A 264709-nucleotide genomic window follows, 5' to 3' on the forward strand; every position below is an offset into this window, starting at 1 on the left:
CTCTTTCATTCTCCTTCTCAGCTGCTTCCAGCTGCTTTACCTTAATTGCATGTTCCAACCTTAGTTTCTCCAACTCTAGCTGAGCCGTCCCACTAGCTGGTACCTTGACAGGAATATTTTCCAATACCTCGGCTGCAAACACATTCTTCCCAATATAATTCTTCCCTTCGCACCTCCCGCTTTTTCATTGACAACCTCACCTCTGCGAGGTTTAACCCCTTCGCCAAATTTATCAAGTCTGATTTGGTGGCCGCCTCTAGCGCCTTCAGAGTCGGGTTTTCTATAAATTCACCCACGTCCATCTTTGCTGGTTTCCCGTCTGGCTACCCATGTAACCAGATCCAATTTTGGACTTACAAGCCCAATTCACTGGCCCTCCAATTTGGTATCAAATCCCGAGACGAGAATCCCAAGTTGTTACGTACCCCGTAACTGGGTCACTTACCAGCAAAGATAGAGAGGTCCATTGAAGTCTGATGCTACTATTTTTAACAGTATTTATTGATAAAGATACACAAAAATAATATCAATGCAAACATACGGATAATATACGTCGTCAGTACTAAATCTAAAAGCGCGGGTATAATAATAATCAATTAGAAATAGCTCTATCGTTGTCTAGGGGATAACGTATTGTCCGATGGAAATATAAAAGTCACTGTTAGATTGTTCAAGCTGCAGCGTTTTGGTTTGATAGAAAGACGGGTTAAACTTGCCCAGTCCTTTTATGATGCCAATCGTTCGAGAGTCTTTGGGAGTTGGTTTCCCCGTTGTTAGCTAAAAGCCGTTCTTCCATGGTAAAAGCCACCAGTTCCGGGGCAAAATGGAACCGAACGCATGTGGCCTCCTCCCATCGGCTTCCACTATTACAGGATCTCTATCCCTTTTAAAACACTAAAATCCAGGAATATTGAGAATCCATTCCTGCCCTGCTGCCAGCCAAATCTGTAATGGCCACTACATCATAATTCCACGTATGTATCCAAGCTCTCAGTTCATCAACCTTGTTCCTGATGCTTCTTGCATTGAGTATTTTAGCCCTTCTACCTTACTACCTTACACCCTTTATTCTGCTTCTCTTTCCTCAAAGCCTCTCTATATGTTAGATCTGGCTTTACTCCATGCACTATACTTGTAGCTCTCGCATGACCTTTATCCTCCTCCACCTCACTATCTGCTCTAACACTCTGGTTCCCCTCCCCCTGCAAATCTAGTTTAAACCCCCTGGAGCAGCACTAGCAATCATTCCCGCAAGGATATTAGTCCCCCTCCAGTTCAGGTGCAACCCATCCCATCGGAACAGCGGAACAGGTCCCACCTTCCGTGGAACAAGGCAGAAACATGAAGCCCTCCCTCCTGCACCATCTCCTTAGCCACATATTTAGCTGCATTATCTTCCTATTTCTAGCCTCACGAGCATGTGCACAGGTAGCAATCCTGAGACTGCAACCCTGGAGGTTCTGTCCTTCAACTTTGCACCTAACTCCCTAAACTCTTTTGCAGGACCTCCTCCTCCTTCCTATCCACATCATTGGTCCCTACATGGACCACAACATCTGGCTGCTCACCCTCCCTCTTGAGAATACTGAGAACTCGATCCAAGACCCTGGCACCAGGGAGGCAACAGGCCATCCAGGATCCTCACTCTCTCCCACAGAACCTTTTATCTGTCCCCCTAACTATCAAATCCCCCAACACTAGTGCTCTCCTCTTTTCCCTCCTTCCCTTCTGAGCTGTGTGGGTCCAGTCTCTGTGCCAGAGATGTGACCACTGCAACTTGTCCCTGGTAGGTCGTCCCCACCAACAGTATCCCAAACAGTATGCTCATTGTTGATGGGAACGGCCATGGGGGCCTGCTCTTCCTGTCTATTCCCCTTCCCTCTCCTGACAGTCACCCAGCTACCTGTATCCTGACTCCTAGGGGCAACTATCTCGCTGAAACTCCTGTCTGTTTCTGCCTCCGCCTCCCAAATGATCGTAAGTTCATCCTGCTCTAGCTCCAGTTCCCTAACTCGGTTTGTCAGGAGCTGCAGCTGGATGCACCTTTTGCAGGTGTAGTCATCAGGGACAACTGTGCTCGCCCAGACTTCCCACATAGTGCAAATGGAGCACTCAACTGCCCTAACTGGTGCCTCCATTACCTACTCCTAAATTAATTAGATTCATTAAAGGAGCTTACCCGGTCTTACCTCACTGGGAGCAAGCTCGTCTTCAGCCTCTCGAGCCAAAGCCTTCCTGCTCTGTCTCCCACTCGCCTGCTCCATTAATCTGCTCGCTTTTCAAACTCTCCCACTGCTCTCACAGGCTGACCTTCATGCGCTTGCGCAGTCGTGCCTGTTCAAACTGCCGAAGGAATAACCTAATGCAAAGTATTTTAGTAAATTAAATGCATCCTCCAGATTCTGGCAACTCAAATCAGATGAACCATGTTCAAACTTGTTGTCAGAAACACACTGAGTCTCAGCAATTTGCAGAACGGTAAACTTTATTTTTCGAGTCTGCAGAGTCGGACCCAACCAGCTCCTGCTAGATTGAGTGCCGAATTACACTTTGCACAGTTTTTTATACCCTATTTGTTTACGATTTTGTGAGTTGCACCCATGTGAGGTGCAGACATTCTTCCTTAATCTCATTACAAAATTACAAATGTGACTACCCTTTGGCCCACTTATCAGCCTCAGCGCATTAACACCGTTATTGTTCAATCGTTAAGCATGTCTTCCCGTTACCTGTATCGCTTCTTTAATCAGCAAGCTATTGTTTCATCCTGATTTTGCAAATTGGTTTATACGTTGCCCTGCAAGTTGCTTTGCACGTTCTTTCTGTGTCAGCACATTCTAAATGGACTCCTTAAGAATCATTTCTCTCAATCCACCCTTTTTCTTTTTAGAATGTGCTATCAGTTGGGCTTTTGCCACGGGTTTACATAGGCTTCTTCCTCTAGCTCTATTTCCCTTTGTAGGAGTACCTGAACAGGATCAGCTGGGGCCCCTGGTTGCATGACTTGTCTTGCCACCCTAGCTACTAGCTCCCGCAAGCAGGGGATCAGACATGGTAGCAGAAGGAGGACCATCAATCCCCCTCCTATAACCCCTAAAGCGGTTCGCCACCAGCCTCCTGTCAACCATCCGTCCAGCCAGTCCCAATACCCCAGCGGCTTCCAGGTCTGTACCGGCACGTGGGCCAGTTTCCTTATTTTATCTGATATTTTTTGAACCACCTTTCCGTTGTCATCTATCTTTAAGCAGCAGTTGGTTAGATTAAACTTTCCACATACTCCTCCTTTTTGTTGTAGTCATAACATTTCTCGTTTACATGCGAGTGTGATACAAAGGACCCTGGAAAAACCGTCATGCCCACCCTTACCGTCGTCCTGCACTTATCACATCCCCCTTCAGCGCTTCTCAACAATAGCAGTATATACATTACAGTCCCAAAGTTCATTCTGTCCGTCTTTTGAGCTTTAGCACCATCGGGTCTTCTCCCTGGACGCAAGTCCATTCTGCACCTTCTTCGGGCTTTACGGGTCCCTTGATTCTCGCGGCGTGGGTCCACCCTTTTTCTTTTGTCCTTACTGCGGCTTCGGTGGTCAGTAGCACCTGGAATGGGCCTTCCCACTGCGGCTGTAACTTCTCTGGCTTCCAAGTCTTAATCAGGACCCAGTCACCGGGCTGAGTTCGGTGGAGTGCGAAGTCCAGAGGTGGGGTTTGTGCGAGTAACCCCTTCCTGCGCAATTCTGCAAAAGAACGAGATAGTGCCTGTAAATAGTCCCTTACAAAGACATCTCCCCCTTGCAGGGAAGGATAGCCCTCCACCTTGTTCCAATATGGAAGGCCAAACAACATTTCATAAGGGGATACTCCTATATCTTTTCGAGGAGCCGTGCGGATTCTTAGTAGGGCCAGGGGTAGACACTTGGTCCAGGGTAGCTTGGTTTCCATCATTAGTTTTGTCAATTGCGTCTTCAAAGTACTGTTCATCCTCTCAACTTTTCCTGAGCTCTGAGGGTGCCAGGGGGTGTGCAGCTTCCACTGGATTCCTAAGGCGTCACAGATTAGCTGGTGTGTTTTTGAGGCAAAGTGTGTTCCCCTATCTGAATCAATAGACCCCATTATTCCATATCTTGGGACTATATTTTCTAATAGGATCCGTGCCACTGTAGGGGCGTCCGCTTTAGTGGTTGGGAATGCTTCCACCCACCGAGTGAAGTGATCCACAATTACTAACAGGTACTTCCATCTCTGAACTTGTGGTAGTTCCGTAAAGTCTATTTGGATCCGATGGAACGGTCGGACGGCTAGTGTTTGTCCCCCCTTATGGGTGGCACGCATCATTTTCTTGATTACCTTTTGGCAGGTGTAACAGCCCCACACCTCCTGTTGAGCTAGTGTGAATATCGCTTTACAAACATAGTCCCTTAGGATAGTGTCGCACATAGCTTGCACTCCCCAATGGCTTTGTTGGTGTAGTTGTTGCAGTATATGACGAGTTACTTCCTTATTCAGTACTTGCCGTCCGTCGGGGGTCTTCCACTCGCCTTCTGATGTTTGTCGGGCTCCCCTGTTGATTCCCCGTATAAGAACTGTGCTGGGTTACAACTATTGTTCCTTTCAAAGCTTACATCATCCCCGACCATCAGAATGGTTTCGTATTTCAGTATGCGAGAGTCCGTCAACCACCGCTGAGCTTTTTGGGCTAAGAGGGTGCTAACGGAGTGCTGGGTATACACCGTCATTCTTCCCCCAAAGGTTAATTTCCGTGCTTCTTCTACTAGTACGGCTGCTGCCGCTACGGCTTGTATGCACGTCGGCCATCCCCGGGATACCGGGTCTAACATTTTTGATAAAAAGGCCACAGGTTGCCGCTTTCCTCCTTTTTCTTGGGTTAGTACTCCTAACGCAGTTCCTTCATTGTTTGTTGCATACAGCTGAAAGGGCTTTTCCAGTGCTGGCAGTGTTAATACCGGGGCCCGAATTAGTTGCCCTTTTATTTTCCTGAACTTCTGTTCTTCTTCTTCGGTCCAGCTGATTATTCCCCGGTCTTCCTTTGCCAATTTGTCGTACATAAACTTCACCAGGGGGGTATAATTCTCTATCCAAATCCGGCAATAGCCCACTAAGCCCAGAAATTGTCTTATTTCCTTCTTTGTCCTGGGAAGCGGTATTTTAGTTATTCCCGCTATTCTTTCTGGGATTATTTGGCGGTGCCCTTTACTGACTCTGTGTCCGAGATATGTTATTTCCTTCTCGACAAATTGCAGTTTCTTCTTGGACACCCGCAATCCTTTTTCTCCTAGGTAATTCAGGAGTCTTATAGTATCGTCTCGCACTACCTCCTCTGCTGGTCCCGATAGTAGTAGGTCATCGACATACTGTAATAGTTGGTTCTTTTCGGTACAATGGAATCCAGCCAATACTTGCTCCAGTACCTGTTCGAATAGGTTTGGGGACTCCGTGAACCCTTGGGGCAAGACGGTCCACCGGAGTTGCTTCTTCCGCCCAGTGAATGGATTTTCCCATTCAAATGCGAACATATCTCGGCTACCTTCCTCCAACGGGCAACTCCAAAAGGCATCTTTTAGATCTATCACACTGAACCATTCATGTTCAGGAGGTATTTTGCTCATTAATGTATAGGGGTTAGGCACTACCGGGTATCGTGTTTGGACTACCGCATTTAAGCCTCTCAGATCTTGAACCATTCGATACGTGCCGTCGGGCTTTCGGACCGGTAGGATGGGGGTATTAAAGGGTGACATACATTCTTCCAGGAGTCCATCTGATACTAATGTCTCAATTACAGGTTGTAATCCCCTCCTCCCTTCCATGGCAATGGGATATTGCCGTCTTCTCACCGGGCGGCTGTTTGGCAACAGGGTGATTTTCAGTGGGGTGATGTCCAGGCCGCCCCGATTACCTTCTTGATACCAGACACTGGCCTTTATTTCCTGATCATCCTTTTCAGTCATCATCCTTTTCAGTCATTACGAACAGTTTCACCTGAATTTCACCTTGATATGGCACCGTCCCGATCCCTAGCAGTGCCTGCAAATCTCTTCCCAATAAGTTGAATCCGGCTGACGGAAGTAATAACACATCCTGGATACCTTCCCGGTCGTCGCATTTTATCTGTACATCTTCTATTATTGGGACCTGCATAGTTTTTCCTCCTATTCCAGAAACCCCAATGGTTTTGGTCCCAATCTTGGTTCCCGGAGGGGCTTGGATTATACTAGTTCTTTCAGCTCCTGAGTCGACCATAAAGGTTACTTCTGACCCTTGAGGACCTAATTTTAAATTTACCAGGGGTTCCTGCTTGTATCTCGTCCCCAAGGGTTGGGACCCCTGACACCCCTATTCTTCTTCCATGAGGGCATAAGCTCGGACTTCTTTTCGATATCTTGGGCACTCCCTCTTAAAGTGGCCTTCCTCATTGCAGTAAAAACATCGTGCCGCCCTCCTCATCCTCCTTCCCTCAGTACAGCCGCTTCTCTCTGGCCTTGCTTCCCTTTTCTCTTTGTTCTCTGAGTTTACTTGGCGGATGGTTTGAACCATTACTTTCGCTGGCTTTTTCTGATTTTCCTCATCTCTCTGGACATAGACCTTTTGGGCCTGTCTCAGTAATTCACTCAGTGGTTTTTCGTTCCAATCTTCCTGTTTCTCAAGCTTCTTCCGGATGTCTTGCCATGCTTTTGATACAAATTCAATTCGTATGAATTGTTCCCCTACTGCCGAATTAGGGTCCACCCCCGCATACTGTTGCACATTTTTCCGCACCCTATCGAGGAAGTCGGTTGGGCTCTCATCTTTCCCTTGGTAGTTTCCAAACGCCTTGGCAAAGTTGTGACCTTTTGGCACAGCCTCCCTTATTCCCTTAATGATGTACTCTCGCCACTGTCGCATATTGCGTCTTCCCTCTTCTGCTTGTTTATCCCACTGTGGGTCGTTTGCTGGAAATTTCCGGTCCCCCGGTAACTCATTCGGCTGTTCCCTTCCCCAAATTGATATTGCAGCTTGTCGTATCATTTGCCTCTCTTGTGCAGAAAATAGCGTTCCCATAATCGCATGCATTTCTTCCCAAGTGTAAACATTAGGTCCTAAGAATTGATCCAACTGTTCTGCCAGTCCCATTGGATCTTCTAATAAAGTTTTCATATCTTTCTTAAATCCTCGTACTTCGGTACTTGTCAGAGGGACGTTTACAAATCCTGTTCCTCCCCGTTGTCCTCCCATTGGAACCTCTCGAAGGGGACACAGCTGTACCTCTTCCTTTTTTAATTCGTCTTTCTTTTTCTTATCTGCTCTTGTCACACTCCTTGTTTCGATCCTTGCTTTTGCTTTTTCCCTAACATCCCTCTCCGGGTCTATTTCTTCTGTTTTTTCACTTTCTTCACGTTCTCCCTCTGCTCCCGCAAGGGGCGCAGAAGGCTGGACATAGGGAGGGGGTAAATGATCGAGTGGGTCCCACTTCCGCTCCCCTTTAATGCCCAATTTAAAACTCTTTGTTGTTACTCCTGGCCAGGGAGCCCAACAAAAAGCATAAGCAATTTCTTCCGGTTTTACATTTGGTTTTGAATTAACGTAAATGTTTAAGGCTTGTCGTACCCAATCCTCCTCAGACCCAAGCCGCGGCCACCAGACCGCAGGTTTTTCTATCGGCTGTTTCGACCAAATTAAACAGTACTGTATCATTTTTTTCTTTTGTTTCCCTTTTAGTCTTCCACATCCCCAATTCTCAAACATTCTACCGAGGGGGCTATCAGGAGGAACCCCCGGGTATGGTCCCGGTCTTCTCCGTCTCCTCTTTCTTTTTAGAGCCACCCCCTCCCATCTTATTCCGCTCTTACTTAATCAGGAGGACCCCCGGGTAGCGATCCCGGTCTTCTCCGTCCTTACTTATTCCCGCACCTTCTACTATAATAGTAGGCACTTACCCGGTGCGTCCTGGGGACTTCCAGTACCAGGTACTGTCCCCTTCTCCCCGTTTACCGCTCTGCGCTGTCCGGATATCACTCGCTCAAGCCGCGTTGGAGCGACGAGCAAGGAGTCAGGGACCGCCAAACTCGGCGGGGTGCACCGTCTCCGATGTCCTTCCTCGTGTCCACCGCGGCCGGAGTGTGGATCCCGGACGAGCCCCCACGTTGTCAGAAACACACTGAGTCTCAGCAATTTGCAGAACGGTAAACTTTATTTTTCGAGTCTGCAGAGTCGGACCCAACCAGCTCCTGCTAGATTGAGTGCCGAATTACACTTTGCACAGTTTTTTATACCCTATTTGTTTACGATTTTGTGAGTTGCACCCATGTGAGGTGCAGACATTCTTCCTTAATCTCATTACAAAATTACAAATGTGACTACCCTTTGGCCCACTTATCAGCCTCAGCGCATTAACACCGTTATTGTTCAATCGTTAAGCATGTCTTCCCGTTACCTGTATCGCTTCTTTAATCAGCAAGCTATTGTTTCATCCTGATTTTGCAAATTGGTTTATACGTTGCCCTGCAAGTTGCTTTGCACGTTCTTTCTGTGTCAGCACATTCTAAATGGACTCCTTAAGAATCATTTCTCTCACTTGTGTACCTTTAACACTCCTTTTGCCAGATACTGTTTTCTTAGGCTTCCTTTTGGAATTGAATCAGCACCTGAAGTGTACCATAAAACCATTCACATTGGGGGCATAGATACATTCATGGATGATATTATTCTTTGGGGATCGACTAAACAAGAGCATGACACCAGGCTCAGACAAGTCTTTGAGGCAACACGCAAGGCAAACCTGAAATTGAATGAAGACAAATGTCAGCTAGGAGTGACTGAACTTACGTTTGTGGGTGATATCCTCAGCAAAGAGGGTGCGCGTCCTGATCCATTGAAGGCTTCTGCTATTGAGAACTTGCCAAGACCGCAATGTAAAAAGGATTTTCAGATGTTTATGGGAATGGTCAACTACATGGGAAAATTTATACCCAATCCCTCAGAACAGCTTGCTCCATTGAGGCAGCTAACAGAAAACAGAAGTAAATAGATCTGGAACCATGAACAGGAGAAGGCATGGCAAGATCTCAAGAAAGTCCTCACTAAAGAACCTGTGTTGAAATTTTATGATGCTGAGAGACCCATCAAAATCTCATGTGATGCCTCAAGTGGGATTAAGGGCAGTTTTACTCCAAAAACATAATCAGGAATGGCTACCAGTGGCATAGATCTTGTTCATTATCTGATCCAGAAACAAGGTATGCCCAAATTGAAAAGTATTTCTCAGCATTATGTTTGCTTGTGAGAGATTTCTTCAGTTGGTGTCAGGACACTCTATTGATGTTGAAACCGATCACATGCTTTTGATTGCATTGTTTATCAATTCTTTACGTGACTGTTCCTAGCGAATTCAGCGAATGATGATCAAATTGCAATGCGTTAAATGTGTCATACAAACCTGGAAAATTCATGTACACGGCTGACACACTTTCCAGAGCTGTGGATCCAACAACAAAAGACAGTCACAGGAACGTTATTGATGTTCAGGTATTCATTGATATAGTCATAGACACTATAGCTGTTGCTCCCAAAAAGTTGGAACTGCTGTGTCTTGAGACAAAGGACAAAATTCTCAGTCAGGTAATACAAGCGGTGATGGATGGATGGCCAGATAATAGGCATGACTGTACCTCAGTAGGACAAGATCATTGGAACCACAGCGCAGAACCGTCTGTTGTGGATGTGATATTGTACAAAGGTAGTAGAATTGTTATACCTAAAAGTCTCCATAGAGAAATGCTTGATAAAATTCATGAAGGCCTCCTAGCCATTGAAAAATATAAGAGAAGGGCATGGGAAGTGATATTTTGGCCCAGGATAAATCAGGAGATTGCAGAATTGATGTCTTCTTGTCAAATATGCCTTAATTACCAACCTAGCAACACTAAGGAGTCACTTCATCCACATCCAAATGCTCATAGACCCTATCAGAAGGTAGGTGTTGATCTTTTCATAACTAACAGCAAAGACTATCTATTAACACCAGATTACTACTCATTGTATCCTGAAGTGTGTGTTGTCTGGGCAGAAAGACTGCAGAAAATGTAATTATATGCATGAAAACAAGACATGGTGTACCTGATGAAGTTTTCACAAACATTGGTTCACAATTCGGTAGTGAATGCATGAAACATTTTGCTCGTGAATGGGGCTTTGTTCATACAACATCTAGTCCATTTTTCCCTTCGTCTAATGGATTAGTTGAGAAATCGGTAGGAATTATCAAGAAACTAATGCACAAAGCAAATGATAGTGGAGGTGATTTTTATAAAGCCTTGTTAGCCTATCGTAGTACTCCACTTGAATGTGGATCTTCTCCTGCTCAGCTCTTGATGAGATGACATTTGAGATCTAATCTGCCAATGGATGAGAACAGAGGGAGGTGAACAAGTGAAAAGATGGAAAGATGAACACAAAGCAAAGCAGAAAACGTACTTCGACAGATGTTCTCGTCCACTGCCTGAACTGTATCAGGAAGATGAAGTGAGGATACAAGTCAAAATGAACACGTGGACACAGAAAGCTACAGTACTTGAAGAAGTACAACCCAAATCATAATGGTCCAAACAGAGGAGGGAGCAGTGGTAATAAGAAATTGCAAAGACCTCAAAAAAGAAAGAACCTTATTCCGAGATTCAGTTAACAACTGCAGACAAGACAAAGCATGTAAATAATAACAAGGAAACACAAGAACTGTGTGTACTACTTAGAAGGTCTACTCATGTTCGTAAACCCACAGAGAGACTGATAGAGACTTGTTGAATTATGTATTTGCTTCGATTAACATCATTAATTGTTTTTCTTTTTAAGGAAAGGAAGATGTGGTGATATCATGTGCAATGATGTGCCAGTATATGATTGGACAGGGCACTGAGCATGCGCGGGATTGCCAGAATGTTCCAGCACATGGCTGGGTTAAGACGTGTTTGTTTATTACTGTAAATAAAAGTTCTCTAATTCTTCCAGAAAATGACTCTTTACTGTTAACCCACAGTACATTTAAACAGAAGTAACATAACAGGCATGACATCTAAAACTTTGACAAACTTCGACAGATATTTAAAGAAGAATATATTGATTGGCTGCATCACGGCCTGGTATGGAAACACCAATGCTTTTGAATGGAAAGACCATAAGGCTATAAGATATCGAAGCAGACGTAGGCTATTTGGCCTATTGAGTCTCTCCGCCATTAAATCATGGGCTGATCCAATTTTTCCAGTAATCCCCTGCTTCTGCCCATACCCTTTGACGACTTGGCTAATCAAGAACCTATCTATCTCTGCCTTAAATACACCCATTGACTTGGCCTTCACAACTGCTCGTGGAAACAACTTCCACAGATCTACCACTCTCTGACTAAAGTAATTTCTCTGCGTCTCTGTTCTGAATGGATGTCCTTCAATCCAGAAGTTATGCCCTCTTGTCCTAGGTTCCCTTACCATGGGAAATAACTTTGCCATATCTAATCTGTTCAAGCCTTTTAACATTCAGAATGCTTTTATGAGATCCCCCCTCATTCTCCTGAACCCCAGGGAATACAGCCCAAGAGCTACCAGACGTTTCTCATACAGTAACCCTTTCATTCCTGGAATCATTCTCGTGAATATTCTTTGAACCCTCTCCAATGTCAGTATATCCTTTTTAAAATGATCCCAAAATTGCACACAATACTCCAAGTGTGGTCTCACAAATGCCTTACAAAGCCTCAACATCACATCCCTGCTCTTATATCCTGTACCTCTAGAAATGAATGCCAACATTGCATTTGCTTTCTTCACCACCGACTCAATCTGGAGGATAACCTTTAGGGTATCCTGCACAAGGACTCCCAAGTCCCTTTGCATCTCTGCATTTTGAATTTTCTCCCTATCTAAATAATAGTCTGCCCGTTTATTTCTTCCACTAATTTGCATTACCATACACTTTCCAAAATTGTATTTCATTTGCCACTTCTTTGCCCATTCCCCTAAACTATCTAACTCTCTCTGCAGGCTCCCTGTTTCTTCTTGGCCCTCCACATATCTTTGTATCATCGGCAATTTAGTCACAAATCCATTAATCCCATAGTCCAAGTTGTTGACATACATCATAAAAAGCAGTGGTCCCAACACCAACCCTTGTGGAACTCCACTGGTAACTGGCAGCCAGCCAGAATAGGATCCCTTTATTCACACTCTGTTTTCTGTCAATCAGCTAATGCTCCACCCATGCTAGTTACTTCTTCGTAATTCCATGGGCTCTTATCTTGCTAAGTAGCCTCCCGTGTGGCACCTTGTCACAGACCTTCTGAAACTCCAAGTACACCACATCTACTGCATCTCCTTTGTCTACCCTGCTTGTAATTTCCTCAAAAAATCGCAGTAGGCTTGTCAGACAGGATTTTCCTTTCAGGAGACCATGCTGGCTTTGGCCTATCTTGTCATGTGCCTCCAGGTACTCCATAATTTCATCCCTACAGTCGATTCCAATGTCAACCTGAAATTATTAACCTGCTCAGTTGAGGAAAAACACCAGAGACACGAAGCTCGTCCCCTTGGGGGTCTATCAATGGGCCGTCACCCACATAGAGGTTCCGTCTTGTGGTCCATTTATGAGCCATGTGGTTCTTAGGGGTTGCAGGTTTAGTACCTTGTGTGTCCCCTTTCCTGGTTTTAGCTCGGGTACGGGCCGCAATGGGGTTGGTGAACCGTGGACTTGGGGTTGGAAGTGCATAAGGGGGGTCATCATGGGTCAAGGGCACAGGGGGAGCGGAAGGTTCCGAAGGTACAGGCTGGACGGGATTCGCAGCCCCCGCAGGCGAAGGGACCTGCTCCTCCTCCTCCTCCTCCTCCTCCTCCTCAGTGTCCTCATTAGGGTCAAATAGGGTCTGCAGCCCAGTCATATCCGTTGCCGGCCTTTTATCACCAAGTTTTACATTATGATCATCAATCCTACGCTGCTCATCATAGACTTCACATAAGGCCTTCAGTACTGGCCAGCCCCTGGGTTTTTCATTACTATCATTGATGGCTATCTTTCTATTTTTTGCATTCACCTCCCAGGAGGTCTGGCGGGAGCGCTCATTAAGTCTGCTGGCCACGGTATACCAACGTGTAATTAGATCTTTCCATTTCTGTGAGACATTCTGTCGCCACACCTGTCCCTCTGCTCACTTACACTTCTCAAGATCACAGGTTCCCCCTAATGGCCAAAATACATTCCCCAACTTCTTATTCATCCGTGCGCTCAGTCTCCGTAAATCTGTCTCGTTTTCAGGGAATTCTTTACACATTTTCCATAAATGCGTATTTGGTCCTGATTTATCTAGAGTCTGGCCCATTTTGGTAACTTACTCTCACATCCACTTCAGTTTCTTGACCTTCGCGTGGCAGATTTCTGCTCGTAACAACCAGTCTAAGGCAGGATGCAGTTTCAGTTAGATGTTGGAACCAGACCTTAATCAAATTAAATATGTATTGCTCCGGAGCTTCCAACCCCAAACCTCACGCAGGGACTCTAACCCCGCTTCCTGTACCAGGGGACTCGAACCCCAAACTCTAAGCAGGGCCTCTGACCCCAACGTCTTAAACCAGGGGCCTCTAACCCCAACCTCTTAACCAGGGGACTCAAACTCCAAACTCTGCATAGGTGTTACCTGTTATCCGTGTCTCCCAACTGAGGTTCTCTGTTTGGTCCGTGGAGGCAGTAGGATGGTCAGCTGGAGCCGAAGGGGTCAGAATGGGGAGTCAGAGAGGGAGAAAGAGACCGAGAAAAATCTCTCGGAGGGCCCTTCCGTCTCAACCCACTCGTACCTGCCCACCAATCTCTTATGCCGGATCCCCGAACTGCCAACCGTTTGGCTCCTGGCTCGGCTCGCCAAATTGTCAATCTGAAATTATTAACCGGCTCAGTTGAGGAAAAACACCAGAGACACGAAATTACCTCTGAAACGGTTTTTATTCTGAGAGGAGTTCGCAGCCCCACGCACTCCGGGTGTACGGTAGCCATCTCCCAATTTGTCGGTTTACAAAGGTCATACTTATATCCAAAAGCAGGGTACTACATTGGCAAATATAGTTACCGATTCAAGTTCATCAATCGATTGGCTATTGCATAGCTAAGCACGCAAAATACTCGAAATAAGCATAGATGCAAGCGTAATACTTGGAATGGGTATGGAAGCAAGCAAAACACTCAAAATAGGTATATAGCTCAAAATACTTTGCCAAACACATTGTCTTGTGGTCGCAAGGTTCCTCTTCTTTGTGGTTGCCACATGCTGTCTGGCATTTTATTTTAGCTACTTCCCCAATGACGTATCCTCTCCCTGGTCCTGTCTACATGTTTTGCTACACTTACCCCTCGCCCACCCCTTGTACACGTACCCCTTACCCTCTTCACATTCTCACCAAGAACTTCCCAACCACTGATATCAGGCTAACAGGTCTGTAGTTTCCTTTCTGCTGCCTCTCACCCTTCTTAAATAGCAGAGTAACATTTGCAATTTTCCAGTCATCCGGTACAATGCCAGAATCTGTCAATTCTTGAAAGATCATTGTAAATGCCTTCGCAATCTCTCCAGCTACTTCCTTCAGAACCCGAGGGTGCATTCCATCAGGTCCAGGAGATTTGTCCACCCTCAGACCATTAAGCTTCCTGAGCACCTTCTCAGTCGTAATTTTCACTGCACCTATTTCACTTCCCCAACACTCTTGAATGTTCGGTATACTGCAGATGTCTTCCACTGTGAAGACAGATGCAAAATATGCATTCAGTTCCTCTGCCATCTCTGCATCTCTCATTTCCAGCGTCATTTTCTACTGGTCCTATATCTACCCTCAACTCCCTTTTACCCTTGATATACTTAAAAAAGCTTTTAGTGTCTTCTTTGATATTAGTCACCAGCTTACTTTTATAATTCATCTTTTCCTTCTGCAATTTTTTAAAAGCTTCCCAATCCTCTGTCTTCCCACTAGCTTTGGCTTCCTTGTATGCCCTCTCCTTTTCTTTTACTTTGGCTCTGGCTTCACTTGTCAGCCAGCCAATCTTCCATTCAAATTTTTTTTCTTATTTGGAATATATCTGTCCTTGTACTTCCCTCATTTTTCACAGAAACTCCAGCCAGTGCTGCTCTGCTGTCCTTCCTTCTAGTGTCCCTTTCCAGTCAACTTTGGCCAGATCATCTCTCATGCCATTGTAATTTCCTTTATTCCACTGAAATACCAACACATTGGGTTTTAGTTTCTCCTTCTCAACTTTGAAGTGAACTCGATTATATTGTGATCATTGTTCCCTCAGAGTTCCTTAACCAACAGATCATTGCACAACACCCAGTCCAGCACAGTCGATCCCCTAGTGAGCTCAACAACAAGCTGTTCTAAAATGCCATCCCTTAGACATTCTACAAATTCTCTCTCTTGAGGTCCAATACTGACCTGGTTTTCCCAAACACTTACATGTTAAAATCCCCAATGATTATCATGATATTGCCCTTGCTATGTATCCCTAGGGTTCATTTTTTCTGTGGATTGTCACATTAAAATGCCGGGAGAATGAGGATTTTGGACACTGTTTGAGCTGCTCCGGGGTGGGGGGGGGGGGAGAGAGAGGTTATTTGATGGAAAATTGATGTTATGGTTTCTCTGCAACTTTTTTTTGAATTTACAAGGACAGTTACAGACACACAGACACACGCAGTTAGAGTCAAGATGGATTCGTTCAATGGGAGACACCAGTGAGTCAGTTGCTGGTTTAAACTTTCAGTAGCCCAAATAGGGGTGAGTTTTGATTGATCCAGAGTATTGATAAATGACTCTTACAAGTTTGCTGCAATTAGAAGAAGTTTGCAGAGAAGAGCGGAGAGATAGGTTTGAAACAGAAGAAAGCTAGTGACAAAGAGATCACTGTTTGGACTCTGTCTCTAAGTAGTCTGTAAGGGTGAGTTTGTTTCCATTTGGCTACAAAAGTGTGTTTGTCACAGAGTTAATCCACAGAAGTGGGTTCTCTGGTGAGGGGAAAACTTTTGTGAATAGCATGTGTTTTGTTTACCCTTTGTCTGGGTGTGGTAGTTCACTCAAGAAAGGCACCCCTGTGGCAAATCACTGTTGGAGTTATTTTGTATCTCGTGGAACTGGATAAGTGGCTATTACATTGTGTGTGAGTGGGGTAACCTTGTGGAATCTACCGGTGTGTCAACCCTTGCCTGGGTGGTAGTTCCCTTGAAGATGGTCCCCTTTGTGATAAACTACTGTTGGTGGTAATCCATACGTGGATTCTGTTTGAGTATCCTGTGGCCGCCACTTTGGGATGTCCCGTAGCTGAATTGGGGAGTGGTACCACTTGTGTTGAAAGGATATTCATTGAAGATCACTGTAGGTGATATTTCATGTGTGGAGTGTGTTACGTACCCTGTAACTGGGTCACTTACCAGCAAAGATAGAGAGGTCTGTTGAAGTCTGATGGTACTATTTTTAACAATATTTATTGATAAAGTTACACAAAAATAATATCAATGCAAACATACAGATAATATACGTCATCAATACTAAATCTATAAGAGCGGGTATAATAATAATCAATAAGAAATAGCTCTATCATTGTCTAGGGGCTAATGTATTGTCCGATGGAAATATAAAAGTCACTGTTAGTTCGTTCAAGCTGCAGCGTTTTGGTTTGATAGAAAGATGTGTTAAACTTGCACAGTCCTTTTATGATGCCAATCCTTCGAGAGTCTTAGGGAGTTGGTTTCCCCGTAGTTAGCTAAAAGCCGTTCTTCCGTGGTAAAAGCCACCAGTTCAGGGGCAAAATGGAACCGAACGCACGTGGCCTCCTCCCATCGGCTTCTGCTATTACAGGATCGCTAGCATTTCTTCTGGTGTGTCTGAAGGGGCTGATCCCACAGACCCTCTTTTATCCTGACTCACAGGGTCTCAGATGTCAATCAGGTTGGGGGTGATGCAATCCCTCCCTCAACCAGCCCAATTTGCCTGAGGGCTTCCATGTAGCACAGTATTGTAATACACAAGTCTGTCTCCAAGAGTCAATGGCCGTTTCCCGTAGCTTTATATCGCCGGGGGGGGGGGGGGGGGGGGTGTCAAGACATTCCACACGTCTCTCTCATTTCCTGGGTCTCTTGACCCAAATCAATAGTGATCTTGTGATTCTCACAAAGGAGGGGGCTACCCTGCACCCTTCGGCCCCTCAGAGCTGTGGTACATTCATAACACCCCCTTTCTTCAAAGCGTACAGAGTCTTACAGGATTTTAGAATCTAATACAATACAAAAGCTTTTCCTTTTCACTACAGAGTAATATAGTTATATATTCAATTCAGCATCTAAACAGTTAACAATTACAGTGTCACTTCCTTTAATATCTTAACATCTTGTACCTTACTGAAGTCTTGTAGCATCACACTTCAATTTAAGAACCACCTATTTTTATTTCTTTCCTTCAGTAAACAAAAACTAAAGAGTTGTGATCTTAGCTTACGTGTATACTACAAAAGTTCATGCAAATACTAATCTTTCTGTTGCTTTCAAACTTAACAGGCAGGCTTCCATGGGGTTGTCTTTATTATTCACATGCTTTGTCGAAATCCCGTAAAACCGGCTTTTGCTATTTAAAAATGGCGTTCCCATTAACCCTCGCCTCTTTTCCGGTTAATCCCCACGTGGGGAGCTTGGGTACCCTGGCGAAATAGGCGTTTGTCCGCTTCTTTCATAGAAGTTATTTTATCAACACCGTGTCCCAAACTTAGACCATCTTCTGAATTTCCACCCAATTCTTTAATTTTACACAAGTTGCTAGCTTTCTCTTCAGGACCCTCCAGGCTATTAGCTGTCAGTTCGAACTCTTTGTTCAAGCAGCATTTCAAATTCTGCCTTTTCACACCACACTCTGGAATAATAATAGCATGCCCCGCCCCCCCCCCCCCCCCGTCATCTTCCAACTCAATCTGTAAGCGATCCGCAGGCTTTAAATTTTTTTTCATTCAATTTGGGAACTACATGTTTCCCGTTTCCTTCAATAATAATATTTATCTCTGCATTTTTTGAGCTCTGTATTAACTTTTAACACACCTCCAAGCACAAACACCTGGGAACTCTCACTTCCCACTACGAGCAGGGTTAACCCTTTCTTCACTGAACCACGTCTATCTGACCCACAAGGACGGCCTTCCTTTTCAACTGAATCAAATACCTCAGACTTGTTCTGAGCTCCATTACTAGGTTCAGTACCACGTGCATCCACATCTGGGACACACTCAAACAGGACACTTGCCTCTTCCAGGCTTTCAATACCCGTACCCGATCCAAATTCTAAATTCCCCTGATCCTCCCAGCTACTCTCTGGGCAACTCCCTTACAGAGTAAACTCAACCCCGCGGGCTGAAACAACCTCATCTGTCAACCCAGCAGACTTCTTCAAGGTAAGGGCACCCTTTTCATCTAGGACTGCCCTCATTTCACTATTGGGAACACCTCTAGCATTTTCAACTTCTTCAAACAGTTCTGTCAAACCAAACAGATCATCCATGTCCAACCCTGGCTATTTTAACAGCTCTGTCTGTGTCTCATCTCTATCTTCTGCCTCTAGAACTTTTTTCCTCGCTAAGGGCAGGTCTACCTCCTCTCCCTTACTCCGGGGCAAAATGGAACCAAACGCACACGGCCTCCTCCCATCGGCTTCTGCTATTACGGGATCGCTAGCGTTTCTTCTGGTGCGTCTGAAGGGGCTGTTCCCACTGACCCTCTTTTATCCTGACTCACAGGGTCTCAGATGTCAATCAGGTTGGGATGATGCAATCCCTCCCTCAACCAGCCCACTTTGCCTGAGGGCTTCCACGTAGCACAGTATTGTAATACACAAGTCCGTCTCCAAGAGACAATGGCCGTTTCCCGTAGCTTTATATCGCCGGGGGGGGGGGGGGTCAAGACATTCCACACGTCTCTCTCATTTCCTGGGTCTCCTGACCCAAATCAATAGTGATCTTGCGATTCTCACAAAGGAGGGGGCTACCCCGCACCCTTCGGCCCCTCAGAGCTGTGGTACATTCATAACAAGTGGAACAACTTCGGAGATAAAACCTACTTCTATTGTTATTTTGTATTGCTGTTGTGGAACCTGTGGAATATCGATGTAATTACCTTCTCACAACATTTGCCTTTGGATTACATACATCTCGCATTAATTAACCAGTGTATTTTGAACTGAATTTTCTTACATACCATCATAAGACTGTAACTCTTGCCACCTGAGCTTGAATAAGTTTGGGAACTTTATTTATACCTATATACGCATAACACTGTTAACTCTTGATTTATCTGGTTTAAGTTGCTATAGGGCATAGTTACTAATAAAATAGTGTTTTGTTAACAGCAAAACCAGACTCCAGGTGTGTTCCATTGCTGCTGGTACTTTTACAGGGTTGCATGTACGTAATGCCTTTCTGACACACCTTTTCTATCTCCTGCTGTAATTTGTAAACCACATCCCAGCTGTTGTTTGGAGGCCTGTATACAACTGCCATTAGGGTCCTTTTACCCTTACCATTTGTTAACTCAACCCATAGAGACTCTACACCTTCCGATCCTATGTTATCCCTCTCTAATGATTTAATATTATTTCCTACACACAGGGCCACACCACACCCCTGGCTACTAACCTATCTTTCCGACACACCATATATCCTTGGACATTTAGCTCCCATTGGCAGCCATCCTTTAGCCAAGTTTCAGAGATGGCCACAATGTCAAACTTGTCAATCTGTAGCTGAATTTCAAGATCGTCCATTTTATTTCTTATGCTGCATGAATTTAAATATAACACTTTCAGTCCAGTATTTGCTTCTTTTTGCTCTATTGCCCTGTAACTCATCCCCACTGGCTGTGACTATTCCTCATCTCCTACCTGTCTTCTCTATCATCTCTGTTGCACGCTATCTTTGATTTATTTCTGTTTCAACATTGCATGTTGTGCTCTTGGTGTGATCTTTGCAGGATGCCCAGTCCTAGGGAGAATAGCAACAGTACTGAGTTTCCTCCATTTGTAGACAATTTCTCTTCCTATGGACTAATGAACACTCAGGTCTTTAGAAATGTTTTGTAGCCTTCTCCAGCTCGACCCATCTCTACAATTCTTCTTCTAAGGTCATCTAAGATCAACAAGCTGTTCTAAAAAGCAATCCCTTAGAGATTCTACAAATTCTCTCCCTTGAGGTCCAGTACAGGTTTGGTTTTTCCAAAGCTGTTGCTCAACTTCTACAGAAGCACAATTGAAGCCATCCTGACCAACAATGCCACAGTGTGGTATGCTAGCTGCACAGCTGCTGAGCGGCAAGACCTGCATTGCTCAGCGAATTGTCAGGATGGAGCTCCCAGGACTGGACACCATCTATTCCAGCAGACTCAGGAGGAAAGCAATCAGCATAACCAGAGACACCACATACCCCGATCACTCCCTGTTTGACCCACTGCCATCCAGCAAAAGGTTCAGGATACTAAAAGCCAGAACAAATAGACTGAGGAACAGCTTCTCCCCAGAGCTGTGGCCTCCATCACACCACTCCCACAGAACAATGACTGAAACTGTGAGCACACACATGCACATACAAAGACTCAAATACTTGCACTAACTTATTTTAACACCAATACATCATCTGAAGTGTCATCCCAGGTTGTCTGGGATGCCATGAAAGCATATTTGAGGGGTCAAATAATCTCCTATACAGCAAATCTTAATAGAAAGTCCTGTGCAGATCGATTTGTCCTCATTAATCAGATTAAAGAATTGGATCAACTGCATGCTCAAACTAAGAATCCTGAATTATACAAGAAGCGTGTAGAACTTCAAACTAAATTTAATCTTCTGTCTACTCAACCTGTCGAATGCCAACTTCTTGAAAGTAAGAGTCGCTTTTATATTAATGGTGACAAATCTGGTAAATTTCTTGACAATCAGCTAAGGCGTTCCAAAGCCAAACAACATATTACAAAGATCCGGAAGGAGAATGGAGACTTTACATTGGATCACTTAGAAATCAATGACACATTTAATTTTTTTTATTCTCGACTTTATTCCTCTGAATCTCTGAATGAGAATATCTCTGTTGATCATTTTTTAAATAATCTGAATATTCCTTCGCTTTCATCTGATTTTAAAGCTAAACAATGCGCCTATATCATCAGAAGAAATACCTTTTGCAATTTCTGCATTGTCTTCAGGGAAATCTCCTGGACCTGATGGGTTCCCAGTGGAATTCTATAAATCATTCTCTTCACTTCTTTCTCCTCAGTTATTCTCAGTATTATCTGATTTGTTTAATTATAGGAAATTGCCACCCTCTTTTAATGAGGCATCTATTATGCTTTTATTAAAAAAGGGTAAAGACCCAACAGAGTGTTCCTCGGATAGGCCGATTTCTTTGCTTAATGTTGATGTTAAAATCTTAGCCAAAGTTTTGGCTTATAGATTAGAAACTGTTATTCCCTCTATTATTTCTGAGGATCAAACTGGTTTTATTAAAAACCATCTTCCTTTTTTTAACATTCGGCATTTATTTAACATTTTATATTCACCTCCAACTGGGATTCCTGAATGTGTTATTTTCCTCGATGCGGAGAGAGCATTTGATCGTATATAGTGGAACTACCTTTTTGCAGTTTTAGAAAAATTTGACCTCGGTCAAAGTTTTATCTCTTGGATCAAATTGCTGTATCTGTGTCCCACTGCCTCTGTTTTGACTAATTTTCAGAAATCCCAGTTATTTAACCTCAAACATGGCACCCATCAGGGATGCCCTTTAAGTACCTTTCTCTTTGATTTGGCGATAGCATTTCGAAATTGTCCTGAATTGACTGGGATTTGGAGAGGGGGTGTTGAGCATAAAGTTTCTCTTTATGCTGATGACTTATTACTTTTCCTTTCAAATCCGTCTACATCCTTACCTCCAATGTTTTCACTTCTTGATCAGTTTAGCCAGATCTCTGGCTATAAATTTAATTTACATAAGAGTGAACTTTTCCCAATTAATAAAGAAGCACAAGAATTAACATTCCATGATCTCCCTTTTAAAGTAGTTCATAATCAATTTACTTATCTTGGGATTACAGTCACAAGGAAGTTTAAAGATCTTTTTCGTGAAAACTTTGCCAATCTTTCATATACTATAAAACAGAGTCTGTTACAATGGTCACCTCTATCTATGTCTTTGGTAGGTCGTATTAATGTTGTTAAAATGTTTGTTCTCCCTAAACTTTTATATTTATTTCAATCAATCCCAATTTTTATTCCTAAATCTTTTTTTGATTCCTTTAGACTCTATTATTTTGTCATATCTATGGAAGAATAAGCGCTCTAGAATTAATAAAGTTTATCTAAAAAAAGAGGGTGGCGTGGCTTTACCTAACTTTCGTTTATATTATTGGGCAGCCAATATACATTGTGCTACCTTTGGTCTTTTTTCCATGGCCAACCCGAGTGCCCTAATTGGGTGGCAATGGAGTTGAGCTCCACTAAAGATTTATCTATCTCTGCACTTCTTGGCTCTGTGCTCCCTAGTAGTTTGTCCAGATTAATAGTTAATCCTCTTGTTAGACACACTTTGAGTATATGGGCTCAGTTTAGGAAATTTTATGGTTTCCATGTTTTTTCCTTTTCTAGCCCTATCTTACATAATCACCTTTTTTTACCTACTATGTATGATTCAGCATTCCATGATTGGTATAGGAAGGGCATTAGACATTTTGAAGATCTTTTTATTGATAATTGCTTCATTTCTTTTCAACAGCTCTCTGCTAAGTTCAATCTGCCCAATGCTCATTTTTTTAAATATCTCCAAATTAGACACTTTATTAATCCTTTAATTCCTAACTTCCCTGAAATGCCTGAGAAAAATGTTATGGATTTATTTCTTTCTATTAATCCACTAGGTAAACGTTTAGTATCATTTATTCATGATAAATTAGCAGCCTTATGACGTGCCCCTGTGGATAAAATTCAAATTGCATGGGAGCATGATTTAAATACCTCCTTATCTGATGAGACTTGGGACTCGATTCTCAAATTGGTTAATTCAACCTCTCTTTGTGCTTGCCATTGCCTCTTAGTTTAAGATTGTTCATAGAGTCCATATGTCTAAATCTAAATTATCTCAATTTTACCCTAACATTAGTCCGCTTTGTGATAAATGCAAAAGGGGCGAGGCCTCTCTCATTCATATGTACTGGTTTTGTCCTAGCTTGGAGAAATTTTGGAAAGATGTCTTCATAACGTTATCGTATATTCTGAATCACCACCTAGAACCTAACCCTTTAATTGCTTTGTTCGGTTTCTGGGGTGAGACAGATTTACGTCTGAGTTCGACTAAGTGTCGAATATTATCTTTTGTTTCTCTCCTCGCTAGACGTTTAATCCTCCTTAGATGGAGAGATGTTGCCCCGCCCACGCATGCTCAATGGCTTAACGATATTATGGCCTGCTTAGACCTTGAAAAAATTCATTATTCAGTTCTTAATTCGGATATAAAGTTCCATAAGGTCTGGGGACTTTTATTGAGTACTTTCATAATCTTCCTCTTAACTAAGGTTTTTTTCCCGGTCCCTTGCTTTCAGCTTTTTTTTTGATAGTAGGCATTAATATCTTCTGTTGCTAAGTGTATTTACAGTTTTGCGGGTTTGATTGTCCTGATTTATATTCTCTATATTGTGTTGTGGTTGGTCTGGAGTTCTTTTTTTTTGTTGCGGGGCTTGGGGAGGATACTAATTTTACATTTCTTCAATTTGGGTGCTTTCTTAATTATCTTTTTTTGTACCATATTATTATTGTATGTTTATTTTTGCACTGTAGCAATGTTCTTCATTTTGATCTGTTTTTTTTATATGTAGCGATGTAGAAAATGTATTAAAAAAAACTAATAAAAAAATACTTGCACTAACAGCACTTTGTGCATTACTGTTATATTCTGGTGCTGCTGCAACTTATTTTCTGCTACTTACCTACTTAATACTGTTTTTCTATTACTGTCTTGCTTTTACCTACGGCTTTATTTAATTGCCTGAGAGGAAGCCAAACAGTTTCATTGTAAGAAGCAGTCAACGTTTCGGGCCGAGACCCTTCGTCAGGCCTGAAACATTGACTGCTTCTTTCAACGGATGCTGCCTGACCTGCTGAGTTCATCCAGCTTTTTTGTATGTCTTGACTTGACCACAGCATCTGCAGTGTACTTTGTGTTTACAGTTTCATTGTATCTATGTATAATGACAATAAGGATCATTTATTCATTCATTAAAATTCCCAACGATTATCATGACATTGCCCTTCTGACACGTTTTCTATCTCCTGCTGTAATTTGTAATCCAAATCCCGGCTGCAATTAGGAGGCCTGTATACAACTGACATTAGGGTCCTTTTACCCTTGCCATTTCTTAACTCAACCCAAAGAGACTCTACACCTCCCTCACCCTCGTCATGCTCTCTTCTCACTGCTGCCATCAAATAAAAGGTACAAGAGCCTCAGGACTCTCACCACCAGGTTGAAGAGCAATTGCTACCCCTCAATCATCAGGCTCTTGAATAAAAGGGAATAACTACACTCATTTGCCTTATCATTGAAATGTTTCTGCAACCAATTGTCTCACTTTAACGACTCTTTATTTCATAATTTATTCCTGTTTACTTATATTTGCATTTGCACTATTTTGTTGTCTTCTGCACCTCTATTTGAATTTTCATTGATCCTGTAATAGTTACTATTTTATAGATTTGCTATGTGTACCAACAAAAAAATGAATCTCAGGGCTGTATATGGTGGCATTCATGTACTGTACTTTACTAATAAAATTAACATTGCGATTTGGACATGAGCACACTTTTCAGAAAGACACCTCGTAGATCAATATCTTTGAATTATTTTCTACTCTTAAATTGATTTTATGTACCTAATTATTTGTCAGTAAGTAAGATGCTGTCAAGGTCAGGCAAGTATTTTTGTAAGTGGGTGTAAACTCATATTTCGCCTAACTAGTCACACTGCCTTCGGGTCACTCCTTGGGCGTGAAGGAATCTTCTGCCATTGTTTTACCTTACTTGTTCGACAAAACTGCCGCACAATGGCTTTTAACCAGTCCAGATGTGAAGGAAATCAGAACAGGGATGGTCTTTAGGAAATGAGGAATGCTGGGACAGATAGTTCCACAATAGAAATTCCCACGAAGTGTCGAACAGGATCCCATGGTGTTCAGGGGTGCACGTCCATGGATTGAAGGTGGACAGAAGTCAGAGAGTGGGGATTGATTTGGGATCGATGCCAGAGACTAGTGGGGAGCCGCAGGGGTCAGTGTCAGGACGGAGGGGGGGGTCGGAGCAACCCGACCCCAACACTCCACCTTGTCCGGGAAGTGGGCATGTGACGTCAACCGGAGGGCGCGGAACCGAAACTCATGAAATTGAGGTCGGAAGTGACGTAAGTGGTCACGCATGTCGACGTGACAGAGACCGTTGGCAATTGTGACAGCGGACGCGGGAGGAGGTGAGTGATCTTCGGCGCCGGGCGCCAGGGAAGGGGCTTCGGGTAGCACCTCCGCCATCCTCCGTCGTGCTCCTCAGAGGAAGCATCCTTCCTCCACAACCCCGGCTCCCCTTGGACGGCGCACCCGAGGATGTGGCGCAGTTGTCGCCACCGTTCCGAAGGAGATGCTTCACTCCACTCCTGTTCGCCACCCCTCACCTACCTGCCACACTGAGCCGACACTGAAAGGTGTCCTCAGTCGGAGAGCAGTTTTCATGATACTTCGGGGAAGGGATCCTTGTCACACATTTCTGAACCTTGGAAAATATATGGAATAAGATGCTGTTTATTCAGCTGTGTTTATACCTGGCTTGTAGACCTGTTTTTGTCTGACACGTCAGTCATATGGTCAGAGTTTCTACCTTTACCATCTGCTCAGGCGGTGAGTTCTAGCCCCCTTAACATCTGTAGAAAGGATTTTCTCCCTGTAATCTTTCTGCCAGTTACTTTTAACTGTGTGCTTCCTGGCTTGTTCTCTGCTACATGAAATACATTCTTCCTTTCTGTTCTGTCACATCTTCATAATTTAATATGCACCTGTTACTCACCACAGCTTTCTGTCACTCAATAAAAGATCTTTTTTTAATTTTAACGCTGGTATACATGCACTAGTTGGAAAAAGTTGCCTTGCTCTCCTCTGGACACTAGAACTTTTAAATCCATGTGAGATCTCCAGATGATCCATTGGATAATAACTTATTTCTTGACGAGCTGTGTTGCTGCCATCCAGGTTAATGAATATATTTTATTACATTTTTAATTTTAACACAGTAAATTGTGGAAATACTTTTTGAAAGTTAGGAAAATAGTATGATTACATAACCAATATATTTATTGGTCTAGATGGGTATCTAGTCAATGCTCATCCAGACTTTCTCCATGCACACAAGATGGCTACAGATTTAATGATAGTTGGGCAGATTGTAACTAATTTTTATATATTCATATTTTGGCAAGGGGTGTCACTATTATAGGTGACATTGGTTGTCCATATCTAATTTAGCTTGAGAAAATCACTTAGAACGATGACAGTGCTGGTAAAGCTACTTCCGTAGTGCTGTCGGTTAAGGAGAACCAAGATCTGGACTCTTCCATCTGACTAATAAATTGATTTGGGTCACAAGTTATATGCTTCGAAGTCAATAATTTGTTCAGGTATGTTTCTTGACTTATTGTCAAATCTGTTCGTGAGGCTGAGAAAGAGGCTGCGATGGATCAGACACTGGTTTGTCATTTTATGCAATATAGTCCTATTGCCCTAGATGTTTGAAGGTGAACTGCAGCCGAGTTCATCTTTATAAATGCCCCATGTTAGCCTATCTGATAAATTTTTGAGAATGTCGGCCTAGTAGTGTGTTCTTGCTCAATCACTTGTTTCACATTCAAATGTCATCTAGGCTGTTTTGATTAGATGCTGGAAATTACAACACACCTGTATAAAACTCCCAGGTGCCTAATTTTCAGCAGTAGATTATCTGCACTAATATTGGTGGTCTGCTGCAATTTGTAGATTGATTTGTATGTACCTTGCACCTATGTCTATTTAATTGGCTGACATTCTGAAGGGGTTTATGTAGCAGTAAGTAATCTGGAATTTTGGGGGAAAGACACTAACACGTTGACCATTGAAACTACCAGATTGTTCTACAAAAATAAATCATCTGGTTCGCAAGTGTCTCTCTCCATCAAAATTTCTAGCCACCTACCAATACTGATTTCTCCATCCCAAATTGACCAGTCACAGAACAATACCATATCTTAAGGGGCTGGATCTCCAGCTGCACATGACTCTCCTCCTCATATACCCTAATAGCTTTTCCACTATCTCTTAGGCAAGAGCATGATGAAATGTTCTCCACTTGTCTGGATTCAAGGAAAACTGGCATCAACCATATTAAGCATTGTGTCCTTCCATTAATGATGCCAAGTAGCTACAGTGTGCCCCATCCATTTAAAAAACATGGCATTTATGTGCCCGGGCTACTTCAGTTAAACCTTCCAAACCCTTGAGTTCTGTCATCAAGAAAGGCAAGGGCAACAGTTGATTGGTGCACAGCCACATTCAGAGTCCCCTTCAAGTTGCACATCATCTTGACTTACAGATATATTGCCACTTGTTCATTGTTGATTTGTCAAATTCTTAAAACTTCCTCTGCAACAGCACTGTGGGAGTACCCTGATCTGAAGGATAGTTATGTCAAGATTCTGAGAATTAATTTTTTAAATTGGATATTTTTAGTTGAATGACTCATGATTAATATTACTGTTTGGCCATAGCAATTATGAATGACTTCAAGAATTTCACCATGACCTTTAAGTATTTCCCTCTTTACTTACACAGTGAAGAGAACATTAATTTAAAATCAAGCTTTTAACAGTATGAACAATTTCTTATCAGTCATCTGTGGAAAAAGAATAGATTCTACTCTACTATAAATAAACATAAATCAGAATACAAGCACGTCACTTGCCATGCAATGTTGTAATGTCATAGCACTATGATTGCATCACATCATTTGTGTCTAAAGGAATAATTCTTCAAAGAGCTAGAATCAACTCATTGTCGATAATCATCTTGTATACTTGTTACTTCTAAGCCTGAGGTGCATTGATCTTGCACTTGTTCGTCGTTCAGAATATTCTGAATTCTTTAACATTTGGCTGTGTCTCTTGCACTGGTGTTCTCTGTGTAAAATCAGTATTGAGTATCAGCCAACTGCATACTTTTGCCGCTCACTTGACACTTTCCAGCTTTCACACCTGCATTTTGGACTATTACCATTCAAATAGGTTGGTGGTGCTGTGGATAGTGTAGAGGATTGTTGAAGATTGCAGAGAGACATTGTTAGGATGCAGAAGTAGGCTGAGAAGTGGTAGATGGAGTTCAACCCGGAGAAGTGTGAGGTGGTACACTTTGGAAGGACAAACTCCAAGGCAGAGTACAAAGTAAATGGCAGGATACTTGGTAGTGTGGAGGAGCAGAGGGATCTGGGGGTACATGTCCACAGATCCCTGAAAGTTGCCTAACAGGTAGATAGGGTAGTTGAGAAAGCCTATGGGGTGCTAGATTTCATTAGTTGAGGGATAGAGTTTAAGAGTCGTGAGGTAATGTTGCAGCTCTATAAAACCCTGGTTAGGTCACATTAGGAGTACTGTGTCCAGTTCTGGTCATCTCACCATAGGAATGATATGGAAGCATTGGAAATGGTACAGAGGAGATTTACCAAGAGAATAAGGGAGCCAGGGCTTTACTCTTTGGAGAGAAGGAGGATGAGAGGAGACATGTTAGAGGTGTACAAGATATTAAGAGGAACAGATAGAGTGGACAGCCAGCACCTCTTCCCCAGGACACCACTGCTCAGTACAAGAGGACATGGCTTTAAGGTAAGGGGTGGGAAGTTCAAGGGGGATATTAGAGGAAGGTTTTTTACTCAGGGAGTGGTTGGTGCATGGAATGCACTGCCTGAGTCAGTGGTGGAGGCAGATACACTAGTGAAGTTTAAGAGACTACTAGACAGGTATATGGAGGAATTTAAGGTGGAGGGGGTTAGATGGGGGGGGCAGGGTTTAAGGGTCAGCACTACATTGTGGGCTGAAGGGCCTGTACTGTGCTGTACTATTCTATGTTCTATGTTTAAATAGGCTTCCTCATTTTAAAAGGATATAATTTGATGAATTTGTTGCATCACAATTGTAGTTAAAATTATTATTTCTGATTGTACCATCAAAATTTGCTCTTCATCTAATTCACCAAGATTTCACAATCAAGAGTGTTAGTATTATCTGCAAATAAATTTTTTTGATCTAATTTCAATTCCTGTCATTAATCATAGAACATAGAGAACCTACAGCATAATACAGGCCCTTCGGCACACAAAGCTGTGCCAAACATGACACATTAGAAATTACCTGCGGTAACCCATAGCCCTTTATTTTTCTAAGCTCCATGTACCTATCCAGGAGTCTTTTAAAAAAAACCCTATCAGATCCGCCTCCACCACCATCGCTGACAGCCTATTCCACACACTCACCACTCTTTGCATAAAAAAAACTTACCCCTGACATCTCCTCTGTACCTTCTTCCAAGCACCTTAAAACTGTGTCCTCTCATGCTAGCCATTTCAGACCTGGGAAAAAGCCTCTGACTATCCACGCAATCAATGCCTCTGATCTTATACACCTCTGTCAGGTCACCTCTCATTCTCAGTCGTCCCAAGGGGAAAATGCCTAATTCACTCAATCTATTCTCATAAGGCATGCTCCCCAATCCAGGCAGCATCCTTGTAAATCTCCTCTGCATCCTTTCTATGCTTTCCACATCCTTTCTGTAGAGGGGCGACCAGAACTGAGAACAGTACTCCAAATGGGGTCTGAACACCATCCTACTGCAAATAGCTGCAGCATTACCACTCGGCTCCTAAGCTTAATCCCAGGATTGATGAGGGCCAATGCACCGTATGCCTTCTTAACTACAGAGTCAACCTGCGCAGCAGCTTTGAGTGTCCTATAGACTCAGACCCCAAGATCCCTCTGATACTACACACTATCATTAATACTATATTCTGCCATCATATTTGACCTACCAAAGTGAAACACCTCTCACTTAGCAGGGTTGAACGCCATCTGCCACTTCTCAGCCCAGTTTTGCATCCTATCAATGGGACCTCTGACAGCCCTCCACACTATCCACAACACTCCCAACTTTTGTGTCATCAGCAAATTTACTAACCGATCCCTCCTCTTCCTCATCCACGTCATTTATGAAAATCACAGAAAGGGGTCCCAGAACAGATCACTGACCTCCATGTAGAATATGACCCGTCTACAACCACTCTTTGCCTTCTGTGGGCAAGCCAGTTCTGGATCCACAAAGCAATGTCCCCTTGGATCCCATGCCTCCTTACTTTCTTAATAAGTCTTGCATGAGGTACCTTATCAAATGCCTTGCTGAAATCCATATACGCTACATGCCTCAGGGTTTTCCTTAATCCTGTCCACCACGGTCTTCTTATGGTTCCTTCTGGCTCTCCTAGTTTTGTTCTTAAGCTCCTTCCTGTAGCCTTATAATCTTCTAGATCTCTATCATTACCTGGTTTTTTTGAACCTTTTGTAAGTTTTTCTTCTTGACTAGATTTACAACAGCCTTTGTAGACCACAGTTCCTGTACTCTACCGTCCTTTCCCTGTCTCATTGCAATGTACCTATGTAGACTCCACGCAAATATTCCCTGAACATTTGCCACATTTTTTCCATACATTTCTCTGAGAACATCTGTTCCCAATTTATGCTTACAAGTTCCTACCTGATAGCCTCATATTTCCCCATACTTCAATTGGGCGCTTTCCTAATTTGTCTGTTCTTATCTCTCTCCAGTGCTATGGTAAAGGAGATAGAATTGTGATCACTATCTCCAAAATACTCTCCCACTGAGAGACCTGACACCTGACCATGTTCATTTTCCAATACCAGATCAAGTATAGCCTCTCCTCTTGTAGGCTATCTACATATTGGGTCAAGAAACCTTCCTGAGCACACCTGACAAACTCCATGGCATCTAAACCCCTTGCTCTAGGGAGATGCCAATTGGTATTTGGGAATTTAAAATCTCCCACCACAACAACCCTGTTGTTGTTACACCTTTCCAGAATCTGTCTCCCTATCTGCTCCTCGATGTCCCTGTTACTATTTGGTGGTCTATAAAGAACACCCATTAGAGTTATTGACCCCTTCCTGTTTCTGATTTCCACCCACAGAGATTCTGTAGACAATCCCTCCATGACTTCTTCTTTTTCTGCAGCTGTGACACTATCTCTGATCAACACTGCCACTCCCCCTCCTCTTTTGTCTCCCTCCCGGTGTTTTCTGAAACATCTAAAGCCTGGGACTCAAAGTAATCATTCCTGCCCCTGAGCCATCCAAGTCTGTAATGGCCACAACATCATAGCTCCAAGTACTGATCCACGCTCTAAGCTCATCTACTTACTTCATAATACTCCTTGCATTGAAATAAGACACGTCTCAAACCATTGGTCTGAGCGCACCCCGTCTCTATCACCTGCCTATCCTCCCTCTCGCCCTGTCTCCAAGCTTTCTCTATTTGTGAGCCAACCGTCTCTTCCTCCATCTCTTCAGTTCGGTTCCCACCCCCCAGCAATCCTAGTTTAAACTATCCCCAACAGCCTTAGCAAACCTCCCCACCATTGGTCCCTCTAGGATTCAAGTGCAACCTGTCCCTTTTTGTACAGATCACACCTGCCCCAAAAGAAGTCCCAATGATCCAGAAATCTGAATCCCTGCCCCCGTTCCAATTCCTCAGCCACGTGTTTATCCTCCACCTCATTCTATTCCTATACTCTATTCATATCTGAAGACAGGTGAAAAAGTATTGAGAATAAGCGTAGAATCCCATCTGTCAGGTTAAAAACCCATTGTATATTATACAGTCATTGCCTGGTCATTTATAAATGCAAAATATGTTCAGTGGCCTGATATACCTGGTCGTTAATGTAAATATTGATTCAGCAATCATGTGACAAGAACTCCGTGTAAACACGTCAAGAGGTTCAATTGTTGTTCAGACCAAACATCAGATGGGGAAGAAATGTGATCTTACTGACTTTAACTGTGAATGATGGTGATGCCAGATGGGGTGGTTTGAGTATCTCAAAACTGCTACTCTAGGATTCTTACACACAACAGTCTCTAAATTTTACATGTTACAGACTCAGCAACAATGAATATATGAGTGAGGCAGGGTTTTGATAACAAATAAAACGTTTATTAAACACTGAAAACAAACCCCCCCAAAAGTAAACAAACCACTAACGTAACCGAAAATCAGCTGCTGTGCGGCAGCTTAGACAGTTCTTAAAGCGATGTTGCAAAAACAGTTCTTCAAAGTAATATTGCAAAAGTTCAAAATGCTTACAGTCCATTTAAGGGAGAGACTTTTTAAGATGATTTAAATTCTCTTTCGCGTCATCTTGCTTCGGTTCCCAGTCGAACTACTTTTCCCACGAAGAATTTAGGAAGATAAAGAATGAAACGGCTTAAAGGCACTGACCTTTCCTTTACAAAACTGTTCCCAATCCTTTCTGCTATTCACAGGGATTAACATGGGGACAGTCAACGAATTTCTTCCGAATGAGGATCAGAGGATCAGACAAGGTCGAACCTGTTTCACCGTGGAAATCGACTTTCCTCGATCTTTTAACTCCCGAACTCCGATCTTCACTCTCCACTAATTCTCAACTAGCAGTATTATAAAGAAACTGCTGGCAATGATGACCTTTTAAACTTTAGGCATTAAATAAAACTCCATCTTTCAACCACACTGCGTCATAATATTAAATCACGCAGCATGGCAAATCCAGCCACGAACTGCCCCTCCCCACAGGGAGGGGTCCTCCTTTTATACCCTGTAAAACAAAAACCTGTCACATGACCTCTACTGGCGGGAAAATGGTGTCACTCCTCCATCACAAGACCATTACCTCAAGTCCAGTATAGCTTCAACACCAGTCACGTGATAAGGGTACCACTGTCACATGTCACGGGTACGTAACAAACAGAGAATGAAAAACAAAATAAAACATCCAGTGATTGGCAATTCTGTGGGTGAAAATGGCTTGTTAATGAGAGAGGTCAGAGAAGAATAAGCATACTGGTTCAGGCTGACACAGAACTGACAGTGACTCAATCACACATCATAACAGTGGTGTGCAGAAGAGCATCTCTGAATGCACAACACATCAAACTATGAAGTGGATGGGCTACAGAAACAGAAAAGCATGAACCTACACTCAATGGCCACTTTGTTAGGTAGAAGACTCTGACTGGGCCACTGAAGGAATTTTCTTCATTTAAACCAATTTATGTTTGCTCTGACAATGTGCTTTGGGTCATTGTCCTACTAAAAGACAAACTTCTTCCCCAGTTTAATATTTCTGACAGAGGCTGGCACATTTTTATTCAGGATCTCTCTGTATTTAGCAGCATTCATCTTCTCATTAATTCTGACCAGATTTCCAGTCCCCATAACATCCCCACAGCATGATGCTACCTCCACCATACTTTGCATCAGGAATGGTATTAACTGGTGCTGTATGAGATTTATGTCTCATGTACTGCTTAGTGTTGAGGCCAAGAGGTTCCACTTTGGGCTCACCTGACCACAAGACCTTCTTCCGCTTCTTTACAGTATCTAAGTGACACCTTGCGAAGTTTTTACAGGTAGGGATATGCTTTTTTTTAGCCAGGGCTTCTTCCTTGCAACTCCTCCATAAATACCCTTTTTGTGCAAAGCCTTAGAGATTGTGTAGCCATGAACTTGATCTCCAGTTGCAGCCACTGATTCTGCAGCTTACTCAGAGCAACTTTAGGTGTCACGTTAGCCTCTCGTACAAGTGCCATTCTTCTCCAGTGACTATGTTTAGAGAGTGGCCTGACTTAGGCAGTAAGGCTGTTGCTTCATATTTTTCCACTGCACTTTTTCATAATGGACTGCACTGAGCTCCAAGGCACATTCAGTGCCTTTGAGATGGTCTTGAACGGTTCCCAAAATTTGTGACTCTCTAATATTGCCCTGACTTGAATGGTTTTCATCTTCATTTTGGTTTGGTCTGTTGAAAACCTACCATACTGTTGGACCTTAGAGAGTGAGAAAAGAGAGTATATATCCTTCTAAATTTATTGAAAACAGATGATTCTTCAATTTGCATTAACAAATCGGGTGGTTTTAGTAAGGTATTGTACAGTATTGCACCTGAGGAAAGTTAACATAATAACTACAAAAGGATTAATACTTTTTCAGCCTCACAATTTGGGTTTTTAATTTTTAGTGAATTGTTGACAGGTTTTGGAATTTTTCTTTTGATTTGACATACATGATGTTTTGTAGATTAGTTCAAAGAACCCTACTTCAATATACTTTTAATTTAGAAATTGAGACAATAAAATGTGAAAATAGTTGTGGCAGCTGAATACTTTTTCAAGGCACTGCAAATGTTTTTTCAGGGTCAACAGTCATGGATGATTCTAGTTCAGACTCGGATGATGTCAAGCTGATCACCACCTTTACGGTACGTTCTCAGGAAACCTGAATAGAGAAATCCACTTTCAGATATGTAAAAGTATTGGTGGCTCTTTCTTAAATAACATAAATCATTACTAAGCAAACAGTTGCAGATTTTGTAAGCTTCAAGAAACTTGTGGAAATCCAGAACAGGTCAAATGGCAGATGTCAACTTTAAGTGCAAATCCATCATAACTATTGTTTGATCAGTTATCACATGTTATTTATGGTCAGGTGTCAGATCTCTCAGTGGGAGTGCATTTTGGAGATAGTGATCATAATTCTATCTCCTTTACAATAGCATTGGAGAGAGATAGAAACAGACAAATTAGAAAAGCGTTTAATTGGAGTAAGGGGAATTAATGAGGCTATCAGGCAGGAATTTGGAAGCTTAAATTGGAAAGAAATGTTCTCAGGGAAAAGTACAGAAGAACTGTGGCAAATGTTTAGCGGATATTTATGTTGAGTTCTGCATAGGTACATTCCAATGAGACAGGGAAGTTATGATAGGATACAGGAACTGTGGTGTACAAAGGCTGTAATAAATCTAGTCAAGGAGAAAAAAAAGGCTTACAAAGGGTTCAGAGAGCTAGGTAATGTTAGAGATCTAGAAGATTATAAGGCTAACTGGAAGAAGCTTAAGAAGGAAATTAGGAGAGTCAGAAGGGGCCATGAGAAGGCCTTGGCAGGCAGGATGAAGGAAAACCCCAAAGCATTCTACAAGTATGTGAACAGCAGGAGGATAAGACGTGAAAGAATAGGACCTGTCAAGGGTGACAGTGGGAAAGTGTGATTGGAACCAGAGGAAATAGCAGAGTTACTTAATGAATACTTTAGTTAAGTATTCACTATGGAAAAGGATCTTGGTGATTCTAGTGATGACTTGCAACAGACTGAAAAGCTTGAGCATGTAGATATTAAGAAAGAGGATGTGCTGGAGCTTTTGTAAAGTATCAAGTTGGATAAGTTGCTGGGACTGGATAAGATGTACCCCAGGTTACTCTGGGAGGTGAGGGAGAAGATTGCTGAGCTCCTGGCGATGATCTGTGCATCATCAAAGGAGATTCCGGAGGATTGGAGGGTTGCTGATGTTGTTCCTATATTCAAGAAAGGGAGTAGAGATAGCCCAGGAAATTATAGACCAGTGAGTCTTACTTCAGTGGTTGGTAAGTTGATGGAGAAGCTCCTGAGAGGCAGGATTTATGAACATTTGGAGAGGTATAATATGATTAGGAGTAGTCAGCATGGCTTTGTCAAGGGCAGGTCGTGCCTTAACGAGCCTGATTGAATTTTTTGTGGATGTAGCTAAACACATTGATGAAGGAAGAGCAGTAGATGTAGTGTATATGGATTTCAGTAAGGCATTTGATAGGTTACCCCATGCAAGGCTTACTGAGAAAGGAAGGAGACATGGGATCCAAGGGGACATTGCTTTTTGGATCCAGAACTGGCTTGCCCACAGAAGGCAAATAGTGGTTGTAGACGGGTCATATTCTGCTGCATGGAGGTCAGTGACCTGTGATGTGCCTCAGGAATGTATTCTGGGACCCTTACTCTTTATGATTTTTATAAATGACCTGGATGAGGAAGTGGAGGGATGGGTTAGTAAGTTTGCTAATGACACAAAGGTTGGAGGTATAGATAATGTGGAGAGTTGTCGGAGGTTACAGCAGGTCATTTATAGGATGCAAAACTGGGCTGAGAAGTGGAAGATGGAGTTCAACCCAGATAAGTATAAGGTGGTTCAGTTTGGTAGGTCAAATATGATGGCAGAATATAGTATTAATGGTAAGACTTCTGGCAGTGTGGAGTATCAGAGGGATCTTGGGGTCTGAGTCTATAGGACACTCAAAGCTGCTGCACAGGTTGACTCTGTAGTTGAGAAGGCATACGGTGCATCGGCCCTCATCAATCGTGGGATTAAGCTTAGGAGCCGAGTGGTAATGCTGCAGCTATTTGCAGTAGGATGGTGTTCAGACCCCATAGGGTCTTTTAAAAGACCTTTGTATAGGTACATGGAGTTCAGAAAAATAGAGGCCTAGTAATTTCTGAGGCACAACTTTGTGGGCCGAAGGGCCTGTATCGTGCTGTAGGTTTTATGTGTTTCTATGTTTCAGGGCCAGTGACCCAAAAAAAGTTACAGAGTACGTCAAAACTCATCCTGAATAAAGAAATTAAAGGAAAATTTTCCATTAAATGGAAGGAAATAATTTTATTTTTTGTTGTTGATTGTCAAGCAGCTCTTTTTAATAAATGAGCTAAATGTTTTCTGGTCACATTAAATATGCCTATGTTTAACAATATAAATATGCAAGTTTTGGAAACATGAAATGTAACAACATATGCAGAAAATTTGCAGCAGAATGAACAGGATCAGAAAGTAACGAAGCCGAGAGCACCTGGAGTGTTCTCATGCTTATTTCATTGGCAAAAATGTTATTTTCTCAAGTGTTACTTACTGTCCTGAGAAATAAAACATACCTAAAATGCCGTTCTTTTTTATGGATGCTGGCTAACCTGTTGTAGACTTCATGTGGGTGACTTTACTATTTTACTTAACCCTGTATTTCTAAACATTTTTTTGTGGATACACATTTCTGCCAACGGGCAATCAAATAATTGTTCCAAATCATTGCATACTGTCTTTGTAGCTATGAAAGTAATGCAGAGGAGATTTACCAGAATGCTGTCTGGGTTAAAGAACATGTCTTACTGGGAAAAGTTGAGAAAACTAGGGTTTTTCTCTTTGGAGCGAAGGAGGATGAGAAGTGTGATAGGAGACTGATAAATGTGTATAAGATTATAAGAGACATCAGGGCAGCAATGGCTAATAGCAGAGGATATCCTTTTAAGGTAAGTGGAGAGAAGTTTAGTGGGGGGATGTCAGAGGTAGCTATTTTACACTGCCAGGGTTGGTGGTTGAGCCTGATACATTAGGGACATTTAAAAGACTCTTAAATAGGCACATGGATGAAAGGAAAATGGAAGTTGTGGGCTAAGTAGGAGCTTATATTGATCAATGAGTTAATTTATATAGGGTGCACAACACTGTGTGCTGAAGGACATGTACTGTACTGTTCTGTGTTCAAGTGTTTATTCATCATTCATGTAGTTGTTTCTTTAGCTTGTAGAGCAATTAAAAATGTCCGCTTTTTTGTGTGTGAGTGAATGTGTACAGTATATATGAATGTTAGTTTGCTCCACTTTTTCTTGTTAGTATTAGCTGTGAATACTGCCACCAACTCTACACTGTGTTTTGGATATAATTGTTGTTTGTGTATCTCCAAAGTAATGACTGTTATTCCATCTTTTAATTTACAACTGTCGCTAAGGTCTTTGTTGAGCTGGTCTTTGAAATGCAAGTAGGTTTTGCTTCCTTCACTAAGAAGGATAGATTCTTCTGATGATGTTAATTGTAAAATTAATGATACCATTTCAAATGGATAAATATAGGCTGTGTTAATATAGATTATGTGATATAGGCTGTACTGAACCAACAAGTAGATTTTAAATAGACCTGTTTCTTGTTTGAATGTTACATTATGTGTACAGAGGACTGTGTGTTGTTCTGGTATGGAGTCTGATGGACAGCACCTAGTTTGAGTGTTTAGCTCCCAAAGTGGCAGGAACCTTTCTACATGAAAGGAATCAGGGACTCATTTGGTAGCAGTCCTCTTAAATGGATCTTTTCTTGTTAGTATGTTGAGCATTTTACAAGGCAAATGTATCATTAAGCAGCCAGAAAAGAGAATGAATGTTTTGGAAGATAGGAAAGATTTAACAGACAAATATTTTTAGAGAATCAGATGATTTGAGGAATCTAGTTATAAGGAGAGGTGAGGCAAACTTGGATTGTTTTCTCTGAAGCAGTAGAGGTTGAAGGGCAACAGACAGACAGACATACTTTATTGATCCCGAGGGAAGAACCTGATAGAGGTTAATAATGTTATGAAAGGCAGAGACAGGGGGTAGATAATCAGAGACTTTTCCCCAGGGTAGAAATGCCAAATACTAGAGGAAATGGCTTTATGGTTAAAGTTTAAAGGAGATGTGCAGAATGAGTTTTCTTTTTTTCCAAAATGTGGTGGGTACTTGGAACATGCTGCCGAGGTTCTGGTGGAAAGAGACATCACAGTCACATTTAAGAGGCAATAGATGAACACATGAACATGCAGGGAGTGGAGAGATAATGGATCATGTGCAGGTTAGATGGGTTTAGATTAATTTGGCATTATGTTCACTGTGGACACTGTGGACTCAATGGCTCCTTGGGTGGTAATGTTCTGTGCTCTTAAAGCAAATACTTTTATGACTGTAAAAGTGGCTAGGAATAGTGATAAGAAAAAGCAACAGTATCTTTGAGAGAAAAAGAGGCAGAGAAGTCATGAGCTATGGGCCAGAATGCTTGTATAATTGTAGTAATTTAAGTAAGTTTACACACCACTTTGAAGTTTTTTGATCGTTATAGAGACTGATGAGTACAGATGTACGGCTAAATTTTTGGCTTTAAGAAAGAATTGAGAGGTTAACACTTTCATCTTAAAATAGCTGTAATGTTTTGAGAGAAAGATTAGGAATTGCTAGCAGAACTATCAAAGAGCTTTGAATGTTACCATGAATATTGACATAACAGCACTTTTTGCTGCAAGCACATTTAGAACTAATTTTATATTAAATGACTGTTATTCATTGAACATGAAACTTCTAGAAAAAGTACATAATTCCCAATTGGTCTCATTGGCCTCAGTCATCTCATAATCTACAAAACTGGAGTAGAGAAAAGTAATCCTGAATCCAAAAATACTGCCTATGAAGAAGAAGAAAATACAAATTCCTATCAAGTGTGAATAGGTTACTACCTGTACAAGTCATATTAGTTTTATTGAGATAAATACTGTGATACTGTAATAAGTACACTGATTAAACCTCTTTAAGGCTTTTTAAATTTGTCGATGATAATTTATTAAACTGGAAGGGAATGTCATGTATGTTTGTATTATTTAAGAATTAGTTTTCCTTATTAGTTAATTAGTTTAGTAAATGTTTCCAGAATACCAGGGTTAATCAGATTCATATTCCTTTCAAGTGTTTTAACAAGGAAGGCAATAGAGATAAGTAAACCAGTAATAAATAAATGTCTAATGAAATGTATGATTCCTGTAGTCAGTACAAAAGGTTGCCATTGGGATTGAAGCTATGAATGAATAGCTCTTGTTGAATGATTTATATTATAAATCTAACCAGTGACAAAACTGTAACAACCTGTTGTTTTATTTCAGAGTAAGAAAATATCTGAAAAACATAGTGGTAAAATGAAGCCCAAAAATAATAGTAAGTGCATCAAGGGGATGTTCTGTTGGGTGGTGTGCTAATAGTTTTTCCATGACATTGTTTCCCCATTCTTAGTATAATTGAATTTAGATTTGCAGACATGGACACTGACGAGTGAATTTCACCATATGTTTATGGAGTTCTTGTAGCAGATACTAGCCCTCCATCAAAGTAAGACCATAAGACATAGGAACAGAATTAGGCCCTTCGGCCCTTTGAGTCTGCTCCATTATTCCATCAAAGCTGATTTGTTTTCCTTCTCAATACCATTCTTTTGTCTTCTCATAACATTTGACATAACATTTCAAAAACCTATCAACCTCTGCATTAAATATACTCAATGACTTTGGCTTTATAGCCATCTGTAGCAATGAATTCCAGGTTCACTATGCTCTGGCTAGAGAATTTCTTCCTCACCTCTGTTCCAAATGGATGTTCTGCTACTCTGAGGCTGTGTCCTCTGGTCCTAGACTGACCCATTATAGCAGGGGTTCCCAACCTGTGGTGCACAGATCCAACATGGTAAACATAAAATGCATTTTTATATGCTTTGTTTTTTCTTCCCCTTCTTTCAGTCGAAACAGCTGAGATCTGGTGCTCTGACATTCAGACGATTCATGTACTTTTTTACCAGCGTTGGCATATGATAAAACTGCACATCTTATGGCCCTATTTATTCGTTCAGAAGAAAAAACATGATCGCTATCTAGAGTGGGCTATCGCAGCCAAATTCCTAGATCCAGAGTAAGTCTTTGTGTTTTTCTGGCCCAGTTTATTTAATCATTCAGGCCTTCATGTGCTCTTGATAACGTGATGCATATCAATACAGTACTGTGCAAAAGTCTTAAGTGTATATATGTAAAATTTATTTTGTGTGTGGGTGTATATACATTAGAGAGAGAGAGAGATAGATATAGATAGCTCGGGTGCCCAAGACTTTTATACAGTACTGTATTTGTCAATGTGGAGTGGAGCGCAAGTTTGTAAATCTGGTGGGAGCAAAGGATGTTGGGAGTGGCGAAGGTAGAGCTCTCTGGGAGCATGTGGGACAGGTGGCAGAGGTGTGCCATGGGTGCAGAGACACCCAACTCTGGGGGACCAGACAGGGTTATTTGATTCCAAATATTTGGTCTATTGAATGTTTCTGTGGTGCTGCCCACTCTCTTCCCCTCTTACTTTCCTTGTTCCCAACCATGATTCCCCTCTCCCTACCTCCTTCCCATCTCAGTGCACACAGAAACCCATATCAAGGTTAGATTTATCATCACTCACATGCTATGACAGTTGTGTTTTTTTTGTGGCAGTAGTACAATGCAATACTTAAGATTACTACAGTACTGTGCAAAAGTCTTAGGCACCCTAACTACATACATGCCTAAGGCTTTTGCACAGTATCAAAAATAGTCCTTGTCATTTGCTGAGTGTAGTTTGTTAATGCTGGCAGAAAAGCAAGCAATTCCTCTAATTTAAAATAGAAATAGGAGGAAAAATAAAGTTTTGTAAGCTCCTGCCATGTCTTCCTGATAATTTAATATTCTGATCAATTACTTGTAGCCTTGCTGTCATGATTAAAATGCAGGTAACTATGCCTGAATATGGGTCTTGGCAAGGTCCCGCAAACATCATTCAGTATTTTATGGTATTGATATCAGTATAGTAAACTATATTAGTAAACTAAAGCATATATATTAGGAGATCTTCTTTCTTAAATTTACTTTCAGGAATTATGATATTTTTGAATTGAATTTGATAAAGCTGCGAGATATTGAACTCTTAGAAGAAGTGCTCCATGCGATAAGGAAACACAGTGTAAGTGCATTTCTTTAAACTGAGCATTTTGATAGTTGGCTAAGTATTTTGCTCATATATTTAAACTTAATGAATAAACGTAAACAGATTCATCCTGGTGCTTTTGTGCAGCAGTAGACATTTCTTGTGAATTATATGCTTCTCCCAAGAAGGAATGGAAAATGGAGGTGTTGGTAATAAGTGGTTGGATAGCAGCAAAAGTGTCCAAAACTATAATTATTCTTGTGGGAATTTTCATGAATTAATTTCAGTGGAAAGAAACAGTTACATATTGTGTGTATCCATCAAAAAGTCACAGATCCTTCCATTGGTAAGTCAAATGGCACAGTGAATGGCAATAATAAGATCAGCAATCAGAATCCCAGGGCCATGATGTGGATGCTTATGCTGTGGCCCTGCAAGTTGTAGTAATATGATTATCTTTCTTTAGTAGTCTTTGCTATTGGGGGAGGTGGAATAAAGCCAGTATAAAAAGTTAGCTGGGCTTGCCCTAATAATATCATGGGGAGGAAACCAGTATATGGTATTGTCCTGTGACTGTGTGGTTGATGGTCTATAACTGTTCTCTGAAATATTATGAGCAAAGCATTTAGTTATATCTCAGACCATAATTGTTGGTCTTGCATGTGATATATATATACCCTGAGATTGAATGAATTGATAACAGGCACAGTTCACTTAAAAAATTACAGTGCAGAATGGGAAAATTTCCCAGTGACCCACTTGAATATTATCCATTGATACACCTTGGTGAGTTGTTCATGAGTGTTAGTTGAGAAAATGTAGTCTGTGTTACACTGCAGTTGATGTCCATGTAGGAAGAATGAAAGTTTGTTACTTGATATTCTGAAAGTCTAGTTTCTTCTCGTAGAAGCACGTTTCTCCATTAGCAAAACAGATAAATCGTGGTACTGATTAATTGTGAAATAAATTTTCCAGAGCAGTAGGACATTTTCTTATGCTGCTGTTCCATGGGAATTTTTTAAGTTCATCTAAAAGACTGCTTTAGTAGAGCACTATGTGTCAACATAAGCATTATGTGTCACAGTAGCTTAGCAGTTAGCATGACGGTATTACAGTTTGGGGCATTACAGAGCTCGGAGTTCAATTCTGGTGCTAATATGAGGAGTTTGTACTATCTCCCCCATGAACCATGTGGGTTTGCTTCTGGTGTTCTGGTTTCCTCCCACAGCTTAAGACGTACTGATTGGTAGGTTAATTGGTCATTGTAAGTTGTCCTGTGTCTAGGCCAGTGATAAATAGTGTATGGTGGTTGTTGGGTGGTGTAGCTCATTGGGCGCGAAGGGCCTGTTCTGCACTCTATCTCTAAATAATTAATAAACAAACAAATAAATAAATAGCTCAATCATACTTAAGGTATAATATTTCATGACTTGTTGATTAACAGCCCTGGCTTGATAGTATGGCATTTTGCAGAATGCATATGTTTATTTACACTGAAGCACTTACTGAATTCAACTGTTAATTTTGTTTTTAAAGTTTTTCCAAAAAAATTGGTAAGCTCCAATTACATTTCAGCTTTTCTTTTGTAGGACTCTCTAGCATTTCTGACTTGTTTATTGGATTTATGGGATAAAGTAGATGAGGTAAGTAAAAAAGCTATTAAAAGTTAATGCAATATTTTGTTCAACTTGTTCAACTTTTGTTCAACTGATTAAACAAAACTATCATGGAGATATGTCCATATGGTCATCCTCCATCCACTTTTCCCTCTCTTACCTCCTTGCCTGGCTATCACTTCCCTCAGGTGCTCTTCCACTCTTTTCTTTCTTCCATGGCCTTCTGTCCTCTCCCATTAGATTTCCTCCTTCTCCAGCCCTGTATCTCTCACTAATTACTTCATCCCTCCCCTTCCCAGTTTAACCTAACACCTTATGTTTCTCCCTCCCCCCATCTTTTACATCTACTGTTCATCTTTTTTACTCCAGTCATGCTGAAGGGTCTCAGCCCAAAACATCAACTGTACTTCTTTCCGTAGATGTTGCTTGGCCTGCTGAGTTCCTCCAGCATTTTGTTTATATTGCTTGGAATTCGAAGCATCTGCAGATTTGCTCTTGTTTGAATATATTTTCTACTGTATACAGAAAAATATAAATTTAATGCTGGAAGATTAGCAAAATCATAAATAAAATAAATCATTTTTCTGATGTTTCCATAAAGATTATTTGGTGTTTTAATTTTAAAACACATTCCTATCTATCTATCTACCTATCCTATTAGGTATTGCTGCCTAACTTGTCGAGCTTCTTGTATTTGAACTCACAGCAAGTTCTATAGCCCCACCTCCCATCCTAAAGATTTAACTATCTGTAACTCTGACAACTTATATGCATTCTTGCTATTAGTGGCAGCCCATCCATGCCATCAGCTGCCCTGACCTTGAACTTGGCTGTTAAGTCCTCAAATTTTTGTCTTCTCAGCCTCTCATCTCCTTTAATGCTTTTGTTTACACAACAAGATGATCACTTATCTTAAATGATCACTGATCACAAAGTGCAGTGGTCTTTCTTGTGTGATATTTTTGGTATTTCATTTGATTTTATGTTAGTTAATTTGGAATGAACACTTCAAAAATGGGAGGAGATTAAAAATTGTGTTCTTTTTCTTTCTACAGAATAATTGTGACCTGGATGATGCTATTGCTATGATAGAAAAAACAAAAGAACTTAACAATTTGCAAGTGGAGGTGAATTCAGGAGCAGAACATTCAAGAAAGGCAGCTATTGCAATTGGGTGTTTTCAATGTAAGTAATCAGAGAAATATAAAATATTTATAGGAAATAGCTATATAATAGTTCATGGGAGATCTGAGGAAGAATTTGTTCACTCCAAAGATACTTGAAATGCAGTTTCTGAGTGGTTGAATCATGTAACATTTAAGAAGTATCTAGAAGAATACCTGAATCCACAGGTTTGGTGCTGGAAAGTGGGATTTGTGTAGGTGGTTGGCATGAGCATAGTGGGCAGCCAGGCAGTGTGGCTGAATGCTGAATCACATGGAACATGAACACAGATTTAGAGCACGGAGAGAGGGAACAGGAAAATTTTGGAGAGATTGGGTGGGTTTTGTAGGTAAGGATGACCATTTTTAAGGGGTGTTTGGGAACTATGGTAACGAATGTCGGAGATGTATATTGACAGAGTTGCATTTACTGTTTCAAGGAAGTGTGCGGTAGTAACAAAATAGAAATGAAGTGGCCTAAGATGTTTTATCCTTTGAAATTTGTGTACTACTCACTGCTTATTATTGCATCTTTTTGTAGTCATTGAGTAAAAATATTCCTCTTATCTCTTACCTTGATCTTTTGCCTGTATCTACTTATTTCATCAAAGATGAAAATCTTTGTTAGGTTGGCCCTCAATTTTCTCTGTTGCAGAGTCAATTATTCTAATTTTTCCAATCTCTTACCTCTTGTTAAACTCTATATCTCTTTTCAGACCTTTACGTCTTTGTTCATGTGGTGCCCAATATTAACCTCAGTAATCCAGCCATGTTTTTTTGTCTCTGCCATCATTGTTCAGGTTTTAAAAGGGCAATGCTTATTTTACCTCTTTGTTTTTCCTTGCAGATGCATATTTTATTAAGCTGTTTATGTGCCCTGAAAATATTCCTAATTTAGTGCCAAACAGAGATGCTATGGTACGTGGAAACAGAAAAAGATTTTGTTACAAGATTTTATGCTGCAGGATATTGAACTTTAATTTTTTTTTGCTGATATTTATTTATTACATTTCCTTCATGTGTCTCTCTACTAAGTTTGCATAATAATCAAAATCTTAATTCTGTGAGTCATTTCAGGAAAGTGAAGCCTGTAAAGAAAGGGGCAATGAGGAATTTAAAAGGAAAGACTATGAAGCTGCTTTGAAGTGGTACTCCAGGGCAATTGATTTATGGTAGGTCACTTTAAGAGGAAATGCCCAGTAATTTATCTGCTCATTTGAATCAGAATCAGTACTGCTGTGCCATTTCATAGATCCACAATGATCAACTGGTTATCTCAATTCTGCATTCCCACCTATCTCAGTAATCTTTCTCTCCTTTGCTTATCAAGTCTATCAAATTTTACTTTAAAATATTTAAAGACTCTGCTTCTAGGGCAGAGTCATTGTTCTGATATGAAATATTTTGCCTCATTTTTATAAGATTCCCCTTGTGAAGAGCCATAAGAGTCCCGTATGTTTTACTTGTCTCCTTTCCTAGCCTGCCCATGCTCCCATTCAAGATATAAGAAGGAAAGTCTTTAAACTGCTTCCAACATAGAATCATAGAGTAATACAGTATGCAAATAACCTTTCAGGCCCAATTGGTCCATGCTGACTACAACAATTTCACTGCTAGTCCCAGTTTTACATATTCAGCCCATAATTCTTCAACACCCTTCCCTCCATTTATCTGTCTATGTACCTCTTAATTGTTTAATTTGTATCTGCCTCGACCACTTCCTCTGGCAGCTCATTCTAAGTACTCATTACCCTCTGTGCAAAGGAGATTCCTCTGAGGACTCTTTTAAATCTCTCCTTTCTTGTATCTATGCTCTATGATTTTAGACTGTCTAACCCCGGGGAGAAAAGATAATGGCCGTCCACCTTATCCATACACTTCTTGATTTTATGTGCTTCTGTAATGTTACCTCTCATTTTCCTGCACTCCAGGAAATAAAGATTCAGTATGGCCAACCTCTCTTGTGCTCTCTCCAGCTTGACAATATCTTTCCTATAAAAAGTGGCTAAAACCTTAAAGCCTCATCATTGCATCCTTGATTTTATGTTCTAGTTATCTTGAAATGAATGTTAACATTGCATTTGTCTTCCTTACCAATGACTCAGCCTGCAAGTTAACCTTCAGAAAATCTTTCCTGCTCTAGGGCTCCCAAGTCCCTTTGCACCTCTGATTTTCAAAATTCTCTCCTCACTCAGAGAATTCTATGCCTTTATCCCACTAATAAAGTACAGTACTGTGCAAAAGTTTTAGGCAGATATATTTAACTAGAGTGCCTAAGGCTTTTGCATAGTACTGTAGTAATTTTATGTATTGTACTTTACTGTTGCCACAAAAATAAAAGCAAATTTCATGACATACGTGAATGATGATAAACCTGATTTTGTTATGGGTCTGTATTGTGGACAGGGGGCAGGGTGGGGGGAGACATGGTTGGGAAAAAAGGAAGGGAGAGAGGAGGGAGCACCAGAGAGATATTCTGTAATTGTAAGTAAACCAGTTGTTTAGAATGAAATGAGCTTGCCTAGTGTGTCTGGGTTGGGTGTGTTTGCACTTGCACCTGTACCACTCCCTGTATGAAATCTCTTCCATCCCTCCCCCCGCTGCCCCAGCACTTCTCTGTCACCTATACCAAACCCCACCTGTGGCACTGCACCCTCACTATTCCCAGCATCCTTTGCTCTTGCCAGATTTTAGAACTTGCGCTCAGCTTCATGTTGACAAATACAACACTGTGCAAAAGTCTTAGGCCTTACTGGATTAAAAGAGGTCACACAATACCTAATGGCAAAAATAGATTATGGAAACTTAAAAAGGATTACTAATTAAACATTAAATATAAATTTATTAATTACTGTACTTACAAAGGATGTTATTTTTCTAGATGAAGTTGTTTCATGTGTTTTCATCTCTCCCTGTATAAAATAAAATCCTTGCATCAAATAATTCATTAACGCTTGTTCCATTATGAAGGTATTTTTCTCTAACCCTTTGATTAAATCACTCAATAACTCAATGAATATGTCAATAGTAAATTATCCATTTCATCACTTCATCACTTGTGTTTTATCAGCATTTGGAACACTGTCTATAATTTCCAAGTCTGTGAGGTGATGTGCAACAGCTGTTTCATCATCCACTCACGTAGATTTTCTCCAACTACTTGCTCTATCTTTGAAAGCAGGTCCTGTAACCCTTTTTGTATATGCAAGCAAATCATGATCAACTATTTTCTCCTTTGTTAACAAAATCATGTAAGATCATTGTCAAGCTTTTCTTCAGGTGCATTATCAAGCATCAAGGCAGGCCATAACTTAGGCCAGCCATTCTTTAGTTTTGAAGGTTCTACCTTCTTCTCGGGCAATGAACCGAAGAACATCCTTCAAGTTAAATTCTTCAATAAATGTCTGTACAGAGTTGCCAGCATTCACCTCATCTAACAGATGTTTCATGGAAAGTGAACAATAACTTGGCCTTTAGAGTATTCCTTGGCCTTGGGGTTGGATAAGCAATGTACAGTTTGGTGGTAAATACACTGTAAAAACATTATTCTTATACAGGAGTTCAGCTTTGGAGCGAGCTGAACAGTTATCCAAAATAAGAATTTTGCAATCTTCGGATAGCCCTACAGATTTGCATGTGCTCTGGCTTCTGCTACAAAATATTTTTCAACCCACTTTAATATGCTGGTAATCCAATTATTTTCATTTGCGCGATATGTTACTAGGTAAATTTTAATACCTTTCAAGGCCCTAGGGCATTTATTTTTTCCAATCAGCAGTGGTTTATACCTGTGAGTACCAGCTGTGTTGGAACACCCCAAAATGTTAACTCAGTCCTGAGATTGTTTGAATCGTGTGGGATCTTCTTTGTCTTCTGTTGCTGATGCTCTTTTCCTAGGTGTGCATTGCCAGTATAACAGTTTCGTTTGCATTATACAGCTGCTCAGGATTGAGCTTTTCGTCAGCTATGAGCTTCACAAATTCATCTACATACTCAATAGCTCCTTCATGGTTTGCAGACTGTTTTTCTCCACACGCTTCATGCATGGAAATTCTGTGGCGCTTCTGAAACCTTTGAAGCCATCCTCCACTAAGTCGCATGCATGTTCTAATTTAAGTTCTTTATGGAACAGCTTAGCTTGGTTCATTATCATACTGCCTGACAAGTCGACTCCATCACTCCGATGCTGGCGAAACCATTTAAGCATCACTCGATCATGCTCAGTGCTCTTACCAACTTTAATAGATTTTCTAATGCTCATTTGCTTTAGTGAATCACTATTTGCATAGAATTGCAATTTTTTTTTTCTTTGGTACTTTATAACATAGAGCTGACAAACCAATGCCCTATAAGTCTCATAGATTAAACACAGAAGCACCCTGGTCCATTTTTTTCAGCATTTTAACCTTCTCTTGGATCAATACGGACCAATGGATAGGATAGGTATATGGACAGGAAAGGAATGAAGGGTTATGGGCTGAGTGCGGGTCAGTGAGAGTAAGCATTTGGCACAGACTAGAAGGGCCGAGATGGCCTGCTTCTGTGCTGTAGTTGTTATATGTTTACATTTAACACCATCACTGTTACTTGCACTTATCTTAGAAGCCATAGCTGGGGTTAAATTTACATAAAATAAGCACAAAATATTGGGATATGTATCATGCCTGTACAATATTGCATAAGTGTTAAAAATATGCACCAGACCATTGCCTGTAAATGATGATACACTTCCCTGCATTGTGTTTCATCTGCTACTACTTTGCCCGTCTTACCAATCTGTTTCAACTCCCACTGTAGACTCCCTGCTTTCTCAACACTACTAGTTCATCCACCTATCTTTGTACCATCTGCAGACTTAGGCACAAAGTCATCAATTCCATCATCCAGATCATTAAAATATAATGCAGAAAGTAGCAGACCCAGCACCACTAGTCACTTAGCCAACCAGAAAAGACCCCTTTTATTCTCACTCTTTACCTTTTTGCCACTCAGCCAATCTTCTATCCATGTTAGTACCTTTCCTATTATACTGTGGGCTTCTATCTTGTTTAGTAGCCTCAAGCACCACCTTGTCAGAAGTTTTCTGAAAGTCCAAATAAACAACATCCATTGAATCTCCTTCATCTATCCTACTTATTTCTTCCTGAAAAAATTCTAACAAATCTGTCAGGCAAAAGGTCTCTTCTTAAGGGAACCATGCTGAGTTCAGCCTGTTTGATCATATGCTTCCAAGTACCCTGAAATCTCATCTTGAATGCCAAGCAGCTGAAACTTCTTGACAATTCTTCAATGCAGGACCTTGTAATAGGTTAGGGGAAGAGAAGGGAGGTTATGTGGATGAGAATGAGATTCCCAGCTGGTTTGTTGCCCCCCGGGTGCCAGGGTCAGGGACATCTCAGATCGAGTCCAGAATTGATACCCATGCCATGTGCTTGTAGGGCCAGAACTAGGAAGATCATACTGTTTACCATATGGATAAGGCTTCAGATTTTATTTTTTTTTTTATCATTGGGTCTCTTCCCGGGAAAGTGGGACCTGGACAGAAAGAATGATTTGGGTCTAGTGAGGGTTTATGTGCAGAACTGAGGAATAAGAAAGGTATGACCTCATATGGGATTATATTGCAAACCACTCAACAGTCCGTGCCTCTAAAAGGACCACAACCTCATTGTAAGGTTTGGAGGCTTGCTTGCTTCAGAAGTCTGGTGAGCTATGTTGGCTATGACAGAGCCTTGTACCTTGACTCTCAGTAAGGTCACCCATCCCAAACAAGTCACAAAGATAGAGACCAGGCTAAGAATGGTGCACCAGTCCTTCAGGTTCGGGGTTCAGCTCAGAGCTCACAACCCTGACTGGTCAAAAACAATTGTTACAGAAGCAGCACTGAAGAATCCTATACCTGTGTGTGACAGTATTCCTGAGTCTCCACCCAGGATTTGAATGAGCCCTAAACACCACTAAGATCAAGATGAGACAAGAGACCAACTCCATCGTCAAAAGAGCACTTAATTGGATCCCTGAAGGGCAGAGGAAAAGCAGGAGACCAAAGACAACTTGGCAACATACCATAGAGGCAGAAATGAGGACCCTGAACCACCCCTAGGGCACAATCGAGAAGATGGCCGAGGACAGACTGAGATGGTGGACCTTCATTGCTGCCCTAAATGCCAGTGGCATAACAGGTGGTAACTACTAGAACAGTAAATGGAATTTAGAAGAGCAAATTTGTAGAGAGATCGCAAACTGTTTCAAGAGCCAAAAGGTTGTGATAATAGGTGATTTTAACTTTCTGCATATTGACAGGGACTCCCATACAGTAAAAGACTGGATGGAAAAGTGTTTGTCAGATGTGTTCAAGAAAGTTTCCTTAAACTTTAACAGTATGTAGAAGTCCAAACTAGAGAGAGTGTGATACTACATTTCCTTTTTGGGAATGTGACAGGGCAGGTGACAGAAGTTTGTGAAGGATAATACTTTGCATAGAGTGATGATGGTGCTGTTAGTTTCAAGCTAATTATGGGATAGGAAAGCTCTCTATACACACAACCCACAGCAGCTAAGCTGCTGCTCCTAATGTTCTGTGTTCTCCCGTGACTCTTCTGTCAGGGGCACCGGCCTAGAGTCAGCATGTCTCCATAGCCACGAAAATCTAGCACCCTGAAGACGTGTTAGTCTTCCAGGCAGTGTCCTTGGGATATCAAAAAGCAGCTAGTCATGAGGCCCTGAGAGCAAGTCCCAGTCCCGCAAAGAACCAAAGTCAGAGTGTAACTCCAGGTCAGAGTCTTGTAAAGAAAAGGAAAAGTAAGAGATATCAAAGATGGAAATAGAGCTGTTTCTGAAGGTGCAAGCAAAGGAGTTGCTGTTTAGCGCCATCTTAACTTTAAAAAATTTTGTGTAATAACTTTCACTGCGGTTCCTTATCAAAAGCCCTACATGAATTTCCCTTTATCTGCAGCACATTTTTCACATTTATTTTTCAAAACAATTGTTCATATAATTTGAATTTGCTTTTCACAAAAACATTTTTAACTTTGCTAGATAGCCTCAAATTTCTTCAGTTCTAAATAAATTCCCTGGAATCTGATATTTTTCTGTGACAATTTTAAGATAATTCCAGCTTTCTATCTTTAAAAGAAGGGCTTACGTTAATTATTTGCTAGTCTATAACGGTGAACTTTGAAAATTAAAACTGATGCATCAACAATGTCACTACCAAGTTTTAAGCCACCTTGGTTAAGTCCATCAGGGCCATTTCTGGGATTTATTTGTGTGTTGTGTTATGAAAACTGATGCTATTTAGGAAACATTTCTCTGTTATTCCACATGATTGACAATCTCAACATTGTAAATTTACCTTGCTTATACTTTAAAACTAATACAATATTAGTAGAAAAAGCAGTCTTAGCATAGTTAAGTCTTGCTGAAGGTCTTATTTCTATCATGTCCAACTGACTCTAAGTTATGGATTAATAATTACATTCATTTTCAATATCTTTCAGTCCTGACAATGAAATTCTGTATGGAAACAGAGCTCTGTGCTTTTTCCGTATTGAAAAATACAAGTAAGTATAAGAAAAATCTGTCTTTTGTTTATTGTATGTAGAAATATAGTGCTTGGGTTCAAGAAACAGAAGTTCCATTTTTGCTTTTGGATCTTACTGAATGTATCCAGGATTTAAAAATGCCACTAGAAATTCAGAGTAAAATATCTTGAGAATTTTTCAAGTTCAGAAATTGCTTTTCTCTCCTTTAAGTAAGTTGTTTGGGAGGCAGTGAGAAATTCTCCATTTCGTGTTTTTTAATCCTTTTACTTGCAAGTTTACTGCAGAAGTTTGCCGGTAACAAAGTTGTGTAGGAAAGTGAACAGCAGAGAAAAACGTGTGCAAATTGATAAAGGTAGATTCAATGAATGCTCAAGAAAATGAGAATTAGACTTCACTGTGGGAAGAATGTGAAGTTAAGCAATTTGCAAGGAAGAATAGGAAAAGCCATGGAAAACTACGTAAAATGATGATTAGAGTTATCTTGCATGTTGATTGATGAGATACAGAAGGGGGACGTCACATGATGACGTAGGTTCGAGATGTGGAAATCCAGCTCTCCCGTAAAAACTAATGAAACAAAGTTTAAGTGAAGAAGAGTTAATAAATACCTTCTAGAAACTACTTATAAACAATTCAGGACTATCTTTAGATATGCCTCCTAAACAGAAACAGAAGAGAATTACTACTTTGAAGACAGCGCGAGTTGGCGGGGAAAGAGGCCCGGCCGTTTTGGCAGAGCCTCGTACTCAAATTGGATCTCTTCCCAGCGAAGTACATGTCGCTTCCGATGGTGCAGGGCAGGAGGCTGCGACAATATCAACGGTCTCTAAGAAGAAACAGCGGGAGCTGCGCATGTGTGAAGAAACGAGTATGCACAAACAGGTGCAAACAAAACTACAAGTTCCAACTGCGACTGGAAGTGAAATTGAAAGTGAATCGGAAGTAGAATCAGACTGTCTGGAAAACACAGATGAAGAAGAAGAAGAAGAAGAACAGGAGGAAATTAAAGGTGGAAACTTTCTGGAGACATTAGAAAAGCCCTGATACAAATAATGCATGAATTAAAAGTAATAAAAACAGATATTAGAAATGTGAAGATTATGCTTGATAAGGTGGTGGAAAAACAAAAGAAAACGGATAAGAAAGTTGGAAGAAAAAATGGGAGACACCACTGAAAGAGTAGACAAGATGGAAAATAATATCCTTGCCTGAACATCAGAAAGAAAAAGTAGATGTGCTCGAAAATTTCAGCAGACGAAACAATATTAAGATTGTTGGTCTTAAAGAAGGTATAGAGGGAGAAAATTCAATAAAATTCTTTCAAAAATGGATCCCAGAAATCTTGGAAATGGAAGAGGGAAGTAAGTTAATTGAAATCGAAAGGGCTCATAGAGCTTTAAGACCAAAGCCCCAACAAGATCAAAATCCACAATCAATCTTGATAAAATGTCTAAGATATCAAGATAACGAAAAGATCTTGAAGGCAGCTAGCTGCTCAAGGTGCCAGGAAGAGAAATGGGACTTTGATGATAGAAGGGAAAAGAGTTCTTTTTTTTAATCCTGATATAAGTTACAACCTTTTGAAGAGGCGGAAGGAATTTAATTCAGTGAAAAAAATCTTACGGGATAAGGGTTATAAATTTATATTGAGCAACCCAGCAACACGGATAATTTTTTTAGATGACAAAGAAAGAAATTTTTTTACTGATTATCAGAAAGTGGAGGAGTTTGTACAAGAACTTCCTAATATTTGCGAGACGCGGTAAAGAATTATGGAAATGAAATGGATTAAAGATGAAGACTGAGATAGAGATCAGATTAGATGGACATTTAAGAGTAGAAGAATATACAAATATACTTTAAGTATATGATAGAAGGGGAGCAAGGTAAAAAAAATTGAATTGTAGCGGTGTGCTACAAACAGCGCTAAAATTACGACACGGAGTCGGTAACTGCAGTCGAAGGAAAAACTTTATTCGAAAACTTCAGCCTCACTTTTAAGCCTCTGTCAACCGGCCCCCCATGGCGAAGAGGCTCCAAAGCTCTGTGCTCGCAAACCCCCGTAGGCTATCTAATTGTGAGTCGGTTCGCATACGCTAGGAAATGAGCCGCCACATAACCCCCCCCCAGAACCGGCGATACACCCCCCAATGTCCACAGCCTGGGCCAGAACCTGCTTGGGAGGTCGGCCTCTGCGCCGAGGCGCCGGAAACTCGGCCGGTTGCGCCAGGTCCACATGGGCCGGCTTGAGGCGGTCCACCGTGAAAACCTCCTCCTTCCCCCCAACGTCCAGCACGAACGTGGACCCGTTGTTCCGGAGCACCGTAAACGGCCCCTCGTATGGCCGCTGCAGCGGTGGCCGATGCCCGCCCCTTCGTACAAACACAAACTTACAGTTCCGTAGGTCTTTGGGTACGCAGGTCGGGTGCCGCCCATGCTGTGAAGTGGGTATGGGGGCCAGGTTACCGAGCTTCTCGCGAAGTCTGCCCAGGACTGCAGCGGGTTCTTCCTCTTGCCCCCTCGGGGCTGGTAGGAACTCCCCGGGGACGGCCAGGGGCGCGCCGTATACCAACTCGGCCGACGAGGCGTGCAGGTCGTCCTTGGGCGCTGTGCGGATGCCGAGAAGGACCCAGGGAAGCTCGTCCGCCCAGTTGGCTCCTCGCAGGCGGGCCATGAGGGCCGACTTCAGGTGACGGTGGAAACGCTCCACTAGCCCGTTCGACTGTGGGTGGTAGGCAGTGGTGTGGTGCAGCTGAGTCCCCAAAAGGCTGGCCATAGCTGACCACAGGCTGGAGGTGAACTGGGCGCCTCTGTCGGAGGTAATGTGGGCTGGTACACCAAAGCGGGATATCCAGGTGGCGATCAGGGCTCGGGCGCAAGATTCGGAGGTGGTGTCGGTGAGCGGGACCGCCTCTGGCCATCTTGTGAACCGGTCCACGATAGTCAGGAGGTAACGCGCTCCGCGCGACACTGGCAGGGGGCCCACGATATCCACATGAATGTGGTCGAAACGCCGGTGGGCGGGATGGAACTGCTGCGGTGGGGCTTTGGTGTGCCGCTGAACCTTGGCCGTCTGGCAGTGCATGCACGTCCTGGCCCATTCACTGACCTGTTTGCGGAGTCCGTGCCAAACGAACCTGCTGGAAACCATCCGGACAGTTGTCCGGATGGAGGGATGCGCCAAGTTATGAATGGAGTCGAAAACACGTCGCCGCCAGGCTGCGGGGACGACCGGACGGGGCTGGTTGGTGGCGACGTCACAGAGTAGGGTCCTCTCACCTGGGCCCACGGGGAAGTCCTGGAGCTGCAAACCAGAGACTGCAGTCCTGTAACTCGGAATCTCCTCATCTACCTGCTGTGCCTCTGCCAGTGCCTCAAAGTCTACCCCTTGGGAAAGGGCATGAACGGTAGGGCGAGAGAGCGCATCCGCCACGACATTGTCCTTACCCGAGACGTGCCGGACATCCGTTGTGTATTCAGAGATGTAGGACAGGTGGCGTTGCTGGCGGGATGACCAGGGGTCGGATGCTTTCGTAAACGCAAAGGTAAGCGGTTTGTGGTCCGTGAACGCGGTGAAGGGCCGACCTTCTAGGAAGTACCTGAAATGCCGGATTGCCAGGTAGAGCGCCAACAGTTCCCGGTCAAAAGCACTGTACTTGAGCTCGGGTGGCCGCAGGTGTTTGCTGAAAAACGCCAGGGGTTGCCAGCGACCTGCGATGAGCTGCTCCAGCACCCCACCGACTGCCGTGTTTGATGCGTCCACTGTGAGGGCGGTAGGGGTGTCCATTCTGGGATGTACTAGCATTGCGGCGTCAGCCAAAGCTTCCTTCGTTTGAACGAAAGCGGCGGCGGACTCCTCGTCCCAGGTAATGTCCTTGCTCGGACCCGACATCAGGGCGAACAGGGGGCGCATGATCCGGGCAGCTGAAGGGAGGAAGCGGCGGTAGAAATTGACCATACCTACGAATTCCTGAAGGCCTTTGACCGTGGTGGGTCGGGGGAAGTGGCGGACCGCATCTACCTTAGCGGGCAGAGGGGTTGCCCCGTCTTTAGTAATCCTGTGGCCCAGGAAGTCAATGGTATCAAGTCCGAACTGGCATTTGGCAGGGTTGATTGTAAGACCGTACTCACTCAGTCGGGCGCAGAGTTGACGGAGGTGGGACAGATGCTCCTGACGACTGCCGCTGGCTATGAGGATGTCATCCAAATAGATGAACGCGAAGTCCAGGTCCCGTCCCACCGCGTCCATTAACCGCTGGAACGTCTGTGCGGCATTCTTCAGGCCGAACGGCATGCGGAGGAACTCGAAGAGGCCAAACGGGGTGATGAGAGCCGTCTTGGGGACGTCGTCAGGATGCATCGGGATTTGATGGTACCCTCGGACAAGGTCGACCTTGGAGAAGATCCGGGCGCCGTGCAGGTTTGCCGCAAAGTCCTGAATGTGCGGCACAGGGTAGCGGTCCGGTGTGGTAGCCTCGTTCAGCCTGCGGTAGTCGCCGCACGGTCTCCAGCCCCCCGTCGCTTTGGGCACCATGTGCAGGGGGGAAGCCCAGGGGCTGTCGGACCGCCGGATGATCCCCAATTCCTCCATTCTCTGGAACTCCTCCTTCGCCAGTCGGAGCTTGTCCGGGGGAAGCCGCCGAGCACGGGCATGGAGGGGTGGTCCCTGTGTCGGGATGTGGTGCTGTACGCCGTGCCTGGGCATGGCTGCTGTGAACTGCGGTGCCAGAACCGATGGGAACTCCGCCAGGACCCTGGTGAAGTCGTTGTCGGACAGCGTGATGGAGCCGAGGTGAGGGGCTGGCAACTGGGCCGCGCCCAGGGAGAACGTCTGAAAGGTCTCGGCGTGTACCAGTCTCTTCCTGGGCAGGTCAACCAGCAGGCTGTGAGCTCGCAAAAAATCCGCACCCAGAAGCGGTTGGGCTACGGCGGCCAGTGTGAAGTCCCACGTGAACTGGCTGGGGCCGAACTGTAGCTGCACCTGACGGGTGCCATAGGTCCTTACTGTGCTGCCATTCACGGCCCTCAGGGGGGGACCCGGTGCCCTGCTGCGAGTGTCGTAACTTGTCGGAGGTAAAACGCTGACCTCAGCCCCAGTATCGACCAAAAAGCGGCGTCCCGACCTGCTATCCCACACATACAGGAGGCTATCCCGATGGCCAGCCGCCGTAGCCATCAGCGGCGGCTGGCCCTGGCGTTTCCCGGGAACTTGCAGGGCGGGCGACAACGGCGGGCTTCTGCGCCCCACCGCTGGTGGTAGAAGCACCAGTGGTCATTGGGCCGGGGGTTAGTGGGCTCTGCGGCCGGGCCTGGACTGGTTTGCTGCTGGGAGCGTGGCTGGGAGATCTGTGCGATGGACGCCCCGCTCACCTTTTTGGCGTTCCACAGCAAGTCCGCCCGGGCTGCCACCTTCCGGGGGTCACTGAAATCCGCGTCGGACAGCAGCAGGCGTATGTCCTCGGGCAGCTGCTCCAGGAATGCCTGCTCAAACATGAGGCCTGTGTGTCCCTCGGCCAGAGACAACATCTCGTTCATTAAAGCCGATGGAGGTCTGTCGCCCAAGCCATCCAGGTGCAGTAAACGGGCAGCCCGCTCACGCCGAGAGAGTCCGAAAGTCCTGAGGAGCAGGGCTTTGAATTCCGTGTACTTGCCGTCTGCCGGGGGCGACTGTACGAACTCCGCGACCTGGGCAGCTGTGTCCTGGTCGAGGGAGCCCACCACGTAGTAGTAGCGGGTGTCTTCTGAGGTGATCCGGCGAACGTGGAATTGGGCTTCGGCTTGCTGGAACCATAGGTCCGGGCGCTGTGTCCAGAAACCCGGCAGTTTCAACGAAACCGCATGAACAGAGGCGGCGTCGGTCATTTCTGGTCCAAAAATCGTTTGGACCGTCGGGGTCACCAATTGTAGCGGTGTGCTACAAACAGCGCTAAAATTACGACACGGAGTCGGTAACTGCAGTCGAAGGAAAAACTTTATTCGAAAACTTCAGCCTCACTTTTAAGCCTCTGTCAACCGGCCCCCCATGGCGAAGAGGCTCCAAAGCTCTGTGCTCGCAAACCCCCGTAGGCTATCTAATTGTGAGTCGGTTCGCATACGCTAGGAAATGAGCCGCCACAGAATATTAATTGGGAGTGGAGATATTAATTTTTTTTCTTCTTCACATATATATTTTTTTGTTACGGGGGAGCTGGAAGAGCTTCTGATCGATTGCTGCGGGATTCACGTGTGTACTCATGACGATTACCATGACCCGTAAAACGGAGGGGGGTAATGTTGTGTTTCTATTCATTCACAACATTAGTGAGGGGTATTTTGTTGTTTTTTTTTCTTTACTATCTATCTTTCTTCTATTTTTCTGTTTTTTGCCTGGATGATTGGGGGGGGGGGGGGGAGACACATAGCAATGTGGAGAATTTTAAAGAGATTCCTCAAGGTATTATGAATGACTAATTTACTCAATTTTTTAAGTTTTAATGTTAATGAGCTTAATGGACCTGTGAAAAGAAAAAGAGTTTTAACATATATTAAGAAAATGAAAGGAGATATAGCTTTTTTGCAGGAAACACATTTAACAGAGACAGAACATCAGAAATTAAAGAGAGATTGGGTTGGAAGTGTCATTGCAGCTTCATTTATTTCAAAGTCAAGGGGAGTTGCAATTTTGGTTAATAAAACCTTACCAATTAAAATACAAAATGTACTAATTGATTCTGTGGGGAGATATGTGATTATACATTGTCAAATCTTTTCAGAATTATGAACTCTTATGAAACGTTTATGCACCAAATGAAAATGATGCAAAATTCATACAAGAAGCTTTTTTGAATTTGGCCAACACACACGATAAAATATTAATAGGTGGAGATTTTAACTTTTGTTTAGATCCAGTTCTAGATAGGTCAACTAAGACTGTTACAAAATCAAAAGTAATAAAGCTAACTTTATCATTGATGAAAGACTTAAATTTGATTGATATATGGAGAAGAAAGATTATTGATATAATCCGAGAGAAAGAGATTATTCATTTTATTCAAATAGACATAAAACTTATTCAAGGATTGATTTTTTCCTATTATCAATGAATATTCAGGATAGAGTGAAAAGTGTGGAATATAAAGCGAGAATACTGTCAGATCATTCCCCTTGATAATGATAATGATGGATAAGGAGGAATTGATTTATAGATGGTTTAATTCAATTTTATTAAAATGTCAAGGTTTTTGTGATTTTATGAAAAAACAGGTCCAATTTTTTTTGGATACAAACTCATATTCAGTTGATGATAAATTTATATTATGGGAAGCGATGAAAGCATATTTGAGGGGTCAGATAATAAGTTATACTTCTAAAATTAAGAAGGAATATATGGTAGAAATAGATCAATTAGAAAAAGAGATTACAAAATTAGAAAAAGAATCCCAAAGATATATGACAGAAGAAAAACGAAGACAACTTGTCAATAAGAAGCTGCAATATAATACACTTCAGACATATCAAACAGAAAAAGTAATTATGAGAACTAAACAGAGATATTACGAATTAGGTGAAAGATCACATAAGGTACTTGCTTGGCAGTTGAAAACAGAGCAGGCTTCCAAAACAATAAATGCAATTAGAACAAGTGCAAATAAAATTACTTAAAAACCTTTAGAAATTAATGAAACTTTTTAAAAATTTTACTCCGAATTATATCAATCAGAATCACAAAATGAGGTTGCTGAAATAGAAATTTTTTTATCACAAATAACTCTTCCAAAATTGAATACGGAAGTACAGAAAGGATTAGATGTGCCCTTTACATTAAAAGAGGTTGAAGAAGCTTTAGGATCACTCCAGAGTAATAAGTCTCCAGGAAAATACGGTTTTCTGTCTGAATTTTATACAAAATTTAAGAAGATTTATTAATCCCTCCCTTTATGGAGTTAATATATCAAGCGGAAAGAACACAAACTTCGATAGCGATCCTAATAGTATTGCAAAAAAAAAGATAGAGATCCTTTAAAACCAACATCATATAGGCCTATCTCTTTGTTGAATGGATTATAAAATAATAGCAAAAATTTTATCTAATACATTATCGAAATATTTACCAAAATTAATACATATGGATCAAACAGGCTTTATTAAAAATAGACAATCGGTGGATAATGTAACTTGGTTTCTTAGCATAATTCATCTGGCACAAAAGAAGGAGGAAATGTGTGTGGCAGTTGCTTTGGATGCAGAGAAAGCATTTGATAGATTGGAATGGGACTTTTTATTTAAGGTATTGGAAAAATATGGGTTAGGAAAATCTTTTATAAAATGGATTAAAACCTTAAATACTAGTCCCAAAGCTAAAGTAGTGACAAATGGTCAAATTTCAACATCATTCCAGTTAACATGGTCAACTAGACAAGGCTGTCCATTATCACCTGCCCAATTTGTATTGGCGATAGAACCATCAGCTGAATTAATTAGAACCGATCCAGATTTTGTGGGCTTCAGAGTTAACCAGGAGGAATATAAGATTAACTTATTTGCTGATGATGTTCCTGATTTATTTAACAAACTCATTGCATTTGTTGCATAAATTATCTTTTAGATTGGAAGAATATGGGAAAATATCAGGGTATAAAGTAAACTGGGATAAAAGTGAAATTTTACCCTTACTAAAGGAGATTATAGTCAATGTCGATTAGTAACTCAATTTAGATGGCCGACAAATGGTATAAAATATAGGTGACTGTTTTGAAGGAGGTATATTGATGTCGTTTGATCAATTAAAGAATAAATTTAAAATATCAAATAACACTCTTACGTTAATTTCAGTTAAAGGCCTATTTAAGAGATAAACTGGGTCAAACAATGTTAATGCCAAAACCTAATGAAATAGAAACTTTAATTCAAAAGGGAAAAATTAAAAAAATTATGTCTTATATGTATAATTTGATTCAAAAACAGTCAATTAAACCAGGAATTCATAAATCAAGATAAAAATGGGAAACTGATTTGAATATTAAAATTGATGAAAAAAATTGGTCAAGACTATGTCTTGATAGTATGACAAATACAATAAATGTCCAACTTAGATTAGTACAATACAATTTTTTACATCAATTATATATTACACCACAAAAAATAAATAGATTAAACCCAAATTTATCTGACCGATGTAATCAAGAAATTGGTACTTTTTTACACTCTACTTGGTCTTGTTTTAAAATTCAACCTTTTTGGATAAATCTAAGACTTTTACTGGAACAAATTATTGGAATACAACTTCCACATAGCCCAATATTATTTTTATTAGGCGATATTGAAGGGATAATACCGAAACCTGAGTTGAATAAATATCAGAAAAAATTTATAAAAATTGCATTGACAGTAGCCAAAAAAACTATTGCAATTACTTGGAAATCAGATTCATACTTAACTATGGACTGTTGGAATAATGAAATATATAGCTGCATTCCATTTGAAAAAATTACTTATAATTTAAGAAATGAATATGATATATTTTTGAAATTTGGCACCCTTATCTACAAAAGATAGGATTAAATATTATAGGTCCTTTGAAGATAAAATTATTAGTTATTTGGGGGGAAAAATAAAGATATATACTAAAGTTATTTTGAACTCCATGGAGCATGTGGGGATCCTCCGATATCCAGGCAATCTTTCTTTCTTCTTTCTTTTTTCTTTTTTTTTTATACAGGGATGTTAAGGGGGGAAGGGTTAAGGGGAGGGGGAGGGCTATTATTAATTTTAATTATTATTCTATTCATTTTATGTAATTCTGTTAAAAATTTAATTTAAAAATTATTTTAAAAAGATGAGGTACAGAAAATCAGCAAGTATAGCAAGCAGTTAGAAATAACAGAAATTGAACATGGAGCTCTTAAAATAAAGAAGAGATCAGAGTACAAACAAAAGCCTTTCTAAAATTCTGTAAAGCTTTATGAAAACTTAGTTAAAATTTTAGAATCTGAACTTAAGGAGAAGTGTTTGGCTTGCAGAATAAAATAACTAGGTTATTTCCAAGGCTGTTCTACCAGGAAAGATTGAAGAAGAATGACCTCCACTCTGTGGCCACTTTATTAGCTACACCTGTTATCTGCTTGTTATTGCAAATATCTAATCAGCAAATCATGCAGCAGCAGCACAGTACATAAAGGCATGCAGACGTGGTCAAGAGATTCAGTTATTTTCCAGACCAAACATCAGAATGGGGAAGAAGTGTGATATAAGTGACTTTGACTGTGGAATGATTGTTGGTGCCAGCCAGGGTGGTTTGAGTATTTCAGAAACTGCTGATCTCCTTGGGATTTTCATGCACAACAGTCTCTGGAGCGCAAAGAGAATGATGCAAAAAGCAATAAAAAAAAACAGCAGTTCTGAGGGTGAAAATTGGTCAGAGGAGAATAGCCAAACTGGTTCAGGTTGATGGAAAGGCGACAGTAACTCAAATAACTATACGTTACAACAGCGGTGTGTGATGAGCATCTCCAAACACACTACACGTTGAACCTTGAAGTGGATGGGCTACAGCAGCAGAAGACCACGCCGGGTTCAACTCTGGTACCTAATAATGTAGCCACTGAGTGTATAATGAAGCCAAGTTTGATAGCTTGATGCTCAATCTAGCACGAGCGGAAAGTGTGCAAGGAGCCAGCTGGATTTGAACCCCAGACCACTTGCGTGGAAGTCCAGTGCTGATGTCACTACATCATCTGCCAGCTAGTATTGACCTTGCTGAGGATGCATTTCACAGGCAGTGAGGGGGCCAGCAGTATTCAGTCTCTGAAAATGTATTTGAAATTATTGCACTTTTATTGTAACTAACTTGTTTCAGTTGATAGGTTGTTCAAAGCACTTGTACTTTCCTTTTTAGAAAAGCGCTTGGTGATGGAAAAAGAGCCATAATCTTAAAACCTTCTTGGACCAAGGTGTGTATTTGTGTTTCATTCCTCTATCTCTTTCTCAACAGGTTTTTAATCATTTTACCCAATTTCATCCCCTTCTCAAAATACATGTGATAATACATTGAAAATCAGTTTATGTGAAAGTGTAAGGTTCAATGTCACTGAAAGCAGTGTGCAGTACATAGAGTGAACTAATTCAGATGTTTGTAATATATGCATCCATCCTGCAGATCACTATAAATGTAATATGTAATTGAGTAGTAACTAGAGACATTCATTAGGACTTGCCTCAGTTGTAATATCTAATGACTAGCAGGATAATTATGTTGAATTTCATAGTTATGTCAAAAATAATCTTACTAATAATGTTTATAATTCTGAGAATTGATGTTTTTTAATGCCTTTTTATTAAAGACCACTCTGAGTTGTTTCAACAAATAAAATTATTAGTTAGACATTAACTATGTGAAGCTCGCCAGACTCTCATGACCTGCTGTGCTTGCATACACTGGTACTTTGTCCCAGATGCATTCTTTGTAAATAAGTACTAATACAATCAGTATTATTTCATAGAAAGCTCCCACAAGCCACTGTACACATCACTTCAGTGAGCTATTATATCAGGTGTGAACGTGGTATCCTCTCTTTTACTTGCTGCAGTGCCAGTAACCTGGGAGCTCAGGACCTGATATAATTCCAGCACTGTCCAGTGTGGAGATTTGCTGATGTGTGAATTGGGGCAAGCAATGAGATTTTTCAGCATTAACTTGCTGGCCATTGCTGGAGATATTTTCATTTTTACTTCTAGAAATACAACATGTGTTTCAGTAATCATTGCACCCCTTTTGCCAATTGTCTTAAATGACATTTTGTCTCATTCTCCGTAATTTCCTTTTGTTTCGCTATGAACAGTCTCTTGGACTTCCCAGCATGGGAATGGGTTAACAGAACAAAATATGTTTATAAATAAATTAGAAGACCATATTTTAGCTTTATTTTGCCAACAATCACCAAGTTTTAGTTCAAGTTTAATTGTCATTCAACCGTACAGCTAAACGAGAAAGCATTCCTCTGCCACCAAGGTGCAAAACACGGTGCATACAGACACACACAGCACACAACACATAGTTCTTGCTCATTACTTTGAAGAAACGACAAGTTAATGTGCTTGTATATTCTAATTAGCAACTGAATAATGTCTACTTTTTATATGTCTTTTATTTATTTATTCATTGCAAAAGGATTCTAGGTCCAATTTCACAATTTGAATCTTGATTTTAATTTGGCAGGGTCATTATCGCTTTTGTGATGCCTTGTTTTCGATGGGAGAACACAAACGTGCTATTGAAGCAAATGACAAGGCTCAAGAATTATGCAGAAGTGATTCAGATGGAATTCGAGACTTAGTTCAGCAGAAATCAAAATTCCTTAAAAGACTGCAGGATGAAAGTAACCGTACTTCTCTTGTTAAATGTGTCCCTTCACTTGAGAAAAGTTCCAAATTTGTTCTGATAAGGCTGTTGCTGAGTTTTTTTTTCTTTGAATTAAATCTTAATTTTCTTTCTGGAGAGGTTTTAGCACTATTTATAATTTTTTGCATATTTCTTTTCCTTCAGATCTTGAAAAAGCAAAGACTGATGCATTAAAGAAAGAATTAAGCACTGAAAAGTAAGTTGGATAACATAATGTGATATAGAAGACCATCTTTCTTTCAGCCAGTCTGGATTTTAAAGGTTTCAGCAGATTCATTTTGAATTATATGCAATTATCTCTCATAATTATGCTTGATTTTTGTCTTAAGTACTGATTCTAGTTCTCTTACGTACTATCCCAGAATGTAATTGCTCATATTATTGTACCTTTAGAGCAGATTTTCTTGCACAAGGTTGTTTGCCAGTTCCTTGACTACAGAGATTGTATGAAATTTGTGTTTTACAGTGCAAATATTTGAAAATGTTGTTACTGATTCCCTCTATCCCTGTAAATTATTTTCCTCAACTGATTATCTATTCATCTTTCAAAAGCAATAAACTGACCAATCATTTGAACCGTCTGTCCCAGATTGTAACCACACTAAATGGAAAAGTCTTTCCTCGTATCTTTCTGCCTCTACTCACTTTAAAATTACATTTCCTGACTATCGAACCATTTGCTAATCAGACACCACTTAACTGAAACACAAAAATGTTTTTATTTTTTATTTTTTTATTCTTTTATTACCATGTGAACTACTTTTTCCAGAGTGCAGCCACTATTAGCCACTCAGCCATTAAGTGAAGATCATAAGAATGAGTCCAAAAGGAACCAGGAAAAACATGGTTTAAAGAGTCGCGTTTCACCATGGCCAAAGAAGGTAATAGTGAATAGTATGATGTGTAATTATAGCGTGGCTAACTATTAATGGGCTCAGGCTGAGGATCAAATCACAGCACATAAAATGAGCTATAAAAATAAAGCAACACACACAAAATTCTAAAGGAACCCAGCAGATCATGCAGTATCTATAGAAATGAATAAACAGCCTGCATTTCAGGCCAAGACCCTTCATCAGGTCTCTTCACTCCAGCATTTTTTGTGTGTTGCTCTGGATTTCCAGTATCTGCAGAATCTCATGTGGTTATAAAAATACAGTGCTTGAAATAGAAGACAGGGTTATTGTGGCTAAATTTTTGTTTCAATTTTAGATTTTCAGCATCTAAAGTACTTTTGATTTTAATATAAAATGACTTCTCAATAGACGTGCTTCATAGCTCTGATATTTATATCACAGTACAAGTAGTCTGAGTTACCACAGTGTTCCTTTCCTGAGAACTGTTTCTATCCTGAACTATTAGTAAGTGGGAGATGAACGACAGTAGTGTTGCAGAGAGAGTCACAGAAACAGCTGTGATGTGCGAGTGAGCAAGCACATGAAAAGCGGCCACCAGCCAGACTCATTGATCGAGTGCCTCCGTTCCGTGCTCCCTGCTTTGCTCATCTCAACTCAGCCCCTGAATATTGTGGAGAAATGACAGTCAGAAATACAGTAGATTTAATTAAGGCAGTTGCTTATTTGGGATAACTCTTAAAGAACAAAAACTAATCAAGAAAATAGCCAGGATTCACTTGTTTATTTGGAACACTACGACGCTTAATTGGGGCAGGAGACTGTCGCCAACCAGTTTCTAATTAGTGTCAAATGTGTCACTGTGTAGCTGTTAGACACTACACTGTGTTTAGAGTGAATCGTTTTGAAATAGTATCAGTTGTGTGTGCTTGTATGCAAAAGTTTTTGTCACAGATAGTTGATGAACGTTAAACAGTAAGACAATTTGGAACTGCTGTGCCCACTGTGGTTTGAAGCATTCAGGCTTGGAGATGCCAGAAACGGCCAGGAGTGAAAATGAGATGATTTCACTATTTCAGTAAGTTAGGAAACTACCAAGGATTTGAAGGTATCAATAGTCATCTTGAATATGAAAGCGAAAATGAAGATTTGGAGCATGCAATTGTCAACAGTATTGTATGAAGGCAGTCCATTATCTGGACAGGTGCCTGCACTGATTTTGTTCATTTACAGTCGGTTAAAAGAACATGGCAGCATACACTGGATTAATTCCTCAATCGATAACTATTAAGAACTAATACACAGTTTTATAATACTGTAATAGTATTGAAAGTACTGTAATTGTTTTGTGTTTTATTTAAATAGGTAATTTCTTAATCAGTTTGTCTTTTTTTTTATTCCTCTTTAACTGTTCCCATGAAACTTTGGCTAATCAGAGCAGCTGTTTAATTGGGCCAAAATGTACTCATCCCAATGTGTCTCAGTCAACTGGAATCTACTGTACTTCATTTCAAACCCTGCTGGCAAATTCATCCCCCAAGCCACTGGTCTCCCTAACATTTATTCTTCTGTATGAAATTCAGGCAGTCCCCGGCTTACTTACGTGTTCCGTTCCTGAGTCCGTCTTTAAGTCGGATTTGTACGAAAGTTGGAACAAGTACATCTGGTATTATTTAGCATCAGTTAATCAAATGCTTGTCTTAGTATGTAGTATATATTTTACCTTTCTACACATATAAACACTTAAGAAACATGTATTCCAATAATTAAACTACTGCATTGCTCAGTAATAATTGTAGTTTTAATCGGGGCAGCGCCTTTCACATGCTTCATTATTCTCACTTTATCCATTATCCTTTAAAATTGTTTCGATCGTTGACCGACCTAAGCCTAACGCTTTTCCAATGACCGATGGCATTTCACCTCTTTCCAAGCGCTTTATTATTTCCACTTTATTCTCAATCGCTATCGCTTCCCGTCAATGGAACAGAAACACTGCAGGCGGCGGCTCCTGAGCTTTGCCGGCTCCCAAGGTCCTTTGGGTCCTAAGGACCACTGCATTGAGACAGGTTAAATGGGACAAGTGGGGGCTGTGCTGAGTTTGCATATTTGATCATCCACAATATTCCGCGTGGGAATTTAAACTGGAGGTGGCAGTGTTTTTTTTATGAGGTCGAGTTGCAAGGTCAACATCAACCCAGCACGGATAGTACGGAGTCACTGGATTGACATCAACCCAGCACGGGAACGGTCTATCACTGGATCAAACTTGGGAAACTCTGTTCTTCAGCCCGGCGCTGATCTCACTGCGCCACCAGCCGACCGGAACGAGGGGGAGGGGCGGGCGGGGTCAGGGTGAATCTTACTAAGAAAAATTTAAGCCAAATACAGCATTAACCACTCAACACAGTATCAACAGCAATGACGTAAAATGGCGGACAGCGTCGCGATCCGACTTACAATGGCGGACGTTGTTCTCCTTCCTTGGTTCATAAGTATGAGTTGTTCGTAAGTACAAGTTGTCCGTAAGTCGGATGTTCGTAACTCGGGGACTACCTGTATCCATAAAGTTGGGATTTGCTATCTTGGGTGGACCAGTATGTCATCCACCATGTTATAAACTCTGCAGTTCTTTATTCCTGGAACCAATTTCTGTTGTTATTTTACCTTGTACATTTAACCCTGTGATTGTGTAGTACATGTAGACTATGGTAAACAAGCCACAGTTTGAAAGATGCTAAAGGTGCCACTAAAGATACTAACCTGAAATTGTTTTTGTTAGGTAATGATGCCTTTAGACAGTGCAGATACTTTAATGGATAAATTGAAGTCACTGATTCAGGCTGGACATGTAGCCTTATCAGACCAGCGTGCCCGCAATGCAGAACATGCCTTCTGGCAGGTTCTGAAGTTATTGGATCCAGAGAAACTTGAGGTTGGTCTGTGATAATCCTGTCTTTTGGGGTTTTATCTTCAGAAACTTCAGCAGAAGAATCAGAATTCTGTTCAGTTTTGCATTTCATTTCTATATATTTAGAAGGCATTATGTTTGGGCAGGATAGAAACATAAAAACATAGAAAACCTATAGCACAATACAGGCCCTTTGGCTCACAAAGCTGTGCCAAACATGCCCCTACCTTAGAAATTGCCTAGGGTTACCCATAGCCCTCTATTTTTCTGAGCACAATGACCCTGTCCAGGAGTATCTTAAAAGACCCTATTGTATCCGCCTCCACCACCGTTGCTGGCAGCCCATTCCACACGCTCTCCACTCTGCGTAAAAGAAAACTTCCCTGACATCTCCTCTGTACCTACTTCTAAGCACCATAAAACTGTGCCCTCTCATGCTAGCCATTCCAGCCCTGGGAAAAAGCCTCTGACTATCCACAGGATCAATGCCTTTCATCATCTATACACCGCTATCAGCTGCAACATTACCTCTCAGCTCCTAAACTCAATCCCACCATTGATGAAAGCCAATGCACCATACACTTTTTTAACCACAGAGTCAACCTGTGCAGCAACTTTGAGTGTCCTATGGACTCAGGCCCTAAGATCCCTCTGATCGTCCATACTACCAAGAGTCTGACCATTAATACTATATTCTGCCATCATATTTGACCTATCAAAATGAACCACCTCACACTTATCTGGGTTGAACTCTGTCTGCCACTTCTCACCCCTGTTTTGTATCCTATCAATGTCCCGCTGTAACCTCTGACAGCCCACCACACTATCCACAACACCCCCAAGCATTATGTTATCAGCAAATTTACTAAACCATCCCTCCACTTCCTCGTCCAGGTCATTTATAAAAATCACGAAGAGCAAGGGTCCCAGAAGAGATCCCTGAGGCACACCAGTGGTCACTGGCCTCCATGCAGAATATGACCTGTCTACAGCCACTCTTTGCCTTCTATGGACAAGCCAGTTCTAGATCCACAAAGCAATGTCCCCTTGGGTCCCATGCCTCCTTATTTTCTCAATAAGCCTTGTATGCGGTACCCTGTCAAATGTCTTGCTGAAATCCATATACACTACTTTTACTGCTCTACCTTCATCAATGTGTTTAGTCACATTCTCAAAAAATTCAGTCAGGCTTGTAAGGCACAACCTGCCTTTGACAATGCCATGCTGACCTATTCCTAATTGTATTATGCCTCTCCAAATGTTCATAAATCCTGCCTCTCAGGATCTTCTCCATCAACTTACCAACCACTGAATTCATAATTTCCTGGGCTATCTCTACTCTCTTTCTTGAATAATGGAGCAACATCCGCAACCCTCCAATCCTTCGATACTTCTCCCTTCCCCATTGATGATACAAAGATCATCGCCAGAGGCTCAGCAATCTCCTCCCTCACCTTCCACAGTAGCCTGAGGTGCATCTTGTCTGGACCCAGTGAGTTATCCAACTGGATGCTTTCCAAAGGCTCCAGCACATCCTCCTCCTTAATACCTACATGCGCAAGCTTTTCAGTCCACTGTAAGTCATCCTTATAATCGCCAAGGTCCTTTTCCATAGTGAATACTGAAGCAAAGTACTCATTTCATACCTCTACTATCTCCTCTGGTTCAATACACACTTCTTCACTGTCACACTTGACTGGTCCTATTCTGTAACATCTTATCCTCTTGCTCTTCACATACTTGTAGAATGCCTTGGTGTTTTCCTTAATCCTGTCTACCAAGGCCTTCTCATAGCCCCTTCTGGCTCTCCTAATTTCTTTCTTAATCTCCTTCCTGCTGACCTTACAGTCTTCTAGATCTCTATCATTACCTAGTTTTTTGAACCTTTTGTAGGCTCTTCTTTTCTTCTTGACTAGATTTACAACAGCCTTTGTACACCACAGTTCCTGTACCCTACCATCCTATCCCTCTCTCGTTGGAATGTACTTATGCAGAACCCCACACAAATATTCCCTGAACATTTGCCACATTTCTTCCATACCTTTCCCTGAGAACATCTGTTCCCAATTTATGCTTCCAAGTTCCTGCCCAGTAGCCTTATATTTCCCCTTACTCCAATTAAACACTTTCCTAACTTGTCTGTTCCTAACCCTCTCCAATGCTATGGTAAAGGAGATAGAATTGTAATTACTGTCTCCAAAATGTCCTCCCACTGAGATATCTGACACCTGACCAGGTTCATTTCCCAATACCAAATCAAGTACAGCCTCTCCTCTTGTAGACTTATCTACATATTGTGTCAAGAAACCTTTTGAACACACCTAACAAACTCCATCCTATCTAAACCCCTCACTCTAGGGACATGTCAATCGATATTTGGGAAATTAAAATCTCCCACCACAACAACCTTGTTATTATTACACCTTTCCTGAATCTGTCTCCCTATCTGCTCCTTGATGTCCCTGTTACTATTGGGTGGTCTATAAAATACACCCATTAGAGTTATTGACTTCTTCCTGTTCCTAACTTCCACCCACAAAGACTCTGTAGACAATCCCTCCATATCTTCCTCCTTTTCTGCAGCCGTGACACTACTGCTGATAACAGTGCGCCACCCCCACCTCTTTTGCCTGCCTCCCTGTCCTTTCTGAAACATCTAAAGCCTGGCACTCTAATTAACCATTCCTGTTCCTGAGCCATCCAAGTCTCTGTAGTGGCCACAACATCATAGCTTCAAGTACTGATCCACACTCTAAGCTCATCCTGTTTCTTCATAATACTCCTTGCATTAAAATAGACACATCTCAAACCATCAGTCTGAGTGTGTCCCTTGTCTACCACCTGCCTATCCTCCCTCTCACACTGTCTCCAAGCTTTCTCTATTTGTGAGCCAACCACCTCTTCAGTTTGGTTCCCACCCCCAAGCAATCCTAGTTTAAACTCTCCCCAATAGCCTCAGCAAACCTCCCTGTCAGGATATTAGTCCCCCTGGGTTTCAAGTGCAACCTGTCCTTTTTGTACAGGTCACTCCTGCCCCAGAAGAGGTCCCAATAATCCAAAATTCTGAATCCCTGCCCCCTGTCCAATCCCTCAGCCACACATTTATCCTCCACCTCACTCTATTCCTGTACTCACTGTCGCATGGCACAGGCAAGTAATCCTGAGATGTCTGCCTTTGTGGTCCTGCTTCTCAACCTCCTTCCTAACTCCCTGTGGTCTGCTTTCAGGATGACCTTCCTTTTCCTGCCTATGTTGTTGGTATCAATATGTACCACGACCTCTGGCTGTTCTCCTTCCCACTTCAGGATATCGTGGATGCGATCAGAAACATCCTGGACCCTGGCACCTGAGTGGCAAACTATCATCCGTGTTTCCTTCCTGCATCCATTGAATCGCCTGTCTGACCCCCTAACTATAGAGTCCCCTATCACTGCTTCCATCCTCTTCCTTTTCTTACCCTTTTGAGCCACAGGGCCAGACTCTGTGCCAGAGGCACGGCCACTGTTGCTTCCCGCAGGTAGACTGTTCCCCCTTCCCCCAACAGTACTCAAACTGGAGTACTTATTGTCAAGGGGTATAGCCACAGGTGTGCCCTCTTGTCTCTGACTCCCACTTATCTGTCTCCCCAGACTCCGTTGTGACTACCTGCCTGTAGCTCCTCTCTATCACCTCCTCACTCTCCCTGGCCAGGCGAAGGTCATTGAGATGCATCTCCAGTTCTCTAACCCGGTCCCTAAGGAGCTGCAGCTCTATGCACCTGGTGCAGATGTGGCTGTCCAGGAGGCTGGGAGTCTCCAGGATTTCCCACATCTGACACTGAGCACTGAACGCTGGCCTCACACACATTCTTCCTGTCTGTAATCTAAACATGTAAGCTACCTCTCCTCGACCCTTTAATGCCTAAGCCCCATTGAGCCAAAGCCTTCCTACTCTGTCGCCCGCTCCTCCGATACTTATTTAATGAAGCTGTCTCCTCTTAAACTCTTCTCGTTGTTCTTACTGGCTGATGTCCACGTGCTTGCGCACTTGTGCCCCAATCAAACTGCTGAAGAAATAAATGTCTCCTTTTAAACTCTTCTCACTGGCTGACGTCCACGCACTTGCGCAGTCGTGCCCCGATCAAACTACTGAAGATGGGGAAGATTGAGAAAGACGTGCCCTTTGGTACAGAATATGAAATGGAGTTCTGACACTATTGCTTATTTGACATTACAGTGCATTGTAATGGAACAGAGCCTTCAGTATTGATTGAATCTTTGATGCTAAATGTACTCGGATTTTTTAAGGAAGTAAGAATAGCCTTTGGAACTGTTCTGTCCTATCTAAATCTCTTTTAACTATTTATAGCAACACTGAAAATGCTGCAGGAACCCGGCAGGTTAGGCAGCATCGATGAAAATGAATAAGCAGTTGAAATTCAGGCTGAGACCCTTCATCGGGGTAGGAAACCAGAATAAGAAGCAGGAGGGAGGGGAAGATTTACAAGCTAGGTGATAGATGAATCTGGGTGAGTGGAGGAGGAAGAAAGATGCAGGGATGTGATAGGACTGGAGAAGAAGGAATCTACAGCAGAGAAGAGTGGACGATGTGAGAAAAGGAAGGAGGAGGGGCCACCAGGGGAAGGTGATAGGCAGGTGAGAAGAGAAGAGAGGTGAGAGGGGAGCCAGTGTGGGGAATGGAAGAAGAAGGAAGGGGGATGGGGAAAATAACTAAGTTAGAGAAAACGTTGTTCACGCCCTCAGGTTGGAGCCTACCCAGACGGAATCTGAGGTGTTGCTCCTCCAACCTGAGAGTGGTCTAACTGTGGCAGTAGAGGAGGCCATGGACAGACATATTAGAATGGGAAAGGGGATTGGAATTACAATGGCTGACCATCGTGAAATCTTTTTTTGCGGATGGGTCAAACATGCTCAACAAAGCCATCCCCCATTCTATATTGGGTGTCACCAATGTAAAAGCAGCTACATCTGGAGCAGTGATACAGCAGGTGATTGCCAAAGGTTTGCAAGTAAAGTATTGCCTCACCTGGAAGGACTGTTGAAGCCATGCTGAGTTCCTCCAGCATTTTGTGTATGTTGCTCTGGATTTCCAGCATCTGCAGGATCTCTTAAGTTTAACTATTTATAAATACTCTAGTTTGTGGGCTAACTTTACTGAAATCAATATAATGATTCATATAATGTAATAACTTTAATTTAGGCCCAAACTGTAGATCTTAATTCAGGTCATTGTTTTGTCTTTATTAGGAAGTATCTTTGTCCACTGTTGACTATGTAATAATAATCTATGGTCATGCCTGTGCCCTCCTTGGTATTGGACTGCCTGAGGTGAGAACCATAATTTTCTAACTTGTGGAGTTCTGTAAATTGCCAATTAATTATACTTAAATGAGTATATTTGCAGTGCATGGCATAGCGTGTAAGTCATGACTGTGTTTCAGAAAATTCGGTTGTCAATAGACTACCTGCATTATCTTCTGCTTCTTCCTACCTCCCCCTCCCTACACTGTTGTATTTTGGAGCTACATGGTTGTGCCAATGCCCACATTCAGTTGTTGAGAGTTTTCATATTTGACTCAGCATCTTGAGCATTACTGTACGATTTAATCCTGATAGGAAATTTGATACGTTCATACAGTGGTGCTAGAAAGTTTGTGAACCCTGTAGAATTTTCTCTATTTCTGCATAAATATGACCAAAAATGTGATCAGATCTTCACTTGTCCTAAAAGTAGATAAAGAGGACCGAATTAAATAAATAATATAAACATATTACATTTGTTCATTTATTGAGAAAAATTATCCAATATTATATGTATTTGTTGGAAAAAGTATGTGAACTTTTGCTTTCAGTATCTGGTGTGAACTCCCCCTCCCCTTTGTACAGTGACAACTGCAACCAAGTGTTTCCGATAACTGTTGATCAGTCCTGCACGTCAGCTTGGAGGAACTTTAGGCCATTCCTCCTTATAAAACTGCTTCAACTCTGGGATGTTGGTGGGATTCCTTGCATAAACTGCTTGCTTCAGGTCCTTCCACAACATTTCTATAGGATTAAGGCCATTTCAAACCACGAATTTTCTTTTTTTAAAACCATTTTGTTGATTTACTCTTGTCTTTCAGATCATTGTCTTGTTGCATTAACCTACTTCTATGAAGTTTCAGGTGATGGACTGCTACCCTGACGTTCTCTTGTAAAATGTCTTGATACAGTTTTGAATTCATTGCTCCCTCAACAATTACAAACTGCCTAGGCCTTGAGGCAGCAAAGCAGCCCCAAACCATAAGAATACAACTTCAAATGCTGTGGATCAAAGAATACGAACACAACACTGGAAGAACTCAGCAGGTCAGGCAGCATCCGTGAGAAAAGAGTAACCAACGTTTTGGGCTGAGACCTTTCATCAGGAAAGGTCTTGACCCAAAACGTTGGCTACTCTTTTCTCACGGATGCTGCCTGACCTGCTGAGTTCTTCCAGCGTTGTGTTCGTATTCTCTCAGCCCCAAACCCTGATGCTCCTTCCACCATGCTTCATAGTTGAGATGAGGTTTTGGTGTTGGTGTGCAGTGCGCTTTTTCCTCCAAACATAGCAATGTACATTTCTGCCATAAAGTTCAACTTCTGTCTCATCTGTCCATAGAACGTTGTCCCAGAAGTGTGTGGAACATCAGTTGTTCCTTTGCAAACTAGAGACGTGTAGCAATGTTTTTTATTGGAGAGCAGATGTTTCCTCCGAGGTGTCCTTCCATGAACACTATTCTTGTTCAGTGTTTTGTTTATAGTGCGCACGTGAACAGAGTCTTTAGCAAGTTCTAGAGATCTCTGCAGGTCTTTTGCTGTTATCCTTGGTTCTTTTTCACCTCTTTCAGCTTTGCACGTTGTGCTGTTGGTGTGATCCGCTCCTTGGGAGAGTAGCAACAGTACTGAGTTTCTTCCATTTGTAGACAATTCCTCTTACTGTTTACTGATGAATACTCAGATCTTTAGAAATGCTCTTGTAGCCTTTTCCAGCTTCATGCATCTCTACAATTCTTCTAAGGTCCTCTGAAAGTTGTTCTGATCAAGGCATGGTGCACATAGATAAATCTCCCTTGAGAAGAGTAGGCTCTTTCAGTAACCTGATTTTATGTGTCTTTTTTTTATAGGACAGGGCACCTCTACAACCCACACACGAGTGCCTTACCCCAGAGGTTCACATACTTTTCCCAACAAATACGCGTAATATTGGATCATTTTTCTCAATAAATAAATGAACAAGTATTAGATTTTTGTGTTATAAAATTTATTTAATTGGGTTTTCTTTATCTAATTTTGGGACTTGTGTGAAGATTTAATACATTTTAGGTCATATTCTGCAGGGTTCACAAACTTTCTAGCACAACTGTACATAAAGGGTCAAATGACATATTCCTCTGAAGCTTACTAATAGCTTTGCTTACATCTCCAACATTGTAGATATTTCTGTAGTTGTTTTTCTTAGAGTCACTAACTTGTACTTTGTTTGACCAGGAGTTGACTGAGGCTGAAAATCAATTTAATAAAATTTTGGAGCAATTTCCAGAACAGCGGCTTGACTGTCTGGCATTCTATGGACTTGGCAAAGTGTACTTTCAGCAGAACAGGTTTGTTCCTTGATAAAGAAAAGGGCAGAAGTGTACAACAGAAACATCGAACCTCCCAAAAGTTGAGGTTTTCAAAACTTTATTGCCTGTATCGTAAAGTACATATTCACACATTTCCCCTGTGCTCAGTGCTAACATGGAAATACAATAGGCTATTCATTGTATCAAGCTCATAGTAGAGCAGTCCCATCAGTCCCATTTCATGCATTATCCCAATATGCCTGCAAAGTATTCTCTGTGCCTTGCAACTACTCCCTTTCCAGTTTGTAATTCTTTTTCCATTATCCTCACAGGCAGTAAATTCAAAATTGTAACGGCTATCTGAGTAAAAATATTCTCCCCTCACATCTGCCTTGTATCTTATCCCAATTTTATTTTTAGTGTACCTTTCTCTGCTTAATCCCTGAACCATCCACAAGTGGGAACAGCTGCCCTCAATCTATCTCAACTGAATTCATCATTACTTTTTTTAGATACGTCCATTAAATTGCCTCTTAGGTGTATTTATTCCTAGGAGAAAAATCCCAACAACTTTGGTCCATCCTGCAATTGCAGCCATTTAAGCTTGTCTAATTTTAATTTGTTCTTCTACTGGTTGCCAAGCTCTGGAATTTAGCCCTCTGTATTTCTACATTCACATCAAACCTTTAACGACGCTGCTGGTTTCTGCCTTAAATGTTCATTTTTGCCTAAATGTCACTTTGATTTTTAATGAAGTCCTGATAAATGCCTTGAGACGTTTTGTTATATAAATATGTTATAGGCAGGAGGTTATGAAAGAAATGGACGTGAATTTTTGTACATCAACCCTTAGTGGATTATTCAAATGGCTCTTATGAAGACATTTTCATTATCATGAGAGACTTAAGAATATGGAAATGTAAAAATGTCACTGAAGACTGAAATGTTCAGGATTAAAAAGTAGCTAAACAAGTTAAGAGAACATTGGCCTTTACGCCAAGGGGGTTGAATTATCCTTGAATAATGTGTATATTTTTGGATGTCAACCCTTAGACTCTGGAGAAGTTACACTGCAAATTTACCCCAATAATTCTCTGGCTTCGAGGTTTATGTTACAACACAAAATCTACATTATGACTCCAAAATAAATGAAAACCATGACTTGTCTTTTTGTAATGGGTTCCATTGGGTTTCCTTGTTTTGTAGCTGCCTGTAAGGAGGTGAATCTCAAGGTTGTAAATAATATGCATACTTTGATAATAAATGTACTTTGAACACTTAACTTTGAATTTTGTTTCCAATAATTTCTCTCCCTTTTCCACTGTTCCACCCCACCCCCAGATTTACCAGTGCTTTAGATCCTTTCAGTAAATCGTTAACAATGGTAAACCATAAGATTGTACCAGGCATACTAACGTGGCCCACAACAACTGTTGTTATCGAAGAAACACAAAATGAAAAATTGAAGGTAACATTTTAAAGATATTAATTGCTTTCTTATGTAACCAGTAATTTCTAAAAAAAACATAGGACCTAGAATAGGCTAGTGAATCTTGTCATTTTGTGAGTTATATTCATAGGTTTCATTCCCCTTCTAAACTAATCATCATCTTGTACACTGTTATGAAAACTCCTATGAGAACAAATCTTTTAGCTTTATGATCCCTCTGCTGCCATCACTAAGGAGATACATGTGAGGCTTAAGTACCACATCACCAGGTTTAGGAACACTTAACCACACAAAATGCTGGTGGAACACAGCAGGCCAGGCAGCATCTATAGGGAGAAGCGCTGTCGGGATGTTTTGGGCCGAGACCCTTCGTTAGGAACACTTAATGCCTTTCAAACATCAGGCTCCTGAACCAGTATGAATAGCTTCACTGAACTGATTCTAAACCTAAGGACTCACTTTTAATGACTTCACAATTCATGCTCTCGGTATTACTAATCTGTTTATTTACACAATTTGTTTTACATACTGGTTATTTGTCAGTCTTTGTTTATGTATAGTTTTCCATTGATTCTATTGTGTTTCTTTGTTTTTCTGTGAATGCTTGCAAGAAAGTGAACCTCAACATAGTATATGATGACATTTAAGTACTTTGACAAATAAATATACTTCAAACTTTAGTCCAAGAACTTCTCAGTTTCTCCAATCTAATCTTACTTCCTTTTCTCTGGAAATATTCTAGTAAAGCTCACAAACTTTTGTCCTGAAATTATGTGACCAGAATTAAATGTGGTATCCTAGTCTTTTGATTTTAATAAGTTCAGTATAATCTATCTATTTTGGTACTCTTTGCCCCTGTAAATCTTAGGATTCCATATATTTTATTAATGATACTCTCAGCTGATCTTGCCACTTTCCAGAATCAATGCATATGTGTAATCAATTCCCTCTGATCCTGTATACCTTTAAAATTCTGCCATTTATTACTTGACACTTATTCTCTTAATTATGCAATTTTATGTTTCAGGCATTGTTAGAAGAATACATAGGAAACTGTCAATTCCCACCTCAACCAGATGCAATCTGCCGCTTTCAACATTGCCAAGGCCATTCTAAGACTCAGATATATTTCTTCGACCCAGGTTTCAAGGTAATGGGTTTCATATGTAAGTAACAGGGGCAGAATATTCTCAAACACAATTCAAAGTTTGGTAACCTGGCATGATATTTAATTATCAGTTATCTAGCAGACATTTCTGACCTTGTACTCAGCCACAGTTGTGAATAGCCTATCAATCAGTCATTATACTTCATGGATAATGACTGATTTAATAGGCTATTATTTACGCTGCCCAAACATTGGCCAGAAGATGGGAATGGCAAACCACTTCCGAAGAAAAACTTACCAAGGGTAGTCATGCTCATGGAAAGACCATTAGCACCCATGTAATACGACATGGCACATAACAAATGAACAATACTTCAAAGAAATAAAGTAATTTCCTGACCTGTAGCTTTGACCACTAACTATCTTGATTTGTGTTTTAGGGCTTTATTCAAATGATATGCATCCTACATTGCCGCTTAGAGTACCATATCAACTGTTGGAAAAAATTGAAGGCAACTTCATTTCAAGATAAAAATGACAAGGTTAGTTTGTTTTAGAAATGAAAGCTATGTTATTACTACAGTTAAGTGAATGAGGATGTAATTTTGCACAAAATGGGTAAACGGCTAGTTGAGTTTTGCCATAATTGGAATCAAAATGTATCCGCATTGAGATTCACTGTTATTAATAAAACTTGAGTTTAATTTTTCTTCCTTTTGATAGTTACTGGAATTCCAAGTGACTTTCTTAATAGTTACTATCTATATACTTTTAACACTGGTATTACTATAAAACTATTTATCTTGTCATGATAATAAGATAAGCATTTTGACAATGTTAAGGCTGCTTTCTCTGATTTGGTTTAGTTTAAACTTGATTTTGCTATTTAGTTAAGAAGTCACAAGATCAATTTATGTGTCATTTTAGGTGAATCACAGCAATGAATGAGTAAGTCATCAAACTGCCCATTCAAACTATTCTTCAGAATATATATTCAATATATGTTCATATATACAGATAATAATTCTGTAAGCAATTTCTTACAACTGGCATTGAACTTATTAGCACAAATTGAAGCTTCATCACAAATTGAAGCTTTCAGCCCAAATTTTATTCCATGTACCCAGAAAATGTAAAAATCCTTTCATTGCAAAATTAATTTGATACATCACCGTAAGTTTACTCTTCACTGCTTATCTGAAAATCTATTCTGTGCTACATTTTTGAAGAGCAATTTTTCAATATAGGGTTTATATAACCCTTTTACAATCAGTGTTTGGAGTTTAATTCTGGAATTAGTCTTTTCCTACTTGTTTCCTTGAATACCTTTAAATTAAGCACATTGAAACTTTAAAAAAGCTTTGGGTTTCAACACAGAATCAAGATAAGGCTTTTCAGTGCATATGCAGCTACAATATGTTGTAACTCAGTTTCTGAAACTGTTTTACAAGATGAAAATTGAAAGTCCATCCCAAGGGTGGCACAATGGCACAGCAGTCACTATACAGCATTCGATCTTGATCCTGGGTACCTTCTTTGTAGAGTTTGCATGTTCTCCGTGTGAACACCTGGTTTTTCCCTAGGTGTGGCAACAATAGACTAGTAGGTTAATTGGGTACTGTAGGTGGGTAGCAGGATAATTGGGATAAGAGGAAGTTAATGGGTGTGTATTCCAGTTGTGTAGTTCAATGATTTGGCTTTGTTGATGGTTCTCTTGTACTTTGGGGTTGCATCCATGCCTTGGTCTTGTTCAATGCTTTAGCACAGCTCTTGTAATATGAACATTACCCATTTTCCTTTCCCATGTAAACACATTTCTGACTTTTTCCAAATTCATTGCCGAGTTTGTTCTCTCTGTATTTAACTAGCTTGCATTGAACTGAACAGCCCATTCATCCTATAACGTTGTGCTGAACCAGCTAAAAAGCAAATCAAAAACACCCAACCACTGATCCCTCCTTCCTACACAATGTCCATATCCCTCCAGTTTCCATACGTCTGTGTGCCGATCTAAACATCCCTTAAAAGCCTCTAAAGTATTTGCCTCTTCACCATTCCAGGCATCCATGACTCTAAGTAAAGTACTTATCTTCACATCCCTCTTGAACCTACCCCTGCTCAGCTTCAATGCATAATGTATGCATGTGTGTGTTTATATAAGGCATAGTGATAAATAATCAGATCTGATTTCTGCACTCAAAAGTATATAGTCAATGGAAATGACAGTCCTCTGCAAAGATGTCAGTATGCAGAGCATAAGAGAACTGAGTTGTATATGAAACAATTAAGATTAGTTGAAAAATCTTGTTATTGTTTTATTTCTCAAGTAATTTATGCCTTTTTATTGAATAGTTTAATGTGTTTTAAAGTTTTTAACAGTTTCAGCTGTTTATAAATTTCTCTTTTATGTATGGGTGTCAGATTGGTTCAAGTATGTGCAGCCTGATATTTAAATAATTATGCAACATACACAAAATGCTGGAGGAACTCAGCAGGCCAGACAGCATCTATGGAAAAGAGTACAGTCAGTGTTCTGGGCTGAGACCCTACAGCAGGACTAATTATACTCATTTAGAATTACACTGATCACTGCTTTGTTTATAACTTTGCATTTATCAAAACACTTTTTTTTGAAGGATTTTCTGAAAGATCCATGTTTCACTCCAGATTGTGGAGGGAAAATTTCCAAAATTGTCATCTATGATTCAAAAGGTCTTGTGAAATGTAAGGTAAGGAATGTATCCAATGAATTAATTGTAGATCTCAGCATGCATACCACACAAAAATGTTAATAGATTGTTCTGAACAAATGTGGTTTTATTTAATTGAAACTGAGTTGATAGAATAGAGTCAGACAATAACCTAAAAAGAATAATGGATACCTAGGATTTGGCCACTTCTTCAGATGTCACTACTAATTTTCAAAGGTTTTTAGCTATTGTATTTTTGAGCTTGCTTTTTAATTTGGAAGAACATTTGCCTCTTGATATTCCTTGCTGAGAAATCTAAACTTTTATTGAATATAAGTTTCATGATATGTGGAGCTGTTCTTTGTACCATTTTTGGCAAAATAAATCAGTTTTTTAATGTTGAGGTTACCAGTTCCATTATTGGCCTTGTGAGATATTTTCTCATTGGTAAGACCCAAGACCCAAAGACCCATGTGGATTAGTGGAATTATCGTACCTGCAAATGAGCTCAGCAATGGGTAAGGGGTTGGCGGCAAAATGACCAGTGAGAAATGAAAGCAATCAAGCCTTCGATACTAGATATATCATGAAACACTGCAACCCCAGATTTGGTGCTAGGGCTGGGATTATGGAAGGATAGTGTTAATAGTGCCAGCCCAAAGGCGAATATTGTAATAGCAGCCTGATAATCCATCTTGGCAGAGTTAGGGAAATGAGCAAATTTGAGAAACAGAGATCCAAATTGAAAGTGGTTTATTATTGTCACATGTACTGAGATACATTGAAAAGCTTGTCATCCATACTATTCATACAGTGCAAATCATTGAGACAGTGGATTCAGTGGTTCAGTGGTTTAATTTAATGCCACAGCGAACACCTCCCAGGTGCCAGGGTCTGGGATGTTTCAGATCGCGTCCAAGATATTCTGCAGTGGGAGCGAGAACAGCCAGAGGTCGTGGTACATATTGGTACCAATGACATAAGTAGGAAAAAGGGAAGCGGTCCTGAAAAAAAGACTACAGGGAGTTAGAAAGTTGAGAAGCAGGACTGCAAAGGTAGTAATCTTGGGATTACTGCTTGTGCCACGTGACAGTGAGAATAGGATGAGGTGGAGGATAAATGCATGGCTGAGGGATTGGAGCAGGGGGCAGGGATTCAGATTTCTGGATCATTGGGACCTCTTTTGGGGCAGGTGTAACCTGTACAAAAAGGACAGTTTACACTTGAATCCCGGGGGGTGGGGGGGGGTCATTATCCTGGCCGGGAGGTTTGCTAAGGCTACTGGGGAGAGTTTAAACTAGAATTGTTGGGGGGTGGGAACTGAACTGAAGAGACTGGGGAAGAGGAGGTTAGCTCACAAATAGAGAAAGCTTGTAGACAGTGCGAGAGGGAGGATAGGCAGGTGATAGAGAAGGGACGCGCTCAGACCAAAGGCTTGAGATGTGTCTATTTTAATGCAAGGAGTGTTGTGAACAAAGTGGATGCGCTTAGAGTGTGGATCAGTACTTGGAGCTATGATGTGGTGGCCATTACAGAGACTTGGATGGCTCAGGGACAGGATTGGTTAGTGTGACAGTAGGAAAGTGTGTATGGAACTGGAGGAAATAGCAAAGGTTCTTAATGAATACTTAAGTATTCACTATGGAAAAGGATCTTGGTGATTGTAGTGATGACTTGCAGCAGACTGAAAAGCTTGAGCATGTAGATATTAAAAAAGAGGATGTGCTGGAGCTTTTGGAAAGCATTAAGTTGGATTAGTCGCCGGGACCGGACAAAGTGTACCCAGGCTACTGTGGGAGGCGAGGGAGGAGATTCCTGAGCCTCTGGCGATGATCTTTGCATCATCAATGAGGATGGGAGAAGTTCTGGAGGATGGGAGGGTTGTGGCTGTTGTTCCTTTATTCAAGAAAGGGAGTAGAGATAGCCCAGGAAATTATGAATTCAGTGGTTGGTAAGTTGATGGAGAAGCTCCTGAGAGGCAGGATTTATGAACATTTGGAGAGGTATAATATGATTAGGAATAGTCAGCATGGCTTTGTAAAGGGCAGGTCGTGCCTTACGAGTCTGATTGAATTTTTTTGAGGATGTGACTAAACACATTGATGAAGGAAGATGAAGTGTATATGGATTTCAGCAAGGTATTTGATAAGGCTTACTGAGAAAGTAAGGAGGCATGGGATCCAAGGGGACATTGGTTTGTGGATCCAGAACTGGTTTGCCCACAGAAGGCAGAGAGTGGTTGTAGACAGGTCATATTCTGCGTAGAGGTCAGTCACCAGTGGTGTGCCTCAGGGATCTGTTCTGGGACACTCTTCGTGATTTTTATAAATGACCTTGATGAGGAAGTGGAGGGATGGGTTAGTAAATTTGCTGATGACACAAAAGTTGGAGGTGTTGTGGGTAGTGTGGAGGGTTGTCAGCGGTTACAGCGGGACATTGATGGGATGCAAAACTGGGCTGAGGAGTGGCAGATGGGGTTCAACCCAGATAAGTGTGAAGTGGTTCATTTTGGCAAGTCAAATATGATGGCAGAATATAGTATTAATGGTAAGACTCTTGGCAATGTGCAGGATCAGAGTGATCTTTGGGTCCAAGTCCATAGGACGCTCAAAGCAGCTGCACAAGTTGACTCAGTGGTTAAGAAGGCGTATGGTGTACTGTCCTTCATCAATCGTGGAATTGAATTTAGGAGCCAAGAGGTAATGTTGCAGCTATATGGGATCCTGGTCAGACCCCACTTGGAGAACTCTGCTCAGTTCTGGTCACCTCACCACAGAAAGGATGTGGAAACCATAGAAATGGTGCAGAGAATATTTACAAGGATGTTGCCTGAATTGGGGAGCATGCCTTATGAGAATAGGTTGAGTGAACTTGGCCTTTTCCTCTTGGAGCAACAGAGGATGAGAGTTGACCTGATAGAGGTGTACAAGATGTTGAGAGGCATTGATCATGTGGATAGTCAGAGGCTTTTTCCCAGGGCTGACATGGTTGCCACAAGAGGACATAGGTTTAAGGTACTGGGGAGTAGGTACAGAGGAGGTGTCAGGGGTAAGTTTTTTACTCAGAGAGTGGTGAGTGCGTGGAATGGGCTGCCGGCATCGGTGGTGGAGGCGGATATGATAGGGTCTTTTAAGAGGCTTTTAGATAGGTACATAGAGCTTAGAAAAATAGAGGGCTATAGGAAAGCCCAGTAATTTCTAATATAGGGACTTGTTCGGCACAACTTTGTGGGCTAAAGGACCTGTATTGTGTTGTAGATTTTCTATGTTTCCTATGATAGGGGAGGCTGGCAGCTCACTGTTTCATTGTTTCTGCGGCATCACTTATTCGAGTTCCCCTGACTCGAGAATCAGTAGACTCTCTGTCATTGTCACAAGAGAGAGAGATCGCTCAAGTGCGTGGGCCTCCACAATGGCTGAGCCCGCTGTCTTGATGTTTCGATCTCCCGCATTGCTTCATTAAGCAACATCAACGAATAGTCAGGTCATCCTCAGAACCACACCCTGAAGGTTCCCATCTTCCAAGCTTCTCCTGGAGATCCCGAAACGCAGGCAGCTTGGCGGATTCTGAAGAGGAAGAACCCACCATCCATGAAGAACATAGTTTGAGCACAGCTGTAGATCATGGTCTTCGTCAGAACCCCAGTCACCTTGAAAAGGAAAAAAAAATTCCCAAGAACAGAAAATTTAAAATGTTTCGCGGATGAACTCGAAGTTGCCCAGGTCCGCAGGGAGCTGAAGATCACATTTGGCCCATCGAGTCTGTTCTGCCACTCCACCATGAGCTAAACTATTCTCCTGTCTGGTTCCAATTTCCAGCTTTTTTCCCATGTCCCTTGATACCCTGACTAATTAGATACCTGTCGATCTCCTCCTTAAAAAACCCTCAATGATTCAGCCTCCACAGCTGTACGTGGCAATGAATTCCATAAATTCACGACCCTCTGGCTAAAAAAATTTCTCCTCATCTCTGTTTTAAATGGGTACCCTCTAATTCTAAGACTGTGACCTGTTGCCTTGGACTCACCCACCAAGGGAAACAGCCTTTCCACATTTACTCTGTCCAACCCTTTCAACGTTCGAAATGTTTCTATGAGATCCCCTCTCATTCTTCTATACTCTAATGAATACAATCCAAGAGCCGACAAACGCTCCTCATATGTTAGTCCCTGCATTCCAGGAATCATCCTCGTGAATCTTCTGTGAACTCTCTCCAACATCAACACATCCTTTCTAAGATAGGGGGCCCAAAACTGCAGACAGTATTCCAAATGGGGTCTCACCAGTACCCCTTAGAGCCTCATCAACACCTCCTTACTCTTATACACTATTCCTCTTGAAATGAATGCCAACATAGCATTTGCTTTCCTTACTTCTGATCCAACCTCATGGTTAACCTTTAGGGTATCCTGCACTAGGACCCCCAAGTCCCTTTGCACTTCCGATTTTTGAATTTTCTCCCCATCTAAATAATAATCTGCCTGTTACGTACCCCGTAACTGGGTTAACAGACCAGCAGAAATGGAATGATACATTGGAGTCTGGTGGTACTGTAACTAAAGGTGTTTATTAGTAAACTACGCAATACAGTATCAAAAAAAAAGCCAATATACATATAAATCAGGTTAGCAATGATAAATACAGAAGTGCAGGAATAAGAATCAAAACCAAGCTCTATCCAAGTCTAGGGGTAAATTTTGTCATAAGAGAATATAGAGTTCAGTTCAGTTCGTGCTGAGGTAGTTGTTGTTGTGTTGCAATGTTGGGGAGAGAGAGAGAGAGAGAGAGCGAGCAAGAGATGAGTAGCTGCAGCAGGCAAACCTTCCGTCGTCGTCATCTTGTTCCGTTGTACCGTTGCGGTTCACTGATTATGACCCTTCCATACCAGGCTAGACCGTTCTTCAGTGATGGACTTGTCACCCAGGCAAGGGCGGACACACACACAAGTCCCCACCGGTCTGCCTTCATCCACTGTGCTCCGGACCGATTCTCCTGAATCGATCCTCCAGGCCCCCACCTTCCTGTGGGTGCGCAACACTCTTTCAGTGTCCACTGGTGTGTCTGAAGGTGTCTCCCCAGACCCATCTTTTATCCCCACTGTCGGGGTATCAGCCATCCATCAACTTCACATGTCCATGTCCATCAAACTAGTCCACTCCCTGCTGTCTCAGCAAGAATGTTAATGAGCAAAGAAGTGTCCTTGCAACAAAAGATTGTTTACCTTTTCATCAGTGAAGAAGCCATAATACTAAATCATCCATCCATCTCTCTCTCTCTCTCTCATCTGTAGCAGATGCCTTTACCTCTGTTCTTCATCTCTCTCTCTCTCTCTCTCATTAGCAGCATAGTTCCTGGGGGGCGGGGTGGTGGTACGACAGCTCTGGACCCCATTTCCATCTGGTTTGTTCAGCACACATAACACTGCCCGATTGTTGCTTCTTCCAAAGTGTACAACCGTACATTTCTCAACATTGTATCTCATCTGTCATTTCTTTGACCACTCCCCTAAACTAACCAAATCTCTCAGAAACCTTTACATTTCTTCAACACTATCTGCTCCTCCACCTATCTTGCTGTCATCTGCAAACTTGGCCTCAAAACCATTTAATCCATAATCTAAATCATCGATATACAGTGTAAAAAGAAGAGGCCCCAACACCGACCCCTGCAGAACAACACTAGTAACCGGCAAACAACCAGAATAGGATTCCTGTATTCCCACTCTCTGCTTTCTGCCCATCAGCCAATGCTCCACCCATTCCAATATCCTTCCTGTAATTCCATGGGCCCTCATCTTATTAAGCATCTTTTTATGCGGCACCTTATCAAAGGCCTTTTGAAAATCCAAATACACAACATCCACAGCCTCTCCCTTGACAATCTTATTTGAAATTACCTCAAAAAATTCCAATAGGTTGGTGAGGCAGGATCTTCCTTTCATGAAACCATGCTGGCTTGGGCCTATCTTGTCACGCACCTCAAGGTAATTCATAACCTCATCCTTGAGGATCGACTCCAATAACTTTCCAACTACCGATGTCAGACTAATAGGCCTATAATTTTCTTTTTGCTGCCTCCCCCCTTTCTTACTATGTTCTATGTTCTAAAAGGCCATTGCAAATTTCAAAAATAAATTGTTTAAACTACAAGCTGTTGAAAATAACTGATCACAGGCAAAATCTAGATAGAACACCTAACTACTTTCAATAATTTCTAATAGAAATTATTGCAGGTGACACGTTATTTCAGTCCCTTTCTTTGGAGATGCTGCATCACCTGGACAGCATTCTAAGTTTTTCATCTTTTTGCATGAGATTAGATTTAACTCCTTGATGCATTCTAGCATTTGTGGCTGGAACTACAACTACGTAAGGATGCTTTCAAAGCAAATTTTTCATACAAAATACTTAGCAAGCATAGAATAAAGAAACAGTGGGCACATCATTTGGATTGGTGATCCACTGGGGGATAGTTGACCTTAAAATAAAAAAAGGGAAATACTGTAGATACTGGAAATCCAAAATAGAACAATACTGCAAACATTCCATTCAGGCAGAATGTGCAAAACACCCCTCTCCTTTTTCTCACTATTACTTTGATCCTTTGATTATCTTAATGCCCAAAACTTTTTTTCTCAGCCTTGAATATATATCATGACCTGAGATTTGCAGTCTTCTACATTGAAGAAATTTCACTTGTTAGACAACCACGAATTAAATTTAAATCATTTACATCTCAATGCAAATTGTGTTTTTCAGTTTGAGGCTAAAATAATGAAAAACAAAGAAACCTCAAAAGCAGTCATTAAACAGAAGTGCTCAAGGTAATGTTCATTTCTTCATACCAGTGTTTGTAAAATAGATTTTTCTCATAGAAATCTCCTTGCAGTGATGTTTCTAAATAAATTGTTGAAGTCCATCTTTTATGCAGCTGAGATTTATCTAACATTAATTTCTTTTCACCACTGGATTCAGAAAGGCCCTAAGAAACCATTTAAACACAAACGTGTAATACCTACTGCTAATAAACTACTCAATGCTAAAATGCTTGTCACCTAATCGAATTATGTCTATTTTGGTGCATTTCACAAGTTAACATACATCAGAGTTTCTTTGATGTTGAACTGAATGATTTTCCATGATATTGAAAATCAAAAACAGAGCTGGAAATCAGAAACAAAGACGGAAAATGCTAGAAAAACTCAACGGGTTATGAGCAATACATACAAGATGCTGAAGGAACTTCAGTCTTGGCCCAAAATGCTGATTTTTCTTTTATTGCTTTCCATAGATGCTGGAGGAACTTCAGTCTCAGCATGAAACATTAATTTCTGCTGCCTGACCTGCAAAGTTCCTCCTGCATTGCCATATCTGCAGAACTTCCTGAGGTTATACTACATATATGGGAAGGGAAATAGTCAAACTTAAGGGCAGTAAATTGTGTAGTTTAAATCTGATTGCATAGTTTTGAATATTGGTTGACTCCATCTATTTAAAAATTGGTGCAATGTTAATGTTGCATATTTGTTTTCTTTATTTCAGCATGTATAATACATGCTTTGATAAAAATATTTAAATAACATCAGTTTTACAGTACTTTTTAACACTGCCAATTTAAATCTCTTCCAATTTTTCACCTGTTTCCCCTTTTAAAGAGATAGACTCGAGCACATGGAGTCTTTTTGCTGTATGTTTTTCCTTTAAGTTAATTCTTGTTTTTCTTGAATTGTTAGTATTTGGTCTTTTTTTTCATTGTAACTACAAATCTGAAATAATCATTGCTCTCTATGTTTCTCCTTCTGCAACATCCTATGCCTCTGTCATTGCTAATCATAATGTGATTTTTTTTTTATCTGTAGTGCTTTGAAGTTAAAGATTAAGGAAGATCGTAAACAAACCAGAAAATTAAGAAAAGAAGCGTCAAAATACAATGCTGAAAAACAAATTAAGGAAAATACTGAAAAGAATAGTAGGATTGAAGAAGCCAATTCTAAAACGGGTAAAAAAAAAACCTGATTCATAATAATTCTTCACCTTATCAACTAGACCTTCTTATAACCTGACTTAATAAATGGGCGTGGAAAATTCCAACAATAGAGAATCAGTAATATGTTGAGTTCCATTATTTATTGTTTTATTATTTAGAGATACAGGCCTTTCCAACCCAACAAGCCTGCACTACCCAATTACATCCACATGACCCGTGTGTTTTGCAGTGTGGAAGGAAACCAGAGCACCCAGATGAACCCCATGTGGTCACAGGAGAATGTACAAGCTCCTTCCAGACAGCAGCGGGAACTGAACCCATGTCGCTAGCACTGTGAATCCCATTATGCCAACCGCTGTACTACCGTGCTGCCGTGTAATTATGGCTAGTTACAATATTAATTTGGAGAAATAATGTGAAAAGTACATTTTTTGTTTGAGAATTCCTTGATTTTTGCTCTTAATATAGTGCATTCTAACAAGATGCAAAAGGTATCATCATATACAAAACGCTGAAGGAAAATGTTGCCTGGAATGAGGGGATATGCCTTATGAGAATAGGTTGAGTGAACTCGGCTTTTTCTCCTTGGAGTTGACAGAGAATGAGAGGTGACCTGAAAGAGGGGTACAAGATAATGAGAGACATTGATTATGTGGATAGTCAGAGGTTTTTTCCCAGGGCTGAAGTGGCTAGCACGAGAGGGCGCAGTTTTAAGATGCTTGGAAGTAGGTACAGAGGAGATGTCAGGGGTAAGTTTTTACACAGAAAATGGTGAATGTGTGGAAAGGGCTGCCAGTGGCAGTGGTGGAGGTGGAAACGATAAGGGTCTTTTAAGAGATTCCTGGATAGGTACATGGAGCTCAGAAAAATAGAGGGCTATGGGTAAGCCTAGGTAGTTCTAAGGTAAGGACATGTTTGGCACAGCTTTGTGGGCTGAAGGGCCTGTATTGTGCTGTAGGTTTTCTGTTTCTTAAAATCTGCAGATTTTCTCTTGTTTGCAAAAGGTATCATGTATGGTTTACTTCATTTTATTCCTGGGTTGCCACTTATTTGCAGGTCAATCTTGGAATCCTTTTGGTGATCGAATGCTGCAGTTGATAACTAAAGAGAAAGAAAAATTAAAAGCTGGAGAGTGGAACATTTCAAATCTACTTCAAGAATTACAATCCGACGGGGTTCTAAGCAAAGAGGAGTGTGATAATATATCTGCAGGTGCCTCCAAACCATGTCAAGTTATGGGCCAACTTCTCGATCTCATTGTGCAGAAGAATAACAGAGTAAAGACAAGGGCATTTCTTTACACACTTACAAAATGCCAGGAAATTGACAACAAATTGTTAGATTGGATTAATTGGTTAAATGATGCAGGTAATATAATTGTGTATGCAAACCTGCGTATGTATGTACGGAACATGTTATCTACATGCAATAGAACTGAAGCCTCCCCAGAGAGTTAATTTGTGCAATGATGAAATGAAGTAACGGGAAAAATGCAGAAATGAAAGCAAAGGATCTTGTGAGCTAAGAACAGGTGTAGCATTCTTTGCTGCCCTTAACCCTGCTGTGCCACTGAATAAGATCACAGCTGAACTGATTCTAAACTCCATAAGACATCCCTGTCCTCTCATGATAACCTTTCGCTTCCATGCTCTTCAATCATCTATGTACTTTAGCCTTAAAAGACTACTTAAACCACCCTTTGAAGAAGTATATGGCAGGAATGGAGAACTAAAGGAGAGGGCTGTTGAGTATAAAAAATGTAGGGTGATGTTTGGAGTAAAAATATAAGAAGGCAGTCAGGTGCTATGAAATACCATCTGGTGAACAAGGTTAAGGTAATTCAAAAGATTTTTAGGAATATAATAAAGGTGAACAAATACCTAGGGAAAGGGTAGGGTCCATTAGGCTCAATTGGTGCATGGAGCCAGAAGGTTACTCAGAAAGGCAACTGACTTTCTAGCTGGAGGTTTCAGAAAATGGTAAGGTGATATTCTAGTGCAAGCGTTAAGTAAAGCTGAGGTCCTCAGTGAAGTAGTGAGCTTAAAGGTGGATAAGTCACCAGGACCAGGGTGATATTTATCCCAGGCTGTTGTGTGAGGCAAGGGAAGAGATTGCTAGAGATCTGGCTGCGATTTTTAAATCCTCGCTGGCCAATAGTGAGGTACGTAATGACTGGCAGACAACAAATGTGGTTGCCCATTTCAAGAGGGGTTGCAGAGAAAAATTATCAAAGATTGCCAACACGTCTTTGTCAATGGCAGTTCTTGTCTGACCAATGTGATTAAATGTTCTGAAGAGGTAACAAAAATGTATAAACGCAAGAGATTGCAGTTGCTTGAAATTTTGAGAAACACTCAAAATTCTAGAGGAACTCAGCACATTAGGCAGCATCTATGGAGGGGAATAAACAGTTGACATTTCTGACTAGTATAGCTCAGTAGTACTAAGTGTTAATCGGTAACTGGAAAGTCATAATACACAGTACTGTGCTAAAGTCTTAGGCACCCTAGTGATATATATGTGCCTAAACTTTTGCACCGTACTGTATGTTAAGAGGTTTGCTCTAGATCTTAACATTCTTTTTAACAGTCATTTTAAGCAAAAATACAGTGTGGTCTTAACTCCACAATGTTAAGCAGTTAATATCTGTAACTTCTGTTATGAATAGATCTTTGTCAAGGTCACACATAGCGAATATTTCAAATGCTTCAGGGCAAATTGCTCAAATTGAGATGCGGGAGGTAGTTCTTTTCAAAGTAATCTTGCAAAGGAATTAGGATAAAACCAGTATAGGTTTTTATTTTCTGTAACTGAAACAAACCGTCCAGTATGTTAGATCATGAAGTTTTTTGATGTGATATTATGCTGCTTGCTGCAAGAGGTGACCTGATAGAGGTGTACAAGATGATGAGAGGCATTGATTGTGTGGATAGTCAGAGGTTTTTTCCCCAGGGCTGAAATGGTTGCCACAAGAGCACGCAGGTTTAAGTTGCTGGGGAGTAGGTACAGAGGAGATGTCAGGGGTAATTTTTTTTACTCAGAGAGTGGTGAGTGCATGGAATGGACTGCCGGCAACGGTGGTGGAGGCAGATACAATAGGGACTTTTAAGAGGCTTTTAGATAGGTACATGGAACTTAGTAAAATAGAGGGCTATAGGTAAGCCTAGTAATTTCTGAGTTAGGGACGTGTTCAGCGCAACTTTGTGGGCTGAAGGGCCTGTTTTGTGCTGTAGGTTTTCTATGTTTCTAATTTTGGGCATGAATGAGGGAGGGGAAAATTAGTTTTCTGTTGTTAAAATCATAATATCAATCTAAAATTATCAATTAACAGTCTTAAAAACTTTAAAAGAAAGGCTTTTCCAGCAAGCTTTTCAGGAGAGAAATAACTAACATGCAGAAAGGAAAGATGGATAATTACATGGAGATGATCACTTTTAGTCTACAGTATTTATTTTCTTCTACAGGGCGTGAAGCAGCGGGATTGTTCTTGCTTCGTTATTCGAAATTCATAGAGCAATTGGACTTGGACTGTCTACTGAAATTGCTCAAAGTATCTGAGATAGATCTATCACAATATAACAGCACCGAAGACATTGTAGAACAGTTGAAACAGGAATCACCCACTAAGATCCGTAACTTGATCTGGACATTGGAAGAGAAAAGAGAGCAATTTCCTTCCTTGCATAATCCTTTAGATCAATATTTTAATGCAATGGGTATGTATTTAATTAATTAATTGCATAACTAATTAAGTTACCAAGATTAATTATATGACCTATTGAATTCTTCAAGATATTTATTGTTTTTAAAATGAAATTTGGTAACATTGTGAAAAGAGCAGAGGACAAGGTGGCTTTGAATTGTGATTTTGCTCACAATAATTAGAGATAAAATTATATTGAAATTCGCTATAATCCAGACTCTTTCCTTGCTCCGTATCTGGATGTTCGTTTTGGCATTCTAAAAAGTCTAAATTAATCTAGTGTTTCTCCCCCTCATTCACACTTTGGTACATTAATGGATAGTCCTGCTGCTTTTTCAGTATTTCCCTGGAGATCAGAGCCATGGTCCGCCGATCGACAATCAAAGCACTGAACCCTTTATACCTCAGCTTTTATATGCTGTTGTCATAATCAGACTCATGAAAGTTTTATTTACCTTCTGCATTGAGTAAATATGCCAAGTCTTGAATCTCAGGAGGTCATTTTGAATGCAGTAGCAATTGAGCTATTGCTTTATTTTTTCCTCTGTTGACGCTTGGTGTGTTCCTGTATGCTGTTTTGCCTACGGACCTGAATCCTTTCTCATTTTGTGCATCCTTCCTCTGCGGGAAACATTTCTTTCTGTTGAGATGTTTGTTTCTGCTTGATTAATAATTGCCATACAATTCAAAATTATTTCTGTTTTGTAGTGTCTCTTCCTGTTATGCTGCCTGAAATACCATAAAAGTGTCCCAGAGAGTTGCATAGAACATAAAAGGGAATAAAATTTACTTAGTTATTGCTAGTTTTGTCAGAGGAAGGTACTTTGTGAAGATAATATTGTCTTGTTGCTATTGTAGCTAGAATGTCAAAATGTATAGGTGTAAACTTAACACTGAAGCAGCAATTTCACTTTATTTCTTTGTTTTTGTCTGATCATGTTACTGTTTTGTTTGCTGTTATTTTTCCAGAAAAATTTTGACTTTTTGCTCTTTATTTATATAGATGCTCCTTGTACTATACTAAAGAAACAAGAAAATGAAGAATTACCTGTAAGTTGCTTGACAAGCATTCCTTTTGAAATTTATGTCAAATGAAAAAACTGAAGTTGAAATGATTCTTGTGGTACTTGCCTCTTAGATTACTGTTTCATTACTGTAAAGTCACATTCATTACCAGTAGACAACTCTGGTTCCCCCTGGAGTAAATGTGTAATGCTGTTAGCTGGTTTTGGAGAGAACTCTGGTCAGATTTGGACAGATTTAATGTGAGGTGAGGCAGAGATATTTACTCTGGTTTAGAGAAAACTGATGAGAAATCACAAATCATTTATTAAAAAGTTACATTTATCTTCAAAATACTCTAAAGTGCTTCACAGCTTTCTAGTACAACTTATGTATTCTAGGGAAATCAAGCAGCTAATTTTCAGGCACAATTGGAACCAACAGCAATAAAATAATGGCCAGATAAGATTTTTTGGGGTCGTTTAAGGGGCATTTGATGACCAGGAAATAACATAAGAAATAGAAACAGTTGATATGGTATACAAGGCAGCACTACATAGAAATATAAAAAACCTACAGCGTAATACAGGCCCTTCGACCCACAATGTGTTACTGAACATGTACTTACTTTAGAAATTACCTAGGGTTACCCATAGCCCTCTATTTTCCTAAGCTCCATGTACCTATCCAGGAGTCTTTTAAAAGACCCTATCGTATCTGCCTCCACCACTGTCACTGGCAGCCCATTCCACGCACTCACCCCACACTGCGTAAAAAAAAACTTACCCCGACTTCTCCTCTGTACCTATTTCCAAGCACCTTAAAACTATTCCTTCTCGAGCTAGCCATTTCAGCCCTGGGAAAAAGCCTCTGATATCCATATGATCAATGCCTCTCATTATCTTGTACACCTCTATCAGGTCACCTCTCATCCTCTGTCGCTCCAAGGAAAAAAGGCCGAGTTCACTCAACTGATTCTCATAAGGCATGCTCCCCAATCCAGGCAACATCCTTGTAAATCTCCTCTGCAACCTTTCTATAGTTTCCACATTCTTCCTGTAGTGAGGTGACCAGAACTGAGCACAGTACTCCAAGTGGGGTCTGACCAGAATCCTATAAAGCTGTAACGTTACCTCTCAGCTCTTAACTCAATCCCTCAGTTGATGAAGGTCAATGTAACATATGCCTTCTTAACCACAGAGTCAACCTGCGCAGCAGCTTTGAATGTCCTATGGACTTGGACCCCAAGATCCTCCACACTGCCAAGAGTCTTACTATTAATACTATATTCTGCCATCATATTTGACCTACCAGAATGAAACACCTCACACTTACCTGGGTTGAACTCCATCTGCCACTTGTCAGCCCAGTTTTGCATCCTATCAGTGATCCACTTTAACCTCTGACAGCCCTCCACACTACCCACAACACCTCCAACCTTTGTATCATCAGCAAACTTACTAACCCATCCCTCCACTTCCCTCATCCAGGTCATTTATAAAAATCACAACGACTAGGGAACCCAGAACTGATCCCTGAGGCACTCTACTGGTAACCGACCTCCATGCAGAATATGACCCATCTACAACCACTCTTTGTCTTCTGTGGGCAAGCCAATTCTGGATCCACAAAGCAAGGTCCCCTTGGATCCCATGTCTCCTTACATTCTCAATAAGCCTTGCATGGGGTACCTTATAAAATGCCTTGCTGAAACCCATATACGCTACATGTATTGCTCAACCGTCATCGATATGTTTAGTCACATCCACAAAAAATTCAATAAGGCTCGTAAGGCACAACCTGCCTTTGACAAAGCCATGCTGACTATTCCTGATCATATTGTGCCTCTCTAAATATTCATAAATCCTGCCTCTCAGGATCTTCTCCATCAACTTACCAACCACTGAATTAAGACCCACTGGTCTATAATTTCCTGGCCGTTCTCTACTCCCTTTCTTGAATAAGGGAACAACATCTGCAAACCTCCAATTCTCCAGCATCTCCCCTGTACCCATTGAAGAAGCAAAGGTCCTTGCCAGAGGCTCAGCAATCTCCTCCCTCACCTCCCACAGTAGCCTGGGGTACATCCCATCTGGTCCTGGTGATTTAACCAACTTCTTGCTTTCCAAAAGCTCCAGCACATCCTCTTTCTTAATGTCTATATGCTCAAGCTTTTCAGTCTGCTGCAAGTCATCTCTATAATCGCCAAGGTTCTTTTCCGTACCTACGGGATGTACCTACGTAAGTATCCCCTGAACATTTGCCACATTTCTGCCATACATTCCCCTGGGAGCATCTGCTCCCAATTTATACTTCCAAGTTCCTGCCTGATAGCTTCATATTTCACCTTACTCCAATTAAACGCTTTCCTAACTTGTCTGTTCCTCTCCCTCTACAATGCTATGGTAAAGGAGATAGAAGTATGATCACTATCTCCAAACTGCTCTTCCACTTGTGTCAGGAAACCTTCCTGAACACACCTAACAAACTCCACCCCATCTAAACTCTTTGCTCTTGGAAGATGCCAATCAGTATTTGGGAAATTAAAATCTCCCATCATGACAACTCTGTTATTATTACATCTTTCCAGGATCTGTTTCCCTATCTGCTCCTCGATATCCCTGTTACTATTAGGCGGCCTATAAAAAAAACACCCAGTGAAACTTGACCCCTTCCTGTTCCTAACCTCCACCCACAGAGACTCCATAGACGATCCCTCCATGGCATCCACCTTTTCTGCAGCTGTGACACTACCTCTGATCAACAGTGCCGTGCCCCCACCACTTTTGCCTACCTCCCTGTCCTTTCTGAAACATTTAAAGCCTGGCACTCTAAGTAACCAATCCTGCCCTTGAACCATGCAAGTCTCTGTAATTGCCACTTCTCAGTTAATGGTAGGGGTACATGGCATAAAAAAGGTTGGAATCGCTGCTCTGGAACCACTGCTCTAGTTTACAGAGAATGATATGGAAAACAAAAAGCATTCAGTGAGCAACACGAGGAAATCTGCAGCACACAAAATGCTGGTGGAACGCAGCAGGCCAGGCAGCATCTATAGGGAGAAGCACTGTCAATGTTTCGGGCCGAGACCCTTCGTCAGGACTAACCGAAGGGAAAGATAGTAAGACATTTGAAAGTGGGAGGGGGAAATGCAAAATGATAGGAGAAGACCAGAGGGGGTGGGGTGAAGCTGAGAGCTGGAAAGGTGATTGGCAAAAGGGATACAGAGCTGGAGAAGGGAAAGGATCATGGGACAGGAGGCCTGGGGAGAAAAAAAGGGGGAGGGGAGCACCAGAGGGAGATGGAGAACAGGCAGAGTGATGGGCAGAGAGAGAGAAAAAAAAGAGGAGGGTGAAAATACTAAATATATCAGGGATGGGGTATGAAGGGGAGGAGGGGCATTAACGGAAGTTGGAGAAGTCAATGTTCATGCCATCAGGTTGGAGGCTACCCAACCGGTATATAAGGTATTGTTCCTCCAACCTGAGTGTGGCTTCATCTTGACAGTAGAGGAGACCATGGACAGACATATCAGAATGGGAATGGGATGTGGAATTAAAAACATGGCATTTAGTGAGCAGTAGTTCCATGAGCGAAAATACTTCATTAATGGGAGAATTCAGAGGAGAATGGGCAGACTGGTTCAAGCTGAAAGGAGGGCAGCAGTAACTCAAGTAACCACACGTTAGAGCAATGGTGCACAGAAGAAAGTCTCTGAATACTCAACATGCCGAAACTGGAAGTGGATGGGCTTTATCAGCGGTAGATCACAAACATACACTCAGTGGCCACTTTATTAGGTACAGGAGATACTTATTAAAGTGCCCACTCAGTGTAGTACTTTAAAGTGGTGTAACTAAGCAATATTAGCAAGGTTCTTTCACATCGGGCAAGAGAGGCTGAATAGTCCTTTCTGCAAGGCAGTTACAGTTAACAATCTGTATGACAAATGCAGCATCGGTCCACTACCTGCAGATAAACAAAGCAAATGTAGACATCTCCAAATTCTGCTTTTATCTGAGTTCCTTTAATGCTTAAGAATAATATAACCTCAGAGATGCAACACAAAATCCAATAGCCATAATGTATTCATTTCTAGTAGTCTCTGGATTTTATCATGCCAAGACACGTATTTTTAATAAAGTAGGGCAAGGAGTGTTCTTAATGCTTAGGAATAACGAGCAGAATTTATAAACACTAGTGTATTTTTGATGTATAAAACTCTTTGTCAAAACGTGTTATACCTTTTGGAGCCCAGTTCATTAAAAGATGCCATAAGAATGATTAGTGCTTTGAGAGATGACCATACTTAATTTCAATGCACTCTAATGCCAGATGTTGATTGATTATCTGGTTTCCTTGCAGAATACTGGCCTTAAAAGTAAAATGCGGAACAGAAAAAAGAAGCCAAAGGATTCAAAGGTTAGTACATTTTGATCGTTGTTGGCCATCCCACCATTGCTGGTTTGTTTGGATAACTTTATGTGAATATGCCCAAGATTTTCCATTTTTCCAGCTGCCTCCACCAGCCTTTTATACTGGCTATCCTCCCACTGTTCTTTCAGTCCAGATGAAGGGTTTCAACCCAAAGTTTTGATTGTCAATTTCCCTTCCAGCTTCATTTTTCTCCATGTCCCAACATTTTAAGTATTTTTATCAATATTCTTGTAGACCAGTCACTGAAAACTATTATGTGGGTTCAGCAAGTACTTATGAAGGCAAATGCTATGTTGGTCAACTTTGTAAGACCATGACATGTAGGAGCAGAATTAGGCTGTTTGGCCCATTGAGTCTGCTTCACTATTTCAGTAATCCTGATCCATTTCCCTCTTGGCCCCAAGCTCCTGCCTTCTTCCCTCATCCCTTCATGTCCTGACCAATCAAGAATCTATCAACCTCTGCCTTAAATATGCATAAAGACTTGGCCTCCACAGCTTGCTGCGGCAAAGAATTCCACAGATTCACCACTCCCTGGCTAAAGAAATTCCTCCTCATCTCTGTTCTAAAGAGGTGCCCCTGTATTCAGAGGCTGTGTCTTCTGGTCATAGGAAACGCCCTCTCCACATCCACTGTATCTAGGCCTTTCACCATTTGATAGGTTTCAATTAAGTCACCCTCATTCTTCTGAATTCCAGTGAATACAGCCCAGAGCCGTCAAATGCTCTTCATATGACAAGCTATTCAATCCTGGAATCATTTTTGTGAACCTCCTTTGAACCCTCTCCAGAGTCAGCACATCCTTTCTAAGATAAGGAGCCCAAAACTGCACACAACGCTGCAAGTGAGGCCTCACCAGTGCTTTATAAAGTCTCAACTTTACATCCTTGCTTTTATATTCTAGTCCTCTTGAAATGAATGCTAACATTCCATTTGCCTTCCTCACCACAGACTCAACCTGTAAATTAAACTTCAGGAAAGCCTGCACAAGGACTCCCAAGTCCCTTTCCACCTCAGTTTTTTTGTATTTTATCTCCATTTAGAAAATAGTTAACCCTTGCACTTCTTCTACCATAATGCATGACCATACACTTCCTGACACTGTATTCCAATTGACATTTCTTTGCCCATTCTCCTAATCTGTCTAAGACCTTCTGTAGCCTCTCAACTTCCTCAAAACTTCCTGCCCCTCCACCTATCTTCATATCATCTGCAAACATTGCAACTAGCCATCAATTACATTATCCATCATTGGTCTCAACATAGGCCCCTGTGGAACACCACCAGCAACTGGCTGTCAACCAGAGAAGGCTTTTCAAAAGTCCTCTGAAAATCCAAATACACAATATCAACTGATTTTCCTTTGTCTATCCTGCAAGGTTATTTCTTCAAAGAATTCCAACAGATCTGTCAGGCAAGATTTTCCCTTGAGGAAACCACCATGCTGACTACAGTCAATTTTATCATGTGCTTTTAAGTACCCTGAGACCTAATCCCAGATATAATCTTTGTAAGAGGACCTGCACTGAGTAGAAAAAATTGTCTTACTACAATTATATGAGGCTTTAGTGAAGCAAAGATTCATTAGGTAGATTCTAGTGATTGTAAGTCCATAAGACATAGGAGCAGAATTAGGCCATTTGGCCTTTTGAGCGTGCTCCACCATTCAGTCATGTCTGATTTATGATTTATTCTGAATCCCATTCTTCTGCCTTCTTCCAGTAACCCAATAACCTTTGATGCCCTTAATAATCAATAAACTATCTAACTATTCTTTAAATATATTCATTGACTTGGCCTCTACATCGTCTGGTGCAGTGAATTCTACAGATACACCTCACTCCAGCTAAAGAAGTACCTCCTCATCTCTGTTCTAAAGGGATGTCCTTTTATTCTGAGACTATGCTCTCTGGTGCTAGACTCTTCCATTATTGGGACATTTGGAACATCCTCTTCCTGTCCACTCTATCCAGGTTTTTGGATATTGAGCAGGTTTCAATGAGCCCTCCCGCCATTCCTCCAATGTCCATCAAATACAGGTCCAAGAGCTATCAAACATTCCTCATATGTTAACCCTTTCATCCCCAAGATCATTCCCATAAGAATCCTCTGGACCCTCTCCAATGTTTGTAATCCCTTAACTGGGAACATCCCTCCTCAGAATTCTCCAAATGAAGTCTGGCCAATGCCTTATAAAACCTCAAAATTACATCCTTGCTTTTAAATTCTAGTCCTCTTGAAGTGAATGTTAGAATTGTGTTTGCCTTCCTTACTACCGACTTAACTTGCAAGTTGGCCTTTAAGGAATTGTGCACTAAGACTCCCAAGTCCCTTTGCACCTCTGATTTCTGAATTCACTCCCCATTTAGAAAATAGTTTATGCTTTTATTCCTTTTACCAAAGTACATGACTCTGTACTTCCCTATAGTATGCTTTGCTCATTCTTCCAATCTGTTTTAGGTCTCTGTGCAGACTCCCTGCTATGTCAACACTACCCCTCTCTCCATTTACTGATGTCCACAAAGCCATCAATTCGATCATCCAGATCATTAGCACATAAAGTAAAAAGTGGCAGATCCAAAGTAAAGTACAAAGTGAAAATTTATTATCAGAGTATTACATGTCACCACATACAATCCTGAGATCCTTTTTCCTGCGGGCATGGTTAGTAAATCAGTAACAGTAACTAAACAGAATCAATAAACAACAAACTGCAAATGCAGTATAAGTAAATAACAATAAATAATGAGGCAATAATATGAAATAACAAGATAAAGTGGCCTAAAAGTGAAGCAGTTGGTTGTGGGAACATCTGAAATAGAATGAGTATAGTTATCTCCTTTTGTTCAAAAAGCCTGATGGTTGAGGGGTAGTAACTGTTCTTGAACCTGGTGGTGAGAGTCTTGAGGCACTTGTACCAATCCCATCCTCTAAGGAACACCACTAGTCACCAGCAGCCAACCAGGAAATGCCCCCTTTATTCCCACTCTGTTTTCTGCTAGTCAGCCAATCCTCTCTCCATGCTAGTACCTTTCCTCTAATACCATGCTGAATTTGACTCCCCTTATCGGCCAACATTGCCTTGTTTAACAACCTCGTGCATTATACCTCATCAAAGGTCATTTGAAATTCCCAAGAAAAACAACATCTACTGACTCTTCTTTCTCTATCCTACTTAATACTTCCTCAAAAAATTCTTAACAAATTTGTAAGGCAAGATAAGGTCTCCACTTAGCAAAACCATGCTGACTTCGGCCTATTTTATTGTGTGCTCCCAAGCACCGTGGAGCCTCATCCCTAATAGTGGATTCTAAAATCTTACAATCACAAATGTCAGGCTAACTGGTCTATAGTTTATTATGTTTTCTCTCCCTCCCTTCTTAAAGAGTAGAATAATATTTACAATTTTTCAGTCCGGTGGAATCATTCCTGACTCTAGTAATCAATGAAAGGTCAATACTAATGTCTCTACAGTCTCTTCAGATTCCTCTTTCAGAACCCTTGGGTGTAATCTTTATGGTCCTGGTAACTTATCTACCTTAAGGCTTTTTATCTTCCCAAGTACTTTCTCCTTAGCAGTAATGACTACACTCACTTCTGCCCATGATTCTCTTGAATTTCTGGCATGTTGCTGGTGTCTTCCACACTGAAGACTGATATAAAATACTTATTCATTCGGTTCATCTATTTTATCTTGGTTCTCCATTACTACATTCAGCGTCCAATGTCTACCTCTGCCTTTCTTTTACTCTTTACATATCTGGAGAAACATTTTGTATTCAGTTTTATATTACTAGCTATCTTCATATTTCATCTTTTCTCTTTACTGCTTTTTAGTTGCCTTCTTCTGTTGTCTTTTTTTAAAATTTCCTATCATCTAGCAACCTGTACTTCCTAATTTTTGCAATATTATGTGCCCTCTCTTTTGCTTTTATGCTGTCTTTGATTTCCCTCATCAGACAAAATGTCTTCTCCCGTCTTTAGAGTGCTGCTGATTCTTAAGGATTGAAGTGATCCTGCATCTTGTGAATTACTCCCAGAAAGCTCCTGCCACTGCTGCTTCACCGTTTTCCTTGCTAGTGTTCCCTTCCCATCAGCTTTGGCCATCGTAGTTGGATTTACTCCGCTAATACAAATGCATCTAATTTTGATCTTGCCACATAAAGAAAGTTTGAGTATTATAGGCATGTATTATCTAGAATTTAAAAGAATGAGAGATTTCAATGACAGTGGGAATTTTTTTTGCAAAGCTTTACAGGCTGGATGCTTCCCTTAGATAACAAATCTCGATCCAGTGCTCATAGTCTTGATGACCAATTAGAACTGAGACTGAGGGTGGTGAATCTTTGGAATTCTTTACTGAGAGCATTGTGAAAGCTCTTGAGTTCCTTCAAAACAGAGATGGTAGATTGCTGCAGATTAAGAGACATGAGATATGGGGAGGGTGTGGGGAAGTGTCATTGAGGTAGATCAGCTCTGCTCTTCAATATGGTGTGGATAGTCAGAGGCTTTTTCCCAGGACTGCAATGGTTGCCACAAGAGGATGCAGGTTTAAGGTGCTGGGGAGTAGATAGAGAGGAGATGTCAGGGATGTCAAGTTTTTTTACACAGAGAGCGGTGAGTGCGTGGAATGGGCTGCCAGCAACAGTGGTGGAGACGGATATGATAGGGTCTTTTAAGAGACTTTTTGTTAGGTACATGGAGCTTAGAAAAATAGAGGGTTTATGGGGAAGTCTAGTCATTTCTAAGGTAGGGACATGTTCGGCACAACTTTGTGGGCCGAAGGGCGTGTATTGTGCTGTAGGTTTTCCATGTTTCTATGAGCAGAATGGGTTCGCAGGGAAAATTACTAATTTTCATGTTATTTAAAAACAAATTTGTATTGCTGTAATGTTTGTATTTATATGGATTTTGTTCATGTACGTTTATGTCTTTATGGAAGCACTGAAACCTTTTGAATTCACAGTCTGTGATCCTTCTGCCTGGGATGTTTGGAAGTGGAGCTCGTGAAGAGGATGATGATGATGATGAAGTAAACTCAAATGAAAGCAACCTGTGAGTATACCCAAATTCTCTTTTGAGGCACTTAAATAGCACCTTGAGGAATGAGCATGAGCTGATTGAAAGAGCATGATTGTCACCAGAAATTTGGTACAAGAATAAAGTACTAGAATAAATCATGCATGATATATGTGCAACACATAAGTGGCAACTCTCTGCACTATTTCTGAAATTTGTTTCTATGTAGGTAAATTGTATTGAATGTCAGAAGCTAATTTCAGTGCAGCCATTCTTGTGCATTGTAGTTAAGGACAAATTTTTATGCCTTTCATTTCAAGTGGATCATAGGATTGTGGGGTGTGGGTTTAAATATATATTTCCAGTGCATATAATGTGGAATTTCACCATTGGATTTTGTAGAAACGATACTGAAAATGAACTGGTGTATGATTATTTCTTTCAACTTGTATCCTAATGATACTGTAGTTGGTATATTAATCTGTGCCAATGTTTCTTTCCAATAGAGTGCACATGAACTCCATGGATTTTTTTGGAGTACCAGATTATCTGAGTCAGCAAATCCAGACGTTTGAACAATTCTACACTGGTAGTTCAGATAGTAGTAATTATCAGCAACTTCTCAACAATAATCCAGACCCAGCACGTGAAAGTTTATATGAGTAAGCATTATCTTATTTAACCACACCTTAGATGGAGGTGACAGTTACTGAATTGCTAAGAAGAGATACTATTTTAAAAGTAAAGCAATCTTTTTTCTTTAGCTTAGTTGAGAATTTTATCAGGTACAGTTGTGGTTAGTATGACGGTATTACAGCTCGGGGTGTCGGAGATCTGAGTTCAGTTCTGATGCTGTCTCTTAGGAGTTTGTACGTTCTCCCTGTGACTGTGTGAGTTTCCTACAGATGCTCTGGTTTCCTCCCACAGTCACAAGACATACTGGTTAGTAGGTTAGTTGGTCATTGGAAATTGTCCTGTGATTAGGCTAGGGTCAAACAAGTGAGTTGTTGGCTCATTGCTCATTGGGCCAGAAGGGCCTGTATCACACTGTATTTCTAAATAAATATAGTCAGTGTCTAAACTGGAAATAGTCTAGGAGAAAGAGCGCAAATTCAAATGGTAACAGGAATAGGCCATCCGACTCTTAAATTGTGTGCTGCCCTTCTTTCAGATCTTGGATTAACAATACCTCAAGTTCATTCATTTGCCTTTGATCCACTTTGCTTCACACCTTTTTCTAAAAATCTATTCACTCACTCTTGCTTAATGGAGATGAAATCTTGATCACCATTTGGGAATATAGAATATGAAATCATAAGACATAAGAGCAGAATTAGGCTATTTGTCTTTTCGAGACCTGCTCCATCATTCAATCACGACTGATCCGTTTTCCCTTCCTCAAGCCCATTCCCTAGCCTTTTCCCTTTGATGTCATGCCCAATCAAGAACCTATCAATCTCTTCCTTAAATATACCCTATGACTAGCCTCCACAATTGCATGTGGTAACAAATTCCACAAATTCACCACCCTCTGGCTAAAGAAATTTCTCCAACCCTCTGTTTTAAATGGATACCCTTCAATCCTGAGGCTGGGCCCTTGTTTTAGACTCCCCCACCAGGGGAAACATCCCACATCTACTCTGTTTAGGCCATTCAACATTCAAAAGGTTTCCATGAGGTCCCCCCTCAACCTGCTGAATTCCAGCAAGTACAGACCCAGAGGTGAAATGCATTTACATTGTCGTAAAGGGGGAGAAAACAGAAAATGCTGGAAATCGAGACAAAAGGGTAAAATCTGGAAATGTGCCTTAAATCAGTTGATACTAAGAGAAGAATCTTGGTACATTGTAATTGGAATAAATGAGAACTCTTAAGATGAGAAATTAGCTCTGACAGAGTCCCACCTGAAATAACCTATATTTTGACCATTGACATTTTGTTCAGTTCCAGCAGTTATTGCACGGTTACAAACAATTTAATACTTAAGGCAAATGTTACAATGTCTTTTTCCCCCACTCCATTCTCATTTTTCCTAGTTACTTTGCCCAAATTCTGAGAGAACATGGCCCAATGGAAATTGACAACCCGTTGTTGGTTGGCGAGTTTGAAGACTTCCCACCAGAGACTCAAGAGCTGGTGCAAAACGCGGGTGGTTTGAAATCATTTCTTATGGAGTCATTGCGATTTGTGCTGAATAACAACTTGGTTGAACTCATGAAGCATGCAGAGGAATTGGAGAGTTCGGCCATAAATGATAAAGCAGCAACCAGAAGCACAGAAACATCAGAGACAAATTCAGCTGAAACTTCTGTTGAAAGCTCAAGACCAGTAGTTCATCTCAATCCTGCTGCAAAAGAATTTAAACCAGTATCATACTATTCACCCATATTGACGTCAAATATAAGTTCATCAAGCGAGTCACAAAATAATCAATATTTTCTTTATAGTAGTGATCTGGGAGGTGATAGTTCAACAGGTGATGGATATATACAAATTAATCCTTATTCTGATATGAGTCAAAAGATTTATAAATCAGCCATCATATCAGATCATAATGTGAAGACTGGAGATGCAATGGCTGATCATTACTTGAGTGTTTCTGAATGTACAGCAGGTTTTGATCCAACTTTCTGTGGTGATCCATCATCCAGTACTGTGCACACTGATATAACACAAGTAATCCCAGCGTTTTCTGTACACCAATCAAACCTACCAGTTACTAATTATAATTATCAGTTTCATTCTCTCAATCCTGATAGAGGGAGTGATCCTATAATAAATGAAATGGAAAGTATGAATCTTCCATCTGGTAGTACTAATACAACGGGAGTAAGCATGCTTAAGGTGATGCCTCACAGCAATTCCACAACAGCAAGTTCTGTTGGAGCATCAGACAAGATGAATATGGAATACAATTATAATAATAAAAAGCTTGAAAATAAACAATGCCCATTACTAAGGACCATTGGAGTACAGGTAAGGAGGAACACTTGTAGATTTTGTGTATATTATGTAACTTTTAAAATAGTTTGAAAATATTGAACATGGTTTGTGGAAACAGAAAAATCACCCAAACAACTGTCTACATTCAGCCTTCATAAAGAGAGAGATGTTAACAATAAAATTGCGTATTTGTACTAGGGGTTGAGAGGTTGTAGGAGTTTAAAGTTTATTGATTATACTTCATTTAATAATGATAGGAGTCATTTCAATAGTGGGTAAATAAGCAGATGTTCTTAATAGGAAGTGGTTCAAGAATTGGGAAGCTAATTTAACATTTTGGGTTAAAGATACAGTAGAGCAGTGGTTCCCAACCTTTTCTATGCCCCATACCCCTAGGAAATGTTTGATTAATGTTCACACCCCCTACAAAAGTAATATCACATTTGAAGATTATAACTGGGTCACTTACCAGCAAAGATAGAGAGGTCCCTTGAAGTCTGATGGTACTATTTTTAACAGTATTTATTGATAAAAGTACACAAAAATAATATCAATGCAAACATACAGATAATATAATACAGATAACATAACAGATAATATACATTGTCAATACTAAATCTAAAAGCGTGGGTATAATAATAATCAATAAGAAATAGCGCTATCGTTGTCTGAGGGATAATGTATTGTCCGATGAAAATATAAAAGTCACTTTAGTTCATTCAAGCTGCAGCTTTTGGTTGGAGAGAGAGACTGAGGTTTAAAACTTGCCTGGTTTTCCGTTTTATGATGTCAATCCTTCAAAATGGCGGTGGTGATCTCTTCCTTAGCTAAGCCACCTTCCGTGGTAGGGCCTCAATCCCGGGGCAACAGGAAAGGACACACGTGGGCCCTCCTCTGGCTGTTGCTATTAAACACTGTCACGGGACTTCTAGCGTTTCTCCCGGTGCGTGTCAAGGGGCTGTTCCCCAGACCCTCTTTTATCCTGACTCACAGGGTCTCAGATGTCAATCAGGTCGGGATGATGCAATCCCTCAACCAACCCCCTCTGATCATTCCCTGAGGGCTTCCATGAAGTACAGTACTCAATACACAATTCCGTCTCCAAGAGACAATGACCTGTTCCGTGGCTTTGTGTCGCTGAGGGCCAGGACATTCCAAATGTCTCTCTCTCATTTCCTGGGTCTCCTGACCTGAATTAATAGCAATCTTGCGATTCTCAAAAAGTGGGGGGGGGGGGGGGCACAGGCGTAACAAGATGAAGTCGTCCAATTTCTAATTTTTGAACCATATGTAATACTGCAGGTGAACAAATTGAACTTAAAAGCTTTTTAACTCAGTGCATAAAATGCAAATATAAATTGAGCAATTAGATTCTAATTTATTCAGAAAAAATTGTAAACAGTAAAATCAATCCCAATTGTGAACATAAAATTCAATGACTTCTTTTCTCCTGCTTCTCATTCATGATTTTGTCAAAGCGTGGAACTTTCTTGCTGACTGCAATCCGCAAGCCTGCCTGTGGATTCAGGCGATTCCTAGATTTTCTCTTGATTGACAAAAGAGAACTGAATCCAGATTCGCACAAGTATGTTGTTGCAAATGGAATGAGGACACGAAGTGCTTTTCCAACAAGTCTTGGGAACATATCCAGTGCTGCACACCAAAACTCCTCCAAAGTCTTGCTTTCAAATTGCATTTCAAGAACTTGATTTGTCCGCAAATCAATAAGATCTTCCTTTAGCTCTTCATTATCTGACATTTTCTCCAAATTGTAGGAACATGGATTCATAATCCATTGTTCTGAAATCTTCAGGTCTCCAGCAGCAAAATATCCATCAAACGATTCTGACAGTATTTCCAAATGAGCCGCAATTTCTTCACGCACAGTAGGAGTTATGGATCCAGCATCATCAACCATCTCTTCTAGTGAAGGAAAATTTGAGAGACTACCTCTTTCCATCCTTCGACACCAAAGACATAACTTTTCTTTGAAGGCATTCAACTTTTCACAAGCCTTCAATATATTTATCCCTTTTCCTTGAAGAGAAACACTTGGGTCATTCCAATGAGTGAAAATGTCAGCTAAGTAAGCCAGCATTTGGGCGAATTCCTGTGATTCCATTGCCCCAACCAGATCACATTCACGCTTCTCCAGAAAAACTTTGATTTCTTCCCACAGTTCAAAGAAGCGGGTTAAAGCTTGTCCTCGTGACAATCAATGGACTTCTGTGTGTAAAGCAAAACTGAATGCTCACTTCCCAGATCCTCTCAAAATGATTTGAAGATGCGATGGTTCAAAGCACGCCCCCTGATCCAGTTGATGATCTTCACACAAGTATCAAGGACTTCCTTCAAATTTGGAGGCAATGTTTTTGATGCCAAAGCATGCTGATGAAGAAAACAATGGGTAACTTGCAAGTTTGGAATCTCCTTTTTCATCAATACAGAAAAGCCAGATTTATTAACAAGCATTGCAGGTGCCCCATCAGTGCACACAGAACCAATGACTTTGATATTTAAATCATGTTTGGCAAAGAAGTCTTTCACTAGCTGCATCACATCCTTTGCAGTTGTGTTTGTTTCCAGATCTTTACAAAACAGGAAATCTTCTTTCACAGCACCATCATTGACATACCTCACTAATGTGATGAGTTGACTACAACTGGAGACATCAGTTGACTCATCCAACTGAATACAGATTTTAAGAGGACTAGCTCTGACATCTGAGATGACTTGGTCCAAAATACCTTCACTCAAATCACTGATTCGGTTGTGAATGACATTATTTGATAGGAGCACCTGTTCAAAATTTTTTTCTTGCTTCTTTGCCTAGGATAATTGTTGTCATTTCCAGTGTACTTGGCTTGATGAGATCTTCTGCAATTGTATGGGACTTCTTGGATTTGGCCACTTTATATGCCACTTGGTATGAAGCAAGAAGTAGTGGTTTTTTCAACAGAAACAAACCCTAATTTTGGAAGAGTTCCTTGTGAATCAAAACGAGCTCTCTTGATTTTCAGTGACCCAACATCATGTCCTTCAACATCAGCTCTGCCATGCTTGTTCTTGAAGTGCTCTTGAAGCTCAGATGGCTTCAAATTTGAGTTGGAAAACACAAGGCTACAAAGAACGCACTGGAGTTTTTGCAAGCCACCATTTCCTGTTGTGCAAGTGAAACCAAAGCACACATAGTCATCATTCCATTTCCTTCTTTTTGACATAATGAAGGGTTAAGGATAAAGAGAAAAATAAACTCCCATCACACGATTCAAAGTCCTTAGTGTTAACAATGATACCTCCTCAACTAACACAATTCAAAATTATCAACGATTCAAGAAAAAAAAACCTTTGAAATTCAAACAACAACACACACAAAATGCTGGTGGAACACAGCAGCATTTTGTGAGTGTTGTTGTTTGAATTTACAGCATCTGCAGATTTCCAAGAGTTTGAAATTCAAAAACTTCTTTAATGCATTTAGACAAATACGAATGAATGACTTCAGCTGCTTTTATCAAAATGCAGCTTTTTTAAATGTTATAATTGAATAATTTACCTACTATCTGCGGGTTTGGTTTCAACGCAAAGTTGTTACTCGATGGTTGATTTGGGATGTATAAGGATTTTGGCATTATGAGATGATTTTTAACTCTGAGGTGTAACCTTCTAGCTAACATTGATGAGACTCCTCAACTCTGAGGTGTAACTTCCCAAGTAACACTGATGAGACTGCTCAGCGCTAACTCGGGCAGTGGGACACTGGAGTGAATTTATGTCTCTTGACTTGGGCAGCAGGAGACTGGAGTGTGCTTGGGACAAATGTTACTACCACTTCTCAAGGCTCACTGGCAGCTGGCTGAGTGATGACTCGTGACTCGTCACTCAAGGACACAAGCCACTCTTTGTCACACCCTCTGAAATTCAATCTTGCACCCCCTGGGGGTGCAGGCATCCCAGGTTGGGAACCCCTGCAGTAGAGGGACAATGTGAGAAAAGTTTCTATCCAGCAAATATTTGGGAGCTAGCATTCGCTGCCTGTAAATGTTCGTGGAAATAGAAGTAGTTAATATCGTTATCACTGTAGACTAAAGTGTGATTTTCTTTATTGATTTATCTTATAGATGAAGAATTAAACTGAATTCAGCAGAATGTAAATTCAGTTTTGGGTGATGATGTCACAATATCATGACATTTGGTAAAACAATTAAAATATCTGAAGGAAGATGGGCAGGATTGTAGGATACAAACCTGTTCAACTGATCAGGACATCTATCAGAAAGTCCTAATAGAACATCAAACAAGATTAATACCTTAATAAAATTCCATGCAATTTGGACACCTTGCCCCAAAAAACATTTGAATACTTCTGATATTGTGGGACGAAGATTGGCTCCAAATGCTAATGATGAGCAAAGAATGAAAGCTTTGAATTTCAATAGAATACCTTCCCAGCCAACTAGTAATAAATCAAGAGCCTCTCATCTCATGTTTGGGGCGACTACTTTTAATTATTATCAAAACAAGGCGACAAGTCAGGTGGGGAAGATTCGGTAGAACAGGATTAGTGATGCATTAACTTTAGAAATATGATTTCAATGATGCTATATTTGTCTATTACAATCCTGTAAATCAAGTGAGGATTGGAGAAGGTAAGGGACTTAAGCATTTTTGGAGCCTTGGAAGGGAACTTGGCCATTTTTAGTGGGCAGTGTTCAGAAAGAAAGCTTTACCAAAGAGATTTTTCTCCAAATCACTTACCAAGTATTTTTTTTGATTAATTGCAGGTTCATCGGGAATCTTTATGTAATACCAATATCAATACTGATCCTTTTCAGCCATTTGAAAATCAACAGGTAAATGGGGAATGTAAACACTTGCATTTACATCTCCCAAAGCAAATCTTGCAAGCAGTGAATTCTTCTTGATCAGGGTGTCCAGCTTGAATTTATTGAACACTAATGTTATAAATGTCCAAACAAGACTATCTTTGTTTTGATGTTGGTTATGAAGAATAGAATCTGAGAGAAGTCCTCTAATCTCCAAATTGTAATTTTAGCTCCATCTTTATTTAATATCCCAAATTAAGAATGACACCTCCAAAGTTCTTGTTTTCACTTAGTTCAGCATACAATTCGGGATTATGTACTCAGGTTTCAGAAGTGAGGCTTGACCTACCGTCTACAATACTGAAGAATGTATTGCTGAGGCTTTATAAGGCATTGGTCAGACTGCACGTAGAGTATTGGGAACAGTTTTGGACCCCTTATCTAAGAAAACATCTCCTGGTATTCGGGTCCAGAGGAAGTTCACAGGAATGATTCAGAGAATGAAAGGGTAAACGTGTGAGGAGTGTTTGATGGTTTTTGGCAAGTACTGACTAGAGTTTAGAATGGGGGAGGTTCTCATTGAAACCTATTGAATATTAAAAGGCCTAGATAAAGTGGATGTTTCCTATAGTGGGGAACTCTAGGAGCAGAGGACACAGCCTCAGAATGGAGGAATGTAACTTTGGAACATAGATGAGGTGGAATTTAGCCAGATGGTGGTGAATATTTGGAATTCATTGCCACAGATGCCTGTGGAGGCCAAGTTATTGGGTATAGTTGAAGCAGTGGTTGATTAGTAATGGCTTCAAATATTATGGGGAGAAGGCAGGAAACTGGGGTTGGAAGGGATAATAAATCAGCCGAGATTGAATGTGGAGAAGACTTAATGGATGGAATGGCCTAATTCTGCTCCTATGTCTTGGGGTTTTATGAAGTGCTGCAACTGAGCTAATGCAATATAATCATCACAGTACCAAACCAAATGAGGTATTAATGATACGGAACAAGATCCAATGCTATAAGATCTTATAAATTTAAATCAAATCTAATAATTTGCATCTTTGTATCATCAATAGGGTGATATTTTGAGGATTGAGAAAGAACATAATGTTCTCCAGCAAAAGCTACAAGAAGCAGAAGAAAAATATAATCAGCTTGCAAATCGTAGCAAGAATGAAATTACTACTCTTGAGGAAAAGATGTCTGAATTCATACAAAAAAATCAGGTACACGTTATTCTGTGTTTATACCTTCCTATTTGCAGTTATCTCAGTTTTGTGTTCTAAACAAATGTACCTTTTCTTTCCATGCATCTTATTTATTCATTCAAAAAAAGAGGGAAGTCTGTCAATTTAAAATTGAGATCTGAAATATTGCTGTATGCTGAGCTTCTCAAAGATTGTTTCACCCCCATATTTGGGGTCATCCTTGTCAGATAGATTATGACTATAGGGTGGTGTAAATAGATAGTGAATTGCATTGAAATCAATGTAAACCATCAGTTGAAAAATTTAATATGAAAAGTCGATTTGCTTTTAATACAAAAGAAGAAAATTCCAGCAACCAGGAATTTGAAATAAAAACAAAAAATGCTGGAAATATTCAGCAGGAATATGGAACACGTCTGCAGATAGAGAAACATTTAATATTTTTAGTCAAAGGCCATAATAAGTCATAACATGCAATGTTGAAGAAAGAGGAAACATTAAAAAGAAATAGGAATAGGAATAAGCCATTTAATCCTTCAGGCCTGCTCCATAGTTCAATTTGATTATGGTTAAACATAAACCCAATACTCTGTCCCCATTTTCTCCCCATATCCCTTAAACCATTTGGCACGAAGTATTATGTCTCTTGTAAAACTCTGATAGTCCAGTATCTTGTTGTTCAGAAATCTGCTTGAGCCAGTACTGATTCCCATGCTACCTTAGATACACTAGGGTTCTGTTTTATTTATTTAGGACAGGGGAACCTAACCTTTTTATGCCATGGACCAATACCATTAAGCAGAGGGTCCGTGGACCCCACGGTGGGAACCCCTGATTAAGAGATACATCACAGCAATGGGCTCTTCAAGCCCAATGAGCCTGCATTGCCCGATTACACCTATGTGACCAATTAACCTGTTAACCCTTACATCTTTGGAATGTGGAAGGCAACCCTTGCAGAACGGGGAAAATATACAAACTCCCTACAGACGGGGGCGGAATTGAACCTGGAATGCTGGTGCTGTAATAGCATTTCACTAACTGCTAAGCTACTGTACTGCCTGCTCTGCACTCCCTCGGGCTCTCTGGGGACCCTGTGTCCAATGCTCCCTTGAAATTCACCTGAAAAGTTTATTATACCATGCTGTAACACTTAAATTTTTAAGAAATGTAAATTAGAAGTGGGTTTGTGTATGATTTGGAATTACATACAGTAGACCCGAAAATCTGCCAAATCTGGCACCACCAAATTCCTGAGCTGTTGCAGAAACAAAGTTTAACTCAATCTCCTGCCTGTCTTGTTCCCCATTAACTTGTACAGAAAAGAATTTCACAGGTTGGCCACCCCTGGATTAAGAAATTCAGGCTGGCCTGTAAGAATATCTAGTTACTGGTTCCTTTAATCTATGGTGAGATTCACTTGTGCTTTATTGAACAGAGGATGGTGAGGTTATTTGAGTGAATTAAGTTAAAATGTTGGCAGCTCAGTTATGCTTGCAGTCAGCAGAGCTCTTTCACGTAATCTGCAGACAAGGCCTTTTGTTTCTCGAATTGTCCCATTACCATCCTATTTTGCCTTTCTGTACTCATTTATTCTTATTCTTATTCTGTCTTCCATCCTTCAACAGACCTTCCTTTTGATTCTATCTTTCCCTTGTTTTTTCAAACCTGAAGCTTTTCGCCTGTTCAAGCTATAAATGTTTTTGTATAGGCAGTGCCAATCTGCTGAGAAATTTAAACATTTCCTGAATTTGTGTCAGTTGTTGTCACTACCAGGGACAAGTTGTAGTGGTCACATCTCTGGCACTGAGACTGGACCCTCAGCTCAGAAAGAAAGGAGGGAAAAGAGGAGAGCAGTAGTAATAGGGGATTTGATAGTTAGGGGGACAGATAAGAGGTTCTGTGGGAGATGGAGAATCCCGGATGGTCTGTTGCCAGGGTCCGTGATATCTTGGATCAAGTTCTCGGTATTCTCAGGAGAGAGGGTGAGCAGCTAGATGTTGTGGTCCACGTGGGGACCAATGACATAGATAGGAGTAGGGATGAGGTCCTGGAGAAGGAATAGAGGGAGTTAGGAAAGTTAAAAAGCAGAACCTCAAGGGTGGTAATCTCAGGATTGCTGCCTGTGCCACAAGACAGAGAGGGTAGGAACAGGAAGTTATGACAGATGAATGTGTGGCTGAAGAGTTGGTGCAGGGGGCAGGGGTTCAGATTTCTTGATCATTGGGATACCTTCTGGGGAAGGTCTGACCTGTACAAAAAGGATGGGCTGCACCTGAACTGGAAAGGGACCAATATCCTGGCAGGCAGGTTTGCTAGAGCTGTTGGGGAGGGATTATACTAGTTTGGCAGTGGGGTGGGAATCAGAATGTGAGTGCAGAGATTAGGGTAGAAGGTCAAGGGCATGATGCTATGTATTCTGAGTTGGCAGGGGACAAAACATAAATATAGCCAGTTAGAGGGGTTGAAATGTGTCTATTTCAATGTTAGGAGTATTGGGAATAAAGGGGATGAACTTAGAGCATGGATCAGTACATGGAACTACGATGTTGTGGCCGTTACTGAAACTTGGCTGGAGGAAGGGCAGGATTGGCTGATGCAGGTACCGGGGCTTAGGTGTTCTGAAAGGAATAGGATGGGAGGTAGAAAAGAGGGGGGAGTAGCATTACTGGTCAGGGATAGTATCACGGCTGTAGAAAGGGAGGATGCTGCAGAGGGAGTGTCCACTGAGTCGGTGTGGGTGGAAGTCAGAAATAGGAAGGGATCAATCACTGTGCTGGGAGTAGTCTTTAGGCCCCCAGATAGCCCTCGGGACACTGAGGAGCCGATATGCAGGCAGATTTTAGAATGGTGCAGGAAATACAGGGTTGTAGTTATGGGTGATTTCAACTTCCCTCATATTGACTGGCACCTCCTGAGTGCAAGGGGGATAGATGGGGCTGAATTTGTCAGGTGTGTTCAAGAAGGATTCCTGACACAGTATGTGGACCAGCCGACGAGAGGAGAGGCCATACTGGATCTAGTTCTGGGTAATGAACCTGGTCATGTGGCAGACCTCTTGGTGGGGGAGCATTTTGGTGAGAGTGACCACAACTCCCTTAGCTTCAGCATAGCTATGGAAAAGGATAAAAACAGACAAAATGGGAAAGTGCTTAACTGGGGAAGGGCTAACTATGAAGGGATGAGGCAGGAACTAACAAGAATAAATTGGAAATAGATGTTCAAGGGTGAAAGCACAGAAGTAATGTGGAGGAAGTTTGGGGACCACTTGTACTGGGTTCAGGATAGGGTTGTCCCACTGAGACAAGGAAAACATGGTGGGGAAAGGGGAACTGTGGCTGACAAAATGAGGTCCAAAATGAATACTTTGCTTCAGTATTCACAAGTGAAAAGGACCTTGATCATAGTGAGGTCAAAATAGAAAGGCCTGTGTGCTAGACAATGTGGAGATTAAGGAAGAAGAAGTGTTGGATCTTCTTAAAAACTTCAAGATTGGTAAATCCCCTGGGCCAGATGTGATATACCTCAGGTTGCTGTGGGGAGTGAGAGCAGAGATCGCTGGAGCAGTAGCTATGATCTTTGAACCTTCTTTGGCTGCAGGAGAGGTGCCGGAGGATCGGAGAATGGCAAATGTAGTTCCCTTGTTTAAAAAACGTAATAGGGAGAATCCTGGGAACTATAGACCGGTGAGTCTTACGTCAGTAGTCTGCAAACTATTGGAAAGGATTCTTAAGGATAGGATCTACAAGCACTTGGAGAAGTACAATCTACTCAAGGATAGTCAACAAGGCTTTGTCAAGGGAAGGTCATGCCTCATGAGCCTAATTGAGTTTTTTGAAGAGGTAACAAAAGAAATTGATGAGGGTAGGGCAGTAGATGTGGTCTACATGGATTTTAGCAAGGTATTTGACAAGGTCCCCACAAGAGACTCATTCAGAAAGTCAGGAGGCATGGGATCAGGGGAACCTTGGCTGTTTGGATAAAAATTTGGCTTACAGGAAGAAAGCAGAGGGTCGTAGTGGAAGGAAAATATTCTGCCTGGAGGTCAGTGACTAGTGGAGTGCCGCCAGGATCTGTCCTGGGACCCCTGCTCTTTGTGATTTTTATAAATGACCTGGATGAAGAGGCAGAGGATGGGTGAGTAAGTTTGTGGATGACACAAACATTGGAGGAGTTGTGGATGGAGCTGTAGGTTGTCAAAGGTTACAAGAGGATATAGACAGGATGCAGAGTTGGGCAGAAAAGAGGCAGATGGAGTTCAATCCGGATAAGTGTGAGGTGATGCATTTTGGAAGGACAAACCAGAAGGCTGTACAGGGTCAATGGTCGGTTACTTAAGAGAGTAGATGAACAGAGAGACCTTGGGGTTCAAATCCATACATCCCTCATGGTCATTGCACAGGTTGATAGGATAGTTAAGAAGGCCTGCAGGATGCTAGGCTTCACTAATGGGGGATTGAGTTCAAGAGTAGAGAGATCATGTTGTAACTCTACAAATCTCTGGTGAGACCACACTTTAGAGGATTGTGTTCAGTTCTGGTCACCTCATTATAGGAAGGATGTGGAAGCTATGGAGAGGATGCAGAGGAGATTTACCAGGATGTTGCCTGGATTGGAAAACAAGTCTTATGAGGCAAGGTTAGCAGAGCTGGGACTTTTCTCTTTGGAGCATAGAAGGATGAGAGGGAATTTGATAGAGGTCTACAAGATTATGAGAAACATAGATAGGGTAGGTAGCCAGTACCTGTTTCCCAGGGCACGAATAGCAAACAGCAGAGGGCATACTTACAAAGTTAAGGGAGGGAAGTTTAGGGGAGACACCGGGTAAGTTTTTTACACAGAGGGTTGTGGGTGTCTGAAATGACTTGCCAGGGTTGTTGGTGGAGGCTAAAACATTAGGAGTATTTAAGAGCCTCTCGGACAGGCACATGGATGAAGAAAAATAGAGGGTTATGGGGTAGTGTGGATTTAATACTTTTTTAAGGAATATACGGTTCGGCATAACATCTTGAGCCGAAGAGCCTGTACTGTGCTATAGTATCTAGTGTCTAGTGTTTTATCACTTGAACTCTAAAAATCCATCTATGCATGCAATAACATGAACATGGCTGTGAAAATACTGTTAATCTGCGAACAAAATTAATTTCTCCTTCATCTGTCATGCATGCTGAAATGGTAGCATCTTGGAACTTCAGTAAATTGTACATCCTGTCTGTGCAGCTATTAAAATCTGAGCTTGACTCAGTTCGACATGTCTTGGAGACTGAAATTAAGAAGAGTCAGCAGGAGAAGCGAGAAAATAATGAAACCTTAAAAAAACTCAGATCAGAAGTGAAATCTCTTGCTGAGCTGAATCAAATGTAAGTAAAATTAGAATCAGGATTTACCTGAGTCGCATGCATGTTTCTGACCTAAAGTCCTAAAGTACTCAGAATCCATGTGATTTATCTGTGTGAATGAGGGGTTAAGGGTTTAACATTGGGCCTGCCTGTCTGTCTAGTACAACAGCGCTTGCATTAGTTTCTAGTCAAAAAGTAGTTGGATCGGCAAAGTCCTCTGACAGTCACCAGCCTGCAAATTGTAAGAGAGGAAGTAGGCAATCAATTCAGGTGAAAGTGAATTTCACTGACATGCCATGTGTGGGTTCCAAATTTGACAATAATCTCTGAAGCTGAAGTTATATTGTAGTGCAGTGAGGTGGTTGAACATCAGCACTGATGTTATAAAATCAAAATAATTGAAACTGGGCAGAAAATAGAAGGCTATGCAGTAGGGACATTCTGGGCAACTTCTAGATTAGGTTACATGGTCAGCACAACATTGTAGGCTGAAGGGCCTGTAATGTGCTGTTGGTTTTCTATGTCTCTATGTTTCTAAATAGCAACAATTTGAAGAACATATCTAAAGAATGATTATCATTTTTGCCTTCAAGAGACAATTAGATCTTATTCCAGTGAAAAGAAACAATATATACTGTTGATCTTTTAAGTGGTCAGGGATAGACCTATTAGGTCAAGTTAGTCAATTGAGTTGGTTATTATTGATTTATTATTCTCACATGTTCCGAGATACAGTAAAAAGCTTGTCTAGCATACTGTTCATACAAATCAATTCATTACAAAGTACATGGAAGTAGAACAAGGTAAAACAATAACATAAAACAATCAATTGCAACAGCTGCAGAGAAAATACTATGCAAGATCATAACAAGATAGATTGTGAGGCAAGAATCCATCTTGTTGTATCAGGGAACCATTGAATGGTTTTCTAATAGTGGGGTAGAAGTTGTCTTTGAACCTGGTGGTATGTGCTTTTAGACTTTTGTGTCTTTTGATTATGCTGCTGCTTTACTGAGGCTTTGAGAAGTACAGAAACTGTGCTGGTTTCTGTGATGTGTTGAGCTGTGTCTAATTTCTTCCTGTCACATACCATACCAAGCCATGATGCATCCAGATAGGATGCATCACTATAAATTGTAAGAGCCAAAGTGGACATGTCAAACTTTTCTAACCTTCTTAGGAAATAGTGACTTTGGTGAGCTTTCTTGGTGATAGCATTTTGAGGTTGGACCAGAACAGGCTGTTGGTTGTGTTCACTCCTAGGAACTTGAAGCTTTCAATCTCAGCAGCATTGATATAAAGAGGAGCAATGACATCGGCACCCTCCTGAAGTTGCCAGCAAGCCCTTTTGGTTTACTGGCTTTAAGGGAAGGTTGTTGTCATTTCACCATAGTCAAGGTCCATTCTGTTGGTATCATTTGGTGCAGTTAGGACAGAATATGGCCACATATAGTTGTTGCTAAAAGTGCTTATAACATCAAGAGGAATTACAATAATATCTTCGCTAACTATTAAAGCATGTATGGAAGATCTTAAGCAGAAAATGTAACGTATTCAGTATGTCAGGTGAATTAGTAACATTACTTCTACTGTTTGATTTGTAGAAGTACTACATACTGAACCTAGTATTTCAAAGGGGCAATTTAACATTCGGGTAGAATTAGTATCTGTGAAATAAAGTGACTTGTATATTGAGAAATAACTGTGCTGGCTGCGATAAATCTACACATCTCAAATGGATATTGTAAATTATTGTAATTGTGTCTTAAAGGACTGTTGAATTTCTTTTTTTCTATTTTTATTGTTCATTGTATGAAGGCAACAAATCCATTTCCTAGTTTTGGACCTATACAATGAGAACTTAACAGATTTCTGGGATTGTTGCCCAAACTCCAGTAACTCGGCTGAGTCAGTTACCGAGAAGTGGTTCATTTCAAGACCTAGCAACTACAGAGTAGGAAAACTTAGCCTGGCCCTATTTTTTTCATACTGTGGTATAGCTTGTAAATGCATGCATGTGTTGTGTCATGCTTTCTGGTGTGTAAATTAGTTCTGTATGGAATGCTAGTGCCCAGTTACCTGTAAAGAAAAAATTAAAGTTTGTTAAAAATACATCAATAACACTGTATTTCGATTTGCACACTAAATTGTGCTAAAATGTGATTGGTACATTTCCAGTGGGATCTGCACGAGAGATCTCCCAAAGACCAGACTGTGTCATGCTGATCACTGGGAAAAGTGTCTAACCCTAAAAGAATCTCTATCCATGATAGCCACAGACCAGCTGCATAAGAGGTTGCCATGGAGGTGAGGGATACATAGTGACCTGTGTGTCTGGGCACAGCCCCACACTATCTGCCCTAATCGTCCTATTCTAAGTGGCCCTTTACAACTACAGTGTGAGTAATAGTGAGATGGAGATTATGTGGAGGTAGTATTGCTTTGTACAATATGCAAAGGCGTTAGTGAGAGATCAGCCTGTGGTCAATGTTCCAGTAATTCGAAACATTAAAATTCAAGATGGCTGAAGCTGTAAAAGATCAGTATCTCTTAACTGTTACCCTGTTTTATTTGTGAGCATTCAGTAAGGTTGCAGATTGTTGCCAAAATCTCTAATTTATGTTGCTAAGGAAGTAGGTGGTGATAACGACCCCCTTGTGTATGCAGCTGATGCTGGAGAAACCTGCTGGTGAATACTGTGAGGAATTGGCCGAGGCTACATCCACACTAAACCAGATAATTTTGAAAACACTGGTTTCACATAAAAATGATAGGCATCCACACCAAGCGTTTTTGAAAATACCTCTGTCCACATTAAAATGGATAATTGGGCAAATCTCTTACTGGGCATGCTCGACACATCTACAGAAAACAAGCAACATGTTTGGTGTCGAATCTCGTTGTGAAAGCGCTCATTTGTGCAGTTACAGACTAGAAAAACTTAAATTGCCAAATGACAGACAGCTGTTGGCTCTCGCACAGGAGGACTTAAAAGTTAAAAAAAAAACAAATACTAGAGCACATGGAGGCAACCAACAGGGAGTTCACGGACAGTATGATCCAGCTGGCGACGAACATTGAAAAACTGACCAACTCTGTTGCATTAATGAAGCACCTTGTTAAATGTATAAAACATGTCTGCATCAGTGTTATATTGTATTTCCATACAATGTTACATTAGGCTGTTACACATCTATTGTCAGAGAAATACTTACATAAGTAGGTAAACCACCTTCATACGAGCAAGGACAGAGAACGGCAAAATGAGGTATACGTATTTATTCAGTAAGTTATGGGTCAAAGTATTTGGTGAGTACATTTCTAACTCTTCTGGCTTCAGTCTCATTGCCATCTGTTCTGAAATTTTTAGATAGCATGGGGGTTGCGTTCAAGAAAACAATGAAATGCTGCGCTGCCGCCACCATCTGTTCCGGCACGTCATGACAGTGTTTTTAGAAATCTCCATCCACACTACTCTGCCCAGTCGGCATTTTCAGATTTACACATTCTGGAGGGCATTTTAGAAAAGCTCCATTTTCGGAGGAGGAAAACGCCGTTTCAGTCAAAACAGAGAAAAAGCCTCAGTTATCAGATTTATCTGATCTAATGTCGACGTAGCCTCAGTCAATAACCTGATTTTCCTGATTTCACATGAAAACAACTACTAGACAGACGTAACCTTAGTTAAATCACTGTTATGCATGAATTGTGTGCGAGAAATACTAATAGATCCAATGTCTAAGCTGTAGTGATGACTTTTTGGTTGTTGAAGGTACACTCAAAATATACAGGAGAAAGACCAGCTTTATGAAAAATGCTTGAAGGAATTTGAGGAAATAAGGTAAGAGCTTTCCAATTTGAGTTGAGCTTTTCAACAAGTTTTATTTTGCGGTATTTTTTAAATATATTAATTAATTGAAAATGGTAAATGTTATTGTGTAACCTAAAGGACATTTGCTCATATCTTAGTGATCAGTCATCAATAGAAAAGAGAAAAGTAGAAGAAGCCATTCAGAAGAGTGTTGATACGTACCATGAAACCCGGCAGAGAGCCAGTGAAGCAGAGGTAAAGATGTGGATTTGTTTAAACTTTCATTTTCATCACCTTTTCTAATTTTCTCTTCTGAAGCTGGTATTTTAAAACAGTACCACAGGCTTGGAAACATACTAGCATAACACTAAAATGATATCTACTCATTGTATGAAAATAAGAAAAAGACTGCAGATGCTGGAAGTTTGAAATAAAAACAGGAAATGATAGAAATAATCAGAAGGCCAGGCAGCATCTCTGTAATGAGGAAGAAAGCTAGCATTTTTGGTTAAAGATCCTTCATCACAAGTAAGAGAGAAAAACGAATTGATTTTAAATTGCAAAGAAGACCAGAAGAAGAGATCTATAGAATAAAGGGACTACCTGAGGCCATTGTTGTAATGAGGATAAATTGTGATCTCTTTTAGTTAATTGGGACAGTCAGAGAGAGAAGGTGATAATACAATCAAGGAATTGTGCATGAGAAGAACTGTGAGATATTTTTACAGGTCAGTCTGTTCTAATGAAGAGGGAAAAACTGAACTAGTATCACAGATGAATGACTTAATGTAGAACAGAATCTGCTATTCAAGCCTTGTTATTATCAATGCAGAGGGTCACAAGACAGATCAGAGTGAGTGTAAGATGGAGAATTAAAGTGAAAGCAACAGAAGTATAAGGTCATCTTTGCAGACTGAACGAAGATGCTCTACAAAACAGTCTTCCAATCTGCATTTGGTTTCTCCTATGTGGAAGAGACCATATTGTGAATGTTGAATGCTGTACAGTAGATTACAAGAAGTGCAAGTGAATTGCTACTTCACCTGAAGTGATAGCTTGGATCCTTTGAGAGAGGAAGAAGTAAAAAAACAGGTATTACACCTCCTGTGGTTGCATGTAAAGTGCATGTAAGATGGGGAGTTGTTGGTGGGAACAGTAGAGTGGCTCAGGCTGTCGCAAAGGCGCAGACACATCATTTGCTGAAAGGTGTGGGGAGAAGTTGTTGGTGGGATCCTGTTAAAGAGCAGGTGGGAATTGCAAAAGATGATTGTTAATATGCAGTCTGTTCTGTGGATGCCGGCAGCTTATTAACACAGAGGGAGGCAGGTCAGAAGATAGCAGAGAAGTACTTCAGTTAAATACCTGCTGCTTCTGGGCCTAATGGATTTAAATCTAATGTTCACATCATCTTTCACCCACAGTAGACAAGAATGTATGGGTTAGTAAGTTAATTGGTCACATGGGTTTAATTGGGTGGCTCATTGGACTGGAAGGGCCTGTTAATGTGCTGTATCTCAAATAAAACAAAGTTTTAAGCCTTGAAAGAGAAGTTGAATGTACCTTAGAACTGGGGATAGTGTCTTGGTCATAGAAAGATGTAGCTCAAAAATGGATTTTTCAACCTACTGAGTCAGTGTAGATCATAAAGCATCTATTTTACATTAAGTCTACCTTTACCCATCTATTTCTCCTCACCCTCCCACTCTTCTAGATTCTACAGCTCATCTATATGGGAAATTAATAGTAGCCAATTAACCTTACAACCCACAGGATTTTGGGATGTAGGAGGAAACTGGGGCATCCAGAGGATTCAGCCATTGGGAGAATGTGCAAGATCCATCAAAGTGCCTGTAACCGTGAGGCAGGAGCTCTGCCAGCTACAGAACTATCTCTTTATTTAAGAATAATATAGAAAGTCAAAACATCTGTCTTACAAAAGATCAGTAATTGAATACACCCTTTGTCTCTTTCCCTCAGCACCATAGCATGTTGGGTTTGTCTATTAAGTTAGTAGAGGATGCAGTTCTTTGGCTTCTTCTCCACAACCTTAGAGAGTATGGCACAATGTCATTCAGACAAAATCATCAGAAGAACTTTCAAAGTTCAAAGTCAATTTATTATCAAAGTATGTATATGCCACTATGTATATACCTTGAGATTTATTTACTTGCAGATATTCACAGTAGAACAGAGAAATACAAGAGAACAATGAAGAACTACAAAGACTGGCAAACAACATATGTACAAAAGGAGATGAACTGAGCTAATAAATAAAAAAAAACTGAGATTATGAGTTGTAGAGACCGTGAAAGTGAGTCCATTGGTTGTGGAATCAGTTCAGAGAACCTATAGGTGATCATTTAAGAAAATAATATGGCCGCATCTGTTACTTTGAGGATACTTTATGAATGCTTTATGTTACTTTATGAATATTGGATCTTTTTCTGGGAAATTAAAATCTTTATGGTTTAAAATTTTTCTCTATATTGTTTTGTCCTCTTTGCCCAGGTGGCTATACTAGAAGGCCGGCAGAAAGCACAGTTATTTTCTCATTACAAAGCAGCTGAAGATACAAGACGTACTTTGGAAAAATTGAAAGCATTGAATGCCAGGTGAGTCACAGAAAACTAAAGACCTACAGAAAGGCAAATTCATAGATACGTACAGATGGGAGGGATAACAAAATAAAATGAACTACTGATAAGAATTGATGAGGGAACACAAACCAATCTTCATAGAGGGATTAGAAGTGGAGAGAGTGAGCAGTTTCAATTGCCTGGGTGTCAAGATCTCTGAGGATCTATTCTGATCCCAACATATTGATACAACTATAAAGAAGGCAAGACAGCGGCTGTATTTCTTTTAGAGTTTGAGGAGATCTGGCTTGTCACCTAAAAGTCTTGAAAGCTTCTACAGATGTACAGTGGAAAGCAGGCTGACAGACTGCATTACTGTTTTGTATGGGGCGACTACTGCACAGGATCGAAAGAAGCTACAGAAAGTTGTAAAATTAATCAGTTCATGGGTACTGGTCCCCATAGTATCCAAGACATCTTCAAGGAGCAGTGCCTCAGAGAGGCGGTGTCCTTTGTTAAGGTCCCCCATCACTCAGGACATACCCTCTTCTCATTGTTACCAAAACAAGGGAGGTACAGAAAGCCTGAAGGCACACACGCAACAATTCAGAAACAGCTTCTTTCTCTCTGCCACCAAATTTGTAAATGAACGTTGAATACTACCTCACATTTTTTATTATTATTTTTGAATTTGCACTATTTTAACTATAATATACATATATATGCTTAACATAATTGATTTACTTTTTTTCTATATTATGTGTTGCATTATATTGCTGCTGCCAAGTTAACAAATTTCGCGACATATGCCAGTGATAATAAACATGATTCTAATTCTGAGAATTTAAAAGAAATAAATGTGAAATGAAATGTTCATGGTATATAAAACAAAACAATGCAGACTATTTTAAACTTTTTTAGGGTGGCTGGGAGCAGTGGGGGTTCTTAAAAACAAATCTCAGATATTTCAAATCTATATTAGCACTAACCATAGGGGAAGACGATCATCCAGAGGAAACTGATGAAGTAAATAATTGTACTAAATAATCACTAATCACCTAGAAAGTTAATTTCCAAATCAGGATTGTATAGGAAGTAAATGAGAGCACTACTAATATGCAAAGCATTATTTTCCGAAGTTCCATTAGATTTCATATTCTGTGCAAGTCACTCGATGTTTATGAAAAATAAGAACTGGGAAGCATAGTAAATGTTGCCAAGAAATTATTAGAATGTATAATTAAAAACCTGAAATATTTTCATTTTTGTAAACATCATTAAGTCATACCTAATGAGCACAAGTGCATTTTAAGAGGTAAATAAAATTATGAATAAATATTGTAAGAAGTTGGTTCGTAAATGTTTGTCTTTCTGAAGGCCTTTGACCAATGGTGTGCCACAGGGATGAGTGCTGGATCTGTTGTTGTTTGTCATCTATATCAGTGATCTGGATGATAATATGGTAAATCGGATCAGCAATTTTACAGATAACAACAAGATTGGGAGTGTGACGAAAAGCGAGGAAGGCTATCATTGTTTGCAGAGGGAGCTGGAAAACTGTGCTGAAGAATGAATGATGGATGAAATTGAATGCAGACAAGTGTGGGGCTCTGCAGTTTGAGAGAACAGATAAGGGTAGGACTTGCACAGTGAGCGGCAGACCAGAGTGTTCGGAAAATACAGGTTGATAATTCCTTGAAAGTGATGTCACAGGCTGATAAGGTCATAACGCTTTTAGCACATTGTCCTTCATAAATTAAAGTATTGAATACAGGAGTTGAGATGTTATTGTGAAGTTGTATAAGACATTAGTGAGGCCTAATTTGGAGTACTGTGTAGTTCTGGTCCTACCTACAGAAAAGATATATATTAAGATTGAAAGAGTGCTGAGAAAATTTACAAAGGTGGTGCCAGGACTTGAGGACCTGAATTATAGGGAAAGGTTGAATAGGTTAGGACTTTATTCCCTAGAATATAGAAGATTGAGGAGAGATTTGTTGAAGGTATACACAATTATGAGGGTAGAGATAGGGTAAATGCAAGCAGGCTTTTTCCACTTAAGTTGAGTGAGCCGAAAACTAGAGGTCATGGATTAAGCATGAAAGGTGAAAAGCTTAAGGGGAACATGAGAGGAAACTTCACTGGGAGGGTGGTGAGGGCATAGAATGAGCTGCTCGTGAAAGTGATAGATTCAGGTTCAATTTCAACATCTAAGAAAAAATTGGATAGGTACATGAATGGGAGGGGTATGGAGGGCTATGGTCTGGGTGCAATTCAATGGTACTAGGTAGAATAATAGTTCAGCCTGGACTAGATTGTCCAATTAAGCGGCTAGCCGAACTTTCATGGAAGTAGTTAAAAAGCATATAAAAAAAAACAAACTACTATTTAACCGAGTAACAAATGAAATTCAGAACAAGTTAGAACAATACCAATACTATTACAGTACTATGAAGCTTTGTAGTTTCTAATACTTATCCACTGAGAAATTCATCCATTGTATGTTTCATGTTCTTTTGATTGACTAAATGAACAAATCCAGTGCAGACACCTAGTGCAGATAATGGACTGCCTTCATACAATACTTTCAAATCTCCACTTTCATTGTAACATTCAAGATGATTATCAATCCCTCAAACTCTTCATAGTTTGTAACTTATTAAAGTGGTGAAATCATTTCATTTTCATTCCCGACCGTTTCAGGCATTTCCAAGCCTGAATGCTTGAAAGCACAGTGAGCAAAACGGTTTCTGAATTGTCTACATGCTTATCTTTCACCACTTATCAGTGACAAATCCACTGCTTTCTAAATACAAACACACGCAACTGATGTGATTTAAAAACTTCACTTTAAGCATCATGTAGTGTCTGGCCATCACAACATGTGCACACTACTAACACTAGTTAGAAGCTGTTCGGCAATGGTCTCCTGTCCCAGTTCAGCAACATGGTGTCCCAAATAAATGAAGGGAATATCGACTATTTTCTGCACTAGTTTTTATTCTTTAAGAGTTGTTGCAAATAAGCCCTGATTAAATATTGGCCCAATTAACCACGATCCACTGTATTCCTAAACAACTAAGATAGTTGGACAACATTACTTATGTGAATTTGCCTTCACATATTTTTCAGTAAAATTGATAAAAATGAATAGCCAAATCTCAGGGAGACAGATTCAGTTATAAACAAACAAGGTCATGCATTTTCTAAAAATTGAACAGGAATGGTGAAAATGTAATAGCAGTAGAGGTTCAAGCAGCTTATATGAGGTAATGTATCTGAAGTATTAAATGTCAAGAACAGGAACAGAAAGTAACCAGGAACGCTGTCCTGTTGAAAATACTGGAATACAAGGGGTTAGAAGTTTAGCTGCAAAGCCCCAGAAAGGCTGCAGCTGAGAAAAATCTGAGATATCCTGGATAGGATCAAAATATCAGAATGATACTTGGAATCTAAAAGTTAAATTAGTTAGAATTAAGGTTAGAAAATTAAATCAACACACACAAAATGCTTCTCCCTATAGATGCTGCCTGACCTGCTGCGTTCCATCAGCATTTTGTGTACATTGCTTGAATTTCCAGCATCTGCAGATTTCCTCATGTTTTCCTAGAAAATTAAATGAGTTTAATGAAGTTTTCTGGTTTTGAGGGAAGCATATGATAGCTGGAAATTATTTTCACCACTTCTGAAATCTTAAATATTAGCAGCAAGCACAAATAATGATGTGGAATATTGGAATCCTCATTGGATGTTATGCTATCATTTATTAATTTTGCATAAAAATAAAGCTGCAATGCAATTTCACCTGTAGCTTTATGGTATCTGAATATTCCCTTTATTCAGTACACCAGCCACAGCTATTCCACAACTACAGATGTCCATTGTTGCCTGGGAGCATTTTCTATTTGAAACTGAACAGCAAATCCATCAAACTGAGGTAAGTTAATCTTGAATTATATAAGTGGTGCTAGAAAGTTCATGAATCCTGTAGAATTTTCTCTATTTCTGCACAAATATGCCCAAAAATGTGATCAGATCTTCACGTAAGTCCTAATACTAGATAAAGAGTACCCAATTAAATAAATAACACAAAAAACATTATACATGTTCATTTATTTATTGAGAAAATTGATCCAATATTACATGTATTTGTTGGAAAATGTATGTGAACCTTTACTTTCAGGAACTGGTGTTGACCCTCCCTTGTACAGCTATAACTTCAACCAGACGTTTCCAGTAACTGTTGATCAGTCCTGCTTACCGGCTTGGAGGAATTTTAGGCCATTCCTCCTTATAAAACAGCTTTAACTCTGGGATGTTGGTGGGTTTCCTTGCATGAACTGCTTGCTTCAGGTCCTTCCACAACATTTCTATAGGATTAAGGTCAGGAATCTGAATTTTCTTCTGTTTTTTTAAACCATTCTGTTGTTGATTTACTCTTGTCTTTTGGATTGTTGTCTTGTTGCATTATCCATTAAGCTTCAGATGGCAGACTGCTACCCTGACATTCTCCTGCAAAATGTCTTCATACAATTTTGAATTCATTGTTTCCTCAACAATTGCAAGCTGCCTAGGCCCTGAGGCAGCAAAGCAGCCCCAAACCATGATGTTCCTTCCACCATGCTTCACAGTTGAGATGAGGTTTTGTTGTTGGTATGCAATACTTTTTTCCTCCAAATATGGCAGTGTGCATTCCTGCCAAAATGTTCAATTTCTGTCACATCTGTCCAAAGAACATTGTCCCAGAAGTGTTGTAGGACATCCAGGTGGTCTTTTGCAAACTTGAGATGTGGAGCAATGTCTTTTTTGCAGAAGTGGATTCTTCCATGGTGTCCTTCCACGAACACCATTTTTGTTCAGTGTTTTTCTTATAGTGAACACATGAAAAGAGACTTTAGCAAATTCTAGAGATTTCTGCAGATCTTTTGCTGTTACCCTTGGGTTCGTTTTCATCTCCTTCAGTATTGCACATTGTGCTCTTGGTGTGATCTTTGCAGGATGCCCACTCCTAGGGAGAGTAGCAACAGTACTGAGTTTCCTCCATTTGTAGACAATTTCTCTTACTGTGGACTGATGAACACTCAGGTCTTTAGAAATGTTTTTGTAGGCTTTTCCAGCTTCATGCATCTCTACAATTCTTCTAAGATCTTCTGAAAGTTGTTTTGATTGAGGCATGGTGCATATAAACAGAAGAGCAAGTTCTGTCAGTAACCTGACTTTGTGTGTCTTTTTTATAGGACAGGGCACCTCTACAACCCACACCTCCAATCTTATCTCATTAATTGGAACACCTGACTCCAAATAGCTTTTGTAGAAGGCATTACTCCAAACATTCACATACTTTTTCCAACAAATATATCTAATATTGGATCATTTTTCTCAATAAATAAATGAACAATTTTTTTGTGGTTTTTTAAATTTAATTGGGTTCTCTTTATCTAGTTTTAGGACTTGCGTAAAGATCTGATCACAATATTTGTGCAGAAATAGAGAAAATACTACAGGGTTCACAAACTTTCTAGCACCACTGTAAGTCATTGTCTGAGCCATATCTGTTGATTGTCTTGAGAAAGAGAATGATTATTTCCATTTGTACATAACATTGCTTATCGTATCTATTAGCCCAACATATTGGAGTACCCACTAGTTTTCAATTCTAGTCCAATGGAACAAGTTCCACCTCTTCCTCAATATTCTTCAGTGACCCAAGTAATGAAGATGTTTTCCAGATTGAAATCTTTGTTTTATTTTTAATGAAGTTTGTCTGATTGATATCTGTTGTGCAGAAAGTATGAAGAATGTTGATATTGGTAAAAATACTATAGCAATTTCATTTTTTACAGATACGCTTTAAAGATCAGATTAATCAGGTGAAAGCTGGGATGCAGTTTAACAGCTTGGCAACAGTGACTATACCGAACCTCCCAGTACCACCAAGCTCTAGTGTACGTATCTATTGAAATCTCTTTCTAAAAGTAGTTCAGAATTGAAACCAGGTTGATGCATGTAGACACTATATTCAGCATCATACCTCAGTTGTACTAAAGGTATCTTTCAACAGAATTAAACATCTATCTACTTTAAAAATAGGACCTTGGAAAAATGCTTTAAGCATTTAATAAATATACACTTATTAGCTGAAGGATAAGGTGATGCAAATTGCTACAGCCAGACTATGGGTTGGGTTTGGGACAGTGCAGTAGCCCGCTGTTCTTCAGAATTGGCAGTGAACAAAAATGCAGAGTTCTGAAGGAAGTATTTAACTACAGGAAAGTATGAAGCTAAAGGTGTTTGAAAAGAGCATGTGTATATTGAAATTAAGGCATCAGAGGACAGAGATGGACATTCAGGTTGGTAGGTGAATGGGGGTTTGCATTGGATACAAGTTACAGAGTTCAAAATGTGAAGTTTCTGTGGATCAGTATGCACAGTCCATTAAAGACTGGAAGAGCCAAGTTTGTAAGTGACATTGACAAGGATGAGGGTTTCAGGGATCTAAAGGCAAAAAAAACATGCACAGATGCTGAAAATCTGAAATGAAAATGGGAAATTGGGAATACTCAGCAACTTGGGCAGAACTTGCAGAGTATTATTGACCATGATTAAATGTTAACTTGTTTCTTTCTTCATGTGCACTGCAAGATTTGAATACTCCTAGCATTTTCTGTTTGAGTTTCAGGAGCAGAATAGAAGGGTTCCTAGAGATGATTCGAATCAATTACTCTTAAGTTCTCAATGTGAACTTGACTGTATGATTAAATAGTTGAACTCAGAGAAAGATTATTCAGAAGGAAGATGATGTATTTTGGAAAGTCAAACCAGCATTGAACGGTAGGTAGGGCTCTGAGGAGTGTAATGGAACTCGGGGACCTAGAGGTAAAAGTGCATAGTTCATTGAACACAGTGCCACAGGTACACAGGGTGGTAAAAAGGGTATTTAGCTTGCTGGCCTTAATCAGTCAGGGCATTGAGTATGGGAGCTAGGGCATTATGTTGCAGCTATATATGGCATAATAAGGCCACATGCAGAATGCTGTATACAGTTTTGGTCACCCTGTTAGAAGAAATGCCACAATTAAAGTGGAACATGTCCAGAAAAGATTCATGAGGTTGTTGCCAAGACTAGAGGCCTGAATTATAGCAAGAGGTTAGCCAGACTAGATCTTTATTACTTGGAATATAGGAGAATGAGGGGTGACCTTTATAGAAAAGTTTAAAATTATGAGAGGCATAGATAAGGTGGATGGTTACAGTCTTCCTCAGGGTAAGGAAGTCCAAAACTAATAGGCATACAGGGTAGATGTAGAGTGAAGGGGTAAGGTTTAAAGGGGGCCTGAGGAGCAACATTTTTTCAAGAGGTTGGAGATAATAGGGAATGAGCTGCTATGGAAATGGTTAAGGCAGATACAACATTATCATTTAAGATGCACTTGGTTAGAAAAGCAAGGCGTAGAGGGATATGGGCTGAATTAAATTGGGACTAGTTGGGTGGACGCAATGGTTGGCATGAACCTGTTGGGCCAAAGGGCCTGTATCCATGCTGTATTACTAGAAACAAAACTTTTATATTTTTAATTTGTTGCTATTTTTAAAACATATGTTTTTCAATTCAGGTAATGGTGGAAAAGTTGGCTATTGATGATCCTGCCATTATTGCATCTTACCCTTGTGCTGCTCCTCAGATGCTCGGGTTACATAATGAACAACATAGTCCACCAGTTCCACACCTGCCTTCAGTCACAGGAGCCACAAAAGAAAAGCCAAAGCCTCCATCTGGCTTCCAGAACCAGAGATCCTCAAACCATTTACATCCTGGTGCTGCTTTGACCAAGCCTCAATCTGCCTGGGCACAAGCAAGCAGTCGATCAGAATCACCTGTAGCATCTGAACCCACAAGCTGTCACGAAACACAGCCTTCTACAAGCCAGTCTACACATGAAAAATCTCAGCAACCCAAGAAAAGCTTTGATAAGATAATTACCCGCCTTTTAGCCATGTTTCCTAATCATACACAGTAAGTCTACTGAAAAGGTAAATGTAATTAACAGAAATATATAATGAAGAATGGTATTGTGGTGGCTATTGACAATCTGGAGGTATTCATATAAAACTAAATCAATCTTAGAATATAAAAAAAAAACTAGTCTCATTACTGATGCCCATAAAATTCGTATATTGTAATTGGAATATATCTGGTTTATTAACAGAGGTAGAAGCTCAGCCTGAATTATATGCAATTCCAAATGGACAGCAATGTAATTCCCTCTAAACTGGTTTAGTAAGACATTCAATTTTGTCAGATGCTGTGTGTGATAAACCCAGAAGAGCTAGATGGGGACAGATTCGGGCAGGGTAAGCACAGTTAGCCTCAAGTGTTCCTCCCAAACATCTGGCAACTGGTGCCTCCAATAGGAAAGCTACCTCACAGGTAGCTGATCAACAGCCTGAGCTGTATGTATAGAGTCATTACTTCCAGCTCATATACCGGATCTCAAAGAAAATTAAGATGAAAGGTAAATGTCAGAGTTGCCAGCAATTCCCAAACCCTAGAAATTTGACTTAAATTACTCGTTTATCATTTTTGAGATTCTGAGAAGGCATTGCTTAAACTAACCAAAATGTATTGGATTTTTAATAATTTATCAATAAGGGTAGCAATAAGATTTTTAAAACCTAGCAGTTGGGATTTGTTCTTATCGAGGAAGGATGAAGTTGCATTATTTGGCAGGAGAATTAAAGCTGTATACGGTCAGCAATGAAAATTTCAGGAGTCAGAGATTTACTGAGCACAGAAGAGACTCGGGTTTTACAGCCCCTTGAAAAAATGTTCAGCCCCAGCCCTTTGTTTACATAAATGAGTAATACAACCAGGGATTTTGCTCGATTTAACTGAGAATTTTTCTTTGTCAATCACATGCTCTTTTTTTCATGGTAGAACCCAAAAATAAAATTATAAAGCATGAAAAACTATAGAATTCAAAAACTGAAATATCAGCAGTTCAAAAGTATTCGTTCCCCTCTGCTCAGAACTTAGTTGAACCACCTCTTGCAGCTATTACAGGCAGAGGTCTTTTTAGATAAGGTTGTATTCACTTTGCACAACATGATGGAGCAAGATTTGGCCATGCCTCCATGCAAAATTGCTCAAGTTGTACCAGATTTGTTGGGGAGCAGCAGTGGACAGTAATCTTGAGGTCTTAACAGAGATGTTTGATCAGGTCAAGGTAGGACTCTGACTGGGCCACTGAAGGACATTATCTTTCTTCTTTCAAAGCCACTCTATGGTTGCTCTACCTGTGTGCTTTGAGTCATTATCCTGCTGAAAGACAAATTTCATCCCCAGTTTAAGTTTTCTGACAGAGGCTAGCAGGTTTTATCCAGAATCTCTCTGTATTTATCAGCATTCATCTTCCCATCAATCCTGAGCAGATTTCTATTTCCTGCTGCTGAAAAGTATCCCCATTGCATGATACTACCTCCACTGTACTTCACAGTAGGGATGATGTTACCTGGCTGATTAGATTTATGCCGTACATACCATGTAGTGTTGAGGTCAAAAAGTTCTACTTTATTCTCATCCAACAACAAGACCTTCTTCCACATCTTTATAGTATTTTCTATGTGACACGTTGGAAAGTCTTTACGAGCAAGAATATGCTTTTTTTAAGCCAGGGTTTCTTCCTTGCCACTGATCCATAAATACCCTTTTTGTGCAAGGTCTTTGAGATTGTGGAGCCATGAACTTCATCTCCAGTTGCAGCCACTGACCTGCAGCTCCCTCAGTGACTAGTGGTGTCACAGTACTATCTCTTACAAGTGCCATTTAGATGGGCAGCCTGGCCTAGAAGTTGTACCTGTTGTTTCACAATGGGCGTGCTCTGAGTTCTAAATAGTATTCACTGCCTTTGAGATGGTGTTGTACCTTTCCCCAGATGATCATTTCCGGAATTGTCTTGAATACTCCTTTGTCTTCCTTTTGGTTTGGGTCTTTTGAAAATCTACCATATTGTTGGACTTTACAGACACAGTGGGTATTTATTATGAATTCATTGAAAACAGGTGATCCTCCTGTTTTCTATATCAACAAATAAGTTGGTAAAGTAATACAATATATTGCAGCTGAGGAAAGTTAGTGTAGTAATTACAAAGGGGATGAATAAATTTTCAGCCTCATAATTTTGGTTTTTAATTCCTAGTAAATTGTTCACAGGTCTTGGAATTTTTCTTTCGACAATGCACAATGTTTTGTACATTAGCTCAAAGAAATCCTACTTCAATATATTACAAATTTAGCCAAATGAGATGATGAAATATGAAAATAGTTGTGGGTTGAATACTTTTTCAAGGCACCGTATATTGACAGTTGCTGAAGGGCCTCATTCCGTATATTCGAAAATTGTCCTGACATTTTGTCCTTGGTGATATTCCTCAACCAGTGTTGGAAATGCTAAACAACCCTTGTAGTTTTAAAGCTGGGGTGAAGCTAATTCTTCTATTGCTGCTTCTCATGCAGTCCTTCAGAATCAAGGATAACTTGTTTCTGCTCATAAGATGTCCAGAGGGGCAGGTGGGTAGCTTGAGAGGTGGTTAATTCCATCTGTCATTTACACCTGCTTCTGTAATCCTGGTAAGTGACTACAAGGTTCTCATATCATTCTAAATGTTCCTCCTGCACTTTGAGTGGTTATGAGACGAGGTGCCCAAAAATCAGTCGCGGTATTCTAATTTTTTAAAGCAACTTTGACCATATTCTTGGTTATTGTCCTTTGCTCAATGGGTAATCTCTTCCTGTGACTGAGCTCAAAATAGTGTCTCTCTCTATGGACAATAGACAGACAATAGGTGCAGAAGTAGACCATTCGGCCCTTCAAGCCTGCACCGCCATTCTGAGATCATGGCTGATCATCTACTATCAATACCCGGTTCCTGCCTTGTCCCCATATCCCTTGATTCCCCTATCCATAAGATACTTATCTAGCTCCTTCTTGAAAGCATCTAGAGAATTGGCCTCCACTGCCTTCCAAGGCAGTGCATTCCAGACCCCCACAACTCTCTGGGAGAAGAAGTTTTTCCTTAACTCTGTCCTAAATGACCTACCCCTTATTCTCAAACCATGCCCTCTAGTACTGGACTCTCCCAGCATCTGGAACATATTTCCTGCCTCTATCTTGTCCAATCCCTTAATAATCTTACATGTTGCAATCAGATCCCCTCTCAATCTCCTTAATTCCAGCGTGTACAAGCCCAGTCTCTCTAACCTCTCTGCGTAAGACAGTCCAGACATCCCAGGAATTAACCTCGTGATCCTATGCTGCAATTCCTCAACAGCCAGGATGTCCTTCCTTAACCCTGAGACCAAAACTGTACACAATACTCCAGGTGTGGTCTCACCAGGGCCCTGTACAAATGCAAAAGGATTTCCTTGCTCTTGTACTCAATTCCCTTTGTAATAAAGGTCAACATTCCATTAGCCTTCTTCAATGCCTGCTGCATTTGCTCATTCACCTTCAGTGACTGATGAACAAGGATGCCTAGATCTCTTTGTATTTCTCGCTTACCTAACTCTACACCATTCAGATAATCTGCCTTCCTGTTCTTACCCCCAAAGTGGTTAACCTCACACTTATTCACATTAAACGTCATCTGCCAAGTATCTGCCCACTCACTCAGCCTATCCAAGTCACCCTGAATTCTCCTAACATCCTCATCACATGTCACGCTGCCACCCAGCTTAGTATCATCAGCAAACTTGCTGATGTTATTCTCAATGCCTTCATCTAAATCGTTGATGTAAATCGTAAACAGCTGTGGTCCCAATACTGAGCCCTGTGGCACCCCACTAGTCACCACCTGCCATTCCGAGAAACACCCATTCACCGTTATCCTTTGCTTTCTATCTGCCAACCAGTTTTCTATCCATGTCAATATCTTCCCCCCAATGCCATGAGCTCTGATTTTACCCACCAATCTCCTATGTGGAGATTGAAACTGACACTATGGAGTGTCAGGATTGACCTATGGAGTCTGACACTGGGCATGTGATGGAAGTAACTTACAAAACAGTGCAATTAGATCCTCAAGTCTAGGGCTCTTGGCCTGTGAGAGAACACTGAAGGTAATTTGTAAATTCAGTGGATTCTGGTTCATTGGAACACATTGGGGCCAGTACATTGTGGCCCAATTAAGCAGCTGTCCCAGTCAGCTGAAATTTCATAGAAATAGTTAAAAAGGAATAATAATAATTATTATTATTATGTAAATCTCCAGAAAGCCATAATACTAAACACCACTAGAATAGCCCAAAAGTTCCTAACAACTGAGAAAGGAGTGTGCTTAGCTATGCCGTACCTCAGGTTTTAACAGCTTGAGCTGAGGAAAAAATAGAAAATAATAACATATTTACAAAGCACTTTTCATTAAAACAATGTAGTTCAAAGTACTTTACAATTGGATAAAGTGCAAACATAAAAATGAAAGATGATACTGTTAAAAGCAAGCTTAAATAGATTTTGAGCTGGCATTTAAAAAAGACAAACTATTGCTTAACTGAGTAACAAATTATGTTTTTAAATGAAATACAGAGCAAATTAGAAACTTATCAAAACTACTACAGTACAATAAACCTGTGAATTAGATTGCAGGACTTATCAACAGAGGAATTAATGCTCCTGTTTTGATTGACTGTAAATGAACAAAATCAGCACATACACCTGGTGCAGATAATGGACTGCCGTCAAACAACGCTTTTGATAATTGCAACCTCTAAATCTTCATTTTCAAGATGATTGTTGATACCTTCAAATTCTTCATTGGTCCTAAATTGTTGAAATAGTGAAATCATCTCAGTTTCATAGCTGGCTATTTCTGGCATCCCAAAGCCTGAACACTTGAAACTGCAGTGAGCAACACAATTTTGAATTGTCTTACTGCTTATTTCTAGCCAAGTATCAGTGACAAAAAAAAAAATCACTGCTTTTTGAACACAAATACATGGAAGTGACATTATTTGCACTGTTTACACTAAGCATGGTGTAGTGTTTAACGGCCACATGACATGCACACAACTGACAGTAGTTAGAATCTGTATGGCAACAGTATCCTGTCCCAATTACGTAGCATAGTATTCCACATAAACAAAGGGAATCCCAGCTAACTTTTTGAATAGTTTTTCTTCTTTAAGAGTTGTCCCAAAAAAAACAGCTGTCCCAATTAACCAAAATCCACTTTTTTTTTGTTGGTTTGTTTATTTATTTGTTTTGGAGATACAGTGTGGAACAGGCCCTTCCAGCCCATTGAGCCACATTGCACAGCAACCCATCTTTTCAATCCACAGGACAGTTTATACTCACCGATTAACCCACTAACCTTTGGACTGTGGGAGGAAACCAGAGCACATCCACACATTCATGGGTCGAAGGAAATCCACACGTCCACGGGGAGAAAGTACAACTCCTTAAAGATGATGTCGGAATTGAACTCCGAACTCTTGACACCCTGAGCTGTAATAGCAACACGCTAACCGCTGCACGATTCTTCCAGTGATCAGAGGATGTTATGGAGACAGTGTTGGTGGAATCTTCAGTTACCTGAGGTGCTTGGTGCCAGCAGTCCAGATCTCAGATGCATGCAGGAGGTAATGGCTGCCAAGTGAACCACAAATTTGAAGATCTGATCTTCGAACCTCTGTTTTCCCCGATCATAGCTTGTACTAGCATTAGCTTATCTGTTCTGTAGGTGTTGGGATAACATTTGTGCTCTCTTGATAGACATCTTGGTGTCAGTCTCAGCTTTGCATAAATTTGCTTCATACATTATTTTCCATTTTGCTGTGCATTGTACTTTCCAGTGCTAGCCTGACTCTCTTCATTAAGGAAGTTCGTAGTGCAAATGGAGGTTCCCTTTCTGGATTAATGATTGATGAAATAATCAGCCAAGTGGCGGAACGCATCCTCGATCATCAGGACAAAAAAAAGGTGAGAGTCTTATCAATGGGAAAGTGTGAAGAGTTTCTAGAAGGTTGATATGCCTTACAGAAAATTCCAGCTTACACAGTTCTCAGAAACAAAAACTCTTACATAATCGAACTGCCTGTATTTCTAACCTTGAAGAAACGTCTCAGCTTTCTGACTGCCATCAGCCATAGTGCAAGAACCCCAAATCACCATAAACTGATGTCTGCTCTACACTTTGTTTCTGCTGTAGCAATACTCATCTGCAGTGTCATAGCTGATCGCCACCTCAGCTTACAGAGTCTGCTTCACAGATTGTACACTCAGTGGCCACTTCATTAGGTACACATGTACACCTGCTTGTTAATGCAAATATCTAATCAGCTAATCATATGTTAGTATCTCAGTGTATTAAAGCATGCAGACCTGGTCAAGAGGTTCAGTTTGTTACTCAAACCAAACATCAGTGTGGGGAAGAAATGTGATCTAAGTGATGGTAACCAAGGAGTGATTGTTGCTGCCAAACAGAGTGTTTTGAGTATCTCAGATACTGCTGATTTCTGGGGGTGCTTATGCACAACAGTTTACAGAGAATGGTGCGAGATACAAAAGACAATCTAGTGAGAGGCAGTTCTGTGGGCAAAAACACCTTCTTAATGAGAGATATCAGATAGGAGTGGCCAGACTGGTTCAAACTGACACAAGAAGGCAACAGTAACTCAAATAATAAGTGGTGTGCAGAAGAGAATCTGAACACACATGTCAGATCTTGAGATGGATAAGCAGAAGATCACGGACATACACGCAGTAGCGCTTTATTAGGGATGGGAGATGAGTGTGTATTTCAGGAAACAACACCATTTTACAGACACAGGTTAAAAGTCCTCTTAAGACCCAGAGATGATCACCAAAGAAAGAGGATGCTAATCTCCCTACGAAAGCTCATCTGAGGTGTAACCCATGTAGATAATTGGGCCAGAATTTATGTTGAAAATGATGGCAACACATCCTTGCTCTGTGAAGCTGGCATCAACCTTTCATTCATGTTTACAGCAGAAGATCAGTGAGTCATGAAGGCCATGCAAATTGCAACCTTCTCAGCTACAATCAAGTTAGAATTGATTTGAATTTAAGTTATTTATGAGCACGTTCCATTACTTAATCATTTGAAAATCTTGCAGTATCACATGAAGTCTGAGGTTTTAATGGCACATTAAGCTGTAAATAATGCATATTAAACTATTTTATATTTAGTAATTCTCACAGAATTGGTTCAAACTGTCCAAGCAGAATATGAAATGTCGTTCTTCCAATTTGGGTTTGTCTTCTTTGGCTTCTCCATAGCAATGGAGAACATGGAACATAGAATAGTACAGCACATTTCAGGCCCTTCGGCCCACAGTGTTGTGCCGCCCCTCAATCCCTGCCTCCCATATAACCCCCCACCTTAAATTCCTTCATATACCTGTCTAGTAGTCTCTTAAACTTCACTAGTATATCTGCCTCCACCACTGACTCAGGCAGTGCATTCCACCCTCTGAGTGAAAAACCTTCCTCTAATATCCCCCTTGAACTTCCCTCCCCTTACCTTAAAGCCATGTCCTCTTGTACTGCGCAGTGGTGCCCTGGGGGAGAGGCGCTGGCTGTCCACTCTATCTATTCCTCTTAATATCTTGTACACCTCTATCGTGTCTCCTCTTATCCTTCTCTCCAAAGAGTAAAGCCCTAGCTCCCTTAATCTCTGATCATAACCCATACTCTCTAAACCAGGCAGCATCCTGGTAAATCTCCTCTGTACCCCTTCCAGTGCTTCCACATCCTTCCTATACTGAGGTGACCAGAACTGGACACAGTACTCCAAGTGTGGCCTAACTAGAGTTTTATAGAGCTGCATCATTACATCACGTCTCTTAAACTATCCCTCGACTTATGAAAGCTAACACCCCATAAGCTTTCTTAACTACCCAATCTACCTGTGAGGCAACTTTCAGGGATCTGTGGACATGTACCCCCAGATCCCTCTGCTCCTCCACACTACCAAGTATCCTGCCATTTACTTTGTACTCTGTCTTGGAGTTTGTCCTTCCAAAGTGTACCACCTCACACTTCTCCAAGTTGAACTCCATCTGCTACTTCTCAGCCCACTTCTGCATCCTATCAATGTCTCTCTGCAATCTTCGACAATCCTCTACACTATCCACAACACCACCAACTTTTATGTTGTTTGCAAACTTGTCAACCCACCCTTCTACCCCCACATCCAGGTCGTTAATAAAAATCACAAAAAGTAGAGGTCCCAGAACAGATCCTTGTGGGACACCACTAGTCACAACCCTCTAGTCTGAATGTACTACCTCCACCACAACCCTCTGCCTTCTGCAGGCACGCCAATTCTGAATCCACCTGGCCAAACTTCCCTGGATCCGATGCCTTCTGACTCTCTGAATAAGCCTACTGTGTGGAACCTTGTCAAATGCCTTACTAAAATCCATGTAGATCACATCCACTGCACTACTCTCATCTATATGCCTGGTCACCTCCTCAAAGAACTCTATCAGGCTTGTTAGGCACGATCTGCCCTTCAAAGCCATGCTGACTGTCCCTGATCAAACCATGATTCTCTAAATGCCCATAGATCCTATCTCTAAGAATCTTTTCCAACAGCTTTCCCACCACAGAGATAAGGCTCACTGGTCTATAATTACCTGGACTATCCCTACTACCTTTTTTGAACAAGGGCACAACATTCATTCACCTCCCTCCAATCCTCTGGTACCATTTCTGTTGACAACGAGGACATAAAGATCCTAGCCAGAGGTTCAGCAATTTCTTCCCTTGTCTCGTGGAGCAGCCTGGGGAATATTCCATCAGGCCCCGGGGACTTATCCATCCTAATGTATTTTAACAACTCCAACACCTTCTCTCCCTTAATATCAACATGCTACAGAACATCAACTTCACTCATATTGTCCTCACCGTCATCAAGTTCCCTCTCAGTGGTGAATACTGAAGAGAAGTATTCATTGAGGACCTCGCTCACTTCCACAGCCTCCAGGCACATCTTCCCACTTTTATCTCTAATCAGTCCTACCTTCACTCCTGTCATCTTTTTGTTGTTCACATAATTGAAGAATGCCTTGGAGTTTTCCTTTACCCTACTCGCCAAGGCCTTCTCATGCCCCCTTCTTGCTCTTCTCAGCCCCTTTTTAAGCTCCTTTCTTGCTACCCTATATTCCTCAATAGACCCATCTAATCCTTGCTTGCTAAACCTCATGTATGCTGCCTTCTTCCACCTGACTAGATTTTCCACTTCACTTGTCCAAGGACAGACCAGATGGTGGGTGAGTGGGGAAGGAGAGTTAAAATGGCTGGCAATCAAGATAGCTGTGACAGAGCACAGGTGCCCTACAAAACTGCCATCTGTTCTACACTTAAATTTAGCCGATGTAGGAGGCCACATCATATGCACCAAATGCAGTAAACCACACTGGAACTGCTGCCTCACCTGAAAGTGCTGCTTTGGTCTCCTAAAGGCGGGCAGTGAGAAAGGCGATGAAGGGACAAGTGTTAAACCTAAAGGTTGCCGGGGACAGTTCTAGAACACGGAGAGGTGACTGCAGAAAGATTTGCAGCGTAGGGAGTCATGAAGAGAATCAAGTTTATTATCACCAACATGAGACATAAAATCTGTTGGTTTGTGGCAGCAGTACAATACAGCCATAACTAATAACTATAAATTACAATTAAGAAATAAATAAATAGTGAGAAAGAGAAATAGTGAATTAATGTTCATTGGCCATTCAGAAAAAACTGTTCCAAAAATGTTGAGTGTGGTGTCTTCAAGTTCCTATACATTTCACTGATGGTACTAATGAAAGGAGGGGACTGGTGAAGATCCTTAATAATGAATGCTGCCTTCTTGGAGTACCACCTTTTGAAAATGGAGCTAGCTGACTCTACAACCCTCTGCAGTCTCTTTCGATCCTGTGCATTAGAGCTTCCATTTCAGTCTTTGGTGACATACCAAGGAAAGTGGTTCTTACAGAAGACAGAAGGGGGTGTAAGGGAAAGAGGAAAATTTTACATGTTTAAACATGTGAAAATGAAAATGTTAGTAGAAAGGATCAGGACCAGAGAAACTGTACTGTCTGGGAGAGGGGCAGGAAGAGTTGAGATCAGACATGCACATGAGGAAAAGCTACAGGGACAAGGACAAACACAGTTCAGAAGCCCTAGATCAGCAAACGTCATCTTGACTGAAAATTTGAGGAAAAAAATGGTAGCTTCCTTACAGAGGCTGGGGGGCAGGGAGAGATACTGTATGGTCGAGGTATCTCTGGCAGTTGCTGTGTTTATAGACAACACTCATCTTGTCACTTTAATATAGCAGAACTTCATTGTGGTGCCTTTAAGCATGGGTTTTGAACCTCTTATCTAAAACTATTTCCACTGTTAACTTCAGAAACACAAAAATAGTTAAGCAGCTTAACTAAGTCTTCACTGGGAGGAGTGGGTAAAGATCTACGGCTGTCACTGTACACAATTCTGATGCCAGCTCCTATTTTTGTTTATTAGTCACACCACTAGGTTGTATAGTAATATGTCTAGATTCTAAAGCAGTAATGTCTTCTACATAGATATCCCTGAGGCATAGTAACAAACACTTTAGATCTTCTGCCCTAGTTTCAAAAATGATTTGGGTTTACTAACTGCATAAAGGCAACTGATGTTAACAAGACAGGATGCGAATAGATTAACAAAAGGTGGTATCAGATTTTGAAAATAGAGCAAATAATGTGGAAAATTAAGGAGCACATAGAGAATAAGTTTATTGCCAGTACATAACGATGCAAGAGTGTGTACAATCAACTTACCATGCGTGGAATAATTATTTTCTTTGTTACTGTGGCAGATTAAAAGTCAAGTACAAAAATTCATACATCTGTAGTCAAATTGTCCCAGGTTAATCTAAATCAAATATCTTTAATAGGTGCAGTATTCTTTTAAAACGTGTTATGGTTTAGGCTGAGTGTGCAGACTGGAGTCACCAGCAGTAATTAACTACCATCTGCTGCAGTGGCCACTCACTCACAGCCATGAAAAGCAGGAATTGATGTTTTTACAGCTTAAGCTTGCTAAAAATTGCTATATGCAAACACAGTAGTTATACCTCTGTAGCTGGTGGAGATATATCTTGTTAATCTCAATAGAGCTACTACAATGGACTGACACTTTGCCTTACTGTCCTGTTTATTATTTATTGTAATGCCTGCACTGTTTTTGTGCACTTTATGCAATCCTGGGTAGGTCTGTAGTCTAGTGTAGCTTTCTCTGTGGTGTTTTTTTATTACGTAGTTCAGTCTAGTTTTTTGTACTGTGTCATGTAACACCATGGTCCTGAAAAACGTCATCTCATTTTTACTATGCACTGCACCAGCAGTTATGGTCAAAGTGACATTAAAAGTGACTTGAATTAGCTCTAATACCTCTTGGGATAAATATTGTAAGTTTTTTTTTAATATTTGAGCTTGAAACCAAGATGGCTGAGGAAAATATAACTGAACAAAAAGAAAATTCATTGACAGTAATAACATAAATTGCCATTGACTGATCAAAACATATTTAATTGAAATCACAATTATACAATATTGTTAGTTGTAGGAATTGGTGGTGTTGTTTTGAAAGAGGAGAAAATGACAGGACGAATGGCATGTTTTTGTTAAACCTCAATTTCAGGTCCAGTTTCCATCTGCTAACTTTCAACATGCAACATTCCCGACTGACCAAAGATCCACTTCTGCCACAAGAGAAGTCCCAAAAATGGACTCAGCCATCAGGAAGATCAGAACACCAGAAGATCTTCCCCAACCTTGGCAACCAATCAGAACTCAGACTGCTTCACAGTGGCAAGGGAGCGATAGCACAGTAAGTTAGTCTCTTGACATCTTCATTACCTTACGACAAACAAAATGATATGTATTCAACATGCCCAATGGGATATACAAGAAGCACTTTTAATGTAACATTCTTACTCTAAACAACTTAAGACAATGACTTGAATTTACGAAAAGTAGTGCAAATGATACAGGTTATTAATAATATGCAAACTGGCCAGCTACTTGTCAAAAGCTACAGTAAATTGCATAACATCTGGTCATTGGCCAGTTTCCAGCTTTACTCAAACAACCTACCAAAAATCTTCACTTCATTTTCATCAAGTTGCTGTTGCACATTAAACTGCCACTAAATCAGGAGCTCCGAACTCTTTAATGCCATTAAACAAGGGGTCCACAAACCCCAGTTTGGGAACCCCTGCTCTCAATGTTACCTTGCTGGGTTGATGGTTACTAACTAAAGGATTACACATAGTACCTTCAGTTACCAATTTGTACATCTTGAATCTTATTTTTTCATTAAAAAAAACTTATTTCTCCTGTTCTGCTTTGATATTGAATTAGTCTCTATACTACCAGTGGAGAGACAATATAAGATCTAAGGAGCAGAATGATAAGTCCATCTGGGTAGAGGTTAGGAATAGTAAAATCACTGATGGGATTTGCCTACCAGCCACTGAATAATAACATTACAGTGGTACAAGCAAAAAGCAGAGAAATACCTGAGGCATGTAAAATTGCAACAGCAGTTATCATGGGAGACTTTAACTTGCACATAGATTGGTTGCGGCTGTCTTGAGGAGGACTTCATAGAATGCATCCATGATGGCTTCCTCAATCAGCATATTACTGAACCTGCAAAGGACGTGCTATCTCAGATCTGGACCTGTGCAATGAGACAGGTAAAATTAGTGATCTTGTAGTTAGAGATCCTCTTGGAAAGAGTGATCACATTATGACTGAGTTTCTCATAGAAAAGGAGGGTGCAATAATTCAATCTAAAACTAGTGTGTTATGCCTAAACAATGGAGACTACAATGGGATTTGGCTAGTGTAGACTGGGAACACAGGTTTATGGTGAGACGGTTGAGGAACAGTGGAAGACTGTCAAAAAGATTTTTCACAGTGTTCAACAAAAGTATATTCCAGTTAAAAGCAAGGACAGTAAGGGTGGGGAGAGCCAGCCGTGGATTACAAAGGAAATAAAAGAAGGCATCAAACTAAAAGCTCGTGCATACAAAGTCAGCAAGAGTAGTGAGCAACTGTAAGATTGGGAAAACTTTAAAAAGCAACAAAGTACCACTAAGCGAGCAATAAAGGGAAGATAGATTATGTAAATAAACTAGCACAAAATATAAAAATGGATAGTAAAATTTTTATAATTAGGTAAAGTGCAAAAGGATGGCTAAAGTGAATGTAGGTCCCTTGGAGGATGAGAAGGGGGAATTGATACTGGATAATGAGCAAGTGGCTGAGGCTTTGAATGACTATTTTGTGTCAGTCTTCACAGTGGAGGACACGTCAAACATGCCAAAGAAAAATGTTATGGATGTGATGGGAGGTGAGGACCTCAATACAATAGCTATCACTAAAGAGAGAGTGCTGAACAAACTTGTGGGCCTGAAGATAGATAAGTCCCCTGGTTCTGATAGAATGCATCCCAGGGTACACAAAGAAATGGCAGAAATTATAATAGAGGTGTTGATGGTGATTTATCAAAATTCTCTGGAGTGGTCCCAGTGGATTGGAAGATGGCAAATGTCACACCACTGTTCAAAAAAGGATGTAGGCAAAAGGTTTAACATCTGTAGTTGGGAAAATGCTTGAAGCTATTAAAGAAATAGCAAGGCATCTGGAAAGAAATGGATCCAGTTTGGATTTAGCAAACTTACTGGAGTTCTTTGAGGATATAATGAGTGCAGTGGATAGAGGGGAACAAATGGGCATTATTTACTTGGATTTCCAGAAAGCATTTGATAAGGTGCCACATAAAAGACTTATCCATAAGATAGGATGCATAGTCTCGGGGGTAATGTATTAGCATGGATGAAGGATTGGTTATAATAGGAAGCAGAGAGTTGGGATACATGGTCGTTACTCTGGTTGGCAATCAGTGGTGAGCGGTTTGCCGCAGGGGTTGGTGCTGGGCCCACAACTGTTCACAATATACATTAACGATCTGAAAGAGGAGACGGAGTGTAGTTTACCTAAGTTTGCTGATGATACTAAATTGAGTGGAAAAACAAATTGTGCAGAAGATGCAGAGAGTCTTCACAGCGATATAGATAGGTTAAGTTAGTAGCCAAGGGTCTGGCAGATGGAGTACAATATTGGTAAATGCAAGGTCATCCATTTTGGAAGGAAAAATGAAACAGCAAATTATTATTTAAATGGTAAAAAATTGGCCATGTGCTGAGGCTGTCAAGAAGGCAAATGGAATGTTGGCTTTCATTTCTAGAGGGATTGGATTTAAGAGCAGGGAGGTTATGCTGCAACTGTACAGGGTACTGGTGAGGCTGCACGAAGAGTACTGCATGCAGTTCTGGTCTCCTTACTTGAAGAAGGACATACTGGCTTTGGAGGCACTGTAGAGGAGGTTCACCAGGTTGATTCCAGAGATGAGGGTTTGGACCAGGTGGCCAACCTTTTACATTCCATGTGTCAATTTTTTCATGCATGAGTTCTATATTAATATATTTCTACAAGAATTGAATGGGAGTACAAAAGTTGTATGGTGCATCTGAACTCCCGAGTGAAAAAATTGACGCATGGAATGTAAAAGGTTGGCCACCCCTGGTTTAGACTATGAGGAGAGATTGAGTTGCCTGGGACTGCACTCACAGGAATTCAGAAGAATGAGAGGAGATCTTATAGGAACATATAGAATAAGAGATCAATAGGCAGGAAAGTTGTTTCCACTGATAGGTGAGACTAGAACTAAGGAACAGAGCCTCAAAATTCAGGGGAGTAGATTTAGCACAGAAATGAGGAGGAACTGCTTTTCCCAGAGAGTGGTGAATCTGTGGAATTCTCTGCCCAATGAAGCAGTGGAGTCTACATCAGTAAATATATTTAAGACAAGGTTGGATAGATTTTTGCATAGTAGGGGAATTAAGGATTATGGGGAAAAGGCAGGTAGGTGGAGATGAATCAATGACCGGATCAGCCATGACCTTATTGAATGACGGAAAAAGCTCAATGAGCCAGATGACCTATGCCTTCCCCTATTATGAGGGGCTTCGATAAATAGAGTAAATGCAAGCTGTCATTTTCTACTGAGGTTGGGTGGGACTGCAACCAGATGTCATGGGTTAAGGATGAAAGATGAAAAATTTAAGGGAAAACTTCTTCACGCAGAGGGTTGTGAGTGTGTGGAATGAGCTGCCAGTGCAGGTAGTGCTTATGAGCTCAGTTTCAATTTTTTAAGACAGTTTTGGATGGGTACATGGATGGTAGGGATATAGAAGGCTATGGTGCCTTTGCAGGTCAATGGGGTAGGCAGTTTAAATGGTTCAGCACTGACTAGATGGGCCAAAGGGCCTGCTTCAGTGCTGTACTTTTCTAAGACTCTGACTCTTTCACAATTTATTGCTTAGCAGCACTATCCCAATGCATTATGTGTTTACCAAAGTCCAAGACGCATCATTATACTCAGGATAGACCCACCAGGCCAAACTTGGAGCAACTGCAATTACAGACAGACAGACAGACTTTATTGATCCCGTGGGAAATTGGGTTTCATTACAGTTGCACCAACCCAGAATAGTGAAGAAATATAGCAATATAAAACCATAAATAATTAAAAAATAATAAGTAAATTATGCCAAGTGGAAATAAGTCCAGGACCAGCCTATTGGCTCAGGGTGTCTGACACTCCGAGGGAGGAGTTGTGAAGTTTGATGACCACAGGCAGGAGTGACTTCCTATGACGCTCAGTGTTGCATCTCGGTGGAATGAGTCTCTGGCTGAATGTACTCCTGTGCCTAACCAGTACATTATGGAGTGGATGGGAGACATTGTCCAAGATGGCATGCAGCTTGGACAGCATCCTCTTTTCAGACACCACCGTCAGAGAGTCCAGTTCCACCCCCACAACATCACTGGCCTTACGAATGAGTTTGTTGATTCTGTTGGTGTCTGCTACCCTCACCCTGCTGTCCCAGTACACAACAGCAAACATGATAGCACTGGCCACCACAGACTCGGAGAACATCCTCAGCATCGTCCGTTGTTGTAAGCTGCAAGGAATAATCTGGAAGGCCTTACAATAGGCCAAGTAAAAGCAGCGAATCCTGACATTTGACTATGCAGGTCTATTCCTCATTAGAATCTGAAACCAATTTTCATCTTTGATCATTGACTCCAGCATCAAAAGAAATTTTTGGCTAATCCAGGTGTCTTTTGAAGATGTGTGTCGGATACGGTTGTTTAAAGTACTACATAGGGTCACTTTAAAATAAGAGATTGTACAGTTAGGATTGAGTTATTGACTACAGACAGAGGACTGGTAAATTGAAGAAAACAGAACAGGATAATTTGGCAGGCATTAGTCAGGTACTATACAAATCATTTTGAGGCTCTCAATTATAAATTGGCAAATTGATTTATTACTGTCACTTGTACAAGATACAGTGAAAGACTTGCCATCCATACAGATCATGTTCTCAATTTTATTTATTATTATTATTTTGTTTTTCTTATCTATTTGCACAATTTGTCATGTTTTGCACATTGGTTATTTGTGTGGAGTTTTTAAAACACAGAACTGTGTAGCACAGTATAGACCCTTTCACTCACAATGTTGTGCTGAGCCAAAATCAATCGACCTCTTCTCTCCCAACATAGTTCACCATTTTCTTTCATCCATGTGCCTTTCTAAGAATCTCTTAAATGTCCTTTAAAAGAAAGGTTGAATAAGTTAGGACTTTATTCCCTGGAGCGTAGAAGAATGAGGGGTGATTTGATAGAGGTGTATAAAATTATGATGGGTATAGATAGAGTGAATGCAAGCAGGCTTTTTTCCACTGAGGCCAGGGGAGAAAAAAAAACAGAGGTCATGGGTTAAGGGTGAAGGAGGAAAAGTTTAAAGGGAACATGGGGCGGGGGCTTCTTCACGCAGAGAGTGGTGGGAGTGTGGAATGAGCTGCCAGATGAAGTGATGAATGTGGGCTCACTTTTGATGTTTAAGAAAAACTTGGACAGGTATATGGATGAATATGGCCCAGGTGCAGGGTCAGTGGGACTAGGCAGAAAAATGGTTCGGTATAGCCAAAAGGGCCAAAAGGCCTGTTTCTGTGCTGTAATGTTCTATGGTACCTAAGCCATTCTCACAAATGTATTGTTGGGACACTATACTGTGTACGTTAGTGTATTGTTGGTACATTGTCAGTAAAGTACCTACAGTATGTTTGTTAGTTGAAACTACCAACTATCCTACATAATCTTAGAGAATGAATGAGACACATTGGTGGTGCTAGAAATATAAGTTAATGATTCTATGAATGTGCAGGCTATATCTGAATCAGAATATATAATGTCAAGCATGATCTCTTCCAAATGTGCTTCCCTGCGTTGAGAAGTGTGAGGTTCAATTACAATTGTTAATCAGTCTGCAAAATTTTTCATTGACTCAATTGTGTTTCTTTGTATCTGCTGTGAATCTGCAAGAAAATGAATCTCAGCTGACATACAGTATGTACTTTGATCATAAATTTTTTTTGAACTTCAGATTATAGTGTTACAATTACAGAGTGTTACGTACTCGTGACATGACAGTGGTACCCTTGTCACGTGATTGGGGTTGAAGCTATACTGGACTTGAGGTAATGGTCTTGTGATGGTGGAGTGATGTCATTTTCCCGCCAGTAGAGATCAGGTAACAGTTTTTTCTTACAGGTTATAAAAGGAAGACCCCACCCTGTGAGGAGGGGTAGTTCGTGGCTGGATTTGCCATGTTGACTTCATGCCGCTGCGTGATTTAATGTGATGGCGCAGTTTAGTTGAAGGATGAAGTTTTTATCTAATGCCTAAAGTTTAAAAGGTCATTGCCAGCAGTTTCTTTATACTGCTAGTTGCTAGTTGAGAATCAGTGGAGAGTGAAGATCAGAGTTCGGGAGTTAAAGATCGAGGAGAATCCATTTTCAACGGTGAAACGGGTTCGACCTTATTTAATCCTTATTCGGAAGGAAATCGTTGACTGTTCTCGTGTTAATCTCTGTGGGATAGCAGAAGATTGAGGACAGTGTGATAAAGGAAAGGTCAGTGCCTTTAAGCCGTTTCGTTTCGTAAATTCTTCGTGAGAAAAGTTCGACGTGAAAGAGAATTTAAATCGTCTCAAAAAGTCTCTCCTTTAAATGGACTGTGAGCATTTTTACCTTTTGGCAATACTACTTTAAAGAACTGTTTTTGCAGCATCGCTTTAAGAACTGTTCAAGCTGCCGCACAGCAGCTGATTTCCGGTTACGTTAGTGTTTGTTTACTTTTGGGGGGTTTGTTTTCAGTGTTTAATAAACGTGTTGTTTGTTATAAAAACCCTTGCCAAACTCATATTTATTGTTGCCTGAATACGCAACAAGAGAAAGTGCACTGCAGGCAGACATTAAGGTGCAAAGCCAGAGCGAGGTAGATTGTGTGGTCAAGAGCTGATGTCATCGTACCTGGAGACTGTTCAATGGTCTACAGAATTATATGAAAGATTCAGTTAATGGAACTCTAAATGGGCTTATTGAGGCCAACATCAAGATCGTGGGGATCATTGTGAAGGTGTTAAAGAAGCAAGGTTGGCCAGGATTTTTTTTAAAACAATAGCACATTTAAATGAACGTTCAATATGAAAAGAAAATGGGAGAAACTTTAAAAGTGTTTTCCTTTTTCCATTGTAGACATTTGATGAAGAGCCATGTATTATTTGTCATGATGATTTGACACCAGACAGCATGTTTACGCTGCCATGCAAACATCACTTTCATGAAGAGGTAAGTTTATTTCATTTAATCTTATTTTTAGCACTTTAATATGTGGCTGATTTACACTGCTGGAAATGTGCTTATGCTAATAGATGTGAAATCAGGTTTGTTCCTGTAATTCTTTTCAGCTGATTAATGCAAGGATAAGTTACTTAGCCCTTCATAAATAGAAACACTAGTTATGACCCTCTGGTATTGAGGGAGGAAGGTACTCATCTTGTAAATTTGAACGTAGAATAGAGTAGAGCAATACAGCACAGGCCCTTCAGTCCTTCATGTTGTACTGACCTTGATAAACCTTTTTCCATGAAGAATCTAATCCTGTTTTCATAATGTGATGCAATGATTTAAAAGTCTCTTAAATGTTCTTTTGTCACCACCCCCAGCAATGTGTTCTTGGTACCTTCCACGCAAAAAAGAAAGAAGACATAACTCTGACATCTCCCTTAAACTTTCCTTTACTCACCTTAAAAGGATGACCTCTGGTATTGGCTATTGTTGCCTTGGGGAGAAAGACACTAGCTGTCCACTTTATCGAGCCTCTCAATCTTATACACCTCGACCAAATTGCCTGTAATCCTCTGTCACTCCATGGAGAAAAGCCATAGCCTACTCAACTTCTCCTCATACGACATGTTCTCAAATCCAGACAACATTCTAGAAAATCTCTGTAAAGCTTCGACACCCTCCTTATAATGAGGTAATCACAAATGAACACACAACTCCAAGTGTGGTCTTAACTACTGCATTATGAAAGTGCAGCATTACTTCATGACTCTTGAACTCCAATCCCTGACTAATTACAAATTGGGTAATAGTTTCCTGATAGTTTGAATGGAAGTTGAATGGATTACTTCTTTTATAATTAAAATACAATCTGAAGCGTGTGGTTAAAACTTTTTTTGTATGTGAACTAGTGCCCCTCGCTCAGTCTACATGTGCCTTGTTTTCTATTTACATTTAATACACAAAAGTTATTCAGGCCTTGAGTTCAAATGTACAGTGGCATGGTAGCATAGTAGTTTAATTCCCGACACTGTCTGTAAGGAGTTTGTATGTTCTCCCGGTGACCACGTACATTTCCTCCAGGTGCTCCAGTTCTCTCCCCCCCCCCCCCCCCCACAGTCCAAAGACATACCAGCTAATAGTTTCAACAACACACACAAAATGCTGGTGGAACACAGCAGGCCAGGCAGCATCTACAGGGAGAAGCGCTGTCGACGTTTCGGGCCGAGACCCTTCATCAGGACCTGACTTGACGAAGGGTCTCGGCCCGAAATGTCGACAGCACTTCTCACTATAGATGCTGCCTGGCCTGCTGTGTTCCACCAGCATTTTACATGTGTTGTTTGAATTTCCAGCATCTGTAGATTTCCTCATATTTGCCAGCTAATAGGTTAGTTGATCATTGTAAATTGTGATTAGGCTAGGGTTAAATCAGGAGTTGCCAGGCGGGATCTCGAAAAGCTTATTCAGCACTATATCTCAATAAATAAAATGTATCAGCTCCTGTGTGAAAGTAACAAAATGAATGTATGCTTAAGTTTTTCTTTGCTACCATACAGTGCATCAAGCAGTGGCTGAAAGCAAATAGGACCTGTCCGACATGTCGAGTCTATGCTGTACTGCCTGAGGACTTCCCTGTGCTGCCTGGAATGTTAAATACACCAAACTTCCACTTTCCGTAAATAATCAGTCATTTCTGACTCGCTAATCTTATCCCTCCCACAAAGTACTAGGTAATACTAGAATAGTTCAAAATTACTTTTATAGTCAACTATTTCCTGACATTATCAACTTGTGTATTAGTGACTGTTATGAGTGTTACGTACCCCATAACTGGGTGTCTGACCAGCGAAGATAGAAGAATCCATTGGAGTCTGGTGGTACTATTTTCAAAGTGTTTATTAATAAAACATACAAATCAATATCAACAATGCAATAGATAATACACGTTAGCAATACTAAACCTAAAAGTGTGGGTATAATAATAATAATAAAAAACAAGATCTATCGATGTCTAGGGGATAAAGAATTGTCATATGTGAGTATAAAGTTCAGTTCAATTCATATGTGCTGAGGTAATTGTTGGTTCTTGTGTTTTAATCATTGGAGAGAGCGAGCAAACAGTGACAGCTACAGTCAGGCAAACCTTCCTTTACATTCTTGATCCATCGATGTGTTGTGGTCATTCAGTTATGACCCCTCTGTCCTTCAGCTAGACCGTTCTTCTGTGGTGGACTCGTCACCCAGGCAAGGGGGACGCACACACAAACCCCCACCAGCCCTGCAATAACACTGAGAGTTAAACTGACTGATCCTTTGTTCAGTCTCCGATGCTCCACACCTTCTCGTGGGTTCCAACACTCAAGCAGTGCTCACTAGTGTGTCTGAGGGGTGTCTCCCCAGACCTCACTTTTATCCCCACTCATGGGGTCTCAGGTGTCAATCAGTTTTGAATGGCTTAGTCCATCAAACCAGCCCACTCCGGCTGTCCACTGAGGAATTTTAATGAACAGAATAGTACCAAGTAAACAGCCCTCTCCAAAGCCAGAAGTCTTTCAGGAGTCATAATATGGTGGGTCAACAAGTCTCTCTTCCTCGGTGTTATCTGTCCTTTATCTGAAGCAGATGTTCCAGTCCCAGTATGTTTTCCCTTTGTCTCTCTTTCTCTCTCATTAGCAGCGTGATAACAGTAACAGTTTGTGATTCTCCCCGGGGGGGGGGGGAGTATATGGGCAACTCTGTACCCTTCTGCCCATCAGAGCTGTTCATCCTTCGTAACATGAGCAATCATCAGTCCAGCTCTGCTAATGATTACGAGCAGTGGTTTAGCAAGATTTTAAGATTACAATTTCACAAAAAAAAACTGTAATCCTTTATATTGATTTTAAAATCAGTAAAAAATGAATTTTGTATGAAACATACTAAATCTTAACCTTTTGTACTACCTATTGTATAATGTACCCTATTGCTTGTTCCTAATTAAAGTAATACTTTCATATGTATCAGACTATATTAAAGGATCAGTATGAAATATGCTGTGAAATCTTGAGCAGAAGGAGCAATACTCTTTGAACACAAACTATCTGCCCAACCATTTCCTACCTCTACCATTGGGAAGCTAACTTTGTTCTCATGCTCGGTTCTAATGAAGATCCTGGACAAGAAACCTTTGGTTCCTTTTTATAGATGCTAACCAGGCTGAGTGTTTCAAAGGTTCATTTTATTGTCAAAGTATGCATGTACAATACATCCCTGATACTTGTCTACTCCAGATAGCCATTAAATACAGAAAGACCATGGGTGCTGATGAAAGAAAAGACAGCAACTTTCCCCCCCACCCCCGGCACAAAAGTGAAAGGAAACAAAACTGGCAGACCCTTGCTGCAACAAAAAAAAACAATCCCCAACCCCGTCACTCACAGTAAAAAATAGCAACAGTAATTGTCCCCAAGCCCGTCACTCACAGAAAAGAACAGTGACACTAGCACCAAACCCCCTCAACACACAAAAAACAGATCAGCCACAAGATAAAACACAGAAAAATTGAAGGAAACCAATGTAAAGTATCAGAGATCTCAAAATAGCAAGAACTTTTTGTCTGCATACGAGGAGAGCAGCTGCACAAACTCAGACCTTCCGTAAAGAGCGACCGCTAAACGTGCCAATCTAGATGCTGACCCCCCCCCCCCCCCCCCCGCATTCACCTCAATGCTTCAATTTTCCTTGCTGCTATGAGGTAGAGTCTTTCATAACCCCACACCTCTGGTCTTTTACACGAGACAGCTTGTGCTCTTGGTCCTTTTCTACTCCCGTCTCTGATCCCCACAGTGCAGCTCTCCAGACACAGCATCACGCTGTATCCTTCAGTCGAGTTCCAAACTGCATGTCACAGGCTCCAACAGTTTCGGTAACGTAAACAAGATGAGAACAACAAGCAGGAGGGGGAGAACTGAAAAAATTAGGCAGATTTGCTATATGGAGATGTCACCCAAGGAATCGTTCCCTGGTGCTGTCTTGACCGGAAGATTTGTGGCACTTATCTGTAGCAGGGAAAAGAGAACTGTTATGTTGGGATAGGCTTTTCCTGAATTCATCTCCAATTGGTATCCTTGAAAATCATAATTTAACACATTTGGCAAATTAAGATCCAATACATCCCTTGGACATGATAATATGCTAACCAGCATTTTAAGGGCAGGCAGCTGAGATACTGGATGCACTGGTTGTTATAAAATTACATGGAAAAGTCCCAGCCAGTTTAAAAACAAAGCAGTAATTGCTGAGAGTGAGAGAAAGAACAGACTGTCAGACCTTATGGTCTAAATGTTGGGGAATTGAAAATATTACTATAAAGTTTGTGACCCCTAGTCTTGGTAATTTATATAAATAAAGACTTGAATGGAAAGGGGGTGGGTGGGGGAGGTTGGTAATTTTGCAAATGACATGAAGGCTGATGTTGTGGGCAGTGTTAAAGGTTCCCATAGACTACAATAGAACATTGACAGGATGCAAACTAGGCTAAGTAGCAGATGGAGTGTTCAACCCAGAGAGGTGAAGTGATGCTCTTGGAGAGCTGACCACCTATGCTGTCTTCTCACTGCTGCCATCAGGAAAAAGAAACAGAAGCCTCAGGACCCACACCACCAGGTTCAGGAACAGTTATTAACCTCAACCACCAGGCTCTTGAACCAGTGGGGATAACTTCACTCACCCCATCACTAAACTGTTCCCACAACCTGTGGACTCACTTTCAAGGACTCTTTGTCTCATGTTCTCTACATTTATTGCTTATTTATTTATTATTATTATTTTTGCTGCTTTGTTTTCTTCTGTATTTGCAGTTTGTTGTCTTTTGCACATTTCATTAATTACGTTTCTTGGATTTACTGTGAATAGCTGTAAAAAAACAAATCGGGTTGATAATAAATTTGCGTAGAACTTTGAATCTGAAGGCAGAATATGCAGGACTAATGACAATAGGAGGAACGGGATCTTGTGATTTACATCCGTAGATCCTTCGAAGTTACTGCACGCATTGATTAAGAAAGTGGTTAAGAAAGTGTATGGCGTGTTCAGTTCTCATCCTCTCATAGGAAGGATGTAGAGGCTTTATAGAGGGTGCAGAGCTTTACCAAGGTGCTGTCTGGATTAGAAAGCATGTCTTATGAGGAAGAGTTGAGTGAGTTAGGGCTGTTCTCTTCAGAGGGAAAGAAGATGAGAGGTCACTTAATAGAGATGTATAAGATAAGGTAGAGAGGTAGCATCTTTTTTCCCCAAGGCAGCAATAGCTATTATGAGAGGTCATAAGTGTACGGTACACACTGTGGGAAGTGGTAGTAGAAACTGATACATTAGGGACATTTAAGGGACTCACAGATAGGATGAAAGAAAACTGAGGGAGGGAAAAATGTGGGAGGGAAGGGCTAGATTGATATTGGAGTAGGTTAGAAGGAAGGCTGAAGGGTCGTCTATGTTTTACTGTTCTGTGCCCTAAAGTGTAACACAATTTGTCATCTGATAATACCTGCTGAAAAGGAATTGGTGTTTCATTTGACTTTGGATAAAACTAGCAGAGTAAATATATAAACTCTAACTTTGCAAAAGATTATTGAACCAGAAGAAAAAGATTGTGGAGCTGAAGTCAAAATTGTTAGCATGAATCAGTTAACAGTAAACATTGGGAATAAAAGGTCAGTTTCAATTTTGCAAGGTATTGGTGCGATTCAACTGTTTCAAACTGTCAACAACTTGCATGAAAGATTCTAGGATCATGGATCAACTTTCACATGTAATGTATCCTGTTTCCTTGACAAAACAAAGATAGGAGGAAACACAAATTAGAGGAAAGTCTTTAAAGGGAATAAAAGTTGAAGGAAATAAAATTACTTAGCTATAGTAAATCAAGTTAAGAACAACTCAGTACTGGAGAAACCAAGTCAGACAGCATCTTTAGAGTGAAATTCCACTTTTGTAACCTCAATGTTACGAGACGCGTGCCAGCTTCCAGGATTTAAGTGCACAAACTCCTCAGAGTACGGATAGCTGACACAGCCCCTTTTAAGAGTTCAGGACGGTCCGCTAATTGATAGTCATGTTTTCAGTGTCAAGAATTGAGTACAGGCAGTTCCCGGGTTACAAACGTCCGACTTACAGACAACTCGTACTTACAAACAAACTGACATAAAGCTTATTATATTAAAAATTTGAGTTAAATACAATGGTTTGTAATAACAAACACACGCACTACAGGCAGTCCCCAGATCAGTTCCTAAGTCTGTCCTTAAGTCAGATTTGTATGCAAGTCGGAACAGGTACATCCAGTCTTATTTAGCATCAGTCAGTCAATTGTTTGTCTTAGTATATAGTATATATTTTACCTTTCTATGCGTATAAAACACTTAAGAAACACTTCCATATACACTAAAGCATCTTAAACATAATACCATAATAATAAAAGTAACTACATACGGTTTGATCGATGTCTTGCATACCAGAAGGGGCATTTGTGAGGTAACATGATGGACCTGGTGCTGGAGAGGGCAGGTTTACTACTGGAGTCAATTTCTTGAAGTAGGCATCAAGGGAGGCTTGGACAGAGCTTTTCTTTTGCTCATCATAAATGGCCTTGTAGCAGCTGAGGTCCTGGGTAATTGCACAGTAAACTTTGGTGAACATCTCTGTAGTAGGATCTTGCTCCTCTAACTTTACCATCCCTGCTTCAATGAGACGAAAGGCTTCAGCTAACTCTTTTGCCACAAACTTTTTCGGTTCCAGAGTTCCTAGGTCCCAGTCTACTTCCTCAAATGCTATTATCTGCTGCTCGAATTCCATAAGGTCTTCATTAGTTAGTTCTTCAGCATGGTAGTTTTTCTTTTCTTTGAGCTATCACCAGCACTTTATGCTTTGGAGGCATGGTGACAAGGGTAAATAAGAGAAAAATTTAAGCCACGTACAAAGTTACACACTCAACACAGTGCTAACAGCAACATGCTCTGACTTAAAATGGCAGATGGCGTACTCCTTCCTCGAGCCAATGAACTGCTGAAGCCACACAATGTTTTCATGAGCGTCACAAAGTAATACATGCATTGGTTATTACAAACCATTGTATTTAACTCTTAAAGTTTTAATATAATAGGCTTTATGGCAGTCCATTCATAAGTACGAGTTGTCTGTAAGTCGGGTGTTCGTAACCCGGGGACTGCCTGTATTTGAGGAACACTTGAACTGTGGTTTGGTGCTCAATCGTAAGCCTACTTGTGATATCGACCAATGTTTGTTTTAAGCTCAGAGCCAGTGTAAAAACTGTGTCTCGAACCTTGTTTCAGATATCACTGCTTTTGGGTCCAATTCATCCTCATCAGGGACTCTTATCATGCTTACACCAGAACAGCAAATTTTAAATTCACTTGAAGTAACCATTTAGCAAAGAAGTCTCAAAGGTGCATACTGTTCTCAAACACAACATATTGTACATCTTTCCTTTATATTTTAAGCATGTCTCAATAGCTCTTAATTATTTCTTTGGCATGAAAGACATTATGTAAAATACATAATATTCGTCCTGTGCCGATGCAGTTCCCACATTCTACCAGCAGAGGTCCATTTTGCTCCAACATCGTACACACTAACATTCTTCTCACTGTTAGCACACACAATCTTAAATGCTGACTGATTAATAGAATATCGAAAATTCAACACAAATTGGCCATTGTCAAAAAACTTTTAAAAAGTTAACTTCATAATGGCACAAGAATTTATGAAATTACAATGATAAATTAAACTGCATTTATGGCACCAAACAGTCTGTGATGGAGGAACTTGGCACGTCAAGCAGTATCAGTAGTGGAGTAAAGGATTTGCCGATATTTCAGGTTGCAACTCTACATCATATCCAAAACATCAAAGAATCCTCCCACTACTGTTCCCTCTGGTGTGTGAGGCCTCATAATAACTGAAATGTTGTCATGCACACAGCCTTTTCTTTAACAAAGTTGACATAATTTTGAATTCTATATTAATACAATTGTTAAATAGTCTAATTGTATTAATGAATATAATTCATAAATTTTCTACATAAAAAATGAACCCACAATCTTTACATTTTAGAGCTTCAACATATTTATAATGGCAGTGTTTCAAGTTACAACACTTACAAATTGTAACAATAAACACAGAATGGAAGTTGGTAACTCAGTAATAAACTGCTGGCTTGCTCAACACCAATGCTATCTAGTCAAAATATTTTACTTTTGCCATTGTGCCTGTCAGTTGTTCTGACTTCCTAACATTGTGTACTTGTGTTGTGAATTATGGTTTGTGTTTGTTTGATGTGCATATTACCAAAAAAAGCAGTTAAAGTCCTGCATAGGTTTCAGGTCATGCAAAAATTTCCTGCTCAGAGCAACTGTGAGTCTGTCAAAAAGAAGATTAGAGGGTATGTTGCCCTGCCCACACAGCTACTGATGGACCCAGTGGGTTGTTGCTCCACAAATTATTGATGTCGATTCAATCACGTGTCTGCCCATTAGTAGGATTGAATTGCATTTATACACGGGGCACAAAGTTCTTAATATCTAAATCCTGTGAATTTAAAAACTCCAAACATATTCAGTCTAATATTGGAACAGTTGCATGAGACATTGAAATAGACCACTTGAGACTGAATTCCTATGTGGAAACATACCGACACTATACAGACACAGTGTGTTTGCTGAAGGAAGGCAGTCAGAAACATCAAATTTAGATCTGTAAAATTAAAGTCTCACCAGATGAGTTATCAAAGATCCCTGTGAATGACTAAAGCCTTACTGTTTTTTATATATACACTCAGTGGCCACTTTATTAGGTACACATGCGTCTGCTTATTGATACAAATCTGCCAATCATGTGGCAGCAACTCAATGCATAAAAGCATGTAGATATGGCTAAGAGGTTCAATTGTTGTTCAGACCAAACATCAGAATGGGCGAGGAAAAGTGCTCTAAGTGACTGTAACCATGGAATGATTGTTGGTGTCAGACTGGGTGGTTTGAGTATTTTCACACACAACAGCCTCTCGAGTTTACAGAGAATGGTGCAAAAATCAAAAAAAAAAAAATCCAGTGAGCAGTTCAGTGGGTGAAAGCATCCTATTAATGAGAGAGAGGCGAGAGGAGAATGGCCTGACTAGTTCAAACTGACAGGAACTCAAATAAAACCACATGTTACAACAGCACCGTACAGAATAGATCATTGGATCGGAAGAGCATCTCAGAACACAACACGTTGAACCTTGAGGAGGATAGGCTACAGCAGCAGACTACACCGGGTTCCACTACTGTACCTAAAGTGGAACTAAGTGGGTATATCATACCAAGCGACCAGCTGGATTGACGTTCTTGAGAAATCTATTGTTGTGATCATCTAGAATTTTCATTACTGTTTTTGTGCTTCTCTGCTTGTTATCTGGACCTGATCACTTTCCATACCTATTCACTCATACTATGAAAATATCCTGATCCAGGGCTCCAGTGCACAGGGACCATTGAGAAAACTCACATCCTACTACATGCCAAGAAAATTAGTTAGGAAAGCATGAAGAGCTTTAGAGAGAAGGAAAATGTGAACTGATATTTTCATTTCTGATTTTAAAAAGATATTCACAAGTTTTGTTAGGTGTTACAAGTTTTCCCTTTTAAAAATTTGCCAGCTTAAAAAGAATAGGGAAGAAAAGCACAAAGTTAAGCATGCTGAACCAGTGCCCTGCAATTAACAAGACATGACACAAGTAAAAGCACAAGTAGTTCTACAGAAGCTGGATGCAAGGTAACCCACACAAAATGCTGGAGGAACTCAGCAGATCAGAGCATCTATGGGAAAGGAAAAAGAGAATCAAGGTTTCCAGGTAAGACACTTCATCAGGACTCAGATAAAGCAGCATTATGTACTCCTAGCTGCCACAGTAATCCATTTCAGCTCACAGTAGTATAGTTATTTCCTTTGTTCTACCCATTCTTCTCTACATCTAACTAAACTTGCTCTTCCAAGTTTTAATGATGGGTCTTGGGCCTGAAAAGTTTGGCCTTTTCTCTTTTAATAACTAATTTAGTGTGATTGACAAAAAAGCTGCATTACACAGTGCCTATAAAAAGTATATACACCCCCAGGAAGTTTACTTGATTTAATATGGCTTTTTTTTATGCTGATCAACATAAAAAGACTCGTGTCAAAGTGAAAACAGATTTCTGCAAGGTGATCTGAATTGATTAACAATATAAAATACAATAATTGATTGCATGAGTATCCACCCTTCAAGTCAGTTTTGGCAGCAATTACAACCTTGACTCTGTGTGGATAGGTCTCCATCAGCTTTGTATATCTGGACACTGCAATTTTTTCCCAGTCTTCTTTACAAAACTGCTCAAGCTCTGTCAGATTGCATGGGGATCATGAGTGAACAGGCCTTTTCAAGTTCTGCCACAAATTCTCAATTGGTCTGAGGGCTGGACTCTGACTTGGCCACTCCAGGACATTAACTTTGTTGTTCTTAAGCCATTCCTATGCAGCTTTGGCTTTATGCTTGGGGTCATCGTCTTGCAGGAAAACAAATTTCCCAAGTCATAGTTCTCTCACAGACAAGCCTTCCAGGTCCTGCTGCAGTGAAACATCCCCATAGCATGATGCAGCCACCACCATGCTTCATAGTAGGAATGGTGTGATCTTGATGTGCAGTGTTCAGCTTATGCCAAACATAGTGTTTAGTCTGATGGCCAAAAAGCTCAATGTTGGTTTCATCAGACCATAGAACCTTCTTCCAGCTGACTTCAGAGTAACCCACATGCCTTCTGGCAAACTAGCCAAGATTTCATGTGCAATTTTTTCAACATTGGCTTTCTCTTTGCCATCCTTTTATAAAGCTGTGACTGGTGAAGCACCCAGGCAATAGCTGTTGTATGCACAGTCTCTCCCATCTCAGCCACTGAAGCTTGTAACTCCTCCATTCTTTCCATTTCTTGATGTTTGACTTAACTGTATGCCAAGGGATATTCAGTGTCTTGGAAATTTTCTTGCATCCATCTCCTGACTTGTGTTTTTCAATAACCTTTTTGCAGAGTTGCTTGGAGTGTTCTTTTGGCTTCATGGTGAAGCTTTTGCCAGGATACTGACCTTCCAAATGTAGGTGTATTTTTACTATAATCAACTAAAATAGCTTGACTACACAGTGAACTAATTATGTGACTTATGAAACTAATTGGCTGCACAAGTGTTGACTTAGTGTGTCATACTAAAGGGGGTGAATACTTATGCAATCAAATATTTTGTATTTTATATTTGTAATTAATTTAGATTACTTTCCAGAAATCTGTTTTCACTTGATACAAGTCTTTTTCTTTTGATCCATGTCATAAATAGCCAAATTAAACCCTCTGTGGTACAGTATTGTAGAACAGTAAGCATGAAACATTCCAAGGGAGTCAATACTTTTTATAGGCATTGTATTCCAGTGTTCCGATATTTTTAAAGATATATAATAAAAACAAACCGATTAGGCTAGGGTTATATCAGGGGTTACTGGGCAGCATAGCTTTAAGTGCTAGAAGGGCCTATTCTGCACTCTGTTTCGATAGACAGACAGGACTGATATTCACCCTAGACATGAAAAGGATGAGAGGCACTTATCTGAGAAAAGGCAGCAGCCAGACATGGACCAAATTGTTTCCTGGGCTAGGTTGGAAGTCGGAACTTCTTAACTACATCATCACAGCTTTCAAACTTTGTTGCTGTGTATCTGCATGCAAACAAACCACATAGGTTAGAAAGATAAATGGTTTGAGAAGGAGGAGTCTGATAGGGGATGGGGAATGGACCATAGGAGAAAGGGAAAGAGGAGGGGCACCTGAGGGAGTTGTTAGGCGCGTGAGAAGAGGTAAAAGGCCAGAGTGGAGAATAGAAGAGGGAAGTGGAGGGGAAAAGAAAAAAATTAGCAGAAGGAGAAATGAAGTTCCTGTTATCGGATTGGAGGATATTCAGACAATATGAGATATTGCTCCTCCACCCTGAGAGTGGCACCATCATGGTAGAAGAGAAGGCCATGGACCGACATGTCCGAATAGGAATGGGATAGGAAATAAAATAGCTGGCCACTGGCCAATTCAACTTTTGGCGGATGGAGCAGAGGTGCTCGACAAAGCAGTCCCTCAACTTACATTGGGTCTCACCAATGTAAATTAATCAGGTTCAATTTTAGGTTTGTAGGAACAATTCCTCCACTTATTAGCAATTCAGAAACAGCAATAGCCAGACTTCTTCAGGGAAATCATTCACAGTACATCAAGCAGCAGAGGATTCTGATTATCCCTGTGCTGGCTTCCGTGAACATCACACACAGGGGCAGCCAAACACCAACACTGGTACGATAAAGAGAATATAAATAATCTGCTAGTGATCAAACGTGAAGAGCTCTTATGTGAGGAAGACCTTTTGAATTCGATATTTATTGATATTCTTTGGCTTTCAGTTAGCTATAAATTTACCAAAAAAATATTGCTGTGACCAGCTGGCTCATTAACTCAGCTCTATAATTTTTTTAAAATCGTTTCAGTTGTCCTTAATTCTAATTTCCTTTTTCTACCAAATATCGAAATTCCCATGTATTTATCTACCTCGTAAATATCCCTGGTGATTCTCCTTCCAAGCATATCTGAGAGAATATATTCTCTTTTTTTCCGCAACTTAATGTTTAAAGAATGTATTCAGGAATTCATTTTAACCAGGAGTGCCCAATAAAATCCTTGCTTTATTCTCCCTGGCTTGAGTTGCTGTGTCAATTTCCTTCACTGTATTAAACAATAATTATAACATAATTTGTATTTAACAATGTAGCAGAGAGATTGCGACAAATTGGAAATGATTCTTTTAAAGCTATTTGATTAAAATGCAGGCACACCCATAGAATTAGTACCAAAAAATTAGAATTAAACTGACTTCAAGTAATTAAAACACTAAAAACAGATTAAACCTGTGATACATCTATCGTTGATCACATTACCCAACACCAGTCACAGAAATTTATTTTTCAGATGTTATTATAGCAACACAAATGCAGTTGCTAATCCCAACCCAATTATCATTTTGTTAAAATGTTGACAAATTAAAGGTTTGTTTCAGTGCTCAGCAAATGATGAAACTGCTCAAACCATATTTCTATTTTACACCTGCAATTTTCACCTTGGTTTTCCATCTAAGAATAATTTTGACATTCAAATTTAACTAGTCTTTGGACACTAGAAAGTTAAAGCCTTGGACACTTGTTCAAATAAAAATAAGTTCATTTTCCCAGGTCAAGCTTAAAAGTCAGTGGTATTGTCCCCCATCCACTTTCAAAATGCACATATTATTTAACAAGACCTGAGCTAATCCCTTCCTCAAGCCTACATTAGTAACAGCATAATTATTCAGTGATTCCACCAGCTTCCTCCATTCCATCTCCAGTTACCAAAAATCAGTCATAGAATTAAAATTAATGCAGTATCTGTAGCCATTTGCACATTATTTCTACATTTCTATTATCCCCATTTCACAGGGGAACAGTTATTAACCCTCAACAATCTTCATGCAAAAGGTTTAGATGGGGGCAGAATTTGTTAATTGAATCCAGAATGGTTTATTAAATCAATATGTGGATGGCCCAATGAGAGGAGGGAGCATCCTGTAACTGGTGTTGGGTAGCAAGCCCAATCAGGTGACAGATCTTTCAGGAGTGAGCAGCTGGGGAACAGCGGCTGCAACTCCTTATTCTCAGAATAGCTGTAGATATGTAGAGATAAGGTCCTTGCGGGGAGTTTTAAATTGGAGTAGGATAAGTTACACAGGGCGTTAGACAGGAATTAAGAAGAGTTAATTAGGAACACTTTTTTTTCCTGGCAAGTCCACATCAGACATGTGGAGGGTGCTTAAAGATCAATTGCACAGAGTACAGGAAATGTGTGTTCCTCTTAGAAGGAAGGACGTGGATGGAAAGATGTCCAGAAGTGATGAATTTAGTAAGGAAAAGTATGCTAAATTTTGGAAGTTAGGATCAAATGGATTGTAAAGAAGCCAGAAAAGAACTAGAGAAAGGAAGTAAGAAAGCCAGGAGGGGCCATGAAATGCCTTGACAAGTAGGATGAAGGTGAATCCCAAGGCATTCTATGCATACATCAAGAGCAGGAGGATAACTAAGGAGAGGATAGGACCACTCAAGAATAAAGGGGAGAACATTTGCTTGGGTGTGGAGAATGTGAGTAAGGTACTTAAATGAGCACGTTGCTTCAGTGTTTACCAGAGAAAAGGATATAGAGGACCAGACGAGCAGTGCCTAGTGTATATTAAGGAATATAGAACTCAAGGGGGAGGAAGTGTTGGCCTCCTAAAGATTATTAAGGTGGATAAATCTCCAGAGCCTAACTCTATGCTATTGAAGGAGGCAAGACATGAGGTTGCTGGGGCCTTGACCAGTACCTTTGTGTGCTCTCTAGCCAAGAGGCTCAATGTTGTACCTCTATATAAGAAGGGAACAAGGGAAAATCCTGGTAACTATAGACCGGTAAGTCTCATGTCAGTTGTAGGGAAATCGCTGGAGGAAGTTCTTGGGGATTAGGATTTACAGTACGAGCATTTGGAAACTCCATGACTGGAATGTGCTGCCTGGTATGTTGGTAGCTGCACCTCGGTAGGCCATGGCCTAATTAGGGAAAGTCAGCATGGCCTTGTGCAGGGCAGGTTGTGCCTTATCAACTTGATAGAGTTCTTTGACAACGTGACAAGATTGATGAGGGTAGGGCAGTGGATGTTGTCTCCATGATTTTAGTAAGGTGTTTGACAAAGAGGCTAATCCAGAAGATTAAGATGCATGATGTTTGCAGTGATTTGGTTTTTTGGATTCAGAACTGGCTTGTGCATAAAAGACAGAAGGTAGAGGTGGAAGGGGCTTATTCAAGCTGGAGGTCTGTAATTAGTGGAGTTCTATAGTGATCTGTGCTGGGACCTCTGCTGTTTACAATGTATATAAATGACCTGGATGAAAATGTAGATAGGTGGATTAGTAAATTTACGGATGATACCAAGATTGGTGAAGATGTGGACAGTGTAGGAAACTGGCAAAGAATACAGTATGATATAGACCAGTTGTTATTTTGAGCTGAGAAATGGCAGATGGAGCTTAACCCAGATAAATGTGAGATGTTGAACTTCGACTGGGCAAATGCAAGGAGACAGTACACTGTGAAGGGCAAGATCCTTAACAGAGTTGCTGAGCAGAGAGATCTTGGGATCCAAGTTTATTGCTCCATGAAGTGGTCGATAAAACATAAAACAAAGGAGCAGGAGTGCTAAGAGCACGACAAGGCACTTAGACGTCCTGGTCATCCACTGCAGCAGGAGAGGTCTCCCGCCGTAACGGTTGTCCATGCCACTGGATCAAGGTCTCTTCGGCCGAGAGAATGGGATCTCCCCGTGGAATGGCCGTTCCACTTAAAACTCCATCACGCACAGGTTCCTGTTGTGCGATTCATCTCAGTCCAAACTCACCCTGTCAAGCCCTGTGGCGATGGCAGAGTGACGAAGCCACAGCTGGAGATGACCACTGGCAGTTGTAGTCACAAACCTGCACGTAGGCGGCCTCTGGACCAGTGGTCAATCATCTCTGTACCCGGGGCAACGGAGATGTCCGGCAGCATCCAGGGCGACTGGGCAGCCCTTTTTAGGACAGCACTGCCCACCCTCACATGAGGGAGGGGGTTAGAAAAGGAACCCCAAACATTGCCTGTCCCACAAATCTGGATAGCTAACCGTGGCTGGCGGATATCACCTTAGCGGTCGACATACATCATTCACAGATGAACTGCACAACAGCGTGTCTTCTTCGAATCCCAAGGACTACCACTAAACCACAAGAAAACAAATCTCAGGGTTGTATATGGTGACGTATCTGTACTTTGGTAATAAATTTACTTGAACTTTCACTCACAAAAACTCATTCCTTGAGATACAGTCCACCTGCTCTTTAACATGATTCTGATTTAATGTAAATGTAATTTCATCTTTGGAATCCATTCTGACAAATCAACACATTCCCACCAGGCCACTTTATCCTGACCAGGATACATTATCAAGAAGTGTTCACTGTCACCTACCACAGGTTTAAAAGGGCCACTGAGCTGCAATTTACATCAAATCGGCATCACATCTTCCTGGTTTGCTAAAACCGTACTGTGGCTGATCTCCAGTGTTTGCCAGATCCTTCATCTAGAGCACCATCAACACATTTCTCACTCCCACAGGTATGAGCTTAATCATGTTTCAAACCATTTCAATAAGCACCATCTGCACCGAAGTAGATTTCAGAGAACATGCAACAGTACAGCACAGGAATCAGTATCAGGTTTAATATCACCAGCATTTGTTAACTTAATGGTAGCAGTACAATGCAGTAATAAATTAGTAGATAAGTAAATCAATTACAGTAAGTATATTAAATAGTTATTCATAATTTACTATCAGATTTCTGAATAGACAATGAACTTATTTTTCCTTTCTGCACTACTGCTGACTTTGGCCTGTTTTGTCATGTGCCTCCAAGTATCCCAAGGCCTCATTCTTAATAACAGACTCCAACATATTTCCAACCGCTGAAGTTAGGCTAACTGGTCTATCATTTCCTTTCTTCTTAATGAGTGGAGTGACGTTCGCAATTTCCAGTCCTCCAGAACAATTCCAGAATCTAGAAATTGAAGGATCATTACTAATGCCTCCACAGTCTCTTCAGATACCTCTTTCAGAACTCTGAGGTGCAGTCCATCTGGTCCAGGTGACTTACAGTATCTACCTTCAGACTGTTCAGCTTCACAAGCACCTTCTCTGTAGTAAAAGCAACAACACTCACTTCAGCCCCGACACTTACACATTTCTGATATAATGCTTAGTAAAAACTGACACAAAATATGCATTAGGTTTGTTTGTCTTTTCTTTTTCCCCTATTACTACCTCTCCAGTATCTTTTTCCAGCAGTCTGATATCATCTATCATCTCTCTTTCACTCTTGATACACCTGAAGAAACTTTTGGTATCCTCTTTTATATTAGTGGTTAGCTTACCTACATGTTTTATCTTTTCCCCTCTCTTTATGGCTTTTTAGTTGCGGGCCACTGGGACTCGGTGAGTGTAAGTGTCAGCACGGACTAGAAGGGCCAAGATGGCCTGTTTCTGTGCTGTAATTGTTATATAGTTATAATATATCAAAAAAAAACTGTTGGGAAGGTAAAGGATCACCTAGTCCCAGTGGCCTGCACTCAGCCCATAACCCTCCATTTCTTTCCTGTCCATATACGTATCCAATTTTACTTTAAATGACAATACCAAACCTGCCTCTACCACTTCTACTGGAAGCTCATTCCACACAGCTACCACTCTCTGAGTAAAGAAATTTCCCCCCCCCATGTTACCCTTAAACTTTTGCCCCCAACTTTCAAATCATGTCTTCTTGTTTGAATCTCCCCTACTCTCAATGGAAAAAGCCTATCCACGTCAACTCGATTTATCCCCCTCATTATTTTAAATACCTCTATCCAGTCCCCCCTCAACCTTCTACACTCCAAAGAATAAAGACCTAACTTGTTCAGCCTTTCCCTGTAACTTAGGTGCTGAAACCCAGGTAACATTCTGGTAAATCTTCTCTGTACTTTCTCTATTTTGTTGATATCTTTCCTATAATTTGGTGACCAGAACTGTACACAATACTCCAATGCCTTACCAATGCATTATACAATTTTAACATTACATCCCAACTCCTATACTCAACGCTCTGATTTATAAAGGCCAGTATACCAAAAGCTTTCTTCACCACCCTATCCACATGAAATTCCACCTTCAGGGAACTATGCACCATTATTCCTAGATCACTCTGTTCTACTGCATTCTTCAATGCCCTACCATTTACCATGTATGTCCTATTTGGATTATTCCTACCAAAATGTAGCACCTCACATTTATCAGCATTAAACTCCATCTGCCATCATTCAGTCCGCTCTTCTAACTGGCCTAAATCTCTCTGCAAGCTTTGAAAACCTACTTCATTATCCACAACGCCACCTACCTTAGTATCATCTGCATACTTAGTAATCCAATTTACCACCCCATCATCCAGATCAATAATATATATGACAAACAACATTGGACCCAATACAGATCCCTGAGGCACACCGCTAGTCACCGGCCTCCAACCTGACAAACAGTTATCCACCACTACTCTTCGGCATCTCCCATCCAGCCACTGTTGAATCCATTTTACTACTTCAATATGAATACCTAACGATTGAACCTTCCTAACTAACCTTTCATGCAGAACCTTGTCAAAGGCCTTACTGAAGTCCATGTAGACAACATCCACTGCCTTACCCTCGTCAACTTTCCTCGTAACCTCTTCAAAAAATTCAATAAGATTTGTCAAACATGACCTTCCACGCACAAATCTATGCTGACTATTCCTAATCAGACCCTGTCTATCCAGATAATTATATATACCATCTCTAAGAATACTTTCCATTAATTTACCCACCACTGATGTCAAACGGACAGGCCTATAATTGCTAGGTTTACTCTTAGAACCCTTTTTAAACAATGGAACCACATGAGCAATACACCAATCCTCCAGCACCATCCCTGTTTCTAATGACATTTGAAATATTTCTGTCAGAGCCCCTGCTATTTCTACACCAACTTCCCTCAAGGTCCTAGGGAATATCCTGTCAGGACCTGGAGATTTATCCACTTTTATATTCCGTAAAAGTGCCAGTACTTCCTCCTCTTTAATTGTCATAGTTTTCATAACTTCCCTACTTGTTTCCCTTACCTTACACAATTCAATATCCTTCTCAGTGAATACTGAAGAAAAGAATTTGTTCTGAATCTCCCCCATCTCTTTCGGCTCCACACATAGCAGTCCATTCCGATTCTCTAAGGGACCAATTTTATCCCTCACGATCCTTTTGCTATTAATATAACCGTAGAAACCCTTTGGATTTATTTTCACCTTACTTGCCAAAGCAACCTCGTATCTTCTTTTAGCTTTTCTAATTTCTTTCTTAAGATTCTTTTTACATTCTTTATATTCCTCAAGCACCTCATTTACTCCATGCTGCCTATATTTATTGTAGACGTCTCTCTTTTTCCGAACCAAGTTTCCATACCCTCTCTTTTGTTTTTTTTATGCTATTTTGACTTCCTTTGTCACCCATGGTTGACTCATTCTCCCTTTGGAATTTTACCTCTTTGCACCTGCTGAATTGCCTCCAGGAACTCTAGCCATTGCTGCTCTGCCATCATCCCTATTAGTGTCCCCTTCCAATCAACTTTGGCCAGCTGCTTTCTCATGGCTCTGTACTCCACTGTAATACTGATAGCTTCAACTTCTCGCCTGTATTATTACTTATTCTGTATGTTACGTGCATTAAAATAAAACACCTCCATGCCTCTATTCATTATGCTCTTCGGTTTTACCCATTACATTTTAATTCATCCCAAAGACTGTAATTTTGCCCTATCCTCAGTCTCACCACATAGTACATCTGGTTGTACATCAACTGCCCCATCCTCAGCCACTGCAGTTTCCAGCTCCCTGCCAAATTAGTTTAAACCCTCTCCAACAGCTCCTGCAAACCTGCCTGCAGGAATATAGATCCCCCTCGGGTTCACGTGTAACCAGTCCTTTTTGTACTGGTCATCCCTGCCTTAGAAGAAATCACACCATCCAGAAATCTGAAACCCTGCCCCTGCACCAATTCTTAAGCTGCACATTCATCTGTCAAATCTTTCTATTCTTACCCTCACTGGTGTGTGGCATAGGCAGCGATCCAGAGATTACTAGCCTGGAGGCCCTGTTTTTCAGCTTCCTACCCAACTCCCTATATTTTTTTTTCAGGGCTTCCTCCCTTCTCCTACCTACATCATTCGTACGAGTATTACTAGGACCTCTGGCTATTTACCCTCTCCCTTTAGAATGCAGAGGACCTGACCCAAGTCATCCCTGGTGTCAGAGTCAGTGACTGAGTTGGTGGCAAAGAAATAGGGTCATTTTGGTATCTCTTGTCTACACAGAATCTGCTCTCTGCTCTTCTAATGGAATTCTCTTTCCTTCTCAGCCATTAAGTCAGACTCAGGACAGTGTGGATTCCCTCGGTAGTTTCTAAAGCTGCTTGTTTAGTATTTGTCATCTGTTGCTTGTTTCCCAGTCTTTTGTCAGATCACTGCAACAAATGATACTTCTCTTGCATACTTGAACTGTCCTGTCCAGAAACAGCTAGACAGTAATCTGTCCTGAAGCAGGGTCTCAGACCAAAAAGCCGACTGTTTATTCATTGCCGTAAAAGCTGCCTCAACAGCTGCATTCCTCCAGCATTTTGTCTGTTTCTCTCTGTCACTTGTGTTTATGCACTAACTTGTTGAGTTTAAAAAAAAGCTGGTTCCCTACCACAATCCCATACACATACAACAAATTCTTCAGGAGGCCATGTTCAATGGGAGTGATGAATATTCATTTCCAAAGTTGGTAAAAATATATTCCTTCAAATAAGCAAATGCAATAGTACAAAGAAAATATCAGTTACCCAAAACAAGTGTACATTAAAAAAAGGCTGTCAACCATTGGAAACAATGGAATTAAATCATTTGGTTAATTACGTTCAGGCAATGGATTGACCTTGCATGGACTTCAGTCCCACATCATCACCCTCCCACTACAACCTTGCATTTATTTTCTCTTTCAAGTACTTCATTTCGAACGCTCTGCCCAAATCAGCCTTCAAAGTAACGTGGTAGTAAATTCTAGGTCCTGACCATTTGCAACACAAAACTGGTTGTGTTTTTGTTGATTTTTTGACAATTTACTTCACTCTACTATTAATCCTTCACAATTTTAAATTTTACAATCCAATTCCCTTTCAATGTCTTTTGCTCCAGCTTCTCCAATGAAGGATTTGGAGCTTGGCACCATTCAGTAGCTCTGTCTTGCATCATTTCTGAGATTTCACACTTTTCTCCACCAGTTACTATAACGTAGCTGCTGCTGAGCCAGTTTTTTAAATAAAGGTTTATAATGGTGTCCCTGCTCTTGCACGCAATGCCTGGTATACCACTTTTTTTTTAAACTATTACAATATATAACAAGCCCTCAGCAGGTCAGCAGTATTTGTGGAAAAGAGTACAGTTGAGGTTTCAGCCCAGAACATCGACTGCACTCTTTTCCATAGATGCTGCTGACCTGCTGAGTTCCTCTAGCATTTTGCGTGTGTTGCTTTGGATTTCCAGCATCTGCAGATTCTCTTGTTTATATAACATACATTCTTGAAAGTGGTAGGGCATGAGTATGTACATCCTGGATCACTCTTCCCATTTAGGATTGGTGTTTTTATTCTTTTTCCTTACCAAACTACCTATATAGCCTCTAGTTTAAAAAAACTTATCAGCCGGAGTTTCATTACATTTACAGAGTGGTAACGGTACAGTGGAAGATGAATAGACTTGTCCTACAGGTAACAAGCTACAACTTCAGTAATCAGGTGGCCAGCATCCTCAGGAGTCCACTCCATGTTCTCCAGCAATTCATCTCCATTGGCTTGGTGGCAGTGAAATGGGGTTAAGTGACTCCAGAGTGCATGCTGGCAGTGTTCCACTCCTGTTGTATTTGCTTCATTCACATTCTGATGATGATGATGATGATGATGATGGCCCCCTTCCTTTATTATACATCAATAGGCCTTCCGCCCAAGGCAGATGATTATAAATACACAGAATAAAAAAAAAAAATCCATCTACATACCTTGCTGGATTTAGAGACGATCTTCAATTCAGTTCCTATGGAAACACCTTTAATCCAATCTATTAAACCCCTTCATAATTTTCACAATCACTGAGGACACTTTGCTAAAGTTTGTTCAATTTTGTTGCAATTCAAGATTCATTTATTATTAAAGAATGCATAAATTATACAGCCTTGAGACAAGAAAAGTATTTCAAAAATCAAAATTAAAAGACCAACACTTGAAGTGTAAAGGGAAAAAAAACAAATTAAGCAAACAATTGAAGCGAACAACAGCATTCTGAACCAAAATTGAGTCCTCAGATCAGAGCCCCACAGAATCCCAGAGTAGGTCCAGAAACTTGCTCATCAGTTCATTATATTAGCGGGCATGAATCACAACAGTCTGGGCAGTCTTCATAGCCTCAGCACCAAAGGAGATTATCATCGCGGAGAACAAGCAAAATTGTCTCTTGTCCTAACCAACAGGTATGATCCAATGAGATGGGAAAGGATGGCAGGGTATAGGACCCATAGTGTATAAAGGCAGTTGAAAATCTAGTCAAGAAGAAAAGCTTATGAAAGGTTCAAGAAACTAGGTAAAGATAGAGATCTAGAAAATTATAAGGCTAGCAGGAAGAAGCTTAAGAATGAAATTAGGAGAACCAGAAGGGGTCATGAGAAGGTCTTGGTGAGCAGGATTAAGGAAAACCTCAAGGCATTCTACAAGTATATGAAGAGCAAGAAGATAAAAGGTGAGAGAATAGGAGCAATCAAGAGTGACAGTAGAAAAGTGTGTATTGAACTGGAGGAGATAGCAGAGGTACTTAATGAATACTTTGCTTCAGTATTCACTATAGAAAAGGACCTTGGCAATTGTAGGGATGACTTACAGTGGACTGAAAAGCTTGAACATATAGACATTAAGAAAGAGGATGTGCTGGAGCTTTTGGAAAGCATCAAGTTGGATAAGTCATCTGGATTGACCCAGGCTACTGTGGGAAGTGAGGGAGGAGATTTCTGAGCCTCTGTCAATGATTTTTGCCTCATCAATGGGGACGGGAGAGGTTCTGTAGGATTGGAGGGCTGCAGATGTTATTCCCTTATTCAAGAAAGGAAACAGAGATAGCCCAGGAAGTTATAGGCCAGTGAGTCTTAATTCAGTGGTTGGTAAATTGATGGAGAAGATCCTGAGAGGCAGGATTTATGAACATTTGGAGAGGCATTATATGATTAGGAATAGTCAGCATGGCTTTGTCAAAGGCAGGTCATGCCTTTCGAGCCTGATAGAATCTTTTGAGAATGTGACTAAACACATTGATGAAGGTAGAGCAGTAGATGTAGTGTATATGGATTTCAGTAGGGCATTTGATAGGTTACCCCATGCAAGGCTTACTGAGAAAGTAAGGAGGCATGGGATCCAGAATTGGCTTGCCCACAGAAGGCAAAGAGTTGTTGTAGACAGGTCAACTTCTGCATGGAGGCTGGTGACTAGTGGTGTGCTTCAGGGATCTATTCTGGGACCCCTACTCTGTGATTTTTATAAATGACCTGGATGAGGAAGTGGAGGGATGGGTTAGTAAATTTGTGGATGACACAAAGGTTGGGGGTGTTGTTGGAAGTGTGGCAGGCTGTCAGAGGTTACAGCGGGACATCGATAGGATGCAAAACTGGGCTGAGAAGTGGCAGATGGAGTTCAACCCAGTTAAGTGTGAGGTGGTTCATTTTGGTGGGTCAAATACGATGGCAGAATATAGTATTAATGGTAAGACTCTTGGCAATGTGGAGGATCAGCGGGATCTTGGGGTCCAAGTCCATAGGAAACTCAAAGCTGCTGCACAGGTTGACTGTGTGGTTAAGAAGGTATACAGTATATTGGCCTTCATCAATCCTGGGATTGAGTTCAAGAGCAGAGTGATAATGTTACAGCTATATAGGACCCTGGTCAGACCCCACTTGGAGTACTGTGCTCAGTTCTGGTCGCCTCACTATAGGAAGGGCACGGAAACTATAGAAAGGGTTCAGAGGAGATTTTCATGCCTTCTGAGAATAGGTTAAGTGAATTAGGCCTTTTCTTCTTGGAGCGATGGAGGATGAGAGGTGACCTGATAGGGGTGTATAAGATGATCAGAGGCATTGATTGTGTGGATAGTCAGAGGCTTTTTCCCAGGGCTGAAATGGCTAGCACAAGGGGGCTAAGGAGTTTTGTGTTTGGAAGTAGGCACAGAGGAGATGTCAGGGTTAAGTTTTTTTTTAAAAACTCAGAGAATAGGGAGTGCGTGGAATGAGCTGCCGGTGATGGTGGTGAGGCAGATACAATAGGGTCTTTTAAGAGACTCTTGGATAGAGACATGGAGTTTAAATAAAGAGGGCTATGGGTAACTCTAGGGAATTTCTAAAATACGTACATGTTTGGCACAGCATTGTGGGCTGAAGGGCCTGTATTGTGCTATGGGTTTTCTATGTTTCTATGACAGCCTGTCTTTTCATTCTGTCTGGCTTGGTGTTTAAATTGACCCTACGATGGAACAGTACAAGCCTTCAGCACCCTGAAGTGAGGAATGAAGATAGTGGAGAGCAAGCAAAGTCAGCTCTCCCTGCCGATCTAGGCTGGTGTTGAATTGCCTAAGCAGTATAAGGTACCTCACACTAGGACCCAGGCACCAGTTCAGCACCTCGCTCCAGGCCTAGATTCCTCCCCGCAGCCTGAAGCCATACTCAAGCTCTTCAGATCAGTTTGGCAACCAGAGTGATACTGCAATATTGATATTCTTACAATTACATCACCCTGCTCCATCTTTTTCATTTTGGAGTGCTTCTATTTGTAAAAGCAAGCATTTTTCTTACGGTCATCTGTTTCCACAAGCAAGCTAATAACACACAGCCAAGCTCATTTGATGTTTCCACGTACTCTGAATGATCTGATTATTTGTCCAACATCCAAAAAGAAAAAAAAAATCCTACAAATGTATGACCACAGCCATCATGTTTGGTCCAATAGCAAAACCCTGATCCCTATGCACAGGCCGTCTCCAACATTTGCAAGAGATTGTTCAAAATCACATTACTGTATATTAGACCTAAACACGAGGAAATCTGCAGATGCTGGAAACTCAAGCAGCACACACAAAATGCTGGTGTAACACAGTAGGCCAGGCAGCATCTATAGGAAGAAGTACAGTTGATATTTCGGGCCAAGACCAGAGGGTCTCGGCCCAATACGTTGACTATACTTCTTCCTATAGATGCTGCCTGACTTGCTGCGTTCCACCAGCATTTTGTGTGCTGCTTATATTAGACCTAGTTCATTAGGCACTGATATCCATACAAGTGCCAGAATGAAATACAACACGACTTTTGCAGCATTGCCCAGTCACACTGCCTCAGATTATCATTGATCAAAGTTCCCCAATCTTCAATCTTATCTATATACTCCTGGCTAACTGTCCATGCTCCTCACAAGGTTAGCTTACATAAAAACCTTTGCAGAAGTGTGCAAAAACGAAATAAATTGCAAAATAGCGCATAAAAAAGGAATAATGAGGATGGGTTCATTCAGAAATCTGATGACGGACGGGAAGAGGCTGTTACTGTATTTTTGAATGTGGGTCTTCTGCTTCCTGCACCTTCACATTGAGGCAGTTACGAGAAGAGGTCATCTGCCAGATTGAGGGGGTCCTCAATGATCAATGCTTCTTGAGGCACCTCCTCTTGGAGATGTCCTCAATGGTGGGGAGAGTTGCATCTGTGAAGGAGATACCTGTGTCTGCAACTCAGTGGGAGCTTGTGCAGGTTGGTAGAGCAATTTGCCATCGTAAATTGTCCCTAGTACACAGGTGCCTGGTAGAACCTGGGGAAAGTTGTCAAAACATGGGGAAGGATTAGTGTAAATGGGAGTTGATGGCAGTGTGGACCCTGTGGGTCAAAGGGCCTGTTTCAACATTCTTTCTTTGACCATGTCTGTGAATCTGTTGCTGAATTTAATTTCACTACCATTTACAGCCATACTTTTCTGCTTGTAAGATCCCGAAGTTTTCTTCCAAAACCTCGGAATCTTTTCCAAATTAGAAACTGCTGCGTTCTGGTTTTCACCAAAACGTGGTTAAACAACACAAACAATTTGGCATTTCAAATTCACGGGACGACTGCTCCACCAGGCAGGAATTCCGTGTCGGGGGATCCAAAGGAGATGGAATTTGTGTGTACATTAACAAAGGTTGGTGCACAAACCTATCTAGAGTTAGCAGTCACTGTTCTGACATCTTAGAATTAATTTGCCTGCTCAGGGAGTTTATTGATATGTTCATCACCACTATCTAACTCTTTCCGAGCGTGAATGCCAAGGACTCGCTGGGAGAACTCTACAAAACAAGCATCCAGATTGTCCCTTCATAATGGCAGACTTTAACCTGCAGGACATTTTACCCAAATTCCACCAACACATCATCGTGGCCACTAGGGGAACAGACAGACTGAATCATGTTTATACAAACAGATGTGGTACTTACAAAGCTATCCTACATCCTGATCTTGACCTCACCTCTATAACGTTAATCCCAACATACCAACCACCATTGAAAAATGGAGAAACCAGTCAAGAAGATCATCGCTGCATAGCCTAATGAGGCAATCTCTATGCTTCAGGGCTGTTTCCAATAGACCAACTGGCAGATGTTCAAGGAGGCTACCACAAATAGAATAGACAAAGACCTCAAGGAATAAGTCTCACCTGTCATCAGTCCATCAGTAAGTGTGTAGATGATGTTGGTACCTCAAAAATGGTCATCTCACAACCCAACAAGAAACCCTGACTGAAAACAGAGGTGTGCTTCTTACTAAGAGAGCAGGTCACTGCCTTCAAGTCTAGTGACAAAACAGCTTTCAGAGCAGCCAGCAGAAACCTCATCCTGGGCATCAAGAGGGTAAACACTGTCAACAAAGATTTCAGGAACACCTCTTTGTGAACAATCTCCAGAGTATATGTCTGGGCATCAAGGTCAATACTCTTTACACAATGAAAACCTCGTTGACTGTACCATTGATGCTTCCCTCCCTGAGGCGCTAAACAACCTTTATGGATGCTTCAAGGCATGCAATAATACTGGCTACAGAAGCTACCCAAACTCCACTCCCCGCTTTGACTGTTGGTAACAGCAGCAGATGTGAGAAGGACTCTGCAAAGAGTCAACAGCTCCCCCGCCCCGCCAGACAGGCCAGATAATACCTCAGGCCGAGTATTCAGAGTGTACACAGCAGCTCACTGACATCTTCAACACTTCACTCATCCAGGCTGCTGTCCATTGCTTCAAATCAGCCACCATCAACCCTGTGCCAAAGAACTCCATACCTTCAGAACTGAGCAACTACTGCTCAGTGGTACCAACCCCAATCATCGTCAAGTTCTTTCAATGGCTAATATCAAAACTCCATTCCTGCCACTTTGGACACTCACCAATGTGCTTATAACAGTACCGCTCCATGACAGATGCTCTAGGTTCTGACATATGTCTGGCCCTGACACACCTAGAAAACAAGGACACTTAAATCCACATATTATTTCTGGATTTCATTTTGGCATTCAATAATCACAGACCTTGGTGAACAAATTCCTACCTCTCGGTCTAAATACACCAGCATGCAACTGGAGGTTAAACTTCCTAATTAACGGATCTCAGATAGTCAGGTTGCACAATTCCCCATCATCCTCAACACGGTGCCCCTCAGGAGCTGAGTGGTGAGCCCATTGCTGCTGTACACTCATGACTGCACAGCCAAACACTCGAGCAATCATGTCGTCAAGTTTGCCAATGACACAACAGTGGAGGGGCTCATCAACAAGGATAAGACGGCCTCCAGAGAAGAGGTGGAAGAGATCGAGGCTTAGTGCCAAGCCAGTAATCTCTTCCTTAATGTCAACAAGATGTAGGAGATGTATTGATTTCAGGAGAACTCACACCGCTCACATTTTACATCAGTGGCAATTGCAAGCAGTTTAAAACGGCAGGGAGCACACATCTCACACAAACCCTTATGGTCCCACACCACATCCTACACCATCAAGAAAGCTCACCAACAACAGGCTGAATTTGCAAATCTGTACTCACGTCATTCTGCAGGTGTGCAGCAGCGAGAATCCTAACAAGTTGCATCATTGCTTGGTACAGCAATAGCACTGTGGCAGATAGCAAGGCTCTACAACGGGTAGTCAAAAGTGCCCAATGCATCGTTGGCACCAGCTTACCCGCCATCAAGGACATGAAAACAGAAAGGTACCGGAAAAAGGACCAGTAACATCATGAAGGATCCCACACACCCTGCACATACACTCTCATCAGGAAGGAGGCAATGTAGCACCCATGCCAGGACCACCAGACTCAAAAACAGCTATAGAACCATGCAAAAGTCTTAGGCACATTAATTTCTTTTAATATACATTTTGTTTTAAAAGTTTATCTTTGTAATTTGCATTAGTGTGTCAGTAGAAAAGAGCAAATTTTAGATTTCCAAACATTCATTTTCCAAAAACTTAAACATTAAAGAAATGTTTGTATTTCATTTAAAGAAAATAACATTAATAGACCACTTTCCAAATAAAAACGATACTTTGTAGTTATATACCCCAGTGCATGATTAAACAAAGATAACAAACAGGTGCTAATTATCAATGATATAATGAGTTCAATGAACTAAACTGATTAACTGGAACAGAAATGGGTGTAGAGGGAATCAAACTGGGTGAGGGACATCAAACTAAAAGGTGTCCTTCAGAGGTGTGACAGTTTAACCTTTAAACTTTTACACCATGGCAAGAGTAAGCATAGCAGTAAGACATTGCTATGCATAGCAGTTAGCAATAATGATAGCAATAAGGTGGTCAGCCTGCATCAGCAAGGTCTCTCCCAGGCGGAAATTTCACAACAGACAGGAATTTCTAGATGTGCTGTCCAAGTTTTCCTGAAGGAGCACAAAGAAACAGACGAGGTTGAAGACCAGAAAAAATGGTCAGCCATGGTGCCTGAATGCAGCAGATACATCAAACTGATGTCCCTTCTAAATCTGAAGTGTTCCATCATTGCTATCAGCTCTGAACTCACAGAAACCACTGGAACACAGACTCTGTCCTGATGAAGGGTCTCGACCCAAGACGTCGACTGTACTTCTTCCTATAGATGCTGACTGGCCCGCTGCGTTCGACCAGCATTTTGTGTGTTGCTGGAACACAAGTACACCTCTCTACAGTCCAGAGGCCTTTTGTCAGAAGTGGTCTTCATTGAAGAGTTGCTGCCAAAAAAGCTATTCCTCCAGTGGAAACAAAGCAAAGAGACAACACAAAAGCACAAATATTGGGGTGCTGAACAATGGCAGCAAGTGCTCTGGACTGATGAGTCAAACTTGAAATTTTTGGTTCAAGCAGGAAGCAGTTTGTCTGTCGAAGAGATGGAGAGTACTACATGGATGAGTGCCTGAAGCCAGCAGAGGTTCTCTGCAGGTTTGGGACTGCATTTCTGCCATTGGAGTTGGTGATCAAGTCAGAATTAATGAATCCTCAACACTGAGAAGCACAAGTAGATTCTCAACTATCACGCACTATTATCAGGGAGGCATCTGATAAGATCCAACTTCATTCTGTAGCAGGACAATGATCCCAAACACAAGGCCAAGGTCATAAACTACATTCAGCAGAAGAAGAACAAGGAGTTCTGCAACAGATGCTATGGACTCCCCAGAGCCCTATAATCATCATCATCATCAAGGCAAAATTGGGATTACCTGGAGAGACAGAAGCACAACAGTCAAAGGCTGCACATGTATTGTGATAAAATCTCCAGGATGCTTCGAACAACCTACCATCCTACTTTCTTACTGAACTGCACCACAGTGCACCAGAGAACTGACACAGTTTTAAAGGCAAAGGACAGTCACACCAAATACTGATTTGATTTAGCTTTTTAAAAAAAAAACTTTACTGCTCTTTATAGTAATTTTTTGATATATTTAGAAACCATTTATTTCATTATTTTTGAAAGCATCTTTCTTTTACGTGTACCTAAGACTTTTGTGGTTTTTTGGTGCTGCCTCAGATCCGGAGTAACAATTATTTTGCACTCCTTACAGGAAATAACATTAAAAAGGATTGAACCAGCCCTTAAACCCATCACTTCAACCAAGCTTTCCGGAAGTGATATTACTGCAGTAATTTTTAGTTTGGTAATAGCCCCATTAGATGATTTCAGACAGCTAATCCTGTCATATAGATGACTGTTGCTGTTATTTTCATATTATGAAGGTCAGAACTAAATACGTATAGTGATGTGTTAGAACTTGTGAATTCCATAACTGTGGGAATGAATCCTGGTTTTGCATTCTTAATAGCATGGGTCCATATCCCTGATTACATTACACCTGTTCCTATTTGACTCTTCAGTAAATATGCACTGTCTTTATTCATCCTGCCAAGGCCCCAAGTTTACCTGCATTGAAACTCCTATTCAGAAACATTTTTTGTTAGTTTCAGTTTTTGTACTTTAGTACAGAAATTCTGATTTCAATCTCTGTACTGCAGACCTGCCGCAGTTCACACCGACAGCTGACCCAGTGAGTTTTGTGTCAGTTTTCTGCAGTTGTCTCACCTATCTCAATTACTCAATCTATTCCGTCGCAATGCCTCAACACACCTCCTTGAACCTTTCTTACTTCACAATACTTATCCATCTCCCTACATAAAACCACAACTGAATCTGCCTTCTACATGAAACTAAACAACGCATTGCAGATCAGTAACACTATACAAAAATGCTCCTGCATATCAACATAATCGGTCACTAAAACTATTTTGAGTGCATCTTTGAATCATCCACTAATAACAGATCCTTTGTTTGAATAGATTTTCTACTTACCATAAGACAAAAGAATTAGGCCATTCAGCCCATCAACTGTTCCATCATGGTTGATTTATTATTCCTCTCAATCCCATTCTAATGCCTTCTCACCGTAATCTTTGACACCCTTACTAATTTATAATCAACTGCCACTTTAAATATACCCAATGACTTGGTCTCTACAGCCTTCTCTGGCAATAAGTTCCACAGATTTACAACCCTCCAGTTAAAGAAATTCCTGCTCATCTCTGTTCTAAAGGGACATCTTTCTATTCTGAAACTATGCGCTTTGGTTCGAGACTCCACAAGAAAGTTATAGTCCTAGAAATTTACTTTCTCTAAATCAATTAAAATTTGCATTCTCCTATCAAAATTACCTCTCAACCTTCTCTGTTCCAAATATTCTTCAATTGACACTCAACAGAAAACATTTTCACCTACTGAATTTTTTAATCCTCTCAGGAACTCTGCATCTTTCGTAAATGGAATGAGCAATGTTGAAATGCAAAACCCCAGTTGTGCCCTATCATACTTTGTGCAGTCTTCCTTTTGCAACTGCAACATTTCAAGTTTTACAAACCATTTTCTCTGTCCGGCTGTGTTAACAACGGCATTACTTCCCTTATGAACTGTATCAAGGGGAAAAGTCAAATGTGCAAATATTTATTTTGTTTTAAATAAGAAAAGTATCCAGTTCTCAAAAAAATGAGAGCCAGGTTTTGTAGAAAGTGAGCTTCTCAGAATGGAATGTCTTCCAAGTCCTTCGACAACACGTCCCCAAATCAATAGCTCCATCCGCGCAGAATTCAAAAACGGTAGATTTTAAGCGGGAAATTCTCGGTGATCAGGTGATCATCCTGGAGAATCACCACAATATTCACCTCAAATTCTGCAAAGAACAAAATATAACAATTAGAATCCTTTACTTTTGACCAACTACACCCAAACGTTACATATACAGCTAAATCAGCTTGGATACACACTCTTGTTTTACGCTATTAAAAAAAGGTTCAAGTTTGTAAACTAAAGTCAGCATTTAGAAACTGAGAAAAATTCCCGATGGATCTGCTGAAAAAAAAAACAGCAGTCATATTGGCATTATTTTCTTTAAATCAAAAGCTAGTAATTTGAGTGCAGATTTCACTTAATTTAACATTTTTACACCAAAAGGCCTAGGAGCAGAATTAGGCCATTTGGCACGGAGTCTGCTTCACCATTTCATCATGGCTGATTTAACACCATTCTCCTGCTGTCATCCCATAACCTCTGGCACCCCTTACTAAATGTAACCAATGAGCTGGCTCCACAGCTTCTGTGGAAACAAACCCTCTCACTAAAGGAATTCATCTTCATCCCTGTATTCTGAGGCTGTGCCCTCTGGTCTTGGACTTCCCCACTAAAGGAAACATCTACCCAACATCTATTCTATCAAGGCCTCTCAATACTTGATTTCAATGTGATCCTCCCACACTCTTCTATACACGTCCAGACCCATAAAGCCCACCTCATACATTAACTCACACAAAATGCTGGAGGAACTCAGGCCAGGCAGCATCATGGAGGGCCTCAGCCCAGAACGTTGACTTTTCCTTTGATGCTGCCTGGCCTCAAAGGTTCACTTTATTATCAAAATGTGTATGTGGAATACAACTCGAGATTTGTCCTCCCCAGATGGCCATAAAATACAGAAAGCCATAGAAGTAGTTAAAAGATGACATCAATCCTTCTGGTACGAAAAGTAAAAGAAACAAAAACTCGTAAACCGCCAACCTCCCAACCCCTCCCTCGCACAAAAGCTAACAGGTCACCCAAACCGCCAGCCTATCAATCAGCAGCACAAAAGAATGAACGAGAACGCAAAAAAACTGAGAGGCCAAAATGAACTACAGTCCAGCATTTTGTGTGTATTACTTTGATTTCCAGCATCTGCAGATTTTCCATTGTCTATCTTACATTAACCCTTTCATTCCCAGGATCCTTCTCGTAAAATTTTACTGCACTTTTTTTTAAAAAAAGTGTTTTTAATGTTGGTCTTAATCCACTTCAAAGTAACTCATCAACCCACAGCAACATCCAGGGGCAGAGTAAGCAAGAAAAAGTCATAAAAGCACATGGTCAGTCTCTTCCCCAACACCCAAGAATAAACCTGTCATTCACTATTTTCCCCAGAGTCTGGGGAAGTCATCGCGTCGGATTGAAAGGACAGTGAAGCAATCATTTCTTTGACCAACTGAGTGAAAAGCAGAACAATTACACTGTGGGTGACAAAGAATAAAAACGCAAACCATCTGCTGCTTTCGCTCTGGAATATTAAACAAACTTCTGAACCACTTCGGAAAGACCTGTGCACAGGAGTCCCACACAGAGAATCAGGTCTCACAGACCACAAGATGTGGAGCAGAATTGGGCCATTCAGCCCATCGATTCTCTTCCACCATTCAATCATGGCTGAGTATTTTCAGCCCCATTCTCCCACCTTCTCCCCTATAAACTCCACACTAATTCAAAACCTATCCATCACTGACTTGCATTCAAAACTCAAAGAAATTTATCATCGAAGTACATACAACGCCAATAAAAAAGTATTCACCCCTCTTGGAAGTTTTCATGTTTTGTTGTTTTACAACATTGAATCACAGTTGATTTAATTTGGCTTTTTTTTTATACTGATCAACAGAAAAACTCACATCAAACTGAAAACAGATCTCTAGAAAATGACCAAAATTAATTACAAATGTACAACACAACATAATTGATTGCATTAAGTATACACCTTCAATATCACACATCAATTCATCACTGGTGGAGCCAATTGGTTTCAGAAGTCACAATTAGTTAAATGGAGATCAGCTATGTGCAGTCAAGGTGTTTCAGTTGATTGTAGTAAAAATACATGTGACCAACTGCTGGTGAGTCAGTATCCTGGCAAAAACTACACAACAACAAAAGAATACTCCAAACAACTCAGACAAGATTATTGAAAATTGTAAATAAAGACCAGAACTATTTAAACTAAAAGAAGACAAATCATGCAAATAATAAAAAGTAAATAAATAATAACAAAGTAAATACTAAGGAAGAGATGCAGAGTCAATGAAAGCAGGTCTACAAGCTGTGGAATCAGTTCAGTGTAGCTGAGTAAAGTTATTCAAACTGGATCATGAGCCTGATTGACATGCAATGACTTGATCTGCACAGCCCTTTGTGGAAACAACTGGCAGGCTCTGCTATTATAGTGCCTGGGTATATACTGACCCACCAACTGATCAGACAAATCACAAAGGGCAGGAAAAAAAACCACCTTGTAAAACCTCAAGGTCAATTAGAAATCCCACAGAATGTCAGATCATCAGGTCAAACACAGCAAGGAGACCACCACATTATTATCACCTATCATCCATGCAGATTTGGAAGAAATGCTGAAAGTATCAAGAATGCAGCTGGTGTTAAGGTGGGGTCCATCAGCCAGGAGTGGCTAGGTAGCAGTACCACAGACTGAGCTGGCCAAGACTTGAATCAATGGTGCAAACACCACCACTTACACACATGCTCTACACCAGCTCACATGACCAGCACGGGCCAGCACCCAGATAATTGGTGTTTACAGATATTGAAGGAGAAATAAAATATTGACATATAAAACAATGCAAACAGATCTTTTGCATCCATTGTAACCTCGAGAACTGGACCTACAACAAGGGTTTAGCAATCACGGACAAGGATTCTGGGAGGATTGTTCAGACCATCCATGGCTGCTCACTGTTTTCCCAAGCCTGAAAAAAGGTTACTTTGGTCAAAGACCCAAGGCGAATGGGTCTGGATCACAATTCAGACTTCCCTCAAACCAGTCATTAAGCACAGCAGGTTAATGCACAAAGAAAAAGAGCCAATGCACTCATGTCTGCGGCTCACACTTACCGACTTTGAAATTTGTTGTTTCCAGCGTGGGGCAAGTAAAGAGTCGGGGAAACACCATGTAGATAGGTATGGCCAAACCTTGGCAAACATTGCCATCAGCTATCTGGATGTTCTGAATTTCTGTGGCATCTCTGGCGTAACCTTCAGCACAACCTAATGAGATTATTGGAGAAGTTAGTTGGGAATAGAAGCCTTGGATTTCCATAATGTCAAAAACACTTAAGAACTATTAAGTACTGCACAAAAGTCAGAGAGAGAGACATAGAAATAAAATGTGCCTAAGACTTTCGCACAGTCCTGTAGTAATTTGTATTGCTCTGTTTAGCTGCCGCATATAAAAAACATAATTCTTGACATATGAATAATAATAAACCTGATTATGATATGTGTCTTTATGTGAACTGAGAAGGGGCAGGGAACAGGAAGCACCAGAGACACATTCTGTAATGATCCATAAACCAATTGTTTGGAATTAAGTGACATTTCCTGGTGTCTCTGACCTGGGCGTGTCTACACCTGTGCAAGCCCCCCATCCCAGGCATTCCTCCTGACACCAGCCCCACAACACCCTCACCATTCCCAACACCCTTTGCTCATGCCAGATTTAGAAACCCATTGCTCACTCCACGGTGACAAATACAGTACTGTGCAAAAGTCTTAGGCACCCTAGCTATATCTCAATATAGATCTAGATCTATCCCTCCATAGATTTAGATATATCTCAATATACTGTGTATCTAGATACCTTGATATGTACATGCAATTGTAAGAACAAGTTTGTGAACCTTTTGCAATTACCTGGTTTTCTGCATTACTCATAAAATATGGTCTGATCTTCATCCAAGTCACATAATAGACAAACACAATCTGCCTAAACTAATAACATACAATCATACTTTTTATGTCTTTATTGACATTGTTTAATCATTCAGTCTAGACTGGAAAAGTATGTGAACCTTTGTATTTAATAACTGATAGAACCTCCTTTATCAGGTTTATCATCACTGGCATGTGACATAAAATTTGTTAACTTAGCAGCAGCAGTTCAATGCAATATGTAATATAGAAGAGAGAAAAAATAAAATAAAAATAAGTAAATCAATTACAGTATATTAAATACATCAAAATATGTGCAAAAACAGAAATACTGTATATTAAAAAAATGAGGTGGTAACCACGGGTTCAATGTCCATTTAGAAATCAGATGGCAGAGGGGAAGAAGCTGTACCTGAATTGCTGAGTGTGTGCCTATAGTGCTGAGCTATAGTCGATGAACAGCATCCTGACATAGGTGTTTGTGTTGTCCAGGTAGTCTGAAGCCATGTGGAGAGCCATTGAGATTGTGTTTGCCATTGCAGGGCATCCTCAAGGGTGAAGGTGAACAGCCGGAAGTGGTAGTGCATGTCGGTGCAAATGGCATAGTGAAGAAGAGGAAAGAAATTCTGCAGCGTGACTTCAGAGAACTCAGAAGGCTGAAAAGCAGGACCTCCAGGGTGGTAAACACAAAGTACACTGCAGACGCTGTGGTCAAATCAACATGTACAAAAGCTGGATGAACTCAGCAGGAAGGGTTGAAGGGTCCTGAACTGACAAAGGGTCTCTGCCCGAAACGTTGACTGTTCTTTTCAACGGTTGCTGCCCGACCTGCTGAGTTCATCCAGCTTTTGTACCTCTAGGGTGGTTATCTCCAGTTTGCTTCCAGTTCCTCGTGCTGGTGAGGGCAGGAACAGGGAGATATGGGATCTCAATGTGTGGCTGAGGAGCTGGTGCGGGAAACAGGGTCTGAGATTCTTAGGCCACTGGGATCTGTTTTGGGGTAAGGATGAATTGTATAAAAGGGACGGGTTGCACCTTAATGGGGGGGGGGGGGGTGGAGACCAGCATTCTGGCAGGCAGGTTTGCCTAAAACCTACACGGGTGTGCTTAAACTAATAAGTGGGGGGAGAGACGAACTGGAAATATAAGGATGGAGTTAAAGGGAAAGAGAGAATAAGAAAAGTTAAAAAGGACAACAGAATTAAAGGGGCAGAAAGCTCAGGAAGGGATCGGAGAGTATGGCCAAGTGCAATAGGGATCGATGTGAGAAGTGAGGGGAGTAATAGATTAAAAGTATTATATATGAATGCACGAAGTATAAGAAATAAAGTGGATGAGCTTGAGGCTCAGTTGGAAATTGGCAAGTATGATGTTGTAGGAATAACAGAGACATGGCTGCAAGAGGACCAGGGCTGGGAAGTGAATATTCAAGGATATACATCCTATCAAAAGGACAGACAGATGGGCAGAGGGGGTGGGGTGGTTCTGCTCATGAGGAATGAAATTCAGTCCCTTGCGAGGGGTGACATAGAATTAGGAGATGTAGAGTCAGTATGGATAGAACTGAGAAATTGTAAGGACAAAAAGACCCTAATGGGAGGTAGCTACAGGCCCCAAAATAGAAGCCTGGATATAGGGGGCAAGTTGAATCAAGAGCTAAAATTAGCATGTCACAAAGGTAATACTACGGTTGTAATGGGGGATTTCAACATGCAGGTAGACTGGGAAAATCAGGTTGGTACTGGACCCCAAGAAAGGGAGTTTGTGGAGTGCCCTCGAGATGGATTCTTAGAGCAGCCTGTACTGGAGCCTACCAGGGAGAAGGAAATTCTGGATCTAGTGTTGTGTAATGAACCAGATTTGATAAGGGAACTCAAGGTAAATGAGTTATTAGGAGGTAGTGACCATAATATGACTGAAAAGTTTTAATCTACAATTTGAGAGGGAGAAGGGAAAATCCTAAGTGTCAGTATTACAGTTGAACAAAGGGGACTCTGGAGCCATGAGGGAGGAGCTAGCCAAAGTTGACTGGAAGGATGCCCTCCCAGGGATGACAGTGGAACAACAATGGCAGTTATTTCTGGGAATTACACAGAAGGTGCAGGATCAGTTCATTCCAAAGAGGAAGAAAGATTTTAAGGGGAGTAAGGGAGTGACCGTGGCTGACAAGGGAAGTCAAGGACAGTATAAAAATAAAAGAGAAGTATAACATGGCAAAGATGAGTGGGAAACTACAGGATTGGGAAACTTTTAAAGAGCAACAGAAGATTACTAATAAGGCAATACAGGGAGAAAAGATGAGGTACAAGGGTAAGCTAGCCAAGAATATAAAAGAGGATAGTAAAAGCTTCTTCAGGTATGTGAAGAGGAAAAAATTAGTTAAGACCAAAGTTGGGCCCTTGAAGGCAGAAACGGGTGAATTTATTGTGGGGAACAAGGAAATGGCAGACGAGTTGAACAGGTACTTTGGATCTGTCTTCATTAGGGAAGACACAGACAATCTCCCAGATGTAATAGTGGCCAGAGGACCTAGGGTAACGGAGGAACTGAAGGAAATTCACATTAGGCAGAAAATGGTGTTGGGTAGACTGATGGGACTGAAGGCCAATAAATCCCCAGGGCCTGGTGGTCTGCATCCCAGGGTACTTAAGGAGATGGCTCTAGAAATCGTGGAAGCATTGGTAATCACTTTACAATGTTCTATAGATTCAGGATCAGTTCCTGAGGATTGGAGGATAGCTAATATTATCCCACTTTTTAAGAAAGGAGGGAGAGGGAAAACAGGAAATTATAGACCAGTTAGCCTGACATCAGTGGTGGGGAAGATGCTGGAGTCAATTATAAAAGATGAAATAGCGGCTCATTTGGATAGCAGTAATAGGATTGGTCTGAGAAAGTGTGGATTTATGAAGGGGAAATCATGCTTGACTAATCTTCTGGAATTTTTTGAGGATGTAACTATGAAAATGGACAGGGAGAGCCAGTGGATGTAGTGTACCTAGACTTTCAGAAAGCCTTTGATAAGGTCCCACATAGGAGATTAGTGGGCAAAATTAGAGCACATGGTATTGGGGGTAGGGTACTCACATGGACAGAAAATTGGTTGGCAGCCAGGAAACAAAGAGTAGGGATTAACGGGGCCTTTTCAGAATGGCAGGCAGTGACTAGTGGGGTACCACGAGGCTTGGCGCTGGACGACAGCAATTTACAATATACATTAATGATTTCGATGAGGGGATTAAAAGTAACATTAGCAAATTTGCAGATGACACAAAGCTGGGTGGCAGTGTGAAGTGTGAGGAGGATGTTAGAAAAATGCAGGGTGACTTGGACAGGTTGGGTGAGTGGGCAGATGCAGTTTAATGTGGGTAAATGTGAGGTTATCCACTTTGGTGGCAAGAACAGGAAGGCAGATTACTATCTGAATGGTGTCAAGTTAGGAAAAGGGGAAGTACAATGAGATCTAGGTGTCCTTGTTCATCAGTCACTGAAAGTAAGCATGCAGGTACAGCAGGCAGTGAAGAAAGCTAATGGCATGTTGGCTTTCATAACAAGGGGAGTTGAGTATAGGAGCAAAGGGGTCCTTCTGCAGTTGTACAGGGCCCTAGTGAGACCACATCTGGAGTATTGTGTGCAGTTTTGGTCTCCAAATTTGAGGAAGGACATTCTTGCTATTGAGGGAGTGCAGTGTAGGTTCACGAGGTTGATTCCCGGGATGGCGGGACTGTCATATGTTGAAAGATTGGAGCGACTGGGCTTGTATATACTGGAATTTAGAAGGATGAGAGGGGATCTGATTGAAACATAAGATTATTGAGGGATTGGACATGCTAGAGGCAGGAAACATGTTCCTGATGTTGGGGGAGTCCAGAACCAAAGGCCACAGTTTAAGAATAAGGGGTAGGCCATTTAGAACGGGGTTGAGGAAAAACTTTTTCACCCAGAGAGTTGTGAATCTATGGAATGCTCTGCCTCAGAAGACAGTGGAGGCCAATTCTCTGGATGCTTTCAAGAAAGAGTTAGATAGAGCTCTTAAAGATAGCAGAATCAAGGGTTACGGGGAGAAAGCAGGAAGGGGGTACTGATTGTGGATGATCAGCTATGATCACATTGAACAGCGGTGCTGGCTCAAAGGGCCGAATGGCCTACTTCTGCACCTATTGTCTTTCAACAGAGCAATGTGCATTCCTGCCAAGAAGTTCAACTTTTGTTTCATCTGTCCATAGAAAGTCGTCCCAGAAGCGTCATGGAACATGCAGGTGGTCTTTTGTACATGAGGCGTGCAGCAATGGAGTTTTTTGGATAGCAATGGTTTTCTCCATAGTGTCCTTCCATGAACACCATTCTTGTTCACATAAACAGAGACTTTAGCAAGTTTGAGAGATTTCTGCAATTTTGTTACCCTTGGGTTCTTCTTCACCTCCTTCTGCATTGCATGTTGTGCTCTGGGTGGGATCTTTGCAGGAAGCCCACTCCCAGGGACAGTGGCAACAGTACTGAATTTCCTCCATTTGTAGACAATTTCTCGTACTGTGGACTGATGAACACTCAGGTCTTTAGAAATGCTTTCGTAGCCTTTTCCAGCCTCATGCATCTCACAATTCTCCTTCTAAGTTTCTCTCAAAGTTGTTTTGATTAAGGCATGGTGCATACAAAGATATCTTTCATGGGATGAGGAGGCTCTGTCAGTAACTTGGCTTTGTGTGTCTTTTTTTTAAAAATAGGGCAGGGGACCTTTACAATCCACATCTCCAATCTCATCTTACTGATCAGAATACTTGACTCCAAAACTGCTTTTGTAGAAGGCATTACCCCAGAGGTTTAAATACTTTATTGAATCTAGACTGCGATTGTTTCAATGGTGTACCCAGTAGTGATGAGAAATAGTACAAATTTTGAGACAGATTATGTTTGTCTACTATTGTGACTTCGATGAAGATAAGACATGTTATAAGTAATTAATGCAGAAAATCAGGTAACTGCAAAGGGTTCCAAACTATTTCTTGCAACTGTACATATGTCTAAAACTTTTGCACAGTACTATATAGCGAAAGAAAGACCATAAATTTCCACTTCTGTTTAATTATGAAACGCAAAACATGAGTAAACATTTTATAAATCAAAAATAAGCTAAAACACAACGTTCTACTCCTGAGTGTGATCTACAATCACTCCTGTCACACAGAACTCACCACAGGTTTCCACTCGCACCAGCTGGAGCTCAATGCTTTTGACAGGCACGTCCAGGTTCTCCACCACCAGCTCGCCAGTCAGTGGCTGGGTGATGATGCAGTTTGTTGAGTCGAGGCGGCCGCAGATCTTGAATCCAGGTAGTGGAGTTCTCTGGAAAGGAAGAGAAGAATTAAAATAAAGCCAGCAGGTTGAACAACCATGCAACACAGCCATCAAATCCAACGATTCACATTGTAGTTGGTGCTTAACTGATATCACCCAGAGCAACCCTGGGGAATCGACAACTGAATTCTTATTAGCCATACTATACTCCCACATGGCTTATATTCCATTAAGAATGGTTCATCCGTTCAAGGAACTTGTACATAAACCGACTATGGTAAGGTTAGATTAATAACATAGCAGAAAATTTTATCCTTTGGTAGCCTCACTCAGTGAGCACTTTATTAGGTACACCTGCTTGTTATTGAAAATATCTAAGCAGCCAGTCATGTGGCAGTAATTCAATGCATAAAAGCATTGATCAAGAGGTTCAGTTGTTCAGACCAAACATCAGAATGGGGAAGAAATGTGATCTAAGTGACTTTAACCCTGGAATGATTGTGGGTGCTGTGGAAGTTGCAGTAAGGTAAAGATAGCATAGGACAGTGTTAGTTGTCAAGACATTCAAAATAAGATCACTGGAGACATCTCTGTTTGCTCCAGACAAAATAGGCTGGGTTGACAGTAGCCGTGTGCACTCAAACCAGACAAATGAGGCCTCTGTAGTGAGACTTATCCGAGGAAGGTCCTTCTGGAGGCATACTGTCCCCTTACACAGTTGGGGTGCTGGAAACAGACAACATAAAAGTAAAAAGAGTAATGTGAAGCAATCCTTCAAAATATCATTGGCTATCCAATCGAAGTTTTGACAGACAACTCTATTGCGAATAAACTCTTCTTGGGCTTCCAGCTGGCTACAGGTATCGATTATAACCGACATTTCAATAAACAACTCTGCCTTCTTCATCAGGGATGGTCATGTCTAGTCCAGTGGTATTTATACCCCTGCAGTCAGTCCTTCCTGATTAATTAGTCCTCATCCAATCAGGTTTCTACTCTCCCACTTTGTTTACAAGAACTGGAACTCTTGTAAACAGTAATGCATGAGAGCTCACAGTATTGATGGAATTATTAACATAAATAGAGAATTCATTAACAGGCAAATAGATCATTTTCAGATTAGCAAACTGGAAATAGTAAGGTGCATAAGGATCAGTTCAGTGAGCTTGCCATTTACAATCAGTATGAGTTAAATGAATAGACAATTCTTGCCTAATTTGTTCACAATACAAATGTTTCATGGGGCACTTGAGGGGAGTTGGAGGGAGGGGAAGAAGAGAGGGAGCACCATTTGTGAAGATACAGATTATGCAGAAGTTATAGATAATGAGCTAGATTTTCCCTACTTTTCAAATTAAAATATACAAGAGTATCCACTTTGGCTGGAAAAACAAAAACAAAGAATGTTTCTTGAATGGGCAGAGACTACCAAACAAACACTGCTTATCTACAGCTATAACATATAATTTCCAAGGAAAATTTAGGCATGTAATTAAAGTATAAAAATAGCCAGATTCTGTTCCACAATAGAGGGAATTCGCAAGGTCCTCTTTACCTCCCTCCGCAACTGGATCCTTGACTTCCTCATCAGGAGATCACAGTTACTGTGGATCAGAAATAATACCTCCTCCTCGCTGACAAACAACACTGGCACATGTCAAGGATGCGTGCTTTGCACACTGCTCTGCTCTCTCTACACCCATGACAATGCTGCTAGGTACTGCTCAAACACCATCTATAAATTTACTGATGACATCTATTATTGGCAGAATTTCAGAAACTGACGAGAAGGTGTCCGGGAGTGAGAGAGATCAGCTGGTTGAGTTGTGTCGCAACAACCACCTTGCACTCAACTTCAGTAAGAACAAGGAATTGATTGTGGACTTCAAGATGGGAAGTCAAGGGAACACACATCAGTCTTCATAGAGGGATCAGTACAGTGGAAAGGGTGAGCAATTTCATGTTCCTGGGTGTCAACATCTCTGACAATCTATCTCAACATATTGATGCAATTATAAAGAAGGCACAACAGCGATATATTTCAGTAGGAGTTTAAGGAGACTTCGTATGACACTGAAGACTTGCAAATTTCTACAGATGTACCATGGAGAACATTCCAACTAGTTGCATTACCACCTGGTATGGAAGGGCTACTAACGGGCACTAGCCTCCCCAGCTAGGTGATGCCACAGAAAAGCAGCATCCACCATTAAGAAGCACCATCACCAGAGCATGCCCTATTCTCATTACTACCACCCAGGTACAGGAGCTTAATGACGCATATTCAATGTTTTAGGAGTAGCTTCGTTCCGTCCCCCAACAGATTTCTGAATGGCCAATGAATCTCTCTACACTTCTGCAAGTTTTGTTTTGTTCTTTTTGGAATACTTAATTTTTAAAACTATAAATTCTGATTGTAACATATTGTTTTTTCTATTATGTACTGCTGCTGCAAAACAACAAATTTCATAACCTGACTCTGAGAATGTTGACCTCCATATTTTGCAGGATGGCAGAGGAAAATATTTATATTGCAAACAGTGAAATGGATTACTAGATTGATTCTGGCATGAAGGAACATCTTATGGATACAAGACAGGAGGAGCCCTCAAAACTGACCTGTTATTCAATACGATCATGACTGATCTGTCCCGGACTGCCAATTCTCATGCCAATTTCCAAAAGCCCTCAAATCTTTTATTTAAAAAACTATCTACTTCATACATAGCATTCTGAAATGCCCTGGTCTCTACAAGGTGTTGGGGAATTAATTCCAAAGATTCATCACCCTCCGAGTTCTAATACAACTCTGCAACAGTTCTAGTACAGTGGCATGAGGACCTGGTCCATGCAGCAACTGAGGCAGCGCAGCTTCCCCACCACTGAACCAGTGAATCAGACTTGCAGTACTCTACATTACCAATATTCAACAAGGTCTTATGATTCACCTCCTATTGGCAATTTGCACAGATTCCTCAGTAATGTCAAGCCTATTTATGGCCAAATACCTAAAGGCAAATGTTACGATAGCAATACTGTAATTGCAAAATAAAACAACATACTGAAGACACAGAGGGAGGGACAAATTTGTATCACCTCAGGTAGAAATTCACCCTCCATTATATTAATTGTCCACAACTGTTGAACTCAACTTATGAAAGGAAATGGAACAAAATTTCAGCAGCAGAGCTGAATGTTCATCTGTTATAACAATAATTGATGCACATAATTGAGGACATTTTACCTTTCCAGATCGTTAATGGGCAGATCATCAGGCTCTTGAACAAAAGCGGATAACTACACTCCACTTCACTTGCCCCATCATTGATCTCACTTTCAATGACCATCTCATTATCTCATGGTCTTCTTCTTTATTGCTAATTATTTATAACTGTATTCACACATTTTGTTGCCTCCTGCACTCTGGTTGATCTTTCACTGATCCTGTTATAGTTACCATTCTACAGATTTGCTGAGTTTATCCACAATAACATAAATCTCAGGGCTGCATATGGTGAAGTATACAAGCTACTTTGAACTTTGATGGCTATATGCAGAGTTTTTTTGCCTTTGATTTTTGTAGGAAATGATTCTTACAACAGACAGCCATCATATTACAGCAGCATGACAGCCAAACATTGGTTTCAATAACCTGTCATAACAATGCTTGAATTACTACACTATACACTTTTATATTCTTCGCTCTAATTTATCGAAGCTTCAAGCTCAGTATTTTAAAGGTTAGTTGTCTCAACATGAAATGTGTAGGATATGGCATCATCTATTAACTATACTGTGGGTTAATATGGCAGATAACCTTGTCATTATAATTGAATTCACAACATCAATATTGTTTCACAATTGTTAGTGAAGCAGTAAAGTCTGCTTAAAGCATTTTACCTCCTTTCACATAAAATCAATTGTTTAGAACATTTTGCTTTCCTTGCCCCTAGTGAGGGTGCTAATCCATCTATTACTGTTACAGCAACAGGCCGCTTTCTCAAGCCATCGGCTCAGTACAATCATGGACAATTTCTCTTATACATTCCTCATAACACCAGGAAGCTAGCTTGCAATAGCAACATCCCATGCATTTTTAGCTACTCTCGACAACTATACATTAAAATTAACATGTGCAAAGACACACACTTTATTAAATACTTTGCATACTTAATAAAGTAGCCAGTGAGTGCGTGTTCATGATCTTCTGCTGCTGTAGCCCTTCACAGTTCTTTGTGTATTCAGAGATGCCCTTCTGCACACCACTATTGTAAGGTGAGTTACTATCATCATCCGTTCTCCTGACCCTCTTGATATCCACAGAACTGCCACTCACTGAATGTTTTTTGTTTCTTTTTGGCACTACTCTGTAAAATCTAGAGACTATTGTGTGTGTGAAAGCACCTTGTTTGGCACCAACACTCATTCCAGTCACTTAGATCACATTGCTTCCTCATTTTGATGTTTGATCTGAACAACAAATAAATCTCCTGACCATGCCTGCATGCTTTAATGCACAGAGTTCCTGCCACACGATTGGCTGATCAGACATATGCATTAATGAGGTGTATCTAATAAAGTGAGGTGAGATTTCCAAGGCAGCACTTGACCAATATGGACATGGTGGTCCTTCACCTTTCTTCAACTCTGGTGCATTACTCACCTCAGGTCATTAGTTTTTACTAACCACAGGGAACAGGTTTGCTCTGTGCTTTGAGTACCTCTGCCATTATCCACCAGGAGAGAGCTAGAGCCATGCAACCTGGTCTGATGTCTCCTCCAGTCGGGACAGCAGTTAACACGTCAATCCAAGGAACCAAAAAAGAATGAGTGATATTTTCTACCAGAAATGTGAGCTTTCTTGCCAGTTTTTTCGAAACAAGTCTCATGGCCATTTTAATCATAGAAAATATTTTAAACTTAAAACTTCCACCAAACCTAGTTTCTGATTCAGAACTTGCAGACTACTTTTTAATTTTGATTAACACTGCTTAATCTCACAACTTTTATACATGTTTTTTTTATCATGGGCAGCATCAGAATCAGATTTAATGTCACTGAGATTTGCTTTTGTATGGCATCAAGGGCATGTTCAAAAAGCATTGCTTCAAAAAGACAGCAAATATCATTAATGCTCTCCATCGCTCAGGACATGCTCTCATCTTATTACCACCACCAGAGAGGAGGTACAGGAGCCTGAAGACACACATTCAACATTTTAGCAACAGCTCCTTCCCCTCTGCCATCAGATTTCTGAATGGTCCACAAACAATACCTCACTATTTTTGCTCTTTTGGCACTACTTTGCAAAAATATTTATTTCATAATGTAGTGTATAGCACTGTACTATAGTAATTTTATATACTGCATTGTTCTGCTGCCACTAAAAAATCGTGACATATATGAGTGATGATAAACCTGATTCTGATATGGGTCTCTGTTGTCGATTGAGAGCAGGAAGGTGGCAGGGAGAGGGGAATCAAGGTTGGGAAAGAGGAAGGGGGAGGGGAGGGAGCAGGATGCACCAGAGAGACAATCTGTCATGATCAATAAACCAATTTTTTGGAATCAAATGACCTTGCCTGGTGTATCGGAGCTGGGGATGTCTGCACCTACACCACCTTGCAATCCCAGCACTCCTTCTCTGCCACCTGTCTCAAACCCCTCCCGCAGTGCTCCACCCTTCACCAATCCCAACATCCTTCGCTCCTGCCAAGTTTACAAACATGCTTTCTGCTCATTGACAAATACTGTACTACTGCCGTAAAACAAATTTCATGACACAGTGATATTGTAGCTGACTAATTTAATATACACGTTGTCACACTATTACAGCGCCAACTTCAGGGTTAATAAGCTGTGGGCCTGCTCACTGATATGATGACATATTTCACTGTAGTTTCAATGTGCATGTGACAATTAAAGCTAATCTAATCTTTAACCTGACTCCAAAGGAAGGGACAAATCAAATCGAACAATGTTGCAACCTGAACCACAGTATAATTGAAATAAGAACGAGTTCTTGTATATCAAATTAAAGCTGGCAACACAAGGAAATGTAATAGGAAGCTACCACTAATTGATCACCAATTTAAAATCCATTTTGTGCTTACAAATTCAACTGAGACAAAAATCATGAAAGATTTAATTACTAAGTCCCAGGACGGCAAAACTGCAAAAGGTTATTTGCAAACAGCAGCTGGAACGTCACTGAGTGTGAACACAAATTTAACAGAGGAAATCATTTTTGAGACATTGGAATTCTCCCACTTTTAAGTAGTATAATGCCATAAAACAGATTTGTATCAGTCAGTTATTCTGTTAATGTCTGCATTGAAGCATCTGGAAAATCAAGGCCAGCACAGTAATCTGTGTCACAACATGAATAAAAAACGTACATGGCTATTAAGATGGAACCAAAAAATTGACAACATGACCACAGATAGAAAGGTTCATTTGTGGATAACTGTTAAGTTTTTGCTTCTTTCAACTTGATCTTGAGATTGCATCCTGAGATAATTACAATTTCTACCACTGCCGTTCAATCAAGTGAATAATCTAGTGATCTAATCTCTAGTCTCTGATTAAAAAATGGTTAGATTTCAAGGTTGTGAGAAACTGATCAACCATACACTTACTTTGTGCCTCGCTGATGACCAAGAGCCCAATAACATGTTTTCACCACAAATAAATTGAAATGTTGTTGCTTCCATTTCACTTTCTTTAACCCCAATCACTTTGCAAATCTGTTTCCCGGCAAAGCTGCAAACCCCCCCAATCCCCAGCTCTTACCAAACATGCAGCTCACCTCTCGAACATTTTGCAGGGATTCAGGGGTGATGCTGAAATCCACCGGGGTGGGGGTTAACTTCCCTTTCTGAGGCTTTAAAAGAGAAAATCATTAAAAACACTTAAAAGGGGCAATCAAAGATATTATGTTTATCCACTAATCTGCGAGAAAAAAAATTAAAGCTCAAAACGCTTATGCTATAATGCCATCAGTTCTCTGCTCATTTACCTTTCAGTATGCTATCCCAGTAGATGTAGTACCAAACCATCCTAAAACCAGACAAGCCACAAAAACTCTTTTATCATTACTATTTTTTCAGTTAAAGTTATCGTTACTTGTATCAAGATTTTATCTGAACAAGTCTAAGACCACTGAAAGTATTTTTCTTCTTTTTATTTAGAGATTCAGTACAGTAACAGGGCCTTGCTGCCCAATGACTCTGTGCTGCCTAATTACACCCATGTGACTAATTCGGCTACTAACCCATATGCCTTTGGAAAGTGGGAGGAAACCAGAGCACCTGGTAGAAACCCATGCATTCACAGGGAAAATGTATAAACCCCTCACAGAGAGCAGTGGAACTGAAACTGTGTTGTCAGCGTTGTAATAGCATTAAGCTAACCACTAAGCCACCACTGTTTCCATATTTTGTAACTTGTTACTTTCTCCCTCTCACCCTATTTGGTGTTGGGATCTAATTCCCAATCGAGAGTGATTGCTTCACTTGATTGATTATACACTGCATTTTTGATTATTTTTGTCCATTATGTCTGAGAAACAGAAAACCTACAGCACAATACAGGATCTTCGGCCCACAATGCTGTGCCGAACATATACTTACTTTAGAAATTACCCAGGGTTACCCACACCACTCTATTTTTCTGAGCTCCATGTACCTGTCCAAGAGTCTCGTAAAAGACCCTATTGTATCCTCCTCCACCACTGTTGCCAGCAGCCCGTTCCACGCACTCATCACTCTCTGCATAAAAAACTTACCCGACATCTCCTCTGTACTTACTTCCAAGTACCTTAAAACTGTGCCCTCATGTTAGCCATTTCAGTCCTGGGAAAAAGCCTCTGACTATCCACACGATCATTGCCTCTCATCACCTTATACACTTCTATCAAGTCACCTCTTATCCTCCGTCGCTCCAAGGATAAAAGGTTGAGTTCAAACTATTCTCATAAGGCATATTCCCCAATCAACATTCTTGTAAATCTCTTCTGCACCCTTTCTATAGTTTCCACATACTTCCTGTAGCGAGACGACCAGAACTGAGCACAGTACTCCAAGTGGGGTCTGACCAGGGTCCTATATAGCTTTAACATTACCTCTTGGCTTTTGAACTCAATCCCTCAACTGATGAAGGCCAATGTACCGTATGCCTTCTTAACCACACAGTCAACCTGCACAGCAGCTTTGAGTGTTCTATGAACTCCAAGATCCCTCTGATCCTCCACACTGCCAAGAGTCTTACCATTAATACTATATTCTGACATCGTATTTGACCTCCCAAAATAAACCACCGCACACTTATCTGGGTTGACTTCCATCTGCTACTTCTCAGCCCAGTTTTGCATCCTATCAATGTCCCACTGTAACCTCTGACAGCCCTCCACACTATCCACAACACCTCCAACCTTAGTGTCATCAGCAAATTTACTAACCCAACCCTCCACTTCCTCATCCAGGTCATTTATAAAAATCTCAAAGGGTCCCAGAACAGATCCCTGAGACACACCACTGGTCACCAACCTCCACGCAGAATATGACCCGTCTACAACCACGGAGATGTCAGGGGTAAGTTTTTTTTATGTAGAGAGTGGTGAGTGCGTGAAATGGGCTGCTGGCAACAGTGGTGGAGGAGGATGCAATAGGGTCTTTTACGAGACTCTTGGACAGGCACATGGAGCTCTGAAAAATAGAGTGGTGTGGGTAACCCTGGGTAATTTCTGTGAGCAAGCCAATTCTGGATCCACAAAGCAAGGTCCTCTTGGATCCCATGCCTCCTCTCAATAGGCCTGGTGAGAGGTCTTTATCAAATGCCTTGCTGAAATCCATATATACTGCTCTACCTTCATCAAAGGGGTGGCGCGTGGCCAAGTGGTTAGGGTGTTCGACTAGCGACCTGAAGGTCGTGAATTCGAGCCCAGCTGAGGCAGCATATGTGTCCTTGAGCAAGACACTTAACCACACAATGCTCCAGTCTACCCAGCTGAAAAATGGGTACTGGTAAAAAACAAATACTGGGGGTCAACCTCTCGATAGACTGGCATCCTATCCGAGGGGTAGGGGTGGGGGTGGGGGGGGGGGGGCAAGTCTCGTGCTCTCAGTCACTTCACACCACAGAAACCGGCACAAGCACCGGCCTGATGAGCCACAAAGGCTCGGGACAGACTTTGACCTTCAACGTGTTTAGTCACATCCTCAATCAGGCTCATAAGGCACGACTTGCCTTTGACAAAGCCATGCTAACTATTCCTAATCATATTCAAATGTTCATAAATGTTCACAAACCCTGCCTTGCAAGATCTTTTCCAACTTACCAACCACTGAAGTAAGACTCACTGGTCTATAATTTCCTGGGCTTTCTCTACTCCCTTTCTTGAAGAAGAGAACATCATCTCCAAACCTCCAATCCTCTGGAACCTCTCCCGTCCCCATTGATAATGCAAGGATCATTGCTAGTAGCTCAGCAATCTTCTCCCTTGCCTCCTACAGTAGCCTGGGGTATATCTCGTCCAGTCCCAGTGACTACTCCAACATTATGCTTTCCAAAAGCTCCAGCACATAGTCTTTCTTAATGTCTATGTGCTCAAACTTTTCAGTCCACTGGTCACCCTTATAATTGCCAAGGTCCTTTTCGTAATGAATACTTTGCTTCAGTATTCACTAAGTACCCCTGCTAACTCCTCGGGTTCCATACACACTTTTCCACTTTCACACTTTATTGGTCCTATTCTCTGAAGTATTATCCTCTTGCTCTCCACATACTTGTAGAATGCCTTGGGGTTTTCCTTAATCCTACTCACCAAAGCCTTCTCATGGCCCTTCTGGCTCTCCTAATTTCATTCTTAAGCTCCTTCCTGCTAGCCTTACAACGTTCTAGATCCCTATCATTACCTAGTTTTTGAATCTTTCATAAGCTTTTCTTTTCTACCTAACTAGATTTTCAACAGCCTTTGTACACCATGGTTCCTGTACCCTACTATCCTTTCCCTCTCTCAATGGAACGTACCTATGTACAATGCCACGCAAATATCCCTTGAACATTTGTCACATTTCTGCCTTATAATTTCCCTGAGAATATCTGCTCCCAATTTATACTTTCAAACTCCTGCTTGATAGCTTCATATTTCCCCTTACTCCAATTAAATGTTTTTCTAACTTGTCTGCTCCTATCCCTCTCCAATGCTATAGTAAAGGAGATAGAATTGTAATTACTTCTCCAAGAAGCTCTCCCACTAAGACACCCAACACCTGACCAGGTTCATTTCCCAATTCCAGATCAAGTACAGCCTCTCCTCTTGTAGGCTTAACTACATATTGTGTCAGGAAACCTTCCTGAACACACCTAACAAACTCCACCCCATTTAAACCCCTTGAAATTAAAATCTCCCAACATGACAACCCTGTTATTATTGCACCATTCCACAATCTGTCTCCTTATCTGCTCCATGATGTCCTTGTTACTATTGGCTGGTCTATAAAAAACACCCAGTAATGACCCTTTCCTGCTCCAAACTTCCACCCACAGGGACTCTGTATACAATTCTTCCATGACTTCCTCCTTTTATGCAGTCATGACACTATATCTGATCAACAGTGCCACACACCCACCTCTTTTGCCTCCCTCCCTGTCCTTTCTGAAACATCTAAAGCCTGGCACTCTAAGTAACCATTCTTGCCCCTGAGCTGTCCAAGTCTCTGTAATGGCCACAACATAATCGCTCCACGTACTGATCCATGCTCTAAGCTCATCTGCTTTGTTCGTGATACTCCTTGCATTAAAATAGACACATTTCAAACCATCAGCCTGAGCACATCCCTTCTCTATCACCTGCCTATCCTCCCCTCACACTGTTTACAAGCTTTCTCTATTTGTGAGCCAAACGCTCCTTCCTGTCTCTTCAGTTCGATTCCCATCCCCCAGTAAAACTCTCCCCAATAGCCTTGGCAAACCTCCCCGCCAGGATATTGTTCCCCCTCAGATTCAAGTGCAACCCATCCTTATTGTGCAGGTCACACCTGCCCCCAAAAAGGTCCCAATGATCCAGAAATCCGAATCCCTGCCCATCCTCCACCTCTATTCCTATACTCAGGGTCGCCAGCACAGGCAGTAATCCTGAGATTACTACCTTTGTGGTCCTGCTTCTCAGCTTCTGTCTGACCTCCCTGTACTCTATTTCCAGGACCTCCTCTCTTTTCCTACCCATGTCACTGGTACTAACATGCACCACAGCCTCTGGCTGTTCACTTTTCCACTTCAGGATATTGTGGATGCAATCAGAAACATCCTGGACCCTGGCACCTGAAAGGCAAACAACCATCCGTTTCTTTCCTACGTCCACAGAATCACCTGTCTGACCCCCTGACTATAGAGTCCCCTATCACTGCCGTCATCCTCAACCACATGTGAATCAAACAGCAGCTATCTCCCATAAGGTCCCACCAGCTTAAGTTTTTAAAAATCTGAATGTATGCTCTGTAAAAGCTGATTCATCCTCTGGTGTTTTCAAAAACCAGATTTTCACTTACCAAGGAATAGACAATAAATTCACAGTTCTTCACCAAATCCTTCGCAAGGAGTGGTCGTCGCATGTCACACCGAAGTGTGTACTGAAAGAAACAAAATATAAATACACCTGAGCTTAATCCCAGTCGGAGAGAAGGGCGGTGAGGGAAACAGATCTACCAGGCACACATTTCAGAAAGTAATATTCCAGATCAGCAAGTTTACTCCCTGCTTATCAGTGGAAATGCAAGGTTGCAGAAAGTCATAAAGTCTTTTGTCAAATCTTTGCTTCAGGTAGCAGCCCACAAAGGAAGGCAAATAAATACTTATTAAGGACCAGGAAATTTGAAATACAGGCTCCATCACAGGAGACCTGCAACACTGGATTATCAAAACAGAAGAAAACCACTGAGATTTAAAAAAAAGACATCTCCAAATTAGCTTCAGTAATCCTCCATGTTTACTTTGCTGATGACACTGCTGTTCTATAACTTAAGTAAATTTCAAGAAACAATTGAAACCAGTAGCAAATACAATTATAAAGGCAAGCAGGACATTTCCCTCCAGTAATATCAATTTAGTAACCGCAACAGTGCAGCCCAAGTTTAATGCAATTTCACAGGTCTTATTTTAGAGCGACATGAACAATCAGGTGAGACAAACCAAGTAAACAGAATACCAAGTGAACTTAAATCAACTACACATTCATCAAGTCCATTATACAATATTAAAAGGATTAATGTGAAATTAATTTGGAGACGAGAACTAGGAATAATTTGCTCAGGGAAAATGAATGTGCTACCTCATTGATCAAGGTAGCATTAACTAATAAAATGTTTATCAACCTGAGTAAAGTCAGTCACATTGTCATTCACATTATTACTTTCCTCAACAGATGAACCAATACACCCTTGTATGTAGGGCGCCAAAAGAAAATGCCATGAGTCTACATCCAAACAAAAAAAAATTTTCAGAAAATCACATACAACTTGCTGGGGGAGCTCAGCAGGACAAGCAATATCAATGGAAAGGAATAAAGAGCCGACGCTTTAGGCCGTGACCCATCATCAATCCCGATGAAGGGTTTCTCCCTGAAGCATCGACTTTTCCCTGTAGCTTTCCACAGATCAGGGTTCTCAATCTTTCTTTATTCCATGGACCCCAACCAGTAACCAAGGTGGTGTGTGGGCCCCAGCTGGGAACCCCAGCCAGAGATGCTGCCTGACCTGCTCAGTTCCTACAGCATTTTGCATGTGTTACTCTGGATTGACATCTTTCAGAAGTTCCTATTTATTTGTTAAACTAAATCCAATCTGCTCCAACAAATGAGAATAAAAGATTCAATGGATTTTTTTCACGAGTCAATCTTAATTGACAAGTATTTATCTGATTTTTGGACCCAGCTGTGAGTATACTACCTGTCTTGCTTCATTTCCAAAGGTTAATTAGCTGTGAGCCATAAAACATTTTGAAAGTCTTGAAATGAATAAAAGTAAATTTTAGTCTCATTTTATTGCCCATTTATTACCATGCATCTCAGCAGTAAATTAGTCTGCATCAATTTGAATTAGTCAGATAAAATCAGCAAGAAGTAGTCTTGTGTCGAATAACAGAGTGCTCTCCACTTCCATGAACTTCAAAGCTCGAGGTCTATACATCAAGAAGTAACGTGCCGTGAGGCTTTAAACAAGCCGACGTGGACATTAAAAACTCAGCTAATTATAACAGGTGGGAAGAAAGACTGATCAAATGGAAATCAAATTTCTAATCACCCAATCATATGGCAGCAAATGAATACATAAAAGCATGCAGACCCCATGGTAAAATTCTACCCTACCCTCAAATTTACCCAGTCCATTTCCAACATCTCCCAAACCTTTGTCAATCTCACAGTCTCAGTCTCTGGAGACAGGTTATCAACTGATGGCTTGATAAACCCCCAGACTCTCACAGATACCTGGACTATACCCCTTCCCATTCTTACTTGTGAGAAATACACCATCCCCTTCTCTCAATTCCTCCGTCTCCACCTCATCTGCTCTCAAGACGAGGCTTTTCATTTCAGAACAAAGGAGATGTCCACCTTTTCAAAGAAAGGGGCTTCCCTTCCTCTTCCATCAATGCTGTCCTCAACCGTATCACTTTTATTTCACACGTCTGGTCTTACTCCATCCTCCTGCAACCCCACAGGGACAGAGTTCCTCTTGACCTCACCTACCACCCCACCAGCCTCCAAGCCCAGCACACAATTTCCTAGAACTTCCGCCATCTCAAATGGGATCCAGCACCAAACACATCATTCCCTCCCCCACTTCCTGCTTTCCACAGGGATTGCTCCTATGTAACCCTTGTCCTTTCGCCCCTCCCCACTGATCTCCCTACTGGCACTTATCTTTGCAAGCTGAACAAGTGCTACACCTGCTCCTACACCTCCTCCCTCACTACCATTCAGGGCCCCAAACAGGTGAGGCAACACTTCCCTGAGTCTTTTGGGGTCATATACTGTGTTCAATGCTCCTGATGTGGCCTCCTGTATATTGGTGATACCCGAAGTAGATTGGGAGACCATTTCGCCGAGCACCTACGTCCCGTCCGCTCCCCTACTGTCATGATGAGGGCACACTGAGGTTGGAAGAATACCTTATATTCCCTCTGTGTAGCCTCTAACCTGATGGCATGAACATCGATTTCTCCAACTTCCGGTAATGTCCCCCACTGGCCCTCTCCTTCACCAGTCCCCATCCCCTTTTCCCTTTCTCACCTCATCTCCTTGCCAGCCCATTGCCTCCCTCTGGTGTCCCTGCCCCCTTTTCTTCCATGGTCTTCTATCCTCACCCATAAGACTCCCCCTTTGCCAGCACTATATCTCTTTCACCAATCAATTTCCCAGTTAATTACTTCATCCCTCCCCACCACCAAGTTTCACCTATCACACCTTGCTTTCCTCTCTCCCCTCACCCACCTTTTAAACCTGCTCCTCATGTTTCTTTTCTCCAGTCCTGCCAGATTCTCCGTCCAAAATGTCGACAGTACTTTTTTTTCCATAGATGCTGCTTGGACTAAGTTCCTCCAGCATATTGTGTGAGAGACATGGTCAAGAGGTTCAGTTGTTATTCAGACCAAACATCAGAGTGGGGAAAATGTGTGATCCAAGTGACTTTAATGTAGAACTTTGAACTGAAAGGGCTACAGCAGCAGAAGACCACAAGCGTACAATCAGCAGCCAATTTAATAAGAAGTGGCCAATGACTGCACTAATAAAGTGCAAGAACAGGCAGCTAAAGGGTGGGAGGGATTAAGGAAGGCTGTTAACTTATTAGAAAGTACGTTCTGTACAGTATTATTTGTCTGTGACTTGTTAACACTTGTTAGTCCTTTCATTAGCTCTATTTTGCATTTTATTTGACTCAATAATTCCTTAGTCATTTTAGCGTGGCAGGAATGAAGCCATTGCGAGCTTGATTTTCTTCCTCCAAAATCTTTGCACAACCTTGTCATGTGATCAAGTTGCACAAGACTCCAGTCATTGGAAGGGAAAATTGGACCAAATGCAACTTTCCCGATTATCATCCATCTTCAATACCGCAAGCTACAATCACCTTAAAGCTTTGAGTGCACAGTAGAAAAGCCTCATCCCGTCCACTACCATATCCTTGCCCCATCAGACAAGGTGAATGCTGATCCTGCAATAATCAATTGTGAGAATGCTGAAAGTTGATCCTTTTACAAAACATGGTGTTGTTCACATACCTGTATATTTACAAAGACCCCATGGTATGTCTCGTAGAGGACTTTACTGCCTTTGACTTTCAGTGGGAATTCAAAAGGGATTTCTGTCCGGCCACTGGGAAGTTTCCCTGCCTTGACTACTTCTATATTATTGCTGATAAGCTGGATAGGCTAGCAAAGAAAACAAATGCAAACGTTAAAATCTGAAGGTGAGTTGAACCAAATAAATTGAGGGATAAAACTGAAAATATGTTTGTTCATTCATTACATGCCGTGTCGTATGACTTGGGCGATCATGGTCTTTGCGTGATCGTGATCATTCTTGGCAAATTTTTCTACATAAGTGATTTGCCATCACCTTTTTCATCACCCCAGCCATCATCAACACTCTCCAAAGATTGTCTGCCTGGCATCAGTGGTCGCATAACCAGGACTTGTGAACCCGTGAGAGCAGGCGGTGAATATCACATAACCACCTGTGGATTAAGCAGGTGCTACGCCTTACCCAAGGGTGACCTGCAGGCTAGTGGAAGGAAGGAGTGCCTTACACTTCCTTTGGTAGAGATGCATCTCCACCCCACCACCCTGGAAATATGAAACCCAAGGGGAAAAAAAGGTCTAAGAAGACTTCTTACCAGATCTCGAAATGAGAATACCTGAAGTTGCAAAGAAAAGAAGGGATGCAGAGAACAAATAGTCAAATGATAGTGTGAAAACCAAATAACGCAAATAATAGTGAAGCCACTTGAGTGACAGTAGTGAAAGATTGTTCATGCTGGAAATTTGAAGTAAAATAGTTATGCTGGAACCGGAGATAGATTGCAAATGCTAGAATCTGGAACAAAATATAAACTGCTGGAGAAACATGAGCAGCATCTGTGGAGAGAATGGAATAATCAATGTTTTGATAGGTTGCATCAAGGACAGAGTGGGGGTGCGGGCTGGGAGAGGTGAGACAGATGCTAGAAGGTAGACCGAGGAAGGGTGACAGATGGTGGACAGATTGCGTTTAGTAGGGAAAGGTAGATTTATGAGACAGAGGAAGATAGATGATAGATGGAGTCAGACAATATTAAAAAAAAAAGGCAGATTAAGCAAGGTGGAGAAAGGAGGTTAAAGGTGGAGACAGTCAGCAGAGGATAATAAGGCATGTAGTAATGACAATAGACCAATACTTTGGAGGTCAGAACTTCAGCTTCCAGTATTGTCACAATAGATTGTGACATTGAATTATTTCTCTTTGATAATATATAGGTACTGTATAAACTACCAAACTACAATTAAAAACCCAATTATTGCAAAGTTCAAAGTAAATTATCAAACTGCATACGTGTCACCATGTACAACACAGATTACTTTTCTTGCAGGCGTACTCAACAAATTCATAACAGAATAATAACCATAATCGAATCTATGAAAGACTGCACTAACTTGGGCATTCAAGCAATGTGCAAAAGGCAACAAACTGCACAAATACAAAAAAGGAATAATAGTAAGCAATAAATATAGAAAATTTGATTGACGCTAGTCTTCATGCATCAATATTCATCAGGAACAAAGTCTGAGTACTTTAACTCTATCCAGGCCCACATCACGCATAACTTGTAACATTAAGGACAGTTGAGGCATATTAATCAATGTAAAGTACAGGATAGCAGATTATTGAAGCAGAGTACTCAGAAATACTGCTGGTTCAGTATCTGGCTCACCAGTAACATTTGCCATGCTCCTGATTTCTATCTTCCTCTTCTACTCATTGGGGGTCAGGGTTCCCCTACACTTACTTGTTTCAATGGAATATTTATTTTTTAAAGATCTCAAACGTGGCATAGAAAATCTACTAGTCCAGCACCTGCAATGTCACAAGCCTGCTAAATTGATCAATTTTCTGAGAAAAAGTATCACACCCAAAACATTGACCTGGTACAAATCAGAATTTCCATAGTCCCAGTATCTTATCCTTTCATCTCACAGTATGCTGTCTCATTGAACACTATTACGAGTAATTGTTATCCTGTGCCAAATATTTCCACCTGGTTCTTGGGTTTCAGGTAGTCTAGATCTTTTGGGAGGGTTGTGGGAGGATTGAATTTAGGAAACAAAAGCTTATCATGCAAACATTTCATGAAATTCCAGACTCAAAATACACTGACTCTTCAACTACTTGCCCAATCACGCAAAATATAGTGGATTCTGGTTAATTGGGACAACCCTTAAAGAACTAAAATCGAGACAAGAGCTGGGATCTCCTTTGTTGATTTTTGATACTGTGCTGCTTAACTGGGACATGAGATTGCTGCCAAACAGTCTCTGACTAGTGTCAGTCGTGTGCACTTGTGTGTCCATTAGGCAATACACCGTGCTTAAAGCAAACAGGTCTTCAACAGCGTCAGGTGCATATGCTTGTGCTATGCTATTCACTTGGGCTGACCGATGCCGAATTCAAGAACAGTGATTATGACACTACTTCACGCCGGAAGGCAATGAAGGTAGTCCATTATTTGCTCTAGATGTCTGCGCTGATTTTCTTCATTTACAGTCAAAAGACTGTCAGCACAGTTGGTGGAAAAGTACATGGCTGGAAGGGGTATGGAAGCCTATAGTCTGGGTGCAGGTCAATAGGACTAGGCAGCATAATAGTATGTAGCTTGGAGTAGATCGGGCTGAAGGATTTGTTAGTGCTGTGGTGTTCTATGACTTCATTCAGGGAACCAACAGACCTGTGACAAAGTAACTTTGACTGACCAACGTTCTATCTTTCCTCACAAAAACACTTGAGGTGAGTCACATACTTTTTCACTATCTGGCATCTGTATTTTTAAAGTAGTGAGGAAGAGATACATCTCTAGCAAAGGAGGTAGAAGGCTCTCCTTCCCTCCACTAGCCTGCAGGTCGCCTCTGGCAAGGTGTAGCATAAGCTTAGTCCCTAGTCAGGGTTATGTGAAGCCATGGCAGCAGGTGGTGGATGGTTGTATGAGCAGATGGTGCAGTTCTAAGTCCTGGTTAAGTGACCACTGACACCAGGTAAACAATCTCTGAAGAGTATTGATAATGGTCGGGGTCACTTGTCTCGTAAAGGCAGTGCCCAGAAGGTGGCAATGGCAAACTACATCAGCAGAAGTATTTGCTAAGAACAATCATGGTCATAGAAAGACCATGATCACCCATGTGCGACACAGCACATAACAAAGGAATGGTATCCATATTATACAGTCGAGCCACTATCTATTTGGAGGATTACAAACACAAAAGACCAATCATATCATCTTCTGAAGAGAGTTGCACAGTTTGACGCTATGACAGTAATTCAGATTTTAATGCCAGAAAGTAACGAAACAAGTCCTTTTACAACATTCAGACAGATCTACACGCTGATCTCATTTAATAAAAGTGGAAAATAACAGAGAGCAGCTCACTTACTTTGACAGAATTGTAGAAAGCTTCAAACACACCAACGCTCTTTGCACTGAGCTGGAGGCTGACGGTTCCATCCATGGTCAGGGTGATACCCTGGTGCTGGATGGGTTCTTTACTGGATAAAATAATCACCCCAGACAGCGTTTCCTGCAACAACAAGATTACACGATCAAGAGTCCAGCTGATATGCAATTCAATGTACCACACACAGCTTAAATATTCATCAACTTGTGAAAACGTTTTGTTTTATTACAATGGGAAATACTTCTTGAATCATTTCAATGTAAAATTTTTGGGAACATTAAGAGCCCAAAAACAAGTATTAACTACCATATTGTAACATTAAGGTGTTGATTATTTAGAGATACAGTGTGGAACAAGCTCTTCTGACAAAACAAACCACACCAGCCAGCAATCCACATTTTTGTATTGTGATAGGAAACTGGAGCACCAAGAGGAAACCCACACATTCACAGGGTGAACATGCAACCTCCTTACAGATGGCTCTGGAATTGAACTTCGAAGTTCAGATCTCAAGCTGTAACAGCATCACATTGACTGCTAAGCTACCGTGATGCCCTAAGTTCTTCAAAATATAAGGGGAAGGGCGAGTGATTACCAGTTAGGAAGGCTTGTGGAGTTAAAGTAGAATTCAGGTCAGCCATGATCTAACTGAATGAGAGAACAGGGTCAAGGGAAGCTAAGCAGTCATCTTTTTGGCTCTTTATGCTCAAGTTGCATCTCCTAATACCTGGACTGCTTCTTATTGACAGCTACAAACAATTATGAGAATTAGAATCGAGTTTATTATCACTGTCATATATCACGAAATTTGCTTGTTTTGCGGCAGCAGTACAGTGCAATACATAAAATATACTATAAATTACAATAGAAAAATACATTGAGAAATAGGTTGTGCAAAAGGACAGCAAAAATAGGGAGACAGTGTTCATGGACCATTGAGAAATCTGACAGCAAGGGGAAGAAACTGTTCCTAAAGTGTTGAATGTGAGTCTTCAGGTTCCTGTACCTCCTCGCTCACACTAATAAAGAGAAAAGGGCACGTCCTGGGGGGTGCATATTCTTAATGATAGATATTGCCTTTTTGAGGCATTGTCTTTTGAAAATACCCTTGATGATGGGAGACTAGTACCCATGATGGAGCTAATTATGTCTACAAACCTCTACAGCTTTTTTCGAACCTGCTCATTGGAGCCTCCAAACCAGACAGTGATACAACCAGATAGCTCTCCATGGTACTGCAGTACATCTGTTAAAAAATTACTGGAGCCCTTGAAGAATTTGACAACCTTATGGTTGAAACCCTGCATCAGTGTCTCCTGGTGATAGCTTTTGTCACCCACAAGTTTCTATATATTCATCTATTGTTATACTTTCTCTCATCTCATTGGTGTGTTCTTGTTCAAAGCTTCAACAATTCTCTCAAGATACAAATGCACATTTCTGTGAACTCAAGTGTTTTGCCTCATCCATCTCAAATGATTTTTCTGCCTCTGAATAATTATGCAGGAAGACCACATGATCATGTCATGTTGCTGTCTGTTGCAAACACATTCTCCAGGTAGGAACTCCCTGCTGGGGAGATCCAAAGGAGGTGGACACTGTGTGTTCATCAACAAAGTTTGGTGCACAAACTCTTCTGTAGTCAGCCGTCACTGTTCTGTGGCAAATGAACATTTTACAATCAAATGCCGGCCATATTACCTGCCAACACGCTCTCCCCATGAGCGTTAATGCCAAAAGTTCATCTGGACAGTCTCTTCATAATTCAATTATTGAGTGATTAGTGTAATGCCCTGGTTATGATTTCTACTGTTATGCTGTAGATATGTTATTTTAGCAGCTTCTGCAAAAGCGGTGTGTCCTGCTGGTAGAATGCTTGGTTTCAGCTAAAGGGGCTATGATATTCAACTAAGGAATGTTGCGTCAGCCAGTCAGGATGGTAGAATTCGAAGGTTCTAAGGAGAGCTGGAGAGAGAAATTTGTGATGGACACTGGTGGGGTTTGTGGTCTTTTTGGCAGGAGCTGTGGAGAGGACAGGAGGAAAGACGGCTGAGAATGCCATGGGAAGGAGAGTCCCCGATGCACAAAGTACTTTGTGCAGATGAATGGCTCCAAGGAGAAAGGGCCAACACACCTGAGAGAGAGCCTGTTTGTTCGATATGGGTTTCAAGCAGCTCAGAATGTGGTGAGTGCTTTCAAGCAGACTATGGGTACAACACGAACAAAAAGGACAACTTCAAGATGAACTCTTAACCTTTGGACTGGGTTAACTGAAATGGGCCCTTTTTATATTTCTTTTTCCTACTAACTGTTCCATAAAGCTGAAATTTGTAAATATATTTTATAATTTTATGTGGTGTACAATCTGTTATTTCTTGCCGACTGACAATTTTGTATGGGCAGTACTTACAGAGCATCCGCTCCAATCGATATTCTTTTATCCAGAACATCATGACGTTCCCGTTTGGCTGAACCCCAAATCACACCAACCCTAGACGAATATTGTTTATGAAAGGTGGCCTTCTCACCAGAGTCCCGTGGCTGTTAGCAGAGCCGGCTAAAGAGCCAAGTTTGCACAGGAGACTGGTGAGGGGGTTACAAGTACATTATGTTTTATAGGTTGCCTTTTATATTTAGATTATGTTTTTTTGTTCTTCACACTTAGTGCTGTTTTATATGCTGCACTGGAGCCAGAGTAATAATTATTTTGTTCATTCGTCTACTGAAGAATGACAAAAAATCAACTTTGAATCTGATTTACATATCTGTATACACGTAACCAGTGCTGGGATGAGCATTGAAAGTAAATTTATTATCAAAGTACGAAAATGTCACCATATACAAACAAGATTCACTTTCTTGTTGGCATACTCAGTAAATCAAAGAAACATAATAGAATCATTGAAAGGCAACACGAGTGAATCTGCAGATGCTGGAAATAAATAAAAACACAAAATGCTGGCAGAACTCAGCAGGCCAGACAGCATCTATGGGAGGAAGTAGTGACGACGTTTCGGGCCGAAACCCTTCATCAGGAGTGAAGCAACATGGGATGGTCGAGGGGGGATAAAAAGTGGGGGGAGGGATAAAGTAGAGAGCTAGGAAGTGATAGGTTGGAGGGAAATGGGCTAGGGGGAAGGTGGAGAATTATGGGAAATAAAAGAGAAAGAAAGATAGGGCTGGGGGAGATATATTGGGGGGGGGGGGGAAGAGAAAGAGAACCAGACTGAAATAATAGATAGGGATGGGGTAAGGGGGGGGTGCAGGGGTATCAACAGAGGTCTGTGAGTTGGATGTTCATGCCGGCAGGTAGGAGGCTACCTAGGCGGGAGATAAGGTATTGCTCCATTAACCTGCGTGTGGCCTCATCTTGACAGTAGAGGAGGCTATGGACAGACATGTCGGAGTGGGAGTGGTCTGTGGAAGTGTGTCTGGCCACAGGGAGATCCCGCCACTGCTGGAGGACTGAGCGCCGGTGTTCGGCGAAACAGTCTCCCAGTCTGCGGCGGGTCTCCCCAATGTATAAATGGCCACATTGGGAACACCGGATACAGTATATCACCCCAGTTGACTCGCAGGTGAAGTGGTGTCTCACCTGAAAGGACTGTCTGGGGCCTGGGATGGTGGTGAGGGAAGAAGTGTGGGGGCAGGTGTAGCACTTCTTCCGTTTGCAGGGATGAGTGCCTGGAGGGAGGTCCATGGGGAGGGATGGGGGGGATGAATGGACAAGAGAGTCAGGTACGGAGCGATCCCTGCGGAAAGCCGAGAGTGGGGGTGGGGGGGGGGGAAGGGAAGATGTGGCTGGTGGTGGGATCACGTAGGACTTGATGGAAGTTACGAAGGATTATATGTTGGATCTGTAGGCTGGTAGGGTGATAGGTGAGGACCAGGGGGACTCTATCCCTGGTGGGCTGACGGGGGGATGGGGTGAGGGCAGAGGTGTGTGAAATTCGTGAGACGCGATGGAGGGCAGAGTTGCTAATGGACAAAGGGAAGCCCCTTTCTTTAAAAAAGGAAGACATCTCCTTTGTCCTGGAATGAAAGGCCTCATCCTGAGAGCAGATGCAGCGGAGGCGGAGAAATTGAGAGAAAGGGATAGCATTTTTGCAGGAGACAGGGTAGGAGAAGGAATAGTCTAGGTAGCTGTGGGAGTTAGTAGGTTTGTAGTAGACGTCGGTGGATAGGCTGTCTCCAGAGATAGAAACAGAAAGATCTAGAAAGGGGAGGGAGGTGTTGAAAATAGACCAGGTGAACTTGAGGGCAGGGTGAAAGTTGGAGGCGAAACCAGGTGAATTTGAGGGCGTGGTAAAAGTTGGAAGCGACCTTTCTTTCTCTTTTATTTCCCATAATTCTCCACCTTCCCCCTAGCCCATTTCCCTCTAACCTATCACTTCCTAGCTCTCTACTTTATCCCTCCCTCCACTTCTTATCCCCCCTTGACCATCCCATGTTACTTCACTCCTGATGAAGGGGTTTCGGCTGGAAACGTTGTCACTGCCTCCTCCCATAGATGCTGTTTGGCCTGCTGAGTTCTGCCAGCATTTTGTGTTTTTATTTAGAATTATTGAAATTCCACACCTAACAGAACAGACAAGCAACCAAAGTGCAAAAGACAACTGTGTAAATACAAAATAAAAATAATAATAATAAGCAATAAATATTGAGAACCTGAGATAAAGGGTCCTTGAAAGCGAGTCCATAGGTTGCAGGAACAGTTCAGTGACGGAGTGAGTGGAGTTGAGTGAAGTTACCCTCTTTGGTTCAACAGCCTGATGGTTGAGGGCGATAACGTGTGGGTAATGTGAGGGATGAAGTTAAGTGGCTGCAGTCAGCACAAACATCAGTTAGTTTTACCAGAGGTGGATCATTGTGGCCTGTGTAATTATCACATTGCTGACATTCTAGTCAAATAATTTTTATTGACATGGGTGGGTCCTGACAATTCAACTGCTGTTTATGTTGATAATATCAATGGAAGACTGCTGTGAAGTTCCAGTAGAAGAGTGAGTGTCTGTGTATGTGTGCGCCCTTAACTCCTGGTGGAGACGTTGGGGCGCCGTCATGACAAGTTTTTTTACACTGATCTTTTTTTTTGGTGATTGCTCATCATACGGCATGTCTTGGGCATCTGAAACCTGGAGGAGCCCATCCCTCTCCAGATGTTTTTTTTGAGGTCGAGTTGCTAGCACGACACTCAACCCAGGCACGGATGGAGAGCGTGCAAGGAAGCCGGCTGGATTCAAACTCGGGACCATTTGCCCTGAAGTCTAGCGCTGATGTCACTACGCCACCATTTATTATCAATATTTACAATAACCTATACCATCTCTCTCCTGCTCCCTTCTCACAGTACCCAGAAAGATTCTGGTTAAATAGGACTACAGCAAGTCTCACTAAATTCATTCTCAACCAAAGCCCTATTTGGACCTCATCCACGTCAGTTTGCTGGTATGCCCTCAGTGTGTATTTTCACTGCCACCATACATTACAAACAGATAAATAAATTTATCTTCAGCAAACCAACACATGGGTTTGGTTGCAACATTTAAGGATGTTTGAGTAAGTACACGAATGGGAAGGGTGCAGAAAGCTATACTCTAGGTGCAGGTCAATGGGACAAGGCAGAATAACAGTTCAGCATGGACTGGATGGGCTAAAGGGCCCGTTTCTGTGCTGTAGCACTCTAACTCGATGCATCATCTGGGTCCATTGGGGAAATGTGTATCAGTCTCAGATTTAAATAGTGAGTCACTGGATGAGGGGGATCTCATCTTTATTTCCTTTTGTTACTCCTCTCTGCACTTTGTGGTGCATCGGGCAGCAACCTTGCCATTTCTTTAACATTCGTCTGTTTTTGACAAGGCCGAGTTGCGAGCTCACCCAGCACAAATGGAAAGTGTTCCAGGAGCCAGCCGGATTCAAACCCAGGACCAGTCGCCCTGAATTCCGATGTGGATGCCACTATACCACCATTTCCCATGAGGATATAATACTGGCTCTATGAAGGCTTTGTGTCCTTTGAACACAGGTAAGTGCTCTTAAACATTATGTATGCTTCCTTCTTCCTTTTAAAGAGATGTTCCATCTCTCTTGTCAACAATGATTCCTTTCCCCAAACATTTTTCCCCTTCCCAGTGGGACAAACCTATCTAGAAGCCCATGCAATTGAACCAGGATTCATTTGGAAGTACAACTCAGCCTCAAACACCTTTCCAGGAATCAAACATAAAGTACCACCCTTAAAATATGGGAGATGGGGTGGAAGAAAAAGGAACCCATCATCAGTGTGTATAGACAACCGCCTTCAAAGATCATGTCCAAATACTGCCCCACAGCACTGCAAGGCATGGGATCATCACCCAAAGATAATAACAAACTGTCATCAACATCTGCAACGGTAGATTCAGCAACTGTGAAAAATGTTCAGAAATGGAGACGCAGGTAGGAACACAAAATCAGCAACACGTTGATGTTCCACTGGGTAGTTTTCTATTAGTCACAGTCTGCTCATAGACATGGTGCAGCGTTGACTCCGTGTTTTAACAGGAATTAAAATCTCAGGTGATTAGCTGCAGCTTGTTGCTCCAAGTTCTATCAGAACGACAGAATTGAGCACCACACACAGCAATGTTGCCACCTTGCTAAGATGAACAGTATTGAAAAGCACCTGGTCAAATTTACCAACGGGCTGGCACTTTCCTGGGCTATGAGTGCTGTCATCTTGAAATATGCAAAATTAATACTGAAATACAGGCACCACACTCTCAACACAAAGTCACAGCAGTGCCTCTACTTTCTTCTACGTTTGTGGAGTTTCAGAATGTCAACAAAAACTTTGACAAACTTCCACAAATGCACAGTGGAGAGTGCACAGGAAATCCTCTGGACCACTGAGAACACCTACAAAGAGCACTTGCACAAGAAAGTAGATTCCATCATCAAGGTCTCACACCAGCCAGGCCATATTCTCTTCTCACTGCTGCCACCAGGGAGTCTGAGGTTCCACACTACCAAGGTCATGGACAATTAAGCTCCTGAACCAGTGTGGATAGTTTTACTCACCTCAACAGTGAACTGATTTCACAAAGTATAGACTCACTATCAAGGGCTCTACAACTCACATTCTCATTAATTACTACTTTTTTCAAACATTTGCAGAGTTTGCCTTTTGCACATCGGTTGTTTGTCCATCTGAGTACAGTTTTTCATTGTTTTTATTGTGTTTGTTTGCATCTGCTGCGAGTGACCACAAGGAAACAAATTTCAGTGTTGTATATGGTGGTATATACATACTCTGATAGTAAACTTGCTCTGAACTTGGAAGTTCTCCACAAGTACAAATTCAAGTTGCTGTTGTGATAGCATCTGCCCAGCAGAGTGCAGCCACGATACGCTAACAAATACATTTGATTGCAGGACCGCTCATTCACAACTTTTCAAAGAATGGCGAACAGAGGGTGGTGAACCTGAGGCATTCTTTGTCACAGACAACTGTGGAGGGTAAGTCATCGAGTATATTTAAGGCAGAGATTGATAGGCTCTTGATTGTTCAGGTGTCAAAGGTTACGGGGAGAAAGCAGGAGATTGGGGCCGAGAGGGATGATGAAATGGCAGAGCAAATTTGATGGGCTGAGTGGCCCAATTCTGCCTGTGTCTTATGGTCTTAAGATGCAATACAAGAAGGTTATCCACATCTGTGGGACCATGCAAGGATACCTTGATTAGGATCGCTGTCCTCAGGACAAGGAGGATGCTGAGGAAGAAACAGAACGGGAAGGAGTAAGCAACCCAGCAGCTGACAACACTCATGCAAGCGGGCCACCGCAGATATTGGGCTAATGCCATCAACTCAGTTACAATTAATGGTTAAAGTCCCCAATTTCTTATCACTTTTTCCACTCACCAGAGCTCAGCACCAACCACAAGACCTTTGTGAAACCACAAACCTGAAGTTTTAATCGTGATGTTGCCCCTAAAGTTTATAGTTAGCAATTTTAAGATGCAAAGAAAATGATTCCGAGAGATCAAAAATGGGAAAGTTGGCTTAGAGATGTGATAACTATGGATTCAAATGTGAAAGGAAGAGGGCATTACAAGGAATTACATGTTTTGCCATTCAATATCAAAAATTAATCTGACTTTTAGTCTCTTTCCATCTGTCCGGTTATGATTTTGTACTTCATCTCCTGAAATATAGCTTGGCATGATCTCAAAATTCAAGGAACAAAAACACAAGTTACTGAACAGATTTCCAAGATCAAACAGAAATGAATTTTAGAAGAAACAGGTGTCTCAGCAAGAGGGGTTGAGAGATAGAGTGTAGCACATGCAATCAGCTACTGAGATGAGAAATCTCTCCTCTTATTTTTAAATATAAGTTCTCTATCTCTGTGGGCTGTAACACTTAGTCTACAGGTCTGAGATCAGTAAAATATTTGGCATTAGTCACTTTGGAAAATTACTATCTGATCAGAAGAGTGACTTTAGATAAATTATTTGATTAAATAACAGACCAGTTCTGAATAGTCTTAAGGCTCATTTCAGATTCTATTCTTCTGGCCCTATTGAAAAGGAATAAGCAATACAAGCGGTATTATCTCTCAGTTTAAATTTTATGCATGGCTTTTTTCAGTCAACCAAATATTGTTTTTTGTGGTTCTAGTCCTTATCAACTTGAACATTTGATATTTGGTTATGCATAAAACCACAGCTTACCATTGTCAGTGTTTAAAAAAATATTAAATGGTTAAATAATAGTTCACCTTTCCTTAAATTCTGTACAACTTTGACTTGAACTTTTGTTATCACACAAAAGCAGCTTCTGAAATTTTATACTCAAACTCTGCAAGCAGGAATCACAAATAGCTTTTTAACTGTACATTGGGAGCTGACAGTAAGTCACACCTCAGCAATTTATAACAAAAAATGCCCTATGTTGTTACTTTCTCCGGCTCCATATCAGAGCAGACTGAGACAACTACATAGAGAAAATAGTAACACAATTTTTAAAACATTACTTTAGCACAACAAATAATCATCCATGTTGATCAAAGCAGATTTTATGGCTCAAGGAAAATACCCCAGAGCTTTCGGGTGGAGAAAACAAAACATGAAATTTGAAGATGAAGTAGTCAGAATAAGAATGAAAACAATTTCAGAACAGGAGCTGTTCCGGGCTGTTAGGGCTGTCGCTTTCGAGAAATAAAGGGGTACTCAGAGAAGGGAAGAGCAGACCACAAGAAACAATAAACTAAAGTTGAGAATCTTAAAGTCGTTTCGCTGTTTAACTAGGAAGCAGTGAGACATTGAAATGATGGGGGAACAAAACGTAGAGGAACTAATATGAGGAAGTTTGAATTGACGCCGTGAGAATACTAAATAGTCGGGGTTAGAGAGGGCAAGAACAGCGGATGAACTGAGCAAGGGGGCGGTACAGCAACACGATGGGTCTGCAAGCGTATTCGAACAGGATGCCCGGCCGTCGGTGACAGAACAGTTCAGGTTAGGCCTTGCTGACATGTCGGCTCGAGGAGAAACGAGCCTACAGCAATGGTCGCTGCACTCACCCCCTCATGATACACTTTGTTTGCCCGTTTTAACTTGATGTCCACCGACATCCCGACCTTGGTACCGACGCTCCGACACCGAAGCCAGACTCACAACCACATGACCCGTTCGCTCGCCTCTCGCGTCACCTGACACGTTCACGCCTTCGCTGGCGTCATGTGACCTGCTCGGAGTCCTCCCAGTGACACATGGCTTTCCCAGCGTGCTTTGAGACCGGTCGGTGAAAGTGTCGGGTCCCTGATGGACTGGAGAAAATATTGAAAAGCTGGAAATCCGGCCACGAAACTGTCCTGCTGAAGGGTCTCGGCCCAGAACGTCGATTGTACGTTTTTCCAAAGGTCAATGACGATTGGTTTTCCAAACAAGGGCCAGAAGTAATTAGTGCATTTCAGTGATTTTAGTTTCATTTATTTTAGTCTTTAAATGTGTACAATGCATTTGAAATACCGCTATCTGTATTTCCATACGAAAATAATGAAGAAAAACTATCTTTAAGACCCATTTCCCCCTGCATCCCAGTAACTAAGGAAGTAGAGACACAAAGGAAGTGCACAAAGGAAGGATTTAACCCAGACTTCAAATGAACGAATAAACATGAAAGATCATGAAGAGATCTTTAGGGGGTTTGACAGGATGGATATAGAGGAATCTATAGACACAAGAGAGCAAGTATCAGCCAGATAGCTTGCATTAAGATGTAAGTAGTCCATCTTAATTTGGTTTTACTCTGACACAGCTGCAACCTGATCTGGGAATTCTCAACTGTTTTTTTTTCAGGTTTTCTGCATAAACTGTGTTCTACCACTCAATTTTTCGGTGTTTTTAAAATTCTGTTTCCAAATCCCATCCACCTTCACTCACTTCTGTTTAAATTAAATGGTTCTGCATGGATTTTGTTACTTGGTCATAGTTATTCTTTATCACAGAGATTCCCTTTGTTTTCTCCACCCTTTCCGCTATGCAACTGGAACTACGCCTGTTTTCTAACTCGCTCAGTTCTGATGAAGGGTAATGGCTAAATATGTGAAAGTCTTTCCTCACAGAAGGCTGACTGACTACTGAGTATTTCCAACACAAGTCGGTGTGGTGTACCTATTGGTTAGACTACATACAGGAGGAAAATAATGTTTGCTCAAGGATGTCATTGAGCCCATTTTTTTACATAACCTGGCAGTCTTGTGGGCTCATAATTCCCTTTGAATTTACTTAATTCACTGATTTTCAATTTTCGAACTTCCATGATAGGTGTCATTCTCATCTACTGTGTAAATCAATGGTACACTCTTCCAGATACTGATCCAGTAAATTAGCCATTACAATACATGGTCTTGGAGTTGTGCTCTAAGGGGTCCATTACTGGGAAATCTTGTATATTTTTAAATATTCCAAAGTTATTTTATGCAATTCTGTAGGCAAAGGCAGCAGTTATGAGCAAGAAGGCAAGTACTGAGGCAGATGAAGAGTAAAGACAAATGAATTATTTGTAATGTGTTTGCAAATAGGAGGTAAAATGACAAAGTGAATTTATTATCTCAGTAAGTATATGTTACCATATACGGCCCAAGATTCATTTTCTTGCAGCTATTGACTGGAAAATAAAGTTCAAAGTAAATTTTATTATCAACGTGCATGTATGTCACCACATACAACTGTAAGATTCAACCCTGAAATATAGAAATACAATAGACTGACAAAAAAAACTATATGTAAATCAAATTTGACGAACAATCAATGTGAAAAAGGAGACAAATTGTGCAAATGACAAATAAATAATACTGAGAACATGAGTTGTAAAGTCCTTGACAGTGAGTCTGTAGGCTGTGGGATCAGTTCAGAGTTGTGGTGAGTGAAGTTATCCACGCCGACTTGAGTCAGATGGTTAGGGTAATTAACTGTCCTGAACCTGGTGGTTTGGATTTAAGGCTCCTGTACCTCCTGCTCAATGGTAGAAGCAAGAAGAGAGCATGGCTTGGATGGTGGGGGACCTTGATGATGAATGCTGTTTCCTTGTACCAGCCCTCCATGTAAATGTGCTCCATGGGCTGGGGTTTGTCCACCACCTTCTGAAGACTTCCCCTTTCCTACAGCATTGGTGTTCCCATGCCAGGCCACGACGCAACTAGTTAGGGTACTCTCCACTGTGCATCTATAGAAGTTTGTCAAGGCTTTAGTGATACACCAAATCTATACAAACTTCTCAGAAAGTAGAGGCTGTTCCATGTCTTCTTTGTAAAGGCTCTTACCTGCTGATGGCAGAACAGATCCTCTGATATAAAGTAAATGGTACCAATACTGTAAATGGTAAATGGTAAACGATACTCTCCTCCTCCAATCTCCTAACAAAGACCTCCAGTTTCTTCCTCCAATAGTTAATTTTAAAAAGTTCTAAATGAAAAGAAAATAAATGCAGGAATTTCAACATTTGCACTGCAATACACGGAATATATGTCATCTATTTGTTCACCTTGGAAATGGTATAAAGGAAATTTAAAAAAAACTGAAGTTATAAATGAACAAAAGGGAAGTAATACCATTGCGCTAACTGCTCAGCTGCTGTGATGTAGATAGATTGTGAGGTTGAGTTCATCTTACCTATCATACAAGAGGTCATTCAATAGCGTTCTAAGAGCAGAATATGTAGAACAAAGCATGAAATGGAAAATAGAAACCATTTAACGTGGAAAAGAACCCTACTTACTGTACTGTCTACAAAACATCCCAAAGCTGTAACCAAAGAATTCACAAATGAAAAACATGCCCACATATTTGAAAAGATTAATTAAACTAATCATAACCTCCGTGGTGTCCAGGACATTCTTAAGGACCGATGCCACAAAAAGACGTCATCCATCATTAATGATCCCCATCACTTGGGTTAAATCTTGTCCTTGTTGCTGCCATCAGCAAGGAAGTCTGAAGGCACACACTCAAATGATTCAGGAATCACTTCTTCCCCTCTGCCACCTGCTTTCTGAATGGACATTGAACCCATCAACATGACCTCATTACTTTTTATTTCTACTTCTGCATTACTTATTTTAATTAACTGTTCTGTGTATGTGTATATATGTGTGTGTGTAGTTTTTTCTATTATTTTGTGTTACATTGTACTGCTGCCAGAAAGACAACAAATTTCACAACATATTGTTACAGATGTGCCACAACTCTGAGGGGCCGAAGGGTACAAAGTAGCCCCCTCCTTTTTGAGAATCGCAAGATCGCTATTAATTCAGGTCTGGGACCCAGGAAATGAGAGAATCCACAAGGTTTTGGAATGTGTCCTGGCCTCAGCGAAACAAAACCACTGATAACAGCCATTGTCTCTTTGGAGACGGAATTGTGTATTGAGTACTGTACTATTTATTGAAGCCCCTCAGGGGACAACCAGAGTGGTCTGGTTGAGGGATTGCATCATCCCAACCTGATTGACATCTGAGACCCCGTGAGTAAGGATAAAAGAGGGTCTGGGGAACAACCCCTTGAGACGCACCAGGAGAAACGCTGGAAAGCCAGTGACAGCGTTTTATAGTGAACGCCGGTGAGGGCCCGTGTGCGTCCTCCCTTGCCAGGGTAGTGGGCTCATCACGAAAGAACGGCTTAGCTAAAGGAGAGGCCACAAATGAACGGCCACGACAATGAGACTCTGATGGATCAAAATCATAAAAGGAAAGCCGGCAAGTTTTTCTCCCAAAACTCACTCTCTCTCCAACCATTGCAAACCCAGCGGTCCCCAAAGGCTGCAGCCTGCATGAACTGAGTGAACTTTATATTTCCATCGGACAATACATTAACCCCTAGACAACAATAGAGCTATTTCTTATTGATTATTATTATACCCGCACTTTTAGATTTAGTACTGACGACGTATATTATCAGTATGTTTGCATTGATAATATTTTTGTGTAGTTTTACTAATAAATACTGTTAAAAATAGTACCATCAGTCTTCAATGGACCTCTCTATCTTTGCTGGTAAGTGACCCAGTTACAGGTTTCGTAACAAAGTGGGGCCTCATCCGGGATTTGATACCAAATTGGAGGGCCAGTGAATCGGGCTTGTAAGTCCAAACTTGGGTCCGGTTGCGCGGGTAGCCAGACGGGAAACCAGCAAAGATGGACGTGGATGAATTTATAGAAAACCCGACTCTGGAGGTGCTAGAGGCGGCCACAAAGTCGGACTTGATAAATATTGCGAAAGGACTAAACCACACGGAGGTGAGGTTGTCAAATAAAAAGCAGCAGGTGCGGAGGGCCATAACTCAATATTATATTGTGAAGAATGTGTTTTCAGCTGAGGTATTGGAAAATATTCCTGAAAAGGTACCAGCGAGTGGGACGGCTCAGTTAGAGTTGGAGAAATTAAGGTTGGAACATGAAATTAAGTTAAAACAGCTGGAAGCAGCTGAAAAGGAAAAAGAAAGGGCTGAAAAAGAGAAGGAAAGGGCCGAGAAAGAAAAGGAAAGAGCCGAAAAGGAAAAAGAGCAGGAAAGAGCCAAAAAACAAAGGGACCATGTGCTCCAGCTAAAGGAGTTAGAGGTGAAGAGGGAGCAGGAAAGAGCTGAGAAACAAAGGGAGCATGAAATTCAGTTAAAACAGCTGGAAGCAGCTGAAAAAGAGAAAGAAAGGGCCGAAAGGGAGAAGGAAAGGGCCGAAAAAGAGAAGGAGAGGGAAAGAACTGAGAACCAAAGGGAGAAGGAGAAACAGAGGCAACATGACTTGGACATGGAGAAGTTAAGGCAAGAGCGAAGAGCTCAAGGGTCAGACTGAGAGAAGTGGTTTAGTGTTAGTCGGGAGTTCAGGTTAGTACCTCTGTTCGAGGAGACGGATATTGATAGTTATTTCTTGCATTTTGAAAAGGTGGCAGTGAGTCAGAAGTGGCCCAAAGAGTAATGGGTAGTGTTGTTACAAAGTGTGTTAAAAGGGAAGGCACAACGGGCATATGCAGTGTTGTCCATGGAGGAGGAGTCTGAGAATTATGAGAAAGTAAAGGAGGCCATTCTTTGGACCTACAAATTGGTACCTGAAGCCTATAGACAAAAGTTCAGAAATTTAAAGAAAGTGTGGAATCAGACATATGCAGAGTTTGCCTATAAAAAGGATATGCTCTTGGATCGTTGGTGTGCAGCAGAAATAATGGAAGAAGATTTTTGTCATCTCAGGGAGTTAATTCTGATTGAGGAATTTAAAGGTTGTGTTTTGGATGATATCCAGATGTATTTGAATGAGAAGCCGAATAAGTCCATCTCCGAATTTGCTAGGTTCGCAGATGAATATGTCCTAACCCACAAGACAAAGTTTTCCTCAAATAAAAGTTACCAGGGAGACCGTGGGAACGGTAGAGAAAGCCCACCGGCTGAGGCAGAGATCCCGCCGGGAGCTAGTGGTAAAATTGAGGAGGTAAAGCAAGACGGAAGGAGAGGTCCTGGCTTGACCTGTTTTAATTGTGGAAAGGTGGGTCATATTGTATCTGGGTGCCTTGCTCCGAGGAAGGAGACAGGAAAATGGAAAGCAGCAGTCCCTATAGGATGTGCTGTGGTGATCAGTAAATCGACGAGAGAGCCCCAGGTAGACAGAGTACGAGAAGGGTCTGAGAAATGTATTTCAGAAGGAACCGTGTCTGTGAGAGAGGGAGACACACCAGTTCCACTGCGGATCTGGAGAGACACGGGAGCTGAGCTGTCATTGATTAGCAAGGTACTGGATTTTGGTCGCAAGACTGGAGAGGTGGTTTTGAGAGGCATAGGAAAAGGAACAGAAGCGGTGGCCTTGCATAGGATCATTATAAATTGTGAGCAGGTATTTGGACCAGTTGAAATAGGGGTGCAATCAGAATTCCCGAGAACTGAAGTAGACATTCTGGGTAACAATTTAGCTGGTGGTGACGTTTGGTCGGCCATGGAGCTGACGAGCTGGCCTGTAAGTGTTGAGGACCCGCCCCTAGATTCCAAGATCTATCCCGCATGTGCGACCACTCGCAGCATGTCGAGAAAGGCAGCTGAGAAAGAGGCCAGTTTAAATCTGGCCAGTATCAATTTGGCCGAGACGTTTTTACCGACCCTGTACCAAGAGGGGTTAGAGGGTGGTAAAACGGAGAATAGGAAAGTGAAAGAGAGTAAGGGAGAGGAGGTAGACCTGCCCTTAGCCAGGAGGAAATTTATAGAGGCATGGAGTAAAGATGAGCAACAGATAAGGCTGTTAAAAGGTCCAGGGTTGGACATGGATGATCTGTCTGGTTTGGCAGAACTGTTTAAAGAAGTTGAAAGTTCTAAAGGTGTTCCCGATAATGAAATGAGGGCGGTCCTAGATGAAAAGGATGCCATTAACTTGAAGAAGTCTGCTGGGTTGGCAGATGAGGTTGTTTCAGCCCACGGGGTTGAGTTTACTCCGGAAGGGAGTTGCCCAGAGAGTAACTGGGAGGATCAGGGGAATTTAGAATTTGAAAAGGGTACGGGTATTGAAAGCCTGGAAGAGGCAGATGTCCCGTTTGAGTGTGTTCAAGATGTGGATGCACGTGGTACTGAACCTAGTAATGGAGCTCAGAAAAAGTCTGAGGTATTTGATTCAGTTGAAAAGGAATGCAGTCCTTGTGGGTCAGATGGACTTGGTTCAGTGAAGAAAGGGTTAACCTTGGTAATAGTGGGAAGTGAGAATTCCCAGTTGTTTGTGTTCGAAGGTGTGTTAAAAGTTAGTGAGGAGATAAAAGGTGGTGAGGTGAATATTATTATTGAAGGAAAAGGGAAAAGTGCAGTTCCTAAAGTGAATGAAGAAAACTTAAAGTCTGGATTGATGTCAGAAGCAGCAACCAGGCTGCAGAGACAATGGCTTGGTAACACGAATGGTGCCTGCGAATCAATTACAGGTTGATTTGGAATGTAAAGGTGCCCCTCACGCTATTGTTATTCAGGAGTGTGCTGTGAAGAGGCAGAATTTGAAATGCTGTTTGGACCAAGAGTTTAAACTGAAAACTAATAGTATGAAGGGTCCTGAAGAGAAAACTAGCAACTTGCTTAAAATTAAAGAATTGTGTGGAAATTCAGAAAATGGTCTAAGTTTGGAACACATTGTTGATAAAATAACTCCTATAAAAGGAGCATGCAAAAGCCTATTCCACACTGGTATACAAGTTAACCACATGGGAGTTAACTGGAAAAGGGGCGAGGGTTGACGGGATGCTATTTTAAATAACAGGATCCGGTTTTAAGGGATTTTGACAAAGCATGTGATTAATAAAGACAACCCCATGGAAGATTGACTGTTAAGTTTGAAAGTAAAACAAAGATTAGTATTTGCATGAACTTTTGTAGTATACATGTAAGCTAAGATCACAACTCTTTAGTTTTTGTTTGTTGAAGAAAAGGGAAATAAAAAAAAATAGGTGGTTATTAAATTGAAGTCTGATGCTACAAGACTTTAGTAAGGTACAAGATGTTAGGATAGTAAAGGAAGTGATAACGTAATCATTAACTGTTTAGATGCTGAATTGAATGTATAACTGTATTACTCTGTAGTGAAAAAAAAACTCTTTTGTATTGTGTTAGATTCTGAACTCCTGTAAGACTCTGGATTAATTCATTTTTAACCGATGGTAAAAATCTTTGAAGGAAGGGGATGTTACAAATGTGCCACAACTCTGAGGGGCCGAAGGGTACAAAGTAGCCCCCTCCTTTTTGAGAATCGCAAGATCACTATTAATTCGGGTCTGGGACCCAGGAAATGAGAGAGAATCCACAAGATTTTGGAATGTGTCCTGGCCTCAGCGAAACAAAGCCACTGATAACAGCCATTGTCTCTTGGAGACGGAATTGTGTATTGAGTACTATACTATTCATTGAAGGCCCTGGGGATGACCAGAGTGGGCTGGTTGAAGGATTGCATCATCCCAACCTGATTGACATCTGAGACCCCATGAGTAAGGATAAAAGAGGGTCTGGGGAACAACCCCTTTAGACGCACCAGGAGAAACGCTGGAAAGCCAGTGACAGCGTTTTATAGTGAACGCCCGTGAGGGCCCGTGTGTGTCCTCCCTTGCCAGGGTAGCGGACTCATCACGGAAGAACGGCTTAGCTAAAGAAGAGGCCACAAGTGAACGGCCACACCAACGAGACTCCGATGGATTGAAATCATAAAAAGGAAAGCCGGCAAGTTTCTAAAAATCTCTGTCTCTCCAACAAAGGCTGCAGCCTGAATGAACTGAGTGACTTTTATATTTCCATCGGACAATACATTATCCCCTGAACAACGATAGAGCTATTTCTTATTTATTATTATACCAGCACTTTTAGTATTGATGTATTTAGTATTGATGACGTATATTATCTGTATGTTTGCATTGATATTATTTTTGTGTATTTTTACTAATAAATACTGTTAGAAATAGTACCATCAGACTTCAACGGACCTCTCTATCTTTGCAGGTAAGTGACCCAGTTACGGGGTTCGTAACAATATGCTGTTGATATTAAACTAATCCTGATTCTGATTTTAGCCGTGGAAAGTGTTGGAAATATTCAGCAGATCAGGCTGCATCTACAAAGGGAAATTGTTGATGTCTTAGGGCAAAGACACTTCACTTATAATTGTGATAGTTCGCTTTAGACTTCCACTTACTTGATTTTCAATAAACTAATGTCTTGCATTTCCAAAACTGAAACTGAGGCAATTGTTTGTGTGGTTGACAGTCATACTTCTTAACAAGAGTAGCCCACAAAAGCCAAATTTCATTTTGTTTCTGCTGGGAGACATCATCTCAATAAATAAGTTTCCTCACCACAACAATGTGGTAAAATAATCTAGTACAGTAAAACTATAATGATCTATCATCTGTCAAAAAATTTGTCAATTTCTATTAAGAATAAGTAAACAAAGGTAGGAAGATTAGATCAATTCTCATGGACCATTAAGGACCAAATATTACAGGGGCATAAAATTTGTATTTATGGAAAAGAACTATCCAAGAATCTTCTGCAATCAGTGTTCTGGAATTTTTGGAATTTTAATTGTCGTGGGATCTTATGTAAAATTTTACAAATATTTTAAGATTTTATGGGTTGGTTGACGTCTGTGACAGGGCAAGTTACATATACACTGTTGAAGAAGAAAACAATGGATTTAGCAGACTATTGAGTTTTATATTCATAGTTCCTATCTGGATGCATCATGGCTTGGAATGCGTGACTGCTCAGCCCAAAGACCACAAGAAACTGCAGACTGTTGAGGACATAGCTCAGCACACCACAGAAACCAGCCTCCCCTCCATTGATTCCCTTTATACTTCTCACTGCCTCGGTAAAACAGCCAACATAATCAAAAACCCCGTCCACCCCAGACATTCTTTCTTTTCCCTCTCTCATCAGGCAGAAATAGAGAAACCTGAAAGCATGTACCGTTAGGCTCAAAGACAACTTCTGCTCCACTCTTATAAGACTATTGAGTAGTTCCCTAGTGTGATAAAATGGACTCTTGAATCCAAAAATCTACTTTATTATGACCTTGCTTGTTACTGTCTTCCTGCACTGCACTTAGTCTGTAATGCAACATTTTATTCTACATTCTATTTTTGTTTTCCCTTATACTATCTCAATGCACTGATGTCATGAAATGATCTGTATAGATAGCAAGCAAGGTAAAGTTTATAGTTATTGTACCTTAGTACAGAGAGTCATATAGCATGGATATAGGCCCCTTGGCCCAACCAGTCCATGCAAACCACAGCACCCACTGAGCTAGTCCCAAGTTCTTGCATTTCGCCTGTATCTCTCTGAACCCTGCCCCTCCACGTAACTATTTAAATACTACACTACCTGTCTCAACCACTCCCTCTGACAGCTCATTCCATATTTCACCACATGAAGAACTTGTCCCTCGGGTCCTTCTTAAATCTTACCCCCTCACCCTAAACCTGTGGGACCTATCTGTTGACATCCCTACTCAGGGTAAAAAAGAATGTTAGCATCCACCTTACAAGTATGATTCATAATTTTACGTGTTTCAATAAGATTGCTCCTCAGTCTCTAATGTTCCAAGCTATAAAGACCAAGCCTGGCCCTTTTACTCAGGCCCTCTAGTCCTGGCAACATCCTCAGAGATGTTTTCTGCACCGTTTCCAATTTAAAAGAGTGTTTCCTATAATTGAGTGATCAAAACTATACACAGTACTCCCAAGTGCAGCCTTGCCAACGACTTATACATCTGCAACTTAATGGTGCAATTCCTGCACACAGTACCCTGATTGATGAAGGTCAGAGAGCTAAATAACTTTTTAACCACCCTGTCTACCTGTGATACCACTTTCAACAAACTGCTTACTTCAACACCTAGGTCCCTGTGTTCCTTCACATTCTCTTGTGCCATACAACTCATAGTACATGTCCTAGGCTAGTTTAACTTTCCAAAATGCATCACTTCAAACTTAACAGTATTGAAATCCTTTTGCAAATATTTTACCCATTTCCTGAAGTTCTTTACGACTAATACCTCCTAATCTGTGCCATGTACAAACTTATTGATCGAGGCTTGCATTCTCATCCAAAACATTTATATAAATAGTGAATACCAAGGACTATAATACTGACCCCTCCCGCCACCTTTTTGCACACTGCTGGTCACTGGTTTCCATTCCAAGAAACAACTTTCAGTCACCACTCTCTGCATCCTACCTCCAAGCCAATTTTGGATCTGCCTAGCCAGCTCTCCCTGGTTTCGGTGGGATCTAACCTTTCACATCAGATTCTAGGGGAGGGTCCTTGTTGAAGGCCTTGCTGAAGTTCAAATAGACAACATCTGTTGCCCTACCCTCAGCTACCTTTTTGGTTACTTCTTCAAAGTACTCTAAAAGGTTTGTTGAGCATGACTTGCTATGCATGAAGACATATTGACTCCTCCTAATCAGACACTGTCTATTGAAATGCTGGTAGATCCTGACCTTCAGAATTCCGTCCAGTAACTTTCCCATCACCGATGTCAGGCTGACCAGCCACGTAGCTCCCTGGCTTGTCCTGGTTACCCTTCTTAAATCTGTGTAATAATGTGGCAAATGTGACAATAATAAGCGCATTTTAATGCAAACTGTAAATTCCAGATAAGGATCAAAATAAGCACCAACAGACTTTGCTTCAAAAATGTTTTAAGTGGTTTACAGTGAGGAAAGGATTGAGAATCAGAATAAGGTTTAATATCACCAGCATATGTTGTGAAATTTGTTAACTTTGTAGCAACAGTACAATGCAATACATGATAATAGAGAAAAAAGAAAACAATGAATTACAGTAAATATATATATCAAATAGTTAAATAAGTGGTGCAAAAAAAGAGAAAATAAAAAGAAAAGTAGTGAGGTCGTGTTCATGGATTCAATGTCCATTCAGAAATCAGATGGCAGAGGGAAAGAAGAAGCTCCCAGTGCTCAGATAATACTTGTCTTTCAACAAATTCTATCGTAACCATGAGAATAAATTATATTAAGTATGGTGAAGTAGTGTGGGAGGAGGCTCACATGGAGCATGAACACCAATGATTAACTAAGTCAAATACAGTATTTTTGTGCTGTTAATTCTGTGTAAAAAAAATCAATTAGCTGGTCATTTCTCTTGTTACTGTTGAAACTGGATACGGTTTTTGCATAAACAGTAGCAGATACTGCATTTAATTAAAAGATGTTCCGCAAGGCACCTTAAAATGTTTTGCAGATAAGATATTAAAACACATTTCATTTTCATTTAAGCTTTCCACACAAAACTGAATGAGAAGACAAGATCCACTCATTTAGTTATGTAGTGCTCAAACAACTATTGTGCATGAGTTATCTCACCAGTGATTTGATAAGGAATCAATTCCCTTGATTTATTATTTCAGAACAGCAAACACCAAATGCACCAGTAGATTCCAACATTCGAGAAGATGCCAGTGCAGCATAACCAGCTTGATTTACATTCAGTGGACACTTTATCGGGTACACCTGCTCATTAATGCAAGTACCTAATCAACTAGTCATTTGACAATAACTCAATACATAAAAGCATGCGGACATGGTCAAGAGATCCAGTTACTGTTTAGACAAAATATCAGAATGGGGAAGAAATGTGATCTGAGTGACCGTAACCACAGAATGATTGTTGGTGCCAGATGGGGTGGTTTGAGTATTTCAGAAACTGCTCATCTCTTGGGATTTTCTCACACAACAGTCCAGAGTTTGTAGAGAATAGAGTGAGTGGCAGCCTGGGGGTGAAAATGCCTTGTTAGTGAGAGAGGTTAGACAAGAATGGCCAGACTGGGTCCCGCTGACAGGGAGGCAACAGTAGCTCAAATACCACACATTACAACAGTAGTGTGCAGAAGAGCATCCCTTATCGCACAACATATTGAACCTTGAAGATGGGCTACAGCAGCAGAAGACCATGAACGTACACTCAGTGGCCACTTTATTAGGTGCAGGAAGTGCCTAATAAAGTGGCCACTAAGGGTACATTTATACTTTTTGTTGTCAGTGCTGGCTCGAGGTTGAAGTGAATCTCCAGCCCAACCCTGTGAATCACTCCATGCCAAGATTTTTATGAGAGCTCACTTTACACTTAGCAAGTGGCTTCCAGGTTACATGCTGGGCTGGTTGCCACTGCTTTTTTATCCATTTAAGGGGAGCACAGGGTCTCATTGTCTCCCATTTGAATTGTCCTTAACTTTTGCAAAAGCTTTGCACTTATAGAAATCAGGTTTAAAAAAATCTCCAGTTTACATAGTAATCCTCAGTAGTGTACCATCTGCCTTTAATATTGCATGCATCTCAGCATTATAACCATCTACACCTTGGACTTCAACTACTGCACAGAGTCTTGCCATCTTCAGAAGTTTTCTGATGACTCTGCCATAGTTGGATGCATCAGCAAGGGAGATGAGGCTGAGTACAGGGCTAAGGTGGGAAACTTTGTCACATGGTGCGAGCAGAATCATCTGCAGCTTAATGTGAAAAAGACTAAGGAGCTGGTGGTGGACCTGAGGAGGGCTAAGGCACCGGTGACCCCTGTTTCCATCCAAGAGGTCAGTGTGGACATGGTGGAGGATTACAAATACCTGGCGATACGAAGTGACAATAAACTGGACTGGTCAAAGAACACTGAAGCTGTCTACAAGAAGGGTCAGCGTCGTCTCTATTTCCTGAGGAGACTGAGGTCCATTAACATCTGCCAGACAATGCTGAGGATGTTCTATGAGGCTGTGGTGGCCAGTGCTATCATGTTTGCTGTTGTGTGCTGGGGCAGCAGACTGAAGGTAGCCTACACCAACAGAATCAACAAACTCATTCGTAAGGCCAGTGATGTTGTGGGGGTGGAACTGGACTCTCTGACGGTGGTGTCTGAAAAGAGGATGCTGTCCAAGTTGCATGCCATCTTGGACAATGACTCCCATCCACTCCATAATGTACTGGTTAGGCACAGGAGTACATTCAGCCAGAGACTCATTCCACCGAGATGTAACACTGAGCATCATAGGAAGTCATTCCTACCTGTGGCCATCAAACTTTACAACTCCTCCCTCGGAGTGTCAGACACCCTGAGCCAATAGGCTGGTCCTGGACTTATTTCCACTTGGCATGATTAACTTATTATTATTTAAATATTTATGGTTTTATATTGCTATATTTCTACACTATTCTCGGTTGATGCAGCTGTAACGAAACCCAATTTCCCTCGGGATCAATAAAGTCTGTCTGTCAATAAGGTACATTTTTTGTGCAGTTCCACAAGTTTATTGAAAATAAACCTCTTGTAAATCTGAGCAAAGCAAGTCAATTTATCTTTTCATCTGAGCTACAGATCAATTTCAGACAGTTTGGGAATATGATGGTGATCAGGTACCACCTCTGTTAACATGTGATCCTGCATATCATCGTCCAACAACTGTCTGTACCTTGACCCTCTCCACACCCCTCTGTTTCAGGTTGAGATGCTACATTAAGACAACATGATCCTGCTGCTGAGTCTCAGGCAGATCACCAATGCTTCTGCCTTCAGAGGTGTAGTGTGACCCTCTGAGTTCCTCCAGTAGTCTGTTTTTAGATCTCTCTTTAAAACCCATGTTAACAAATGTCAATTATAATTCTGCTTTAGAGATATTTTGCTATTTTATGTAAAGATTCCCTTATCCTTCCTACTAATGTTTACCCTTTCAAAAGCATCTAGCTCCGTAGATGAGACTCTTATTTTCTGGGGAATAGGTTTATGTTCTACATTAGATATAAACTATTTTAGCTTTACATTTGGCCGTCATGGCACAGCAAAGAGCTCCAGTGGCTCGTATTCAGTCCTTTCTCGGATACTCTCCAAGTGGAGTTTACACATTTTCCCTTTAAGCATCTGTGTTTCCTTCGATTGTCAGTTTTTTGTATATACCAAAGATGTGCTGGTTACTATCAATTACCCATCATATAGGCTGGCAAGAAGACTAATAAGCACAAGAGAGAGAATAAGTTGCAGAAAATACGTTGGGAATGGACTAGATGGACTTCTCTAAGCCAACATAACTCATGGGATTGAATCATAAACAAGAGAAAATCTGCAGATTCTGGAAATCCAAGCAACACACACAAAATGCTGGAGGAACTCAGCAGGTCAGGCAGCATCTATGGAAAGTAGTACAAAAGAGTCCTGATGAAGGGTCTTGGCCCGAAACGTTGACTGAACTCTTTTCCATAGATTCTGCCTGGCCTGCTGAATTCCTCCAGCAGTTGTGTGTGTCAATGGGTTCAATGCCATCTTACTATGTCATGAAAGCATAGAACAGTTCAGCACAGGTCATGACTCTTTGACTCATGATGTGGTGCCAACCACTCAACCTACTCTAAGATCAACCTAACCCTTTTCTTCCACATAGCCCTCCATGTTTCATTGGTCCACATGCCTATCTAAGACCCTCTGAAATGTCCATCGTGTATCTGTCTCTACCACCACCCTGGCAATGTGTTCCATGCACCCACCACTCTGTGTAAAATAACCTTCCTCTGACATTCCCCCTATACTTTCTTCCTTAAAATTGTGCCATCTCATATTGGCCATTACCACCCTGGGAGAAGGCATTGGCTGTCTACTCTATCCGTGCCTCAGCATGTTGTACTCCACTATTAAGTCACCCCTCACCTTCCTTCACTCCAAACAGAAAAGCCGTATCCTGAAAAAGATGAAACGAAATCTTCCTCTTTCAAGAATCACATTAAACCTGCCAATTCTCTTGCAAAATGATTATTAGAAGTTAAAAGTAAATAATTAAATATTAATGGAATTAATGTGGACCAGAAATTTGGAGACGCACGTGATTGCAGGTGCTGGACTCTGGCGGGGGAAATAAAGCAATTGCTCAGAACTTGCTTCATCTTCCACTTTGGTAGCCTACAACCTACTGGTATGACTATTGAATTTTTCAGATTCAGATTACCCACAGACCTTGTCTCACCATTCCGGTTCTTTCTGTGTTTATTCACCTTTCCAAGAACCAACTGACATGACCCAATTCACTGCTGTTTAGCAACACTTTGATCACTTGGCACTAAAATAGCCTGTTTTTCTTTTGTTCTAATTACAGTACGTTCTTCCTTGTAAAAATTTAAAGTAGTTTTGTTAAGGTCAGCTTTATTTGTCATTTGTACTGGTACATCAAAACATTCAGTGAGATGCACCATTTGCATCAAATCAAATCACACTTCCAGCGCCCACACAGAATGCCCACAGTTTATTAACTCTGACGGTGCATCTTTGGAATGTGGGAGGAAGCCGGAACCCATCTGGAGGAAACCCATGAGGTCACAGGTAGAACATTCAACTCCTTACAGGCAGCGGTATGAATTGATGCTAATCTTACAGTTAATGCTGTAATAGTGTTACACTAACCAGTACATTACCGTGTCAATGATTTTGCATAATTTATGGTGAATTAATGTTTTTCTTGTCAATGGTGCATATGTCATCCAATATGCCTGTGATGCTGCTGCATTCATGTACCTGTGTGTGAAGAATTGTGAGTGCTGAAATCTTTGTAACATTAGTGTGGTTTATTTGTGCTTTCTGTTTTATGATAGGCTTAAGTTATTTTGTTGCTTACTACCACGTTTGCTGGACACTCAAATTATTTGGGTCTTTTGGTCTGATCAATCCAGCCTATTATACACATCCATTGCTGTACCTCTGGCACTGGTGAAATCCAAAATGTGAGTTCAAGAAAGCTCCAGAATGAAGCATGTTAGAAAGAACAGTACTAGCCATGTATTTTCTTTACATTTGAGACAAATGTACTTTATTATAAATCATAGTAACTGATTCTATAGGTTTCCTGTAAGCAGAGTTTAATAAAGGGCAAAGAGAATCCCTTATATCAAGAATTTTCAAGTGCAGTAACTGTCCTAGGATGAAGCAAGATTCTGGAGATTTTTTATCGCCCATCTGCAAATAAGTTTAAGTAATTTTAAATAGTTCTAAATCTGGAAAGAATTAGATTTCATATATTTTCACATTCCTTCAATTACCACCTGTGGTAGATAGTTCCGCACTCTGACCACTCTCAGAAAAAAATAAACCTGATTAAAAATCAAAGTGGATACATTTATATGAAGAACATATGGTGCTTCAGACAGACAGAACTTCTTGAGGGTTCCAAATTTTGAAATGTTAAATATTTGGCAGAATCATAACCATTTCGCACTTTTAATGAGCATCATGCAGTTTGTGAGTCACAGCTCATTGGTTATATGTAAACCAGACAAAAGAATCTAAGAGTCTTTGAGTGACCAAAGGCGTTTTCTTTTTTTCTGAAGAAGTGTCGTGAAGAAGGGTCTGGGCTCGGAACATTGACTGTTTACTCTTTTCCATAAATGCTGCCTGACCTGCTGGGTTCCTCCAGCATTTTTGTGTTGCTTTGGATTTCCAGCATCTGTAGACCTTCTCATGTTTATTCTTTTGTCTGTAAACTGCGAACAGGTCTAAGGAGAACAAAATTGCAGAATGTAAAATCAAACCAATAGATGAAGAAAACCAACTACTAGTGCCAAACATCATGAAAGTATAATTAAAGAAAGTCATGCATGTGTGATGGTATTTAGTTCCCTTTCCAAATGTTTTATGCTATATGGATTTCATGCTAACTCTATAAGAATTGACCTTGAATATTCTGTTTCTACCTCTTTAATAATGTTGCTATGAAAATAACTGGTTTTGAAGTTAAACAGCTTAGTAAACTTTTCTGTGCAGAATCAATTAAGCTTCGTGCAAATGGCATTTTGCTGAAGATTTGATCCAGATCATGGAAAAGAAAATTTTACTCAGAGCATGACCATCAGATTTTTCTTACCAGATCCTAAAAATAGTTTTAGTTCACATGTTAGACCATAAGACCATAAGGATATAGGAGCAAAATTCGGTCATTTGGCCCATGAAGTCTGCTCCACCATTTCATCATGACTGATCCAATCTTCCTCTCAGCTCCAATCTTCCTCTCAGCTCCAATCTCCTGCCTTCTCCCCATATCCCTTCATGCCCTGACCAATCAAGAATCTATCAACCTCTGCCTTAAATCTACATGAAGTGTTGGCCTCCACAGCCGCCTGTGGCAACATAATCATAGATTTACCACTCTCTGGCTAAAGATCGTTAGGATTTACAAAAAAGATTCAGTAGACCATTTTTCTCTCTGTAAAATTATGGTTTTATTTTTGATAAATATAAACTGTGAATTGAGATGGAAACTAGTTTGCATGAGACTGGGATGTAGAGATAAACTCTGAGTGTGCCAAATGCTTGAAGCACAGAAACTGAAGGGGAAGAAAGACGTGAAAAGAGCAATCTAATGTGAAACGGGAAGGAAATAAATAAGGGTTCAGAAGATGCAAATAAAATCATACAGAAGGAAGAATAGAAAAGGGCAATGAAGTATACTCAGGATCTTCTTCGGGTGCTCAAATTCCATTCTGCCACTGTTGTCGGTAAGGAGTTGTATATCTTCCTGTGACAGCATGGATTTTCTCCAGGTGCCCTGGTTTCCTCCCACATTCCAAAGCTGTATGGGTTGGTACGTTTATTTGCACATGAATGTAACTGGACAGCATGGACTTATCCCTGACTATCCTCAGTCTTCCAGCGAAGACTGTATTGCTTGGTTTTTCTGTGGAGGAGCACTTAGGAAACAATGACAATTACTCCCTAATTTTAAGATATGAATGATATCTTGTAGGAAAGCAGTATTAGGCGGGAGCTAGTGGGAGTTAATAGGAAACTGTGGTTTTTGAGCAAGTCCACCTTTGACATGTGGAGGGTGTTTAAAGACCACCTGCATAGAATGCAGAACTGATATGTTCCAGTGAAAAGGATGGACAATAACGGGAAGGTAAGGGAATGTTGGATGATGAGAGAGGCTGTGAATTTAGTCGAGAAGGAAAAGAAAACTCTTGTAAGGTGTAGGAAGTTAAAATCAAACAAGCCTTTTGTAACATAAATAAGCCAGAAAATAACTCAAGAACGGATAATATGGTGGACAATGAAGAAGGTTATCAAAAATTACGGGGGGGGGGGTGCGAATCTTGATCAGCTGATTAAATTGGCTGAGGAATGGAAAATGGAGTTTCATTTGGATTAGTATGAGGTATTGTATTTGGAAAGTCAAATCCAGGTAGGACTTTCACAGTGAATGGGAGTGTTGCAGAAAACAGGGACCTGACTGATAAACAGGGTGATGAAGAATGCTTTTGGCATGCTGGCCTCCATAAGTCAGGGGGCTGAATATATAAGGTCAGAGTGCTGTTATCCATGATGTCAATGAGACCGCACTTGGAATATTGTGTTCAGTTTTGGTCACCTTCTTTCAGGAAGATGTTATTCAATTAGTAATGTTATGAATGTGCCACAACTCTGAGAGGCCGAAGGGTACAAAGTAGCCCCCTCCTTTTTGAGAATCACAAGATCGCTATTAATTTGGGTCTGGGACCCAGGAAATGAGAGAGAGACATGCAGAATCCACAAGGTTTGGAATGTGTCCTGGGCCTCCAAAAGACAAAGCCACGGATAACAGCCATTGTCTCTTGGAGATGGAATTGTGTATTGAGTACTGTACTATTCATTGAAGCCCTCAGGGAATGAACAGAGTGGGCTGGTTGAGGGATTGCATCATCCCAACCTGATTGACATCTGAGACCCCGTGAGTAAGGATAAAAGAGGGTCTGGGGAACACCCCCTTTAGATGCACCAGGAGAAATGCTAGAAATCCCGTGACAGCGTTTACTAGCGACAGCCAGTGGGGCTTGCGTGCATCCCTTTCCTTTGCCTTGGAACTGGCGGGCTTCCACAGAATGGCTTAGCTAAAGGACCGACTACACCAATGGAACTCTCGAAGGATCAACATCATAAAAAGGAAAAGCTGGCAAGTTCTAAAATCTCTCTCTTGACTCCAACCAAAGGCTGCAGCCTGAATGAACTGAGTGACTTTGATATTTCCATCGGACAATACATTATCCCCTACACAACAATAGAGCTTATTTCTTATTGATTATCATTATACCCGCACTTTTAGATTTAGTATTGATGATGTGTAGTATCTGTATGTTTGCATTGATATTATTTTTGTGTATTTTTACCAATAAATACTGTTAAAATAGTACCATCAGACTTCAATGGACCTCTCTATCTTTGCTGGGAAGTGACCCAGTTACGGGGTATGTAACAGTAAGCTTGCAGAAAATATTTGTCGGGATGTTGCCAGAACTTGAGAGGTTGGACAGGCTAGGCCATTATTCCTTGGAGACTGAGGGGTGATCTTATAAAGATGCATAAAATTATGAGGGGCATAGATTGGGTGAATGCAGTCAGTCTTTTTCTCAGGGTTGGGGAAATGAGGTTTAAGTTAAGAACTTGAAGGGCAACTTTTTTATTTAAAGGGTTCTGTCTCTGTGGAATAGTTGTTAGAAGAAGTGGTTGAGACAGGTACAATAACAACCTTTAATAGACAATGGGAAATGTTCAGAAGATTATGGGCCAAATGCTGGCAAGTGGGACTAGCTTGGTTGAGTCACCTTTATCACCATGAATCAGTTAGGCTTAAGGGCCTTTTTCCATGCCGTATAACTTTGTAACTCTATGCAGGCAATGCTCTTTTATGGAAAGAGAAGTACGTTCAGTGGCCACTTTATGAGAAAAACTTGTACACATTCTCCATTAATGCAGATACCTAATGAGCCAAAAATGTCACAGCAATTCGATATATAAAATCATGCAGACATGGTCAAGAGGTTCAGTTGATGTTCAAACCAAACATCAGGATGAGGAAGCAATGTGATCTAAGTGACTTTGACGATAAAATTATTGTTGGTGCCAGATGGGGTGGTTTGAATATTTCATAAACTGTGATCTCCTGGGTTTTCACACACAACAGTCTACAACAGTTTACAGAGAATGGTGCAAAAAAAAAAGATCCAGTGAATAGCAGTTCTGTGGGTGGAACTACTGTGTTAATGAGAGAGATGAGAGGAGAATGGCCAGACTGATTCAAGCGGATAGGAAGGTGACAGTAACTCAAAAAACCCTGTGTTACAACAGTGATGTTCAGAAGACCATCTCTGAATGCACAACATGTCAACCCTTAAAGTGGATGGGCTACAGCAGCAGAAGACCATGAACATATAGTCAATGGCACTCTATTAGTTACAGGAATGTTTCAAAGTAAATACATCATGAACTGTTTTTCTTTCTAAAGATTATGCCTGACCTGCTGAGTTCTTCCAGTATTTTCTGTTTTTATTTCAGATTTCTAGCATCTGCAGCTGCTCTAATTTTGATTTTATCAAACAGTGTGGCCATTTGTATCTCAATGCAATGGGACTACTCTTACAGAGATTTGAAAGAATGCTTTAGTCACAACAATGATCAAACAATGATCAGGGAATCGGGGTAACTTCTATGTGTTGTAAGAACTAAATCCAGATCTCAGGAAACGTACACAATTCTAATATATTGTCTGAATTTGCACTTAGATCCAGGGGACACAGGTCAATAGGGTGTCAAAGTAGGAGCATGGCATGCCTTCCTTCTTCAGCTGAGGCTTTGAGTTCAATAGCAAGGAAATCACATTACAGCTTTCTAAAATTCTGGTACTGCCACACAAAGAGTATCAGGATCAATTCTGGTCACATCATTGGAAGGATGTGGAGGTCCCAGAGAGAGTGCAAAGGAGGTCCATCTGGATGCTGCCTGAGCTGGAGGACATGGAGATCTTCTGTTTTTATTTGGACACACTTGGAAACACTAGAAAATGCACAAATCTGAAATTGCCAGTGGAGTTATATGGACTGGTCAAGGGGTTAAGTATAACAAACATCTTTGAAACTGAATTAGTATTGACCGGTGGAACGAACATTTATTTTCATACAGCAGTATTATATTACATCTTTTCATCTAAATTGTCATGAGTCAAGATTGTGCAGTGATTTGTTCAAGATGTATTCAGGAGACTGGAAGGTTGACTATGATAACTAATTGAAAGAAAGACAATAAGAATGATCCTCAATATCTACGGGAGATAGATCCTGTTTGACCCTATCCATATTACCTGCTCTTGCTGTTTGTGTTTCCTATTTGCAGACATTGATTACTTGCTGATCTTTCCCTGCATGTAAACACTCAATTAAAATGATTGGCACCATATTGCTTTGAGCACACTATCAATAAAAGTAACGAGAAACTATTAACGAGAAGGTAAGTCTTTAAGACTAATTGTGAGCACGCCAGTTACAAATTAATTCATTGTCTTTGACGTAGTTGTGAAGCAGTGTTGTGGAATGTGGAGGACGTCTCAGGAAAGGCAGTTGTCTTTGAAGCCAGGGGATTATCAGCATCTCTGCCGGTCCTAAAACCAAAATGAGATGTAGAATTATTTATTTCAGATCAGGTAAGCTATGCTTGCAATAATTCCATTTAAATTATTACAAAAACTTACTTTGAGGGCATTGATTTAAGAATAAGGTTAAAATATTGACACAAGTAAAAATTCAGATGTTGGAACACATCGTTAAACTTACTGTACACCAGGCTGGGACCAATGTTCTGTTGAATAATACAACAAAACTCCAGAAAAGGCTGTACAGTAAAATGAAAACAGATAAAGAGTATTCAAGAAAGGGAAATTTATAGTTTTAAAGGGAGCCATAGAACAATGAAGCAATATGGGAATTCAAATCAGAGTCTGACAGGTTTGAACACAGAGCTTAATGTTAACAGTCCATAAGTGAACAAGTAGGGAGAAAGATAAATATAAATGGGAAATAGTTAAAACTAAGACAAATCATTTAGAATAAATAAACATAAATGGGCTTTACCTGATAGCTTTTGTAGAGATGTGATTACATGGTAATCATGGATTGAAGTGAAGAATTCTAGTAATTATAATGTTCAGAAAAGCAGTTGAAATGGGAAAGAAAACCTTAAGAAAAAAATCATGAATGGTCATGGCCCAGAAGAAGAAATTTTACCTTAGATGAAAATAAGAAAAAAAAAAGCAAGGTACAATTAGTTTTGTGAATATGTTCACAGAATGTAACAGTATAATTTCTTGATTCAGTAGGTCTTGGAGCCATGCATGGAAATCAATATTTTAAAATTTGTCTTGCATACATCTTGTGCATGGTAAAAGGTTAATTATATGATTTCTTATTATGAATTATAATTTAGAATTCTACATTGAGCTTGAGAGGGACATGCAAAATCAAGAACTAGGGCCTTGAAGTTTTTAAAGCCACTTGGCAGAGGTGATTAGTTAAGGTAATTTGGGAAACTATTTTTTTTATTGTCAGTCAATAATAAATAATGCTAAACATATAGAGAACTATTTCATAATTCTCAATTATTGTACATTCCAGGGAGTAAAATTCCAAGGGGAAACTGACACACCCATATATAATTGAAGAGAAAGGATTCAAAGGAATTCAGGCTGTCCAGGTAAATATAACCCACTCTTCCTCATGAACGAGCTGTACTAACCTCTGCCATAGCCATTCACTGTTGTAACGGGTTCTGTCTTCTCTACACTTCAAACAGAGATTTCTTCAAAATTTCCTGTTTTATTTCATGTTGACTTTCCTATACTGATAGATTTTGCGTTTGCCCTTTTCTTCAAAAGAAGTACTCTAAAACATTAAAACTTTCATGATTTTAAAGACTTTTAGGTCACTCTTCAGCCTTTTCTTTGCTGACCTCACCTCATAATCCCCATATTACCACTGCAACTGTCTTAGTGTTCTCTCCAAAGACTTTAATATTTACTTTGTAACAAGACAACTAGTAAAATATATAGGGCAATTCAAGATTCAGGATTGTTTAATGTCCAGTATCCAAGTGTAAAGGAGAACAAAAGAATTGTTACTCCCCATCCAGTGTAGCACAAAATATATATTCAGTCAGATAAGAATATGATAATAAATCACAATAAATATACATAAATACATAGATTGATTATAAGTACTGTACATAAAGTGATGGTAGATATAGGAGACTTACACAAGAGAGGCAACCATCTGCTACCACACTCTGGCTTCTCCCACAAAGCCATAGTCTAATCCAATTTACTACCACATCTTGAATGCCAAGTGACTCAGTCTTCTTGACTAACCTCTCATGCGGGACCTAGTCCACTGCCTTGCTAAAGTCCATGTAGATAACATCCTCTGCCTTGCCTTCATCCGCTTTCCTAGTAACTTCCTCGAAAAACTCTATAAGATTGGTTAGATGTGACCTACCACACATAAAGCCATGGTTACTATCCTTAATCAGTCCATGACTATCCAAAAACTAGTCCCTTAGAATACCTTTCAATAACTTTCCCACAACTGATGTCAGACTCACCAGCCTATAATTTCCTGGTTTATGGTTAGAGCCTTTTTCAAACTGCTGAACAATACTAGCTGTCCACCAATCCTCTGGTCCCTCTTCTGACACTAAGATCATACCTTTCCTTTTCCTCAGTTTGATCCATAATGCCTTACTAGACAAGTTCCCCAGTCTGTCCTGATAGAGCAAAGCTGTGATATTTTCCCTGACTGGCAACCGATCCTCCTTTAGCCCTTCCCACTCTGTCATGTCTAAAAAACGGATCCTGAAATATTGAGCTGCCAGTCCTGCTCCTCCTGCAACCAAGTCTCACTAATGGCTACAATATCATAATTCCAGGTATTGATCCTTGACGTGAGCTCATCCACCTTTCCTATGATACTTCTTGCATTGAAATATACACAACTCAGTTCACTCGTTACACCATTCTCAACCTTTTTGATTCCTGATTTTGTCTGAGATCTTACCAACATCTGTCTCCACAACCTCTCCACTAAATGCTCTGGTTGACGACCAAGAAAGTTTGGTGACTACCAGGAAGAGTCTGGTTGACAGCCTGGAAAGACAGCAAACTGGGGCTGGGTGGGTTAGCAGCTCTAACTGCAGCTCCTGCAAAGGAGTACCCAAGAAGGCTGTGGATCAATGAATGGAAAGGTACCCCCAGGGAAGTGGAAGAGCTTCCCAGCCGGACGGACACAAGGCTACTGACCCAGTGCAATAGACAAATGACAACAAGTATACAGTGCATCTGTGGCAAAATTTGTAAGAACCTGAGAGGCTGGAAAATCCACCGGTCAAGGATGAAGTGTAAAGAGCAACAGAGAGCACCACAATGCACAGATTCCCAGTCTGGTGAGACAGAGGAGGAGCAGGGTCAGGAAGCACCCCACAGTACACAAAGCCTCCGCATGGTGCAAGTTGTGCATCCCAACATCACATCTCAGACCGTGCAGATCAGGTGGCCCAAAGCATGCCAGACAGCAGAGTGGCAAAGATTTGATGAAGACGTAGATCTAGTGTTGGAAACAGTGGCCAAAGGTGGTGTGGAGAGGAAATTGCAGATAATAACAACGTAACTGTGGCAGCAGAAAGATTAGTACCGAGGAAGAGAAATGGGCCAAACAGTCCTGTTGTTAGAGACAACAGAGCCAACAAAATCCATAGCATCCAGAAAGTACTCAAGACGCTCAAGCAACAACGTAAATTGTCAAACCATGAGGAAAGGGGACCACTGGAAGAACTGCGTGTGATGCTGAGGAAAAGGCTCAGAACTCTGAGAAGAGCGGAGCAAAATTAGAAATGCAGGAGAGAAAGAGCACAGAAAAGATCTGCACTTATCAGTAACCCATTTCAGTTCACCAAACAGCTGCTGGGTCAGAAGAGAAGCGGAAATCTATCCTGCACAAAGGAACAGACAGACCACCATCTTTGAAGCACCTTCCTGACTGTCACCCTGTTTCCTGTGTGTAACTACTGTACCTCTCTGTATGCCTTACCTATCACCCCCTCGGCTCTCCGAGTGATCTGGAATTTATCCAATTCCAGCTCCAACTCCTTAACGCGGTTTATCAGAAGCTGCAACTAGATGCACTTCTTGCAGGTGCAGTTGTCAAAGTTGTCACTGGAGGTCTTCCTGCCTTCTCACATCCCACAAGAGGAGCATTCCACTATCATGCTTGGTATCCCAACTGGTCTATCTAGACAAATGTAAAGGAGGGAAATAAAACTCTACCTTCAGCTTTTTTTTGCTTTCTCTGGCTATAGCCTTTCCTTGCTGGAGCTTCGAAGAGCTAAAGCCTCAAGAATCTCCACTCAAATCTGTCCACTCTGATGATGGTCACTCTGTTTGCTCCTACATTACTTTAGTTTGTTCTTGTTAATCAATCCCCTAATGCTGGACTGGTATTTGCTCAGAGCTCAACAAACACTGCTGCATGTCATGTCCTTCTCTACTCGATCTGCAAACCTGAGTGAATAAAGTCTTCTCAAGCTTCTAATCTCTCTGATTAGCTGCTGCTCAAAGATATACATTCAATCAAGGTTCGAATCCTTTAGTATAAATTTTCAATTTGCTTATAGAGTTACAGAACACTACAGCACAGAAACAGGCCCTTCAGCCCATCTAGGCTGCGCCAAACTGTTAATCTGCCTCATCCATAACACTGCAACCAGACTATAGCCCTCCATACATCTCCCATCCATGTGAATGTACAACCACGTTAATGGAGCAATATGAAAGACCACCTAACAGTTTGCAGGTTCTAGAGGAAGAAATTTGCAGCGAGATTGGAGGCTGTTGCAAGAAACATAAGATTGTTATGGTAGGTGATTTTAACTTTTGACATATTGATGGGGACTGCTATACTTGATGTGGTGATATCATGTGCAATGATGTGCCAGTACATGATTGGACAGAGCACGGAGCATGTGCGGGACTGCCAGAATGTTCCAGCACGTGGCTGGGTTAAGACATGTTTGTTTATTACTGTAAATAAAAGTTCTCTAATTCTTCCAGAATATGATTCTTCACTGTTAACCCACGGTACGTTTAAACATGGTGTCAGAAATAGTTCTGGAAGAATAATACAGGAGAATCGAGAATCGAAGATAATCGATAAAAAAGAAGAAAAAAAAGTTTGAACTGTGAATGGTAAAATGGAAGGGTTACAACCTCCATCAAAACTTCAGCTGACAGGCAATGTAGCTGTGGATTGGAGGATATTCAAGCAACAGTTTGAACTGTACTTATCGGCGATCGATTATGAAGAAAATTCTGAAAAAACCAAAGCTGCGCTTCTGCTGCATGTAATCAGGAATGACGCAGAAAAGGTATAAATTAATTTTGTCTTTGAAGATGGAGATAATTTCAATTTAAAGTCAATAATGGACAGATTTGAAGTATTTTGTATATCTAAGTGTAATTTAATGTATAGGCGATATAAGTTCTTCACATGTGGCAGAGAGCTGCTGAAACAATTGATCAGTATGTTACTGAGTTAAGAAAGCATAGTAGAACATGTGAGTTTGGATGGCTCATGGACTCTCTCATTAAAGATAGACTTGTTTGTGGCATCGAGATAATGCTCTGAGAGAAAGGCTGTTGAGAGAGCAAGATTTAAATTTTGAAAAACCTTTGGTGCTTTGCAAAGCTTCTGAGACAGTGACGCTGCAGGCTGAAGAGCTTTTGTCAAAAACTGCAAGGTAAATGCTGTAAGAAAGCGCGATATATCAAGAAATATAATAATACGTCAACGAAACTGGCAGCAAGATGACATTGGAAAGAAAAAAGTCATGAGATCACTGTGCGCAGGAACATCGTCTAATTCAGTGTCCAGCATATGGCAAAATTTGCGATGGCTGCAGTAAGCTTAATAATTTTTCACGCTGTTGTAAAAATAGAAAGAAGGAAAATAAAATGAAATAAAGTGAGGAATTTTATATAAATGTGCTTTGTGAAAATAAATGAAGTGAGAATGACTAGACTATTCCATTGCAAGTGAATCAAAACAATATTCTGTTTAAACTGGATACCGGAGCACAAGTAAATGTTCTTGCAGAATCTGAGTTTAATGCTTTAAAGCCAAGACCGAAGTTACATCAGACGAATATAAAAGTGACTGGGCATTCAGGTGCAGACATTCCAGTTAAAGGAACATGAGTGGCAAAGGTATCACACAAAAATATTGTGCATACGCTTTCATTTGTGGTCTTGCCAAAAAATGTACAGTCAATTCTGGGTTTATCTGCCTGTGAAAGACTTAATTTGGTAAAAGAATTTTAGTCCTGGATAGCGACACAGAGTCAGAGTACAGTGACTTGATGAAAGCATATGAAGTCTTGTTTAAAGGACTTGGTTGTCTTCCAGGAGAGCACTGAATTAAAATTGACAACACAGTGCAACCTGTAACACAACCATGCAGAAAAGTACCTTTTGCATTACGTCATCAACTGAAAACAGAGCTAGACAGAATGGAAAGGCTAGGAGTCATAAAAAAAATTGATGAACCAACTGAATGGTCAATTCGCTTGTCATTGTTGATAAGAAAAATGGAAAACTGAGGATTTGTTTAGATCCAAGAGACTTGAATCGGGCCATTAAAAGAGAGCATTTCAAATTGCCCACTCATGAAGAAATTATGTCACAGTTTGCTAATGCAAAGTATTTTAGTAAGTTAGATGCATCCTCCGGATTCTGACAACTCAAATTAGATGAACCAAGTTAACACTCCTTTTGCCAGAATCTGTTTTCTTGTGCTTCCTTTTGGAATTGCATCAGCTCCTGAAGTGTACCATAAAACTATTCACATGTTATATGAGCACATTGTGAGCGTGGATACATCCATGGATTATATTATTATTTGAGGATTGACTAAACAAGAGCATGACACCAGGCTCAGACAAGTCTTTGAGGCAACACGCAAGGCAAACCTGAAATTGAATAAAGACAAATGTCAGCTAGGAGTGACTGAACTTACGTTTGTGGGTGATATCCTCAGCAAAGAGGGTGCGCGTCCTGATCCATTGAAGGTTTCTGCTATTGAGAACTTGCCAAGACCGCAATGTAAAAAGGATTTTCAGATGTTTATGGGAATGGTCAACTACATGGGAAAATTTATACCCAATCCCTCAGAACAGCTTGCTCCATTGAGGCAGCTAACAGAAGAGAGAAATGAATGGAGCTGGAACCATAAACAGGAGAAGGCATGGCAAGATTCTCAAGAAAGTACGCACAAAGGAACTTGTGTTGAAATTTTATGATGCTGAGAGACCCATCAAAATCTCATGTGATGTATCTCAAGTGGGCTTGGCAGTATTACTGCAAAAACATGATCAGGAATGGCGACCAGTGGCATAGATCTCGTTCATTATCTGATCCAGAAACAAGGTGTGCCCAAATTGAAAAAGAATTGCTCAGCATTATGTTTGCTTGTGAGAGATTTCATCAGTTTGTGTCAGGGCAATCTATGTTGAAACTGATCATAAGCTGTTGATTGCGTTGTTTAACAAACCTTTAAGCAATTGTCCTTTGCGAATTCAGCGAATGATGATCAAATTGCAAAGATATGCTTTAGATGGGTCATATACCTGGAAAATTCATGTACATGGCTGACACACTTTCCAGAGCTGTGGAAAAGACAGTCACAGCAATGTTATTGATGTTCAGGTATTTATTGACATGGTCATAGACACTGTACCCGTTGCTCCCAAAAAGTTGGAACGGCTGCATCTTGAGACAGAGGACAAAATTCTCAATCAGGTAATACAAGCGGTGATGGGTGGATGGCCAGATAATAGGCATGACTGTAACACAGTAGGACAAGATCAGAACTGTCTATTGCAGATGGGATATTGTACAAAGGTAGTAGAATTGTTATACCTAAAAGTCTCCGTAGAGAAATGTTTGATAAAATTCATGAAGGCCACCTAGCCATTGAAAAATGTAAGAGAAGGGCATGGGAAGTAATGTTTTGGCCCAGGATAAATCAAGGGATTGCAGAATTGGTGTCTTCTTGTCAAATATGCCTTAAATACCAGCCTAGCAACCCTAAGGAGCCACTGCATACACATCCAAACCCTCATAGACCTTATCAGAAAGTAGGAGTTGATCTTTTTATAACTAACAACAAAGTCTATCTATCAATAACAGATTACTACTTTTTGTATCCTTAAGTGTGTTGTCTGGGCAGAACGACTGTAGAAAATGTAATTATATGCATGAAAACAGTTTTTTCAAGACATGGTGTACCTGATGAAGTTTTCACAGACAATGGTCCACAATTCAGTAGTGAATGCAGGAAACAGTTTGCTTGTGAATGGGGCTTTGTTCATACAACATCTAGTCCATTTTTCCCTTAGTCTAATGGATTAGTTGAGAAATCAGTAGGAATTATCAAGAAGCTGATGCACAAAGCAAACAATAGTGGAGGTGGTTTTTATAAAGCCTTGTTAGCCTATCGTAGTACTCCACTTGAATGTGGATTTTCGCCTGCTCAGCTCTTGATGGGACGATGTTTGAGATCTAACCTGCCAATAGATGAGAGCCTTTTGAGAACAGAGGGAGGTGAACAAGTGAAAAGATGGAAAGATGAACACAAAGCAAAGCAGAAAATACACTTTGACAGATGTTCTTGTCCACTACCTGAACTGCATCAGGGAGATGAAGTGAGGATACAAGACAAAGTGAGCACATGGACACAGAAAGCTACAGTACTTGAAGAAGTACAACCCAGATCATACATGGTCCAAACAGAGGAGGGAGCAGCGGTGAGAAGAAATTGCAAAGACCTCAGGAAAGAGCCTACTTCAGAGATTCAGTTAATGGATGCAGGTGAGACAAAACATGTAAATAATAACAAGGAAACACAATTCTGTGTGAATCACTTAGGAGGTCTACTCGCATTTGTAAACCCACAGAGAGACTGATAGAGACTAGTTGAAGTATGTATTTGCTTTGATTAATGTTGTGAATTGTTTTTCTTTTTAAGGAAAAGAAGATGTAGTAATATAATGTGCAATGATGTGCCAGTACACGATTGGACAGAGCACTGAGCATGTGCGGAATTGCCAGAATGTTCCAGAACATGGCTCCGCTAAGACGTGTTTGTTTATTACTGTAAAGAAAAGTTCTCTAATTCTTCCAGAATATGATTCTTCACTGTTAACCCATTGTACGTTTAAACAGAAGTAACATAACACTCTACAAGACTAGATGGGATTGAGTTTGTCAAATGTGTTCAGGAAAGTTTCCTTAATCAGTACGTAGAAATACCAACTTCTACGGGAGTATGTGATATTTGGTCTGCAGTTGGGGAAAGAGACAGGGCAGATGACAGAAGTTGATGTGGGGGAACAATTTCCATCCAGTGATTATAATACCATTAGTTTCAAGGCATTTATGGAAAAGGATAGGTCTGCTCTTGGGTTGAGATACCAAATTGAAGAAAGGCCATTTTGATGGTATCAGAAATGATCTGGCAAGTGTGGATTAGGATAGGCTGTTTTCTAGCAAAGGTGCACTTGGTAGGTGGGAGGCCTTCGAAAAAGAAATTTTGAGAGTACAAACATGTATGTGCCTGTTAGGATAAAAGGCAAGCATAACAGGTTTAGAGAACCTTGGCTTTGAAGCCCTGCTTAAGGAAAAAAAAGCAGGTATAGGCATGTAGGAACAAATGAGGTGCTTAATTGCAGAAGGATTGCAAGGGACAAAATTGGTCCTCTGGAAGACCAGAATGGTAATCTATGTGTTGAGCCAAAAGAGATGGGGGAGATGTTAAATGATTTTTTTACATCTATATTTACTCAGTAGATGGACATAGAGTGTATAGAAGTGAGCCAAAGCTTCATCAAATTTAATGACCCTGTACAGATTACAGAGGAGGAAGTGTTCACTGTCTTGAGGCAAATTTGGGTGGATTGATCCTCAGCTCAGGGCCTGGCAAGGTGTTCCTTTGGACCCTGTGGGAGGCAAGTGCAGAAATTGCAGGGACCTTAGAAGAGCTATTTAAGTCATATTTAGTAACAAGTGAGGTACTGGAGGATTGGAGGATAGCTAATATTGTTCTGCTGTTTAAGAAAGGCTCTAAGAAAAAGCAGAAAATTATACTCCAGTGAGTCTGACATCAGTCGTGGGTAAGTTATTGGAAAGTATTCGAAGGAACAGGATATATGAGTACTTGGGCAGACAGGGACTGATTAGGGATAGCTACCATGGCTTGTGCGTGATAGGTCATATCTAACCAATCTTATAGAGTTTTTGAGGAAGTTACCAGGTAAGTGGATGAAGGCAAGGCAGTGGATGTTGTCTGCATGGAAGACTAAGTCCCACAAGGGAAGTTGGTCAAGAAGATTCAATCACTTTGCATTCAGGATGAGGTAGGAAATAGGATTAAACATTGGCTTTGCGAGAGAAACATTGAGTGGTAGTAGATAGTTGCCTCTCTGATTGGAGGCCTGTGACTAGTGGAGTGCCACATGGATCGTTGCTACATCTGCTATTGTTGTCATCCGTATCAATGATTTGGATGATAATGTAGTTAACTGGATCAGCAAATTTGCAGATGACACCAAGATTGGGGATGTAGTGGACAGCAAGGAAGACTATCAGAGTCTGCAGTGGGATCTGGACCAGCTGGAAAAATGGGGTGACAGACGGCAGATGAAATTTATTGCAGACAACTGTTGGGTATTGCACGCTGGGAGGACCAATCTGAGTGGGTTTTACACCGGGAGCGGTAGGGCACGCAAGAGTGCGAAGAACCAAGGGACCTTAGAATACAGGTCCATATTCATTGAAAGTGTTATCACAGGTAGATAGATTGTAAAGAAAGCTTTTGCCACATTGGCACTCATACATCAAATTATTAAGTATGGGAGTTGGGAAGTTATGTTGAAGTTGTGTAAGATTTTAGTGAGGCCTAACTTGCAGTATTGCATGCAGTTTTGGTCACCTACAGTACCTACAGGAAAGATGTAATTAAGATTGAAAGTGTACAGAGAAAATTTACATGGATGTTGCCAGGGCTGGAGGACCTGAGTTTTCAGGAAAAAAATTAACAGGTTAGAACTTTTTTCCCTGGAACATAGAAGGTTGAGAGGAAATTTGATAGAAGTAGAAAAAAAAGCAGGCTTTTCCACTGAGGTTAGGTGACTAGAAGTAGAGGTCATGGGTAAAGGGTGAAAAGTAAAGTGCTTAAGGGGAACATCAGGGGAAACAGCTTCACTTTGAGGATGGCGAGAGAGTGAAACGAGCTGGCAGTTCAAGTGGTGGACTCAATTTCTATTTCAATGTTTAAAAGAAGTTTGAAAAGGTACAAGGATGGGGAGAAATATGAAGGGCTGACGTCCAGGTGCCTTTCAGTGGGACTAGGCAGTTTAAATGGATCCGCATAGGCTAGATGGGCCGAATGGCTTGTTTCTGTGCTGTAATTGTCTGACTCTGTTACTTCACTTATCCAAATTTCTCTTAAATGTTAAAATTGAACCCATATTCACCACTTCTGCTCATGTTTCCCTTATATGTTTAACCTTTCACCTTTAATGTATGACTTCTAGTTCTAGTCTCACCCAGCCTCAGTGGAAAAAGCCTGCTTGCATTTACCCTATCTATACCCCTCATAATTTTGTATACCTCTATCAAATATCTCCTCATTCTTCATACCAGTGCCCAAAACGAGAAGGGTGAGTCGCTTCAATGTCTAATACCCACTTGCACTCACATCTACTGTGAAGAAATATTTGAGAGGTTGGTCATGGCCAGAATCGACTCTTGCCTATTCAAGGACCACTATTTTCCTATCATCACAATAGTTCCACAGCAGATGCAATCTCACTGGGTCTCCACTCAGCCTTCGATCACCCATAGAGTATCAACACCCACCTCAGATTGCTGTTTATTGGTTACAGCTCAGCAGTCAACACGATCATTCTCTCTGTTCTAATCAACCAACTCTAAAGCCTGGACCTCTGTACTTCCCTCTGCAACTGGATCCTTGACTTCCTCACTGGGGGAACCACAGTCAGTGCGGATCAGAAGTAACATCTCCTCACCGCCGATAATCAACGCTGTCGCTGTCAAGATTGTATGCTTAGTCCACTTCCCTACTCGCTCTACACCCATGACTGTATGTGTAGGCACAGCATAAACACCATCTATAAATTTGCTGATGACACAACTACTGTTGGCAGAATTTCAGAAGAAGTTTACAGGAGTGAGATCAGCAACAACCTTGCACTCAACATCAGTAAGACCTGTTACATACCCTGTGAGTGTCTTGTGATGTAATTGAGTATCTGGTGAGCATGGTGTAATGGTCTTGTGATGGTGGGGTGATGTAATTTCCCACTAGCGTGAGGTCACATGATGTAATTTTCCCACCAGGGGAGGTCATGTGATGGCCTGTTCCAACAGGTATAAAACAGGACACAGTGACGCAGGTTCATTCGTTGTTTAATTTGTCAGTTACTCCGTTATGCGGCGTATTCGTCTCATGATGCAGTTTTGTTTTAAAGTAGAGTGTTACTTTCTGTCTTAAGTCTTAGAGGTTATTGCCGGCAGTTTCGCCAAGCGCGGCCAGTTGTGGTTTGGTTTCTACCTTCGCAATTCAGTTGGAGAGTGAAGATTTACCAAAGCGCGGAAACACAAAGGATCGAGTAACGGTGGTGTTGTCGGCCGTAAAACAGGATCGACTTTATTGGATCTTCGTTCTGAAATTAGTAACCTGCGTCCGAGATAACCCCTGTCAAGTATAGGCAGAAAGGGTTGGGGCAGCGTTATTTGTCAAGGAAAAGGTCAGTTCCTTCAAGCCGTTTTTATTTCCTTCGTCATAAGTCTTTCGGGCAAGTCTTATTTCGGCTGGGATCAGCAGTAACGTCATGTCATCGAGGAATTCATTACTTCAGGAAAGTCTCTCCTAATTGTATAAATCATTTGGACTTTCGTATTTATTACTTTAAGAACTGTGTTCGCATTAATCGCTTTAAGAACTGTTCGAGTTGCCGTATCGCAGTTAACTTCTGGTTAAGTTAGTCGTTCATTTACTTTTCATTTGTTGTTGAGCTGAGTTTAAATAAATGTTTATTTGTTTATAAAAAACCGATCTCAATTCTTTATTCATTGTTGCCGTATCATAACAGACCAAAGAACTGATTGTGGACTTCAGGAAGCGGAAATCAAGGGAACAGCAGTGATAAAAGGTGAGCAGTTCCAAATTCCTTGGTGTCAACATCAGTGAAGATCTAATCTAGGTCTAAGATTTTGATGCAATTACTAAGAAGGCAGGACAGCAGCTATATTTCATTAGGAGTTTGAGGAGATTTGGTATGTCACCAAACGCTCATACATATGTCCAGGTGTAACACGGAGAGCGTTCTAACTGGCTGCATCACTGTCCAGTACTGAGGAGGGGGAGCAAACAACACAGGATCAGGACAAGTTGCAGGAAGTTGTAAACTCAGCCAGCCCCATCAAGGTCACCAGCCTCCCCAGCATCTTCAAAAGGTGAGGCCTCAGGAACGCAGCATGCATCATTAAGGACTCCCATCACCTAGGAAAGGGATGGCCAACCTATGTGGCGCATTGAATGATTAAAAGTGGTGCATTGCACCCGAGTGATAATAATAAAAAAGTAAGCCTACTCATGCAAAAACTATTAACCAAAAACTGATTTCTAGAAAAAATCTCTAACAGGAATTTGTTAGAGCTAGAAATGGGTTTGACTGAGAACAAACCTAAAACTTAGCTATTATTTTTAGCGATTTTATTATTTTGTGCACGTCTTTTGGCGACTGTTATCTTCTTTCACATTAATCTGCTTTCAATTAAAAAAATACGTTCAATGAGTCAAACTAGGAAAGAAGGACTTTTGTTCTGCAGTTGTTCCATAACTGTTCAATACACTTTTGATACTTGTTTGATCCTGAGGCGCCAGATGTCTGCACCAGCGGTGCGTCCCGGGTTTTTGCCAGTCAGTTTACAATTGACACTCATGCGCTATGGAGTTGTACTTTGTTCATCCTTTGTGAACATTTGCAGTTTTGTACTTTTTTGAAAATTAAGCCTTGTTTTTACATTCAGTTACCCATCACAGTATAAAAGAAAAGCAGAAAGTGATAGTAAGCGTGAATTCAATGAACAGTGGGAAAATGAGTTCTTATTTATAGCGGGTCCATCCGGAAAACCGTTGTGCATTGTTTGTGAAAACACTTTCTCACATAATAGAAGACATGATCTTAATAGACATTATAAAACACAACATCATACTGAAGTACAAGGAAAACTGAAGCTAGTGCTTGGGTCTGAGTTACGGAAAGAATATGTGATTAAGAAAAAGGAAGAAATCAAAAGAAGACAAAATATATTTGTTAGAAGTCTCATTCAGGTAAGTAATGTTTATCTTGTTTTATCTTAAATCAATATATCATGTAAAAATGTTAAATATGTCATATTTTTACAAGAATTGAATGGGGATACAAGAGCTGTATGGCGCATCTGAACCCGTGCGTGAAAAAATTGATGCATGGAATGTAAAAGGTTGGCCACCCCTGACCTAGGACATGCACTCTTCTCATTGCTACCATCACGGAAGAGGTACAAACTCACGATACAAACTCAATGTTTCAGAAGCTTCTTCCCCTCTGCCAACAGGCTTCTCAATGGACAATTAACCCATGAACACTACTGTTTTTGCTCTTGTTTGTTTTTCACTACTTACTTAACTTTCTTAAATATATATTTCTTATTTTAAGTTATAGATTTTAAAAATATTGTATATTGCAATGTACAGCTCTGACAAAGCAACAAATTTCAAGGCATATGCCAGTGATAGTAAACCTGATTCTGATTCTGTTTCTAATTCCTATATTTCAGGCAATGAATTCCTAACCTATTCAACCTTTCCCTATGATTCAGGTATTCACATCCTGGCAATATTCTTGTAAATGTTGTCCGCACTCTTTCAATCTTATTGTTATCTTTCCTGTGGGTAGATGACCAGAACTGCACATAATACTCCAAGTTAAATGTCACCAGTATTTTATACAACTTCATCACCTGGACTCAATATTTTGATCAATGAAGGCCACTGTGCCAAATGCTTTCTTTCTTATCGACTTGGGGTGCCACCTTCAAGGATTATGGATCTGGATTTCCTGATCTCTTTGTTCTACCATACTACCCACTCACCACTTAGGTCCTCCCAACATCTCACACTTACCTGCATTAACTTCCATCTGCCATTTGTTCAGCCCATTTTTCCAGCTGGTCCAGATCCTGCTGCAAACATTAATAGCGTTCTTTGCTGTCCACTAACCCTCCAGTTTTGGTATCATCGCAAATTTGCAGACCTCAAAATTCACTTTAGTGCTTTATTCTTCTTTCTGTTCAAGCTGACCTCTTGTCCCAAACTTTCTGATTTGTGTATTTGTACTCTGATATGTTTCAAAGCTCAAGGTAAATTTATTATCAAAGTACATAAATGTCACCGTATACAATATTCATTTTCTTGTGAGCATACTCAATAATCCAGACCATACCAACTTGAGCATTCAACCAATGTGCAGAAGACAACAAACTGTAGGAATACAAAAATAAATAAATAATAATAATAAATAAGCAATAAATATCGAGAACGTGAGATGAAGAGTCCTTGAAAATGAGTCCATAGGTTGTGGGATCATTTCAATGAAGGTGCAAGTGAAGATGAATGAAGTTATCCCCTTTGGTTCAAGAGCCCGGTGGTTGAGAGGTTATGACTGTTCCTGAACCTGGTGGTGTGAGTCCTGAGGCTCCTGTAGCTTCTTCCTAATAGGAGCAGCAAGAAGGGATGGGACGGTAGCAGAGTGGTTAGCACAATGCATTACAGTACAGGCAACCAGACTTGCTGGTTGCTGCTTGAAAGGAATTTGTACCTTCTCCACATGATTGCATGGGTTGCCTTCAGGAGCTCCAGTTTCTTCCCACAGTCCAGAGGCAAACCGGTTGGTAGGTTGATTGGTCATTCTAAGTTGTCCTGTGATTACTTGGATTAAATTGGGGGTTTGCTAGGCGGCATGGCTTGGAGGGCCAGAAAGGCCTGTTCTGTGCTGTATCCCAATCAATCAATAAATATGAGCATGGCCTAGGTGGTGAGGGTCCCTGATGATTTTTCAGCCCCTATTCTATTTATTCTTAATTTGCAAGTTATGTACAACATTTCACAATTATCTAGGTTGAAATTCATTTCGAGCAATTCTTCAAGTTTCTGTGTAGATTGTTACAGTGCTGCTCCTCGGTGATAGTTCATTGATAATCATTGGCAAGTTTGGAAATGGTGTTGGAGACACAAGAGACTGCAGATACTGGAGTAATAAACAATCTCCTGGAGAAACTCAATGGGTAAAGCACCATATAGGGAGGTGGGGGGAATGGTGGAAAGATCTGATAATGTTTCAGGACGAAACCTTATATGAGAATGGATGGGGCAAATAGCCAGGATAAGGTGGAGGGAGGAGTGGTGAGACAGGGGCCTGTGGAGTCAGGGTGGGTGGGAAGGATAACAGGCAAATAAAATGGTGTATTTGATTCCAAGGTCAAAATCTCCAAACTAATCCTTTAGGGAACCTGTTCACATCTCCTGTCACTTTTATCAACTGATATCCCAACTCCTTGCCTTCCAATTTTCAGTCTGCTAGTTATCCAACTGGCAATCTGTCCTCTGTGAGTTTATATACATAGTGAATATTTAGCCTCTGAAAGTGGAATTGTGCCTTAAATTCTAATAGTAGTGCCACTTATTAAAACCAACTAAAAAGGACAATTGATCTCTGTGCCTCAGAGCTGAGGAGGAGCGGAGAGGGAAAAGAAAACTATCCTATTTCAAACTCTGACTTCAATTCAGTTACTCCTGCTTACATAAATATTGGGCAAGGAGAGAGACTGCCTAAAGGGAGGAGTATCTGCCAGGACTGAACAGCCTGCCAGCACATGGTGTACAGGCTGATATGAAGAATTACCACTCAGTTCTGGAGGGTTGCCATTATTTGTTCAGATCAGGCAAGAGAAAGAGAAAACCAGTGAAAAAAAGATCTACGTTATTCTGTAATAATTGTTTATGCTCTAAGTTTCTTGTAACCTGCAGGGGATATTGTAAGATGTTTAAATTTTTCATGTCATCAATCCTTGAGTGAACCTCACTATTGACAGTGGTCATGTGAGAAAGAGCCTACGATGACATTCCCTCTTGTAGGATTTTGGTTTAGGTGTAACTTTGCAATAAGTATTCAAAAACAGTGTTTTTAAAATGAAAATAATTAACCCTAGAATTTAATGACGGTTAAACAATTGGAACAGAATTTTTGGAGTTTGTTCAAAGGTTCATTTATTATCAAAGTATACAACTCTGAAATTCATCTTCTCCGGATAGCCACAAAGCCAAGAAAGTAAAGAACGGTAGCACAGTCATCAAACCCCAAGTGTCTCCTCCCCACACAACAAAAATAAACAAAAATGGAACAGGCACATCAACCCCCCCAAATCCCCCTTGCCCACACACACAAAAAAACAAGAAAGATCGGGTGAAAACACAGAATACAAAAATCCCATAAGACTGAAAAAAGCCCACAGTCCAAGTCCACATCCAAAACATAGAAAACATTCTCCCTCTCCATAGCAGACCTGCTTTGTGACAATAGAAACAGTAAGTGCTGGAAAATCTTAGCTGATCGCTCGGCATCTGTGGAAATAGAGACTGTTAACATTGCAGATCTGAATTCAGATTTACAAATCAGTGTTTTTCTTTAATTTTCATCCTTTGTGACACATTTGATATTGCTGACACTTAGTATAGATGGCGGCATAATTAATCATGTGTGCAACTATAATTCAAGTAATTGTTAGGCAAAATAAGAATCAGGTTTAATGTCACTGACATACTGTATGTTGTGGAATTTGTTGTTTTGCAGCAGCAGTACAGTATAATACATTAAAATACCGTATATTACAATAAGAAATATATATAATTAAATAAGCAGTGTAAAAAGAAAGCAAAATAAGTTTAGGAAAGATTTAACTTTTTTGCATGTTAATGTTCCTTAAGGTACTTTTTGACTTTATTTTTCAAAAAGTATTATTGTGTTAAATGATCCAGATCCATTTTCTTGGTGGTCTGAACAACATCTTCTTCTCAATCATTCAATCCATTGATGTGACAAAGAGGAAATACGCAAACACAATGATTTCCATTTTTAATTTTTACCCTTGCACTTGCATTTGTAATACACCACGACATTCAGTGGTAGAGGGAATAGTTAGATATCTGGCACAAAGATAGACAAAGAGGGAGAAAAAATGATCAATGAAAACATTAGATGTAGAGTAGTCACCAAAAGGCCTCCTTGCAAGCTTCTCTGTTAAAAGATTTTTAGAAGCAAGAGAAAGAGGAAGCTAATTAGATCCTTGAACTTAGTCACTCTTCCACTAAGCTCATGACTGACCCAATTTTTTACACTCCCTGTGTCAAAAGATTTTTTCCAAACATTCCCACATGCATTAAACCCATTTTTTTTGTGTGTGCCATACTCTGCCAGAGCATCAGCAACCACTTTTTTTCCAAGTGGTTGTCTTGGGGGAAAGATTCTGTGAGTGGTCCCCCACGTCCTTCTCACAGCACAGTTGTATTTTTTTATGAGGCCGAGTTGTGAGCTCAACATTCAACCCGGGACGGATGGGAAGTGTGCCTGGGAGCGGCCCGACTGGGTTCGAACTCAGGAACCTTTGCTTCTTTGCTCAGGAGTCCGGTGCTGATGTCATTGTGCCACCAGCTGACCACTACTTTGAAATTATTATGTTCTCAGATCTACAAACCATCACTGGTGAAAACATCTTCCCTGTATTCTACCAATGTAAACCAGTCATGATCTTTAAACCTCTATTAAAGCTTTACTGAACCTTCTTTACTGTAAGAGAACAACCCCAGCATCTAAACTTATTGCTAAAATCCCTCAGTTCCAAAATCATTCCAGGACAGCATTTCTATGCTTTCACATCTTTCCTAAAGTAAGGTGGCCAGATAATCTGGTTGCAACAGAATTATGTCAAAAATAACTTGGAACAAAAGACTGAAGATGCTAGAAATCCAGAACGTAACCAAAACTTCTGAAGGCGGGGTTTGGACCTGAAATATTGACTCATTTTCTCTCCCCACTGATGCTACTCATCCAGTTGAGTGTTTCCAGTATTTTCTGATTTTTATTCAGCAAAACTCTTTGCATTCACTCCATGCCTCTATTCACAAGCACAGGGTCTAAAATAGTCCATGAACAACTCTCTTGGACAGTCCCGCTCCTTTGTTTGTATTTTCATCCAGATCTCCTGCACCATTTGGAACTTTGCCATTTAGCCTTTATGTCTTTCCTTGATTTGATGCAAAATATAAACATTTTTCTAAATTAAATTTGATCACCATTTCTCTGGCATTCTACTGTACCAGTCATCTCAAAGTTTATTATTATCCTTTTCACAGGTTGCTATTTTTCCAACTTTGTCGTCAACTATAAATTTTGAAATTGTACAACATTGACCCATTTTCATGTTGTTGATGTATATCAGTAAAGCATTGATCCCAGAACTGAGCCAAGGGGAATAGCAGCAGCAACAACCACACTCCATTCTGGAAAACAGCCATTATTGCACCTGTCTACTTTCTGTACTTAGGCCATTTTGCTTTAAACTGTGCTATCTCAGTATTGCCAAAGAGCCTTTTTTTTGGCTTTGTCTAATGAAAATGCATGTGGACAAAATTCACTGCATTCACTTCATCAACCCTCTCTGTTACCAAGTCAAAAATTTTATGAGGTAAATCAAACACAATTTGCCTTTAACTATGATGCCACTCATTAATTAACTCAAAACTTCTTAAGTATCTATTATGTTGTCTGACTGTGGCACCTTTTTTTGAAAAGTGCCTTATTCCTGTCCTGAAGAAAGGTCTCGATCCACAGCGTTAGCTGTTTATTCATTTCTGTAGATGTTGCCTGACCTGCAGAATTCCTCCAGCATTTTGTGTGTGTTGCTTTGGATTTCCAGCTCTGCAGAATTTCAAGTGTTTATGATTTGCCACATTTTCTATTTTTATAGTCCTCCATCATAATCTAGCTAGGATATTATGTGCAGTTTTGGTCACTGAATTGCATGAAGTTTATTAATAAGGTTGAAAGAGTGCAGAGAAGGTTTATGAGGATGTTGCCGGGACTTGAGAAACTGAGTTACAGAGAAAGGTTGAATAGGTTAGGACTTTATTCCCTGGAGCATAGAAGAATGAGGGGAGATTTGATAGAGGTATATAAAATTATGATAGGTATAGATAGAGTGAATGCAAGCAGGCTTTTTCCACTGAGACCAGGGGAGAAAAGCTCCAGAGGACATGGGTTAAGGGTGAAGGGGGAAAAGTTTAAAGGGAACATCGGTGGGGTGGGGGCTTCTTTACACAGAGAGTGGTGGGAGTGTGGAATGAGCTGCCAGATGAAGTAGTAAAGGCGGGCTTACTTTTAACATTTAAGAAAAACTTGGACAGGTACATGGATGAGAGGTGTGTTGAGGGATATAGTCCAGGTGCAGGTCAGTGGGACTAGGCAGAAAAATGGTTCAGCACAGCCAAGAAGGACCAAAAGGCCTGTTTCTGTGCTGTAATGTTCTATGGTTCTAGGAGTGTGGAAAGCCTTTCTGTAATCTCTACTTCCACTTCTCTCAAGAAACTAGAATACCTAGTATCCTGACCAGATAACTTACTTTGTTTAAGTACAGCCAGCTATTGAATACCTCTTTATTCATGATATCAGCCAAAATGTCGCATTGATCAGAGAACCTAAAATGATCACTGAGTATATTACAAATCATGGATAACTCTGTCAATTCCTTGAGGAGTGTAAAAAGATTGATAGGAAACTTTTTTGTTTTGCTTTCTTGTACATGGCTAAGACATTGTCATGTAGATCACAATGAAACAGTCTGGGTAGGGAAGATGTCTATGTTGTCAACCTATCCAATGCACCGTGCTGTTCCTTCAGGTCAGCTGAATTTAAGTGTTACGTATTCAGGCAACAATAAATATATTGTAGCGCCTCATTTCCTAGTGTATCCGAACCGACTCACAATTAGATAGCCTACGGGGGTTTGCGAGCACAGAGCTTTGGAGCCTCTTCGCCATGGGGGGCCGGTTGACAGAGGCTTAAAAGTGAGGCTGAAGTTTTCGAATAAAGTTTTTCCTTCGACTGCAGTTACCGACTCCGTGTCGTAATTTTAGCGCTGCTTGTAGCACACCGCTACAATTGGTGACCCCGACGGTCCAAACGATTTTTGGACCAGAAATGACCGACGCCGCCTCTGTTCATGCGGTTTCGTTGAAACTGCTGGGTTTCTGGACACAGCGCCCGGACCTATGGTTCCAGCAAGCCGAAGCCCAATTCCACGTTCGCCGGATCACCTCAGAAGACACCCGCTACTACTACGTGGTGGGCTCCCTCGACCAGGACACAGCTGCCCAGGTCGCGGAGTTCGTACAGTCGCCCCCGGCAGACGGCAAGTACACGGAATTCAAAGCCCTGCTCCTCAGGACTTTCGGACTCTCACGGCGCGAGCGGGCTGCCCGTTTACTGCACCTGGATGGCTTGGGCGACAGACCTCCATCGGCTTTAATGAATGAGATGTTGTCTCTGGCCGAGGGACACACAGGCCTCATGTTTGAGCAGGCATTCCTGGAGCAGCTGCCCGAGGACATACGCCTGCTGCTGTCCGACGCGGATTTCAGTGACCCCCGGAAGGTGGCAGCCCGGGCGGACTTGCTGTGGAACGCCAAAAAGGTGAGCGGGGCGTCCATCGCACAGATCTCCCAGCCACGCTCCCGGCAGCAAACCAGTCCAGGCCCGGCCGCAGAGCCCACTAACCCCCGGCCCAATGACCACTGGTGCTTCTACCACCAGCGGTGGGGCGCAGAAGCCCGCCGTTGCCGCCCGCCCTGCAAGTTCCCGGGAAACGCCAGGGCCAGCCGCCGCTGATGGCTACGGCGGCTGGCCATCGGGATAGCCTCCTGTATGTGTGGGATAGAAGGTCGGGACGCCGGTTTTTGGTCGATACTGGGGCTGAGATCAGCGTTTTACCTCCGACGAGTTACGACACCCGCAGCAGGGCACCGGGTCCCCCCCTGAGGGCCGTGAATGGCAGCACAGTAAGGACCTATGGCACCCGTCAGGTGCAGCTACTGTTCGGCCCCAGCCAGTTCACGTGGGACTTCACACTGGCCGCCGTAGCCCAACCGCTTCTGGGTGCGGATTTTTTGCGAGCTCACAGCCTGCTGGTTGACCTGCCCAGGAAGAGACTGGTACACGCCGAGACCTTTCAGACGTTCTCCCTGGGCGCGGCCCAGTTGCCAGCCCCTCACCTCGGCTCCATCACGCTGTCCGACAACGATTTCACCAGGGTCCTGGCGGAGTTCCCATCGGTTCTGGCACCGCAGTTCACAGCAGCCATGCCCAGGCACGGCGTACAGCACCACATCCCGACACAGGGACCACCCCTCCATGCCCGTGCTCGGCGGCTTCCCCCGGACAAGCTCCGACTGGCGAAGGAGGAGTTCCAGAGAATGGAGGAATTGGGGATCATCCGGCGGTCCGACAGCCCCTGGGCTTCCCCCCTGCACATGGTGCCCAAAGCGACGGGGGGCTGGAGACCGTGCGGCGACTACCGCAGGCTGAACGAGGCTACCACACCGGACCGCTACCCTGTGCCGCACATTCAGGACTTCGCGGCAAACCTGCACGGCGCCCGGATCTTCTCCAAGGTCGACCTTGTCCGAGGGTACCATCAAATCCCGATGCATCCTGACGACGTCCCCAAAACGGCTCTCATCACCCCGTTTGGCCTCTTCGAGTTCCTCCGCATGCCGTTCGGCCTGAAGAATGCCGCACAGACGTTCCAGCGGTTAATGGACGCGGTGGGACGGGACCTGGACTTCGCGTTCATCTATTTGGATGACATCCTCATAGCCAGCGGCAGTCGTCAGGAGCATCTGTCCCACCTCCGTCAACTCTGCGCCCGACTGAGTGAGTACGGTCTTACAATCAACCCTGCCAAATGCCAGTTCGGACTTGATACCATTGACTTCCTGGGCCACAGGATTACTAAAGACGGGGCAACCCCTCTGCCCGCTAAGGTAGATGCGGTCCGCCACTTCCCCCGACCCACCACGATCAAAGGCCTTCAGGAATTCGTAGGTATGGTCAATTTCTACCGCCGCTTCCTCCCTTCAGCTGCCCGGATCATGCGCCCCCTGTTCGCCCTGATGTCGGGTCCGAGCAAGAACATTACCTGGGACGAGGAGTCCGCCGCCGCTTTCGTTCAAACGAAGGAAGCTTTGGCTGACACCGCAATGCTAGTACATCCCAGAATGGACACCCCTACCGCCCTCACAGTGGACGCATCAAACACAGCAGTCGGTGGGGTGCTGGAGCAGCTCATCGCAGGTCGCTGGCAACCCCTGGCGTTTTTCAGCAAACACCTGCGGCCACCCGAGCTCAAGTACAGTGCTTTTGACCGGGAACTGTTGGCGCTCTACCTGGCAATCTGGCATTTCAGGTACTTCCTAGAAGGTCGGCCCTTCACCGCGTTCACGGACCACAAACCGCTTACCTTTGCGTTTACGAAAG

The 264709-nt window shown here is 41.0% G+C and overlaps 3 protein-coding genes across 10 annotated transcripts; 2 read left to right on the top strand and 1 right to left on the bottom strand.

Moving 5' to 3' along the window:
• The first annotated feature begins 25469 nt into the window (after nucleotides 1-25469).
• ttc3 (tetratricopeptide repeat domain 3) lies at nucleotides 25470-153717 on the top strand. 8 transcript variants are annotated; one of them, XM_059968777.1, is made up of 43 exons: nucleotides 25472-25544; nucleotides 34599-34663; nucleotides 39936-39987; nucleotides 40563-40731; nucleotides 41709-41796; nucleotides 43350-43403; nucleotides 44432-44561; nucleotides 45387-45457; nucleotides 45608-45711; nucleotides 52039-52101; nucleotides 62957-63011; nucleotides 64277-64436; nucleotides 64604-64655; nucleotides 65229-65340; nucleotides 68096-68248; nucleotides 73471-73551; nucleotides 75733-75845; nucleotides 77148-77274; nucleotides 78284-78406; nucleotides 78805-78906; nucleotides 81001-81093; nucleotides 87812-87876; nucleotides 88912-89051; nucleotides 90096-90407; nucleotides 92504-92755; nucleotides 93746-93792; nucleotides 98110-98166; nucleotides 103148-103236; nucleotides 103707-103862; nucleotides 105237-106176; nucleotides 110928-110996; nucleotides 112046-112195; nucleotides 117398-117537; nucleotides 121289-121357; nucleotides 121486-121582; nucleotides 123836-123939; nucleotides 127747-127840; nucleotides 129747-129848; nucleotides 131586-131917; nucleotides 137750-137876; nucleotides 143589-143777; nucleotides 150628-150720; nucleotides 152277-153717. In XM_059968777.1, exons 2-43 carry the CDS (start codon nucleotides 34610-34612, stop codon nucleotides 152397-152399), a joined length of 5703 nt encoding a protein of 1900 aa, XP_059824760.1. In that variant the 5' UTR covers nucleotides 25472-25544; nucleotides 34599-34609; the 3' UTR covers nucleotides 152400-153717. The 8 variants fall into 8 exon arrangements, 6 of the variants coding, with proteins under 6 accessions (XP_059824763.1, XP_059824764.1, XP_059824760.1 ...); XM_059968775.1 differs by having other exon boundaries at nucleotides 25473-25544; nucleotides 131517-131917; XM_059968776.1 differs by having other exon boundaries at nucleotides 25473-25544; nucleotides 45617-45711; nucleotides 131517-131917.
• Nucleotides 153718-182049: 28332 nt separating this feature from the next.
• Nucleotides 182050-219857, bottom strand: vps26c (VPS26 endosomal protein sorting factor C). The gene is made up of 8 exons (XM_059968787.1): nucleotides 219699-219857; nucleotides 210112-210255; nucleotides 206713-206862; nucleotides 202986-203066; nucleotides 198245-198319; nucleotides 191334-191484; nucleotides 185326-185478; nucleotides 182050-182296 (listed from the first exon to the last, which is right to left on the bottom strand). Exons 1-8 carry the CDS (start codon nucleotides 219747-219749, stop codon nucleotides 182214-182216), a joined length of 888 nt encoding a protein of 295 aa, XP_059824770.1. The 5' UTR covers nucleotides 219750-219857; the 3' UTR covers nucleotides 182050-182213.
• Nucleotides 219858-219892: 35 nt separating this feature from the next.
• LOC132393487 (uncharacterized) lies at nucleotides 219893-228396 on the top strand. The gene is made up of 2 exons (XM_059968786.1): nucleotides 219893-220396; nucleotides 222853-228396. The coding sequence occupies exon 2, from the start codon at nucleotides 224652-224654 to the stop codon at nucleotides 226560-226562; it is 1911 nt and encodes a 636-aa protein (XP_059824769.1). The 5' UTR covers nucleotides 219893-220396; nucleotides 222853-224651; the 3' UTR covers nucleotides 226563-228396.
• The last annotated feature ends 36313 nt before the right edge of the window (nucleotides 228397-264709 follow it).

This window comes from Hypanus sabinus, chromosome 4, assembly GCF_030144855.1.
Source record: "Hypanus sabinus isolate sHypSab1 chromosome 4, sHypSab1.hap1, whole genome shotgun sequence".
In the NCBI taxonomy this organism is placed as follows: domain Eukaryota; kingdom Metazoa; phylum Chordata; class Chondrichthyes; order Myliobatiformes; family Dasyatidae; genus Hypanus; species Hypanus sabinus.

Bases quoted from the DNA above. Each gene is read 5' to 3' on its own strand.
- ttc3 (XM_059968775.1), top strand. From the start codon at position 34,610: ATGGATGATTCTAGTTCAGACTCGGATGATGTCAAGCTGATCACCACC. The intron at 121,583-123,835 runs GTAAAGATGTGG...CTCTTTGCCCAG, and splicing joins AGAGAGCCAGTGAAGCAGAG to GTGGCTATACTAGAAGGCCG. The intron at 143,778-150,627 runs GTAAGTTAGTCT...TTTCCATTGTAG, and splicing joins GGCAAGGGAGCGATAGCACA to ACATTTGATGAAGAGCCATG.
- vps26c (XM_059968787.1), bottom strand. From the start codon at position 219,749: ATGTCGGTGGACATCAAGTTAAAACGGGCAAACAAAGTGTATCATGAG. The intron at 210,256-219,698 runs GTGAGTGCAGCG...TTGTTGTTGCAG, and splicing joins ACAAAGTGTATCATGAGGGG to GAAACGCTGTCTGGGGTGAT. The intron at 185,479-191,333 runs GTGAGTTCTGTG...TAATCTCATTAG, and splicing joins GGTGCGAGTGGAAACCTGTG to GTTGTGCTGAAGGTTACGCC.
- LOC132393487 (XM_059968786.1), top strand. From the start codon at position 224,652: ATGGAGGAGGAGTCTGAGAATTATGAGAAAGTAAAGGAGGCCATTCTT.